This window comes from Netta rufina (assembly GCF_964035555.1).
Source record: "Netta rufina genome assembly, chromosome: 1".
NCBI lineage: Eukaryota > Metazoa > Chordata > Aves > Anseriformes > Anatidae > Netta > Netta rufina.
In genome coordinates, this window is record NC_140123.1 from 202,482,980 (window position 1) to 202,771,337 (window position 288,358).

General features: G+C 43.1%; 6 protein-coding genes across 8 annotated transcripts; 3 read left to right on the plus strand and 3 right to left on the minus strand.

Moving 5' to 3' along the window:
• Positions 1-1,310: 1,310 nt before the first annotated feature.
• Positions 1,311-8,583, minus strand: ATP5F1C (ATP synthase F1 subunit gamma; the record flags this gene model as incomplete). Of its 2 annotated transcripts, XM_084289746.1 has the most annotated exons (9): positions 8,425-8,583; positions 7,760-7,794; positions 6,720-6,851; positions 5,839-6,043; positions 5,195-5,338; positions 4,739-4,803; positions 3,989-4,144; positions 2,847-2,943; positions 1,311-1,446 (listed from the first exon to the last, which is right to left on the minus strand). In XM_084289746.1, the coding sequence occupies exons 1-9, from the start codon at positions 8,466-8,468 to the stop codon at positions 1,443-1,445; spliced, it is 882 nt and encodes a 293-aa protein (XP_084145872.1). In that variant the 5' UTR covers positions 8,469-8,583. The 2 variants fall into 2 exon arrangements, with proteins under 2 accessions (XP_084145872.1, XP_084145873.1); XM_084289747.1 differs by lacking the exon at positions 1,311-1,446 and having other exon boundaries at positions 2,843-2,943.
• Positions 8,584-8,680: 97 nt separating this feature from the next.
• On the plus strand, positions 8,681-22,618 carry KIN (Kin17 DNA and RNA binding protein). Of its 2 annotated transcripts, none has more exons than XM_084307018.1 (13): positions 8,681-8,819; positions 9,864-9,958; positions 10,876-10,919; positions 11,019-11,141; positions 12,078-12,259; positions 13,397-13,445; positions 13,790-13,847; positions 17,373-17,496; positions 17,936-17,986; positions 18,660-18,728; positions 19,791-19,890; positions 20,123-20,223; positions 21,694-22,618. In XM_084307018.1, exons 1-13 carry the CDS (start codon positions 8,706-8,708, stop codon positions 21,754-21,756), a joined length of 1,173 nt encoding a protein of 390 aa, XP_084163144.1. In that variant the 5' UTR covers positions 8,681-8,705; the 3' UTR covers positions 21,757-22,618. The 2 variants fall into 2 exon arrangements, with proteins under 2 accessions (XP_084163144.1, XP_084163145.1); XM_084307019.1 differs by having other exon boundaries at positions 17,376-17,496.
• Positions 22,619-24,458: 1,840 nt separating this feature from the next.
• Positions 24,459-52,026, minus strand: ITIH2 (inter-alpha-trypsin inhibitor heavy chain 2; the record flags this gene model as incomplete). The annotated part of the gene is made up of 21 exons (XM_084302362.1): positions 24,459-24,606; positions 25,055-25,166; positions 25,888-26,060; positions 26,766-26,964; positions 28,341-28,454; positions 29,988-30,122; positions 32,632-32,804; positions 33,378-33,517; positions 34,385-34,570; positions 35,567-35,748; positions 36,659-36,784; positions 37,920-38,088; positions 39,670-39,786; positions 40,470-40,598; positions 42,088-42,195; positions 43,441-43,603; positions 43,935-44,039; positions 44,759-44,931; positions 45,432-45,467; positions 50,201-50,275; positions 51,943-52,026. 21 exons carry the CDS (start codon positions 52,024-52,026, stop codon positions 24,459-24,461), a joined length of 2,847 nt encoding a protein of 948 aa, XP_084158488.1.
• A 6,920-nt stretch (positions 52,027-58,946) lies between these two features.
• Positions 58,947-104,609, plus strand: ITIH5 (inter-alpha-trypsin inhibitor heavy chain 5; the record flags this gene model as incomplete). Its single annotated transcript, XM_084306612.1, has 14 exons — positions 58,947-59,066; positions 62,464-62,508; positions 66,344-66,507; positions 67,690-67,797; positions 69,445-69,695; positions 77,789-77,958; positions 78,459-78,575; positions 92,375-92,546; positions 95,161-95,470; positions 98,003-98,556; positions 98,924-98,974; positions 100,089-100,205; positions 102,621-102,998; positions 104,311-104,609. The coding sequence occupies 14 exons, from the start codon at positions 58,947-58,949 to the stop codon at positions 104,607-104,609; spliced, it is 2,856 nt and encodes a 951-aa protein (XP_084162738.1).
• Positions 104,610-109,575: 4,966 nt separating this feature from the next.
• On the minus strand, positions 109,576-142,384 carry LOC311213437 (store-operated calcium entry regulator STIMATE-like; the record flags this gene model as incomplete). The annotated part of the gene is made up of 8 exons (XM_084293427.1): positions 109,576-109,689; positions 115,530-115,649; positions 117,420-117,503; positions 118,239-118,351; positions 127,103-127,224; positions 129,441-129,536; positions 130,463-130,511; positions 142,276-142,384. 8 exons carry the CDS (start codon positions 142,382-142,384, stop codon positions 109,576-109,578), a joined length of 807 nt encoding a protein of 268 aa, XP_084149553.1.
• Positions 142,385-181,114: 38,730 nt separating this feature from the next.
• Positions 181,115-274,778, plus strand: SFMBT2 (Scm like with four mbt domains 2; the record flags this gene model as incomplete). Its single annotated transcript, XM_084285847.1, has 20 exons — positions 181,115-181,220; positions 186,385-186,482; positions 189,720-189,960; positions 216,822-216,910; positions 220,073-220,319; positions 226,513-226,610; positions 237,519-237,620; positions 238,281-238,428; positions 243,491-243,573; positions 245,240-245,366; positions 251,549-251,662; positions 252,979-253,021; positions 253,591-253,661; positions 254,824-254,963; positions 261,575-261,684; positions 269,343-269,518; positions 270,883-271,055; positions 271,985-272,257; positions 272,475-272,603; positions 274,638-274,778. The coding sequence occupies 20 exons, from the start codon at positions 181,115-181,117 to the stop codon at positions 274,776-274,778; spliced, it is 2,709 nt and encodes a 902-aa protein (XP_084141973.1).
• Between the last annotated feature and the right edge of the window lie 13,580 nt (positions 274,779-288,358).

The following is a 288,358-nucleotide window of genomic DNA, read 5'->3' on the forward strand; positions in this document are numbered from 1 at the left end:
CTCAGTGTTACACCTGCACACCATCCCTCTCATCTGGGACGTGAGAAACGGATCCCTGCTCAACCCCATGAGCCTCCTACCCACTCTGCATTCCCAGCTGCAGGCAGGCAGGGCAAAGCCAGGTGGGATTTTTACACAGCATCAGCAGAGCATGCAAGGTGCTGACAACAGGAGTCAATAATGCTCCACCACAACAGCAGCTGTGGAAATCAGGCACCGCTGGGAAGCTTTGGCCCTACAGGTGTGCAACATTAGAAGTAGAATGTAAATCATCAAGACTACCTCAAAAAATGAGATTGTTAAGTATAGGGCAAACTCCCAACAGAGTAAATTACAATCCACTGCTGTTCTAGGCTTCCAAGTTTAAAACAGTTTCCCACATTTAAGTAGAAAAGGAAACATGACAAAGCTTGATTTCTTGATTTAAGTGTTCTACATAAAAATAAAATTATGCTTCAAGAATTACAGGCTCATAGCTGTCAGCTAGAAATTGAATTGATCAAACAGCACTTATGGTTTTTAGACCAGCTGACTTAGGGCTAACTCAATCCAAGAGCAGCTTGAGCAAACGGCATGTGGCTGCTTATGCCCGTCCCTGCTGTCAAACTCAGATGGGTTTGATGCTTAATGCCACATCCATTTTCTTCAGATCTCTTCTGCAGATCCTCTTCCCATTTCTGTCCTGTATGATGCCGAGTCCTTCAGAGCTTTTGATTTATTTGCAGAACTTGGGGTGGGGGCTTCCAACTTTTTCAACATTCAACAATGGTCATACTACACCACTATTTTTTTCCTACACTTCTGCTGTATCCTTTTATTCACATTTTTCCTTTCTCATATCTGCCACGCCCAGTGAAGGCTGGAAATGGGAGCATTATTGTATTTTACAGCATTCAAATATATATAAACAGTGTGCATTTCAACTAAACACTGAAATGATTCATATCATCAGCTCAGTTTCTTTTAGAATGCAAACTTCTGGAAACAGTACTAGTATTGTGTTCAAATGAGATAGAGGTCAGTGTTCCAACTGCATGATCCAGAGAGGTTATTCCTCCGTTACCCTCGTTCAGGGCACAATACAACACATACAAAAAAACCAACACTTTAAAACACAAGGTGTTAGTATACTAAACACAGAATCTCTTTTACTCTTCAAAAGAAGCTCCCACTTATATGCTTTCTATGCCAGAAATTAAAAGAATAAGGTTCATGGCCTTTAAAAATTATATTTTAAAAGAGCAATCAAATCAAAGCCAGATGTTTAGACAACTGAAAGCATTTGCTCCATAGACAAACAAGAACACGTGTTTCATGTAGGTGGTTTATTGTAAGAATTTACATATGTTTCTGGGGCTTTACCACTTCTTCACAAAATAGCAAAGCAGTCTCATTAACACAGACACCGGTAAGTTAAACCATCTGCTCAGAAGAACTCTTCTTCACCTGTAAGGCAAAGTGAATCAAATTAAAATCCTTCAATTAATTCTTTTTTAAACTCATCTCCTCCAATCTAAATGCTTTATCAACTCATTCATCTCCCTTACTCCCCGCTCCCCTCAAATTCTCTATATCAATTCTGTTTTTCCTTGGAGCTTTGAATGTGCTTATTTTGCTAAGGAACCCTCCTCAGGTACACTGTGTTACAGACATTTTTAAGTCATAGCACAGCATTACAAGGCACTATAGAAAAAAATAAACTGTAATTTCAAATGAATCCAATAACCCATCAATTAAAAAGAAACATAGAAAACTGTCAAATATTGATGTATGCTATTATGGGCATAGTTTGTTTAAAATAATTGATGCTTAACCTCTTAGATTCAAACTCGCAATGGGCAGTTTCTCAGCTGTCTGGGAGCAGAAATTTGTCTGAACAGCATCACTGAACTCTGACTTCCTTGTTTAAGACTCCGTTTAGAAACCCTCCATTTTAAATGCAATCTATTCCATAACTTTACCTCTTGGATTTGGCTGAACCTCTTTTGTCGATTAATCCCTGGTTATGGTATTATGAGAAAAAAACAGAACAAGCAGGTTAGCAAGCAACTCATGCAAATTAAGGCAGAACTATGCAAGTATTCATAACTGCAAATGTATTGTGAGGAGCACAATACAGCACGTAATAGCAATAGGGGATGTATTCCAGACACTGTAACCATACAGGGTATTATCACATGTATTTGCACCTTTGAGTACACCACAAGTTTTTCAACTGTTAGCTGTAATACACATTGGCTACATGCAGTTACAAAGTGTGGTCTAAGCCCACACATTTTGTAACCTGCCGTACACACAGTTGCAGAACTTCATTCTCAGGGAAACAAGCAATATATTCAACTTTAACATTTATGATACACAGTTGGCATCAACAGACTCTAGAAATTCCCTCTTCTTTCCAACCCCTCCCCCAAACTTCTGAACACACAAGGCTGGTTTATGCAAAGGTATTTCAGTCACCTGAGTTCCTCTGCTGTACTATAGCAATGCGCTGGGCTGCTTGAGGCAGACAGTACGAAAAAAAACATGTAGCAGGGGCAACGGGGAAACCAATTCAAAACCCAAAATGAGGAAACATCCTCTGCTCAGGCAAGGATGTGTGTTGAAGCTAAAAATCTATTTTACCAGCTTTTGAAGCGTATCTAGCCATAAAAGACTGTCAAGCTTCACATTTGTTAGTAGAACTGCCACAAGCTGAAAAAACTTGGGAGTCATGCCATGGGCTGTTTTCCCTTTGGTTCTGGAAGTTACACGCCTTGACCTTCCCCGTTAACCTGACTGAAGCTGGATGCAAGCACGACATGACTTTGGAAAAACTCCTCTTTCATGTTTATACGGGTACTCACAGAGCAGCAGCACCAGAGATGATCTCAATAAGCTCCTTGGTAATGACGGCTTGACGGGTACGGTTGAATGTCAAGGTCAATTTGTCGATCATCTCAGCTAGAATAAATTAAGGTGGGAATTTAAGCATGTAAGTATTCAAATACAGGAAAAGTTGAATGAACAGAATACCAAATATTCTTGTAAATCCACGGGGATGATCAAGAGTCTCACTGCACTTTTCAGTTTCCCCTACAGGTAATACAACTCATAGCCAATCTAGAAACTAGATAATTTGGCTCGAGGCAACTGAACTAAACACCTAAAGAACAGGTGACAGACTAATAAATACCACAGTACCATTATCACTTATTTTAACATAAAACCAAATAGTGTATGCTTAAGTTAGATTTCCCTGTAAATACCAGCAATATTTCCTTCTAAGTTACTACTGTTATGGCAAATGGAGCCTGATTTTTTAAATTCTTTTTTCCTTTTAATGGAGACTGTACCACCACTTTCAAGATAAAGAGGTCAGCAGAGACCTATACTTACAGTTCCAGGTAGTCCTACTGCATATCACATCAGCTTCATTCAGCTTCCAGTAAGCTTTATGCAACACTACTTTCTTGAGACTGAAGTCTTATCACCATGCCCCGCTAAATGTTATTGGCACTCTCCCACTAACAACAACTGCAACTCACTGCAGTGCACTCAATTTGGACATCGCCCAAGGAATACTTGCATATTCTCAACTTTCTGCATGACAGGTGGTAAAATATTTAACCTGTTTCAGTTTCCCCACCTTTAAATTGATGCATTACTAGTTACATCAGTCCTACAAATAGATACAGGTTTATAAAATAAATATGGAAATCCTCAGGCCTGCCACCAGGTTAGTTGAATATTTCATGTTCTTATTTAAAAAAACATTAAGTTTGCTTTCAGTCACCTAGTCTTGTTTTCTAGAAAATTGACAGCAATCTTTCTTTCCAGGGACAAAATGAGGTTCACATGTTCCAAAAAAAGCAACAGTAGAATTAGCTCACACAAAATGTTGTAATTAAGAGAGAAGCTGGTTCACTTCTGATCATTTTGGAAGCAAAAAATTGCGAAAAGGGAGGTCAGTAGTTGAAGTCCTGGATAACCCAGGCAGCAGACTCACATGCGTTTTTGCTTGCGTTGTCCATGGCGGTCATCCTAGCACTCTGCTCACTGGTGGTGGACTCCTTCAGGGAGTAGTACAGAATATTTGCGAGTGTAAATTCCTGGTAGTTTCTCAGCACATCAGCATCAATGTCATCGTAGATACTTAGGCTTTCTGTAAAATATGGAAGAGTGGATTCAGAGAAACCCAAGCTGTACTACTTTTAACAAAACACCACAATATCATGTGGAAAACGTGTCGTACGAAAGCTTGTTTCCACTTAAGGCAACGTGGAGGGATTTTCTCCTTGTACTATGTCTACTTTCATAACATAAATTAACCAGCAAGATTACATATTTGGTGTTTTTAATTAAGTTTAATCACTGGCAAGCCAGATTCTAACAAGGGCCAAAGTATCAGTGGTGTATTATGTTTAATCTTCCCGCACAATGCTGCACAAACATTTTGGGGTGTTTCTACTGAATAGCGCAAAACCACTCAATGCCAAAAACACTGGAACCAAGGGTTTTGCATATGCAATTCTTGCTTGAGAGAAAAGTCTCAAACCAAAATTAGTACAACATTTCTTTTTCACCTTCCTCCCCACAGCCGTTGGATTTGTCAGCCTTGGAATGCCAAGAGAAAACAAAATTTTAAACTTATGATACAGTCACCTTAATACAATGACCTAACATTTTATTTGCAAAATCTCTGCAAAGATACTTTCTATCCCTTGACATACCTGGTGGTTTCCAGTTTGCTACTTACCAGCACCAGCAACTGTTTCAAACGAGAAGATTGGTTTTTCATCAGTTTTGTAGGAGATGACAGACCTATATAAAAAAAGCATAACAGGCTTTGGCTGAAGAGCCTCAACTGAGCATTTAATATCAACTTCTAAGAGACAACTTCTAATTCCTCAAAGTTTTGTGATACTCCTGACGAAGAGATATCAAATACCTGAAAAATATAACGATGCACTGACTGGAAATAGAACAGCACGAGCTATACAAGTAAAAAGAGAACTCCAACCATAGCTATTATAAAAAAAAAGGAACGACCAAACCACGAAATCAGGTCTTCACAAACAATAACAAACCGCACTGAATCTTCTAAACTGAACATGCCAATTCACAGTTTTCACATTTTATTTCACTGGACCAACACCCTATTTGGAAGTCTTTCACCCAAGATCTTTCCAGTGCAGCTTCAGTTTAACCTTACCTGAACCGATTGAAGATGACAGAGCCTTCATCAAATTCGTACCCAGAGTTTAGCAACTCTGAAGCAATGATTGAAGCATCTCCAAAGCTAGGAGGTCTCCGGCCCACTTCTTTGAATGTCATCAGGAAGTAATTGCTGTGTGTCCTGCAGTAACAAAAATCTGTGTCAGAACCAAGCTGGTGCTCTAGCAAACAACTACCTAGCACCAAGAGGCAAGGAATGACACTAACTTACTAGTGTTAGGAACCAAGTATCCTACTGAATTAGGGTCTGGGAGAAATTTTGCTTCCCTCCCCCAGTTAAATTATGATTATAATTTAACTAGAGCTTCATGATGAGCAGACACTTGCAACAGGGTTCATGTTGCTACCTTGCATTTTTGGAACAAATCTGAAATGTCATGCATCAGTTTTTTAAGACAGTGGTCAAATCCAAGTGATCAAAACCCATTTTAGCCCATCAGCAATTTTCTTTTATCTAAAGGAACTTGTATTTAGCACAGTTAAATAAAATGCAATTAGCTGTGAATGCCACACAGCTTTGAGCAGTTTTACAATTTTAAAATTTCTACAACAGGAAAAAGAAAAACAACTCCAACCCCTCTCCTTTATTTTTTTTATTTTTTTTATTTTTTTTTTTTTTACCTCTGAAGTAGGCCTCTAATCTTGTCGCCTACACCAACCACCATAACTTCTTTCCCCGCATTTGAGAGGTTGGTAATCTGATTCTTCAAGGTTTTAGCAATAGATGTATGGATAGCACCACACAGACCTCTGTCAGAGGACACACCAATAAGCAGGTGCTTCTTCTTGTCCTCGGGTGCCTTAATTTCTGCTTTCTCATACAGAGCTGAAAACAAAAAAAAGGAAATAAGTAAGTTATTCAAAAGTGCCAGGAAGCAAATAGGTCCCATCAAAACATCTTTGACTAATTTCAGTTAAAATCACTTGTAAAGGAATTCCACATCACAGCCAGGTGAATTCTACCTCCCTTACAATCATTCCAAGTTTGCACATGATCTGACCAGGTGACAAAGAAGCAATTCAAAGCCACCTGCACCTCTGCATCAGTGAATTTCAACTAAATAATGACACCGATTGCAAGTCCAGTGTCCAAGAAGCACGTGCAGTTCAAGAGTTTCCAGTAAGGTTTGGCAGTACCTTTAAGTATTAGACCTGATGCTACCGGAGGTACAACACTATTTCATTAACAGGAAGAAGGAGGCCAAAAAATCTGAGTGATGTTGCTTTTATGACTAATAAAGTAAATTATACAACCACACAAAGTTAAAAAATAATTCAGTTATCAGAATGAATTTCACAGTACAACTCTTAAACATATCTTTCCATAAATTACTTATAAAGGAATACTCCAGGTAACGGTGGCTTAGGGATACAAATTCGTTTGGAAAAAAAATCTACAAAAAGGTTAAAAGTCTAGGAATTTAAAAGTGTAGGCATTTAATCAACATCCTAAAAGCTTCCCTCTTCTATTCCCAAATTGAAGTGCAAAAGCCTTCTCTCACCCAGTGCTCCTGTTCCATATATTCTAGCAGGCTTCAGCTCCCTCTCAGCTCTTGCGTATTTTGCTGCAGAAACCATCTTCATGGACTTTGTGATTTTCTGAATGTTCTTGATGGACTTCAAACGCCGGGTAACTAGAAGGTTAACGGATGAAGGTCAAAACTAGTTAACACGGGGCACAATGACATTGAAAACAAGCAATAAAATGCTATCAAGAGCTATTCAGAAGTCATTCCCCGCGTTCCTCAAAGAAGAAAAAAATAAACTACACCCAAATAAACCTCACAAAAGGTATGCCCTGTGTGTTTGTACCAAGACAGCATACACAGCAAACCACCTAATACAAATGCATTTTTACAGCAGTTAGTTTTGCACCCTAGACATAAATTTAGTATTTACCCCAACATAAGATTTACTTACTACTCTTTCCTTCCATTTTTACCTGTTTCTCAAACACCTAATTTGAGGAATATTGCCAGCTTTTCTGGGATGACAGGGCACAAATCCAGACCTAATACTATAAAGAGACAGAATAGCTTCCCTCCTCTGTTTAGATTGTGGCAATGAGATTCATAAAGATATTGATGTGAAAAGGAAACAAAACAGGTGTCCTAAGAACAAGTCCAAGACCAAGCCCCTGTATAAAAACCTGTAATAGCTTAAAGAAGCATTATCAAAGCAGAAACGTTCAGACCACCTTTTATTCCCCAATGTGGGACAATAAACATAACAAAATAAGCTCTGTTCACTTAAAGATTAACAAAAGCCTGTTTTAAAAGATTTGACAAAGTTACTCTTAAGACTTGTTTGAATAAGATTATGCTGGTTTGCTTATACGGCACCTGAATTAGTTCTAGCAATGTTTTAAGCGGTGACTTTCCTGAAGGACACATGGTTCATGTAAGTTCAATGAGGCTCACATATCATTGTTGTGGTCTACCACAATGACTTTATCCAACAGATACCAACTGAAATTATCATCTAACAAAGGGCCTTCCTGCAACATTTTTCCCTCCGAAAAGCAGGCCAAAGCAGCACTTACTGTCTTTCAGAGTTGCCATATTCCTGACTTGGCCCCTGAAAACGAAAGTGGGAGAAATTAGGGCAGTTCATTACAACACCTGTCAAAGACAGGTCCGTTTATGAGAGGCGGAAATTTAAGAACAGTTATTTTTCAAAAAACACCCCTCAGCAGGGACACATCTCTCCAAACCTTCCACATTTCTTCCATGTTCCCTTCTTTAGATATATCACTTAATAGATTATCCACTACCTTAGCTAACAGCGTAAGGCAGCCAAGGCCCAAAGCGCAGGGCACCAGAAGGGCACAACCTCCAAAACATCTCACGTTTTTCTTCTTAAATACTTAAAGCCAGGAAAAGCAAAGAGGAACCAGACTGTGACAAACACCCTCCTGGCCCTGTCCATCCCCTCACCCTGCACCACCAGCCGCCTGCCCGTGAAGAGCAGAGCCCTGAGACCCCTTCCTTGCCCCATCGTTCCCCTCACAGCTCCCCCTGCTCCTTCGCCCCCTCAGAGCTCCCCTCAGCCCCATTGCCCCCTCACAGCTCCCCCCCGACCCCTCACAGCTCCCCCCAGACCCCTCACAGCTCCCCCCAGACCCCTCACAGCTCCCCCCAGACCCCTCACAGCTCCCCCCCCGACCCCATCTCCTCCTCACAGCTCCCCCCCAGCCCTTCCCGTTACCATGCCGGCTGGTAAAGCCCGACGGCAGCGCCCCGGCACAACATGGCGGCGGTGGCGGTGACAGCGGCAGCGGCGGCGGCGGCGGCAGCGCCCGGGGCCAAGATGGCGGCGGCTCCCCCCCCAGCCCCGCTGAAGGTCAGCGCCGCCGCACCGCGCACGCGCGCAGGGCTCAAGGAAGGCGACTTCCGGCAGCACCTCGGTGACTTCCGGTGTGCCCCTCGGCGACTTCCGGCGGTGACTTCCGGGAGGGTGCCGGGGGAAGGAGGCGGCCCGCGGGCGCCATGGGGAAGTCGGATTTCCTCAGCCCCAAGGCCATCGCCAACCGCATCAAGTCCAAGGGGCTGCAGAAGCTCCGCTGGTACTGCCAGATGTGCCAGAAGCAGTGCCGCGATGAGGTGAGCCCCGCCTGGGTGCACCAATCCTACCCCTGAGGGGGGGCCTCGGGCTGTGGGGGGGGCGCCTGAAGGGCCCCGACCCCTCTAGGGGCCGTGTGAGGGCGTCTAAAGGGCCTCGACCTCCTTAGGGGTGGTGTGTGGGGGCTTCTGAAGGGCCCTGGCCCCTTAGGGGTTGCGTATTGGGCTCCTGACCTTCTTGTGAGGTCCCCAGGAGGAGTTGCAGGGCTGGCAGCCGTCCTGCAGTCGCCTTTTGTGTGTTCTTATCCTTCCCGTTGGGGTTTGAGTCTGTCAGAGAGAGGCTGGACCTCGTTCAGTGGGAGACAGGGATCTCTGATTGGGAGAGGATCTGTATGGATCTCTTCTGGGGGGGATCTTCAGGTTCTGGGGCTTTGCAGCCCCTCCTGTGTGGATCAAAATCTCCTTGGGAGGAGCTGGGTGGGACCTGAAGGGTTCCTGATCAATTGGATTAGGGATTTATCCCACTGGGATCCCCAGTCCCCCCCCGGAAGAAGCCCTGAGCCACTTCAGAGAAAGCACAGTGGCCCCAAGCCTTCTTTAGGCACAATCGATCCCCAACACAGTGATTGATCAACCCTGGGTGAGAGGGAGAGTGCGGTGGTTCCAAACCACCCTGGTGGGGTAATTCACTCCCCACAACCTTAACAGGGCAGTGGGGATAAGTATGAGGTGGCTCTCATCAGTCTTAGGAGTTCAGGGAGGTCGTGGTTTCCCTTGGGTTCAGGACGAGTACTGTGACGTGCTTGAGGGGATGCTGCATATCTGGAGTGCAGTAAGGTCACTTTTCCACCATTGTCATTCTGTCTCATGATCTTCCCTGCTTCTCCTGTTAGAAAAAGATCTTTTCTCTCTGACCCTTTCCCCTCTTTTTGGTTGTGTTCACCTGGGACCAGATGCCCATGGAATGCGAGTGTCCTCTTCCTCCTGGTTTCCTCAACTCAGGAGGGTTTTGTTTCTGGCTTGCCTCACCAGGAGGAGCAGCAAACTAATTGAGACAAAGCTAAAATAGTTATTTTTGTTTTATAGAATGGCTTCAAATGTCACTGCATGTCCGAGTCCCACCAGAGGCAATTGCTGCTGGCTTCTGAGAATCCCCAGCAATTCCTGAATTACTTCTCTGAGTAAGTTTGCTACATCTTCTTACCCAGCTCTGCATTCCTATGTCGGATCTGCACGGCCAGACCTCTTAAGGCCAGTTATGACCCACTGAAGACACTTTATTCTGATACACCTTAGTGCCAGCTATATTTTTAATGGCTCTTTGAAAAGTTTCCTCTTGAAAGCACGTAAGAGATTTCAGGGAGCCACGATGTTTAAAATCTGACAATCTTATCCCATTTGAGTTTTTTTTCACCCCCAAATGCAGCAACTTTTTCTCCCAGATGATTTTTATCCCAAGTATGACAGCTTTATCCCATGTCTGAGCCCTGTTCTGAGTTGCTCTCCCTTACAAATTATGTCCCTGTTGTGCCCCAGCTCAGCGGCTGTCACGCTCACAGAGTTACAAAGAGCTGAAAACCATTGCAGGGAGATAAGAAGCTGGTGATCTGCCCCGGGTCTCGCTGTTTCCCTCATTCCTTTGTCCAGCTGACCTGCCTGACAGTGCAGCTGGCTGCAGCAGGAGGCTGAAGGGAGGCTTTATCCTCCTGCCATTGAATTAGCAGCGAGATGAGTGATCAATCTCTCCAGCCTGCTGCTGCCCTTTGTCCTGCCTCGTGTTTTGTGTCAGCCGTTAGTCAAGCCTGGAAGATAGCTGGTAATGAAATACCAGCAATTAGCGGGAAGTGTTTAGGCTTCATTCTTTCTTTTTTATCCCTTTGAAAGGGTATTAATGCCTTCGGAGGATTTAACTTGTATGTGTACACACTGCGCTTAGTGCCACCTCACTGAAAAGAGGGAAATGAGCAGCTGAATTTCATCACGCTCAGCTCAAAGAGTGCTCCTGTTTATGTTGCTGTGACATAAATGCTAATGACAGTAGAAAATCTCTCTGTAATTCTTTACATTTTCCTAAAATACTTTATTTTTATCCCCTAAGGGAATTCCGAAATGATTTCCTAGAGCTGCTCAGAAGACGATTTGGTAAATATTGTTTGCTTGTTTTTAATGTTGTCTCTTGATTCCCTTTTGGTTGGTTTCTCCTAGGACCAATACTTACGTTTAATATTAATTCTGTTTCAGGAACCAAGAGAGTCCACAATAACATCGTGTACAACGAATACATCAGTCACCGCGAGCACATCCACATGAACGCCACGCAGTGGGAGACGCTGACTGATTTCACGAAATGGCTGGGGAGAGAAGGTGAATAGGGTTGGTCAGGGTCAGGAAATTTTAAAATTATTAGATAATGGTATTGCTGATAAGTAATCAATAAGTATTTGTGTTAGTTCTCCTGTTTCTTTCCCTTCCCTCCTGTATGTGTGTAGCAGATGTTCAAACACATTTCTGTGCTAACCGTTAGGAATTTGCTTATGGAAAGTGCCAGTGCTCTGGGATAAGTGCATCAATTGTGAACCTTTCCTGTAGTTACTGGAGGTATGCTAAATCCTAAGTCAACTTCCAAGAGTTGTCATTTAAAAAGTAAAAACTGTGGCAGGACATCTCTTACAAATACAGAATCCTTCAGGATTTAAGGTGACAAGAAGCACACAATTGTTTTCATTCCTGACCTAATGAAAGGGTTTAAACTTGAGCAATTTTGGGTTCAGTGGGGGGAACAGAGTGTTGTACTGTGGTACCACAAATTTTACATTGGCTTAATTGCCTGTGTACTACAGGATGCATTCGTGAGTCATTTAATGTTTGAAAAGGCACTCTGAGTGTCAGTAACAATAAGGGAGCATAATGAAGTTTCCTACAGTGTGATGCTATAGTGTTTATAGACGTTAGATTTCTGTTTACCTCCTTGTTAAAACAGTGTGAAGGAAGCCTTTTCTTCAATAAGGAAAGCATTCTGTCTGCTTTACTACATCTTCTGGCCTATCTCCAAATAGAACTGGCTAGCCGAAGGAAGGAAACAATCAATAAAGATAACTCAAAGTCAATTTAACTAGGCCTGTAAGGGATGTATTGTCTCCCTATTAAATATACAAAAAAGTATTTCCTAAATATTCCTAAATATTCCTAAAGAAGAGGTCATTATAGCAAACGTGAGCTATGAAAATGATCTTGATATATTCTTTGTTCCTCCCTTGTTGTTTGTTAGTATTAATTTAATTTTTTCTTGTGGGTTTTTAGGTCTTTGCAAGGTGGATGAGACTCCAAAAGGCTGGTACATTCAGTACATCGATAGGGACCCAGAGACTATTCGCAGGCAACAGGAACAAGAGAGGAAGAAGAAGCAAGACCTTGACGACGAAGAAAAAACTGCTAAATTCATTGAACAGCAAGTTAGGAGAGGCTTGGAGGGGAAGGAACTGGTGAGGAAAATTGCATTATAATTCCTTTCAGTTCAGTTAATGCTGCTAGGATCCTCCCACTGGCATTTCCTTTGCAGTCAGTTAAAAGGTGATGACTAATCTTCAGGCACCAGGTTGCAAGCTGGTCACCAGTTCAAACTGGGGAGCAGTGGGCAATTGTGGCTGCATTTACAGCACTGTTCTTCTCTAAACCAAGAGAAAAATTATTTCCCCATCTTACTGTCTGATCCTAGCCATGTCAGGTTTGATTTATGTTGTCTTTTCCCATACTTAAATCATCACATTATTGCACTTATGTCCTGAAACTTCTGTTAAACATTTATCTAAGATTATAGCCTGCTCTGGAGGAACGCTTGGAATTGCTTTGTACCTGGCTTGCTTTACCACTAAGTGAGTAATAGTTCTCTTCAAGTCATAAGCAATTTAAAAATCCTGATTTTAAAATATGAGAGTGAACAATGTCCAGGATGATGTCTACATTTATGATGTTTTAAAAACTTTTAGGGCTGCAAATAACAAGTACAGTAGGAAGGCTAAGGTAACCCGGGAGGCTGAAATAATCAAATCCACAAAGTGAAAAGTTTTTTTTGATAGTCCCAGCATGCAGTTTGGGAGCTGTTCCTTTGGCATCGTTCCATGACTTCCCTATGTGTTGTTGCCTGGGATTGAGACCTCTCATTTGATCCTGGATGTTGATAGGTACATTTAAATGCAGTTGTAAGCAATTATCTTTTCCTTAATTTAAAACTAATTGAAATTTAAATGGTCTGAGCCTTTAGTACTAAAAATCTGGAAAGATTCCAGTATTTTTCTTCTTTAGGTTATCAGTCTGTCCAAAAACCAGTCTAATCACGCTGGTTCAAAATGAGAAAATTTAAGGTAAGCCCCCTTTCCTTTCATGCTAGAATCAAGCAAGTTTAGACAGCATCTCTGGAGAGAGTGTTGAGTAGTTAAGTTTGCACAGCAGCCTGTGATGAGATAATGTTTTCAATTTATAATTGTATGAATCAAGCCAGGCAGATTATTACAGTTACTAGATAACCTCACAGTAGTCTGTAAAACTGAGCTAATCAGTGATCACAAAAAAATGATATCTTGGCTCAGCTTTCTGAAATCTATTTTGTATTCTTTTGGCAGGAGGCACCAGTCTATACTGAACTGAACAGAGAAAATGAAGAAGAAAAAGGTAACCGATTCTTGAAACATGCCGTTTTTTAGAACTTACAGAAGCTGATCTTGGGACTAAAATGTGATGAGAACTAAGTCTTGCTCAGTGCTTCATAAAGTACTTTGAGATAAGTTAAAAAGAGCAATGGAAATGTGGAAACAGAGAATTTTTGTGTACTTTTTTTGAACTAGTGTAATTTTTTGAACTAGTTTATTTTAAAAGTGAAAATACTTACTAATTTTTGTTTTAAATCTTACGATCTTTCCCATTTGTGGATTGTTAAAATTGTAACACCTTTCAATGTACTTACATATAAAGATAGACATAAAGTAATTCTTTTTTGTTTTGTTTTTGTTTTTCAGTTGCATTTAATTTAAACAAAGGAGCAAGTACTTCAGTAGCAGCATCTTCTAAAACCAGGTGAGAAAAGAATTTAAGGACAACCTTGACTTTTACAAATTACTTACATGTCAATGGTATTTGTATTGGAAGATGTATGTTGTCCTGGAGTATCTGGAGTCTGCTGTCTCATCCTGCCATTTATTCAGGAGGGGATACTAGGCAGCTTCATGGTTCCTTTTGTATTTTAAGTGGTTGAATGGTTAGATCTTAAACGCATGCTGTGAGGAGCCTTCTTGAATTCACTAAGGTCCGTGGTAGGTGCCAATAAAGTAATAAGCAGTAGTAGGTTCCTCTAGGAAGAGATTATTATGTGAGATAGTGGATAAGGGATCTAATCAAACTATTTAAAGTGAATCCCATCTAGTCCCAGCTGCCTTCTGTGAATGGGTATTCATGACTTGTTCATTTCAATTCCTAAAACCTTTGACTGCTTTGTCTAATTGGAGGTAACACTTTCCCTGATCATCTTTAAAGGAGCTGAACCTACCTGACATAAATCTTTCTAAAGCTCACAAATTTAATTGTCATCATATAACCACAAGCAACACGGACAGAAGAGATCAATAATGCGAATGATCTGTACTCACAGCAGTCTGGGGAACTGTGTGATGAGCAGCACATCTTTTCTTGTGAGGCAATATTGTAATTAAATGTATTGCAGGTAAAACGAAAGCTTTCTTCTCATCATAAGCTTAGCTTCCAGATAAGGTATCTGATGGGTGATATGCCAGGCAGAAAATGAGACAATAAAGTAGTTCTTTGCAATAAGAGATACAGATGCAGGCTTAGAGGAATACTTGTAAATTATCCCTAAACATTGAGTTGTGCTTAAGATGAGTTTGAAACTTAATGCAGACACTCACTTGAATGGTTTCAGTGAAGAAAACTCAAGTTTGCTTTTAGGGTGCTTGTTAAAATTTGGCTGAATGTGAAATCAGGTACCAGAAGGTCTAATTTTTTCATAGTATATGATAGGTACTTGTGTGTAAGCTTTGTAAAGGTAGTGTTGAAGCAAAATTTGGATATCTCCTTCGCAGTAAGGTGACGGCCTGCGGTTTATCTGTCACTGGGGATATAGCTTCCATGTATGACTGAAGTGAATCCTGCCTCCCTGTGTCAGCCTGAAGGTGTGTTCTGCAGCTGTGAGATGTGTTGGCTGCTGCTGAGGATCATTTGGGTTCAACCTGATACCACACGCTGCAGAATCCTGCCAAGGATTAGTGCTTGCATTTCCTGAATGGGGACAGAAATAGGGCCAAGAGGCCATAGGCTGTGGATGGTGGATTTTGGAGGGCATGGGGCTCCTGGTTTTAGGGTACAGAGATGTAGTTGGAGACTTGCTGAGAAGGGGGGTGAGAGGGGAGGTGTGCCCTCTGTTGTGTTTCCATGTACCTGACACGGAGCTGGGAATCGCCGCTGCAGGAACGGCTTCTGATGCTTTCTGTATGCTCACCTTTAAGTAAACCAAGGGCCCTGGGTTTATTTTTTTCTTTGAGAACTTATATCCTCAAATCCCTGCTTAACGGGGCTGCTCTAGTGGACAAGATTAGAATTACTTCTAATTAAGGAATAGGTAGGAGCTATGGCCAAGGTCACCCTACTGCAAATGTACCCGTGCACAGTCCTGCCCACACAGTGATCAGCCTCTGCTGTCTGCAGTCAGGGGCTCCCCAGCCCTATAATCCCACGGGGAGTTCCTTCAGAACCTGTTTGCCCTAATGTTTAGGAATTTGTCCACAGTTTTCTGTCTAAATGTAGTCATGGCCAGTTTATACCAGTTGGTCTTGTGTTGGTGCGGGTGTTTAATGTAAATGGTTGTTTTTCTCCCCAGTGATTCTTTCTCCTCAGGCACTAAATATATATAGAGAACAGTTTTAGCCTTTCAACCTTTCCTGTACTGCATGAGCAGGCTTATACTGTGCTAGCCTTTACTGTGCTGGCCTTGTTTTCTTGATCCCTTCCTTGCTCTTGTTCTAGAGTCAGCTAAACTTCCTTGGAACAGGAGAGCTGATCCAATTTGTGCATGCTGCAAAGGAAACCTCACCGTGGCTTATGCAAGACACTAATACTTGTCTGGCTTGATGCCTCCTAGGGTTGCGTTTGACCCTCATGGTTGGTCTGCGTTGGTAGTTGTCATCCACGCTTATAGCTAGACCCTCCTCTGCTTCTGTTGTTCTTAAACACTGAGCTTCCAGTAGACAGAAGCTACTCAGAGTAAACTGTTCCAAAGCATGTGAGCTTGCCTAACGTGCTGGTTAATTTTGTCTCATGTAAAACACAGTTTTCAAGGTAAAACAGTCCTTTCTTGCATCCAGATCTTTTTTGTGTCATCCATGCTGATGGCACACCTGAATAGTGTTGGTGGTCTCTCACTCTTTGTTCCAGGGTCCTTGATGAATACCTTAAATAAGACTTGTTTTAGTCCTGGCACCCAGGAATCCCTTAGTGACCTCACAGCATATTCATTTTCTTTCTTAAACGTAGGCATTCCAGTTGTTGTTTTAATTGTATTTTGCTCTATATAAGATATTTATTTTAAGTATTTGCTGTTGGATTTGTGGTTTAATGCGCTGTTTTTTCTAGAACTCTACTATGGAGGTTTTCCAGTCTTCCTTTGAGACACGTTTGATTTTTCTCTCAATTTTGTTTCTATTGCCATTTCTGTATCTCGTTCCCATTATGAATCTTCCCTTTGCTAGTACCTCCAACATCCTCACTAGAGAACCCAGGCAAAACATGAAGTTTGTTGTAAGGCTGTAAGATTATCTTACTGTCCACCTCACAGTAAGAGGTGACCTTCTTCACCTTTCTGGATGAGAAAACACCCTAATTTTTACTGCATCCAAATGTTTTTCTATAAAAATGTGCAAACACAGGCTGCCTTTAAGCAGTTCTCACTTTACCTAGGTGTTCCCTGATCCCTAAGATAAAAATATTTGTGCTGATTGCTCTTTTCTTTCATAAATCATAGGCTGTTTGCCTATTTTTACATATGACCCTGGAGGTGGTGTTTATTTGCTGGGTGTAGAGCCCTTTTCTACAATTTCCCCTTGTTTCCCTCCCTCTGCCTGATTGATTGATTATCTCTGTCTGGAAGGATTTCCAGGCCTCTACCCGTGTTGGAGAGTTGCTCAGTCCAGGTGGCTTCTCTACAGCCACAAGCTTGCCATTTTTATTCAAGTATTTGAAGGAAATATTCCAAGCAAATGTAAAACTCTTATTTGCAGACTTGTTTTTGCCTTTACCATTTAACTCGAGCCCCCAGACAACTCTTAGCTTTTGCACTGGTGAACTGCCCACTAGGTGGTTTTCATTAACTGGACTGCTTGCAGTGAGCATCAGGGGACATGGAACTCACACCTTGAGATCAGCTCTCGCTGCAAAGTGCAGTCCTAGAGGAGGCATGAGTGGTCTGGAAGGTGACGTTGCGCGACAGAAGTCAGAAAGATCAGCAGGCCTTTTTGTGCAAACAGTTCTTCAAATGCAGCTTGGTAGAGGAGACAAGTTGAGGTCTGCTGTGAAAACTCCATCTTGTTCTTCCAGCAGCGTCCTTGGACCAAGTGCATTGAAGACAGCGGAAGGGGCAGTTAAAAGAAAAGAATCGTCTCATAGCTCTGGTCAGTCCAAAGAGAAAAAGAAGAAATCTGCACTGGATGAGATTATGGAGGTAACAGTTGTGCAAGGATCTCTGTCTTTATAACCCCAATGAGTCCACTCTCCCAGGGCCTCAGTTACCTCAGACCTTCAGTTCCTGTGGAATTCAGACTTTCATGTCCTATCAGGCAAAACTATTTCACTTCCCATTTAAAACTGTTTGCTGCTGCTCATCTGTGCTCCCCACACAATCCAGATGTTGGAAGTAAAGGAATACAGCTTTTGCAAGAGAAGAAAATATCTTGACAGAAATAAATGTAAATCTCCATCATTTTATTGTGGACTGCTAGATCTCATCAGATTCATTTTTGTGCAGCAAACACATGATGGCATACCCTTGTACTTTTCCCTGCTTGATGTGGGTCTGGAGAATTGGTTCAGCTGTTTGAAAGCATGGGGAAGCTGCGGTAAAAGGAGAAAATAAATGGTGATTATTTCTCGTTGTTCTGTAGCTTGAAGAAGAGAAGAAAAGAATATCTCGAACAGACTACTGGTTGCAGCCTGTAAGTGTCTTAAAAATTATTGTCAAAACAATGAAGCTGCTAGTGATTTGAAGCATGTAAAGATCCAAAAGCAGATTCCAAGTTTAATTCACTCATTTCCCAAGCTGCCAAATGTGAGAAATTAAAGTATCTGGGAGGAATTGCCCTCTCAGACTGCAGGTCATGCTCAACTAGAAACATCATATACCAGATCTCAGATGGGGTGGAATTCTTTAATTAGGGAGTTGGTGCCATCAGTCTCTGCAGATGATGTTTAAATCGTGGTGTGACTTACAGCCCTCTTCTTCCTATGCTAGTAGTTGACTTACAGAGATGCAGAGTTCAGCATCAGCCTTTGAGCTGTGAGACCTCATTTTAGACTGTTTTTTAGATCAAGAACTGCCCTTTAACTGCTGAGGGCTGTCATTTTATATCCTACATTAAAATGTAACAGAATATGTAAAACAAAAAAAGTCCTGAGAGATTATACTTGGAACCAACAATTCAAGGATAAATACAAGGTGCTGAATGCTGAGAGCAGAGCAGCTATTGCTGCTTCCTTCAGTGTGTCCATAGTGTCACTGTGGCTGGGGTTAGAGTGACTTGAATGTGTAATTAGATTGTGTAATTGTTTGTATATTTTGTCATTTTAATGTGTTTTTTTTCTTTTTTTCCTTCCTTTCAAATCTTCCAGGAAATCGTTGTAAAAATTGTCACAAAAAAGCTGGGGGAGAAGTATCACAAAAAGAAAGGAGTCGTTAAGGTAAAGTGTGCAAATGGAAGCACATCGCTTTGGTTAAGTTGTTCTGGTATCAGATGACTTCTGAAGTTTTCTGTTTCACTGTGTAAGCTGTTCAGCCTCGAGTGAACACTTGATGGGGCTGTAATTCACCTTAACTTCACTGGGACTTACTCTGGGCCGAGCAAATCTCTGAATTGATTTAGTTGCATTTACTCAGTGATCCTTTAGCTGTTTTTGTCCTGCCCAGCTTATCCCTATGAACACATCCCTTGTGGGGAATGGTCACTTTTTCAGTATGAGAAGACCAAGAGCAGTGCAATTGCATTTTAATCTGAGACAAGTCAGTTTTGCACAAATATTTACACCGCATGCTGCCTTTGAGCAAGATATCTTTTGTGTACAAAATCTTCAGTCTGTAAGCCTTGCTCTGTTCAGAAGTGGTTTCTTTTAGCCACTGCCAGTGAAATAATGCTGTACTAGGTAGTCCGAGGCCAAACAGTCTCTGGCAGGAGCACCGAAGAACAACACCCAAGTGTGTTTTGAATGATTGACAGGAGCATAGAGAGCTCAGAATCACAGCTTTTTTTGGTAAGCATCTTAGAAGGTCATGTGTACCGGTGGCTGTCTTCCACTGAGCTCTGAACAAGGGAGGTTGAATGTGGTTTATGCTAGGTGTAAAGATGGTCAGTAACATTTTTCCTTATTGAGAGGCAGTAACGCCAGTTTAGCCCACCAAGAGAGAAAGAATTTACTCCCCATCTTTGAGAGGATAGCTAAGGTAGCTTTATCTGAAGGTTGACAAAACCTTCCGACAAAGCTGACCAAAATTTTTGGTCTTCATTTACAAAGTAGACCAGTCATTGATGCTTAAGAGAAGTGCTTTGAGGGTAGCCTTAACTTCAGAGTGAGACCAGCTGGTGGCTTACAGAAACTGGATGCCTTTAGGACAGCTCAGAAGTCATCATTGCATTTGAAAATGTACAAATGCAGACTCACGGTCCTGAACTTGTTAATTTTGAAAATGTAAACTTAGAGAATTTTTGGATGTCATAGTCACTGTTAGGCCTCTGTCTTTCACAACAGGAAGTGATTGACAAATACACAGCAGTTGTGAAGATGATTGATTCTGGAGACAAACTGAAGCTTGATCAGACACATCTGGAGACAGTAATACCAGCACCAGGTATGGCTGTTCTGCTCGTTTTCCAACTTAGCAGTCACAGCAAAACTTAAATTTCAGTTCTTTTAAACCACAAATCATCCACTTGAAAACACTTTGAACGGGCAGGCTGTAAGGCAGCTTGCTGGAGCCTCGAGGAGAAACCTGTTCTGTGGTGGGTGGTGAAGTTGAACCCAACTCCATGAAAAGAAGTTGGGAGCCCTCTTTGTAACCGTTCTCCTATTTCTCACTTCAGGCAAGAAAGTTATGGTATTAAATGGTGGTTACAGGGGAAACGAAGGCATCTTGGAATCTATCAATGAAAAGAAATTTTCAGCAACAATAATCATCGACTCTGTAAGTATAAAATGCTGTAAGGTTAGTTTGTGTAGAGTGCTCTTTCATCTGTATGCTGGAGAGCTTTCACAAAAAAAAAAAAAAAAGTGTCATTAATCCCGTCTTATAGGTGGGATTTATGGTGTACAAAATGCTGTGCTCACCCCTCTATTCCCAACCAGTAGGAAAACAGCTGCTTGTTCTTCATTGCAGATTAAGGTTCTGCTATTTGCTTTTAAGAAGATGCCCAGATGCTGAATTTGGCAAGTTTTTAACTTGAAAGAGACTTGCAAAATATTTTGTATGTTTGTTTTGAATGTGGCTGTTGTTGCACTGTTTTGTGGGAAGGTAAAAAAAAAAAAAAAAAAAAAAAAAAGTGAAATATGCAGGGAGGTGATTTTTCTCCTCCCTTTTTCTCTTCCCTTCCACTAGTCTGAATACGGGGCTTTATATGCTTCTCTGTTGTTTTGTTTATAGTTAACAACTACATTTGAGGTTTGTTTTTGGCTCTGTTTGTTTTTTTACATCCCACCTTTCTCCGGGCTAAAGTTAAGCCACGTGATCACCTCTGTGTTTGTGGCTATTTCTTTGCTCTCCTCTGCCACACCATCTCTAAACTCGTGGATATGGCAGGAGATAGACCCTGTTAGTATCCTGTTTAAAGAAGGGCTGCAGAAACTCAGCCCATGTGGAATTCTGGAGAATTTGCTTGAGGACAGACTGTGCAGGTGTCCTAACCACAGCTTTGGCTGGAGATGAGGATTGTGAAACATTGGTCTTGGGAAAGGAGGCTACTTTTTCTCATGTTCTTGTATAAGTAGATGTAAAGATTACCTCCTTCTGTGTGAACTGTAAGTCTATACATTAAAAAAGGGTGAAACTACCTCTGAAAACCACTAAAGTCTGTGAGAATTTTCTTAATGATTGTAAGGTTACCAGGAGTTTTATATATAACATGTCTGTATTCAAAATCAAATCTGTTATTCCTTAGAAGCTTACAGTGAATCAACTCAAAACAGCTGCTTATATTTGCCCCAAAATTTGAGGAACTTGAACTAACACAAAGTGTCCTGAACGTGAAAAGATTTCTGGGACAGTATTGAAGCCTTTTCACATTCTGCAGTCAGATTGCAGGCAATGAAACAGAAAATGCTGTGTTGTGAACAAATCCCAAACCTGCAGTTCTTTTTTAAATGCATTCCACCATGTATCATCTGTACAACAGCCGTTGTGTATTTATATGTGGCTTTTGCGCAGAGCTCTTAAACAGAAAAGTAGCTGTTGTGCTTTTACTGTGCACAGCACCGGATAAAAATGCTAATGCCTGGGGTTTCCAGTACTGTTCATTTCAGTTGTGCTTCTTAAAAAACGACTGAATGCAGCAAGATTTGATACGGCCTATTTAGCTACGTTACTTTAAGTTCTCTGGTGGGAAATTCAACAAACGAGTTTATGCTCTGATCTTATTTCTTACACTGTGTTATTTTCCAGGGACCTTTAAAAGGACGCCGAGTTGAAGGTATCCAGTATGAAGACATTTCCAAACTTGCCTGAGGCGCTAACTGTGGATCAAGAGATGATTTTGGTTCCCGAAAACATCTTTCTGGCTTCTTCCAGGCAGATACAAGACTCTACCATGTCAGGGTTTTTGTTTTCTGTGTATATGTATTTATAATGTATATAGAAATCAACCATGAGCAAACTGGTTTTATTTAAAAATCACTATAAATTTGTTACATAAAATGTTTGTGGAAATCTTATCAGTGGAAGTACTCTGTCTGATTCTGTTTCAAAGTTATTTTATGATACTTGATTCAATTTCCAGTTGTAAAACACAGCAGATAGCTGCAAGCTGGAGTATTCTATTTACTGAGGTGCATTACAAGTTCCATAGGGTAGAGAATTACCTACAATAACTGCTTGAGGCGGGCGGAGAGTGTTAGGGCCAATGGAGTTTAAACTGCACACTTTTCAGCCTGCAGCCAAAATTAAATTCTGGCTGGAGGAACAAGGGAAAGGATTAACAGAATAGCAAGAAGGTAGCAGTGCTGCAAGGGATTATTCTGGATTTTTTCTAAAGAATGGTCTGGTTTATTAAGTGTTGTTACCAACTTATTTTTAGTTAACTTATCATCTGTAGTAGAATCCACATAATCAACTTTCTCCATCACCTTGTTTTCAGGGCTTCTAATAATACCAATATGCAATTTATCTGCATGTGGACTGCCAAGATAAATGTTACTTGTGGGCTTTCTAGGATGCCAACCTGAGTGCGTGCAGATATGAGTTGGTGATTGCTGTTTGGGTTTTCCAGAGCCTTTTCCTTTGTTCATATTTCCATTGTTTCCATACTTTGCTGTGGATGCTAAATGATTAACATTATTTTTTTATTTTTTGACACATTTTGTACAATATTTTTAAGGCTTTTCAGGAATAAATGTAAACCTTTCTTAGGTGAGTGTATTCCTTTTCAGCCTTTTAAACACACTGGGTGGCACTCTGTAGGTTTATATCTACTGAAGAGCACAGTAAAGTGTCCAACTGTTGTAACTGCCTTACTTGTGGAATAGAAAGGTGCAAGTTTTTCTTTTACAGGCAAACTACAACCCAGGCAAACTACAAACCATCACCTTATAGTTCAGTCTGCCTCTGATTACACTGTGTGGATCTGGAACCTGATGGCAAGAAAACTGATACCCCTGTACCTTTCAGAGCAGATCTTAGCTGTGGGAAGCTGCTGTGTTTGATGCTGTGTGGCTTTTGGGGGAAGCTGAGATGTAGGAAGCTGGGGAAGGTGAGAAGACCATCTGGTCTGCTCATCTGGGAATAGTAGAACTTTTTTGCCATGCTAACACAACAATTTTCTGTGTTTGAGCAAAAATCCTTTCATGAGACTTGATTTTTTTTTTTCTTAGAAGAGGTACTCAGCACCTTCTTTAGTGGGCTGAGGGTCGCATAGGACAGGATGCTGTTGTGATGTCACATTCAGTGACGTGACATCAGTTGCACTGCAATCTACAGTTCAGGGTCAGTAGCAGCGAAGTCACTATTGTACCTTTCTTTGCCTCAGAGAACCATGATTTTGTGGTTTCCAGGGGACCCCTGCAGGAAGGCTGAAAGACTGCAAAGGCTTAGTGAAACAAGCTGCTGTCTGGAATGACCTCATACAGGAGAACCAAATGGCTTTCCAGGGATCCCAGACATAAATGCAAGTCTAGCAGTAATGCAGTACCTAAAAAAAAAATGCAGAAGGGATCTGAAGACAGAAGATTGGCTGTCAATTTAGGCTGTTTGAGCAACCTGGATTGTGTAAAGAGCTCTACCTTTTCTCAAAGGACAGGTTCTGATTAAGAAGAGGCATGTAAGAGACTAATGAGAATAAATGAAAAAACTGAACAGCTTTTCTCTCACTGAAAACAATTACACCTGACATTCTAGAGCCTGAAACGTTAGAGTGAATATAATAGAAAAGTTGAGTTGTGTGGAGATGAACAGAGAATGATTATTCACTGCTTTTCACATACGGGCCATGAAATGGTAGAACTAATCCCCCTGGAGGAGAAGCTTTTAGTCCTGTTGGTGATTTCTGTATAGTCTGAATTCTAGGCTCTTTATCTGATTTTACCAGTTTTATATCTGGGTATGAACTTCACTGTGACATTGAAATTTTTCCCAAAAACAAGCAAAGTCTGGAAGATATTTTGGGCTCATCCAATTTATTTCCCTGCAATATGGCACTATCAGCCATTTCAAGGACATTTCTGACCACTGGTTAACTCATGCTTAAAGACTGGAGACTCCTTAGGATACCCATTCCAGACCCCACGTTCCTTTTCTCTTAATCCAGCAGTCCTTGAACTTGCATTTTCCTAGTGCTTTGACAAGGCAAAAGCTTAAGTTCTACATCTGTGTGTGGCTGTTGCCCACGCGACAGAAGTCACAATGCTGTGACATGTCTACTATGAGATGTATATTACAAAGTAGTTAATATTTTTAATGTGGTTTAATATACACCAAATCACACAGGGTAAGTACAAGATACCGACTCCACTCCCGCATGTCACCTTATTACAGATTTATTTATTTTTAACGGAAAAGGGAGTTACATTTGAAACACTTTGAAACACTGATCACTTATAAAAGAATGGATGAAGTCACCTTTGGTCAATCCAGCTTGGTAGGCTGACAACTACTGTTTGGGGTGTGAAGGAGCAGAGAAGAATTTTTTGTAATAAATCTGTCTAGTGCTTGAGCATTCAGGGTTTCTTCAAAAAGCTGTACAGGTGAGGGACGAGGTAATCTTTGTAATGGCCGTCAATGAAGCCTTTCCCACTGTTGTGCACAAACCAGCACTGCACGTTAGTCCCAAACACACGGTCTGTCCTGTAGTCCTTCTGCAGTCCCCTGTGAGGAAGAGGCCACCCAAAATGAAGGTCAGGGCATGACAAGTAGATGAGAAGACATCATTAACCCTGCTTGCTTCTGGCACTGCAAAGTGGCGCCTTCACTGGCAGAGTGGAAATGACCACAAATGCAATGAATTTCATGTTTCTGTGACTGCGTGGGCCTTTTGTGGGCATCCCAGGCACTTTTATACGGTCTGTCCAAGATGAGATGATGGGCAGCTACAGGGCCAGGACTGCTCATGCCCAGGTACAAATACAAAAGAACCCAGCTTGCATTACTGCCCTGAGTGTCTTGCCAAAAGCTAAAGCCAGATTATTTGTTAGCAGAGGGAAAACAGGGATTATTTTCCCCTCAAGATCCTTAAAAATTATTAAGCCTGCAGTCAGTGATGTCATTAAAAAGAGAAGAAAGATTTAGAAAGAGCAATACAGCACATTATGTCTACCTGGTAACGGTGAGCTTGTTTCCTTTCACTTCCATGGTGGCTTGTGGTTTTTCTGGAATTTGCCCAGGTCTTTGGTGGTGGATATACACTTCTGGTTCAGCTGCGAACTGACCTGATCAAAGAGAGATTCAAAGCTCTTCGCGTGTACTAACTTTTGTGGCTGTGATGTAAGCTGCTGCTGGGCACTTCTGAAAATCCAAACTGGCTGCTGGAGGCAAACCACTCTGCATGGATCACAGCATTGTGTCTCCAGCTCTATAGGATCACCCGCACAGGGCGGTTAAAAAGCTCTGCTTCTGAGCCAGTGAACCTCTACTTAAGCAGACTGGAGCTGTGAAGGGAAAACCACCTCTGCTGCACTGGGTTCCCACATCTTAAAAGGAGCCCTGGGCGGGTCCAGGGCTTGGAGGGCTCTTTTTCCCCGTGGATTGAGCCCTTGGCTTTTGTTTTATACTCTTGCCAGAAAAGGGAGAGCTGAATTACAAACTTTTTCACAGACATTTCAGAAAGAAGAAAGAAGGTTTGAGGCGTTTGATTCAGGCTTGTTTTCAACTCAACAGATTAGCCAGGCTGGGAAAGCCCCGTGACAACATGACCAAGGCTAGCAGGCCTTCTATGAAAACACCCTCCACAGCTGGGATAAGGAATTATCTCCTGGCCCCTGATGTCCCACAGAGTCCTTGGAGCTTCCAGTCCATTACAGAAATCTCCCCGATTTCCTACTTGAATGCTTTTCATGCCTTCTCCATCAGGACTCAGAGATGGCTGATTCACCCAAAGATCTAGCAAAAACCCTTCCTAGCATCCCCCTTGTCCCAGCACCCAGCCCTTACCTATCAGCCCATGTGCTTCAGGAGATAACTGGTTTTCAGGGGGGATGTAGATTCCCAGGAAGTCAACGTTAACTGGGTGATTCTTCCACACGCGGTGCAGCAGAACCATGAAGGACATTTCCTCACCCACGGTGATAGTGACGTTGCTTTCCTTCTTCACCGATATGAGAAGTCTAGCAGGGACAAAACAAAAATAAGTCTCAGTTCTACTGCCCATGGGGCAGCTCTCAGGCCCCTTGAGATGCTTTGGGGCATCCAAAGCTACTGTATGAGGCTAGGAGATAGGACAGGCCCCAGGAGAAACCCATAGCCCTGGCGTGGTCCCAGAGGTTTGGCAGGACATTGTCTAATAGGATACTTCATGCCCATGTTCAGGCAACCGAATCCTGCCCTACAAATCCAAGCTCTTGTGACAAATAATGAAATTTAAGAAGTGAACCCACTGCCTACACAGGTGTCCAGTGCTGGAGGGTGTCCAGTTTTGCTGCCAGCTGTTAATCTGCAGGTGAAGGTCTCTGGGATGTTGTGAGTCATCTCGCATCTATTGGTGTATATCAGGAGCCCCTTGGGTACCTCAAATAATACGGCGTGCTTATGCTCAGGCAACTGAATCTTGGTCTTTGTTAATACAGTTAGCAGCAGGGAGAGAAATTCAGCTCTTTGTATTTGCTCTTGATGAATTTAATCACCCTCTTGGCTCTGCTGCCTAATCTTCATTAAATTCATAATCTTCATATTGAGACCTCATATGGGTAGCTAAGATGCACACACCCAAATGTAGGCACCCTGCAGCCTGGATCCCACCCACGGGTAGATAAACCCAATGCTGTGTTGCAAACGGTCTCCATGGGGCAACCAACAAATGCTCAGCAACTTACTGTTTCCGAATGATGTGTCCCGTGTCAGACCAGGTCAGCGCGATGCTGTAAGATCCATCCTTCAGCGTTATTGTCTCTGTGTTGATCTCCACTTTCAGGCCTTTGGTTTTGAAATAAAACCCAATTTTGCCAAAGTAGGTGTTGAGTTTCTTATTCTCTGCCTTCTTGGCCCCGATTAGCTGCCCGTTGACAACAACTCCTGTGAAGAGCAGAGAAAGAAATGTTGCCTGAGTGTTGGAGTACAACCTAGAGTTTTGGGATTCTGCTCTCAGCAGGGAGTGCCATGGGATCAGCCGAAGTGGGACCCCCCTCTGACCCCTCCTCCTAACAAGCAAAGAATTTATCAGATCACCTCCTGATGGTACTATTCACCCCTTGGCATATTAATTTGGTGGGAATCCATGCTAGGTCTTGCTGGTATTATGAGTCGATTCATAAGCCATTCAGTCCCTTGTGTGACAGGTGAGAGGGATGGGCAGTGGAGGGATTTCCCAAGCATTTTCACCCTTCTGGACAAAAGCAAACACTGCCACGCTTTAATAGGCAAACCCTGATTGTTGGGAAGGCGAGCACATGAAGACAAGAAGATTCAGCCTACAGTGTTTTAAGCCACCACCATTTGGAGAAAGCAGGCAGAAAAGTGGATGCCAGGAGCCAGGTTCTACCCTCTGCCTGTGGTGGAAGTACCCTGGAAACTTGTGCCTCGGCTTTAATATGGGTCAGGAGTGACCTTAATGGTATGCAAGTCGTTAGTGTTTAATGGGGGCAGGCAACAAGGAAAAAATCATGGAGCAATTTATGTTCTGGATGGATTTCTGGAGCTCTCTAGTCCAATCCTGCATTCAAAGCAGGCTTATCTAGACTGGGTTGCTCAGGGCCTTTTTCAGTTTAGTGCATAATATCTTTAATGATGGGGATTTCCTCATGTATCCTGCCCCCCTTTACAGTATTTGGCTGTCACACACAGAATCACAGAATCACAGAATTTCTAGGTTGGAAGAGACCTCAAGGTCATCGAGTCCAACCTCCAACCTAACGCTAACAGCCCTCCACTAAACCATATCCCTAAGCTCTACATCTAAACCTTATGGTGCGCTTTTCCTAGTATCCTCTAGTGTGAATTTGATATGTTTCAACTGGCTTCTGTTGCCTCTTTTGCTTTTGCTATGCATCTCTGAGAACCATCTGGCTACATCTTTGCCTTCTGATTAGGTGTTTGTAGACAGCAACAAGATTCATCTTGAGACTTTGAGTATTTTTAAAATAAATAAATAAATAAATAAATATATTGATTGGCCACAGCTCTGTCAGCCCCTCCCTGTACATCCTGTGTTCCAGCCCCAAAATATCTCTGTGGCCACCACCGACTTTGGTCATTTTTTGTACTGGCAACCCTCAAATTGGACACAGTAATCCAGATATGGAGGGACATAACCACTTCCCTCAATCTGATAACCATGCTCTTGTCACCGTGCATCCTCCTTGTATACATTTTGCCTGCACCCTTTCAATACTTTACAGACCTGAGGGAAGAAAACTGTGCCATAACTTAAACTGCACTTTTTATACCCTTACCAGTACCACGATCAGAAACCAAGTTGAGGATATCTCCAGGCTCCGAGTTGATATTAAAGCAGATGTTCCTCTGGCTCTTGGGCAGGTATATGATGAAATGTGGGTCGTTGTCCACTGAAACAGAAAGAAAAGAAAGGAGTGTGATAAGCAGGCCGGTACCTGTCCTGGAGGACACAAGCACTGCTCAACTCTTGGTGGTTTGGTGGTGGCTGGCATCTGACCATCTCCCTGTCAACATTCAGAGATATCCACCCCTCTGCTCATTGCCTACAGGGATATTCTGGCCAGCTTCCATTCATTTACTGGTGTTCCTCACGTTTTGGAATCATTTAGCTCTTCCTGTATGCTCAGCAAATCCTAGCCCCTTGGCCAGGATTCTCTTCACAGAAAGTGGTAACAGGTAACTTTCAGGGGGTGAAGGAGCTTTTGAATATATTGACTCTTTTGAACGTATTAAATCTTTTGAATATACTGAAACTCTTGATCAGAGTCAATCTTTTTTCATTATTCTTACCAGCTCCTTTGTCTTCTTCAGCTTGATGCCAGGGCCCATTCTGATCAGCATTTCCCAGAACACAAAATTTCCAGTGCAAAATACTTGTGTAAGATGGGCAGGTAACTTTGCCTCAGTCCCCTTCTTTTCCAAGCAATTTCTTGACTATCTCTAAGTCTTAAATTAACCCTTGATCTATGCTGGGGAGGGGTTTGATAGCTCTTTGTTTGATAGCTTTGTAAATACACCCATTTGCATACAGGCATAGTCACAGAGTTACTGTAGTAATACCACTTTTATAGGCAGTGGTTTTCCCAGATGGTTTGTGTAAGAAGGCACTGAACTGTGGCACAGGCCCAAGTGTTAACAGGATCCATCCGTCACCAGAACATTCAGAGATTTTTATCTACCACAGAGCATTTGTGCTGTCATTTACAATGGCAGTAACTTTACGTTGGCTTTGCTGCTGCAGTGAGGCTGCTTGCAAGCTCAGTGAAAGCCTTAGCCTTGGGGAAGCAGGCAGCAGCAGATGGGATCACTGGGATCCTATTAGGGTCTAAATTACTCTCCCTCTTGTAATGTAGGGCATGTTTTTACAGAGTCATCTATTCCAAGTCAAAATGACTCAATATTTTAGAAAGAAAAGCTTAAACCTCAGGCGTTACATGGATTTGCAAGAATTTGATGGAGGTGGCTGTGATCTGGGACACCCATGGTTGTGCCATGCACAGACCTTCAGCAAGGGCTGTATCGAGTGCCTTTCACACTGATGTCCTCTGCAACTGTTGTGGAGTAGCTTCATCAGCTAGTCACAGCAGTTGATTTATTCTTTTGTGCACTAGCCCTTAAAAGAAGATACAGCTTGTATACAGTACAGAAAACTCAACAGGGAAAAATAGGACAACCAATAGGCACCTCCATCATCAGTGGAGGCAGGACCTTTGCTAAATTGCCGTGTTTCATTTTACTTTATTCCAGTTGTCCCAGATGCAGTTTAAGAGCTGGTTTAAATCATTCATGGATGCTCAGCATCATGTCACCAAAGCTGGAATTCCCAAAGTGCCCAACAACTATGATGATTTCCTTTATTTGTTTTTTGGGTAATGAATGTTGCTGTCTGGTACTTCCCTGCAGGGAAATGCTGTAGCTTTTACCTCTGTTTATGCTCACAGCAGACACCGGAGGACTCCTTTGCTCAGGCATGAAGCTGACTGGTACAGCTGTGACATTGGCCCAGGCTGGGATACCTTTATTATTATTAGGTGCATTTGGAGTTAATCCCAAAGTGCCTGTTAAACGACAGCCATAATTAGATTTTTGTTAGTACAGACATTTTAACAGCATAATTTTAAAAGTAATGCAGTGGATCAGAGCCTGATGTTCCTATACCAATGTAAAGCAGGCACAACACTATTACTACAGGCAGATTTATGTACAATTAGAATGGGTTTGCTCCAGCATCACTGCCAGAGAAACATGACCTGCTTACCGGTGCAATAAAGCTACATGTAAGCTATTGGTGAAAAATGCAGCCTGACATTTTAACCCTTACTGAATAGGCCCCACTTCAGCAAGGCCCTCAAAGCAATGCCTTTAGTGTTCTGCCATATAAACAACTGCATGTTTAAAATCTAGCATGCAGTAAAAAGCTGTGCTGACTTTGGTCCTGAGTCTGGGGTGCCTGAAAATAGGTATGTCTGTTTCTGCATGCCCTAGAATGGCCCATGTGCAACTGCAAATAAATGCAAACATTTAAAACATCATCCCCTACGTTTCCCATTCTGCTAGAAGTTTCTCTTCCTTTGCCATAGAGAAGAGAAAGTAACGTGTCACCTCTCTCCCACTCAATTCATAAAGCTTTCAATTCATAAAGTTTTAATATTCTGGGCAAGAGCCAGAGCAGGCACATCAGCGAGCCATGCTATGAAGGGTGCAGGGGGGAAATGAATTAGAGGACAGCAGGACAGTCACATCTTAAACCTTCATGGCTATATCTTCCAAATATCTCAACATCCTCTCTCTTGAACCCCTAATGCAGATGCTGGGTTATTTTTACTCAGCCAGTGTTATTTCTATTAGGACAGTTATGTGTGAAGCCAGTGCAAGTAATAATGGAACTAAAAATTGGTCATAACCGCAGGAGTTTCCAAGCCATATTAACCCTACAGACTGTTAGGCATGAAGAAACTATCCTATGCACAGCTCAGTTTTGCAATAAGACTATTCTGATAAAAGAACAGTTAACTAATCCTTTGAAAAGTGAGTTATTTTGGTGGAAGCCACTGAGTCTGTCTATGCAGACAGTGCAGCCCTAACGAGAATTGTATAGGGACAAACAGAAAAGTCTGCTTCGGATTATACATATGCTTGTATACATAAACCTTTTGGTAGAGCCTGCATGTTTTGCACAATCAGAAACACAGATTTACTCTGATACAACTTTGATAAGTTCTGTCCTCTGCTACGGTTCAGGAGTGCAGATGTTTTGACCCTAATTTCGGTGCTGTTAAGTTTTGACTATTCTGTCACACGCTTAAAGACACAAGGACCTAATGATAAAATCACTTAAGTCCTTTGCATCTTGTAAATCAAAATAAACATGATCTGAATGTCAGCTGGTGCCATCTGTAATGAATTCTCACTGTAATACATGCCAGGTCTCTGCTGAACTGTTTGATAGTCATGAGCTGTAGCACCCAGTAACAAACATTTCATTTCTCTTTGGGTCTCAGCTGCACACATTAAAATTGAAAAGACATATAAATGAACTAGAAATTAACAACTGGCAGACATAAAAACCTCATTTCACCAAGTCAGCATCAGGACATCTTTATAGGCAACCAGGAGTGTGAGGACTGAGCATGCTGGATGTGCCTGGAGTTTCCAAAAAGTCACAATCACTTTGAGTGTGAAATGCCAGATGGATGATGCTGCCTGTTGCCCTTATGTAGGTTGTTTCTTTCCTCCACAGCCAATTTTAAACTCTCCCACTTATTAATAAATTGTAAATCACCAGACTTAGATGCCCAAGGAGTTGATCTTTTATTTTCTTTCTTTTTTTTTTTTTTTTTTTTCTTCTACTTTTTTACTGGCAGTGTTTTCCTAACAGTAAGAGTTGTGCTTTTTCAAGTCACTGGCTGATGAGGGCACAAAATAGCTGCTGTTAGGTTCTGCAGGGAGCGCATGGATGGACAGGGATGACCCACAGGTGACAACAGCCATTGCTTTGCGACTGGCTCCATCATCTAATGCCAGAACAACCCAAACCCACCTTGTTTGGCTAGTCCTAGGATAGCAGTAAGGAGGAACATGTGTTGGAGTGATAGATTTAAAGGAGTAATCCAGAAGTTTAATTAATAAGGGATTCTATATTGTTAGGACAACTCAGATTCCACGTATGCTTGTGGCTGATTGCTAACAACCTTGGGAAACTTCCAAGATATGAAAGTGGTGATAAGACACAGTTTGGCCAATTCTACAGCTTGATTCAGTGTGGGGAACTAGACTTATCTGCCCCAGTAACAAGACATTCAATCTGTTACAAAACTGGTTTATCATGAAGTTCATCAGTGCAATGTCAGCACATTCAGCCCTCACTGAATCCGATGGCTCCAAAGAGCACTTGTGCAACAGGATGCTCTCAGAGTGGCTGAAGATTTGGTCAGCCTTCCCTGAAAATAGGGGCTGTCCTAAAAGTACAAATACTGTGACTGAACAATCAACACAGTTATTTTTAGAGATACGAGGAGAACAAATCTAAAATGAGAGGTAGAGTAATGGACAGACTGAGACACTGACCTGAGCAGCAGCCCCTTCTGGGGTCTTTGGGCTGGTCTGCCAGCATTATCTCGTCTTTCTCAGAGTTCTCTATCAGCATGGCTGTGAAGGGGGTGACAATATGATGGTCAAGGGACATCTGCAGGATGGATTTGGTGATGTTCCTCTTCAAAGCTGCAGTGGGGGCTGTGTTTCTGGGTGGGAAATAAAACATAAGGAATAGTTAGTAGCTCTGCATGCAAACTGCTGTGATTATGCCTCCACAGAGCAATCACAGAACCAAGCTGATAGGATCCAGAGGTTGCAAGAAGGCAAAGCTGAGGGCTCATATGAACACAGTCTATATGAGAAGACTATTCTTGGCTTCTGTGGCCTTTGGGCTGGACTCAGAGATGCCCAGTCCCATCTTCTGATCTCAACAGAAGACCTCATTCTGCTTTAGGTGGGATTCATCAGACTTCCTAAGGTCAACGGGCTTCATCCTGAAACTGTAGCTCTTACTCAGGCTCTAAAAGGCAAATGAATTTCATTCACCCAGCCCCACAGCTGCATCTAAGTCTTATTCCTCTAATTAATTGCTCTCAAACCCTATTGCCTGATATCTGTGAGTGTTAACAATAGGAGTGTAAGGGTCTGGAGGTATCACCTACCTTTATTTTGATTTGTTTATCTTACCCATGTGAAGCCCATCTCCCTGTGGTCTCAGAGAGGACCAGATTGCTCTCCAGTTTCCCTTCCCTCCCACCACAGATCATGTTTCTCCTCACCTCTCTGCCAGCATCTGGTTGACAGTCAGATAGGCCCACAGCTTCTTAGTGAATTCAGGATCTGCATATTTGTCTTTCTTCATGAAACCATCCAGCTCTTCAACATCTCGCAGGGTTTCCATGACAAGCTCTGCATTTGCCTATGGAATAAATGAGAAATTAAGATGATGGAGGGTGAGCCAGGTGAATGGGGTGGCTCTGAGGTCCCCTCCTTGTCACCTCTTGGCATGGATGGCATTAAGAACCTACTATGGCTTTGTCCATGGTTACGTCTAGATCAGAAAATCCCAGCAGTGTTGGCCTGATGGCCATGGGGAGGGGAGATATGGCAAGATGGTCTTCTGTTAAAGACACTTTTAGTGACAGTGGATTAAAATAGGTAAAGCTGCTGTTAGCAGTAGCCAAAGAAGGTGCTACCGCATACCAAAATAAGAAGCAGCTTTTCCTCTGCTCTTAACAAAGCTTCTCTATCCTCTCCTCAGGCTTTGTCATGTATAATTCCTCCTGAGCAACAGAAGCCAAATTCTCCTTTCTCCCACAGGTCCTTGAGCAGCACTATGTTTTGGTTGGGAAGGAGATTGAACATGCTTGATTTTTGCAACAAATAACAAATGATGACTCCCTAGCCCTGTAATAGTGTGGATATTTTGAGTCTCCTCAGAAAGAAGGAGCTGGATGTAGTATTTCCTCCCAACCCCATTCTGCTCCATGAGGAAAAACAGCCCTGAAACATGGGGAAAGTCTCATTGCACATACCATAAGGCAGAGCATAAAAGGCCAGCACTAGGACATCACCCCGTAGAGCCACCAGCTTGAACTCCCCAACAGTGGAAGGTTCAGCCATACACAGAGCTACCTTAGGGAATCTCCCCCTGCCCCTCCACAAGGCACAAAGGAGGACTCCATAGTCTTAGAGCAAAATTCCAGTTTGCAAAAGGAGACCATATGCATGAGTGAATAAACCAGCTCAAGCCCCAGGAGCAGGTATCCTAGAGAGCCTCACTCACTGCTGTTGCTGTGACGATGCTTTCCAAGTGCTGCAGGTTCTCCGTGTCCACCTTCCCAGCCACCACAATCTCTGAGCCCCCAAAGTAGTTGTGGAAGCTGCTCTGGGTGACGTCTGACACTGACTCCTGTGGGTAGTTGAACTGAATCTTCTTCAAGAGCGGGGTGGAGACCTGGTTGTAGAATTTCTGACATGGGAGGAGACAGAGAAGTGAGTCTGTTGTACCCAAAGTAACCCTCCTAAGTGTGCCATTCCTACTGAAAGGAGAGCAGGTGACGAAACTGGGAGCATTGGTGGGCAAGGAGATCTTTCCCTGTCCCATTGGATGCAGAGTCCTTTATAGTTAAGCCTTTGCACATCTGTATGTGGGTATGGCATGGAGGTCTGGCCCACGTTCTGTGGAAGTCAAAGGATGGTCATAACCACACGGGCTATTATTACAGAACTTGTTTTCTGCCTACAACTTGACCACAGGTCTATATGAGCCTGCACTGATTACCACGTTGGTCAGCTCTTGGCTATTATGTAAGACAAATAGCTGCTTCCCACCTAATTCTTGCCCAAAATTAAGTCTCTGTGTCACTTGTGTTCACTTCTGAACTGTGGACTGTCTACCCTTTGCTGATCCCGTTGTACTTGGCTGATGTGAACTAGGATTTGCACACAGCTGGGGTTAGCATATGGGACCAGAGAGGGAAAGCAGTTACCCATACAATGCCACGGGTGGCAGCCATCTCCTACTAAGGGGCTGCACTCCCAGGGCTCCCAGAGCTGAAAACGTTGTGCAGCGTGTCCTGTCACACCTGTCCTGATGAAACAAGTGAATTGAAATGGAATAAGGGTATAAACAGCATAAGGAAACAAGAGTTTGTTGCTGTTCACAGACTTGGAGCTAGAGCCTCCTAGAACTGTGCACTTTCTTATACTGGTAAATTTTGGACTAACATTTAATATTTATGTTTGGGCATTTTCTAACACTGAAGTGGCCTGAGGTAAAATCCAGGACTTAATTTTAATTCAGATGATCTATTTTTTGGTTAGGACCGTTTTACAGTATATAAATCCTACACTGAGCAGTACAGTAAATATGCATTATAGATGCTATAAAAATTGTAATTAGGAGCACTGAGCTGTTAGAAAAAACTGGGTCCTCAGTTTCAGAGGCAATGGGCAAGAAATGCACCTTCATTTGGGCAGAGGTCTCCTGATTTCCAAAAATCCTCTGGGCCATGCCACGGTTGTCAGTTGCAATTCTCTGCAGGAAATCGTAATCTACATCAAATCCAATCCCAAGGCAGAAGAGAGAGAATTCATCCTTTATGCTCTGCTTCACATTCTTCTGAATTGTAGTCAGCTTGAGCTCACCTTTGAGATACACAAAAAAATGACATCCATATGAGCAATGGTGGAAGTGAGAGTCTCCCATGCAGTGTCTCTGGTTCTCTCTTAATTATAAGGAGAGTCTAGACAGCTAGCTCAGATGACAAACTTCTATAAAATAAGGTCAGATAAACCCTGTCTAGAGTGACATTTGGGCTTCTCCCAGATGGAGATTAACAAATCATTTCCACTGAAGACAATTCCTTTGAACAAACTTTTTGGTATATGATGATATATTCTTTGTCTATTCAGGGCTTTTACTAACTGCTCAGGGAGTCTGCCATTGCAAAGCATCCAGACTTCTCCCAGAACTCCTGCTTTAAGCTCGCTGAAGACTAAGACATCTTCATATAGGTTTGGTTTGTCACATTTACTGTGTCTTATGCCACCATTGACACAAAACCAAAAACAACTTACTAAAACAAAACAAAAAAAAATTATTTTATTTTTTTTTAAACTTATTTTTAATGGCAGTTTGTCTAATGGGCTGCCATCTTGCACTGATGGATTGATTCTGACCTGTGTCAAATTCAACCCAAATTAATTTGCTTTCTGCCTTATTTTTCTGATTTCAGTGTTTCACTTGGGACTGCATAGATCTGTGTGGGCTGAGATCACTGGAAGAGGAAATTTTCCCTAAGGTTGTTGTGCTTACCTCTCTTATAGAACTCATGCATAGTTGCAAGAATAACCTGCATAACATAACCTGCTCATCTATTGAAAATTTCTGTACAAAGCCCCATGGCATCTCTAGCACTTGGCAAAAGAGCAGCAACCCATTGGAAGAAAGGGGAACAATTTTTTTTTAAACTTACTGTCAAAGTGTCTATGTGCTGCATGCATTTGTCAGGTTAATCCCACTGGCCTTTCTTCTCACTTAAAGCAGGATCCTTACCTACTGTTGGGTCTCCGTCAGAGACCAGTACAATCATGGAGACTGAGTTAGGGTCCAACATGCCTAAATTTTGAGCTTCGTTGAGGATGAATGTGGCTCGGAGAAGAGCTTCATTGATATTGGTGCCTGTCAAAGACATAATTAAGAAAACAGGTTTGATAATTTTTGATGTTCTTGTCAAATCCAGATGAGTTCTGAGTTTCTAATGGAATTAATTAGCATGGACAAAGACCTGAGATCAAGGCAGCAAACCCCCTCCTCTGTGATGCTTATGGTACATCTGCTAGCACTCTAGTTCCCTGAGGAAACAGAAGCTGAAAGGTGTTGCATGTGGGTCATTGTGTTAAACAGACCTTCTCCATTTTTCTAATTCATAATTATACCATGTATGGAAATTGACAGAATCAACCAGGTTTTACATCTCTAGTAGAAATAGCAGCTTAATTCATCTGCTGTAATACATCTACTCTTGAGTTTGTTCACCAGTGTGTTACTTTTTTCATACCAAGATATTGAAATATATGAATACTTATATGAATGTATACACACTTGTATATACACACACATACACATTTCGCACTAAGTTCCATGAAGAGACCAGATGTTGATACCCTTTTTCACCCCAGGCTGTTGTCCACAGCTGGGCCACCCCACCACTGCCAGCAATTCCAGTAGGACCAGAATGAAGCCTCCAAAGGCTGAAAAAGGCAACTGTCCCTCTTTACCAGACAAGGAAATAAGACACAAAAAGGATGAACAGCTTGCACAGGGTGGCACTTACTAGATTATGGTGTAGTCTACAATTTACAGGCTTTGGGTTAAGCGAGACCTTGCTTCACAAAGCCATGAGATGGCCATGGTCTTTTGTATATATTTGGGGTCTATAAGGCTGCAGATAAGCCCTATAGAGTAAAGGTAGCTGTACTATGGTATAGTAAAGCAGAGGTGACACACCAGCCACAAACATACCTCATTTTTGGGGCATGGTATTGTGGTGGTGCTAACAGGGCAGAAAAAGGGTTTACAGCTCTTCTACTTCCTCCCTAGTCTCACATCTGTCATAGTTTATTCAGGGGAAGGAGATGCCACTCCATCCCATAACACAATAAAATGGAAGCCTTGCTCCCCTTTAGCCTCAGGGCATGGGAGAACATCTTAGGAATCAGACTTCTTTTTAAGAATACTCCACCAATCTGAAGGTTGTATTAGATACCCATTTCTGTGATACTTCCAAGAGCACCTTGCAATCAAAACCTCATACCCCCGTTGGGATGGATTGTCTGGATGTACTTCTTAGCGTCTTCAACCTGTGCTGGGGTAGCTGAGACTAAATTATCTCTCCAGCATCGGACATTGTGGTTGAAGTCAATAAGAGAAAATTGATCAGCAGCACGGAGCTCACTCAATATTGCCTTCATGGCCTCAATGGTCTGAAAAGAGGAAATTCAAAAGATGACAAGTTTAAGGTCCTGTTACTGAGAACATCTTCTTAGCGTGGCTACAAGCAGATGCCTCTGATGAATAAGAATGTGAGTACTGAAATCCAAAATAACATCTGCTCCCAAATCTCTTCTAGTTTATACTTCTCATGCAAAGTAGAACATTTCTCTAATGAAACACAGAAAAAATGCAATTAGCAAGAACAAACCCACGTGTCTCAACCTATCCTTGCTTAATACCTGTTAACAAAGGCTGAGGTAAGAGAGAGAAGCAGTCTGTGGGACATTGTTGTCCAGGTGAAAGGAATTACTAGCTCAGGAGATTTAGCTCTGCCCGCAATGCTGTCATTTTAGGCTGGGTAACATCTGTTTGAAGATATGTGATTTCAAGAAGTAACAATTAGCCTATATCCCAGTTTTGCAGCATTGATTTCCCAAAGGAAGCAATCTACCAAGCCTTAGTATTACACTCTGAAACAAATTCAAATATACCTAGATCATTCCAGACAAGTGTTTGTCTACCCAGTTTTTAAAAACCTTCAGTGACAAACGATCTACAACCTCTCAAACTCCCCTCTCAGCACTATAAAGTTTTTTTTTTTTTTTTTTCACAGAATCACAGAATCACAGAATTTTCTAGGTTGGAAGAGACCTCAAGGTCATCGAGTCCAACCTCTGACCTAACGCTAACAGTCCCCACTAAACCATTTCCCTAAGCTCTACATCTAAACGTCTTTTAAAGACCTCCAGGGATGGTGACTCCACCACTTCCCTGGGCAGCCTGTTCCAGTGCCTCACAACCCTTTCAGTGAAGAAGTTCTTCCTAACATCTAACCTAAAACTCCCCTGGCTCAACTTAAGCCCATTCCCCCTCGTCCTGTCACCAGGCACGTGGGAGAACAGACCAACCCCCATCTCGCTATTTTGTTGTGTTTTGTTTTTTAATATTTAATATAAATCTTTCCTGCTGTAAATCCATCTGATTCCATCTTATTCTACCCCCCTTGGTGGACATGAATGTCAGTTGCTGGGTTTTTCTTTTGGAACAACAGCTTGCATACTTGAATGCCAATTACGTCTCTCTAGGTCTTTTGCAGACTAAACCATCATTTTTTGTTTGTTTTTTTTAATTTTAATTTTATTTTATTTTATTTTATTTTTTTTTTACCCATGGGCTATGTTACTGCTGTTCAGTGGGCAATCAACAATTTGGCCACAACTTTTTGAAAGCAGAGATGTAGTACCTCCACTGAGGATTTACTAATGGAAGTTTGAAAAAAAGGGGGTTCAGAGTCCTTGTAAAATGTTTTGTGATGTGTTAAATAAATTTTTACTGTGGAGCTAAAATCCGTATTCTGATGGCAATATCTCTTCCTTACAACATGAAAGGAGAATTACAAATAATGAATAAAATAATGAAGACCTTGATTCACCAAATGTTCACCAAATTCACTGAGACTTTTGACAGAGTAAAGAATCAGCCTGGTAATTCTGAGTGGCAGTCTGCCACAGAGTTGTGCGGTAAAGCACATGGGAAAAGTTGGCAGGAGGTTCTTTTAGTCAAACACTTACTTGTTTCATTTTCAGTCCCCACATTGAGCCACTGACGTCTATAACAAACAAAATGTTTTTGGGCAGAGGATCAAGATTTTCCGGAGCAAAAAAGTGAATAAAATAGCCATTAAAAATCTGCAAAATAAAATAAAAAGCTTCACTGTCAAGTGAGCTATATTAAAGATGCCAGGAAACTCAACACAACAACAGAACAGAAAATTATATTCATCTTTATGGGCCAAATCTAACTTCAAGCTCTGCACATATTTGTACTTGTAGCCTTACACCATCTATCCTCCATAGTCTTTACTGTTAATCAAGAAAAGCAGAGTCCAGTTCTTGGACAACTACCATGCACTGATGCACTGGCATGGGGATGAATGAAAATGTTTTTTAAAAGGCTGTTCTCTCTGTAATAATTCTACCACATAATTCTTCTTCATAACATAAAAATAGTGATGTTCTGTCCGTCTCCTTATAATATATTAGTACAACTTCCAATGACTGTCCTCTGATTCAACATCTATTTATGAAAGACATTGGCTTGTGGACAAGACAGAAATCTGCTCCTGACTATATGTAGGTCCACGCCTTAGTCATAAATTAAGTAAATCCATTCTGCTCACTTAAAATCTCTCTGTTCTTTCAATTGGATACAGAGCCCTCTCTCATGCTTGTTCTCCCTGAACATACCAGCACAGCTTCATTTCTGCCTACTGAACTGCAGAAGGAATACAGTGATGATGTTTAGCACAGTTTGTCTAATGACAGCAATTTTTGTATTCACCGATCTCCCATCCTGGTTAAACAATACTTACTTCTAACTCTCCACCTGTTTTTTCTCTGTTCACATCATACTGCACCACAAAATTTCCATCCACTGCTGTGGATGAGCACGTGGGGCATTTTCGTTGTTGAGCCATTGTTGGCTTGAAAGAAACATGAGCCTGGAAATGAGAAGTGATCATCAGTTAATCAGATGTTGTGTGAAAGGTAGATCTTTGAAATGAAAAGAGTTCATCAATTTATGAAATATTTTACAGAAATATTTTCTTCTTTCTTTATTTACACACTTGGTGTAAGTGAGAAATTAACTTTGTCACTTCATAAGAAAAACTGCACTAAGGTTTGCCTGGACATGCTGATTCAGTAGTAGCAACTGTGACACAAACACAGTGACCCACCTCTACAACACCAAATATTTATATGAGAGCCAGGCAAACCATTTCTAGGAGGTAATATGCTGTCCTATTTAGCATTTTCCTAGTTGAAATTATCCATAATTTTATCATTTTTTTAACTTTTTTTTTTTTTTTTTTGAAGAAGTGTGAGCTTGTCATTTGTCTATAAATTGAGTAGTAGAAATTATTCTCAGTCCTGTGACTGGTTTTGCAGGTTTTATGTTATTATTTCTCTGCTTTCACTAGATAACTAGATAATTTAAGATAAATTTCTTAAGACATAATAAATATATCCAGAAACAAACTTTCCCATACACTCAGAGTTAGTGCTTGTGCATCATCTTCCTTATACTGTAAGGTCTTTGGAACATGTGAAACATCTTCTCTGTTTCATTGATCTGAATACTCAGGACTATTGGCAATATTTTGCTATATATCCATTATATATGTGATTAAGAACATTGCCATGACATTAAAGGTGGAAAATGACAACAAACATTGCCTTTTGACTTGAGAAGAATGTGCCATAAAAGCAGCTGAATAGGACTTTGAATTAGTGTTCGCTTATTTTCCTTCAAATTCATGATTAAACTCTCTCTGATGACATCTGTTAATATTAGCTCTGAATTAGTTTGCTAAACTAGGAATGTGAGTGAATGAGACATGAAGCTGAACCTGGATATCACGGAACAGTACTGCTGGATATAGTGTTATAGCAATATAAACTGATTTTGGGGTCTGAGTCACATACCTTTTGTTAGATCTGTGTCTAAGAGTGAGAAGAGGTGTATCCCACTAGAGTCATTGCTAGAAAATTCTACTCTGGGAGGGTTTTTCTACACACAACAGCTATGCTGAAGATAGCTAGGCTAGGAATGTCAAGGAAAACAGCATTCCTAAAATAATTCCCCTTGCAGATGTTCTCAGTTGAAAATGAGGTTAGGGAGTTATTCCAGAGTGGTTATACCACTCAATATTCATCACCTACCTTTTTCACATCCAGCAATGCCTGTGTACTGCTCTTTCAAAATTGCAAATGAAAGCTTTGTGCAAAGATAGGCAGGCTACTTGCTGTTTCTGTACTGCTCAGTGATATTGGAGCATCTTGTACATACAGCTAGGTAGCAATAATGAAAATACTATATTTTTGTTATATTTTACCATGCGTGTAGCAGGTTTGAGGAAATAGCATACCTGTGTAGTAACATATGTGAAAACTGAAGTTTTCAAGCTATTTCAACTCTGTAACTGTTACCTTTTTCTCTCCCTTGGAGATGGTGGTGATTCCATCAAAATGATCTCCGAGGGAATTGGGAACATGTACATAGCGAAGTCCTTGAGGCTCAATAATGCGGACATCCACCTAGAGGCAGGAAGGGAGGGCATTTAGTACAGTCCAGCGCCGGTGTTGTACACAGTGGGTATCTCATAAGCTACCCATAGACAAACTCCACAAGAGGAGTGGAATCCTCTTGAGAATGTTTCTGTAGGGCTAATGTCATCTGGGGTGGGGATAGCAATACTGAAAACAAATCATGATGGAAAGATAAAAAAATGCATACAAAGAGTAGAAGAGTTTGTTGGAAATGTTCATTCTTTCTCCTCCTCCCTCTCCTTGTGGCAAGCACTGTGACGGGAGTCAAAGGTGATATTCTGGAAGCAGAAAAACATTAAATGTCTCTGCCTAAATGCTGTTTTTTGTACTGAGGCCAGGAGGAATGTTAGGTGATGAGTCTTCCTCTCTACATATGCTGGTGACAGGACAAAGAGTATTTTCATTTTTGGTTGGATGGCCAGGGTGATCCTCTTGGCCTGAAATAAGGGTGTTTTGTGGTTTTGTTTCTGAATAGCAAGTAGGTCTACTTGGAAGCAGGATATGGTGTCCTTTTCAGACTAACTCAGGCCTTTGGAAAACTTGAAACAGAGGAAATATGAGCAGCAAGGAAATGTGAGCAGCAAACTTTCATTTACAGCTTGTGTTGAAGCCAAGGAAAGCGGAAGAATGCATTTATGATACAGAACCATAAGAACAGCCAGATGGAAATACCCAGCTAGCCCTGAATCCTGCCTCTTGACAGATGATGGAAGACATCCTCGGACGCATATAAGAAAGAGGGTAAGAATAAAACTAATTATCTTTTGGCAGCCAGCTGTGGAGGAACTGTCATTCAGAGAACATCTGCTATCATAGGACACTGTCTCATGAAGCTGGGGTTATTGTAAAAAGCCCTATTCTGAATGAGTAGCACATGTTGTTTGTTTTCCTTTTGTCAAGGAAAGTTTACACGAGGGTATATATGGACCAAATCTTGTTTGCTCATGTCGTTGTGACGTGAGTCAGTCATGATTCTGGAGGTGCCCAACCAGGTTAGTATAAGAGGAGGAGGCAGAACACATTTGCTTTTCACTCATGTGGCTACACAGCTTTTGTCTTGAAGTGTCTGGTGCTGGCCTGTGCAATGACCTTGAGGCTATTTGCATCAAGACCACACAAAAGAAAGGATCTGTAGAAGAAATGTCCTGCCGTAGGGCTCACAGGAACTTTGGTGGCCTCCTCAGGGAGGATTCACCTGTGGGGTGCTGCCTACACACAAAAGCTCTACTTTACCTCCATGTGCTTTGCCAAGCGTCCTGGCTTCATGGAAATAACATGCTCATAGGAGCTCAGTTTCCTTCGAATCATTTCCTGATAGTGAAGTTCAAACTGGATTCTTGTTCCTGGAGGCACATTCACTTCGGTTTTGAAGTTTTCCATATCCAAGGCATTGCTCCTGAAAAGTTAGCCGCGGAGTTATTTTGAGAAAATACAAGGAGAAAGAGAGCTTTTTTATGTTTTGGTTTAGAGTTATGCATTTGGTGAATCCAGTTCTAACTGAGGACTATACCAGGGAACTGTCAGCACCACATGTTTTATCGAGCTGAAAACAGAAATGCAAGTCCCTGACAGTTAATTATCAGAGTTGCTCTAAGTAACCAAAACCTGCCTCTCCAACCCTTTTTCCTTCCTAGGGTCCCCCCTCAACTCTCTCCTCTTGGAATAGGCCAGTTCAGTGCTCATATGCGTAAGTTTAGTACAGTATCCATATGCCAAAGTCCTTATACCTCACTATTCCAGCAGCTTTGCCTTTGGCTTTTGCTTGAGAGTACATCCTTCTGGCTTCAGATTTTTCTCGAATCGAGCTGGTAAATGTTATACCATTGACATCCCTAGGAGATAGAAGACAGTCAGTTTGTAAAAGAAAAATTTCACCATCAGTGACTGTTTTTCTACTTCAGAAAAACACCAGTGAAATCTAATCTCTTTATAAGCTGGTGGGAAATAAATTAATAAGGCTCTTGCTTAACCCCAAATTAATGTTTTCTGGTACGTCTTTGTCTTTTTCCCTGCCTGCTTTATTTTTTTTTTTAATTTTATGTAGCCAACCCTCTTGCACTCTGAGGAGGAACTGCACTCCCTCACCTCCTTCCCACCTTCTCCATCCTTTGGAGAGGGCAGGTAGTTACTCGTGTCCTGGCTGTCTAGAAATAGGGCTCAGTACATGTCTGCCAACCAACAGCTGGCTGCTTCCTCACTGAATGAATACGGAACCAAGCTACCTTATTTCTGTTTGGTCATGGCTCTCATTTGGGTCTCTCCTTTGATCTGGTGCCAATTTGCACAAGACAGGTAGTCTATTTGAGACTTATGTCCTTTTGTCAAATTTTGTTGACATTGGCCAATGGCCCAACAATTACCAGGGACAGAGAGATGGACAGACAGATAATACAATGGCATGAGCCTCTCTGCATTGAGAAAGCGTGTTTAAATTACACCAAAACTGAAAGATAATGAAGTGTTTTGATTTTATGAATATTTTCCTCCCACTATATTCTCCCTCTTTATCGAACCTACTAGAGCACAAAGCTGTTATCTGCCCTCTACTTACATAGTAAAGTTGTCAATAAAAGCTCCTTTGGGAACTTGTACATCAAACACTATGTGCTGGGACCGTTTTGCGTTATTCACCATTTTGGCTTGGATCATAGTGTTGGCCAACCGTGAGGTTATAGTGGATTGGACTTTGTAGCTGTAGAGACCTATTTTGTCATCATCCTCCACCTGTAATTGACAAAACGACTCTATAAATTTGGGACACAGCTAGAAAATATATTCCACAGCAGTATCAACTCCTTTTATAGTCTTGGTTACAAAGTAATTCTCAACATCACATATTGAGGAAGAGGGAGCTTCTATTTTCAAGAAAGGTCATAAATAAAAAAGACCTGAATCACTGAATATTGACCTAGTATTGCAAATGGTTAAACCATATCAGTGGCAGAACAGTATTAAACTAGTATATTAAAATCTGCCTTTGTCTAATCACTTTTGTTGCTTATTTCTTCATATTTACCATACTCTTCTTCCTCCAGGAGCAGTTGTATAAACAGCATTATGCAAACAGTCGGCTGTTTAAAGAAAATAGGTTAATACCCAACCAGGAGTAAAAGCAAGGAACTGAACAAACAAAAAGATTGATTTAAAAAAAAAAAAAAAAAAAAAAAGGTTAACTACAGAATCACTTTATTCAATATTTTTCCACAGAGGAAGGAAAAACTCACCAGATCTTCAACGTATCCCCAGTCGGATGTGCTTCTCTGCAAAAGAAAAATACAGAGAATGTATTTCAGCAGAGCTAAGAGCACAGATTGTGGCTGTTTCGGACAGTGGTAACTATCTAAAAGCTGCTTCCAAAATGATCATAATCAGTTTGAATTCTCAGATGTGGTGCGCAGATTCCTTTTGTCTTATTTTATGTATTTATACGTGGGATCTTGGAGCATGTGATCTGCCAGCTGTGATTTAGACTCTGCCAAAACAGAAAGGCAGCTCTCTTCTTTTATTTGATCATATGAAGAGAACAAGAAAAGATTCTCTTGAGAACATATGTATTCCTTCAAGAATAAAAACATCCTTTGTGAAAACAAAACATACTGGCAAAAAGTCATAGGCAGAAACCCTAGCTTTTAACAACAACAACAAAATCTCTTGTCTTGGGAAAAGTGGAAAACCTCAAATCCCTGAAATTTTTAGCTAATTTTGTTTTTATTTACATTACAGAATATTTATTTATATCACTGAATACCATGTGATATGTGTTTATATATAAATCAATTATGTAATTGGTGTTATATCAATTTATGCACTTTTACATACGCAACGTTAATTCTGTATGTATTGCTTAGATGAACTGAAACAATGCTCATTAATGGTTGTTTTTATTTCCTGCCATAAAAATATTTCCATTTGGGAATTTCTCTGAAGAGGTGGTGACATCTTGTGGCTATTTGACTCATTCTGTTTAATTCCCTGAAACTTAAACTCAGAGCAGTAACCCTGGTATGGGATTTGGCTCACCTAATTCTAGGGAAAGAAGCAATTGCTTAATACAGCTGTCTACATTGGTCTACAGGCAACCTCAGCTCTTCAGAATGAATGGGGTGGTCCACTACATCTGGAAATAGATACCTTCACTTGGTTAAATGAGTCCTGCCCTACACTTCACTGACTGTACTGATTAGGGGATTAGGTGCCCAGTGCTGCTGGAGGTGTCCAAGAGTACCACCTTGCTGTCAGATGGGGCTCCAGGAGGTCATGAGGCTCTTGTAGGTCTTGCTTGTTATCCCACAGCCCAGAAGATGGTTTGGACTCCCTATGCTATCTCACACACTACTAGATGCATACACTAAGGCAACAAAATTAAGGCCTTCAGCTTAACCGAGGATGATTAGGAGCCTAGTTCACATACTGATGGGTAAATTATGAAAATGTACAAAAACAGATCAATCCTATCTCAGTTTTAACTAGTACTTGAAGCTAAAAGGACCCTAACCCACAGAAGATGCTTATGATAACTGCTTTAGTCACATGGTGCATAAAAGACTTGCTCTGCATTTAGTAATTTTGTTTGAAGCTAATTTTTATACCAGGAGAATCTAGAGCTGCATAAGAGGGGATACATGTCATAGCAAGATCATTTTAATTAGATGATTGTAAAGATTCTTTGAAGCCCAACAGATAGACTGAAGGATTTCCATCTCGCTGAGAACACATTCAGGTTCTTATTTCACAGCTGTACAGGTTCCACCTGCAACATTCAGGATTTCAGTCTCTGGAAGCTTATGGCATTGTAGATACCCCCTGCAAAACATGATGGGTTGATCCTTGCACAGTCCATCGTGAAACCCTACAAACATCATTGTACAATGAACTGGGCCCTTCACATCTGATAAAGAATCAGATTGTGAAGAAAAAACTGTTGTCCCTAGACATATCCTTAGGGTAGGAAACATCACACTGTGGGTACCAACTAAGAGTAAACAAACATCAAATGAAACAAATTCAATTTTGCATTAGTACAATGGGGATTTTTAAAAACATTTTAATTGTGGTACCTCAGTACATTGGGGATTTTTTATTTTTAATTGTGGTACTTTTCTGTTTTTCAGTGGGTCTCAGGGTTTCCAACTCACCCACATAAAGCTTTCAAGATGCCCAAGTTTCCTTCCTGATTGTTTTTGTGAGGATGGAGGAAAAGGGGGAGGTGGTGATGGAGACATGAGCTTATCAGTTGTACACGTAGTGACTCCCACAGCTGCTGTTACTGATCAGACATGGGGTGGGCCAACCAACCCCCTAGGATCTCAAAGGTTGCAGAGTGTAGCCACTCCAGCAGGTCAAGAGGACAGAGCTGTAGATAATTATACTTCAGGTTTTAGTGCTGGTGTAGTTACTGAAAACATGGCCTTTGAAGAGACTTCTGTGACATGTGAGACTCATGTTGTTTCTAAAGTGAAGACTTGGGGCTGATATTTTCCTTCACACCACATCCAAATGAACACACTGCATTGAAACAATACCTCGTGCAAACCTAATGTGCAGTAAAATGCGTATTAGGGTAGAGACAAGAAGTGCCTCAGGAACTGTTCTAAGGATCTGGTCTTAATAGATTCAGAGCCATATCTTCAGAGTACTGAGACCCATCTTGTCCTGATATCTGTGCAGGCTATGGGTATTTAGCTCTTAGTATGATCTTTGTCCAAATCACTGTGCATGAATGTTACAACAGCTATGCAATCTACCACAAAAAGATAAAATAAAATATTGGGTGCTTCAAACTGCATATTATTCAGGGCTCCTGACCCTGGCTCCTTCTGTCTTGTCCATGGAGGAAGCAGCCATGGTGTCTAAGGAAGGAGTGCATTATGAAAGGTAATGCATTAAAAGACATTGCAGGGGGGTTAGGTTATCTATGGGATGTATCCAGCGAGTTGATTCCCAGAGAAACTGTGGATGCCCCATCCATGGAAGTGTTTAAGGCCAGGTTGGATGGGGCTTTAAGCAATTTGGTCTAGTGGTAGGTGTCTCTGCCTATGACAGGGGGGTTGGAATTAGATGATCTTTAAGGTTCTTTTCAACACAAACCTTTCTATCATTCTATGATTCTATGATTCCACCCTTTCTCTCCTTCCTCATTTCCTCCCTCTGCTGGTTCTCATGGATAGGAAACCAGGCAGGAAGAACAGTAAAGGAAATAGGTCTGATCTCACAAGTTGGAGTCTCTAGTCTGCTAGGATCAGGACCAGGCCTGCTACAGAACATCCTGCTTTGCAGTCTAGACACACGTGCTGCCGTTATCTCTAAAACAGAGATAACGGTGCTGCTCCACCACACAGAGGTTCACAAGGTTACCTGCATTCCAACCCATCAGGGTTGGAATGTTTTTTGTGGTCTGTTTTTGTGGTCACACAGACCATTCACATACCTGAGACACAGTGGTTTTGGAGTTACTCAGGAACATTTTTTTTAATTTTATTTTTTCAGCAAAATACTTAATATGGTACCTAGAAAACAGTTCTTTCTCTTTATAGCCTATCAGTATGGGCTGCAGAGGACTTCTATTGTCTTCTTGCCAATGGAATAGTGAGCTCACTGCAGGAAAATGTACTGTTAAAGCAATAATTTGGAAGGTAGTCTTCCTCTAGTGAGAGACAATAAATAACTGTGCATCCACTGTTGGCCAAAAGCTACAGTCTCAAGATGGTTTGGTTAGTTAATTTTCATTCATTAATCTAGTTCTTTTCATTTATTAATCTATTAATCTTTTAACACAAGGGTAACTCATCCTGCAGCTGAGATCTTCGCTCTACTGGTTTGCAAAGACTCATTTGATAGGTAAAGAATGGGAAATACTATACGGATGTAAGGAATAACTGGTATCATTAAAAAAAAACGACACTAGTAGAATTGCAAATTATTACATACATATGTCTATATCTCTATGTATCCAGAAAGTCAGGGACAAAGGTAACATAATGCATATGGCACTAATATAGATATATTGGAAAGAAATGATGCCCCAAAGAAATGCAGCTAGAGAGGATTTCTGCTTAGATAGTCATTAAAATATTTAAATACTGGTCTGGCAAATGTGAACTCGCTTAATTCATATTTATGTTAAAATCATCCGTCTTTCTGGCAGTGTAATGGGAGCTTTAGGTGTCAATAAACTACATTCAGACTCATTCAAAAAGAAAAGCCTTAGGATAAAAATGAATCACATTTGCCTGGGCTTAACTTCAAAGATGCTGGGAAATCCAACTTTATTCAAGAAGATCTTTCATATTCACTATACTGAGCAAGCTCAAGAAAGGCAACACCAGAGCTATGGTGGAAGTCAAGGTCCACTACAGTCGTCATTGTTTTCATTCAGTGTAATAAAAGTCAGCATCTTTAAATAACTGATATCATTATTATTTCTGTTAATTACTACCATGCAAAACACAAGAAAACTCCTGCAATGTTGTTTTAAATGGTTCTGTTTCAGAAGCTGACAGAGTACAATTATCTGCAACACATCAGCATGCTGGAAAGAAGTTATTTTTCTTGGTCTCAGACTCTACCGGATCATTTGCTATGTGACACTGTAATGAACTCTTTTGACCTGAGCTAAACATAAATGAATGAACTACGTGCAGCACTGGAAGGTTTGAACATATGTTGCCGATGTCAAAAGTTCTTGCCTTCCATTTTATCATGGAAAAAGCCCACGTATATCACACACAAAATCAGACAAATGTGTCCATTGCTTATTATCTGTATTATGTTCCTACCTTAGGAGCTCAGGTATAAAACAAGACCTTGTGCTAGGTACTACAGAAAGGATAGTAGCTGTTCTCCCAACAAGATATGTGGAGGTCTCAATGTATATAAAGACTTGCAGGTCCCATCTGATTGCACTTTCACAACCCTTGAAATGGAACAAGCTGCTTGGAAAGAGCTCCCAGGGATTATTGCTTCCCTTTTCTTGAAGCATTTCAGGGTACTGTACCTGGTACCTGCCATTTCTTGTCTTGGAGACTGGAGGAAATCCATCAATTTCTACGTCAATCAGGTTTTCCACTTCCTGGAGGAGAAAGAAAGGGAAAGAAAGAGGTGTTGCTGCTGTCTTACAATGTGATTCATCACTTGAATTGTTGTTGATTAGCAGTCTGAGTTCCAAAAGGAATTTATGTCCCCTTGGTGCACATGCAGAGCAGAGGTTTAAACTACCTCAGACCAGAATGCTGCATATTCAAACATTCAGTTTCCTTCTGTGGCCAACTAGCTTTATACACTCTTAAAACATCATGACCTTCACTATCACTTCACAACCTTTTCTTCTGAAACAAGGAGTAATATTTAATATACTGAAATGCCCATAAAAAGCAAGAGGCAGATTACCATTGGAATGGGTCCATCTATGTTAATTGCAACGTTTCAGATACTAATCTCACTTAAAACAGCAACTTTAGAGAATTTATGCTCACACCAGTGGAAACTGTCTCTGATTTTATACTTGGGAATTAAGTTTGACCCACGGTCAGCAAAGGTACATCAGATCTTTTCCAAGTGTAAATCCGCACCGTTTCAATTAGAAGTATGTTTTTTTACACCACAGCGAAACTCTTAATTAAACTTTCTTAGCAGTTTAATTTATGGCAATAAAGAAATTTAAGTTCATGAGTTGCTTTCCAACTTAAATGATAGCATACATGCAACGCTTTGCACAAAATTAACTTAATTTGTTTAAGCACATTGGTATTAAAGTGATACAATATCTATGGTTAGAAAGGAGCACAGAACTTTTTTTTTTCCATAACATTTTTCTAGAATATTTTCTAGAATATTTATGGGAATCATAAACACAGAATAAAAAGCTCACTGTGTCATGAAGAGTGCTGTAAGAAGAAAGAAAAAGAGAATATCGCTTCTCATTAATTCTTTTTTTATTTTTTTATTTTTTTATTTTTTTTACTCTTGCAAAGGAAAAGAAAGCTTTGTATGATCCCTGCTGACTTCATAGAAATATTTTAATACACACTTGAAAGTTGAATTTGAAACAGAGTTTTCAATTCATTTGGAAATAGGTGTAGACACTCAAATATAAATTCACTGGAGTCTAGGGGTTTAAATCTGGACTCAGCTTTCAAGTCAAAACTATAACTAAACTTGTTTTTATTATTATATTATCTACCTTAAGCATTTTCATGCTGTTCTATAAATTATCTCATCTTTCTGCTAATAAATGTACAGTCAATGGGATCTTAACTCTATATTTGAATTCCTGTAACAAAAAACTAAGTTGTTATGAAACTTTGCTGAAATTCATCGTGGTTCATACAGGAGAGCCCATCCACAAACAAAACTAAGTGCTGGATTGCTGCTTATTCCAGAGAAACTGGATCTAAACTACACTGAAGGTCTGAGCATAGAAGCCCACTTGAATGTTTAAAGCTTAAAACCACCAGAAAATGGCAAAGTTGAGTTAAAAATGAGTTGAGTTATGCTAAATGAGTTGAGTTACCCTTATAACATCCTGGCTTTAATAATATTAAAAAACAACACTACGAATGGCAGGAGAAAACCAATTATCAGAACAAATTCCATTTACAGCTCAGAGTAGAAGAGAATTCATGGGGCACAAGCAGAATGATGAAGCAATGACCCAATTCCGCCCTCACTGAAGCCTGCTCCAACTGATCTGGACTTCAGCAAGGAAGGAAGCTCTAGGCCCTCTCTTGAAATACTCACATCTGGGATTTCGTCGATAATGAGGTCAAAGCTTCCTACTTCAGAAATGAGGTATAAAACCATTAAGCAGACCAGGTGCTTCATTTTCTTCCTGCTCGTCTCCTGAGAACAGCCCGCATAGGTACTAGACACAAGATCTTCCCTTCTCTGAGACAAGTTCAAGGAAACGGCTTGGGGTTATGTAGTATTTTGAACAAAGTTTTGAAACGCTGACTTTGTTTAGGCCATAGGTAAATATTTGCCTTGCAACACAAGTCAGAGCTGTGGTGTCCGAGCAAGGGTTATCCAAACAGTGTCTTCGCTCGCCTCTGCCCTCGATAACAGCTCTGGCTTGGATAGGCTCACGTCTTGCTTTTGTAGGTCCCCATTGATGTTTGGCTAATTTCCTGCTAGGCACAGACCTTGGGGCACCCAAAACTTTGAAGGATCAAAGCAAGAACTCACTCCCAGCCTGTTTGTTTATAGTAAATGAGGTGGAGGCTGGTTCGCAGAGCGATGGAGGCAGCGATATTGTGCTTCTTGAAGGGCCCTCCCACCCAGCCACCTCACAGTGGTGGGCAGAAACCTTTGGGCTGGATCCTGACCCACACAAATGCCCTTTTTCCTCTCCGACTGGGAAAGGATCATAGCTGGTGGTGGGATAGCTCTAGTTTCTTGAAATTAGTCACATGAAATCATCTGATGATGATTTTCAAAGGCATGCTGTAAGGCTCCTGGGTGATTTTGAAACTGTTTAGGTCTCCCTGCCTCTTTGGTACTCAAAGAAATAGGATTAAAGTAAGCCAGCAAGGCAAAAGGGAGAAAGAAGGGAGGAAGCAGGTTTCTGGCAAAATAAGCTGGGGTACCACTTCCAGTCTTCTGGGAAGAAAAATTTGCAGATATCTGAGCAAATTCAATGGAAAAGATTGAATCACTATGTGGATCCAGCAACAGAATAGCAGACTATAGTATAATATAATATGGAACAGTGTAGCATAGCATAGCATGGTATATCTAACATATTCTCTCACTTTATCCTGTTATGCTACATTTTGATGTTTCAATAATAGATTTCTGCATCACTACTCTGCAGATATCACAAGTTCTTCCTCCATCTTTTCAACAGATCACTTCTCAGGCTGAGACCTGAAACTAGAGTCAGAGATTCACAAGGAACCCAAGCAGAATAGTGGCTTTTCAACTCACTGCCATGTACCTGTTGCCAACAGCGGTTAGGAGAGAACATAAAAACTGGAGCAAGCATATCAGGTATTTTTCAAAGACCTTTCCAGTCTCCAGCTATTTTGCAGCTATGGTACATCCTGACTAGGAGAGGGTTTCCATTTATTTAGCAATCCTCAATTAATTTATTTTCCATAAATCTATTGTTTCCTCTGGAGAGATTGGATAAAACTTTTGCATCCGTAGCATCCAGCCAGAAGTTCCACAGCTCAGCTATACATCACAGAAAGAACCACGGTGTTTTGATCATTTTCATCCTCTCACATAGTAGCTTCATATATACTGTTTCACAGCTGTTATGCTAGAAGAGGAATTGAATTACCAACACTATTTTACTCTCTCCCCAAATCTTCCAGGCAATCCTGCATATCGAGCTTGGAGATCACATAGTTCATAATTTGATAGAAAATTTAGGAGCCTCTAGACTGTACCCAGTACTTTCACAGCACACAGATCTTGTTCCTGCATTGATCCATCCACCAGTGGTCCCCACAGCACTTATTTATTACTTCCATCCTAAGCTCTGGTTCAGCTCTCAGATGGTGCATTTACACAGCCTGCAGCTGCTCTGCATTATGTTTTTCACAGGCTTTCTGGGCAGAGGAGATCCTCAGCATTAAGATCCCAGGCATGCTGCTTCAAATGGGGAGTTGGCTTACAGCTGAGTGATTTGTGAAACATCTAGGTCAGGTTTAAATCACATAGTTAAGGGCCTAGCAATCTAACCATATCACTTGGACCCACTCTTTAACTCCACCTCTATGACTGCAGTCAGAGCTGTGACTATGGTGGGGGTTAAATAGGACTGCAGGAACAGCAGGTGTGGGGCACCCAGCCTTTTCTGTCTTGATGGTTCCTATAGTAGCTTGAATTTTCCCCATAATGTGAGTTCTGTCCACACACAGGCCCCTACTGACAGTGAGCAGTCCTTTCTCATCAGGAGTGTAAAGATTAAGACAGATGTTCTGGAGGTATCAGGGAACCTGGGCGTGGAAACTAATCACTAGTGCTCTGAACAGATGAAGGAGTCCAATAGAACAGATTTTTATTTACATATTAATTTCCTAATGCTTTATTTCAGTCTGTTCCTAACCATAAAATGGAGCTTATTTTATTATTATTATTTTTTTTTAGGTAAAAATAACAACATTGGGAAAACAGTGTAACCACTAGATGGCATGAACTGCTCAAATATACCGCCCAAAAGAGTCCCAAAAGTTGAAACTTCTCAAGGCAAAGGTACAAAAAATATATGGGAAGAACAAAAGGTGAGGATACTCATGAAGATCCCTGTCCCTTACCCGAGGTGAACTTCCCCAGAATTTAACGGGGAGGACAGGATCTCATGCAGATGTTTTCTGGTATGTGTCGATTGGTTTGCTTCATGACTAGCCCTCCCCATGGCCAGAATTTCTCTGGAAAGAAGTTTTCAAGCACTTGGAGCTACTGCTGGGGAGTTTGTTCCTCAGGATAATTAAATTGTGTTATCTTGGCCTGCAGACGGGGAGGAATGCTCATGATTTATGTCTCTTATGAGATAGCCAGTTTTCCCTTCCCAAACTGAATTTCTTCTCTGAAAATTTCCAATGACCCAGGTAAGAATAGTGTGCCTACAAGGCAGCACATTCGCATGGGGTGCCTGCTGACATCCATCCCCCTACACACCAACCATTCTGGGAAATGCTATGCAGACACATACAATGCATTTTCCTCTTGCTTGGGCTTTTGTCTCTTTGTATTGTCATTCAAAACCACTCAGCAAGCTACCTATCTGCCCAGATGACCTTTTCCAAGTGAGTTCCACAGCAGACTCAGACTCTCCCCGTACTAAAACCCTTTGGCAAAGACTTTATGTTTGTTAGCATATTTAAAATTTGCATCATGGATGATTTGCATCAGCTTCTGAAGTTCTGAATTGCTCAGCTGCACCACGGTGCACACAGCTAATGGCAATAGGAGAACAGCAGCCATCGGGACCCCAGAAAAGTCTTGCCAGGAGCACAGGCACCTCCCAGATAGTGTCAGAACTGGGGACCATCAGGTCCCAGATGGATGTTTCAGAGGAGATGGATTAGCTTAAGGCTTGAAAGAAAATATTTAATGTAATTCTCCACATTTCATCATAATTAATTTTAACTCTGGACAGTTATCTATGTCTGTGTAATCCTCTGGGACTCTTGCCAATTGCTCGATCAAGTCGCTGGCTTTGCTTGACAATAAATTCAGTGTTTTGTTAATACTTCATTTAGTTTTAGTTCCTAGTTCAGACACTTCTAGTTGGGCGTTTAATGCAGGTGTATCTGTGTAAGGTGGGTGTCTGGTATCCCATTCATCTGCCTAGAAGAATAGAGAACTAGAAACCTTTAATGTATGAATCCATGAAGTCATGACACAGACCTTATGAGCAAAACCCTCTGCTCTTGAGCTAGAAGATGCCAAAGTTTTCTGTAGATTCATCACCTTCCTACAGGGTTTATTTAACTGTTACAGTGAAAATGAGGAAGACTAATCCTGTCTGTGAGCCTTGCATGGAAAAATGGGGGGGATGCAGATTATGAGGACAGAGCATCACCAAGGTGCATGTGCTTGTATGTCAACACAGAGAGATTCCTTGACATAACACGATCCATCTGAGGTGAAATGTGCATTGAAGCTCACCTGCCAGGTCATGCCTTTCTCCAGTGTTTCATGCACATGGTGTCTGGAGTCAAGCCAGGCAATTTAATTTGGTGAGCTCCCACCCAAAGAACAGCTGCTCATCCTGCTAAGTTGGCAAAAGTCAGCATCAAACTTGCCTAATGTGAACAGGCACACGAGTAATTGCTTATCTCTGTCTCCACAGCATACCCAGGACAGTGCCCATCATGTTCCCCCCACCCCAAATCAGGAGATTGTATTCCAAGGAGGAGGAAGAGGGGATAATATGAACAATCAGGACCTCAGGCTTAATATTCACACATGAAACCTAACTACATCCGAAACATGGTTAATAAAGCACATCTTGGTCTTATTCAGCTATGTGATATGTCCTTATGTGCTCTTGCCGAGAGCCTGAGTAGAACTGGCTGCTCCTGATCACCTTGGGCATGGCATTGCTTTTCCCAGCTCATTCTCTCATACCCATTGTTCATCCTCTGCCTGCTTTAGGACCTCGCTTTGTTCTGAATGTTCTCCTTTCAGCAGATGTGCCTAGGATCAACTTTTATTAATATTACAATCTCTTTTTCACTGACACCATATTTAAATCTACTCTGGCCCTCGGTTCTTTACCTATGCAACAGGAGAAGCAGAGTGGCTGTAGGAATAAGCTGAATGCCAATTAAGAGGCAAAGAATGATAGCTGGTGTCATGAGTGGTTATTTTCACAAAGGACAACACCTTCCAGGTGTTCAGGCACCACTGGGTTTGATTAGTTTTGATTTGCTTTCACAGGAGTGCCTTTGTTTCTTCTAGGTTTTTCAAAACAGTGGGGAAATCATCCTATCTGTATTGTTTTAAATGCTTGTTTCTAGACATAAACATATGCTGGAGGCCTGCAGGGCTTTTATTCAGCCATGGACCCTGCTCAGTGAAACATGGACAGGGGATGCTTAGGCACATCCCTCATACCAGCAGTGAGGGCACACGATGTCACAACACACCTGTGTTCAGCTCTTCCATGTTTGTTCTGGACAACGCATGAAAAAAAAAAAATAATTCCATACCAGCTGAAAATTACCAGTCCAGAGACCCTTGTACCTGCCAGTGGTGGGCTGGTCCCAGAAGGTAAGGGACCAGTCAGGCTTTTGATCCTTTCTCTCCTTCTGTCAAGGCCAGGAGGAGCCTGTGTATGAGCACAGTGGGACTTCATGTTTACTTACTGCTGTGCTATGTGCATATCAATTTGTTAATGGGAAGCTCAGAAGGCTTTAACATTGCTGTCCCTTCCCATTACACTGTCTCTAGCTCCCCTCATTCATTCTGAATGGGGACCAGGGACCTTCCTGCTCCTTGATTACACATAATGGATTTGGAGGACGTAAGACTCTCAGAGTGTGTGCTCTCAGAGGATGTATGCTTTCAGATGGGAATACTTGTGTCACTGCAGAAGGAGAAACTCCAGAAAGAGAAACTTTTAGGCTCCAGTAGTCCAATGGTGCATTTACACCTCCCAGCAGGGCTGGAGAGACATTTAAGCACCAGGCTGGCAATATGAATGGTGTCAAGTCTGTGGTACTGTGTCACTCACTGGACTATCACTGTCATGGACTGGAGCTGAAGCAAAACGGCCTCAGTCCCTGATGACCCAGAACTGGAAAATGAAAACACGGTGGTTTAAATCTCGATAGGATGGTGCATGCTGCATTTAAAACCAGAAAAAAAAAAATCACGGTTTGCTGGAGTTGAGAAGTTACCGCTGGCATTAAAAAATGTAGTAGTAAGTGTGTCTGATTTGGGGTTAGGTTGAGCTCTGCAGATGCAAGCTCCTGAATACCTGAGGATGAGACGTGCCTGGAGATGAGACATGTCCCATTGGTGCCAGCTGGCACAGACGTGTCTGTGGGGAACAGCTTGGGCAGCCAAGCCGTGGAGATTGCACCCAACAGGCTTGGTGCTGCCAGCCCTGAGAAGCCACCTTCACCCTGGGGCTGGTGGGGTAGGAGAGGGCTGTGCTGCCAGGAAATGAAGGGGGGAGTGGGAGGCTCATCCAAGCTTTGCCCAGCTGAGAATCTGGACAACAAGAGAGAGGGACAAAAGCACGGGTCTGGAGCATGGCAGTGCTGAAGTGAGGCGCGAGGCTGCTGCCATGCTGACAGGGCTCCTGGGGCGCCTGTGGCCACGCAGTGAGGCAGCAGGCGGGGTGCCAAGGAGAGGGTGCGGAGGGAGCCCTGCCCTGCTCCGGGAACCTGGGCCCTGGGGCTGCTTTCACAAACAAACCTGGGATCTCTGCACCAAGGAGGAGGAGGAGGAGGTGTTGCTGCTGCCACGGGCTCAGTGATGCGTGGCTCAGCCCACCTGTAGGCTGCCCTCACCGTGTGCTTCGCCCATACCTTCCTCAGCACCCCACTGTCTGTTCCCTTCAGCAGGCTGGTGGGGTGGAGAGAGCCTAAAAATCCCTTTAGAGGGGGTGAAATCATACGGTTGTACCCCTCCTGGGTAAACCTTACAGTACATGCTTGGATCACGCTCCTCAAATGGGCGGCAGGGGGGTGCTCTTTTATACAAACAGTGGCATAAGCCCGGGCTTATAAATTCAAGGCTGCCCAACATGATGTCTGACCCCACAGGGAGACTTCCCCACAGACTTTCCAGCTCCCACTTGAGCTGGACACCAGCACCTTAGGCAGGCACCATGTGCCAGCAGCTATCTTGGGCCCTGCTGCTGAAGGAAATGTCTCTTTAGCCTTCATTCACCCCATGGAGGGCCACCATAGGGCTGGGGTGCTGCTGGCACCAAAAGGACAGGTGGCAGTGCCACAGGGACCTCCAGCTCTGATTCCCTCTGCCTGTGTGCACCTATGGGGCGAAATGGGGGCTGAGGGTGGCAGTGACAGGGGCATGGTGATGCTTGGTACCCCAAACTGAGGGGAATTCACTGAAACCCTGCTGACAGACAGGGAAACCCAGCAGCTGCCCTGAGTGGAAAAGGGGCCGGTCCCAAGCTGGGAAGGAGGAGAAGAGGGTGGGTCAGCTCGCCTCCTGTCAGCCTCCTTGCAGCCCAGTCCTGCAGCAAGGCACGCAGCAGCAGCCTCAGACTTTCCTCTCACCTGTGGGGCAGCCCCAGCCCGGTGCTGCCCCTCGTCATGATCCTTTGGTTATGGCTCTTTTGGGGCTTCTCCATTGCTGCGGGGCAGCCGGACTCGGAGCTGCTGGCGAGGTACCTGGAGGAGAAGCTGATGGCAGACTACAGCGTCGTGGAGCAAGTAGGTTTTAAGGCAGTCATTATTTGGGAGCGTCTGGTGGTTTGTGCCTTGTTAATTGTCATGGGTTAATTGAAAGCAGCCAGTCTGAGAGCTTTCAGTGTGTGTGTGGAGGGCTGTCAGGTGAAGAAACTCCCTGGACAGCCCCTGCGGTGAGAGAGAACTGACAGCAAGAAAAACGCGCTGAATTTGTCACTCATTTGTGGTCACTTTCCTCGGGGTTTGGTATTAATGCTCACAGCAGTCTGCTAAAACCAAATTTATTTCAGTCGTCTGTGCAGCTTGCCACACTACTGTCCCTGTGGCTGAGAGCTCAGGCGTTTTGAGGTGCTGAGCCAGGACAGCACCAGCCCCTGTGCTGCCAAGGGACGTGGTGTTACTGCCCCTGAAGGGTTTCAAAGCCGGCATCCCTATATCTGTGTTAAGTTAAGTGGTCTGCAGGGACAAGGGAGTTAACGCTGTATCCTGGCCTTGTGCCAGTCTGAGTAATTTGGAGTATTTCAGGCTTGGAGGAAGGCTTTTCTGCCCTGTCCTACAGTCGCAGTCTTACCATACTTGATATTTAACTCATGCTGGATTAAACGAACCTCCATGAATTGCAGCTTGTGAAAATGCATCTTGACCAGAGGAGAAAAAAAAAGTTTTCTGCAAGTGAGGACTGTTACATTGTGTCATCAAGTTGCTTAGGTTTTATGGGGAAATGGGGCTGAAAAGGCAATGAACTTTTTGCAAGTTAGGAAGAAAGTTCGGATGGTGGTTTGGGAGGTTAAATGAGACGTCAGAGGGAGGCTGAGGCGTAAAAGATTGAGCTTCAGATCTGTAATCACATCTTTCAGGTAGTGGATATCATGGGTGACTTGCGGTATGTCACTTAGGGCATTACACAGTTCTCTAAATTTGATCAGATCCAAGAGGCTCTGTAGTACCTGAGACACCCATGTGGGGCTGGCAGATATGATGCAGGATCTGTGGAAGACCTGTGCATTGCTGGATGCCTGTGAGATATCCTAGAGTGTATAAAACATCACCAGATGCCTGTATTTGGCACCTTCTGGCTTGCAATAAATAGGAAGACTGAGACTCTTCATACGTTATCTACACTTGTCTTATTCAGTTGCTCATCCCACCCATGCTAGCATGGGAAGAATCTCTTTCCAAAAGTGCCCCTTGCTCTCCACTGCAAGGACCTCAGTAACTTTATTGCTGATCCTAATTATTGCAAACACATATCCCTTCTTGGGGAATTCAGCCACAAACCAACAGCTGGTCTTGCACACCCAGCTGTTCAAGTGGTAGACAATATTTCCACCACTGTTCTGCCAGTGGAGTGGTATCTGGGAGCATTTGTTCATATGCTCATGGGGAAAATCAATTGAGAAGCTCAAGAAACCGGCTCACGGTGTTGAAATAATCTGGCTGACTTTGCTTGAGTTAAAGGAGCGTGATTTCACAGGAGCTATGTTGATGGCAGATCAGTGGCAGCAGTAACTTCCAACAGAAAAACAGTGATGTATAAATAGAGGTGGTTCCCTAGTCCCCTGGGACAGCTGGATCCAGAAGAGGACACCATTCTGTCATCACTAAACACACAAGCCACGTTAAGCAGAGGCAGGTGCTTCCCCTAGATCAACAAATTACATCCACATAACAAATCTCCAGCTAATTCTGGAGAGCCTGTAAGGCTGTGTTTAACTGTAATATCCCAGGAGGACCTTCCTGCACAAATGTCAGCACACTCAGGTTTTTGGTATTTCCATTGACAGTGGATTATGTGGCTTATTCAGTGGTTGACCACTCTGCTGAGGTAGGTGACAAGGTTGCTGGTTATTACCATTGCACTAGAGGCAGTTTTGGTGTGTGATGGGGGAAGACAAAACCAATAGCCAATAGCCAAATTACCAGTTTCATCGATTAGTCATTGAAAACCATTGTGGTTAAAAACCATACAGGATGACAGGTGGATTTGTTCCAAAATGTAATCCTTTAGTAAAAAAGTGCTGAGGAGCACTGATCTTATCCCTGTCACAGCTCCAAACAGGATTATCTTCATGGCCATTTGTCTGGCTTGTTCTGAAGACCCTACAGTGCTGGAGACTCTGCAGCCTCTCACAGCAGGCTCCCGAGGTGCTTTACTTGTCTGAAATAACATACCCAGACAGAAAGTTTCTTTGGCAATTTAAACTGCAGAGGATTCCTCTCCTCTCCTCTCCTCTCCTCTCCTCTCCTCTCCTCTCCTCTCCTCTCCTCTCCTCTCCTCTCCTCTCCTCTCCTCTCCTCTCCTCTCCTCTCCTCTCCTCTCCTCTCCTCTCCTCTCCTCTCCTCTCCTCTCCTCTCCTCTCCTCTCCTCTCCTCTCCTCTCCTCTCCTCTCCGAATTTCCTAAGGGAGCTGCTTTTCTTAGGTTCTAATTTTACAATAAGTTGGCTAAAATGATAAAGAAAATATATAAGGATTCTGACAGAGGAGACTTTAATTTCTCTCCTGGGCTTTTCTGAGCTTTGCTGCATAAACAGGCATAAAATCATGTCTTTGGCAAGGAATGCTATTTTTTTGAATGCAAACCAACAAGGGCAAATCAGGTAAAAAATTATCATTGCATTCCTCTGCTCTCTGGAGTTTCACTGACATTTAAAAAAGTCACTTGGCTTCCTTTGTTGTTCCTCATTGACAAGAGACTTGTACTCTCTGTTTTGAGGAGGGATTGCATTTGGACGTGTTGCTAAGCTGGGACCTGTTGTTGTGAATGTTGATAAAATGAGGGCGATTGTGTTGTCACAGGTAAAAACCACTTTTTTCATAATAAAACCCCCAAGTTTGGACTGGGAAATGGGCTTTGGCTTTTACCTGATGGTTTAGGTGGGCTGAGAATGACATTTGACAAGCAATCTAACTACTGCAGGTAGTTTGATCTCTTCTGATTAATTTGACAAACCTGTTGAGATTCTAAGGCAGAAGGTCCTTCCCTTCCTACTAGAGACTAGGGGATGTGGACTGGGGAATTTCTTCTAGTAAAACTAGCTTTTTATCCCTGCAGACCATTTAGCAGACCTCATAATGCAATAATTCCCTAGGAAGCTGTAACAGAACATGCTCAAGGCTGAAGACACAACACCCAAAGACAGGGCTAAGGGCTGATGTCCCTGCCTTCGAGCAGAGGTCTCTGAACAAATAGCACTTGCAAAGCACACAGAACCTTCCTGCCTGCGAGAGCTGCATTCCACTGCTGAGCTTTGATGAATGGGCCTGTTAATATAGAAGAGATTTAGGTTTTAGTTTTAACCAGAGGAACATTTGAACCTGGCCATGGGTGATCAGTCACACAAGCCCATGTCTGGATTTAAACAAATGACAAGTCTTTCTCTAAGTTGAACAGGCTCCATTAACTTCCTTTACTTTCTGCAGGTTGTACGTCGTGTCCCAAGACAGACCAGATTTTTGCAGAGGCTGGTATGTATCACACTCTGTCTTTATTTTACCTCATGAGAATTACACTTGCTCTGTGTGTGTGTATGTGTGTGCATCCCTGTGCCCAGAAGTAAACTGTGTTGGTGAACAATGGTAGGATGAGAATATAGGGGAAAAAGATCGTGTTTTGATCAATACAACATGTTCATGTTCTTCTGAAGCTTCCCAAAATTCAAATTCTTGACCACAAATTTGGAGAGAACCTCTAATATTATCATCCTCAACCATGCAATGAGCATGAGCCTGCTGAAATCTCGTTGAATTTCAAGAGAAAGGGGGAGATAGTTTTGAAATTTGAAGATCTCTGTTGTTCTCTGTTAATGCAGAGGCCAAAGTTTATTAAGAAAGGAAGAAAACAGAGAAGCCAACATCCTCTTTTTGGTAGGGGAACCTAAGCTTTAAGATTTATGCCTTCAGTTATGAGATATACAGAAAATTTGTGAGATCTGGCTGTATTGTTGCACTGAGACTTGCATGGCTTAGATCAAAACTTCAGCTAAAGAGGCAACCAGTGAAACTGATGTTCATGGCCAGCTATTTTTCTGGCTTCTTTGAGATACAGAGGCTTCTCATATGAGAACTGGAGGAACTCATTTCACACACTGAGTAGTCATCACATTATTATCTTCTGGCCCCTTTGATCCTTGGCAGATACGAATCAGCAGCCTAGAGGAGAGTAACTCGCAGTCACATTACCAGTTTATTACTTCTAATCTGACATGCGGTCAGTTTATTTTGATGAAAACAACTGATAGAGGTAAAAACATGGAGCAAATTTCATTTATCTTCAGCTCTTTTCTGCCTTTCCAAACATTCACTGTAAACAAACGTCAAATCATTTGTTTGGCAGGAAATGTTCAGCTCTCACTTCATCATAATTACCAGGACACCTTCAAAAAGCCTCCAGCCAACGTTTCCCATACCAGTGTGCTAATCTGCTGGCTTGGCGTTCCCTAGCTTTATTTTTAATAGGCATAATAAATCGCAGCAATAATAATATTAAACAAATGGTTTGTTATTATTATTTTTTCCTTTGTGCTGTCTCTCATCTTCTGAAGGCCTTCATAAAAAGTGGAGAAAACAAACAGGCATTTGCACAGCTGTAAGTCAGAGCATCAAGCACTGAAGGATTGTGCAAGAGCTCCAGGGAATGCGCGAGAGTTGCAGACTGGAACTTGGGCTGCCCGCCAAGCCCGACCTAGCAACCTGTTTGGAAACTGCTTCTGCCCCCACCGTTTATATTTTCTGTATACAAGGAATGGCAGATCCCTTCCAGGGCTGGGAGGATGAATCAGCTCTTTCATCCTCCATTGTATGTGATGCCCTTGTGTAGTGTTTGCTATCTCCAGCAGCAACATCTACCCATCAGGAGGAGGGAGATATGATGTATGTCTTTTTTTTTTTTTCCATTTGTTTTTGCCATTCCTGAGGATATTAGAGCTGGATCTTATTCTGAGGGATAGGGAGATGTGTCAGAGATCAGTTGAAATCAGCAGATAATAGAGTCAGCAAAAGAAAACTCTTAAGGGATGTGGTTCTTCATGAAATATCATTAAGCTGTGGAATTCCTCACTACTGGGTGTTATTTGTGCTAAAGTTTACATGGATTCAAAAAACAGATGTATAAAGTTATAGAAGAACAATCCTCTGAGATTTAGTAAACACAAAAACACCAAGCTTAGTGTAGGAGCTCGTTCAGCTGCAAATTAGTGAAAACTGAGAGACTGTTCTTGGGTGGTAGCAGTGAAGATTGGTCTGATTTTACACTCTTCTCTGAGCATGTTCTATTGATATCTGCCAGTGACAGACTATGGGGTTAGGATTACTTTTGTTCTGACCCAATACAACCATTCGTATGTTCTTGTCTGAACAAGAGCAAATCCATATCCTCTGTTTGTGAGGAAACGCTGAAAATAGCAGAGGGTGCAGGACATTTGGAACCAAAGAATTTGCTATATTTTCAGGTTCTCTCTTTTACTTCTGCAGTTAAATCCTCTATAACACTTATTAGGCCACAGGCAATTAGCTCATTATATCTGGAAATGTGCCTACAATGCTCCAGATCAAAACTCCCCATTCTCTCCACTTTCAGGAGAATGAAACTGAAAATCCCAGCCCATGTATGAGGGAAAGTCCTAAATTCCTAAGAACATCATAATCTAGTCCCAGTCACCACTGAATTGAGTAGAAGTGACTTGTGACCTAAGGGTGGACATCTACAGTTAGTAGATATATTCTTGTGTAGATCTATCTTGCTGTCTGGAATTAGTGAAGTGAATCATGCTCAAAAAGTGCTGATTTTAGCCACTGTGCTCCATGGGAGCTGAGCCTGTGCTGAGCAGGGTGTACATAGACACAGAGCACGTCACTTGTTCTCCAGCTGTTAAAGGTATCTGTCATGATTAGGTTCATTTGAGACACATTTTTGAGAGGCTTTTCAAGCCTTGAAAGTGTAGAGGCTTTATTTCTAAGTCTGTTGATTTGTGTTTGTTTCTAATGGATCCTCATTCTTCCATTTGCCTGGAATTCACTAGCCCAGCAGCTTTGTTAGTTGGATGCTTGCTTACTGCTGTTCTGATGCCATCAGCTACTGCAGAAATGTTTCTGTTTCATACTTTCTCATGCAAACAATTGCTCCCTTTGTTAAGCCAATTGGCAAAATTGTTTGTGTTTGGAAAAAAAGGCTGGTAATGCAGTTGAAGAGCATGTTCTTGTCTTCACAAGTCTCTGGTGGCTGTAGCTTTTTATCATACTCGGTAGGAATAGATTCTCAATGTATTTGGTTTAGCAAAGTTGGTGAGTATTTGCAATGTCTTTTACTCTTTAGCTCCCTTTTGCTTTTGAAGAACAGTCTTTGACTGTTTAAGGCAACACATAGTTTATTTTTAAAAGACTGCTTATAGTTAAATATACTGAAGTTTTCCAGGAAGAAATCTGTTCAGTTCCATGGAGACATTGCTGTCAAAAATCACGTTACAGAAATGCTGCAACCCAAAAACTGCACAAAAACACATTCCCAAGAAGCAGAAATTGGCTTTCAGCTTCCATTGCTACATCATGTGTCATTCATTGCAGTCTCCTCTGCTTCTCTGCTGGAAGGAATCCAACATGGCCTAAAAGGCCTAAAATATTTTGTTAGTCATGTCACAGTGTCAGTGTTTCTTATTAAGTCTCTTCCATCCATTGGATAAGACCTCCAGAATGAGTTCTCAGCAGAGGAGGACTCAACCAGCTCCATTGACAGCAGTTTTTCTGTTTACAAAACTCAGGGATCTGACTGTGTGAGTTTTAAGATGCTGCTCCATGCACAGTGATCTCAGTCCTTCAAGAGGTTTTTACATCTGCTCTTGTGCACAGTCAGTTTCTCTGACATCAGTTATGGACCCTATGGGGAGATATTTTGGACTTCTCTTCCTGGCCATAAGGGACTAATCCTCATTGTCCCAAATGTCCAGAGTTGGAGGGTGCAACGTCTATACAGATGGATTTTATCAATGTGTTTCACAACATAAACGCTCACATAACCAGGGCACTTATCCTGTCCTGACCCTTCCTGAGCACTGGAGAATGATTGTGGCTTTTGCCCATGTGCATGAACAAAGGCACGGCTGTGTCTTTAGTTTGCCTTTTGCAGCTCACCTGATATTTTGAGGGTAATCCCTACCTTGCCTGCTGCTGCCTGGTGTTCACAGGGAGTCAAATATTCAATGTAGGAGGATTCCTTGCTAGAGCACATTAAATATTAAACCCAGTGAAACACTGAAGAGGGGAGTTATCTAGCTGTCTCTGTTAATGGGTAACCTTTTGATATCTACAGGAAACCAGGCCTCGGATGTCTGAATTCACTGTGAAAGCTACAGTCATTTCTCGCTATGCTTTCACCACGGTGTCCTGCACGATGGTGAACAGCGGATCTGAGGCAAGAGAAGGTGTGTTTGAGATGCAGATCCCAGCTGCAGCTTTCATCTCGAACTTTACCATGTACGTAAGTAGCGCTGGCAGCTAGATGAACAATGGTTCTTCCATCCTGCAGACAGGTCTCTGAGATTTTAAAAGCTGAATAATCTGCAGTAGGACTGTATCAATGCCTTTTTGCACTGAATAGTTTCAGTTGGAAAAAAAGGAAGCACACACATGGTATACTCCATCCAAGAGTGGTCATGGCCCCACAGCACAGAGCAAATCCTTGAAGGACACATACTAAGATTGAAGACCTCAATTTACTTGTTGAAGAACATTCTTCTATTCCTCATATGAGTGCCCTTTAAGAACTTCCTTCTCTTTTTCAGATTTGGATCAGAAAATCTCTCCTAGCTTTCAGAAACCTTTCCAATTAAAGTTTCAGTAATACTGTCACACCATATTTATATCTCCTAAGTGACTGTGGTGCCTCAGAAGCTATTTATTTTTCCAGGTTCTCCACCCTGTTAATGGAGGACAAGTGTCAAATCCAACTAGCATACAGGTTGAGTTGTTGCTGGAGGTGCTAGTCATACTCTGTGGATGATAAGGGCAAGCAGAGGGCAACCAACTCATACTTAAATGACTCACTAAGCAATAAATTTAGCTCTTGGTTTCAAAAATTTGTTTTATTCAGTCATAATCAGATTCCTGTGGTTAGATAATGCTGCCACAACTTTGGACCTGACTATAGCAGATAGGGGACAAGCTTTATTAGACAAACTACCATTTGGTTTGATAGAAGGAAAAACAGTCTTTAGCCATTGCCCAGCCAGGCTGTATGTTAGGCACTGTTTCCTTTCTGTAATCCATGGTTTCGTAACTCATTCCCAGGGAGATGCATTTTTGTCAGCGACGCAGCTATTTGAGAGAAGTCATTCTGAATATCACTGACCAGACACAGAACAGTGCTGGCTGAGAGTCTTGGCAATTGTTTTGCTTTCTGTTTAACAACGTTATGCTTTGGAGGTTACCTACTAAACTGTCATTTAAGAGAGGTAAACTCCTGGAGTAAAAATGTTCTCTGCCAGAATAACCAACCAAGGCACTTCCCAGACAGTTTCTGGCTCGGTGACTTGAGTGGACTCAAGGAGAGTTGCACCAGCATCTGTCCACATGTGCGTGGTCCATGAACCCTTCTGCAGCGAGCTGTCTCTGCCTGTAGGTGAAGATTAGTCATGCTGCCATCTCTGATCTCTCTAGGAGCATTGGCAACAAGACTTACTATGGGGAGGTCACGGGGAAAGAAAAGAAAAACAGCACTGATGACAAAGCAAGGACCAAGAAACCTCCAGGCCCTCAGAATGCAAGGTAAGTGTAGTGCATTCAGCTGTGTTCTGGGAAGTGACATACTCTCCTCCTGTCTTTATTTTGGCTGCCCTGGCATAACCATGCACGGATTTATAGGAAGATGAAGGAGCTAAACAGAGCATTATCCTCACTGCCTGGTGTCATTCCCATGCTCCAAGTCACATATAATTGTGTGTGGCCTTTTCCAGCACTGTTACATAACATTTTCACTTTCAAGTTGCTCCAGGATGTCAAGCTCAAGTCAGAAGTAAAACCACAAGTACCATTCTGTTGTCATATTTACTTGCCCTGTTCTCAATACTTGACTGAGTGTAGTCTTTTTAGCCATGCACTGGCAGAAAGTCTCATCCCTGTAATGATCTGAAATCCTATATGTTCCCCTGAATGCACTTCTTCAGCATCACTACCAGTTATTTTTCCCCTCTAATTTGACAAGTGTGCTAATTACCCAAAATATCTCTCAAAGTGATGCACCATCGAGTGGATTTTGCTGCTCCGGAAAATCCTGCACTACTCCCACTTACCTTGGATAGAAGCATTATTCCAACCTAAACACATGATCAGGAACATCTAAATAGACTGTGGCTTTTCAGACCCAAAAAATGATGAACTGTAGGGAAGGAGAAGTCTAACAGATCTGAACTCACAAGTGATCTGTGGAAGGAGATTAAAGTATCTTTGTTTTCCATCTTTTGTAGAAAAACTACAGAAAAATGAAATGATTAGATGTCAGGTTCAAAACAATCAAAGATATTTTTCACATAAATCGTGTTTCTTGCCATTGAAAATTGTTCATATGTGACTAGACAAATTTATGGTAGGAAAGATCTATCATAAGCCTTTAACAAAGGATGCTCTCTCAGGTTACAGACAGAGACTGACGGAACCTGGAAGAATTGACAAGATAAATCACTGTATTCCTGCCATGTTGTATCCTCTTCTGCAGACAATAACTCTGTCATTGCTAGGCCATTGTTAGTGACCCAGAGAGATCATCTGAACTGTCCTAAAGACTACCATTAAAAATACATATCTAATATGCTAGAGAATTCAAAATCTCAAATCCTTTCCAACACTCACTAAATTGTGGGCATCACCAGAAATGCACATTAGTGAGTTCTGATGTTACCCCTATATGGCATTAAAAGTTTCCATTTTCCATAGGTTACTTTTTTATTTTCCTTTCACAGTAGTAGTGCCTGGTATCATGCTAATGCTAGGTACCTTATCACTGTAGTACACTGTATGGGAGGTAGAGTCATCACTCCTGATGTTCTCCCTCCTTCTTTATTCGGGCTTTTATTGCTGGTATCACATCATACAGTATGGGATGCTTTGGTCAGCCTGGGCCAGCTGTCCTGGTTGTGTCCCCTCCCAGCACTTGGTGCACCCCCAGCCTTGTTGCTGGCAGGGCAGCACGAGAAGCAGAAGAGTCCTTGGCTCTGTGTAAGTACTGCTTTGCAATAACTAAAAACATCAGAGTGTCATCACCACTGTTTTCATCAAAAACCCAAAACACACCATCACATGAGACTCTACAAAGAAAATTAACTCTATCCCAGTGAAGACCATGACAATGGGTCTTGCAAATCCTCTCGGGTCCTGCTCTATGCTATACTTTTTTGTCATACTCCTCTTTTCTTCTAGGGAGAATGGCTATGAGACATTCAAAGCTTCTGTCTTCATTCCTCGCAAGATGCAAGCCAACTTCCTATTGCATTATGAAGAGCTCTTGCAGAGGCGACTGGGGAAGTATGAGTATACAGTCAGCATCCGTCCCCAGCAGCTGGTGGGCAGGTTACGAGTGGAGGTGAACATCCTGGAGAACTCAGGCATAGTGTCACTGGAAGTGCCTCCCCTTCGAAACAGCAAGCATAAAGGCAATGGGAAGGTTGAAGGTAAGGAGAAATTTTATAATCCATGATTTTGTTACCTGTGGGGCCCTAATTGCTTCTTAGGAACCAGACTGGCAGTACTGGGAGTTCTCCAAAGCAGTCTTGGATAATTGCATAGACTAGTGTTTCGTTCAATTACCTTCTGCTCCAAATGAGCCATTAAACAAAGCCCCAACATTGTATTAAAGCCACATTATCCTGGATCAAGACTATATTAGAAACTAAAAGACACATCTCATGAAGATAACAAGAAAAATAAATGCTAGCAGCTCATTAGGTGTGAGTTATTCTGGCAAATTCCAGCTGTGACTGTATTTTTTAGAAGGACACAATTTTTACTTTCCCTTTTTAACTCTTGCTGCAGTCAGTGTATGGCAGGTATGTGCTGCCCATGGGTGGCTGCATTTCACTGACAAGCAAGTCTCTAAGCACTGCAGGCTATCAGAAATTCCTATTTAGAGATCTATTTCATTCACTGGCAGGGCAATCTTCAGGTTCAATAAAGTTGGTATAATAGCTATGACATGAAAAGGTTTTCAGAATTATGAACCCTGTGAGGTTTGATGGTGGGAATTCAGTCCTATTTCAAAGGCTGATGGCATTTGTCCTGTTTTCGATAGATGACTGTGTCTGTGTGGTGTCTGTGCATAAGCACATGAGAACTTTGAAGTTTATTGAGTGTAGGGCTGATCCCATTCAATTCAATAGGATTTTTTTCTATTGTCTTCACAAGCTTTGAACTAGGCCTTCAGGCCTTGTGCTTAGCATTTGAGCAGCTTCTTCCCTGGCTTAACATCTCCTGGGAACTGTTTATTTTAAATGAATTGTTTTTTCCATCCATCCATGCCAAGGCAGATAGGAAATCCTGCTTTTTAGAACATGGGAAATTCCAAGAGGAAAAACCATGTTTTGCCAAAGCTCAAAGTGAGGTCCAAGATTCTACTCTTACCCCAACCATCTTTGCTTGCTGTTCAGACAGCAGGTGTAAATTAACAGTTTCCTAGTGTAAACTAACAATGAGGAGCACAGGATACCAAGATAGCTACAAGTTGACAAAAAGCAATAATAAGGTTAAAAGGTGAGTCTAACCTGGAAGCAGGAGGTAAAGACTTGTGAGACTCAGTTACTCTAACTGCCATAATACCAGTAAATCAGTGAAGCTGTTCGTGCCTGCCAGACCCTAAAGCATGTGATTATGGAGTTAAACTGCTTGCTCAGTCTGGTTCTGTTGATTTCATTCAAATCACACTGAAATCAAGGCCCCCAGTGATGGACTAACTTCAAGTCAGGCCACATACATCTAGCTAGTTAGCCTCTCTGCTGTACATTCTTCCATTGTGTAATAAATGTGCTCTGTCCCTCATCTGGAGGGACAGGAAGCCTTTTTCACCTATTGGGGAGTATCGTAGTGCATTGTGGCATGTGGCTTCCTGCAAAACATCTGGCATTGATCAATGTTGGAGACAGACTAAGCAGAGCAGACACGCTGCTGGTCTAGTACAGTGTGGAAATTCCTGTATGTGAATGATATACAGGGAAAACTCTTGTAACTTGCTGTCCAAATGGTGATCTGTGAGCATTGATCATTCTTGGCACTGTGCTTCAGGTTCAAAACAGCTCATATAAAAATGGGCCCGAGCTCTGTAATTCTATAATCCTCCCGAGCCAGTAAAATGTAAATAAAATAGATGTGATATTGTAGAATGGGCAAAGCAACTGAAACTCAGATTCACTTGCTTTATCCTTACTCAGAACTGCTACTACAAACTCTGTAGCATAATCAACCTATACAGTTGGTGAAATCTGGTTGCTCTGCTGAGATCATTGCTAAGGAAGAAACTGAAGTGCAAAACATGTTTTTTGGGTCCACCGTGGGCAGGCAGGAGTGGGTTTTGTCTCTGCCAGACCAAAGCTTCATTGGTACTCAGCTGGGTGTCACTCAGAGGAGCTTCCTTCTGATCTGAAGCAAAATAAAAGACTTGGCAGAGAGTCTCAGAGAAGGACGGGTTGTTTCAGAGAGGGATTTTTTGTGTGTGACCTTTTCTGACCAACAAGATCAATCACAGTTGGAGCAGACAATAGGAACTTCCTGCTTTCCTGAGCACAAATGGAAACCACAAGAATACTCCTAGTTCAAGGCAAGGAGTTTTTCACTTGGAAATCCACTATACTTCAGTCTGCTTTCATCTGGAAAACAAAACATCTGAGCTGTTAATTTCTGCAAAGTCTTCTTGCTCATACAACACCTAGAGACCCAAGACCAGGACATCCTTATGTAGTGAGACCGCCATAGAAGGCAGTGGGTTTTTAAGTGAATTTAAGTGACCAGTGAATTGCAGGTCTTACAGCTAAAGAGTGGCTGCAAACCAACAAAAAGACAGTGCTTGGTCTATTTTCAGACTTCATGTGACTTAAAACTCTTCAGGATCACCTCACTGGAGGGCATGGTAGCCGTCTTGTAAGTGGCCAGCAAAGGATGCCAAACCAGATGCTGCCATACTGTGTTACCTGTGGTGCCCCAGATGAGAGGCTATGACCTAAAAAATGACCAAACAAAGGATGGAGGCTTACAAATTGGAAGGTAGTCCTGCATGACTGCTTTGAGACTGAATATATCATGAAAACTCTCTTCCTCAGTTTGCTGTGGTTACAAAGATGTCTACAATACCTCTCTGTTAATGACAGAATGGGAGATGTTGATAAGCATTAATAAATCACCTTGAAACTATTGGGTGAAAACTGTATTGTGACATCGAGTGATAAATTAATGGCATTCTCAGTAACATGTCCGAAGTGCCACCAACCTCAGATCAGAGTTCAGGATGGGATGTACCTTCCTAAGTCATTTGGATACTTTCAACTGTGACTGACCTGCATAAGAAATGGCATTCCTCTTCTGAGTACAGGTCCTGAAGAGCTTGTGTAGGATAGGAAAATCAAGATGCATATCAAATCTGTTTGGCTCTGCAGCCATCACTATCTCCAGATGATGAGTGCTAGCAGTGATTGATGATCACAGCTGAAAAGCCAACCTGCTGTGGCAATAAATTTTATTAGGGAAACTAATTAGAGCAAATATTTTAGATAGCCAAAAGTAGAGGAGCTGATCTATATTTCATGGACCAGTCTTCCTACATTTGTAGTGTTTTCTACATGCTATCAGCAGAGCCAATGCACCAGGCAGGAAACACAGTTGAAAAACAAGTTCTCTGTTTAAATGTTCATTCATGATTTGCACTTTTGACTGTATCCAAACTGCTAGTATCCATACAGTCTGAAGAGACAAAATAGAAGAGACAAAACTTAAAGACTTGTAGACAGGAGATGCCCCTTGATGTGAAAGAGTGAAGGACACATTTTTGCCATTTATAAAGCAGCACTGTAGCAGTAGGAGTAGAAGCAGTAAAGAGTCCAGTTCGTCCTGGTTTCAGTTGTAAGGGCCCAAGATACAAGACTGAACTTGGTTTCACAATTTTCCAGATATTTATGCAAAGTCACCCTGTGTTTTGCTCTTGGAAAGTCCTGCGTACATCCTCTCTGAGAATGGAGCAGAAACGAGGTGATACCAGGTCTTTCCAGGATATTTCCTATGCCAGTGACTCCTTCACGCACAGCACTATCTTTGAGTTGTATTTATCCTACAGGAAGATAATAGACACATATGTTTTGGAAAACAAATTTTTAATGTGTGCAGGTGTCCACTTCTGTCATATACAAAGCCTAAAACAGGAGGTGTTGAAGCCAGTGATCCTGGTCTTTTCTGGTGACCCCAGTGTGGAGCCATTTTCTGAATGACGTCTAACCCAGGATCCTCAGGCGTGGATGTTCTCATCCTGTTCCTCCAGGGCAGCAGTGTGAGAAATAGCCACGGACTTGGGCAGGGAGATACCAGACTGCTCGAAAATTATTTTATTTCTCTTCAGAGTTGTAAGTTTCAGGCTTTTATTTCTTGTCACAGTTGACTAGAAGCTATCACCTGTTAGCAGAGGAAGAACTGGGCATTTGAGCTCTCTTGCTGCCTCTGCCAGCCTCCAAAATAATTTGGATTTAACTTTTCATCATGTGGGGACTACATTTTTGCATGAAAAATATTTTTGTCTGCTCTGTTTATTTTATCAGAGTTTGGTGGAAAATTGGTGTAAAGACCTTATTAAAGACCTCAGCATGAGCATGGATTAGTTCCGGTCTTTGGAGCTCATCCATGATTTATAGTCTGCAATACTTCATAGATTTTTCTTTCTCAGTCACTTATTTGATAAGAACTGGGCCAGTAAACAGGGAAAGAGTAAACGTGATCCAGCAATCATGCTGCCTAAAAGAGAAACCTGGGAAAGACATAGTAATTGTATTCAGACACACAGAAGGCTGCTCCAAGGTGGAAAAGAATACTGTGCTTTCTGTGTCAATAATAGAAAGGACAAAAAGTCATGGGTTTGTAATACAGAAAGAAAAATGTAAATTAGACATTGAAAAAGTATTCCTAACCATGAAAAAGTGGAGTTCTGGAAAGGACTGGCAAGGGCAGCTATTGAGTTTCCATTTCTGGAGGTCAGCAGTGTTTCTAGACCATGTCACAAAATCAAGTAGGAAGGGACTGAGCCTGGTAACATGAGTTGGATTAGATAACCTGCCTTCCAGAGTTGATTTCTATTATTCCAGGATGAAAAAGTAAAAAAAGGACCTTTTTTATTGGTCCATATGGTGTGTATATATATATATATATATACATATATATATATATATGGTGTATATATATATATATATATGTATATATATATATATATACATATATATATATATATGGTGTATATATATATATATATGTATATATATATATATATGTATATATATATATATACATATATATATATATATACATGTATATATATATATATATACATGTATATATATATATATATATACATATATATATATATATATATATATACACACCATATGGACCAATAAAAAATGACTACGAAGATGGAGCTGCTTTCACAGATATTTGTGTCACTGATAATGGAAATGTGAGGCAGCCTTGGCAAGCTCCTCTCTAGGAGTTCCTAAAGACCTATCCGAGTTACAGGGAATGACACTTACCACCTTTACACAGTGCTATGAAGAATATTTGAGAAAAGAAATGTGATCCACATGATCCCATCCAGATTCCACAGTCTTTCACAAAACTGGATGCGTATGATTATGCTCATTTAACAAGCAGGAGAATGTGGAACATGGAGTGGTTACCTTACTCAGCTGATTTCAGACAGTCAGTCCATAGAAATGCTGGGACTGTAACTCATTTTGTTGTGATGCTCAGCATATCGTGCTCAACCCATCAACGTACCTCACGGCAGAGAAACGTAGAAGTGAAGTCCAAAGGCTACAGTCACAGATATGTGTGCAGTGAGTAAAAAGAGAGACCTTCTGTTTCCAGTGTAAGACTGGCTTTCACTAATCCTGATGACGGTGCTTGCTTTTCAGCAGTTAAGGAGAAGTAATGTGAAACCCTCAAATAAATCAGAAAACATAAATGAGCTGTTAAGCCATTTTTATTAATTCTGGGCATTTCCCACACACTGTCTGTTAAATGGGACCTTGGAAGTGATAGAAGACAGACCCAAAATCCAAGAAGGCCAATACAAGCAAATCTGATGCATAGTGTATTAGAAACATATTACATCTGTTGATTCATCAGATCAGAGAGCGGCTATAAAAGTAAAACCAAATCAACATGGAGATAAAATTTTATAGAGCTACTGATTTATGACTTTTCTTTGCCTGGGGAAATCTGAACTGTACATAGACTTTAGAGTAAATGTCAAAAAGCTCTGGGTAATCATTTTATAAGCCCCTTTTAACATTTGACACTAGTGTCTGTAAGCAATTTCAATGCATTGGTTGGGACCTCTTGTTCTGTTTCTGTCAGGATGGATGGATTAGAATTGACTTAGAGAAGCTGTGATGCAGAGTCAATTACTGACTTTACTGAAGTTGAGTAATATCTGTCATTGCACTTCCTTTTATCAAGAATTTTGATGATGAGTTTCTTTCACTTTCCAGGTCTTCCAAGTACAATTTTTTTTTTTGTGTAGAAATCGGTCCTAAGTGGAAACCCCTCCCTGCCTCGATAGAGTGCTCTTGTGCCTTATCTGTTCAAACGTACTCACAGGATGTCTGTGAAAGTAAAGCCAAAGCGATGTGCAAGTGAAATGCTAGAGTGCTATTGATTCATGAGTCTTACTTTCATTCCTTTGCCTAGATAAGTCTAGATTGTACATAACATTTTAGGGCAAGTGTCACAGCTTTGGCTAATCATTTTATAAACCCACAAGAACCCTATAACTAGCATTTTTATGGACTTTGGCTTGTGGGAAGTCAGGAGGGTTAGGTAACCGCTTCACGCCTCCATTTTCCCACTTGTTAAATGGACGTAATTTTATGTATCCAGTTTGGTAAATCACTGTGGGATCTAGATGTGAGGTGGATGGTGTTCAATGTCGCCAACAGCTGTCATGTTGCAGTCCTCTAATGCTGCTCCAAGCACTTTACAAAGGTGAAGTGCCACTCTTCATTACACAGACAGTGTTACAGGAGTCCATGGAAAGCAGTTTTCCAAGCCTGCCTGCACCTTGTCATTGTGATCAGTATCATTAACAGAGTCTAGGACATAATTAAAATTATCCAGAAGAATTTGCCTACATATGACCAGATGTATCATACTCTAATCTCCCCTGATCCTTGATCTGATCTCTGTTGAGCATAACGGAGCCTAGAAAATCAGTTCTGATGTAGATACTTGCACTATGAACAACTACAACAGAACCAAATTTCACACATTTTTTCTTTTCCCTGCCATACCACAAACTTTTTTGGGCTATATTTGGCAAAGAACAGAGACACCCTCCCCCCCAACACAGCATAATTAAGCATTTAATTCCCACCAATTTTAATCAGCACATGAGCAGAAATAATAGTACTTCCATGCCTCAGAGGAGTCACTGTAAGAGCTGATGCACCCAAAAAGAACATCAGCTAAGAATCTATTTCAGAGTTTTCAACGGCTAGTTAGCACAAACGGAAAAGCACTTATCCCTTAACTCTGGGTCAGGTCAAGGCCAGCTCTGAAACTTTGGCTGGTCTGATGTAAGGGTCCACATGGGATTTAGAGGGAATAAACAGCTAATAAACAGCTGACACACCAAAAGACAGTAAGGTAGGATTTTGGCCACACAAAGAGACAAGAAGAAATCTTCATATCACTTAACTTCAAAAAATCAACACAACTGACAAGACAAGCAGGTGTTCCTTCAGGGAGATTCAGCCCTGAATTATTGTCTTTCTCTGCGATGTATGTCTGTCTTCATTGACTCAGGACAGATTCAAGGAGATCGGGGTGAGTTACATCTCCGGGATGCAGTTTGCTTGACTGCACTAGCAAAGTTTGGGTTTTGTCAGACAGAAGTTGCAGTGACTGTACTGATAGCTCTTGCTGCATATAAAGGGAGCTACGGTGACTTGTTCAGATGTAGACATTACACAGACACTTGTAATCAGCCAGATCAATCCCACCTCACATGTCTGTAGTATATCTAACAAGTCACCTCAAGATCTCTTTATATTTTGTAGAAATCTGCAGTAGGATTCATCTCATCCTAGAGGAAATGTTTAAACAGGTCAAGTGAATCATATCTGCTTTGACTGGCGTGAGCTCAGGTATAGGATCTGCATTCTAGATGTCTTGAGTTAACTGGTATTAATATCACCTAGATGTCTGATGTGTATTATGCATAGAAATTGATTAGCAGTCACACAGAGAGTATCTGCCTTTTGAGTTCAGTGACCTCCAAACAGCAATGAACATAGGAATATTGCATAAATGTTTCTATCCCTGATAACGTTGCAATGTTGAATTCAGTTTAGCATTCAGGGCAGGGGTTACTAAATTCTTATTTTATTGTTGGTGAGATGAATCTTCAATCTCAGTATGTAACTATGCTAGCTGGCCTAACTCCATGGTAATACACTGTGTGTTGTGCCTGGACATCTGTAAGAAAATAGGAATAACTTGTAATATTACGGTATTATCTCAACAGGTGATGTTTCTCCTCCTCCTTCTACTGTAATTGGACATACAAAAACCTTAGCTAAAGTTACATTCAGTCCCAATGTTGTCGAACAAACCAAGATTGCCCGAAATGGCATTTTGGGAGACTTCATAGTTAGATATGATGTCAACCGGGAGCTGAGTGTTGGGGATATTCAGGTATGTTACACGACAGATCTTTTCCACGTTGTTAACTATGTCTGAAATGGTTCGATTGTCTTGCATGCTCCCTGTGTCCTGTCAGATGTTTTCCAAGTGAAGGCTACTTCTCCGTCTTGTAAGAACTATCCAAAATAAAATCAATGAGCTTGCAGCCACAAGATGGACTTAAAACAAAAACAGGTACATACTTCATTGGCTTTCTTTTTGTATTTGCTCTTCAGTTTCATGTAGTGGTTCTGATCCCTGGATGTTGTATCCTTATTGCATTTGGAAGGAAACCTTAATTTTCACCATGGAAGGAGATGCAAAGAATTTCACTAGGCCCCCCAGTCTGGATAAGCAGGGCACTGGGATTAAGGGGGAACTCATCCTCCAGAGTAGAGTCACAGATATTGAAAGCAGGACCACGTGTGCCCAATGAATTATCCTATAATTATATGCGCAGATCATTGCATCATGATCTTCCTTCCATTCCTAAATTCATTACTCTTCTACAGATTCTTAATGGGTACTTCGTGCACTACTTCGCCCCCACAGATCTTCCTCCGTTACCAAAGAACGTTGTCTTTGTCCTTGACAGCAGCGCATCCATGGTGGGAACGAAACTGAGACAGGTGAGGTCCTTGCATGTGTTATGGGCTGGTTGGCTTTATGGTTGTAAAAAGCTTGCTTCAGGCTTCATCTCACCAAGTGGGTTCTTCTCCAAAATATTTGCTATGTCTGAGGTGAAACGAGATTCTGAAGACACCTCAAGGCAAGACAATTTACCTGCAATGAGAAATTACCATACTAATGGGGTTGGGATGGAAACAAGGAGTGTAGAGGACTTCATCGCTCTGCATAAAAGGCCAGTACTGCCAAAACTGAACAGATAGGATTGTGCTGGGCAGTTCTGTTCTGGTCATTTTGAAGAGAGGTAGAATAAGAGAATTCCCAGCAAAGTGCATTCAGCAGACCATTGTATCCAGCTTAGCAGAGAGAAGATGCTTCTGTCTTCACATTATAAAACCGCTGGCAAAATCCATAGTCATGTACAACTCAATGGGTTCTCTTGAAAGAAAGGTCAATTTGTACTGTTGGAGAATTTGATTCTTTCACCATGAATCTCAGACATTTCCAGGGAAAAGATCCTGACATGAGCCAATACATCAAGCTGAAGGCCATATCACGAATGCTTAAAACTGGCCTTCGACGTGGAGGGTTCAGGCTAGTATCTAAACACGTTTGTTCAAATTCTCTGAGCTGGATAGATGGAAACCAGCTCCAGTTCAGGATGCAACTAGTTGGTTTGAAAGGGCACCATTCCTGGGGGAATAACTCTCTCTCAGTGCGATATTATCACTCCAAACTAGAAGCAGAGTTAAATGAATATTTCATTTCTGTTCAGATAGATATATCTCAGGTCTGCACTCACACTGGAGAGGTAAGCCTAGTTTCCATCTAAAGTATCTGTGGAAAACAGGAGAAAAGCCTGGGTAGGGTTAGTAGTTTCCTTCCACTTAAAGAGTTGCTCCAGTCATAAGTTGTTAGTTGGTTTCTGGCTGTTGAATGGGCCAAATCTTTATCTTCTGCGTTCTTATCATAGCCAAACTAGAGGCAGTGGGAAGTGTCACTTTACACATAGGTTAAGGTGGTATCAAATTTAGATGTTTAGATTGCATATTAGGAAGATTTCTTCACAGAAGGGGTAGTCAAGCAAGCTGCCCATGGAAAAGGTAGTCACCATCCCTGGAGGTATTTATGAGATGTATGGATGTGGCACTAAGGGACACAGTTTAGTGATTTGACAGAACAGGTTGACAGTTGGACTTTATAATCTTGAAGGTTTTTCCAACCTAAAAAAATCTACAATTCTAATAAGACACCAGTATGGGGCAGTTTCAGCTTGGATGGATGATGTCATATTATAACCCTACTAAAATGACTGAAGGCCAATGGCTCAGACTTCTGTCTTGGCCAGTAAAGGGGCTCTAATTAGTCCACTCAGGATCCTTGGTCGTCTGCCTAGAACCTGGAGTGACATTTCTGGAAATTGTGGTTATTTGAAAGCATGCTTTTATTTTATTTTTTTTCTTGGCCACCAACACTATCCTAAATGGCCTTCACAAACACAAACCATGTAAATCCCCTGACAGTTCTCTGCCTTTGATCAAGGATATTGTGGGTGAGCCTTTCTCTCTGCTGAAATCTTCACCATCTGGTTTCAGTGGTGATGATAAATCTTCATTTAGAAGCTATGGTCCCTATTAAATCCAATTATCTCCACTGTAAGCTAAAATGGAGTATGGCTTTTATGGCTCCTAATTACCTTCCCCAGTGACTGGAGCAGCAAATAGAGAGCTGTTAAAAAACACACCTAGTACTGTGCTGAAGCAGGTCTTGAATGAAGATGCCTTGGAATCATTACAAATTCCTGTGGACAGAGCTTGGCTCTTGGCTTTCTGTTATCCTTTGGCTGAGAAATGTCTGCCTTGCCTTGCAGAATAAACATAGTGCCCAAATGCACCCAGCCCTGCATGCTGAAAGCAGACAATCTGCTTGTAGAGCACCGAAACAGGGAGATTAGGACTCTGAAGGGGCTGGTGCTGGTGTGAGCTGCACAAGTAGTGCCTCGGGTCAGCAGATTAACCTTATACTATGAAAGCTTTTATTCTCCTTGTGACCATATTAGAGTTTCTTTTTTACACACTTACTAAAAACAACATGGCCAGGGATTAACCCTTAAAGGCCTAATTCATTGCTCTTCCTACTAAAAATACATAATTTTCAGGCTAATTAGGTTGAAGTAGATGCCCTTGAGCCTGTAGCAAGCTTCTAGCCAGAACTTTTGTCAAGGGTGTGCTCAACTTTTGCCCATTATCTCAGATACACTCTTTTTATTGAGAACCACTGGTATGTTATAGAGGAGTGCTATGTGCATTAAGCACTTACCTGGCTCTTATTTTAGCTGCTTGAAAACACAGAACTTGACTGAACTATGAATTATTTAATGGCTTAAATCATAAATGAACAAACAAACGAAGAAAACGAAACAGAAAAACACACATACAAAACAACCCAAACTGGAGATTAGTTAAAGAAAGCCCAAGATCTAGGACTGGCTGATTAATATTCTTTTCTGTGTTTACTCAGTGACCCTTTTACCCAACTGTTGTTGGTATTTAGATGTTTATTAAATTACAGACATGTACCCCGGTGGCAAGATACCTGTGAGCAGGGGAAATGCCTCTTTTTCTCTCAGCTGTGGTAGTCTATGGTAGTGTGTAGAGAGCTGGGAGTTCCCATGGGACAGCCTTTCCTCATTTCTGTCTACTGAGTCACAAGCAAGATCAGCTAAAAATACACTCAGCACTTCTAGAGAGTGCTCTTTCAGGTCAGCTTTGGTAACTATGTCAAAGGCCAGTTTTAGGGTTGTAAAAGCAAGGATGAGAGATATCAGCTGTGCAGCCTTTTCCGTAGCAACTCAAGGAGATTTTGAACTCTTCACCCATCTGCTTTCATGGAGTTAATGGCGATGTGACTCAAATGGAGTCAGTATTTCATGCATCCTGCAATTCCTTGATCTGAGTCATTTCCTCTTTTCCTCTCTGAAGGTTTTCCATTTCCTGCATGAATTTTTATCTGTGCCATTTTTCGATTTCTAAGATATCTCAGTCATTGAAGCAATGAGATATCCAGACCCATTTGCAAACACATGTAGTGGGACTGGTTGATCAGGCTAAATCAAATCATTGAGACCTTTGAGACATTCCCCTCATATCACTGAAGTATATATGAGCTTTGTGGGAAAGACCAGCTAATGTACACATTTCTCCTGTGGTTTTCACTGCCTCTGAAACCTGGTAATGTCTAATGAGTTCATCTGTGTTACAGCAGTCCACCTCCACTGAGGATCTGGGTCTTTGTGACACTCACCATCTATCAGGTAGGGAGATTAAGTTCAGGAAGAGAAAACTCTTGAGAATAATAGTGAAAAAAATTGCTCATGTGTTCAAGACTTCATGTCATTATTTCTGTCCCACTGGAAAGGAAAATACTGTTCCTGTCCTCAAGAGCTTTATTCCTTCATTTACAAAGAGAAAGTAAGCTCTGTATGAAATAGTTGCTTTTAATGGGAGCCAGAAGAGCGTGGGGAGCAGGTTATATCTACAAGATTTACAAGGAAGCAAAGTCATTTGCCCTTTTGAACAGTTTGACCTGCTGATTTTTATGGGCACCTTTTGCTTTAGAGGTAGGGGCATTGCAGTCCCCCAGTTAGGAGAAAGACGGGCCAGTTACAGGTTCACCACCTTGTGACTACCATGATTATCTCCAACCTGACAAAGCAGGTTATGGTGGAAGGATGGTGAAGAAGGACCTTTACCAGCCTGCAATTCCAACATTACAGATCAGGCATGTTCCAAACTGTGAACGTGTCCCCAGCAGGGTGGATTTGCAGATGTTTTGCAGACTTCATAAAATGTAGTTGTTGCAACCACAGATTCATTTCACCTTACCTTTCCCACAGGCAGCAAATGCCCACACACCCAGTTAATCAGCTGGCTACACTGCAAGCCTGGCAGCTTGTCAATGGTAGTGTGCCAGGCTGTAATTTTCTTTGAGGTTAATTGTGCTAGGAGGAACTCAACTGAAGCTGGGTCCTGCTGTGTGTTTGCAAATGCTTTAGTTTGCTTGCCTGCATCCATCCAAGGGACACTTTTGGTAACCCTGATTCACGACCCACACTGTCTGAGCCCCTTTGGAGGCCTTATATACACTTATCCCTAAATTCTGTGCCTCAACACACAGGCTCTCTCTGAGTAGTTTCAGGGCGGTGAGAGAGTAGGCAAGCACCTGGACACATGATGTTCTCCCTCCAAATTCTACTTATTTTTGTTGGTTGCTGCAGAGCTGGCCGTGGGCCTGTTGACTACAAGTCCACATAGTGGCTGCTGTCCAGGAGAACTACCTTAAACCACCAGGGAATTTTGGAAAAAAATGCTAATCCTAATTACAGCCTTAAGTGATTTTAAAGCTACTGTGAAGAAGAAAGATTTGTCATCTTTTCCATTTCCATTTGAAAGCAACCATCTGAGTTGATGCAGAGGAACTGTGTGCTCTGTCTCCAGAACCAAATAAATCGATGCAGTTGTCTCCTACTCAGGAACATACAATATCGTCATCTCAGTCTTCTCTTTAGGTGTGAATATGGAATATAGTAACCACTACACTAAATAGAATGTCAGTCCATGCAGTCCTTGACTGTCCAGCTTCCAAAAAAGGTGCAAGTACTTGTCATACAGCAGAATAATCTGTTTTTCCCAAATTCTAAAACTTAAAATTAATGACATGGTCACACACACACACAAAAAGCAAGTTTCAGAGCAAGATTCCCTCAGATTTCAGGACAGGGAGCATCTTTTTCTGGTGTAAGGACTAATGGCTGGCATGCCCCAGCTGATTTGCTCCACACTGAAGCAGAAGTAGAGGCAGCATTCCCCAAGGAGACCCCAGCCTAGGTGTAAATAGCAAGTCTTTGAATTGGATTCAGAGTAAATAGGAAGCAAACCAAGTGTGGAGTTTGATGTGGAGATAGGGCTGGGGCTTGATCTGAAAACCCATGAAAACAGTGAGAGTTCTCCCCAGGGTTTCCAAGGGGATTCATCAATTTGCTGAATTCATCAAAGGCTGAGCCAAAACCAGATGTCACTGAAGTGACCAACACAGCCCAATGATCACCAGGCGAGTCCAGATAAACAAGAAAGGGGCAAAATAAAGCTGGGAGGTCAGTCTGGGGGTCAGGGGTCCATGACCAGGCACAAGCAGAGCTGTGACAGTGATACAGACAAATACCTGTGGCTCAGACTTGGATTGCAGACCCAGTATCCTCAAGGCCTTGGCATACACATGAATCTGTGAAACGTTAGATCTGTTTTCTGCAGTCCTTTCCAAGGTAGAACTGTGTTTTCCGGTTGCTGGAGCAATTACCTGGGAGGCAGACCTGGCTTCTGTTCATGCTGTCATTATGAATTTGAACTTAGTTATTTTCTTTGTCTGTGCTTGCCTTCTTGCAGTCTTGTGCAGGCTGGGCTTGTGGCTGTACAAGATCCCCCAAGTCTAAAAGACATCCGATCTTTGCCAAGAGCCAAGCTATTAGTCTAGCACTGCTTGCAACACTGCTATTTCCAAGTAAATACTCCTTCACCCTATTAGAGGGTACATACTACAGGCATTGCCCAACTGGATCAGTCTGTCTCCAACTGCATAGAGCAGTCAAGGCTCTGAACGACTGCCTGGGACCTTGCTGGAAAGCCTACAGGAACGATGTCTTCTGTGTTATGTTACTATAGTAAGAAGCACTACAGTCGTCAGGCAGTGTTCACAGGCAGCTTCTGATTCAGGGGTCTGCATGATGTAATTGGAGGTCTCTTAGGCACAGGGTGTATGATACAATCTGTGTTATAAGGAGAAAACTTTTGCTTAGATAGTTATTCCCTGATGTAATGAGCTGATGTTCTTCAAAGTACCTGCTCTCTTCTCAGCTCTGCAGAGTTTTGGGCAAAGATTTTGCCTGTGTTCATTTGAAATGGCTCAGGATGGAGGCAGAGATGTGCAGAACGTAGGACAGAGTGGGGATCCTGGAGCTGGAGATGCTGAGGAGATTTGGAAATGGGGAAAATGAGAAGGGGAGCAGGTGCTGAAGGACTGTGAGGGCCCTGTGGCAGACTCTCAGGTGGGAAAACAGGCAAATTTGCTTTTTTTCTATTTTTATTTTTTATTTTTACTTTTTAGCAACTATTTAGTGCGTTTGCACTGCCTGGTGCTAACCCTAAGCAAAAGCACTGGGATTTTACTTCAAACAACCAACCATTGTCACCACCCCTCATTCACTGGAGATGAAAATATATCTCATGAAGTTGCATCTAAAAGTAAGAAGTTTCACAGCTCAAGGAAAAAGGGCAAGGACTGTGAAAGGAGGTGGCTACAGAGTCATGATCTCTGCAGAGGGATAACAGGTACTTGTCTCTGTGGACGTAGAGTAGTCCCTTTCATGGAGAAATAACACATGCCTCCTCTCCATGGAGAAATGACACCTCTCTGAGTAGGAATGATGCAGTCTCTCCGTGGAGAAATATCTCAGATCTTTTCTCCATAGACAGGTAGCATATCCTCTCTGTAAAAGAGCAACACGTTGCTCCTAGTGGGTTACATGCACAGCTAGGATATTCTGAGGAGGGACTAGAAAGCTTCAGACCCAGCAAGCTGCTGACTGCTGAGCCACCCACTGTGAGAGAGCGGCTGCAGAATGAAGGATGGAGGTTAATCAACGTGAGAAACAGCGACCTGTGCCTCAGCCCACGTCCCGCTGTGTAAGGTAGCGGCTAATTGCTGCTGAAATCCAAGGCCTGTGCCGTGGTCAGCCTCTTCTTGGGCATATCAGTTCTTCCCAGCAGGGTGTCTGCAGCTGGTCTCTGTGACAGGGGCAGGGAGTGAAAGTCCCAAGTTCCCGGAAAAGTTTTCGTGCACTGCGACTAGCTCCATCTTCTGAGGACAGAGGGAGGGACATCAAGCTCTGCATTGAGGGCATGGGGCATGTTCCCCTTGGCATTGACCTCTTTGCTGCTAGCTCCATGGAGATTGTTTGTCATGCTGACAAGGGGAGGGTCTGAGTGCTTGACTGGAGTGTTATGGGATGTGATTCTACTTAAAATGAGCTAAGCACAAGGCAAGAATGTGGCCTTCATACGCTGCTGTGTCAGTCTGGCTGGCTGCCTGCGTAGCCTCGTTGTTTCCCATGGGGTTATGTCAGTATGGCACTGTGGGGCAGCCTTTAAACTTTTATTTTTGACCAGTTTTACGGGAACTTTTACTCCTCCAAATGCAACCAGTATTGCTGGTAAGGGCTTAAACTAGTGATGCATGGTACTGATAACAGCTTGCCTCCTTCAGTCTTTGTCCAGGTATTTATTTGTATCATCAATGCTACTGCAAGACTGCAAAGACTTAGGAGTTACTCTGCACACATGAAATCCCAATTCCTGAGAAAACAGATCATTTTGCAGATTGTCATGTGGTTATCCTCATCATGCTGTTGGGTGTTGGAAAACTGCATTACCCGCAACTGGACAGATGTGGTACAAAATGATTTGCTCAGTGCTGAGCTGGAAATCAGTGGCAAAATAGGCAACAGAAACACTTCCTCTAAATGATGGAGAGTTTCTTTTGCAGACAGAAACTGCAGTGCACCTTTTTCTAAGGCCATACAGGGAGTCATCAAAGCTCAATTGATTAGCAAGGGTTGTGTGATGTTTTGGGGTGAGAAGCTGGTACATGCACTGGAGACAGTTCTTTATTGTCCAGAGCTCTATATCCAAACGCCCTCCCTTCACAGACCAGTGTCAGCATAAAACAAAATGCTTGTTGTCCAGAATTGTGAAGGAGTTTTCCTTGGTTACGTGATCAGTGTCTGCCAGGAAGAAAGCACAAAGATATATTGATGGGGAGGGGGTGAGCTGCAGTCCCTGAACTGCACGACACTCCATGCAGTGGAAGAAAGGGCGGATTGTCCTCCCCTAAGAGGGGCATGGAGGATGGCAAAAAATCCAAGGGTATGCTTCTGGGTTCAAACCCATTTTTGGTACAAAGTCCTTGTAGCTGACAATTGGCACATGGTCTGCATTATGTGGGCAGAAGGGAAATGGGGCCATAGAGGAAAGAAAACCTGGTAAGATGTGGCATGAGTCCTCAGCAGAAAAGACACTGCCCGAACCTGTGCTTTTTCTGCACGTTATCTTCTCCCTGTGAAATGGCAGTGGTGCTACCACAGCCTTTTCTGTGGCTACCGGGATCACAGCCTGGATCCCAAACCAAATCTGTGGCAATACCTATTTTGGCCTCGACAGAGCCATTTCAGGTGTGTTTCAAATTCCAGCCTTTCCTCACCTCACAGTATTAATCCCTTTGATAAGTTATGGCCAGAACTGATCAGATATTGCCATTTTGGCTTGGAAAAGCCGCTTCTGGAGCTTCAATAGGTGCCTGTTCATATTTGGAAAGGGAAAGATATGAACCAAAGCATGGAGGATATGAAATGGAGGTGGGGGAAGGGAGGACAATTCTTCTGTATTTTTCTTCTCGTGCTTCCTTAGAGTGTATTGCCAAACAACATATTTACTTGTACTTTTCTCCTTCCCGCTGTAGGATATCTGGTTTCTGAGCCCTTCTGTGCTCTGTTGCACTCAACCAGAGTTGTGTGTTTCTAATTCCCTTTGAGCTTACATCTCGCAGCATAGCTTCTTTCTTGTCAAATACGAAATCTTGCAGGAGATGTGGAAGGAAAAAGTAAAGGCTCTGATGCATCCAGTTCCCAAAGTAGTGGGCAGATGAGCCTCAGAGCTAACAGTGCTATATACTTGTGATCTCTTGTGCCAAATACAGGATACTGTTGTCAAGACTCTGCATGCAGCTGAAATTTTGTTCTCTAGTTGCAGCTACCTTCACTGTATGGTTGAAGATGGTCCCATGTCCTCCCTTCCAGCTCCCTGAAGTCCATTTTTGTGCAATACTTTCAGCTGATGGGTACAGCTTTCAGTCTCTAACACCTTCCTCTCTGCTAGCCGTGCTTTTTAGACCCACTCATCCCAAGCCCACACGGTTTCCTGGTGCTGCCTGAAGCTGGAAAGGGGCTGTCGCTGGTGCTGATGTCTTCCTGTCCTGCCCTTGCTGAGGGCAGATGCCAGCTGTGTTTGGGCGTGCAGGGTATGACTAAGGATTGCCAAGTGAGCTCAGAGGCACTGCTTGCTGGGAGAGCTCCCTCTGCATCTGGAAGCTGTTTCCAAAAGGGGCTGAGTTTGTGCTGTGCTGCAGAGGCCCATTATTTGTACAGCACTGGAGTCAGCGTTGACTGAAGGTCTTTTGATTTTTATGGGCTGGCATGAGGCTTGCACAGAGGATGTGGGCCTGGGATGGAGCACTTACAAGTGCTGCTAGGCAATGGAAAATTTAAATACGTGGGCCTAGAACACGCATGATAATGAGGTGTTTGAGCTCCCTGCTTGCTTCATAGCACAGCCAGTGTCTGGCAATGCCGTGGCATCTAACAACCATACATTGTCTCCCTTTGAACTGCACAGCGTTCAGGGTAGCCAGGCTTCGCCCTCACCCTGCTCCTCAAACAACCAAGGGACTGTGGGGGAAATGTCACTGGGGCTCACATTCCTCCTAAAAGGTGCCCAGATGGTCTGACATCATCCCAGATGTCTCCAAGGCAGCTCTTTGACCCAAGAAAGGGCTGAAGGCTCTCAGCTGGCCCAAGAGAACATGCCTCTTTCCATGCTTTGTTCCACCAGTGTTTTAGCTAAGTCAGAGATAGCCCCAAGGGGCAGATACAGAGGTGACAAGTGGCAGCCGAACTGGCATGTAGCTGAAGGATTTCTCCTCTTTCCTGCTGTTGCCTGTGGTTGTACAGCCCTCAGCCATCTCAGTTGTGATGCAGGGCCCTCAGCAAGGATGAACCAGAAGAGCAGCAGCTGTGTTGCATGTCCAGGTATCACTGTAGAGGTGAGAGTCAGTTTCTCACCATTTCTGAATCACTCCCCAGCCAGCCACTGTCACCCAGGCTTTCCCCAGCTTTGGACCGTGATGTTTCTGCTCCAGATTTGGAGAGTGAGATTTTGTAGCTCTGGTTGTTTCAAGCCTGAGGTTCCAGCTGTACTGACAGCTCATTCAGAATCATGATTTCTCAACTTAAATGCACTGGAATGGCAATTTGGTCTCTGCCTCTCAGCTCAGTTTCATCCTTGCTGATCCAAGGGAAACAGGAATCTCCCCACTGAGCTATCCTGATTTAAATTCTTTAAATCCTGATTTAAAACTTGTCTGTGACAACTACAAACCATTCCCTACTGGCAAAAAGTGACTTTTTTCAGCTGTTCTTTATTGCTGATTCCTATCACCCTCTCCTTTAATCCTTGCTCCATCCTCTACACAAAAGTGCATCTGTACAGGCAAACACATTGGAAATAGTGTTTCACCTTAAAGAACCTGGCACAAGAATGTTGGACCTTAAACTGGGCTTCCTCATGGTGAATGGGTTAGATTTATCCCCCAAATGAGATCGATGTCATCTGCACAGCAGTGGGGGAATGATCTGACCCTTGGCAGGGAAGAAATGGTTAATTTTCTGCCTCGCAGGAGAGTGTCTTTGGCACGCATTTCGATGCAATGACTCACTGGGGCCAGAGTGGAAGTGCAAAGACCCCATTGCAGCAATCAGCTTGGGAATCCCACTCCTTGGCTCCTCCGAGCCAGGAGAGGTTCCAGCTGTGGCCTTACAAGGCCAGAACAAGAAACCTGCTGCCGTGTCCCGAGCGAAGCTGCTGCCAGGCACTCCCTGCACGAAATGCTCTAAATCCTCTCCTGGAAGCTGGGGAGACCGGAGGAGAGGCTGGGCTTCCAGAGCACTCAGTCACAGCAGTGTATTTAAGGATTTCAGGCGGTGCACTTTTACCAAGATATTCTCCTTATTTAAAGCTCCATTTGCCTGCCAGCTCCTGAATCTCATCCAGTCCTCCAGACAGATGTCAGGTCCCTCTTGCAGCCCATTTATGGGTACGGCGTGTGTTGCCACCCTGCAAGGGCTGCAGTCTTTAGGATAAACCTGGAGTTCCTTACAGGCTGGGAGGAGAGACAGAAACAAACGCGATGAGCCAAGCAATTCAGAGCAACACTGAGAGAAATGGAGAGCCAGTTCAGCTCCTTTTGGCTCCAGTAAGCACCGTGGTGTTCAGGACTGGACAGGTTTAGGTCCTGAGGTGAGTTCCACCTTTCCTCTGACTGAGCTACTCAGCCTCCCGGAGGCAATGCTGGGAGACAGGCACTTCCAGACAGTGACTCAGCCCGTCCTAAAAACTATCCAAAGCAGATGGGATGAATTAGTCTCTGGAGGTATCTCCCCCTGCCTGGAGAGGGATTAGATGAAGTGCCCAGCTTTCTGATGATTGAGTTGGGAACATCGAATCCCACCCTTCATTTTTACTGGGGATGAAGCGTTTGGCCGCCCTCATAGTTTGCTCACTTTGAAGCAAAACCATGTGTGTAAACACTTGCACATATGTTTGCATATATAGTACACAAAGTTTATTTTAGTGAAGTTACAGAGACAAGCACACGTTGGAGATGCTGGAATCTGGGTTGCCTGTGCATCCACTTTAATATATGACAGAACTTTTTCCTGGGAAAAACTGACTACAACTCCATGGAAACAACTCGACTGTGACAAAATAAAAGACGAAAAGGAAAGAGAGTATGAAAGAAGGAAAGAGAGGGAGAGGTGGTCCCAACCCCACGTTTGGAACCTGTGTGAGGGTGTGGAGCAGTGCTGAGTTTTCTAGGAAACTGCTGCAGTTCTCTCCTGATCTGTTCAGCAGTCGTAGCTGGGATGCTGTCTGCACACACACTTCACTGTTGCTCTGCATTGTTTTTTCTTTTTACATTTTCTTTTGGCTGAATGCAGGCAAGAATGTCAAAAGGAGTTTCTGTGCACGCTGGATGTGAGAGGCAGTGTCCCCGTGAGAAAGCCAAAGCAAGATTGTTTTTCCTATTGCCTTGTTCTCAGAAAAACAAACAAGCAAGCAAGCAAACAAACAAGAAAAAAACGAGCTTTCTTGGGCCCAATAAATCCCTCTGAGGAAAGTGCAGTTTGACAGAATGCAAGCAACTGAAAAAAGGGTTTTTGTAATGGGAAATGTCAAGTGATGTTAATTATAATCACAGCTACAGTATGGATAATGAGATTTGGGGAGTCTCCTCTTTGAAAAGCCTCTTCTACCAGTGCCTGCATTATTATTTTTGTCTATGAAATATGCATTAAAATTGGTAAGGTAATGGTGGTAAGGCATGAAGCAGAGTTCCACCTGACCAAATGGAAGATGAATCCTGCAATCCCTAGAGGGAGAATGGGTAATACATAAGACAGAAGCAGACAAGGAGGAATTCCAGACCTGGCTCCAAAATGCTGGGAGCTAAGGGAAATACATGTATTCCCCCTTAACTTCAGATGGACCTCAGACTGGAAGCCAAGTCACCAGCTGGGAGGATAAGAGATCCCACTGTTGTGGGTGACTTGTCTGCAGTTGCATCATCAGCTTCCACGCAGAATCCAGAGGGGTATTGATGACACAGCTTGATCAGTCCTTTGAGAACCTTTCCAAACGGTCTTTGCACAGCAACATCAGGCCTAGAAACATCTGTTTTCCAGCACTGTATTTTGTATTTCTTCTGGACAAGGCCTTCATATATTTCCATGATAGGCATGAGAAAAACCTTAAATGCCAAGGTGTCCACCATATTATTCCAAGATGGTCAAGAAGGGGCAGAGCTGAGAAGCTGCTGATCCCTCTGCTTACAGGTATTTCTTCATGTTCCTCCCATGTGTTTTGCATCGAAATACAGGGCATGTTTTTGCACAGATGGGGACTGCTTCTGGGCATCCTCTCTCAGCTGGTCCCAATAAGCTGAAGTTCATTTCCATGCAAACACAGCTGAATGGATGCTACAGCAAAGTTGGTCACAGTGGGAGGACTGGACACATCTGTACTCTTCCTGTTGGCTTATCCTTGGTGGTCTGTCTTTCCAATCACACAGGGACCTTAATTTCTCTCATTATGAACTCGGCTTGATACTATTTGGCTTGATACTCTGTCTGGTTGCCTGTATTTGCATGGGATGGCAAGCAGCAGAGCAGTATAATGTTGGTGTTGTATTGCTGGAAAAAACAATATACCTGTGACCAAACTAACTAGCAGGTAGAATGAGCAGTAATTAGTCAAGGAGTCAAGGCTTCTTTTTATTTTTTTTTATTTTTTTTTTTTTTGTATTCATTTGAACATACTAGCTTATACATCTGTTAATTGGTGGAACCATTCATTGCAGTATGTATGTACCAATCGGTTTCCTAATTATGAGCAAGGCATGTGCATCCTTGACTTATTTAGAGGCATTTCAACTTTTAAATAACTCTTGTAACCATGTGTCACTTCTACCTTACTGCAAACCTGGAGGACTTTAGAAGAAATCCATGAGGCTTTTGGTGTTAACGTTATTCAGTGTTTCTTAGTCCAGGGCAGGGTTCTCCCAGTCACTAGGAATTTTTATCCTAATTGTCATAAATGATTCTTAAGCTTACTTAGGCCCAAGCACTCCTCTCCCAGCTATTCAACATCTTTTGGGGCAAGAGTTGTTCTTTTGTTCTGTATTTGCATAGCATCTGGCTCCACAGAGATCAGGCCTCAAGACAAGGAAGAACATCCCAGTTGCCTTCATGATCCAAACTGGCAGTGTAGAATTATTTGTAAGATCAGTAAGCATCTTAATTCTTGCCTGCTAAAGCAGAGACTGTTGCACCTACTGGTCTATTTTTCTCTTCTCTTTCCAGACCAAAGAAGCTCTCTTCACAATTCTCCAGGACCTAAGGCCTGAAGACCACTTCAATATCATTGGCTTTTCCAACCGAATAAAAGTCTGGCAGCAGGACCGGCTGGTGCCAGTTACTCCAAATAATATAAGAGATGCCAAAAAGTACATTCATAACATGTCACCTACTGGAGGTAGGATCCAGAGATATGAATGGTATTCATTTTTCTATCCAATTAACTACACCAGAATTCATTGCTGAACATGGTTCTGTATCGTGTAGCAGTAAAAAACATTGGCACTTAAGTCATGGGAGAAGAGGACCCCTTTGCTATCTCTACTTAGGGTCAAGTGGTGGAAGGATATGGGCCCTGTATCAGCTTACATCATGGCTATTTGTCCCCAGAGCTGGTTATATGATCTGATACACTTCCTAAAGCCAAACTGGGCCTATTCTCCAATTCATTCAGTGACATCCCGGGAATGGGAAAATTCCAAACATCCTTTCTTTATGACACAGGGAAAAAAAAAAAAAACAACAACATGTCCCTGTGAAGGACATGGGTTGGTACTTTTGCAGTTTCTGGAAACCTGTGTAAAAGCAGGAATGTAGTTATGCCTGGGTCATAAACTCCATAACTGGACTAGCCAGTGTGGGCTGTTGGGTTGGCTTCTGCAAGAGCTGATTCCTCACCTAGTGCTGTCTCCTTCTTGTCTCTTCCTTCTAACTAGCATTAAGGAACAGCCATAATAAAGTTCAAGAATTTCTCATCCCTTTTTGCTTGTGCCATATTGCCAGGAGTGAAGAGGGGAGAAGAGGAGCCCCCAGAGCAGTGGCATAGTGCAGGCGTGATTTTGAGTTTGATTCAGTGGTCTCCTAGGAGTCTATGGGCATTAGTGTAAAAAAAATAACACAGCAAGGTTTGTAATCAAGCATACCTTGGCAGCTGTGCCCACCCTGGCTGAACACTCCTCAGATAGGCTACAAAATGACTTATACAGATCTTTCTCCGTGCAAGGGATCACAGCTGGCTGAAGGTCGGACAGGGTCTTCCTATGGTTGCCCTTGAGCAGCGACCACTCCTAGCAAAGGAAACGGTCTGATGGAAAAACACAGCAAACAGGATGGTTTTCCACGCTGTTTGCATTACAAGGAAGAGAGTTTAGGAAGTGGTCAAGAGACCTGCCCAGTTAAACAATTGCCAATAGTGGGACAAAATTCAGAGTGAAAAGCTTTTTACTTCTGAGGTGCCAAAAGAGAGTTGTGCAGGGACAGCTGAGATTGCCTGTGGACCTGACAGAACAAAATCAAAAGGAAATGATTAACTCTGGGGTTCAACAGGAAGGTGCAGTGACTCTCCACCGCAGGCAAGCAGTCGTTTAGTTTTGGCTAACTCTGCATTTCCTCATAAATATGCTGTGGCTTGAGTACCTTCCTGTGAACGTGAATGCACTTTGGCTCACACATCAAACACACAGAGCATGTGCTGTGCTTGCACTGCTGTGTCATACTCGCACGCCAAAGAAATGGGAATGAGATATTGTGGCACGATATCTGTGCATGTTTCAGAAGGCATTGTTCAGTGCTCTGTGGCTCTGTGACGTGGCTGGATTTGAAATAACACTGTCTGCTGCATGGGATGGTTTTTCATTTGTTTCTGGGCAAGCAATTATTTCTGAGGTTTTGGACCTGGATGGGGACTTTGAGAATATTAAGACGTTTAGGTGCAGGATTTTGGTTCAGTCATTTTGCAGAAACACAGTCTGGATTCTGAGGACTTTTCAGATGTTTTATGCTCTTTCCTGTTCTTTGTCTTGGTACAGACACTGGAGTTGTGCAAACTAAACTTCTAAGTTCATGATGCATGGTCAAACCTACTAGCACATCTTTGCTAGTAAACTCTCTAGAGCTCCCCTTCTGGACACGCAGGAATCTGTTGTGTATGTCTCTCACTCTATTTCACCTGCTTTTTTTTTTTTTTTTTTTTTTTTTTTTTTTACTGAAAGCTGTTTTTAATCCAGACATGCTGATCTTGTAAATTTTCCACAACCAATCCCTCTTTGCTTGGACTAGCACAAGAAATACCTGGCGCCAGGTGACAGCCGTACTCCTCTTCCAGCTTTCTTTTTTTTTTTTCTGAATGTGCAGTGGATTTGAATCCTTTCCATGCATATTTTTCTAACATACCTGTATTCCCTCATTTATTGTCTGTTTTCTCCCTCTCTCTCCACTTCAGGCAGTTGCATTCTTTGCTAGGGAATTGTATTTTGAAAACACACTCCTCATCCAATAAAGCCATTTCTTATCTCTTTAAACTTTCTTAGCCACTCAGGTTTGAAGAGCAATACCAACCACTTGTTTTCCCACATGAAGGGCTTTTCTCTCTCTTCAAATCTTGTGCCCTTCAGAAAAATTGGGCAGAACTTGTTTTCCCAGTTCAGATACCATCTCAGAGAGTCCAGTAATTAACTTTAACAGTTTTTGTATGTACCGGTAGGACATAGTATGTACTGTGACTCTGCTTACCATGGTTGCTTGATTGTTATACGTTGAAACATTCAAGTATAGAGAAATTTCACAGAATCAACTGCAATTCATGTTTCAAATCATAAGAATATAAGCAGCTTTTTTCCAAACTGGTGCTGAGTAAGAGCTGAACTGAGTAAAAGAGATATTGCAAACTCACACAGAGAAAAAGAACATCATAATGTACAGAGTTGCTGTCATTCTACTAAAAGGAGTTTAGGAAAATTATTTGCACCACCCTTAGAAGGGGAAATGAGCTAATTCTTTTGGTGCTTTCCCAGGAACTAATATTAACAGTGCTCTCCAGACTGGTGCAAAGCTGCTAAATGATTACATTGCTCAGAACGACATCGATGCCAGAAGTGTCTCTCTGATCATCTTCCTCACTGACGGGAGGCCCACTGTTGGGGAAACACAGTCATCCAAAATCCTCAGCAACACCAAGGATGCCATCCGTGATAAGTTCTGCCTCTTCACCATTGGCATTGGCAATGATGTGGACTACAGGCTGCTGGAGAGGATGGCACTGGAGAACTGTGGCATGACAAGGCATTTCCAGGAGGATGAGGATGCAGCCAGCCTCCTGAAAGGGTTTGTTCTGTTTTTTCTGTCTTTGAATCTGCATCAGGTCTTGTGGCCATTTAGTGGGAGGAAATCCTCCACAGGAGATGTGGCAAGACATGGAAATTTGTCTGAGGCTCAGCTCTGGTTGAAAGATGCAGGGTATACTTAGAAACTGAGATTTAAAGTTTCTTTCAGGAAGGAAGTGTACCCAGAAATTGTTTCCTTCCTAGCAGACACTCTGAGGGGTACTGGAGCCCCACAGAATGAAACATTTGTTCCCCCTACTCAGAATACTCTTCTGGGCATGTAAACCTAGAGAGGTAGAAGGCAAGTGCAAACTCTCCTCAGGTAGATGGAGGGAGGAAAAGATGTGTTGATCAGTTTAAATTAACAACATAAACAGCATGTAGTTGTTTCATTCCCTTATTTTGCTTGGTGACCCAAACAGCTTTTCTGTAATCCTCATCATTTAGTGGGACAAGAGATTATGTGATAGCTCTGTCTAAAATATCTGCTCTAAAATGTCAGGAAGTGTGTCAGTATTTCTAAGTAAAATTGTTTGGCTTTTGCTCCCAAAATCTTATCGTTTTGAACTTCAGAAACCAAAAAGAGACAGTCATTGAGAAGGTAACTCTGATTTTGCTTGGATAGTGCCTAATTTATCTGCAGCAATGCAATCATGTGCCTTCCACTAGACTGTTCTTTCTGTGGTGGTTATGCTAGGACATTAGCATCTTCCTTTTAAACCACATTTTGTAGATCCATCTGCCACTCCACACATGTCATTTGCTTCTCTGAACACACATTTTGGATAGCAAGTGGCATTCCCTGGCACGTGAAGGATGTGCTGACTGATTGGGCCACAGAAACCCAGCCCAGCAAGTATTTTTTTCAAACACCTTTATCTGATAAGCAGCTCACTGTTTATCAAGGTCAGTGATGGCAAACCCATTTGGTATCTGGTGCCAAATTTATAAGGAAAAGCACAGTAACTTGCTGGAGGCCAATTCAAGTCACTGGTGGAGGGAAAATGTATGTGGATACCAATGAAATGTCTGACTTTTGTAGTCAATGGATTGTATTTTTACACAGATGCTTGCGCTGTGCTACCAGACAGGTTGCATCCTTCACTCCACCACTTGTATACTCCAGGAGCTATTCCACAGAATGTTCTCAGGTTGAATTCACTCATGTTTTAAAATGTGTTGAGGTCTCTGCATTGAAGATGCTAAGTGCTCAAGAGAGATTTTCAAAGAAAGCCAACCAATTCAGGCTTTTTTTTTTTTTTTTTTTTTTAATGAGAGAGCGAGAATAAAATAAGAATTGCAACTCCAGCCTTCCAACAATCTGCATAAGCAGATGTGAAAAATAAATGCAGATTGAGCTGAAAAAGAGCTGAGGCCACTTCCTTGTTTATTTACCAAATTAGACTCAAATGTTTTGCCAAGAGATGAGGAGAATGACATTTAAATGGGAAATTTAGCATTTGTGGAGGAGCCTGGAAAGTTCCATCAAAAGCACTTTGCTTCAGGGAAAACACAGTACTGTAAACTTAGGCCTTGACCCCTTGTAAAAGCTTTCTGGCCTGTCCAATGTGATGTATTCTCAGAATAGTGTATTCTTAGTGTAGGGTCAAATTAACAAAGCATTGTAGAATTAAACTATGATGCCACAGAAGCCATTGGTTTGCTCCAACAGAAAATCAACGATAAGGTAGAACTAATTTCTCTTCCTCCAGGCCTCCTGTATTTAGCGGTTAGGATTTCTGCATTCCTTTGAAATACTCTTGATTTTTATTTTCCTTTGCCCAACAGAAAACTATTCTTGCCTGTCCCACACTGACCATCCCAAACTGTAGCAGCTAGGGCTTTTTCCAGCAATATAGAAGTTTTCGTTCAGATACACTCCAGCTTTTTGGGACCTAGTATCTTGACTTACTGTTTCTGGCTATGGAATACCACACATAATACCACTAGAAAACAATGGGTAATGGCATGTTTTCTATGTACACTTTGAAATAACCACAGTGCTTTCTTTAAGCCTGGGAGGCCAAGAATTTATTCTTAACGGACAAGCCCTCTTAAGCAAATGTAAGTGTCCAGAAATATCTCCTTGCTCCTGAATTCTAGTGGAAGCTAGGTAACTGCCAGACCCTGCTGGGATGCTTCTGAACATACTTAAGAGACTCTGTTTAGATGTCTAAGAAACACTGAAAACTAGAATGGGGCAGAGAATAACTTCGGCTGAAAGGCGCCTGTAGAGGTCATGTAATACAGCCTCCTGCTCAGAGAGAAACTACCTTCAAATTTAGGTGAGGTTTCTCAAGGCCTTTTCCACTCAAGTTTTGAAAACCTCCAAGGGTACAGACTCCAATGTCTCTTGGAGCCCAGTTACACTGCACACGTGAATTAAATTTGGGGCCTGGTAGCTCTAACTGCTCCTGAATATCCTGGGAGACATGTTAGATAGTCTGACATCCTTTGCTGTGAATAACTACAAATGCATGTGCATATACTTGTATGAATAGTACTAGCAGTGTGTAATGTGTCTTTATTTTAGATTCTATGATGAGATAGGAACACCTCTCCTCTCTGACATCCGTGTTGATTACCCTGAAGACGATGTGGAGCAAGTCACTCAGAACTTCTTCCCTAACTACTTCAATGGCTCTGAAATTATAATAGCTGGCAAACTCATCAACCGTACCTCAGATAGCCTCCATGTGGAGGTGACTGCTAGCAACTCCAAGAAGTACATCCTCCTTAAAACAGATGTGGCTATTGACCTGCCAAGCAAGAATGACATCACAGCTGTCCCTGGCCTGGAAGATGGCAAAGGTGATCAAAACTACATTGAGAGGGCATGGAGTTACCTCACCATCAGGGAATTGCTTAACTCCCGGCTGAAGAGTGATGACAATCAGGAGAAAGAATATTTGATGGAGAAAGCAAAGTCGATGGCCCTGACTTACAATTTTGTAACTCCCTTCACCTTTCTGAAGATGAGAGAGGCAGGGCTCCATTCAGAACCACCTCCAGAGGAGCTTATCAGACCTTCTACTGATGGCATTGGTGAAAAGCTGCAGAGCTTGCAGGGACACAAGGCACCACCAGGTACGAGGAAAAAATAAACATGCTGGTAAGAAATATTTTCAAATAGGTAATTTCTCACAGCTGCCTTGGTAACAGGGATGATCGAGCCAATGAATGGTAGGGTGGTAAACAGAAAACTGGGATTTTCGTATTGATTTTTTTAATTGTGGGCTGGGTGACCTTGAGCAAGACCTTTTAGGCACCTAACTTCCCCCCGGAAGCATGTACTTTAGAAACTACAAAAAAAAATTAGTGTTTTGAGGGAAGTTTAAAATATCTGCAGGAGTATGTGCAACAATCTCTCCTAATAGTATCTTGTGAGCATTATGCAAATTAGCATTATGGCTCTTTCTGCTGCTCAGTAATGGCCTTCTCTCCCCACTCCTAGGTATACGCAGACAACAAGATACGCAAAGAATTAAAATCTCCAAAACTTCAGGTCAGTAGCTTTTTTTTCATGCCTTTTATAATCCAAGATATTTGGGGTTTGTTTAAAACAATTCAGTTGCATGCCACTGTGGTGTAACCATCCTAATAGATCAGCCAAAATTCTATTTACTAGCCTGCAGAGCAGGGAGGCAAATGAAAACAAAAACAAAATACTAAAGGGATCAGGAATGAGGATAGGTGTGGGAAAACACAGCAAGGTAGTTGATCTACAATATTTGATTGTCATGTTTGAAAATAATGTAGATCAGTGAACAGGAAGCTTATTCTCTCTTTACTAGAACTCGACAAAAAATGTTTGATTTTTATAAAGTAATGTTGTTGAAACGTAAAAATGTTGTTGGAGAAGAAAAGAAGAGACAATTCTATAGTGTTTAAATATTTTCCTGTTGCTTCTATAGTTCTATGTAACATTCTTTTCATAATTAAATGAATAAAGAATAAGCCCAGAACAATAATTTAGCCTTGAACTGCACTGGTTAAGGTCACATTTACTTTACAAACTAGGGTTTTGGCTTGTGTTATTATCATACCTATCTGGTACTTGATGTTTTTTCAAGGACTGTTGAAAAATTAAGGTCATGGGATTGTTTAAAATCTGTCATTGACTGCTCCAATCTGATATTGAGATCGAGGAAGGTTCAGTGGGAGGTGTGCCCATGTAGCAATTTTTGGTTAGAGGATATATTTACATAGGCTGGAATATAGGATATATTTTCATATGTTGCCTACAAATAGAGTATGGAAGATGGGAATATAGCTTGCATGACAACTCCCGTATGAAATGGTATTTCAGGCAGAAAATACTCTCACTTTCTCCTAGGCTACTTTGGGCTTCTATTTTCATTAAAAGCCCATTGTCTTCTGTGAGAAAACCAAAGCAAAATAAAACAATCTTTGTGAAAAACAAAGCGAAACTTGGTGTTTCCTGGCAAATTCCATCTGACTGTTTATAAACAATAAACCAGGAGGCCTTAGGAAAACAAAGCAAAAAAAAAAAAAAAGAGGGGGGGGGAACACACTTTGAAAAAAAATAATTTGTTAGAGTCTTAGACTCTGGAGTTTTGTGTATATCTCATATTTGTTTCCTTTCCATGTCTTCTCAGCGGATGGAGACCCTCACTTTGTCATTGATTTTCCCTCCAGCAAGTTCTCTGTTTGCTTCAATATTGATGGAGAACCCGGAGACATTCTTCGACTCGTCTCTGATCATAAGGAATCTGGTGAGTAGCTAAGCAAAGTAGTTCCTTGTGAAGGAAAGCTGAAGTGCAAGGCCAGCACTGTAGCAATAAAACCAAGGTATTTCATAGGTGAGGAACCAGAGGAAGATAGAAAAAAAAGTGCTTTTCAGGCCAGACAATGGAAAATTCATGTACACCAATTTTCCAGCTCTAATCACCTGGATTAGAAGGGGAGGTAAACTCTGCACTTACCTCCACTCTGCCATGATTTACTGGTAAGTTCACAGCAAGCTTAAAAGTGAGAAGGCATGGCCACCATTACACACATCTACATCTACAGAAGCGAGTGTAAAGTGATTAGACCGTATCCATAGGGAAATATGGTTTCTGGCTTTTATATACCCGAACTTTTCCCAGTTCAGGTCTTCATTGACCATAATGAAGGGAGTGGCAATTCCATGCAAAACTGCCAAGCTCCACGTATGAGGACCATATTGAACCCCTTCAGTCCAGCTAGATTGGAGAGTTCAGTTCCTGATGATGAGAATCCAGTATGGCCTGGGGTTGCGCTTGACCAATGCTGTAGCAAGCACAGCTGAGTAAACAGGCACAGGCATTTTGGATTGTCAGAATTCAGTGTTTACATGAGCCAAGCAGCCACCAGCATGCTGAGAGATTATACAGGGGATTCATGTATTTGGAGGCAGCGTATTTGTTTGACAGTGCAGCTTCATCAGCCATCTAATTACAAGGTCACAACGTGCAAATGAAAGATTTAACAGCATGGACTCGACATGATTGCTTGGATATCAGAACTTCACTGTTTACTTACAGCACCAATTGCTTCAGGACAGAGAGAAGTACAGGTTAACCGAGCACTGAGGCTGTTTCAGTGAAGAGACTACTAAACTGATTACCAAGGCATGGCAACCTTAAGAAAACCCACATAATTCAGGATCTGCTTTATGCAAGTCACTCTGATCTCCAGAGGCCCAAACTGTGGTCTGATCCGATCTGGAATTCTAAGCAGGGCAGCTAATAAGCAGATTATGTCCTGAGCAGGGAAATGGTGGGAGGCAGGGGTGTCAAAACCAGAGACAATGCACAGACTTGTTTTACAAAGGAGATAAACAAGCCCCACAATAAAGGCACAATAATTCTATTCCATGTAGCAGTGGCCTAGCCTCCATCTTTTTGCATTCATGCCTGCCTCAGTAAATCACATCCATCTCCTGGCAATGTTACCCTTAAATTTCTTTCACAGACTATGTGCTACTGCTTGAGTCATTCTGTGGTTCAAATGCAGGATGAATTTGAGGAAAGCAAGCTCTGTAGAACTAGCAAGATGAATCTATGAAGCCAGAAATGACAGATTCCCTCTGGAATGATGGGAGATGGAGATATTGCACCTAAGTATTGATGTCTTGGGGCCTAACTTGGGTTAGCCACAAGCCTCCTCCTTTATTGTTGCTGTCTAGTAGCTGTGCAGAGACCTATGGGAAGTGAGACACTGTCTTAGGGACAGGAAGTCACAGAAGTAATTAAAATGATGGCTAATCTTGCTGTGGACATCTAGGCTTCAGTTGACTCAATGAGATCTGCATCTTGGACCACTCAAAAGTATTTCTTTTGGGTCAAAACTGAGGGAAGCTTGAAAGGCAGCACTGGTGAAGTGGAAATAATCCAATGCAGTTCAGGGACCCAACAGGAGGTTCTAGGTCCTCCTCTGCAGTGACACAAGGAGAACCTGAATTTCTTACACTGTTGCCTGAGGAGGTTTAGCACATCACACTGTTTGTAGGTCAGGCTATTCCCTCTACAGGTTCTGATGGTCTTTCATGTTCAGGCTAAGGTAGTAGCCCTTACTCTGTGGTTTCCTAGGTTAGATCTCTTCTTAAGAGTCAGGTAGTGACAGACATCAAACCTCAAATGTCTACTGCTTTGAGATCCTCTGACACAGGCCCACCAGCAGCTTATCTTAGTTCTCCAAGATCTGATGTGTTTGCCCAGCTCTGAGCTTATGCTTCAACACATAGGTAGTCTATGCAAGTCATACCATGGCAGGTAGGGTTATAGCAGTCAGGAAGGTAAATATATACCTTATGTAGCTGAATAAGCCCATGTCATTGTGTTGATGATAGGTAGTCCAAAGGTTGGATGGAGCTTAGAAACAACTGATCCTGTCTTGTGTCATGGTATACACATGGTTGGGACTAACGAGACTGGGGCACCTGTCTCCAGAGCAAGCCAGTATTTCTTAGCTTGGGTAAATTTATGTGCTCTGTATAAGTTAATCTATTTATAATACATTGGCCAACCTGTTTTGAATGCTGGTAGGTGAAATAAGTTGAACATAAGGTAGTGAATATGCATATCCTTGATTACAAGGCTTGTGTCTTTGAGACAAGAGACCTATTCTTGGTTCCAGCTTTCACTTACTGATTCTTTTCCTGAAAGGTGTAACAGTGAATGGGCAACTAATTGGAGCTCCTGCACCACCCAATGGCCACAAGAAACATCGGACTTACTTCAACACCATCACTATCCTCAGCAATAAGCCACAGAGATCTTACCTAGAGATCACACCCACCAGGATCATCCTGGATGATGGGGAAAGGCTTATTCTGTCCTGTGACCGGAGCGCTGTTGTGCGGAGCAGCAGCCTTGAAGTGTCCGTCTCTGCCAATTCCAACATCACTGTGACGATACGAGACACAATCAGCTTTGTCATCCTCATCCACCACTACAAGAAGCCAGCCCCATATCAGAAGGATCACCTGGGGTTCTATATCTCCAACAGTAAAGGCCTCTCTTCTGACTCCCATGGGTTACTGGGTAAGTAAAAGGTTCTCAGGTTCAGAGCTGTAAACCAGAGAAAAATGATTCTTCCAGTTTTAAAGGACAGAGACAGGAGGTGATGAAAATGGTAGATGGAAATTAAGTTTCCAAACGAACTTTTACTTCCACTTGTAAATGACTTCTGTTACCCGTATCCCCAACTCCTCTCCCATCTTTCTCTGTATGAGCTATCTTCCACTATCCCTGATACACCTGTGCCTGTTTTTCTCAAATCCACTCTTTTTATTTTTTATGTTTAATGCAGTTGCCATTTGAATGTGCACACTAGAAGCTCCCAGAGATGAATAATAGAGAGAGAGAAACCAAGTATTTCACAAGAACCCCTAATACGGCACCAATAAGACATTCTCTCATGATAGTCCTAAATCAGAATAACCTAGCTGCTAATGTGCTCTCAGGAACATAACAGAGTTGGGTCTGACTCTCTCTAAACAAAGAGGAGAGTCAACTGAGGTCTTGAAGATCCCGAAAGAGAGCTCTAGTCACAAAGCTAGTGCATTGCCAGAAATTGCTGGCTTTCAGCCTTCAAGTTCTGCACTTTCATATGTACAGAGGGTCTGTCTGTGCATCACTGAGCTGTTTACGCTGAGCCTGGTTGAGATCCAGAAACATAAGTATATCTTGTTGCCCCTTTCTTTCAAACTTTTGTAGTGAAAGGCAAGCCACCCCTGCATTTTCAGAGCAACTAGCCTCTAGGTAGGCTCAGAGAATGTCTAAATGGTTGGGCTCTTTCAGATGAGAAGTAGTGATGTTCATGGACATCTACAGGTGCTGAACTCTAAGGCTGAAGTCATGGTTTCCATGATGTTCAGATACTCCCAGGTTAAGCAGGAGATGATCTTTCAGTAGTGGAGTTTTAAATTCAGGTCCCTTGCATGTGCAAAACTCTAACCTACATTTAGGTTTGGCATAAAAGACCTTGCCCCCAAGAAGGTAAAGGAAGAGAACTGGGAGCTGCAGGCCTAAATCATCATCCACTTGCTGATGGACTTTTTATGGGCTGTTATCCTCTAGTAACCATGGCCCACAGAGGGGAACGTACTGCTCAAGAAGCTCTAGCTCAACCAATGTATCTTGACTAGTGGAAGAGAAATAGGGTTTTATTCTAATATCTATCTCTGTTAGATTTATAAAAGAAGCTAAGGACCTAGACTCATCCTGCTATTACTGAGAAGCCCTTTACAACCCCATACTTTAAGAATCCTCAAAACACAGCCTATTAAACAATTACCTATAAGTACAGGCACAAAACAACCACTCAAAGAGCGTATTTTTTCTTGTCTTTCAGGTCAGTTCTTGAACCATGAAGTTAAACTTCTTCAGGAATCTCTAAACACAAGTCATCAGCAGGTTGGTCAGAACCAAACTGAAGCACTAAAAACTAACCTTACAAATACCTTGAAAGTGAAGGGACGGCTTGTTCCTGTCGTGTGGAAGCAGAGGAGGATCTACAATGGCCAGCAGGAAGTTGACTGCTGGTTTGCCAAAAACAATGCAGACAAATTGATCGATGGGAGCTATAAAGACTATTTGGCTTCTCATCCTTTCGACACTGGGACCACCTCTGGGATGATTAACAGCCTTTAGGACTGATCATAGCAATGCATTGCAGCAGCATTTGTGACAGTGGGTCCCTTCTGAAGCCTCTAGAGATAGGCAACTTATAAATATTTCTTTACTTTGTGGTGCCAAAGAAACCAAGGCTTTTTCCCCTTGGAATTCAACTGTCTCTCTTTCATGCTAGATGAACAGGGTTCATCAAATTTCTGAAGACAAGGTTGGGGGGAAGGGTTGAGGACACAGAGGGACCAATGTCCCATGGGACGGGAGGGAGAAAGGGACTAGCTGTCAAATCTAACAGTGCAGAGAGCTGCTGGCCTTCAAATAAACCCATGCAGGGATCTGTGCAATACCCCCAGGGGCTGGTGAGTCACCCAGTGAAAGGCATGAATCATGCAGCACAGTGCCTGTCTAACCTTAGGTGATAAAAGTTTGCAAAGAAGTGACTTGGAGCACATGCTCCAGCCATGGTCCCTGGGGAGAGAAGAGCGAGAGAGGAGAGATGGGTGGATATCCATCTGCAGAGAGCTGTTAGCATCGAAAAGGTAACAGAGATCAAAACCTTAAATCAACAGGCCACAACAGGGTATTGCTTTCATGGCTACTGGGATGGGGTCTGGATTTGCCACTGAGCATGATGTTCCCTGTACCACTACTACTTAATACAGTGGTGAAAACCCTTGTGTGGTTTATTGCTGTCCCAGAGTACGGGCTGCCTGCTTCAAAAGCACCTGTGGTCCCCAGCAGCAATAGGAGTGGTGCTAGCTCCCATTCCATCGAGCATACCATTTAAATGACATCGTCGGTTTAGTGATTTCATCCTGATTCTTTACTCCCTCTGTGAGAAACAAAATTCCATTGTGAGCTTCCAACAGACCTCCCACCTCCCTGAGCAGAGCATCACTTCTGCTTCGCGGGGATTTAGATTTGCTAAAAGATGATGAATCTGCACCCTCAAATCTTGTGACCCTATAAAGCACTGTCTAAATCTTGAATTTAGACTAGAAATTTCTAGCTGCTTTTCTAATCAGGGAAGAAGTATTTATCTACTCCAAATTTTCAAAAACTTTTCATCCCAGTTACCCTGGCAGCTTCTCCTTCCTTACACTGCGGAATTTGTACAGAGCAGGAATTTGGCAGCAGGAAGTTAGGGAAGGGTCTGCCAGCCACCCCCACTGCAGGTGGTGCTGCTCTGCAAGGAAACCTCCAAACCCAAACAGCAAAGCTGTGGTCTATTTTAAAATGAGGCACCACTGAATAATGCTATACATCAGCCACAGGGGAGTTTGCTGAGTAGAGAACTTGGCCAAAGACGACTTTGACAGCCACAAAGAGGTTTACATGACAAGGCCAAACTGAACTCATGTATACGCTGCCTTTTCCAGGACTGAAAGGAAGGCGGGTGTGTGCAGGGGGTGGAAGCATCCCCAGCAGCTAAATGATATCCATGTGTTAGAAGAAAAATGAATTGCCAGAGATCTACAGAAATAGGTTCAATCTTGACTGATTTTTTGCATATTTAAATATCATACTGTTGCTGTAGGAGCTCCAGCTGGTGGTGGTGGTTTGGGTGGGGTTGTTTTCCAGTTGCTTGGTCATGGAGTTAGCACTCCTAGCGCTGTGACAGCAGAGCAGGTAGAGAGCACAGTTGCTCATTCACACCATGTGTTGTATGGAGAGGGAAACAGTCAAAAGTAACCAGCTAGACTTAATTGTGCTCTGGAAAGTCTTTCTGGAGAGCTCAACCACTGTAAAACTTGTGCTGGGGCTCATGCATTGGAAGAAAACATGGAGACAAAAATACTTACTGCCTTGCTCCTAGCTGGTTTGGAAGACAGCCCTCCTTGCAAGGGAAAATTGAAGGAGAGACCTTTGGCAGTCCTGAGCATGCAAGGACTGAAGAGACCAAAGCTTAGCAGTGTGCACTTGAATCAGAAATTAGAGAAACAGTGTCTGTGAGGTTGACCTCTCCACCCAAGAATGTGGGAAGATCACCCAGTCCATTCCCAAATCCCATCCCATTTCACCAGCACAGGGTGAACAAGGTAGTGGCAGTGAACTTCTAGACAGTGCTAGGTTCAGCAGGTGTCTTCATACAGTTGTTATTACAAAGAGCTTTCTTTGAAATTTTCACTCTCCTCCCACATTTTGCTGTTCGAGTGTATTGCGAGGGGGAGTGATTCGGATAGGATCTCCTCTCTCCTGTATATAGGTATGTATAGATACACATATGTATTGCTAATGTTTCAGGTGCATCATTGGTCCTCTTGCCCAGCCAGGAACACATTCCTTCCAGGGTCTGAAAAGAACAATGATCGAGTCCAACTTCCCAGCCCTGTGAAGCACCTGGAGCAATATACTCAAGTTCTCCTTAAGGCTCCAGTTATTCATTTCACAATAAATATTTTACAGTGAACGCTGCAGTGAAGCTTTCATTTGGCAAAGACGAAACAAGCTTTGAAGCTAAGGGTAGGTATGCTTTATGCTGCTGGATAAACTTACGTTACCTGATGGCTGAAAGAACCCCTCAGAAGGTCATCCTCCTGCTACCCCAAGAGCACTAAGGGCAAAGGTAGGTCATAGACTGAACACTTTGGCCTCCCCAGTCTCTAAAGGTGGTATCACAACACTTTTCCTCCCTCAGAAGGAGGATTTGTTCAGGTTTGGTCTTCATGCCCCTTTGTGAGAGCACAGAGGCACCCAATGAAGCACATTGTGCCAACTGCACACATCCATTCTCAGCTCCAAGAGGATCAGAAAGCACTTGGCTCTGCAGTGATATGGTTAAAGGTTGCAAGCTGCTGAGATAGCTCAGGAACGAAGGCTGAGCATCACTTTGGAGTGTGCAATTTCTTCTGTTGTGCTAACATTTTAGAGAAGAGAGGAGGGAGGACTCCAGACTTTAGGGTTGCTGAAATAGCAGTGGAAAGGACATACTTCCCAGGCTATGGCCTGTTGTGAGCCACCTCACCCAGCATCAACCAAAAGCTGACCCATCATGTTTATTCCCTGACCAAGATCACATCACTCATCTCTCATTTTAGGGCAAGGGCTTTGCTGAGGCTGAATTTGCATTCTTCACACTGCAGCACTGTACTAAGAAGCCCTATAGCAAGAACAAAAACTGAAATACCAGTTCACCTCGAAACAGAGGCAAGATGCTAACAGGGAAGCAATTTTCAATTATTTTTACTCAAGACCTTAAAAAGCACAAAAGTTGCTCCAGCCCTTACCAGCACAGGACTCCACCAAACAAGAAAAAGTTGCATTGTGAGCGATTTCATGAAGCAATATAAATGATCTGTTCAGAAAGCTGCATGTCATTTGTTCCAAGAGCCTTCTGGTATGCCAGCACAAGTAAGATTTTGACTATTAAGTAAGGAAGAAACAAAAAGGCTCTTCCAGAAATACATTATAAGTCTGCACAGCTGCGAGCATAGCCAAGCATGTCAAGTTCACTAAGGGGCATGTGAGACTTTGATTTGCATCTAACACTTCTAAACTACTTTGAAGTTGGGAAAAAACAGCCACCCACAAAACTTCACATCCTCTGAGCCTCACTTTTAAAGGACTAGAGCCCTAAGTGAGAAAAGCCAAACCCTTTAACTACATGCCTGATTAAGGAATAGGGTTTTGGGAATAGGGTTTTCCTATGAAAACAGAAGGGAAGGAAGACTAAAATAAACAGATCTCCTGCCCAACACTTCTGGGGACAGTTTTGCAGTATGCAAGGCCTGCCTATAGCTCAACTGGGTCTACCTGTTTGTACAGTGGATCCTGGATCAGATCTTGCTCTATGGACTGTTCCCTGGTTCGACTCTGCACAGTCAGCCCAGCTGTATCTGCATCCAGTCTGGGAGTGCATTGAGCAGCTGCTCGGGTCTGTTCCCAGGAGAGCTCCAGAATGTTTTGGCATTTTTGCTGTTTATAGACTAACACGGCCTGTTGACAACAGAACAAGGGCAAAGCCCTGCACCTCATGCTTGCCAGGATCTGAGATGACGCATGGATTATCATCACCAGTCTCACTTGAGGCTCTTCTCTTACACCTACAAGGTGAGGGCAGGTTAATGAGGGTTTCAGTGTACTCTTCTGATCTGGCTTTTCAGTATGTTCCTGCAGAGATTTTTCATGATTGTTTTGAGCTAGGTAAAAGGAGTCGACTCCTGTTTCCCAGCAAACATAAGGTAGCAACTGCGATCAATCCCAGATGACTGCTCCTGACTGAATCTAGCACAGGCTGATGTGGCAGCATCAGGTTTTGCACTGAAGTGGCTCATACAACCCATCTACAGAAACTCAGTGCTGGTTCAGCTTTCTGTAGATTTTACAGGACAGCTCTGCTGTGGGGAGCAGCTTGCCTTACAAGGAACACATCAGTTAGACCTCAATAGATCCCACTTCTTTCCCTTTACAGGGTTAGGGTCCCACAAAAATAATAAGCATAATCAAGATAATGTCATATTTGAAGCAGTTTTAGGTCAAACATTTATTGCATTCTTTATAAAACGGTAAAAAAAAAAAAAAAAAGCATCAGATCCACTGAGAGTCTTTCCAATTCAAGATATTTAAATACATATTGCAAAACAGTTCTTTTGAGCATCTGTGAATATAAAAGTGTCAGAGTTCAGACGGTACAGGACAGATTCTTTTTCCATTAAAAAAACACACAGCCTTTGGATTTCAGTCTCCAGTCCTGACAGTTATACCCAGCTGGCCAGCCAGAGGAAGTACACATCCATACCCCTAACCTCAACATGCCTGCATGTGTTGAGGTTAAGGTCAGACAGCTAAAGCAGATACTGCTCAAGCCCATACAGGATGCACAGACACCATCCCAAAGAGACCGCTGTAGAGGGATGAGTCTACATGAGGCAGGCAACCGGATCTCCACAGATCCACAGGGTTCAACTTGCATTCCCCACCCTGCCCTTCCTTGGCCAGCTCAAGGATCACAGTGCTGCTCCCCTTCCTCCACCTCGTCCCGGTGCTGTCAGATGACCACCTGATAGCTGGGCTGCTTCATCTTCTGGTTCGTTCCCTGGAGTCCCAAAGTGTCCTGGTCGCTTTCAGACTGCTCAAAATCCATGTCTGGAGAGAGCAGCACCTGGGGAGGAGAACAGACAGATGATTGCAGAGTCCAAGTACTCAGGCAGACCCAACTGGAGCTTACTGTGCTCTTAATACTGTCAGAAACATCCCCAAGCAGAAGCTTGTGAAGGGGTCAAGCAGCCATGGAGGGGTCTGCTGCAAGATTTCACCCTCCCTGGCTGAGGAGAGAGGTCTTGAGGTCACTTTGACTACTCCAGTGACAGCCAGGCCCATGTGGGTACAAACACTATTGCTCCAGTGTCCCAGATCCCCCTCAAAAGCAGAGCAGGCAGCTAAAAGCTCTGGCCACCGAGGGGCAGGACTCACACCCTGATATTCACATTCAGTAGCTTTGGAGGAGACGCACAAAAACTAGGCCGCATCTCGCAGACATCTGCGCCAAAGGGAGACATTTCCCCAGGCACCCAGCTGCTTGTGATCTCCAGAGCTCAGCCAGGGGAGCAAGCTGAGCTACACTTCATTTCAGCCACGGCCAGAGAGCTCGAGGATGTTGTCCTGGCCTGGCACCACCTTATTTCCACCTAGTACAGCATCTCCTAGCTCAGTCTGAACTGCAGGAGCCAGAACAGAGCACGGACACCTCAGGACGAGCTGTCTGCTTGGATAGTATCCACAGCTTGACAGGTTTTTTGCTCAACCCCATCCTACCCCTTCTTCCTACTACAGAAGCCCAGCTTTGTGCAAGAGAAGCCCTACTGTCATTCAGCCCCAACAGCAGCTGGCCCTAAGCGTACTTAATGTTCATCAACCCTTCTGCTAGGGCTTGTGTCACACCAGCAGTACCTGGGAGCCAGGACATAGGATTTCTGGTCAACACTGGTCACACACATCACAAGCCTGGCCAGGTCCTTGGCACCTTAGCACCTGACTCTAGAGAGGGCTCGCAGCACAGTCAAGGGCGTTCAGTTTTATTTCTGAGCAGTGCCAGAAGCCCTGTCCCTTCTCTTCCACTTGCCCCATCACAGAACCCAAACAGAATCATTAGTTTGTGGCCAGCCTGGGGAAGAAAAGTCAGCTACCACACTTCCCTCACCAAAAAAATGCAGTGAGACAGCATAGATCTCCCATCCAAGCCTCAGCCACATCTGATCCTGCTCCAAAGCAGGAACCAATGCCCTATCAAGCCCCCATTCCCATCCCATGGTGGCCCTCCACCTCAACTAAAGGACATCTCAGGGGCTTCCAGCTGAGCAGATCCCACTGACAGCTTGGCTAGTCCCAGAGCCCATCATCCCTTGGGGGAAAAATCAGGAGCACAGGGACTAAATCCCTAAATTTAGTCCTATTGATGGCTACCTCCAGGCCCAGCTGTGAATTAACACGCCCTCCACTTGTTCATTTAGACAGTGTCAGGGCCAGTCACCAGAGCAACTAAACAGGAAAAACAAACTGCAATCAATCAGTGACTTCAAAGAGGCCAAAGGGCCGCAGGGGAAGACTTCCTCCCTATCCTCACACACGCTCCAGCCCCTCCATCTGATCTGGTTATCCTCACAGCAGCACGTCAGATATTTCAGATATTTAGGATAGCAGTAGATCAGATTAAGATCTCTCATTCCTCTCTATCCACCCCCAAATTGGGTCTACACAGATTTGTTGTTGTTCAAGACATCACTGGAAATGTTCCAGCTCTTCTGAGCAAAGATTTCCTCTGTTTAACATTTATATATTGTGATGCTGTCGGACCTGAAAAAACGGGCAGTTAGTCACACGCAGCGTTATAAATCACTGAAGTCTGACAGGCTGCAACAGGCTGTCTTTGGGGTTTGATGAGCTGGTAATTTCGGTGGCTTTCAGCTGCAAGCTCAAACCCTCTCGCAGTGCCTGCTACATCAGCTATGGTTGACTAAGCTTTGGGATCCCGACCCATTCAGGCTGCTACCTGCCCCCTGTATGGCTCATACGAGGCTGCTTGAGCCAGCAGTCCTCTGGTAAGCTTACCATAATTCCCTGGGGAGCTTCATCGTGAGAAGACATCTCATCCCTGCGACAGTCATGGCTCACACCCTCAGATATGGCTTTTTGAACAGTTTTCAGCACAGCTTGGCCAAGGCACTTCCCTTACAGATGCACCCAGGCCAGAGGCACAGCTAGGAACAGACCACAGCTTCGCAGTCCCAAAACAAGGTGCTGCTGTCTCACCAGGCAGTCCTCAAGTACTTCACACATTCCTCCCCACACAAGGACAGCAGCTTGCAAGACAATCCAGGTCATGTTACACAAAACCACCCAGATCATGCTACAGAAGTAGGGCTGGCCCTATGTTCTGCCAACCCCAACTGTCCAGGAGAAGAGGCTTCACTACTGGTTTGGGACCCTTCCAAGCAGACCCTTCGGATGATCCAGTCTTCTCAGCAGCAAAGAAAGAAATTAAATAGAGTGATAAGAGCTGAGACATGGACTGGAAAACAGAGAAGCCCAGGGACTACCTCCCTGCAAGCAATAGAAATTTGTTTGCCTAAAACTCTACCAGACTGATGCAGAGGCAGGAACCATCTCACCTGCCTCCTACATCTGAGCTTAGATGAGTTGCCACGTATGGGACAGACTCCTTCCAGAGGCACCCATCTTCATTTAACTTCTCCTAATGAGCAGGCTCACCCAAGCTCATCCTAGGCTTGAGCTATTTAAACATCAGCTCAGTTAGCCAACAAGCAAGTCAAGATCATTCTCGGAATATTTTTCAATATTTAAAGCAAACAGTAGAGGTATTGGCATTCATCAGCACCTCCTGCCTAGCACACGGCCAAAAGTTACAGTTCCTATGGAGGTGATTAGGATTGGTGTTGAATTCCACAATAACCAAAGGCAAGTCCCATGCAGTGTACCAGCTTTTCTCCCAGCCTTAAACCAGCCTCCAGTTTCACTCTGGTGGCTCCTAGAAGTACCACTGCCGTTAGAACTAATTTTGCTTTAATGCTCATCTCTGGAAATGTAAGCTTTCAAAAAAAAGAGCAGAAACTCACCCACCTCCCTGGGGAAAAACAAAACAAAAACAAGTCCAAAAAGATCAAATAAAGCATGATAAAAACTGAGTTGTTTTCCTGAGTGTAGAAAACAAAGAAACCACTGATTAGATCTAAAGTTTATCGACGCTCACAAGGGCGAGGGAAAGATTTGGGTCAAGGGCAGGACACATGCAAAGCAGAAATAAATCCGTGTATTGAATGCATTTCCCCAGCCTGCATAGCACCAGATTCAGACCAGTACTCCTGAGACCTCTCTTCATCCCACCAGAAGGCAAAAAAGGATGGCATGAAAATTTGTGGATTGCTAAGTCTCTTCTTGCTACCCAGCTGGCCTACCAAAACAAAGGCCAAACTGACTTTTCCCGCTACCCCTATGTTAAATGCTGAGTGCAGGTTTTTAACAGGTTAACTCCCTGTCCCCCCCTTTTCCAAACTCCCCCTCCTTCTCCAAAGACAAACTGCAAGTATGAGTGAAAATAATGACACTAGTGGCAAGATAGGCAGAGAGCTGAAATTCAAGGAGGCAGCGTGATGGGGAGCTGTTGGCGCCTGCTGCTAGACAGCCCTGATGAACCCTGATAAACCACAGGACATCAGCCTCAGACAGCCCTGCCCTGCTTGGAGAGGCTTCCCAGCTCCCTCTCCCCTGTAGCCAGGCATGAGGAGAGGAGTTCCCCCACTTGCACAGGTTATTAGCAGGAAGGAGACCAGAAAACCCTCATTTTCTGGTTTGGAGCCTAAATCCCAGCCAACCCAGCTGTAGCGCTAGCCAGCCAAAGAGATCTTTAACTCACAGCCTGAAAGTGATGACAAAGCAGGAGCCTACAGCTACACCTCAAGGCCCAATGCCAAGAAGCAGAATTGGAAAAGAAGGTCATTCATTTGTTGTTTTTATTTTATTTATTTTATTTTGTTTTAGCATCCTTCCCTGACCAAACTATTTTTAGTAGAGCTGGATCAGAGGCACAGGAGCATAAGGAGGCAGACCCTGCAGACAGCTCTGATGGGGTGCCTGTCACCCTGATAGCTCCCGGGGCAATCAGAGTTTCAGGACTGACAGCTGGCTTGCACGCTGAAGGTCTCAGCAAAAATTTGTCTGAGAAAAGGAGTCAAATACTTGGAACCTGGGTGAAGCCTTCAACAGCAAGGGTCACCCTGTGGGAGCCCCATTTCCATCACTTGAAATAACCTACATCAAGCTATCGGAAGAGCCTTAGCAAGCAGAGATTGACAGGTATCTTCCCTTTAGATTATCCAAAAACTGAGCTAGAGGCCACAAAACCAGCAGAGCAAGGCAGAGGGCCAACTCCATTCCCACAGAGATCCAGCAACTCCGACACCATCTGTATATCCACAGCAGCAGCAGCCTGAAGGCTTCCATGACACCTATGAGGCTAGATTATCCATGTTTAGGTCACAATGGGTTGGAAAGGAGGCTGGAGTCTCAACTGGAGATGCCACCTCCTTGCCCTTGCTTCTGAGCTGGGGTAGTTTTAACAGATTTTAAACCTCCAGGAACACAACAGCATACCCAGTGAATGAGGCAAATCTTCACCACCAGCTCTGAGCCAACCTCCAACCTAACTTTTCCAAGGAAATACCATTCTTAAATATCATCCACCACCAAGAAGCCAGGATTGTGCCATAACCAGGGAGAAGTTTGTGCACAGAATTAATCCACCTTTAGCATAGTGTGGCTTGGGTTGGAAGGGACCTTAAAGGCCACCCAGTTACAACCCCCTGCCATAGGTAGGACACCTCCCAGTAGACCAGGTTGCCCAAAACCCCATCCAGCCTGGCCCTGAACACCCGCAGCAGAGTTTCTCTGGACAAGGTAGGAGCTCCTAGTTAGCTGTGCTTTGAAACTGAGGACTCCTATCTAGATGTACCGGCACTGCTCAGCTCAGACCTCTTTTCCCTCCCTGGATCAATACAGCTTTATCAAGGATGCCCCAGCCATGCACACAGCTCAGGAAATTCCCTGGGACATGCTGCTCACATGTTTTCGGTAACCTTGCCAAGCTACAACTGTTTATCTGGAGGCCAGGCCAGGAGGAATGACTCACTTGTCTCACCAGCTGCTTGCATCTGCCTGCCCTTCCTGCAGGAAGGATTCCTCCGATGCTGGATCCCCAGCCGCAACAGCCAGCTCCCCACTGCACCTCTGAACCATCAAATCCACCGCTGCTGGGTGGACCATGAAGCACACCCTCAAATACGACTACCTCTACATGCACTGCAACGTTGCCAGTAATCAGCCATCCCATTCAGTAGCACAAGAGCAGAGTGTAAAGAGAGCTCAGAGCAAGAGCTATTTCTGTTCATCCTAAATTCCTCAGCAGAAGCTACTCCAGGAGCAAGCCTGCAACTGCCAGAAGCTATTTTATCTTAGCAGGTCTTGCCAGCCAGCTGCCGATACCAGGAGTCATAAAATGTGCACTCTGAAACCAGGGCTGGGAGCCAGGGGAAGGAAGGGAATTCAACCCAGTGGCTCGGGTTGTGGCTGTAGCCCAAAATCTGATGGGAAGCACAGACTACCTGCCTGGAAAGCTGTGTATCATTAATAATGAGAATAAAGCCTGCTGGTCTTGGAGTGTTCCACTTCCACCCCATCCCTTGCTCTCCTTAACTTTAAGGTCAAGCTCAGACTGCACCAAACAGTTTTCTATAGCTACAAGGCCATTATCAATCTGAATAACTCAAGGAAAAAAAAAAGGAGGACACTAGGAGCAAAACAAGCTCTTTGAAGCCAAGACTGACCACAATTAATGATGGCAAAGTTGAGTGACAGCACGGGGGTGCCCACCAGCTTCAGCCTGCCACTCTAGGCCAGCTCTTCCTGGTCTTTGGACATCTTTGGTCTTACCTGAGATTCCTCAGTTCTCCTCGCCCGAGGGGTTTCTATGGATCCATTGATGTCCAGGCTGTCTTTCTGCTTGTAGTATTTCCTCATGATCAAGCTGTCCACAACCCAGAACATAATGGCCTTGGGGAGGAAGGAGTTGCATAAATTAGACTACAGAGACCAAAATACAAAGACAACTAAAACTTTTTCTTTTTTTCTCATCTGGATTCTCCAGATCTCCAGTTCCCAGCAATCTGAGCTGATATCCAAAATAATCCTTCATTATGTGTCTGTAGAGGTTGGATGAGGCAAATTCCCGAGGTCCCTTCCTCACATAAATTGTCAATTCCCGATTTGCTGGGGACCCAGTGAAAACAGGCAGTGATAGCCAGGTTTCTGCCAGAAGTAACCTTTGAACCAGCTCCTATTATCTGCTCTGTCTGTACCACTTTGAGAATGAGGTCATTTTTATGAGAACCAGTTTGCTTTTGAATAAGGAAGCTCACCATGGGGATGGGAGGAGAGGTACAGGCAGGTAAATTCAACTCTCCCAATGCTCCATCCATTTTAAGAGTCACAAAGAGTAAAAGTCACTGCTTGTCCAGGAGTGATCCTAATGCTAACATCTTGTTCTCACTTCCCATCTTGGTAGGAACTGAGCTGCAGCTCAAATATTCCTCAGGACTAGGGGAACTAGGAACTCCTGAGCTTTTGCCAAACTAGTTTTGAGGATATCAATTGTTTTGGTAACCCAAACACCTTTCAACATAGTAACTTAATCTACGCAAATGGCTCATGCAGGACAAATTGCTTTATAGTCAACTTCAAATTCTGAATTACAGTTCTTTACTCCCTACACCTATTACACCTATACCTATTACAAAAGCTTAAGCACTTCTGTTGATGTGATGTTTTTATACATTTACTAATTTTTGTGAAGGTGACATCACAGCTTTACAACACTCAGTTGGACAAAGACCATGTCCAGCAGATCTACTCCTGACAACACCCAACACCTGTCTGAGCATTCACATCTCTTGCTTTAGCATCCCTTTGTACCCATATTGCATTACAACAACATCTATACAGAACACGGTCAATCTGCTGCCCTCATACATAGAACATTTGCAGAGAGACCTATCTGAATCTGTCATGAACTTCAGAAGACTGATAAGCTCCCAGGACAACCAGATTACTACTTTAGTGGGACTCCAGCGTCTATTTCTGAGGAAGAGAGGTTTTTTGGCCACTCTTTAATAGCCTTGTTAAATATAAAAGGAACTTTTTTTTTTGTTGTGGTTGTTCAGGCTTGAGTACAAATAAGATGCATTTGAGATATTTGAAGCCCTGTGCTGTTTGTAGGGACTCTTCACTTGGCATGTACAACAAAGGATATCAAGTTGTTTTTGCCTTCTCTGGCTACAGTACACTTCAAAAAAGTTCTCTTGATCAAGGACAGCCTTTTTGTCAACAGATCACAGCAAGAGGACAGCTTTTTGCTCTTCAGGTGCACAGAATTATCTTCATTTTCTTTCCACCCCTCTCCCACAGGCATTTTTCTTTTACCTCCAACTGAAAGCACAGCAGGTTGCCAAAAGTCACTACTGACTATAAGCCATGCTATAGTCACTTAATGGGCTTTGGGGCATCCCTGTACCTGCAACTTGCTGCTGAGGTGCAGTTCTCAGCTGATGAGCCTCAACTTTCCCCCAAAAGTAAAAAATAAGCCACCCAGCATCTTGGACAAGTGAAATACTTCTGGTAAGAAGTATTTTTACTTCCACTCCCCTCTTCTCCCATTCACTTCAATTACTCAAGGCTGCCCCAAGCCAGATCCTCTACACTCTCCCCTTTGGAAGGCACCACAATTTCCAAACCACCTTACCCAATATTTGCAGAGGCATAACTTACATTAACTATAAAAGGCACAACAAGCATGACCAGGACGAGCTCCAGCTGGGGGTTTGGGATGTAACTCAGGAGGATCTGCTGAAGCTGCAGACAGGAAAAGAAAAAAAAAAAAAAAAAAAAAAAAAAGATATTTAGAAGCATTTGATTCTGTATAGAGCAAGAAGTGAATACTGCTGATCTTTCAGTTTAACTACCCATGGCAACAACTGATGGGACTGTCCTTGACTCAGCTGCAAATTAGGAACACCAGCCATGCACAAGGTGCATGGACAGGAATCCAGCAGCATCTCTGGAGCTAGCAAAGTGCTGCTGAACACATTCACATGCAGTCACATACTAGATCCTGAAGTCTAATGACCAGCACAGTTACCATGAGGTACCATTCAGAAGCAGGGGTTGAAGGATGGGATACTGCTTTGACAGAGGTGAATTTGGAAAGAACTACGAGCCCCACTAGTTTAGACATGAGATCACAAATAACAAACTGACTTGACAAGATAATGTGGAAATCCCCTGGCAGAACTGTAGTAGCTCAGCCGCCAACCCAGCCCATTTTATCCTTCCAAGGATGGAGGAGAAAGCTAAAGAAAAGCCTTATTCCACTAATTTTTGACTAGCAGGAGAACATACCAGGAGCCAAGCAGTTATGAAAGTCATGTTTTCCCCAAATTAAGTAATAGCTAATTATCACAGAACTGTCGACAAGTAATAGGGATTAAAGACCTACCATGATGTGAACCATTAACAATGCAAAGCTGACAAGAAACAAGCTGCAGCAGCTGTAGCTAGAAAAAAAAAAAAATGCACTGGGGAGCTTACCTTTGTCCAACCAGGGATAAGCAGGACAAGGCTGATTGCAGTCTTCTCAAAAACCATTATCAGCAAGTAGAGGATACACTGACCAATCCAGGCAGCAGCTTGTGGAGGGTCACCTGGAAAAAACAGGACATTGCATCTGACACAGGACAGGAGGAGACAGCCTTGCAGAGAAATTGCCTCGTGTCTGATACCCAAGTTGATCAGAGGGACAAGGAAAGGGTTCCCATATTGCAAATTCTGCAGTGAGACAAATGCTCACCTGCAAAGAAAAAGTTATAATAATGGAGAGATTCCATAGCTGTATGACCATGCACCTGGAGTAAAAGGTTTTGTTGTCCCTACTGGATCCAGAGATCGTTACTCCACTGAAGATCAAAACATGACAAGATCTAAGCCCAAAGCTTTCTAATTTATCATTTCAAAAATCAAATCTAACTTGAAGAAATTTTAGTAGGCTTGCAAAGATGCATCCCTCACTAGTTGCAGCACATTTTGCAAGCTGATATAGAGAAACAAGAGCAGAAATAAAAAGGTGCTCCCCATTTCCATTCGTGCAGGCTCCCTGTATCAGGGCAGCTCTCTCGTACTGCAGTTGTGCTTTTGAACTGAGCTTGGCTTTAAGCAAGAGAGCCATCCCTCTAGAAACCACTTTTTCCACTCATTTGAGAAGTGCCTTACAAGGCAGGCAGGCACCTTCAGAGGGGCACAGCCTGAAGCCCCCAAATCCCCCGTGTTCCTCCAGCAGCCCCAGCACTTGCTCAAAAACCACATATCTGGCAGCCAAACCTGGGCTCTCTGGAGCCACAGCACAGCAGCATCACAAGTGCCTAATCAGAGAGCTATTCCTAGTAACTTCAAGGAGATTATAACCCCAAATAGGGTTTGTAAGAGATGATCCAATCTCCTCCACTTGGGGAAGGAAGCACAGAGCCGTGGAGATGTTCCCCGGTTTCAGCCACCGATGGGCACTGCAGATACCCAGCCCATGGTGTTGAGCTATTTTGAGCTTGAAGGGACACAGGGACAAGGGGAGAAATCCCTGGTTGTACAAGGCAGCAAGTACCCATGTGCTTAAAGCACAGAAGACTAAAAATCTTGCACAGAGAGGAAGCTTGAAAGTTCAGAAATCTCAAAAACACCTTGCTCCTCATGGTTCCTCACAAGCAAGCACTGTTCTGGGGCATCAGTACTTTGGTTCCGGGGTACCAGAGACTTCATTTCTCTTCACCTTGGCAAACCAAGAGAAGTTTGCAAAGACAGATTTTTCCCCCAAAATTTTTTCTACCCTCTTCCAATGGGCAGTTTTATAGGCATAGCTCAAAAACCCGGCCCATTTTGATCCGTATTTTAGTCTGATAAACCTTTGAATTAAAGCTTGTCCCAAAGGCAATCCCCAGAAAAGTGCACTGAAGTGTGCACTGAAGTGTGCTTCCTTCCCCGTGCACTGAAAAGTGCCAGACTGATGCTCTTCTATACAAGGGTCAGTCAGTACCCTGCACACTCCTCTGTCAAAAAATAAATTTATCACCTACAGTCTTACCTGCTCAGTTTTCAGCAACAGTCCAAAAAGTTTCCTTACCACCAATTTCAACACAAGAAGCATAAGCTTTCAGCCCTAAACAGAATGATTTTTTTTTTTTTGCTGATGGAGTGAATGGCTGGTTATGCGACACTAAGCAAGAGACAGGGGCTCCATTGCTCCTGTTTTTTACAGCTATCCACTAAAAAAGAATCAATGCTAATTAAATATGAATGCTTCCAATGGAGTACTTACCAAGTAATAATTAAAAGCATATTTGTATTGTTAGCAATGATAATGGTACCGTATCTATTACATGTGCTTGCTTCAGCCCTCTGTAAGTACCCTGCCAGCAGGTTATCTCCTTCCCATGTCACCAGAATACCTTGGGTCTGCAAAACCGAGCCACAGTATCTGGCTTGGGAAAGATGCAGCATTTCCTCTTACCACTCAAATTCAAAGATAATCCCTGGCAACACTTGTCTGCAGAGGAATGGGGCCAGAATTTGGAATTGCATCCGTGCAAGAGAACCCAACCCGCTGCGGGAGGTGGGCACGATCTCATTTTGGATGGGAGCAGACTGGGAGCCGTGCCCTGTTTTTCTCAGCACGGTGCTGCTGTGACACACCAAGGGAAGCCCACACAAGCAGCTTGCAAGAGCAGATGTGTCCAAACCACAGCTCATACCTCCGGTCGCAGAGACCAGCAGCACGTGCCAGGATTTAGGAAGAGCTGGGGCCTGACCAAAGGCTGGGAGAATCCACTTCCCAGGGAGAGCCACACAGGTTTACGTGCGTGTTTGTCCTTTTTCTGTCATTTGTTAGCAATGTAACAAAATATTTGCAAAGAAGCAGAGGCATCCAGATGGCGTCTCCGTGCCAGAGACCTCCATCCATCCCTACCTCTTAAATACCCAAAGCCATGACTGAGAAGGAAGGGAAGGAGAGGAGAGGAAGCTGTGGCTGCAGGAAGCTGCCGAGCCACGAGGCCAACCAGCAGCGAGCCAGAGCAGCAGGCAACCGCTCAGAGAGGGGGGAGCCAGGGAGGTTACGTGCAAGGGCAACCAGCAGAGCCCCCGGGACTTTAGAAAGCACACGGCTGCACTGCCCGGCAGGCAGCAGCTTTCTGGGTGGTCTGTGGGGGGGAGAGGAGCAATTAATGGTGCTCTGCAATTAAAGTCTGTTCCTCAAGCACTCGCAGCCTCTGGTGCTGTCTGATCTCTGGCATAGGTTGGATATAGTGTGTTTTTTTTTTTGGCCAGGGACCCCAAGACCAACCAACCCTGCCACGAGCCCCCGGGTTACCATTGTCCATCAAAGCTCCGAGTACAAATGGACCAGGAAAACAAACACATCTGATATTTCCTTCCTGTGCTTGGACTCCTTCCCTTTCACTCTGTGTTGTCAGCTGTGGTGCTCCATCCCCCCTGGGGAAGCAGGGCCAGCGGCCACAGCACCCCTTGCTAAGCTGCTCTTCTGCACCACAATCGCAGCAGCACTTACAGCATACCACTGGTGTCCCAGCCTGCCTGAAAAGCACCAGTGAATCTAAGGTATCCCAAATATCTACCCCCTCAAAGCCTTTTAGTGAGGGGGCATTGCTCTTCCATTACCACAAACCACTTGGTTTTGCGTACCAGACAGCCCTGACACCCTGAGCAAATCATCTCCACAGGCAGGTTTTGGTGATGCAGGCTGAGATCCGGACACCAAGGGAAACACCCTGCTTCCTAACCCAGCCAGGGCACAGACTCACCCACTTCAAAGGTTAAGACCTCCTCACCCAAGACACTTTCCCCTCACCATCAGTTTGAAAAAGAAAAAAAAAAAATGACAAAAAGCCATGCACTTTTCCCTCCATGACTTTTAAACAGGATTTTGTAAAAGCCTGTTTGGTAGTGCTTTTTTTGTTTGTTTGTTTTTGTTTTGTTTTTTTTTTTTTTTTCCCCTCTCCTCCCACGTAGCCTTCATATTATGGAAGCCCACCATCTTCAAAAGCCACAGGCCTGCCCCAGTTAGGCCAGCTTCACCAGTTAATTGGGTGCATGTGTAAATAGGATAGAGCCTGGGCTACCAAATGGGGTGAATCCGTGCTCCTTACTCCCCACCACAAATGGTCAAATGTGCCTCCGCCCCAGCACAGGGCATCAAACATTCAGACTTGTCACTCTTGATCCTTCTTCTATCACCTGAATGTTTATTTAGCAATTAAGTGGCCAGGGTGAAACAGTGGAAGGATGTGCAGAGACTCGCAGACCCGTGTAGAGGCCAGCTGTGGCTCTAAGCCTAAACCTTAAGCCTAAAGTTGCTACTGTCTTGCAACCCTTACTATCTTAGTGTCTTTTTTCCCCTCTTAGATTGAGATTTTTCAGACTACTGGATGAGATGTTTCTGCACAGGAATCCATCCCGAGGCACAAAATTAGACTGCTTTATTTCCACTCCCTGGCAGGAAGACCAGAGGGTGTCCGCAGACCTTTTTTCCAGCATCTTGGCCTCCCAAGGACAGCAGGCTGCTCAGTACTGAAGTAACTGATGACAAAGATTTATGACTTTGGCCATAAATACAGAGGTTTGTTTCCTCTTCACCAAGCAGCTCATCTGGCTGCTCCTTACCTCAGCGAGGTGACCCAAGTCTAACTTCTCAGCAACTTGTGTCAGTAACACACACACACCTCTATCTGCTGGTATCTCACGGGGGAAGACATAACCTTCAGCATGGTCCCCAGCCAAGTCCAGAAGTCAGACTGGCCATATCTCCTTCTCTCCAGTCAGGAAATGATGCTAGAGAACTTGAGCTGGCCCCAGCACCTCACTGAGGTTTGGTTTTCTACATCCAGTTGGCCAGAGGCATCCTTAGAGGCAACTTAATGTCTTTAATGGACCAAATGTTGTCTAGAAGTACTTTAGTCCATGAATGGGAGAGGATTCTCCTTACATTATCATTTCCATCAGAAAAATTCAGGTGAGTGCCGATGAGGCTGTTCCTGCTCTACAAGACAGCCAGCCACCAAGACCTGATCCGTGCCCTGGAGACTAGAACTAAATAAATGCTCTTGTCTTTGCTGTGAGCTTCCCTTTCCATGCAAAAGAGAGAGGAACAGGTGTAAGGGATCTCTGCAGGCTCTGCATCTCATCTGCTAGGAGCCACGTACCATGCTCCCTTTGAGCCAACCCCTGGAGCAAGGGCAGATTTTTGGCCCCATTCCCAGTGGGAAGGTAACCTGCTACCTCAGCTCTCCCCACCAACCTCTCCTTTTGGCTGGATGAGCACTTTGTTCAATCCTCCTTACAGCCAGCTCCCACCATAGCAGAAATAAGTATCTCCCTTAGCCTTTAATCCCAAATGACGCACACTGCGTGTTGACCAACCTCCTCCAGCAGCGCTGCTGGTGCTCCCCACCCTACCCCACCACCAGCAATAGCTCCTGGGGGCACACCTAGGATCACCAGTGCCTGCAGCAGCCTCACAAACACATCTCATGTTCTCCTTCTGTCTGTGTTTGAGCAAAACCAGCACTGCTTGAGGCATTTCAGTTGTTACCACTCAATGGGACTAGTTAAAAATCCAGGCTGTCTAATGTTCCAAGCTGTCAGAGCCCACATGCTACTGCCAGACAGCTTTATTTACGGTCTTCTGGGGACTATGCATGCACTGAGCAGGTAGGAAAAAGTTTAACCAGAGCCAGACGAGAGGGAAAGTGAAAAAGTGAGGAAAAGTTAATATTTAAAAGCACTGAAAGTAATGTTGGGTGAGATGGAGATAGAGAAAGTCAATAGAAATTCTTCATGGAGAGATACTTAAATGGCACCTCCAAAACAAAAGGAATGTAATTATTGATGCTAAGTGCAGAGCAGGATAAGAAGTAGCAGTAAAGCATCTGACTCACACAGGAGTGTTCACTTGGAGGGCCAGACCAGGTTTTCAGAGACTGCGTGCAAAAAGCACTTCTACCAGCTCTGGGCAGGACAAGTTGGTGTCAGAGCAACCAGTGGGCATCTCGCTCAGGCCCAGTTTGCCATGTCACCATTATTTTGGGTCTTTAATCCTTGGAGATATTGGTGTTAAAATGGGGTAAGCACTGGTGTTCCTCATGGACCACATCCTGGAGGGTCCAAAAGTTTGCACAGCTGTGTAATGCAAGGGACCTGACTGTACACTCAACCATTAGAGGATAATCCCCAGCTCCTTCCTTACTCTTTCCCCCCTGGTCCTAGGGGTGGAAAGACCAAACATACTAAGGACAAAACATCCCCTCAGGTTAAAGCTATTTTCAGCAGTATTTCCTCAAGCATTAGCAGCCAGCTCCCTTGGCTGCTTCGGGACGTGGGAATATTTGTTATGGAAATTTTGTACAATATCACAGCAGGGCCAAAAGCAGCCTACACAGGTCCTCAGTTAAACTCCGCAGCTGGCACGGAGCACGCTCTCCTATAACTAAATTTGACCAACAGAGTTCAACAGGCCACTAAACAGACTTTATAGGCCTCCAAGCAACATGCCTTTCCATTTCCAGACAGAAAATGAACAAAGCTCAGACGAGGCGGTGACCACAGCCCTACACAAACCCGTCTCCCTGGAGGCTTCTTCCAACAAGGACACCCACTTTTCCTCCCATCATTTCTTAATGCTCCTCTTCAGCATTTGGCTTGCACATTGCAGAAACCACACATTAATGCAAATTCGTAGCATTTGTTTACCTTCAAGTATTATTTTAGATACTAGTGAGTTGATGCATCTGCAGCTTAGGCTGTTTTGCTCTCCTCCCTGCAGGGTTCCCCATAGGAAGAGCACCTCCAGACGTGGTTTGCTGCTGCCCTGCTGGAGCAGTGGTGTCCTGAGGACCCGTGGAGCAACCACTGCTTCCCAAAGCCTGCTCTAACCAAGGTGAAGACTGAATATCTCCAGTCTTCAGAGCCAAGCAACTTCAGAAGACATAGCAGCCTTTTCTAAGGCAGCTTCCTATGCTAAAAGGCAGCCCAAAGAGCAATCAAGGGCTGCCAGGTAAAGCTGGAGGAACAGCAGGATAAAGTCTTTAACTCTCTGCTGGCTAAAACCAGGTCATTCCTGGCTGGAGCTGTCTTTGGCTGAAGGCTTCAGCACAAGAGGCTGATCTCAGAATGGGTGTCTCTTTTTTTTTTTTTTTTTTTTTTTGAAAAGTTAATTTTTAAGAGCTCAGTTCTGGACAGCTGGTGGCTTGAAAGAACAACCCAGGTTTAGAGGATTTCCCTTCCCTCCTCTTTGCTGCTTTATATTTATGACATTAATATTATTAACATAACTAATATAATCATATTATTAATCCAGCTATTGCTGTCATGCATGGAAAACTACCTGGGGCCAAGGAGACAAGGAAAACAACCTCAGAGCAGGACTGCTGGAGCCTCAGAACATAACTACAGGCATTCGTACAGGTTGCAGGAATGCAGCCAAAAATTGAAGTGTCCAAAAAGAAGCAGTTGCAAATGATTTTTGCTTGAAGACCATGCAGGTGGATGGGTACTGGCTATACAGGAGGAAGACAACTGTTCCCTCCTGATAGCTGAAGCAATGGCAGTGTCTGCAGCACAGATTTGGTGTTTTCCTGGTATTCCTGCCCTTCTTTCTTTGCAGGACTGCAAGAGAAGCTTTCAGGATAACCGTAGAAAGCAATGCAAGTCTGGTACAGCAATCAGTCCAGAAAATGAATCATATTTCTGGAGCCTGTATCAGACCAAACAAAGCTTGCCAGCATCTTCCAGACCAGCCTGGAAGTTACTTAACACCCAAGATGAGGATAACAGAGTTTTTCTTCCCGAGCCCTGCAGCAGGATGGTGTTAGGTGGCAGTCCAATATCACGTCTGGTTTTTTCCATCCTGCTCACTCTGGCTGGAGACCTGCACATGAAATATTTAATCCCCCATTCAGGAGCTCAACTCGAGCAACAGCAGAAACTAATTTTTGTTAATGAAAGCAAGATTTCCTCTCTCCTCATCGGAGAGAGCCGTTTCTGTAGTCGAAGCCAGCCTCCTCGAGGGGGGAGCTGCAGCTCCACGTAAGTTTATTACTGCTCCAAGAGGTGAAGGCGAGCTGTCAGGGCACTTTAACATTTCCTTGCTTCTGTTCAGCTGCAGACGTGGCGTGTGAGGCTGTGCTCTGGGATGGCGTTGGTTGGGCTTTGAGTCCTCGCTGCTCAAAAAGGGGAAAAAAAAAAGCCAGAATGCCAGTCCCTGATCCAAGAATATCTGTATTGCTCTGCTGTCTCCTCTGAATGATTTTATTGTGCTGTGCTTGGATCCTCAGCTATTTCACAGGGGCTGCCTTCCTCACGTCCCCCGCAAATAGATCTCATTGATGTTGTCAGGATGCTCAGCTTGCTTGGGGTGAAGCTGTTCTGGAGATCACTGGAGCCTTTAAAGCCACCCTCAGGCAGGACTAAGAGCCTGTTCTGCCTGCAGATATTTCCTCTGTGTCACAAACCCAGCCATCCCCTCCATCCTGTGCTGAAACCCATTTACCCAGGCACAGCCCTCCCCTCTTACACACTAAACATGAGTCTGAGCTAAAGCTACGAGTCAGTGGGGTCCCTGCACTCATCTCACTTCAACCCAAATCTCACAAGCTACTAAAAATACGAAGCAGTGGGACCACCTTCTGAATAGACTTCACGATTAAGGTCTTGAGGGTGGAAAAGCTATTGGTACAAATAGGGTGTATTTTCTAAGTATAAAAATGGACTCATCCTTATATTAGATATAATGTAAAGAACTCACCTTTACATTATATTCAATGTAAAAACAGCCCCAAAGGTTCCTTCTCCCTTTACAGCAGCACGGAGGAGCGCTGCTCTCCTCTTTCTGAGGAGAAGTGCTACCCTCTAGTGGGGCTGCCTGAGAAAGGTTTGGTTTTGATTTTTTTTTTTCCTCCCTTAGGGCAGGAATCGAAGCAGAGAGGCTGCCAATCTTTTAAAGATTTAGGGGAAACAGAAGAAAAAAAAAAAAAAGAACACAAAGAGAACCCTACAGGAAAAAAAACACAAAACAAACAAACAACAAAAAAAACCAGCACATCCAAGCACTTTAGTTTATCACGCACGTGTCCTAGGGCATATGAAACCCCAAGGACACTTTCAGCCTCTCATCCCCAGCCTGCTCTGCCCAAGAACATTTACCACAGCAGAGTTCCCACAACCTAGAGCTGTCCCAGCACACAGCATCCTGATAGCTACAACAGCCTGCTAGCACCTCACAGGAGAGATAACAAAAGCAGGTTGCTCCCACATTTTCTCCCTAAACTGCCATTTTTTCTCCCCATTCATAGAAGAGAGCAAGCAAGCCAGCTCTGTGCAGATGAGTTGACCCCTACCATATTCCCCGAAGACCAGGTACGTGTACTTCTGGTGCTGCACGATCCAGGAGACAACCTTCACGCCCAGCCAGATCAGCAGCATCCCCAGCGTGGCATCAAGGATGAAGTTAATGAGGTAGCTGAGAGCAGAGGAAAAGGCCACTCGGTAAAGCTGCAAAATTCAGGGTTTCAGCTGTGTTCTTAAGGCTATATAGAAGTATATTAACAAATCTTTTATTTCCATATGGGAATCCATCAAAAGAAAACAAACAAGATTTCAAAATCCTTATTTTCCTATTTTATTGGAAATTTTCATTTTATAAAAAAATAAATATAAAGTAAAATAAAAGTATTATAAAACATAATATATTCTATATTAGTATAACAATATTTAACATAATACATTGATGTTAATAGATTAATTTAATATATTTGTATTGAAACAATTATATAATATTAGTTTATATAATAAAAAAACAAAAAAATATATATATAAATAAATCCCCTTTCCTATTTTATTGGATTTTCCTATTGCCTTACCAGCAATTTAAGATTAAGAGCCCACTCCGCAGAGGATGGAGGAGGCTCCACCATTTCTCTAGCATTGTTCATTTATTCACACAGTATTAATTGCTTTTAGGGCTAGCCTTGCTTAAAAGATTACCTCTCACCCCTCCCCCCCCAAAAAAGGTTTCCCCATTCACAGCATTGTTTGCTCTTATTTGGATGAAACCCTAACTTTCATGGAAAAAGCAGCAAATATTCTTGCAGTTTCATACAAAAACAAAAACAAACAAACAAACAAAAAAAACAACAACAAAGACTTGGTGGACACCTCAGCTGCTCTGCAATCTGCACGGGGGAAGAGGCAAAAAGTCATTTTTACTTTACAAGGGGCTCCTATGAGCAGGGATGCAGAGCAAGAAGCAGATTTCTGGGAGAAGTGACAAGTCCTGGCTCCACAGCGGGCATCCTGGAATCCCTGAAAGCCTCTGGTTTGGGGTTTCACACCACCAGGAGATTTAGGTCTGAGGGCTTTGCAACACAGCTTTGGAGGATCAAGGCTCACTGGAGAGAGAGCAAGAGGCTGGAGGCCTGGAGGGACCTTCTGGGGATCACAAAGTCCAGGGCTGGGCATTTTAACAGGTTCCAGAGAAAAATCTCAGTCGGACTCATGTTTTCTGGCCAGTTTTCTGTTATTGGAATTTTTTTCTGCCAGGTCAGGCCAGACTCCTACATGGTGAAGAAAACCACCAAGCACAGAGCTACAGGAATGAATATTTCCCTGACGTTGCCTCTGAATAAAAGCACTGAAAAGAACAACCTGCTTTTGCTATCCTCTTCAAAAACGTGGCATTAAGATTTTCTATACTGAAGAGTTCAGAACTAGTTTATTAAAGTTTTCAGCTGCTGAAATCAGAGCACTCCCAATACAACTCCCAGTTAAAACTGGGCAGGACACACAGAAAAATGTCAAAGCCCAGGCTCAGGGCTGCACAGTTTTAAGCTGCCTGGTTCAGGATCGCAAATCAGGCAGACCAGGGAAGTGCCAAGCACACACTAGGAAAAACTGAAGGGCACAGTGTAAGCACAGAAGGGCTTATTTTAAAACACTGCCCACTTAAAAGCAATCATGAATCATTTTTGATGTTTTATTTAGCCCCAGCCTGTGGCTGTTTAAAGAAACATATCAAGGTGCAGTACTAGGACAAACAAAGGAGATGGGCCAGGAGGTTTTAAGCAGCATGTTGAGACTCAGAGGAGTTATGTAGGACAAGATAAAGTTAGTTCTGATACTAGAAATGTAGCTGCAAATTGGCTGGTCTGGAATACAGGTGACAACTCTACGTTAAATTCAAATCCTGGTGTAGAAAGTCCCAAAACAGGACTACATGAATAAATGCAGTGGGTACAGATAAAGTTCCAAAAAAAAAAACAAAAAAAAACAGATCATACATTTTATCAAATACATCAGATAAAAGCTTTCAACTACAGAGCTAGCAAAAGCATACTTGGCACTGCTCTAAGACCAGAAAAGCCTGGGACACAAACAAATTGCAAGAGCATGGAGCACTGCTGCATTGCTTACTGCAGCTTTTTTTTTTTTTTTTTTTTTTAAAAAGGTATTACGTGGTGCTTTTAATCAGCAGAAAAATCTTGCTGCTTCATCTCCATCAGACCAGGAGACTGCAAAGACCAGAGGATACCCCAGGCTTTGAAAAATCAGTGTAGCAGTTTAGTTTATCCCCACCTAGTACATTAAATGGTTTTATTTTCACCATAAATAACCATTTCCCACAGGTTTGCTCCCTCCTTTGACATGTAGGATGTGAACAGAAGCACCTTGGGTACTTACAGAGAGCAAGGGTCCTCTTCAGTGAGATCAGACAGAAAAATGTTGGCAAAGTGGATGAAGAGGGCACCTATTGCTTGCTTGGAGGTATCGTAAAACCTGGAGGGAAAGAAAAAAGGCAGTAAGATCTGTCCATCGTGATCCATCCGACAGCCCACATGCAGCAGGTTGGAGAAGACACAACCTCCTGGTTCAGTCACCTGCAGAAAAGCTCAGGCTTTCCTGGAGGATGTAGGGTGAGGATTTTATTCCTAGGGAGTACCAGCTGCTTTAGGGAGGTTTCCTTGAGAAGTGGCAGCAGGGCATTTTATTTAAAAAAACTAAGTTTCAGATAGGATGTTGGTTTTTAACCCAGATAAGCATCACGCAGCTGGTCACTCACTCCACCCCACACTGAGATGGGGGAGAGGGGAAAAATTAAGGGAAAACAAAGGGAAAAAAATAAAACTCATGGGTTGAGATAAAGGCAGTTTAATAAAATGTAAAAGAGAAAATACTATTAGAAGAACATACAAAACAAGTGATGCACAGTGCAATTGCTCACCACCTGCTGACCAATGCCTAGCCAGCACCTGAGCAGCAGCAGCTCCCCCACCTCACTAATCCCCCCCAGTTTTATTGTTCAGCAGGATGTTTTATGGTATGGGATATCCTTGTGGCCAGCCTCGGCTGGCTCTCCTGGCTGCGTCCCCCCCAGCCCCTTGCTGGCAGGGCAACATGAGAAGCAGAAGTGTCCTTGGCTCTGTGTAAGTACTGCTCTGCACAACTAAAAACAGTGTATTATCAGCATTATTCTCATCCTAAATCCAACACACAGCACAACACCAGCTACTAAAAAGAAAATTAACTATCCCAGCTGAAAACAGGACAGTGTCTACCCCTTATTCTATACTAACAACACTATGCTCAGGTGCCATCCTTTCCAATGCATCCCAGTTAATCACAGGGCCTAGAAGACTGCTAGTAGAAGAGGAAATAGTGTTACAGGTACATGGGCTTTGTAAGCCCCAAATTAAAAGCCTCACCATATCCTCCAGGGACGTCTCTCTTCTTTTGGTTCCTTAAATCGTTTTACTGCAAAGAAAACGAGAGGGGTTATGTTAACCAGCAGAGCTGAACAGATTCTGTATGCAGTCTGTGTCAGACTTCAAGGCAGAAAGCAGCCAAAAAAAATACCTGGAGGACCCTCAGCATTTGTCAGCAAAGGGGAAGGACCTGACTGCAAACCAGCCAGAAGCAACACACATATAGGGCAGAAGGATGAGCAGCAGAGGGGTTTTGGAGATAGGCACATGCTTCTTGCTTCCTTCAGCAAGACTTTCATACCATGGGAAGGGCGCCTGAGGGAAGCTAGGGAGGCATCATCCCTCCCTACCTGCCTTGGTAACCCCTCCAGGCTAATTCAAGTTATGGTAGTGACACTGAACGTGGCCCAAGAGTCCATCAAGCTTTTGAGTCACATTAAGTTATGAACATTGAAGTGCAATAAAGCCATCTCCTCCTTGCAGCTACCAGGACCAGAAGGCAGGTAGCAGGACCTCATGCACACAGAGCATGAAGGTGCCAGCTCCAAACCACAGAGCCCTACAAGCTGGTATGACTCCAAGCTCATGCCTGCTAGCTGGAGGCACTAAAAAAACGTTTTTATCATGCAACATTTTGTATGTCCACTGGGTACAGATGGGAGATATGGTTTTGATACTGCCACGAGCCCTGGAAGAGATATTTGAATCCTTTAATGAAGTCCCTCTGGGTATAGATGAATTTTCTCCTTGCAGCCCTTCAGGTTTTTCTCCTTTACAGGTATCAGAGCTCTCTCCTGTTTCTTCCTGCAGGTAGCACAAAGTGGGTTTTTTACCCATTTTTTCTCCAGTTTTGCTCACAGTGGTGTGAACATTGCAGAGCATCTCAAAGGGTCCCACTTCGCTTGGCCCAGAGATTTGATGTTCTCCCTGGGTTCATCCAGCCTTTATATATCCAAACAGGAGCTGCTGATGGAAAAGTTCTGCTATATCGCATGCAGAAGTCACTTTTGACTGTTTTGCTGTCACTCCACAACTAGTAGCCTATTTTAGGAAAATACCTATCAGCTATCAGGCCAACTTTTCTCCCTTAAAAACTAAGGTATCAATGCTCTGGAATAATGAAGCCTGGAAGAGGTTTTCCCACTCTGTTACCTTCCCCCCTAATTAATGAAAGGACATTTAGTATCATCTTAATTTATAGCAGAGTTGCTAACAGCTGTACCTGGAGGCACTACAGTTACAGCTGCTGCCTCCAAACCCCATGTAGATGCAGAGGGCGTGGACCCCAGACCTCAATTTAAATTGCCATGATCAGTTCCTAAACACATTGCCAGCTTGAACAGGATTCAGAATTTAAAAATAATAAGCTGTGACTTTTTTGAAGGAAAATGGAAACAAACAGCAATTCATCCTCTACTCCTGCCCATCCATCCCAGGACATGAGCTGAACAGCTGCTTGGTGGTGCCATCTAGTGATGCTACAGGACATGTGAGTATGAATTAATGCAGTGTCTAAACCCTCTCAGAGAAGCTATCCCAAGGGCATATTTTGTGAGCATTAATTACTAATCCCTCTACACCTCCCAGATGTTCCCAGTGCTATGCAGATCATTGCAATGAATACCCTAAGAGTAAGCAGGCTACAGAAGCCCAGACCATCAGCTAATCTATTTCATCCTCACTACCTCTTCATTTTTTTTTAGCCTTGTAACTTCCTCTGTGACTTTTAAAGTCAGCCGAACACCAGAACAGACATGCACCACCCCACTGGTTGCAGTTATTCCTTCCTCATCTCCCCAGCTACACATAAGCAGTGATGCTTCAATTTTACACCCAGCAAAGAGATCTCCTTACTGTTGACAGCTCTTGGCACACCAGTATGCTTCCCAAGGCAATTTGAGGATACAAAAGCAGGGCCCCAAAGTGCAACAGATGAAAATCAAGGCATCACTGCCACACACCTGCATCCACTCTTCAGTGGGGAAAGCGATGAAGTTTTGTAAGCATGAGTTTCCTTGTTCCCCATGGGATAAGAAATGCACAAGCAACTCCTCTAGTCCGTTTTAGATATAACATTCTGGTAAAATCAACACAGTTTTAAGCACAATTTGATGTCCTACTCCGTGACTCCAGACTGCACTCCACTGAGGTCTCATTAACTGAAAGATCAACGCGTGGGTGAAGCGAACAGCTTGTGTCCAAGTAAAAACTGCCCTTTCAGAGCCAGGAACGGATCTAAGCTATGTGCACCACGGTAACTCGTGCCATGGGCATCCCATTAAAAAACAAACAAACAAACAAACAGGTTATAATGTTAAACAATTTTCCCCCTTCTCAGTGGGGAAATGCACAGCTTTGACAGCACAGCTCATATGGGGTGCACAGACAGAAGGCAAACCCACCTCTCACAGCACACAGTCAGCAATGAGCTCAGTAAAGACCATAATAGCTAGATACAGTTGATTTCCAAATAAATAGCTCTTCGCTATTCTTCATCGAAATGTTAATTAATTGATGCTTTTGGTGAGTCTAGCTGTACTTGAGCACTCAGTGTGCCATCTACAACCCAACCATCTACCCCAAGGGACAATCTGGGCACCTTTCCCTGGGAAAGCCCTGTCTGGTGAAAGGTGCAGGACCTCCCCTGCTTAGAGTCTTCATGTTTCAGAGGTACAGCTTCATACCTCTCTTACTGGCAAGATGATGAGGTGACACATGAATGAGCACCCTCCCAGCTCCAGGATTTTGGCTAGGAACATCCACCCAACACCAGGGCCACTTGCATCTCACCCACCCACAAATAAAAGACACGTGGACTAACCAAGCTGAGCAGCCAGAAGAATTGAAACCAAGCCCAACAAACTTGCTCAGCTGCTGGAGCACAGCATGCTGCCACCGAGAAGCTGTGGAAGGGGTCTGCAGGCCACCAAGCCACCCAGCTGACCACAGCCCCATCCACGAGAGCACCAGGGATGATTTTCCACTGTTGGCTTAATGAGAAGTGACATGTTATGTACCCACAGCCACTCAGGCTGGGAATTCAGTAATTCAGCATGATGAGATGACAAGTAAGAGGTAAGAAGTTAATGGCGTAGTGCCTTGTTGAACATGGCTTGTCATGCCTCATTAGATTTAAGAGAGTTATCCGAGACTCTGTAATTATCAGAGACAGTAAAACTGTTGTATTAAAAGATAAAAGCTAGTATTATTGAGAAATAATTAACTGCTTAAAAGGGCATTTACCACGCAGAGCTGCAGCAGGCTGTCTCCGAATTAAACCAGAAAGCCAGCCAAGACCACTAGAGCTGAAACTGGCAGCAAAGTAGCTCAGTGGCTGTGACCCAGAGGTTAGGGGTGATGTTAAACCCCCATAGAAATGGCTCCAGGTCTCTGAAACCTCGAGTAGCTGACAAAGCCTTCTTTGAAGCAGCACAGCTTTTGTGCTCTGGAGCAACAGACCGCACCGTGTCCCTCCTCTCCCCCAAGCCTTGCAGACAGCCCAACCAGGGCAGCTGCACAAGCTCAGCTTGGGGAATGGCTAAAGCCTCCTTTACCCATCTATAAGCACATCTCCACTCACTGGGAGTAACTCAGCTCTTCCATCAGCTGTAGGAATTATTTTTCTGCCATTGCTCAGACAAATATTAATGGTGAACTGAGCTATTTTTTTTTGGGTGCATGCTCATGGGTGCAACGTGCAAACAAGAATAATGCAATTTGAATTTTAGCACCTATAACGAATTAAAAATAGTTTATTGCTGACAGCTGCACAAAACAGAATAGAGAGGATCCCCATCCAACCAGACTAAAAATGATACTAAGATGTAATGGGGTCTACACTAGAATATAGAGGGCTGGAGCACCATAGGAGAGGGCCACATCTATGGAGACAGGCTGAGGGAGCTCAGGCTGTTTAGTCTGGAGAAGAGAAGGCTCAGGGAAGACCTTATAGCAGTCTGTCAGTACATAAAGGTGTCCCAAAGCTGGAGAGGTACTCTTCCTCGGGAAGTGATAGGACAAAGAGTAATGTCTTTGAACTTAAAAAAAAAAAAAAAAAAAAAAAGGTAGATTTAGACAAGTTATTAGAAAGAAATCCTTCACTCAGAGGGCAGCAACGTTGCTGCCCATCTTCATAGCAGTGATCCTCCTCGACTGCCAGATACCTGCAAGCCCAATTAGGGCAGCAGTTTCCACTACACCCCAGGCTACCAGGGCACAGCTTGCTGACATGCGTTTGCCCCATATGCTCGATACTTCTTTGGGAATCCTTCCAAGCATGCTCTATGCACACAAAGTACTCCTGAACTTAGTGCTTTCAACATCCCTAAGCAGAAAACTAGTCGAAGTATCATACGTAACAAGTACAATTCACATGAACCTGTAGGAAGATTTTGGAGGCAAATCTAAGGGAAAGACATCACTGAAAATACAAGCAAACTTTCAAACCTGTCTTTGAGGTCTAAAAAAAGAAGTGAACCTAAAGGTGAATACCAGTTGGAAATAATTGCTGCAGGGTTTGATTCGAGTGGAAGCTTGAAAAAGCATTTCCATCAGCTTTGTGAAGTCCAGCTGTTTGCAGCATGTTTAAGGTGATTCCAGCCAAGGTCAATGGCCTGTTAAGCTGTTCCTTTTAGCACCATGGGAAGCTGTTTTACTCCTCCCTATCAGAGGAGATGGGCAGACTTCTGCTGCAGACTCCATAGGTTGATAGGAGATGGTGGGTGAAATAAAGCTGAACTCCCCATCCTCACAGCTGAGGGCCCCTGTAGCAGAGCAGGGTGCTACACCAAGCACCATGGGGGGGGGAAAAAAAAAAGAAAAAGAAAAATTGAGACTTCTTTTCTGGGTTCTTCCTGCAGATGCAGTGCAGGGTTAGCCCCTAATCCAATCTCACCCTCAATTATTCCAATTAAATATCAATTAACAGTAAAGCGTGTGGATGTCAGCAATAAAATAGTTTACACTGTAGGAATGCGTTTCCTTTGGAAAGGCTTCAAAGACAGTCTTCAAAAACAAGAGGAAGCCTCACAAAGTCCCAGCCCACTCAGAAGCTCACAGGCTGCTCCACTGTCCTGAGCTGTGCTGCAGCACGGAGGTGAGGCACTGAGTGACATTTAACCTTGTTGTGTGGTCCAAAACATCTCAGGAAAAGGCTGGGAAGGTAGGAAAAAGCTGCTCCTAACTATTTTAGGAGCAGAAGACCCAAACCTATCTCATTCAAGAGATAGGATCACAACTGAGGGGACAGCTGCCTTCTTGAATTGGTGCCCTTTGGGTTACTCTCCCCCTACTTGGCTCCAGATTTTGCAGACCAAATACCATAAATTTAAGCAAAGGGAAGGAAGATGAGCAATGAGAAATACCCTGTCTGCTGCTGAGAAAGGGCAGGGTAGGAAACAAAATACTCCCAGACCCCTCCTTTTCAAGTCAAGGACAATAAAGATCATAGACGCTTGGAGTTCCCCGAGGGCCACCAGGCTAGGGTGAAGTTGGACATCTGAATAAGGACCTAAAAAAATGTAAAAAGTACTTTTAGGAGAAGAGCATTTCATTACAGATATGTCAAGATTCAGAAGACAAGAAGGCAAGTGCTCAACTAGAACCATCCCATTTTTATTTTTACTTTTTTTTTTTTTTAAATGCAGAGCAACAGAAGGTAGATATTTATATGTATTAGGGTGTTTTCTTCATGTAGTACAAAGAGTACAGCTTTGCCTGCCCTAGAGCTGTACAGTTCCTTAAAGTTATGAAATTATAACAGTGCTGTCCTACAACCTACTCGTTTTAATTAATCCCCAATTATAATCAATCAGTTAAGACAATCACAGCACCTGTTACCTGATTCTCATGCTGTTCCTCACCCCGTGCATGGGAGCACTCCCATGTGCAGCATCCTCTCTGCATCCCCCATCAGCCACATGTATGTTTGGCAGCAGCTGTGTGCCCATGGCCTCCTCTTGGAAATAAAACCTAATTTAGGCAGCATTAGATTCAGTAGCAGCTGACAGACCCCTGTCATCAAGACAGACCCCTAAATGAGTCCTCTACAAGATGAAAGGGGGAAATTTATTTCCCTAGGAGAAACTTGGCTATGCTTGGTTGACGGTCAGATCATCTCCTTGGTAAGTTGTCCTGCAAACAACCAAAAGATTCAAGAAGGGAGCTGACATCTCCCTTTGGCGACTCTAAACCTCAAATCCTCCAGGATTTGGTTTACCAGAGACCAAACCTGGCCCCACGGAGCTCAGCAACAGGCTCTAGAGGATATATTATATTGTGAATAGCCCACCAAAACCCAGGCTGTAATACACAGAATTGGGTATACTGTTAGTTGCTTTAAAGCAAATGGCAGCTAAGTCCCATACCATAAAGCCAGGAAGCCCATCTTTGAGAGAGCACCACACTACCTCATTTCTGTCCTTTACAGAAAAAGGCTCAGAGCTCCTGTACCAGGCAGGAAACAGAAGGTCTCCCCCTGCCCAGCCTCTGCTTTATTTATAGTCAGTAGGGTCCCCAATAACACGTTTCAACCTATTTGAAGCACACACCCTTTCCCAGGCTTTTTCCAAGCCCCAGACAGGAAGAAACCAACATGCAGGATACAGAGACCAAAGCCCCGGGGGCTGCACTATTCTTAGCCTGAGCTCACAGCTACCCAGACAGCTCGACCTGGGACACAATGGGAGGAAGCAGCAGCCCCTGCTTGCAGATAGCAGCCAGCATGCTGTTGGCAAGATAAGCGCGTGCCTGAGCTGGAAAAGCTCAGAACACATACCCAGCATCACTTCAGAGCAGCAAGGGATGGTCTCTCTGTGGTTTGAGGAGGCTATTGACATATATTCTCTAGTTTATAGTATATATATAGTCATTCCTATACATGTATTATATATAAAGGATTTTTTATATGTGTATATAGTCATTCCTTCCCAAACATCCCTGTACCAATGCTTCAGGAACGTACACACTTGTACCAAAACTGGCTGAGGTGATGCTTTACTTGAGGAAGGAGTAAGAATGGAGGATATGCTCTGCAGGACATGAGGTAATTGGGACATAAGATGGCAGTAGCTCCTACTGAAGGTATCTGGCTATTGCTTGGCTACTCTACAGCATCCTCTAGAGAGAGTTTCTTCTGGCATAGAGGGCTTCAAGTTGCAAGATGAACATGCATCGATAGGAGATTTAGGTCCTCAGAAAGCCCTGCTTGAGCAATACAAACCCTGGAAGTCTTGCACAGTACCATGGAACTCAGCGGCTGATGTAGGTGGACCTTAAGGAAAGTAATCATTTATTTCTTTTGGAAAAAAGAAAAAGAATTAGGCATATTTATTCCCCAAGATCCTACCTAACAGCTACTCCTTTTCCCTTTCCTGTGTTGCTGATGATGTTCAGCCCATCCTTTCCTATTCCCCATCCCAATCCAGAGTCACCCCCAAGCCCAGTGCAGGAGCTCTGGAACTCACAGAACAACAACACCTCCCTATAATCCACCGTGCAGAGACATCCTGAGATCCTCAGCTGGAGCACCCAGCTATCTGAACACATTAAGTGCACAAGTGAAGGCCATGCAGTGCTTCAGGATGGGTCTCAGTTTTTCCTACCTCATGCAATTGGTGCATCACTCCTGTGTCTTATTTCTGCATGGATTTTTATGGCCACCATTATCGTGCTTGGAACCAGAAGCTCATTTCCATCCCATCCCATTTGTCCCTTCAGGAACTAGAAACCTCACAATATTCATTTAGCACAAGGTTTAGCTGTTCAGAAGGTGTCTTCCAAGAAGAGGTCAACGTAACCAACCAAAATTCAAAAGCTTTGCGGAAAGCTGTGTTTGGTGTAACAAAGCACATCAAATACCATTTGGACCTTCCAGCTTACAAAGTGCAATGTGGGTTTCCAAACTCAGAAGGTTTCCAGATGTATTGAAGCTGAAAACATCGTAAGAATCCTGCCACATGCAGCTTTTTGCTTAACCTACATGCAAACTGACCCCTGGAGTCAGCACAGCCCTGTGCTTCACACCTCCCAAGAAAACAAAACCACAAAGGGTAACTCTTTCCTCGAGAGCGAAAAGCATTTGTCGTGGTGAAGTCCCAACGTAGGTATAAATAATCAAAGAACTATGGTTAAGGTATAAATAAGTAGGTATAAATAACCAGACCTAGCATTTGTGTTAGGGGAAGCAGAGTCAGCAGAGCCTGCCTTGGGCATGGTAAGCCTGTAGGGCTCCCATGTCCTGGGCAAACTTATTTTAGAAGTCTGCATGGATTCAGTGATCTATCAGTCAGTTTCTCAGATGCACTGGAACAGGATGCTGGTAAGTCCACATGGATCAGGAAAAGATAAAAAATACATGTACAGCAAGAGGGATCCCCCACCATGAATGAAAACCACTGCTTGTTTTACAGTCTGGCAAGCTCCTGCTCTGTGGGCCTGCCTCAGGACAAGCTACTTGGACCAGAACAATAAAAACACTCACCCTAGCTGCTAACAGCACATCTCCATCACTGAACCCTGCCAGTGGACTGTCTGGGGAAAAGGTCTTCAGAAACTCAAGGCAAGGAGTGCTGGAGCATCCAGCAGCTCTGCAAGAGGGTCTAAAGGGACACTGCTGTCACATTAGGCAGGCCCAAAGCCATTTACAGAAGCCAAGCAGAAAATCATGTGTTTTATTTTCTACTTGCAGGTTACAGAGCTCAGAGCAGCAGAGCTCTCCCTGCCTGGTGGGACCAACCCCCTCCATGAGCTTATTTTAACACCTGCAGCACAAATACTAATAAACCTCCTCCAGAAGCTCAGAGCCTCAGCAAGGGAGGAAATTGGAAGAGGAATAGTTGATCTTAGATGTCCTTCACATTGTTTGTGGTGGGGTAGAAACAAATTTGTTTGCTCCAAGGAAAGCTTTTTCCATTCCCAAGGGAGAAAAAAAATCATTTAACTCCCCAAATCTGATTCTCTTGTGCCCCTGTTAATCTACAAAAAATGCTATGGCTAGGATTTCTGCGCAAGATCTCCACAAATTTCAAAGGGATTTTGCTGACCAAGTGACAAATCTGGGCAACTTTTGCTAGTTTACAGCCCCTTTCTTAAAAAATAAAAAGTTTTAAATTTCAGTAGCAGCAACTGCAGGGTCTCAACCCCCAAATCACACCCAGCTCCTGCAGCTTGCTTTCTCCACTCAGCAAGCGGCGATCAAGGCAGTGTGAAGAACTGCTCCAGCTGGGATTGCTCAATTATCCATGCTCCTCCTTGTCTTGACCTCCCTATGGGAAGGCTCTTGTACAGGGGAGATGGATTGCAAAACCCGCAGCTGCAAGGCTTTGCTGCCTCTTCCTTCAAGTGCTCCCACTCAGTGCTTGTAGCACCCACAGCAGGCAGGTGGGAAGGTTTACAACCCAATTTTTTTTTTTTATTTGGTTGCCAAGTGGGGCTGAGTTGCACCCAGAGCAAGCCCAGGACCACAGCGCAATTTGATTTGACTACGTTACAGGAGAGGGCTTGGAAAAGCAAGAAAATATTTGTGAGCTTAAAGGGAATGCCCTCACCACTGCTCATGGTGATAAGGGTGAGCTTAATACAACCACATTAAGATAAAGTTGGGCATCCTCTACCTGTGGGTCAGTTATACCCCATAAAGGACTCATTTCATATACACATCGAGGGGAGCACTCATCCCACTCCTCCTACTACAGTGAAAGAAGTTATTCCCTCTGCTGCTCAAGATCCTTTGCTCTAAATTAACCTTTTATAACGTTTGCAGGCAAAAGTGGCCTCAGGGAACCCAGTGAGCTGTCCTAACCCCACTTCACACTGCAGGTGACAGATCCAAGTGCTTAAATATTCTCTTCCAGGCTTGCACACAGCCTGTGCTTTGCTGTCTAGACATGCACTTGACACAGCATCACTTCAGGCAGTCCCACAGGACTGACTTCCAGCTCAGCATGCAGCTAGGCTCTCCTAACAGCCTAGCAGGAGGTAATCCTCCCACAGACCCAAGAGACAGAAAATCAAGGCCACAAACTCTAATAACAACATATATGTACTTATCCATCCTGCTGCAGACCATACATACAACCCTACATATTCTGTACATGTACCCTTGTGAGCACAAGCCGTGGATAAGCACCTGCAAAAATCTTGCTTAGCATTGTCCTGTCATTAGTCCCAGTTCCTCTAGATGTTCCTGCATCGTCTGAGCAGCAGGAGCACAGTTTGGAAACTTTTTGCATTCAAATTCAAGCTCCAGTGATGGCTCTGTCCCCACACCTAGATGAAGCAGTTGCCCAGCTGCCTGGTTTTCCTAATTAGCCAAGAGGATGCTAATGATTAAGGACCTATTAGCCCTTGCACCAAGAGGGAGAGCGACAAACCCTGGGGTTGACAGTTTGCCAGCAGTGGCTGTGCTCCAAAACTTTCATCCACAGGAGCATTTAATGCAATTAATGCCCTTCATTTCACAGGACACCCCATGGGATTTACAGGCCAATACACACACATCACACATATAGGAACAGAAACACCAAGTCAGGCTGTTCTTACAGTCAGTGTTTGGCAAAAGGCAGGCAGAGGAGCACTGAAGTTTGGCTACTGCTGCTGGAAAAAGCCATCAGCTATCACAGGAAGAACCTGTTGCAGCTTTAGTGGCAGCCTGGCACTAGCAGCAGCCTTTGGACGGGGTTTCCAGACAGTAGAAGAGGATGAGCGAGCCTCAAAATCTGCAGCTACTTAACCAAAGTCAAAGCTTTCTTTCCCTGTCGCCCCAGGTCTTTAAACAAGGAAAACAGATCGAGTTCTGGCAAGTTACTCAGCTTGTGTTAAATCACTTAACCCAAAAGAAAAGCGACCCAGAGCTCGGAGCAAGGCGCAGCTGAAGTGCGGAGAGTAAATTTTTGCAGGTCTTTCAGTGCCCCCAGCTCTCCCCAGGGCTTCTCCATTACCAACCCCTACCAATCCCTCACAGTAACACCAAATAAATAAATAAATAAATAAAATAAAAAAAAAGAAATAAAAAAGAAATCCTTCCCCAGCCCTAACACTTCCCAGGCTGAGAAAATTAAACAAAACACCACCAGAACCCCATCAGGGGAAGCAGTGCTCTCATTCAGCAGCACCATACGTGACTCTGCCTATTTTTCTCAGTCCTCCCAACAAGCCATCCACTTACACCACAACTTTTCACCCTTTATTAAACTTTTCTAAGCAGCTGAGCTCAAACCGAGCTGAGCTTTCCATACCAGTGCTGCAAACCCGTGCTGCTTGATCAAGATTAAGATTACTCAGATTAAGGCTTCACACACCAGCTTTAACAGCAAGCACCCAGCACCCCAAACTGCCACAAATCACTGCACTACCCTCTGCTCCAAACCCTATGGTTTGCGCACAAAATTTGGGGCGCCCTATAAATAAAAAGCCCCCAGCAGCACCAAGCAAAGGTGGCTCAGAAATAAACCCAGCACCCCCAGCACCCGCAGCACCCCCAGCACCCCCAGCACCCCCAGCAACCCCAGCAACCCCAGCACCCCCAGCACCCCCAGCACCCCCAGCAACCCCAGCACCCCCAGCACCCCCAGCACCCCCAGCAACCCCAGCACCCCCAGCAACCCCAGCACCCCCAGCAACCCCAGCAACCCCAGCACCCCCAGCACCCCCAGCAACCCCAGCACCCCCAGCAACCCCAGCACCCCCAGCACCCCCAGCAGCCCCTGCAACCCCAGCAGCCCCTGCAACCCCAGCGCCCCCTGCACCCCCACCATCCCCATAACCCCAGCACCCCCAGGGCAGGATGCCCGGCTGGGGGGCGATGGGGGACTCACACATGAGGGTGCTGAAGGCGCAGAGTGCCAGCAGTGCCTGCAGCAGCACACCGAAACGCCCCAGCAGCGCTCCGCTGCCGCAGCCGTGAGCCGGCCGGGGGGCGGCCATGGCCTGGGGGAAGCGGAGCTGGAAGCGGAGCGTGAACCGGAGTGGAAGCGGAGCGGTCCCGATGCCTACAAAGCGGAGCCGCCGCCGCCGCTCCGCTCCCCGCCCCGGTCCCGGCTGCTGAGGGCACACCCGGGGGCGGGGCGGTGGGATGGGGATGTGGGGGGCGGTCTAGGAGGGGTTTAGGGTCCTGGGGGGGTTTGGGGTGTGTGTGGGGTCTCGGTAGGGTTTGGGGTGTTGGGATGGGGAGAGTTATGGGGTCCTGGTGGGATTTGCAGTGCTGGGATGTGATGGGGGGTGTGGGTCCCAGTGGGGTTTTGGGGTGTTGGGATGGGGTGTAGGTTGGGGTCCCGGTGGGTTTGGAGTGTTGGGATGCGGTGGGGGTGTCCTGGTGGGGTTTGGGGGGTCCTGGCGAGGTTGAAGTGTTTGGATGGGGTGGTGGGAGGGTTTCTGGTGGGGTTTGGAGGGTTGGGATTGGAAGGGAGGGAGGGTTAGGGTCCAAGTGGGTTTGGGGTGCTGAGATGGAGGATTTCTGGTGGGATTTGGGGTGTTGGGATGGGGGCAGGTTGGCATTTCAGTGGAGTTTGGGGAGTTGGGATAACTGGGGGGGGGCAGGGGAGGGGGGAGAAGGACTGTCCCAGTGAGGTTTGAGGTGTTGGGATGGGGAGAGAGGGTTTTGGGGTCCCAGTGGAGTTTGGGGGGTTGGGATGAGGGGAGTCCTATTGGGATTTGGGGTGTTGGGATGAGGAAAGAGGGTTGGGGTCCCACTTGGGGTTAAGGTGCTGGGCTGAGGCGAGTCCCAGGAGGGTTTAGCATGCTGCATGGGAAGGGTAGGGAGGATCCCAGAAGAGTTTGGGGTGCTAGGCTGGCGGTGAGGGGAGTCCCATTGGGGTTTGGGTTGCTGAGCTAGGGAGGGTGGGTAGAGAACTCAATGGGGTTTTGGGCCCAAGGATGGGTGTCCTGGTGGGATTTGGGGTGCTGTGATGGGAAGGGCACAGAGGATCCTAGCTGGGTTTGGGGTGGTGGGCTGGGGAGGGCAGGCAGCGGTCCTGGCAGGGACTCAGGAAGTCCTATGATCCTAATCCTATGGTCTGTGGCAAGACGATCTGAGAGATGTCAGGGGCTGCTGATGGGGTTGTGATCTCAAACAGCACTCTCAGACCTGTGTTTTCTGCTGCTCCACCTAACGCAACTCCCAGCCCCCTTTATAGCCACCCCCAGAGCACTGCTTTCACTTTTTTCTCTCTTTTCTGTATCCTTGTGGCCCTCTTTAGGGAGCACTGGGGGCCCGTGCCTGAGTTTTCTTCCCTGACTTTGAGGTGTAGGAGCTTGCATCTCGTTACAAAACCAAGTGGGCTGCAGATCTCATCATATCGCATGACTCCAAGCAATGGCCTTAAAAACAACGATAAACATTACAGAACTCTGAAGAACATCATGGGAACTGTCCCTCAGCTGAGCCAACACATCAACGAGAAACAGTCCTTCCTTTTTCAAGGGAGAAGCAAATTGTGGGCTGACAGATGCTCAAGTCACCAGTTCTAATCGCAGTTTAATCATGAGTTCAATCAGCAAGCTGGAAGTTTGATCTTGCTAAGTCATTTTCAGCTGATTTCATACGTGTAGTAATCGGTAGCTTCGTTAAAAGGTTCGTTCCCCTGGGTTGGTAAACCTGTTTGTGTCTTGCAATCGGTTGCCTCAATATTAAATTCAACATCAATAAATAAAGCTGATATTCTTACAAAAAGCCAGCTGAACACCCTGGTAGCGTCTATTAAGCAAGTATGTATTTTATCAGAGATTTATTTAGGCTCCAACATTTTACATTTTCTTAGATTTCCTAGGCTGCTCTTAAAGAAGCATTTTCAAGAATTGGATGCTGGATGATAATTTTTCACCCGGGAATTGCCTCAGACTCTATTTGCCCAAGTACAGCACAGCTGTTGGGGAACACAGACAAAAAAAAAAAAAAAAAAAAAAAAAAAAGCATTTAAACTATATTGGTATTTCTTAAAACTTCATTTTCTTCGAATAACCTTCAAATTATCCATCAAAGGTGGTATGTGGGATGCAGCAGGGGAAAGTCGGAAAGTCTTCCCAAGGCTCTCTCACCCATCATGCATCCTCCCTGTTCCTGCTGATTTCTCTTTGCTGTCACATTCAGCAATGAAAAGTTGTCCAAAACCTTACTTCTGAGTGCAGATACGTTTACAAGAGAGCCCGGTACTTTGCACATGTGAAAACACGCAGGCTATAAAAAGGGCAATTACGAGAAAAACCCCGATTTCGCCCCTTCCCCTCCCTTCCTTGCAGAAGGAGGCAGCTGTCCCTGAGCGGCTTCTCCGCACTCCACCGTGAAACCACAGCCTTGGCTTAGCAAAAACATGATTTGCACTTCAAAATATTTTGATTTTCTGAACCCATGAAAAAAAAAAAAAGAAAAAACAAAGCTCAGCTGTACCAGATGTAAAGTCTGTGTGCTCGGGCTCCTAAATTTCTGCTGTATTATTTTGGCATCCAAGATGTCCCGCAGCTGTCTCCCTGCTTTTTTTTCCCCAGGGGTTTTCATCTCTCTGCAGAGGCACAGAGGCTTTGGGTGCTGTTTACCCCCAGCCCTGCTCCAAACACCACAGCTGCTAACCCCGTATCAATGGGTCGGTGCCTTTAGGTGCCACATCTCAATTTGTTGTTTTTCTTGGGGAAATTTGCCTTTGGGGCTCCTAAGTGGGATTTCAGCCACAAATCACTCCCTGGGTATTTCCATCCCTCTCTGCCCATGGTGCAGACAGCTGATGGGCACTCAGCCATCGTTCACAAAGCCTTGTGAAACAGCATCACGGCGCTAAAAACTTGTTTTTTTAATCCCAAACTCGCTTAGCAGGCAGGGCACTGATAATGGCAAAGGTGGCTGTCATTTCCCTGGTGTGAGTGAATTTTATCCTCGCTGTTGATGCAAAGCTGTTTTCCAGGCAGGCATAGTGACTTTGGATGAGTTCAGAGAGAAAACGTGTTCCCTTATCTGCCCAGGGTAAGGCCCTTGAAAGCTGGGTAATGGCAGGGCTCTCCAGGCAATCTCGCCGATACAGAAGAGAAGGGCTGTGATCCTTCCTTTACCCTTAGCCTTGGTTGGATAAAAGTCTGGAGAGGCTCACGGGGCTTTGGTCACTCGATGCTGATTTTCTTCCATCTGTCTTTGTGAGCTTACAGAAATACGGATGGGAATTATTGATGCCACGTGCCAAAATAGCAAAGTTAAGGAAAAGGAAACCATGTAAGAAAAAGGAAACCCAAGTAAGCAGCTGTGCCAGAAATTCCCTAAGAACTAGAAATTAAAAAGGAGTACTCAAAAGAAAGAAAATAAAGACCCAGTAAAACTTAATTTAAGTATTAGAGCATAGGTGTAAACTTAAAATCAGAAAAGCCAAGACACCGAAATAGTTTTGAGTAACCAGGGATGCAAAAAGCAGTCCTGGCAATTCTGCACATGCATGAAGGCCAGAGGAAAATGAAGGATGGAGGAAATCTGTGAATTCTCAGAGTGGAAAATCAAATAATGGAAACCACAGAAAATACCTCCTCTATTTCACTCTATAAAGAAGGATTAGCCAGGCCCAGCTGGCAAGTAAAATTAATTTAAAACAAGGGGAGAAGAGAGAGAACAGGGCGAGAACAGGTTAAAAGATGAGATGAGGCAAATATGAGGTATCCAAAGGCCTGAAGAAATGGGTGCAGGAGGAATTAAATGGGCAGAGAAAGAGGTGTTTTTTGGGGGATTAACAAGGGATACGGCAAGGGGGTGTCAGAGGACTGGAGAAGGGCAAGCATTGTGCATGGCCCTGTGGATTGGAGCCAAGCCACCTTTATTCAAGTTATATATATATATATATATATATAGAGAGAGAGAGAGAGAGAGAGAGAGAGAGGACATATTATTAAAAATTATCAAACTATCGATTCATAAGCACCTAGAGGATAATAAGGTAATAAAAAACAGCTAGCATGGATTTAAGAAAAATAAATCATGCCGAGCCAGTTTCATTTTCTGCTCCGACGGGGCAGCTGGGCTGCTGGATAGCAGGAGGCAGGAGCCTGGCTGTGCCTTGACTCAAGGAAGGCTTATCTTGCTGCCCTGGTGACACTTGTAAATCAGCTGGGAATATCTGGCTGCCTTGAGCTCTGCGGGAGGCAGGAGCAGCACCTCCCTGCAAACCCCCATAAATGCTCTGAAAGCCATTTGCTGCTGCACTGGGAGAGGTGCAAGGGCTCTCAGGTAGGCATCTAAAGTTACGTAAGGGAAATGCCACCCCTAGGTGATGAGCAAAGCTATGAAGTTAAGAGAATTTGCAAACATTTTTTTGAGGTTAGGGTTAGAATTAGAAATTATTTCATGAAATTGGAGGGATGCTCTGAAGTCAACAGAATGAAATGCAGCGAATGATGGGGAGGGAGAATGGGGCATCCCTGGGTGGGAAGAGGATGGGGGGTGTAAATGGCCTGCAGACAAAGTGTTAGTCAGTAACAAAAAGGTGTTGCGGGGAAAGCATATCCTGTTCTGAGAGGTCATCAGGAGTGTTTCATGGAATATTTGGGATCATTGCTCCATTATCTCCAGTCTTCAGCCCAGTTTTGTTATCACACAAAGAGGTGAGCATGCTGGAGTGGAGAGGAAGGCAAGAAAAATGACAAGCATTTGAGAGAGTGGGAATGAGAAAGAATATGGGATATTTTTATTTTTATTTTTTTTTCCCCAGAAAAGCCTGCAGGAGCAATAGGCATAATTGGGGAACAGCTTCTACAGAACTACTTCATGTAGAGGAATTATTATAAAGGGTTGTTTTCCATGTCTCATTCATTTCTCAAAAGGACAGCACTGCTGTGAGTTGTCTTTATATCTCTTCTGGCTGAGAAGACAATGACTGAGAGAACCATGTGTTAATTGGGGGCTCAAAGTCAGCATGCTCATTCACTTGAGTTGTAGTTGTGGGGCCCCATAACCACAGGAGCACAGGGAAGGGCATCTCGTTAACCATTGAAACCCAACCTCAACCAAGGACACCAGGGCATCTTCCATGCCAGTCCCACCCTACTTGGCCATGCTGGTGGGCTCAGCACATCTGCACCCACATCAGCGATGAGCAGCATCAACAAAAGAAGCACTTAACAGCCGGATTGGTGCAAGTGTTTGGGGCTGGCCAGATCTGAAAATGCATGAAATAAGTCCATGGTGTTGAGTTGAATTAAGGTGTTGGGCTATTGTTGGGCTGGTTGGTTCATTCTGTTCACCAGCAGCTCAGTGACAGCCCCATGTGTCAGAAAAAAAAAAAAAAAAAGTGTTAAAAAATGAACAGAAATGCTGATTTTTACAACACCACAACATTGGTTTCTTCAACTCATTTGCCCCATAAGGACTCAGGTGTTTTGTCTCCCTGAGGTCCCCAGTGTGATGGCAGGGATGAGGAAGGTCTGCAGACAGTTTCTGCCACAAGCTGGAGGAGGGCACAGAAAACTGCCCTCTTCTGGATGACACTGACATAAATTATTTATTTGATTTTATTTTTCATCTGGTGGAGAAACTGCTTCTGAAACAATGTCCCTTGAGAAAGCTTGCTTTAACTGATACTTGAAACAGACTTCATTCATGCTGCCAGCAGCAATGATCCCTGCTGATTAAAGAGTAAATAGACCCTATTCTTGCTGAATTGTTTCTTTTTATACAGGGTCTGGAACATTTAACAGTCAGTTTTAGCTTATGTTCATAAGAAGACGGCCAACACCAGTTTTAACATCCAGCAAGACATAGTATTGCAGGATACTCCAGGGAGTCCTTGTCAAGATGGTTCTTCTGTATATTCAATAAGTGCTTGAGCTGTGTTATTATGAGAGGTTCAGTGCCTGGCATGGAGTGAAAAGGGAACAGCTTCACACCTTACAGGGCCTGTGGTATTGTTTGTGTAGTGTGTTTGCATGCCCTCAGCTGTTTTGGGGCAAATCAGTCCCTTTGAACACATCTCACTACATGGCCATCCCTTCTCCTGTGCTACGATACAAAAACGGAAGGTCCTACACCATCACAGAGGGACCTCCCCAGGTGCTACCATCCCTACAGAAATGATGTCTTACATCACGGTGGACCCTCCCTGCATCCTACATCACCCTACATCCCTACAGGGATGACAATGCTACACCACCCTGCATCCCTACAGTGGTCCTACACTATCTCTGGCTGAAGATTGCAGTGATGGTAGGGCAGCTCATCTTCACCAGTGCAAGCAATTGGAGGTCAGACCCTGCTCCTGAGTCCTGCAAAGAGCTCAGCAGCTGAGAAATCCCCTTTCTGCACTACTGGTGCCTTGGAGGGCAGAATTTTTCCTGGACTCACCCATTCACCCATTGTTTGTAGGGTTCCAGCCTGATGGGAGAATGAGTTAATGATTAATCATGATAATCGTGAGAGTGGACTGAAACCCTAGTTTTAATGACTGTCTTTACTACAGTATTTGCACATTATATTGGGAGCCCTGCAAGTAATTGCCAAGATGATGTGGTGCACCTTTAACTCAGATCACTTTGCTGTGTATAGGGAAACTCCTAAAAAGCTTAATCTGGCACAACTGATGAAGGTGGTGAACCACAGAGCTGGGATATCTCAGATCAACTTTGCCACTGAAATGGAGGTATCCTATAGCAATACTTATACCTATATCCTAACAAGGGAGAGGAGACAGCCAAGCAGGGATTGCCTAACTGGAGTGCAAGCACCTGCATAAGCATATCTGATATCTGCACCTCAAACACGGTGTTTATAGAGGTTAGATGATTCCCAGGTTTGTGGCTATTTAGATAAGAATAGAAGTTATCAGAAGGCTCAAAATCTGCTTTTCTGATACATTTATTCCTTGAAGATAAAACTTCCTTCCCAAACGGTTAAAGAAAAGTTGCAGCACAATTTCAGTCTGCTCTTTGTGCCACCTGGCACGGTGCTGAGCTTTGGGAGCACACCACGTGTGGACTGATGGCTTAGATCCATCTTGTGTAAGAATGGGATGGACAGATCCAAGTTCCTTCAAGCTTGAGAGGAGACTAGAATTTATGGCCTGGGCAGGGTGCCCTGGGTCTGAATTGCAACAGAGTGGATTTAGGTTTGCATCAGGAAGCCTTTTCCAGGAGCAAGGATGGTTAGGAGGTGCTGTAAGCTGCTGGAGGAAAGCATCACATTGCTCGCCTGTCCGTGTGTCTCACACCCTTCACTTGAGAGGATCAGACTCCTGCTCAGCCAAAAAAAAAAAAAAAAAAAAAAAAAAAATCAGATATGTTTTTATTCTTTGCAGCTCTTCTGTCTCTCTGACAGGTCTGAGATCTCCCCGGGGGAAAGAGGGCCACAGAAGTGGGTATGGATGAGGCCTTTTAGATCTTTTGCTGGGATCTGACTTTCTGGGTAACAATTTATGAGAAAAGATCACTTAGGAAATGGGGACCTACCCAACTGACTAAATGCTAAATATTCACAAAATTCATGTAGCATGAACCAGAGAAGACCTTGATTATTTTCCCCTGGGTTGTATCGCTCATCAAGAGCCTTGAGATAAAATGCTAATTTGCCAAGACCTGGTGAATATTCACTGCTCCCAAGCCTTTCTTCAATTAGCACTTGAAAACCACAGGTTCCTTCACAAGCCACCCTTGATGTTTTATAAATGTTATTGCTAAGACAGTTTTGACTTCCTTTAATGCATTTTTTACAGCTGCAGCAGTGATATTATTTCAGTTGAAGCTGCAGACTGTCATCTTGAGAAGAGACCTCAGCTACCTCTCATGGGATATTTCTAAAGTGGCAAATTCTATCTAACTTTAAGTTAATAACCTGCCAGAGGACTCTGTTTCACTTCTACGGTGCAATCTCAGCTGCAGAAGTAGTGGTGAGGAGCATTTTGAAGCGTGGTGCAAGTGCACAGGTACAGAAAAGCTTTCTGAAGAGGACTCAATCCTTTGGCTAAATTTCGCTCTTTGGATTGGTGTGCCTGTTTCCTTCCAGAAGAGCAGCTGAGTGTGCAGGAAGCAGGGTGGTCATGAAAATGATGCAATGGATACTGCAGCAAATAAGCTTTCTTATAATTCAGGAAGAAGCCTGACTGGCTCATTAAAATCTACCTCTGTGCTATTTTGCAGTGTTTCTTCCAAGGGATTGCTAAACAAAATAATAAATAAAATAATAACAATAACAATAGTAAGAAGAATTATAATGATAATAATAATAATACTAACAAAAAAACAAAAACAAACAAACAAAGACAAACACAAAACCAAACCAAAGGTGAACTGTCTTCAAAGTGCTGTTTGTTACTTTCCTACCTGGTGTCTGATGAGAAACATCCACCCCCTTTCTTCAGGATAAAACTCACATATGGAGACAGACACGTTCCTGGTAGATGTAAGAGAAGCACAAGGAGAGTCTGTAATGATCATACTGGAAATGAAGCGGGTGGGAGGAACAAAAGCAATGAGGCTTGTGTTAAATTTCTCAGGACCTTAACTCCCAGTGTGTGCCCCAGCCCAGTCCACCACCCAACCAACAAACATTTGTTTTGCACTGTAGGAAGCAAATGTGGCAGAAGGCAGAAGAAGGGGTTAGCCTGAAACAGATCTCCTGGAGGACCACGTGCTGATGTCTTAACTGGGTATTTGGGTTCAATCCCTGCCTACTGACTTCCTCTGTTTAAGCAAGAAACAAAAGGAAAATACCAAGGAGAGAATTGCCCGTTTCTCCTGTGACAGGTTACCTGAAATCTGGTAGTAGCAATAATCTGGAGGTAACCATAATCTGGCTCTAAAACACACACTCTGCTGTTAGTATTCTTCATCCATTATGAGACCCAGTGATTTTACCAAGCAGTAGACACAGTGATGATGTTGTTTAGGTTAGACCCATGTTTTCTAAATTCAGGAGGAATGTTTTTACTGGCTCCAGCTGGCTATAGATTGGATCTGTAAAGCACATCCTCATATGAGCTCTGCTACAAAGCAGTCTCAGCTGAATGAGTCAATTTTTCGGAGATGTGCTCTCACATTTTAGTACCCAAACAGTGGACCCATGCCACAACAGCCAACATACGCCTGCTCTTCATGCAGAACTACTAAAGCATAAAGATACACAAACTCTGCTCTAAGCTGTTTAAAGGGAACCCCAGTGCTCAGCTGGATAAGCACAGCTCACAAGCCAGGCTCTAATTCTTTCTCTGATTCCCAAAGCCTGCAGTGTGTGTGGATGTAAGGCTTTGTGAAATGCATGGCAGCTGCCCAGAGAAGCTGTGTTCCAGAGCAGTCAGTGTTTTTTGTTGCATTTCTATCTTTAGCAAGAGAAAAAGGGGTAGAGACAGGACGGCAGCCACTAGAGATATTTGTACAAATTCATCCCATCCTACAGCCCTGCTTTTGTTTTCTATAACTGCCTGGAATACTTCCCAGAGTTCGTGGCAGATTAGATTTTAAAGCTTTGATTTCTTTTATTATATATGGATATACAACACGGGTGAGGGAAAACCTTCCTCTTGACCCTCTGCTTAGCTTGTCACTGCTGCTGGTACTGAGATGTACCTAGACAGCATCCTGGATATTTCTGCATTGTACTGCTGTGCTATTCTGTGCCCATGGTTTGCCATCTGTATAAAGTGAAAAATAATAATAATAGAAACAAACAAACAAACAAAAAAGCAGTGTCTTGATTAAAGCTAGAGCCTTTTTTACTTCTGAGCATTGTGCCACAGGAACAAGCTGGAAAGTAATGGTGACCTATCTTTGGCCATCCAGAAGTGGAATCTAGTCCAAGATAATCCTTGTGTAATCTGTGCTACCCACTTGGGCTTCCTCTGGTCACTGAGAGGCCTCTTTGGGTGGCAATTCCTTGCCCCCTGCCCTTGGGGAGACCCTCTGTATCATGTGCATTGCTGATGGAGGTCAGGCTGGTCCCAGAGCCATCACCACCTGGCAGGGAGACCAGTGAGAAATTGCAGTGTTAGGGGGATAGACTGGCAAAACCCTGGGGGTTGCAGTCAGGATAATTGCTTAAAAGATTGAGGGATTTTCTCTAGGGAGCAGAGGCAAGTCACAGCACTGCCTACTTTTTATTAATGACACCCCCATACACAAACTTGGAACCCTGACTGAGATCATGCTGGAAACACACCACGTGGTGAGCAGAAATAGAAGCAGAAATTGTTATTTACCCCAGGGCAAGCATCTTTGTGGTAGAGCCTACAAACTCCTGTATTTCCCTGATTTATTTTTTTTCACTTTAATTTATTAGTCATTTATTTATTGAGCTGGTTGCTTGTAAATGCAGTGCCCACTACAGACCTGAAGCTCTGTTACAGGCACCATAGTGCTCACACGAGGCTTTGCATTTGGCATTGCTTCTCAAGACTTTAAATGGAAGTGGCTCTTTCAGATGCTGAGGCTGAATATCAAACTGTGCTGCAGGGTTTTGCATTCCTGCAAGGAATGACATTTAGGAAAGATGTCGCATGCATCAGTGAATACCAAACTAGGGAGAAGGTTTGGGAAAAGCGTGAAGAAATGGTGTTTTCTGATGTAAAGGTATAGTTTCAGAGGGTTCATGCAATCGCTCACTTGAGGCCAGCCGTAAAGGAGAATGGGGACACACACACAGAGAAAATAATAATAATAATAATAAAAATCCAGGCATTCTCAGAAGGAGCTTGTGAAAATATCTGAATTTAAAGTTAGAAAAAATGATCATAATTTCACAGAATCACAGAATTTCTAGGTTGGAAGAGACCTCAAGATCATCAAGTCCATCCTCTGGGCTACAGAAAATAGCCAGGGAAGTCAATGGTTTTGGCTGGAAAGCAGTGTAGCAGTAGCTTAAGACAAAAAACACTAATGCTACCGAGGAGGTGAGGAAGCAAGGGAGGTGGAAATGCTGCAGGGAAATCCTACAGTCCACCAACCACGGAGCTTTCAGCAACCAGCCTTAAGGACTACAGGTGGTATGAAAGCAAGCATCAGCCCAAGCTGTGTCCTTTCTTTGGCCAAAGATGCTCTATTAGTGTGAAGCAAGTTAAAAAATGGAACAAAGATGTAAACTGGACACTGCTCCAAGATAAAAATTAATATTCAGGAAATAGGGCACCAGTATTTGGACTAACAATTCACAAATATTATGGGTAAGATGAATTTCAACTAACCTTACCTGTATAAAAGGTAGGAGTGTGGACAACCAGCTGAGAGTTGCAACAGGAGAAAGGAGCATGCCCACCAAGCAGACCATCTAACTGGGGTCAGATCTCAGCTGAATTGCCCTCTGTAAGCATCCATCTCTCTCCACTGACTACAGAGGGAGCCTGGATCTCTACCTTAAATTAGAGGCATCATCCTCAGGTAGCTGCATTTGACTGATGGAATCAAATCAACCCCTGATTCTCGTTAAGGGAGTTGAAACAACAAAAGAGTATCCCTGGAGGGAGGTAGATAGCATCTATATAGATAAAGTTAAATGTGAAACGTAGAAATAGATAAAGAAAGAGCAATATCTCCTCAGAAAGAGTATTATCCCCGAGCATATATCATGATAAAAAAGTGTTGATTCTGCTGAAAAATTTGGTGACAAAGCAAAGCTGAAAACAATGTAATAAAAAAGTGAGAGCTAAGGTGGTGGTAGTTATAACAAAAAAAGGATGATTGCCATAAGTTCAGCACATCCACATGTTGCTCCTAAGGAGGCTGCAGTGCCTTTGGTCTGTTTTTTGATGTCCAAAACCATTAGGTACTCATCTCCCACCCAAGCCCCAGTACCAGGGGGGTGAGATTCATCTCACTCAGCTATAGTTGCCCGAAGTTAGTCCATCAGTCTCAGCTGTCCGAGCTCCCTCCAGAGCCCACAGAGGGAAGCAAAAGTTTCTAAAGGAGATTCACCTCCTTTTAATACCACTGTCTGGAATAGTGAGACGAACTGCTCTCCAACAATTCCCATCTCTGGATTTGGACAACTCACTCCTGAACAGCTATGTCTAGTTGAGAAGAACCACAGCCTTTGCCTTGCTCTTTTTTTTGGGGGAGGGTTAGAAATCCCTATCTGTCCTCTTCCAGCAGCTGTCTGATTGCCTTGCAGACTCCCCAGATGCATTTTGCCAGGTATAAGCCTCTGAAAAACAGGACTTTAACTGCTTTGTAACTTCTGCTCATATTGTTGCTCCAGCTTGTATATCTGTGCATCTCATCTGCTTCCTCTTCCTCCAGCAGCTTTTCATTCCCTGCTACAATGAGGTGCCTAATATTAGATGGCCACAATCTCTCTCAGTGTGGGAAATGGCAAGGCTTTCGGAATAAGGGTGGTGACCTCCTCTACACATAGGAGGGAGCCTTGGTCGTATAGTACCTGGAGCTGTATGTGGCTTCCAGGAATAGCTGTATTGTCCAAGGCCAGAAGGGATGGGTATAACCTCGAGGCAAACGGAATCTTTCCCTTCTTTGTTAAAGAAGAGGGGAAAAAAAATCTCAAAGAAAAGCCTTTCCCTAAAGGAACTGAAATGTTTATTTTGCAATGTGAGAAGGTGGTCCTAAGGGGAGTTTCTTTTTTATTTATTTATTCATGTGTTCTTTGAACAAGGAAGATGTAGTGTTGCTTTCCTAATGTCCTACCTAGACCATTTTGCTTGAAGACAACCATGCAAAGGGTAAGCGATTCTGTACCCACACTCACAGCTTCCCAGCAAACAGCTCTGCAAATTGGACTCTGCCAATTGGTGATAAATAGGCTTTAATTTTCTGGTGTTTGCTCCCAGGGGTAGCCAAGCAAAGATTATTTCCGTTTAGGGACTGATCTGACATGTGGGTCTTAGAATCTGAAGGGTGTTTGTAGGTAAATCTGCGTTCATTGTCTGAAGGGGTCATTCAGAAATATGATTAAGTGACTATGCACATACACACCCATGGAAATATGCGTACTGTTTTTTCTGCAGGGTTTTCAAGTAGTATTTGCAAGGCAATCTTTTCCATAAAGTCCCGAGGAGGAAAATCCTAACTATGCTTTTCATAACACAGCGTAGTTCTTTTAACCACAACAAAAAGTGATAGAAAATTCATGTTTGTCCAAGTGCTTTACAGATTCCCAGTCAATATATATATGTCTTAGGCCAAACCTATACTTCAAAAGATTTTCTGACAATGTTACACAGCAAAGGGTGATGTTTTACAGCCATTGCCCTGTGACACATGCAGTTATGTTGTTGAAAATGGAGCTTTAACTGACCTACTTATTTTTATTCATCTCACCAGAATAGCAGCTCTACAGGCTGGAAACGTAGCTTTTTTCAAGGAGAACTCTGCCCAAGCAAAGTGACTTTGGCCATCTGTTCCCACAGATCTTAGCTTTTGGCTTAGCTCAAGGTGGGGTCCCAAAACTTTCTGGCTGGGGGGAGAATTGGTCAGTTATTGCATAACATTCAATAAGGTTTTATTCTTGAATTAAAATTTATTTTTTTGGTCAGTTGGTTGGTGTTCTGTTTTGTTTTCAGATTCACCCCAAATGGTGTTTCTACATAATTAAGTAGGTCTTTTCACCCTTGTCCTAATAAGAGGCTGCTGATGTCGCAGGAGATCTGCTAGTTTAAAGCCGACGTGGAACATATGTTCTCGTCCTTTGGCCTCTTCACTACTGGATGTTACAACTGAAACGCAGAGCCCCGAATGCCCAGGGATTTCCAAAGGCCAGAAGACATCTGTTTGCAATCACAGATGTTTGCAAGTTAACACAGGGAAGAACTGATATTAGAGAAATCCAGAGCTGACTCAAATTCTGGAAATTAGACATAAATTATCTCTCGATGAAGAATTAAACAGGGATAAAAACATTGAAACATAAGAAACAGTAAAAAAAAGGAACTCATTCATCATGATGGAACTGAAATAGCTTTGGATTTTCTTCTTGCCACTCACCCTGTTTGGCAATCTTGGACTCACAGATGCACCACAAGGGATTACAACAAGGGTACGGTGGAGCTGGGTCCATCCCAAGACAAAAACTCACCATAAAGGCAATGCAGAGACACTGGGGGACTCTTACTGAGAATCAGCCAGGAGAAGTTGGGAAGATCACTTAAGATTGTTGTCTAGACTGTTCTTCTAGGCAATGACACACAGCTCTGGCATGAAATTCCTGCTGTATGAGAAATATCTGAAAGTCCTTGGGATCAAGGCATGGGAGGTGCCTGTTTATCCATAATCGCCATCAAGACAGCTTATATCAGCCACTTGTATCTGAGAGGATGGCTGCTGTGGTGAATTTGGGATGTGAACTTGTGTGTGAAATGGCCCTAATTAATCAGGAGTCTTTGCATCAGAGAGCATTGTCTCTGAAGACAGCATGCTCTACATATATCTCCACAATTCAGTGTGGAGGGAAGATAACCAAGCTAGTTTACAGGAACTGGTCTTGCTGTAGTAGGAAGAAATGCCCACACAGGCTCATTTTACTCTGTTTTCAGCAGGGAACATATATATAGCAGCCACATGGCTATATGTATATATATATATGATAGATATGTGTGCTGCAGCATTGACACAAACATGAGTTGAGAACCTCTTCCAAACCGAAGAGGTGTAACAGAGAATGGTGGCTGAGGGATGTAGGGCATGAAAAAAGGGAAGAGATGTGACAGCAAAGCAGAAACCCACAGGGATGTCTGAGTGGCACAAATGTCAGCTTTTCTGTGTGCAAAGTGGGTTTTTATCTCCAACGAGTTCCTATTTTCTCTCTGTAAACAAAGAGTAAGTTGTCCACTTGCTCCACTTATACTGAATGGCACAATAAAATATTTTTTTTCAGCAGATGCCTATGGCTAAAGCAAAATTCATTCAAAAAATAACTTATTTCTACAGAAAGTGTGGGAGTGCTAGCCCCTGATGCTGTCTGTTCCCATCCATCCCTTTTATTGGGAAGTATCAACACATATTCTTCCAGTGAGGTCTGTTTAATGGCACCCAATAAAATTGATTCATTACTCATTTTCTTATTATTATCTTTCAATTGCTCCAGCTCTTGATACCACTTAAAGGGGACATTAGCTCTTGATAACCACTATGTGCCACTAATGTGATAATACTCCTAGGAGAGAATGCTTTCCCTCCAGGCTTTCAATAGACCATGTGTCTTTCTCAAGAACTTCTTATAATGTGTTTGGACAGGTTTGCTTTATCTGGAGGTAGACCACCATGGTAAGGAGTGAGAACACAAATATACTTCTTGGAAAAGACATCTCAAGTGCTCTGTGGGTGTCAATGAGAAGCTTTTAGTGTTGTGAAACTGTTTTACTCACAGGAGCTGGCTCTTGAGCTCTCCAGAAAGAAGTCTGAAACCACTGAGAGTGAAACTCAACTTCTGTGCTCCTCTTTGGCATAAGACCAAAGCTGTTTAAACTCCAGGAGAACAAAGACTTTCTGTTTCCAATCAGCCTTGGAAAATGTCCCAGGGAGGAGACAGGAGTTGCTGGCTTTGTTTTGGGGTAGGAGGGAGAATGGTTCAAACTTCTTTATGGACTGGGAAGGATTACAACCACAGTGAATTTAAGGTAGTTTTGCAGATTCCTGTTTGTCTTCTGGGAGAAGAAGTCCCCATGGATGCTCATTGAGGGCTTAATTTAAAGAGACTGAAAACAGTGTAGATCCAGTACAGAAAACTTTTACATACGGGCATAATTTTGTCATATGAGTCACGGCCATATGAGAAATCTCTGCTCCCATGGGACCGTAACTTGTTATCTCTTGGTTGGATTTAGGACTCTTCTCATCTTTTCATCATACTCAAAAATGGGATCTAGGAAGCCTCAAGCATAGGTATACTATTTGCTAGTTACCCTATAGTAATATGATTTTCCAAGCCCAGTACCTACAGTGATTTCCCCATAAGTTAGAGAGGGAGTTAATATTTCAAATGTAGATGTCGAAATATGTCCTTATTCAGGCAGATGGATATAACCTTAAGCATTTTACAGAATCTGGTTTCTTTTTAATTAAAGGAGCCCTTTCTTTCTTAATAACTTTAAAAACCTTATTTGCCATTAAATTCTTTAGGAGTCTCTTAGGAAAATAATTTCCTGCTGCCATTTTTACTCAGGTTTGGATCTCCTATCTCTTGTCACCTGTAAAAAAGTGCTATAGGAAGGAGCATTGCTGTATTGCTTTCATGTTCTCCATCAGCCCTGATACGGCTGGTTGTTCTAAAGCTTCATACATAATATATGTCATGTCTTAAAGCAGCCCTGTAAACGACTGTACAACTGTAAAGGTTTTAAAACTCAACTAGCCTCCAGCTACCAGCTATAAAAAGGCATTTAAGAAGATTAGCATTAAAACTACCTGGTGAGATGAAAAATGGAGAGGCAGAATGGCCTAATGATGGATCATTGGGCTGTGACCAGTGACGTGGCAAAGTCACCTTTCTGTGCCTCAAACGGGCAAGTGCTGATGCTAATCCTTTTTGGAAATTGTTCTGTAAATGCATGGTTTGCCCTCACAAGGGCCCTCTTTCTCAGCACACTGAGTAAGGATTTTCCAAGCAGTCCAAAGGAAATGTTGTGCCTTTTCCCACTGGATCTGAATTTGCTCTGCCTCCTTTGAAAATTATGCCTCTGCTGAACAAACACCTTTGAATTACTTTGTGTATCTTCCATCGTTGTTGAATTTTCTGTCTTTTTTGCTGTAGCAGAGTGTGCTGAAATTGCTGGACAAATGTCTTTGGAGCCTATTCTGACAGGAGGTAGGGTCCCAACTGTACCAGGAATGTATTTATAGTGGATTTTTTTATTATTATTATTATTATTTATTTTTTTTTAATATTTGTGCTGAAAATCAAGTCCATTTTAAGGCTTGGCATGACTGAAAGTTCCTCCTCTACCTCTCTTCCCTGTGCTGTCATAGCAATGAGACTGGGATATGCCTCCATGTATCTAGCTCACCAGTTCCATCCTACTGCTGGGCCGGGCACAAGTTATCTTATAAGAACATAAGAGTCATACCAAAGGCCTCACAGACTTCAGTTTCCTGATTTTCCACAGTGCTCATAATAAATTACCACAATTATGTACTGACATTTTTCTGGAACAGAATCACAATTCCTGGTTCTGGGCTGCTTTCTTGGGTACCCAGAAGCTCTCAAGGGCATTATTGAAGTATGTATGAGGTGAGATTAATCTGAAGGTTCAAATTCAGGTGTCTTCATATGGCCTGCATGCCTGAACTTGGTGGATATCTGGTCAGAGCAGTCAGTCAACTCTACAAAGCAATCCAACTCACCCCTACCTTGGGTACAAGCATTTACTCAGCTGTCTTGTTCTCCAGACCCTACTGATAATCTGGCTGCTGGATCTCTATTGACATTGAGCTTGGACACCTGGTGGTATAGGCTTTGGTTACCTAAAGCAGAAAATCTTCTACCAGATGCATCAGAAGACATGTTTGAGACCCAATCCTTTTAATGTGGTAGTTGGAGACCAAATGGGACACACTAAGACAAATCACGGGGCACTGAACATCTCCATTTGGGTACTTGAATTCATCTCCTGACCTACATGGAGATGCCTGCATTGGTGGTGCCTAGATTTAAGTGTGCTAATCTGGAGCTGCATCCCAACAACCTAATTTTGTAGGTATGCTTCTTGTAAAGCCAAATCGGAGTCAAGAGCGATATCAGTGAAGCCTGCATCCCGATGACGGAGGGAGATGCAACACGCCCAAATAAACCTTTCAAATGCTAGGAATCAGCACATCGCAGTTATGTGGCAGTGACATTACACCTGGCAGTTTAAGAAGGCCATGTTATATGATCTTCCATCCCTGGCATTTCTAACTTCTTGCTTTTTAAACAGAAGATGTTTGCCCTGGCCCTGTCTTGTCAGCATCTCCTCCAGCATCCCCCTTTGCCATAGCTCTTGCTTTGCACTCTTTGTTCATGCTAATGTATTGAACTGCCTCTTGTGAATCCTGGAGAAACAGGATATTTCATAGACAGTAACAAAATTAATTAATACTAGACTATGAGCATGATTTGTTTACCCAAACACTACTTTAAACCCAGTGCTTTTCAGCAGGCACTTCCACTTGACAGGACAGGGCAATATCCTTTTTTTTGTAAGGAGGCAAATTAAAGAACAGTGAGACAAGCACTAAGCTGATATGTCAGGGTAAAACCTTCTCTTGTTTTTACAACATGAAATTATAGAAGTGAACGTGAAAACAGAAGTTGTTTGTGCTGAGAAAATAAAAACATTATTCCCACCTGTGTAAAGAGGCATATTAAAAAAATTTCAGAGTAATTGAACCTATTCTTTTCTTGAAAGAACTTTTACATTTATATAGAATCATAGAATCATTAAGGTTGGAAAAGCCCTCCAAGATCAACTGGTCCAACCATCCCCCTACCACCAATGTCACCCACTAAACCATGTCCCTAAGCACCACAACCAACCTTTCCTTGAACACCCCCAGGGATGGTGATGCCACCACAACTATAATGAAAGGTGGTCAGTAGACCCACCCAATGCTGGTGAATTCTTCTTGTATTTACCATTCTCACGTTGTTTGCTGCAAGGGGAGATGTCCAGCCTCCAGGCCAAGTCGTGGCCATTCAACTCATGGCTGGCCTCCTCCAGGGCCACCAGCTGTGTCCACATGCATTGGTGCTTGGCCATGGGCTCCTCCTGGATTCACATGGCATCTCTCTGGCCCTAAGATCAGAGTTAATTTTTAGGGCAAAATGCCTGCAAATGCATCCCAATGGAGTGGCACTTCTGTACTGCATCCCTCCATTGGGATCCTGGCAGAGTGTCCTAGGGGTACTTGAGGTTTTGAGGCTTACTCGGATAGTATTGGAGGATTGGGTAGGACAGAAGGAGGCAAATTTAGCATGGGTCATACTGCCTACAAAGGGAAATCCTTCAAGGAACCCCTGAATACACCCAGGGTTCACCTCAAAGGGAACTCGTTAGTTCAATCCAAAAGAAAACCTGGGAGATTAATAATATTTATGGCCCACAGCTGATACAAAAGCAACAAGAATGTGCCATGAAAGTAGGATACTTCACAATGCAGCTGAAAACACTGAAAAGTATGGTTAGCATGGGTGTCAGAAGCTGTTCTTTACTGCTCCTTGGCTTCCAGGCAGGATTTAGGAGATGGTCAGATGTCCACACTGGACAGCTGGAAAAAACCTGGACAGAGTCCTGGCCTCCAGTGGAACCAGTTAATGAAAATCAAATGGGCATATGGTTGAAGCCAGCTCTGGGTGAGGATGTCTGCTCACAGCCAAAATCCAACCTTATCTCCCTAGCTCTTCCCTGGGGGTGCCTGATCGTCATCCCCTGGACAGGCCTAGTGGGAGTCAAAAACAGAAGAAAATGATATCAAGATCATAATAAAAGCAGAGACTTTGAGGAACTGCCCTAAGCAAGGATTCTTGCCTGGAAGGTGAGATTTTGGGGTCACGTCCATGGCTGGTTCCAGCCTTTTGGGGTTCTTAAAAACATTCTTATATTCTTAAAATAAATTGTTTGCAAACAAAGTATAAGTGACGAACAAAGACTTAAATTCTTAAGTACCTCTATGGACCTGGCTTTTAATTCCCTTACATTTCAGCCTCCCACCTGCACAATGCTTCTTTTCTGAATCTAAATGGGTAAGGCAAGGATGTGGGAGAAGCAAGGGCTATTCTTTTCCCTGAGTCCAAGCAGTACCAGAGAAGAATCAGGCTTTTGCTACAAATAACCTTTACTGTATTTGTCGTCAAAACTCTATTTATGTGGCTTGATTCCCCAACAGTCCACAGAGAGCTCGGAACACCATGAAAGGGAAGTAGGAACCTGTAAAGGAGCCCTAGGGATCTAGGGCTGGATGCCACCCGTTCTGCTATCTTCTAACTTCAAACCTGAAACAGAAAACATCTCGTTTAACAGGGGTGTGCTTTATTGTCTGTTAAGAAAATCCATCTAATGCAGATGTGGGCTCAGTAAGAGCTCACCCTGGTCCTGTGCCCCAACACTGCTGCCTTCCTCATCCTTACCACCCTCCCAGCCATACACACTTCCAAAAGCTGCCCAGTAGGAAACCTTCTCCAAGACCAGGGAAGAGAAAAACTTGAGAACAGAAATCACTGTGCTGCAGCTGAGGACAATCTGTGCACACAAATTGGCCAGGAATTTTAGTTTTTCAACTCTTTCTTTTCCAGGAACTCTATATTTAAGGCTTGTGGGTTATTGGAGGTACAGCTAAGACCCACAAGCACATTACTTTTTATTTATTTTTTTTTAAGATGTAGTTTTAGGAATACTTCATTATCTCAGGAGGGAGTGGGCCTGACATAGATGAAGCTCTGGTGAATGGAGAAGAGGGATGTAACAGGATTTGCTTTAAAGGGCTCACTAAGATGACAAGGCTCAAATACAAGACACAAGTGACTGACAGTTTTCAGCAGTGAATCTCCAAGCAATTTATAAAGCCAGCACAGTATTTCTCTCTCCATTTTAAAGATGGGGAAACTGAGGCATGGAAACCATCTCTTGTCAGAGGTGAGCTGGGGTCTGCTATCAGAGTCTAGAGTTGGCAGTAGGTAGGACATGAACTGCCAAAGGGACGTGGCCTCAAATGAGACCAGAAAATTCCCTTTGTAAGAAAAAGTTCCTTTTCTGAAAGCTTTCACAAGAAATTCCTTCTTTATTTATTAACCCACAGCCACGTCTTGCTTGACAGAATCCTAGTAAGTAAAGTATTTATATACCTTTGCTCCTGATCCCTGGACTGAGATACTTAGTCCCGAGCTCATTATGACCTTAAATATGTTACCTATTACCTTTAATAGCATATTGCAGACTCCTGCACTCATATGCATTCTTATTAAATGCGTTTAGCAACCTGGCAGTGAAAAAATAGAAGTGTCAGCTCCTTCAAATTAAAATAAAAAATCAATTATGCTCTAAGGGGCAGATGGAGATTAAGCTGAATGCAATGTACATTTACACTACTGTGGAAACCAAAGCCTTTATGTGCAATTAGTGGCATTTTATTCTTAATCTTTCTCCTTAATACAGAAGGGGCCATTAAAACAGTAAAAGCCATCCACGTGCCTGCTTCACAGTCAGCTTTGGAGAGGTACTTCCAAATGTATCATTTTCATCTTATCTTTGTAGGTCAAAAACATTACTTACGTGCCCCTTTAATTCTTTGCTGTTATTTTGGGGGTAGCAGTGAATGGGGGCTGGAAAGAGGGAGGAAAAGGCCAAGTATACAGTTGCAAGATGAGTTTTTTGTTTGTTTGTTTGTTTTTGTTTTTTTGTAACCTGAGAGTAATTTTTCCTGGTACTTTGTGCATATTGCATTCCTTCTAGGTTTTGTCCATCTCACTGGAAATTGCCAAAGGGAGATGTTCACAGGAGAAACTTCAGCACAAAGCATGGTGTGGACAGGCTTTTGAGCTTTTATGGGAATGTGCCAGGACATTTAAGCCTGCAACTGACCCTCAGGAGTTGGACTTGATTATCCTTATAATTCCCTTCCAACTTGGGATATTCTATGATTCTATGATCTCATAAATGTTATTCAGTACCAAAACTGGCAGTGCCTGTGCTGGTTTTTGAGTCCATTGTGCAAGAAGAGTGCACAGAGGGCTAGGACGACTCAGTGTGTTGTGTATTGTGATAGAAAATGCTCTCAGCTTGCAGCAGAAGCTCTGTTTCTCTACTGGGACACATCAGTGACGATGAGAAATGCAGATGTGAGGCAGAATTCAGCTTTGTTTATAAGACATGAGCTCCTGCTCCTGCTTGTCGGTCAGAGAATTTGGCCTCGGTTTCCCCAGCCTCCCTTCCCAACCCCAGTTCCTAGAGGCTAAGCACACCAGGAGGTGTTTTCCTGCTGGGTAAAGGCATGTAAATAATCAAAGTAAATAAGGAAGCTGTTAATAAATGCTACAAATGAGCAAGTCCTTGCCATGGGAGTGGATCTCTTCTGTAGTGCAAGCGTGATCAATAAGACTCTCAGCTATGAGCCTCAGTATTGAACCTCAGTGCTGTGATTTATTGGATATAACACGTGCTTCCTTTTTATTTACTATTAAGGTGGAAGAGCTGCTGTTCAGCACATTTTCATAGCGTTCTTGAGCTTGAGTTAATGTTAAAACCAGTTTCCCTTGAGTTGCTGCAGGAGAAAGGGTAGAGCTAGAAACTGGATTTTTACCACCATGCAGGGCTGGTGCTGTAAATGAAAGGGTTCGAAGTGGTGGGAGATGCTAACCAGGTTCCTTCCCTTTCCAAAGGGAAGGTTTTACAAATACAGTTCCCAAACCAGTAATCTCACTGCTGCTCGCAGTGCTTAACAAGCAGGACTTTTACTATGGAGCGTAGCGAGAGAGTTTAAATTTTGGATTAACTTCATTTATGCTAATCTCTCCTTTAGATCATGCCTTAAACACCTGCCTTCAAAGCACCCTACGCTCAACGGTAAATCGGGAGGAAAAAAAGCGTCTGCAAAACGCTTTGTAAATTTGATGTTCTTCTCCAGAAGATGGCACTGTGAAACTAGGCTTAGAGCATCCCTGTGCCAGCTTCCAGGAGAGTTTTACCTTTTTTACGTGGTATCAAGCTCCACTATTTGCACCACCTGCAGGACTGACGCCATTTATTTAGGTTTATGAGAAGTCCATATACTGTGTGCAAATAGAGAATCACAGAATGGTTGGGTTGGAAGGGACCCCTGAAGATCATCCAGTCCAACCCCCCTGACGAACAGGATCACCTAGAGCACATTGCACAGGATCACCTCAGCCCTGTGTTAAGCTTGTGGGACACTCTGAGTCCTTGAGGCTCCTGGCTAAATTGGGGCCAGAAAAGGATGTGAAGATGCACACCAATCCATAAATACTACCAAATGCTCTCCCCCAGGGCATTTATCTTCCCAAGCCTGGAAAAAAGATAGAAGTTGGGAGTGTTAATGTCATATGGTTTGTATGTGCATGTTATTGCATCTCTTTGTGTAGGGGGGGCTTTTTATATCCCCACATCTCCTCTATCCTGGAGCTCAGAAACCACCAGTACCTTATCTAAAGTAATTGGAGTTGAAATTTCACTGGGTTGGAAATGTTCCTCTTGTTCAGCTATGAAAACTATAGGGTGTGAACATCCTTTGGAGGTGAATATCACAGGCAAGGCAGATGGACAATCATCATAACTTGGGTATTTAATACTCAGGTCAATTTATTCTTTTATCAGTGCTATTTGCATAAAAGTGTTTTTCTTGAAAACAACCAAAAAATATCAGTTGAGAAATTTCTATTCCTTACTCCAAATACAAGTATGGGTGTTAGGTGGCTGACAACAGGTCTGACACTCAGCAACATCAATAGCAGCAAAATTAGTGTAATGTTGGAGACATATCCCTGGGAACACAGGGCCACTGAGATTAAAACCTGTGCTAATGTTGGTGTGGTTTTTCACTGATGGATGATGAATCCATTTTATATCTCGGGATGCTCAGCTGGGACAATTCAGCATTTCTCAGAGTGTTTCCTTTTTCCCAAGGATACTCTGAAAGGTAGTACTAAAATGAAACTGCTCAGATATTGCTGCAATTTATGTCCACCAAACCAATTTGTATTCTCAGCTCTGAACAAGATCCAAAGTCTTTGCTGCCAACAGGAGCTGATACAGTCATGTTCAGATCAGGCCTGCTATAAATCTGCACCTTTTCATTCATATCTGAAAGTCTTACGGTAGCCGCCATTTAGAAAAAAAATCTGGAGGGATTTCCTTCCTCAGCCTTGATTTTTTTTTTTTTAATTATTATTATTTTTTTTAATCCACCTTTTTGGACACCTTCCACAGAGCTAATTTAGATGATAAACTCTTTGGACAAGGATAATGCTTTCTTCTACATCTCTATGAACATGGCCAAACATGCTCTCAGCTCTTCACAATTAGTCTGTAAATAGAAATAAGAGAGGGCGAAGAGAGAAGAGGTCCAGGTCAGTGGAACCAAAGCAAAGAGCCCTTAAGTGTGAATGGGAACAGAGGACAAAGGCAGCTGGTGGTAATAGAAAGGAGATGAAGAAACATCTGCAGTGATGTGAGAGCTGTTTCTGCTACCCTAGGTTGAATGGTGGCAGTGTCAGAGCCTGGCAGCAGCACCCACAGATGTGTTACAGTGAGGGGAACTTCGGTGTGACCTAATCTGGAGAAGGTGAAAAGGAGCAAGCACACAGATATTGTGCTTGCAGAATTTTTATTTTTTTTTTCAAAAGTACGTTGAAAATCTGAAATGCCTCCCAGCTAAAAATGTCAGCCACTTTCCTGGCATCTTTTAGATTTTGGGTGTTATTTTGAAGTTTGGACAGTGTTCCCTTGCTGTTTTGAAATCCCATCCATCCTGTAAGCCAGAAAAAATACGAACTGCCCGATTTATGTGTTTTACAGCAACTCTACTGGAACCGGAGGGGCTGAATCCTTCTCCATGGCCTTTTGGAGACGGACCACAAATGGCAAGAAGGTGGTTTGTGGGAAAGAAATGCAATGTCTGTAGAGTTTGCTGTTTTCTCCAGTATTCAGTAACTCCTCCATGAACAAATCCCAGGGGAAGAGAAAAAACAAACAAACAAAAAAAAAAAACACTTTTCTTCTTCTCTATTACACTCAGAAATGACCAGAAAAAGTCAACCAAGACAGAGATTGTGTCTGAGCCTGTGGGGGGAGATGTAAACTTTACAGTCTTGGCATGAGGGCAAATACACCGGTGTTTGGGGTGAATTTCATGGGTGGAAAGAACAAAGACCTGTGGTGAGGAAGCCCCTTCCCTCTGCTCCCCTCTGGACCTGTTGAATATGCATGTGCTGCACCAGCCCTAGTCCCGGAGGATGCTCCAAAGGTATCTGTCTGCATCCTCACACCTATCAGGGATACTGCAAGGAGGAGGGATATGAAAAAAAATCCCAAAATCGACAGCAAGGAGCATTGTGCAGCCTCTGGGCAGGGCTGCAAGGCAGGCAGAGGAATCTCTGCAAAATCCTCCACCGCCCCGCTGCTGAGCAAAGCCGGGTAGGGAAAGCCGTAGAGATGGCTGAGTCGGGGCATCCTCCCAAAAAATGGCTTCAAAGGGGGCTTTTATTGCCCTCATCGCCCCCGGGAATTCTTGCGCCCCTCCGGGGTGCTGGAGCAGTCAGGGCGGGGGGCATGGGGCGGTTTCCAGCCCTACATCGGGGCCGATTTCAGGATCTTGAAAGAGAAATAAAAAATAAAACAGAAAAATCCCGCAGTGTGGCTGAACGTGCAGACACCCCCGCACAAGCACACCCGCACGGCGACGTTCGGTGCGATTCTGCCGCGGATCCCCTGCAGCCACTACAAGGAAAAACAAAAGAAAGAAAAAAAGAAAAGGAAAAAAAAAAGGGGGGGGGGGGGGGAGGGAGGGAAGAAAAAAAATAAGCAAAAAAAAACCAAAAACCCAACACGCAAACGACATCCAGAAAGTTGTGTGTGTGCCTGCGCGCTGGGAGGGGAGTGCCCCGGCTGATTTTGCATCTTGCCTTGTGCCTCGCCTGCTCTTGTTTTTATTTTTATTTTTTATATTTTGCAACAGGGAAAGAATAGGTAATAGAGGATCAGGGGAAAGTCCAGGCAGTCGGAGCAGAGGGGACGCGGTGCATTTTTTTTCCTTTCCCTGCTTCCTCATCCTCCCTGGAAGTTTCTTTGCGACACAAAATCGGGCAAGAACCCGAAATAGAAGCTTGCGGGGAACGGTGGGAAGGGAAAAATGGGAGGGAGATGTCCCACTCGGCTAGCAGCACTGCTGGCTTTGGGGCATTTTGTGTCACAAAAATTGCGCGCAAGGCGAGACCCCGCTGCGCGCTTCCCTGCGCCGCTCCCCGGTGATGCCGGCTGGTGCAAGGAAGGGGGGGGGGGGGGGGGGGGAGAGATGCGGGGGATTTTCTTTTTTTTTCTTTTTCTTTTTTTTTTTTTTTTTAAACTGCTGAAAAAGGTCACTGAAGGAGTTGGCTGCTAAATAAAAAAAAAAAAAAAAAAAAAAAAAAAAAAAAAAAAGCCCTAAAAAGAGCGGCAGGCATGCGCACTGCGCGGATGCCATATTGGAATGAGGCTGCCGCGGGTGCGGGCGCAGGGACGGCTCCGCGCAGCGCCGCGCACCGCGGGCTCCCGCTGCTGAGGCGCGGAAAAAAAAAAAAATAAAAAAAAAATATTAACCCCCCAAACTTCCTCAGGTAAGGCACCGCATCCAGCAGCACCCCCCGGTACTCCCCTTGCTGGCATTTCTCTTTATTTATTAATTTTTTATTTTTTTTTCGCAGCGCTTGGGTGGAGAGAGTCGGGTGGATTTTTTTCTCTTATTTTAAAGGGAAGCCGAGGGATGGAAGGTTGCTGTGGGTGTATTGTGCGAAGAGGTGGAGTTGTTGGGAAGTGTTTGCGGGAGGCTTGCGGAGCTGCTGGGGCACAGCCCCGGCTGGAGCCGGTACCTGCGCTCGGCTTTGCGGCTGCCGCTCCCCGCGCACCCTCCCCGGGCACTGCGGCCGCAATTCCCCGCCGGCTGTCAGCGGGTTCTTTTCCTGGCATACTCCGCATGCCCTCATTTCTCCCTCTCTTCTTCTTCCTTTCTTTCTTTCTTTCTTTTTTTGTTTTTTTTTTTTCCTCTTTAAAGTAATCTATCTTTTTGGGGTCTTCCCTGGCATCCTTCGGGGGCATCCTTCGCATGCAACCCCCCTTTCAAATTGCTGCGTGTCTCGGAAAGAGTTATTTTGGGTGTTTTTTTTTTTTTTTTTTTTTTTCTTCCGAATCTGCAAGGGTGAAAAAAAAGCCGCCGCAAATAGCGGGGAAGAAAAAGAAAAGAAAAGAAAGCAATCAGCTGTGCCAAAACGTGCAGCCCTGATCTCTCTACATATTTTCCCCCGTAGCGCTCCCGAACTGCGGTAAATGAATATTTATAAAGCTTGTCAGTTCAACATGGCGGGTTAAGGTGTCTTTAAAACTGAAAATAAACATTTTGAGGGGAGAAAAAGAGAGAAGCCAAGGTGTCACACGTTGGCTCAACTCTCTTTTGTTGCTCGGGAGAGGTGCGCCGGTGAATTAAACGCAGAGAGGTGGGGATGGGATCGGTCCTCCGGGTCCCCCCCTGCAGGACTCACTGGTGGGAAAAGTACAAGGGATTTGTGTATGCTGGGAAGGAACCACGAGAAGGGGCACGCAGACTTCGGAGCCCGGCCGATTTGCCTTTGAATGCCAAAATCGCAGGCGTGCCACGAGAGAGAGCTAAAAAAAAAATGCCGAAAGACGCGGCGATGATTTATTTTGCATTAAGAGTAGACATGTCGTGGGATGAGATGTCCTGTTGGAGCTGTCAAGCCTTCCCCGCTCGGCGCAGTCAACCGGGGATGTGCTTTTTATTTCCCCCCCCCTTCTGTTGTTTAACAAAAATGCTCAGAAATTGCCGTGCACGGAAAATCGGGGCTGCCAAACAAGTGGCTTTACCAGTGCGTGCCGCAACGAGCATCTCTTGCGCGGAGGGACCCTAAAAAGCCCACGACGGCGGAGGCGACTCGCAGCTTTTGCAGCGCAAGCAAATGAGAGTTTGCGAGGAGTTTGCCGGGAGTTGTTTGTGCTCTCCCCGGCTGCCGTTTGCAAATGCATTTTTCGGGGGAGTGAAGGAGCGAGGCTGGCGCTGAGGCAGGAGAAACTTCCTTGTTCCAGTGCCGGGAGTGCTCTGGTGCTGCTGTCCCGGGGATCGTTTCGCCGTGGTGGCAGGGTGTTAACTTGGGAACATCCGTATTTTGCAGCCCTGGGAGGCGATGGGAAGCTCTAGCATCGCGGGGATAGAGGAGCCGGGGAGGATCCTTGGGGGAAGATTTCCTTGAGCCTCTTGGAGATGCTCTCCAGAAACCCACCATGCTTTTATTTAGCAGGAGGGGTTGGAGATGCGGTTCGCCCATCGCAGCATGGTTTTGCCTTCCAACGGGGCTCTTTTCCATCCTCCCACTCCATTTTTGCCCTCTGTCCAGCCTCCATTCCCACTCAGGACCAAGTTTTGCCACTCAGGGAGCCAGCAAACTGATGTCTCAGGGGTGGGGACCGGGGGAACGAGGGAAGGGGGAAGGATTCTGACCTGTTATTAGAAAATAGCATTAATTATAAGCAGAGCATTAAGTATAAGCTGCTTGGGGGGCAGCTGTCAAACAGCAGCAGGACTGAGCTTGCAAAATCCAAATGGAGTGGAGTCAGCCTGTGGGATCTTCTGTGGGGTGGGAAGGGATGGAGCCATTGCAAAATGGGGAAAAAACTCCCCTGTCCCTGCCCTGCATCTGCCCCTCTCCATGTGTGTTGCCCCTTGGCAGAGGGGCTTTTGAAGGCACTTTGTGCCCCTGGGCACTGGGGCAGGAAGTGTTGTAGCAGAAGGAGCTGGAGGCTGAGCACAAAAGCAACTTGGTAGGGTCCTGCTGTGGATGGGGGCACGGAGGGAATGCAGAGGTCTCTGCAGATCCCTTTTCCTGGGGGTATATATATATATATTTTTTTTTTTTCTTCTTCTTCTTTCCTTTGCATTAAAGGAATTTGCTTCAAAATAGAAAAAGCAGCCTAAAATGGTACTTGCAAACTGCGCTTTCTGATGGGAATACCTCACTTTGCACTAGTGTTGCCCATTTCAGGCTCTGCATCCAGACCCCCACCCAAGATGGGGTGCAACCCCCAGACCCGCCAGGGCAGGGGACACCCCATCACCCTGAGGAGCTGTGTTTATGGGACGGTTTTGCACCCCCCAAATCTTTGCTCCTGTTTCCCACAAAGGGAGAGGATTCTGCACAGGCACTTTTGATTTCCTTTGCTGGGGGTCAAGGGGTTTATTTGCTGGTGGACTCTGCAGGAGTTGGGGGGCGTGGGCAAGACAGGTTTGCTCTCAGAGTTTGTAACTGTAGCCCAGGGGAGCAAGGACACAAGTGGTTTGTTTTTTTTCTTTTTTCCCCATTTTTTTCCAGCAGATTATTTATGGAAAGGAAGAAAATAGTCTCACAAGTCTAATAACTTCAGTGTTTATAAAGGATTAGATCCTAATAACTCCTCTGATAAGATGGAGGCTCAGTGTAATATGTTACTAAGTGAAAATGTAAAAGCCATTTAAATAGATACAGCAAAGAGATGCTGGGCGACTAGCACACTGCAAACAAAAAGGAAATAGTACCTTTTTACTGATTTTTTTGGGTTGGACAGCATAACAGGATAGTAGGCAGCCAGTATCATTTCATTTATATATTGAGAAAACATTTACAGATATTCAACAGATGTTTCCAGGGTGCTGCAGTGGTGGAGAGTGTGTGGCGCAGCTGTAAGAACATCTGTAGAAGGCAGTATGTAGTTGTGTGGCTGTGATTATGAGTGATAATTGACTGGCTGGACAGACAGCTGATGTTTTAATGAAACATTTATTAAAACTTTATGGCGGTGTTGCCAGAAATAGAATCAATACTGCAACTGTCAGCTCTTTAGTCTAGGGATACTTTTTTTTTTTTTCCCCCCATGGCTTGTGCTGTGCAGGGTGGGCTGCTGACCCTTTAAATAAATAAAATAAATAAAATAAATAAAATAAATAAAATAAATAAAATAAATAAAATAAATACTTGTATGTATTTCAAGTTGCTTTTTCAGGCCTTTTTGCAGGGATATGGCCACAATATGTGAGCATCAGCAAAGGGATGTGAAAAATATCTTGTTGTGGGACAGGCCGTGGGAGAGAAGGTGCTGTGTTGTTTCTTCACGGACTTTTTGCTGGCTAAATTCACATTGGTGTAGGATGGGGGAGTTTGGGGGGTCCCAGGGGTGGTGGTTGAGGAAGGTGGCTACTCCCTGCTCATGTCCAAGTGACAAAATCAAGGAGTTGTGGAAGCTCCAAGAATCAGGCTGTGGAGACGAAGCATAGAGAAGGAGGATCCAGAGGCACGTTTCTGAAGGTGCCCAGGGAAAATTAATGGGGTGGCCACTTTTCAGATGACCTGAAGGTGATAGAAGAGTCCCAAGTCCTTTATTACTGTGTATTGACATGTGCCATGGATTGAGTGGTGCAGCTGGGCCCTCAGTGCAGAAAATGAGATGCTCTTGGTAATAGTGATGCTCCTTGCAAATACTGAATTTGTTCTATCCCTGCAATGTCATCCTCAGGAGCAGTTATTTTAGAGTGGCTGGTGGTACCTTGCCAACGTTTAAGTCTTATCGTTTCAAACTATCTGTTGATCTTTTTACAGTAGTCATCTCTGATGAAGCCAGTCAAATCCACCCTTTGAGTTTTCAGCCAGAAGATTTATATTAGCTTTGTTTTCTGTGTCTTAGGTGGCACTCCTATGGTGAGTTGAAGTGTTTGGGTTGCAGAGCAGAGGGAACACAGGAGTATGAGCAAAAGGCTTTGTCACTGACATTTAACAGCTCCTGAAAAAGTTTATTTTGAGATCGGCCTTTTTGCAAGGCCTAAACAAAGCGGTTTTGAGAGGGCTGGTTTAGAAAGTGTGATCACAGTTACTCCACTTTCGTGAATCAGAAACGTTTGTTCTAAAATTAAATAGTAATAAAAAGCCATAAAATCCCCCAAACCAGGCAGATCTTGACAGCTGACCGAAAGATCATTTCTGAGTAGGTGTGAAGCTTAAAAAAAGGTATGTGCGGAATCTAGGCTATTTTTTTCTCCTGCTCGTGATTCTTGCTTTCGTGATTAATGCTCCAAACATCACCAGGTGGCTTGTGCAAGGGAGCCCTAATTGCTTGGACAAAGTCCTGAGCTCCAGTTTGAATATAAGTTATTGGGAAGGTGCAAGGCCAGACGTTGGGATCCTCTGCTGTGTGGGGAATTCATTATGGATGACCTGGGGCAGCTCATGTGTTCGCCATGGCATCTCTCAGAGGCCACTTGTGGGATGAAAGGGAATCCAATCAGTCTTGTCTTGGAGCAAAGGGGTGTAATTAGCCCCCTAAATGTGACTTGCAGATCTCTGAATTAAAATGTCTTGTGGAATTTGGTCCTGGTCAGACCTTGGCAGGGGCTGCTGGCTGCTCTCTACTTGTCCCAGGGGAAGGGTAGGAGTGGCAGGAGATGTCCATGAGGGCTGCAATTTGGTTTTGCAGATCCTCCCACCTCATGGAGCTTATCTGGATGTAAAGCACTGGGAGGGGTGTGAACACACACAGGACTAAGCCCAAGTGCTAATCAGCTGTGCTGTGTAAATGAACCAAACGGCGCCAGGAACCTAAAATGTCATTTTTCCTAAAAAGCGTTGGAATCAGATGGCAGATGTTTAATTTTTTTTTCCAGTTTGCGTATTTTTATTTATTTATTTATTTATTGAGAATGTGGTGCCCTGCAGGAGTCAGAGAGAATGTAAAAGGCAGCGTTCATTGCCCCGGGCAATTGGAGTTCTGGCTGGTGAGAGGCTTCTGAATTGGGCCCTAAATGAAGTCTGTGAAAACAGTGTTTTGTGTCTCCCTCTGGTGACTTGGCTGATTGGTCCCTTTGTGGGGGTCTGGCTGATTTTTCTTTTATTTTTCGGTCCACGTGGCTGGTGCTAAATGAGATGTTTTGGGATGATAAGCAGCTGTGCGCGTTCGTTACCCCACTAAAAGGCTCCCTTGTTTCCGACCCAGGGGTGGCAGAAGAAGGGACACTGCAGATGGTTGATGTTGCTGCTCTGCTTCTTCCCTGCAGTTTTTTTTTTTTTTTTTTCCTGTTTTAAAGGGCAGCATTGGGGATATCAGTTCAGTCTGCTCCATGGCCATAATTCAGCCGAGCGCTTTAAAAGATGCTTAATCTTAAATATGCCGTATTCCCAAAGCAGCTGGTGTTCAGTGAGTGCTGAGCAAGTGTGGAAGCACATGCCAAGGTGGGGCTGAATCATGGGGACTGCCTGTTGAATCATGGAGAAGGTGACAGCCACCTAGCAGGTGATGGAGCAACTTGAAGTGAGAAAGGTTAGCACGTGGCGACCTCCCTCTCCCTGTCCTGGCACCTTCTGCTGGCATTTAGCTCTCTGCAAAGAGGATGTAAAATAGCTGTGCTGTGGCAGGAGGGGATTTTTACAGCTGCTTGGGATGAGCATAAATAATTCAAGTGCAGCACAGGGGAGAGGTGCCCCCTTGGCTTGCCCCGCTGTTTGGGGCAGCACAAAAAAGTGGCTTGGGGCCAGATCCTGCCATCAGCACCCAAATCTGTCAGGCTTCCCCCAGGTGTCTGGTGTGGGTGCTGAGCACAGGATCGTGCCCTGCACATGTGTCCCATGGGATGCTCGAGGTGGGGATGTCCAGGGTTAGCAGGCAGGGCTACAGGTGTGGCAGCGATGCTGTGCTTGGTTATAAACCTTCCAGCTCATGTGGAAGAAGGGAATTTTAAGGAAAAAGTGCTTTTAATTTTAGAGGTTTGATCTAATTCTCATTGAAGTCCATGGTAGGTTTTTGCTTTAAGTCTATCTCTGAGTCCTTAGGCTGCATTTATGCACAGGGCAGCTAAGAGTGGGATGAGTACCTCAGCCAGACATCTGTGTGCTTGCCTCTCATCTGTCTTTTTTTTTTTTTTTTTTTAATCCTAATACTGCAGGGCTTTTCACTGTAAACAAGTTAGTTGCTCTAATTAGGTTTATTTTACTTTCTGTCATCTTATCTTGCTGCTATTTATCTCCATGCATATCCTGGAGTCCATGGTGTGCCGGGTGAGGAGGAGGAGAAAATCACCTAGTGAAACAGGTCTGTCTCCATCAGCCTGAAAGTGCGAGGCATTTGGCACCAGGGCAAGGACAGAGGAGTGCAAGGACCTGCTCACTTACAGAGGCCTGTCACCACCCCACATAATCCCTTTTTGAGCACGTGTCTGCAGAGAGTTTGATTCCCATCCTTCTTCCCTTTTAGGATGCCAAATCTGGACCTTCCCTGCTCTGATCGTTCTTCTGTTTTCCCATTTTTGCATTTTTTCCCTCCAGGGTTAACCGTTCTATTTTCTTTGCTAGCGCACAAATGATACAGGTGCAAAAAACAAAACAAAACAAAACAAAAAAAACACCACAAAACAACAAAAAAAAACAACACCCTGCTTGATAGAGCAGAAAGATCAGCCTTATTGAGTGGCTGGGGTAGGAGGGCTGGAGGGACCTCCAGGGCTTGTGCAGACCATCTCTAACCCTAGCGCAGGAACAGCTGTTCCAAGACCTGCCTCTAGAAAGATCAGGGGAGCCCTGTGTCCTTCCCACAGTCTATTCCACTTCCTCACCAAATTCATTATTAATGATTTTCTTTCTTGTGCCCATACCAAATGCCTCCTCCTGTAGTTTAAACCCAAACCTTCCTGTTCTATTCACCAAGAACATGGAAAGCAGATTATTCTCTTCCTCTGGTCAGTGGCTTGTTACATATTTGTATTTTTTGAACATTTCAGGTTCTCTGGATTAGGTGAAATCTGTTTCTTCCACCTTAGAATATATTTACACCAACACAGCGCTGTTCAAAGCAGTGATGTGCCCCTAATCAAGTCCTGTGGGATATTCAACGTGAAGGAGAAATTGTCACTTGATATAAATGAAAACATTGGGCGAGGGGAGCGCTCGAATTAATAAATAAATAAATGAAAGGACAGAAATTTGGAAGAAGTGATCCTTAAAAGGATTCCAACTGGTACTTTGTCTGGGAAGAGAGACAGGCTCTTTCTCTGGGAGGTGAAAGCTGCTCCTTGATGTGTTCAATAGCCCTTCTGAACGAGCCTCCGTTCGCATTGTGCCGATGCTCGGGGGGTGTAAATATTGTGGCAGGCTGCCACTAGCAATCCTGCATGAAGTATGGTTTTATTTAGGGACCTCTGCCTGGAGGAGCAGGCTTTCTTCTCAGGCACAGCTTTAGTCGTGGGCATCGTCGTGTTAAATGAAACGGGAGATTTGCAGCATTGCCTGTGAGATGGCTTTTTGGGGGAAGCTGGAGACCGCATTGATCGCCCTGCGTGCTTTTGGAGGTGGTCTCTGAGCTTTGAAAAAGGTCACCTGCGTTGTTTAAGGCAAAGACTGCACATCCAGACTTTTAGACCTGGCAGAAAGCATTGCTGACTTGACCTGAGCTGTAAAAAGTAGAGGTTGTGTGTTGATATCTGCAGGATGGCTACTGGGGAGACTGAGCCCAGCACTTACTGGGGCTGGGAGCCACTGGGACATGTGTATCTCCAGGCTAGCAGGGAAGGGAGCTCAGTGCTGGGTCAGACACCCAATGAAGGGTGAGTCCCTCAAAAGGGATGCTGTGGAGGCAAATGCTTTAGGGTGGGCTGGGGATTGACTTGATTCCTGTTTGCCCTGACTGCTGGGTGATGACTGGTCTCATACTGTGTCCCATGAGTCACAAGGTGCCTTTGTGGTCACCTAAGGATGATGGAGGGGGGAGAGCCTGATTCAAGATCAATCCTGAGGTGATCAACTTGCCTGCATCCTAGACCTAATCACACAGGGCTGAGTTCACCCTGAGTGCAGAGCTTGTGTTGTTTGGTTCCTTCAGTGTGCTTGCTGGCAAATATAAATATCTAAAATCTTAGCAGGTGCTGTGCCAGCACAGGGACCCTCCCCAGGGCTGGTGGTATGGTGCAAGCTTAGGTTGTCTCGCTTCAGCCCCGCAAGTTGCCCTGAGCAGGTTTCTCTTGGTTAGCTGTAAAGGAGCGTCTAGGTAAAAGAAATCCCACCAGCATATCTAGGGTCGAGCTCTGGAAATGCAGTGAGCTCAGGAACACCCAACCATATTCCTGTTAGGGGCTCTTTGCCAAGGGCATGGGGCCACACTGGCAGCCCCACAGCAGATGCAGCAAGGCTGTGGTGCTCATCACCTTCCCTGAGTGTTACTGAATACTGGGGCAGGGGCCAGATCCTTTGGAAAGCAGTGGGGTTGGTGCTTCTTCTCCATTCAGGACTCAGCAGTACGTTGGCGTAAAGTGATGGACATAAATTACCCAGATAGGAAGTTCCAAGGATGTAGGATCTCTTTTGCATCCTCTGTTCCAGCAGCCTACCATTTTTATGTCAGGCCCTATTAACCAAGCATGTGTTGGAGGGGGAAGGTGAGTTTTTCAGGAGTAATTCCAAGGGAGAACCCAAAGGTGCTGGATTTGTGTGTGTGTGTGCGCGGACCTCTCCCTATAGGGTCTTATTCCAAAGGAAAGAAAAACAGGATAGAGCACACGGGACAAGAAATGTAAAATGGTGTGAGAAAGCCAACGCCAGCACTTATTCAAAGAGCCAATATTGATAGAGATGACAAGGCAGCATGTTTGAGATAATGATGCGGCTAAGACTGACAGCCGTGGGAAGAAGCAAATAAAAGAGATTCTTTTTTATATTGGCTGGCTCTTCCTGCCTGTGAATTAAAAGTCTGGATGTGAATTAAATACCAGGGGAATGGGAGCTGCGTGGGGGAAGCATCGAATCGGTACGAACCACCACTGTGCAAACACAGTGAACAAGGGATCTGCAACCAGGGGCTTTTTTCCCTCCTCCCTCTTTCAGTTGCATTTTGTAATCCCTTTCCTTCTGTTCCTGCCTGATGTAGTGTCACCTTGAGCATCTTTTGCTGTAGTTTCGCATCCCCTGGTTTACTTGTGGTCCTTGATTCGGGACACGTGTTTCTTTGGATGGATGGAAATCAGCGAAGGGCAGCATGCGGTGCTTGTTTGGTGGTGGTGGTGGCAGGCAGGTCAGCATGCTGCTGTTAACAGTATGGCTGGGGACTCCGTTTGAAGTGTTAATTAGCAGCAATTAATAAGAAGAGAAAAATTAATACCCTATGTCAGCTTTCTTTGCTAGTTAGTTGTATCAACTCAGGCTCAGGGCTATCTTGGAGCTTGTGTTTGCACAGGAGTTTGGTCTTGTTTTATGGTGTTGGGAGGACACTCAAGCACACTCCTACCACGAACTATGAACTAGTTATTCCCAAAATAAGAAGATAAACCATAGCCTCAGGCAGATCCAGTTCTCTTGGAACATGGATACTCTCAATGAGACATCTCAAAACCAGAAAGTTATCCATAGCTTAAAGAAAAAAAAATGTTAAAGTAGAATTAAACCAACAAAAATGTCGATGACATTGCTGAATTTGGTTGAGATTCTGCATTGCTCCCATTTAATTAAGCTCAGACGTGGCTGCTGAGGATCAATCCCAGCCATGCTGCAGCCACTCGGGCAGCTTCCTGCTGCTTTTCCCATCCATTTCCCACTTATGATGGAGAAATTCCCAGGCAGAGGAGTAGTCCCTTCTCATGGATCTGGGGCATTGTCTGAATGGACACCTTCAGCTTTCTTTAAGTTCATAACTTTGCCCTATCAGCGTCATGGGAACGTTACAAGGTTTAACTATGCTATCAAACGGTTTATCTTTCTTCTGGGTATTTGTACTGGTACCCTTGAGTTCTGTTTAAGATGATTGATCTGTTGTGTTTAGATTGATCTCTCTCTGTCCTTTATTTTATTTTACTTTTTTCTAATAGACCCAGATTACCTTCCATCACTGCCTGGTCCTAGGCAAAAATGAAAACTGCCTAATCTGCCCAAGGTTTCATTTCTGCTGACAGTTCCCCTCCTCTCGTATTTAACAAGCTTGATGTAAAATCCTGATACTTAACCAATTTATTATTAATGATATTTACGGAAGTATTCTCTACTGAAGGAGAAGTGATTTTTGACTTTCAGTAGACTGATTGCTTCTTGTTTCATGGTTAATTGAAAGTTAATATACACTGGGGATGAGTGATATATATGTTCTGAGGATAGCTGCACTCAAAATACTCATAGTATATAAAACACTTAATTCATTAGCAAGTCTCATGTCAACAAAGAATAAAGATAAAGTGCTGTAGTGGCCATCGCAATGGGGAAGTGATCATTATTATTTATGGTGTGCTCCAAGTATACTAAGCACTTTGCAAAGAGACCGGCAAATATATTGCACTGAATAGGTTTATAATCTCCTTATTTATTTATTTATTTATTTATTTATTTATTTATTCATTAGTAGGTTCCTTTAGGTTGAGGCACACAAATCACTGATGGAAATCTAACTTTGGTCAAACCACCTTCCTTGGTAATCTGCATCTATCAGTGATGCTTTCTGAAGCACATGTGGCTTTAGTGTGGTTTAATTGCCATTGTGACCACTCCAACCAGCAGTTAACAGGTGTTACACTTACATTTTACATGCTCCTCATCCTTGTCAGTTCCTGCTGTAACTGCTCATACATGTCATTTTTCCCCTCACATTTTTCATCGGAGTAGCCTTAAAAACTGGGAATGAAAAACCTACAACAAACCACTCTCATTCTTTCTATTTTATAACCACTGTATCTGGTCTTCCTGAATATGCTTCCTGAGCAGTAAAAGTTGGAAAAAAAATCCCATAATATTTTTACACTCTTATTACCTCGTGCTTTGCCTGGCCTCTGGCAGTAAACTATTTTCTTACTTTTAGTCATGCTTCTTGCAGACATCTGGTGTTGGTGCTGCCAGCATAGTCCTCGCTTTCATGCAGGTATTGGAGGCATTCACTAATAAGCAGGACCCGTCCACCACATCCTATATTCTGGACACACACCTTCCTTACCATCTGTCTTCACTTTAGCGTATCTGTGTGAATAGCTGGTTCCCTCTGTGCCCATAACCCACGCTCTTGGTTTCTCTTTTTCAGCCCTCCTTTGACACCTTGTAATTCATCACCATCTTGGTGAGTTTTACTGAAAAGCTCACTTTGGAGTTCTTTTTTTTTTTTTTATCTACTCCTAAAGGTGTTTCTCTGGGTATTGCTTGTCTGGTGGCTTGCTCTTGCTGGAAATACAGTTCTCATTTAGTCTGGTATCTGATTCAAGATCTAGTCAGTCTGTATTTCCTTTCTCATATCATTTTTCATCTCTGTGTTTTTATTCTATTTTTACTATGTTAATTTCTTCAAGAAGAATCCCTTCTGCCAACATGACCCAAACTACACCTGAGTTAATATTTGCTACCTTGGGGGGTACTAACTGCTGCAGTTCCCTTAGATCAGCCTTCATTAAAAACCAGTTGTGGCTAGTACTATTTCATTCTGGTATCTCCATTAGACATGTTGAACTTTATTTTCTAGAGTTTTTTCCAGTCTCTCCCAATTATTGTCCCTTCATTGTTTCCTCTGCTTCTTTTCTGTAAATTTCCCCCTTCAGAAATATGAGTGTTTATTAAATGAGATATAGCTCACACAGTGTTAGCCATCAAAAGAAATTGGAAGCCATGGGCTCAACTTGTTGGAGGAGGGCTGAGCTGAGCTGGCCTTGCTCAGGTGCCTTTTTGGGCAAGGATTGTGCCACGTTATGGGCATGTCCTTATCTCTCAGCTGGCAACACAGGGAGCTGGACTGAACTTTGAGAGGTGAATCCTTTGTGTTGAATATTGTGGATGTTGCTTATTACCACACTGTCATCTCTGTTATTGCAGTGATTATTGTCACTAAGGGAAGTGTCCTCTGCTGTGGCTCCTCATTCAACAATAGCTTCATCTTGGATGAGGAAGCAGGATTGAAGGGTTACGATCAACACAAAATAACTTGAAACTCCTTAGGAAAGGCTGAGAGTTGGTGTAGGCAGAACAAATCACCCATTGTTTCTTTTTTATTTAGTTTGTGCTCTAGGAACTCCCTGCTGCAGGATGAATTAGGAAGGGAAGGACTCTTCCTCTGAACCATGGACACAAGGGCGTCCTTCATCGCCACCATGCAAGAGACCCAGAATCTCTCCCCAGAGAAGGGTCAGAGCCCAGCCAATGGCGATCAGGAGCAGTTTGATTCAGGTGAGCTTTCCTTTACCATCATGGGCTACCTACATGGTCACAGCCCTCCAGCTGACCACCAGTAGGGGTGAGGGCGGTCGTGTTACCAGGGGACCATTAGGGGTGGTTGTATGGCTTGATGGCCTTTTTTGAGATTTGTGGGTTGGACAAAACTGTGTGTCCCATATTGTGGAGTGCTAAAGTGGATCCCTGGCTGATGGGGTGGGAGATTTCAGCTTTTTTTTCTACTGGATCTTTTCTACAGTGCATATCAGTTACTCCAATTTTAAATAAAAAGCAGTGGAAAACCTTTCCCAGGACACTGTATTGTGTCTTTCCTGTCCTTACATACAAATAGGTGCTCTCACCAGTGGTGAATCATTGATCCAACACTCCTCACATGCAGTGGTAGCAGTGGTGGGGTGAAAGCTTTCAAACTCTGCATGCTTTCCCTTCAGTGCCTTTTGCATCTGTTCTCTCAGGTGGTGCTGTCTTGTGCTCCGTTGGTAGCCCTGTGCTCAAGTCAAGCTCCAAAGCTCTGCCTTAGGTCCATTTCTCACTGTTTGTCCCTTAGCACCCCAGAAATTTGGGGAAGCGTGTTAAGATTCATCCCACCTGAAAGAAACAGGACACTTATGTTAGTTTAGGTAAGAACCCAAGTACTGCCTTGGGTTCTCTATAGACATGAAAGAGAGCCCTACTTCCCTAGGATGACATGTAGAGATGACTGCTGAGCATCACCTAAGCTTTAACAGCTGAATCTGGAGCTGAGATGCCTTAAGACACTTTAAAAAATAAATAAAAAATTTAGTCATCACCAGCAAAGAGGGAGATGTAGTTCCAAAAAGCAATTCATCCTGTTTTAACATTAGAGCTGGGTTGCCTTTGGGTTGAGTCACCATATGGAGCTGCCTGCTTTTTCCCCAACGAGGATAAATAAAAGTAACCCTGGTTGGAGCATACAGGAACATCTTGATCCTAGTTGCCTGTGTGAGGTGGATCCCCATCTCAAGGTGTGATGGATGTGCCCTAATTCAGACATTTCCAGAGTGGACACCTGCAGCTTTTTGTCACCACTGGATCCATTTATATCCATGGGAAAGAGGTGGGATCCTCTAGGGTGAGATGCAGTTGGCCAACTGTAGACATCAGTTTTGGAATGACCTGTGGTTCCTGGATGTCTTTGAGGTTAAGGATCTTGGTGACACTCCCATGACCATTTAGGAGGTTTGTTGTTGATCAGGATTTCCCCACTGGCCCCAAGCCCTCACCTAATTGCTGAATCATTTTGCCTTTCAGTTCTTTGTGAGTGACCAATGTCACAAATCACAGAATCACAGAATTTTCTAGGTTGGAAGAGACCTCAAGATCATCGAGTCCAACCTCTGACCTAACGCTAACAGTCCCCACTAAACCATATCCCTAAGCTCTACACAAATGCATCTATGTGCCTGTAAATAAGATGGCTTAACAATTTTGCCACAAACCTTTTACATTTCCAAAATTGTTCTCCTTCAGGTAAAAATCTGTGTTTCTGGAGCCACAGGTTTGGGGTCTTTTATTCCCTTTATTTCCTGTAGCCAGACGTCCTGGGAGGCTGATAACAGCTGGAATAGTTGCATTTTTATCATGTCAATGCATGGAGGACTGCAGAGCACTTTAAAGCCATTGAGAGGCTCAGAGATAATGACTGGTTGATTTTATTTGCCATCCTAGGCTTGTTTATACATCACCGTATTGTAGGCTAGCCAGCCTTGACTCTCTCATTAAAAAAGAGCATTGGGCCTAAGCACCAATAATTGGCAAGGGAGTTGATATGTAAAATAGGCCTAATGCCAACTTTGTCATCTTGTGGGGATCTCTGCAGCAGAGCCAGGACTTTCGTTGTTGGAGCCTGTGACTTGGGAAGGGACGAACAAATAATCGCTTTGGATAATCACTTCTTGAGTGGGCACTGTTGTCATTGTCATTTGTTAGGAAGGACTTTGCCTTTCCATGTCTGCCTTTTAATCAGGGATCTCCAGAAACATGAGAGAGGTTGACGAAGGCTGTCTTGTGCTCCTCATTGGTAGGGGTGTTGTGATGGACGAGGAGAGTTGTGTACAGTCCCATTAATACACACGTGGATGGGATTAGGGGTGTAACCCCATTCCTTTGGCTGTTCTGACCACAGGGCTATGCTGTGTCTGCTCTGAACGACCCTCTGCCAGATTTCTAAAAGGGAACAGAAGCTATTAAACAAATAAAATAGAAAATATAAAAAAGGAAGCTTACAGTCCCTTCACAATCCTGTGTGGTAAAATGAGTGAAAATAAAACACTGATGCCATGATAAATGAATTCTCTGACATTATTTTTACAGACCTTGTAAAAGTAATTTCCTGATAAAGTCTGCAGATAAAACACTGTAGAGGAGTCAGACTGGAGAGAAATGGATTGACGGAGAGGGAAGGCTGCAGCTCTCATCACTGGGGGAATAGCACTGCCAGGGCTTGAGCCTCTCTGTTTGGGTTTAGGAAGGAGAGATCTGGCTGATTTTGAAAACAGATGCTGTTGGGAGTTTTGCTGGACTGCATGTGAATGAACCTGCTGGTGAGGCTGTGGGAGCAGCAGGGCGAGTGATGCTCCGTGTTGGCATGTGGCAGAGTAGGTCATGGGTGATAAGATTGTAAAGGACTTGTTGCATCCATAACTAGCATCTGTAACGCTAACATAATTAACTTACTATTGCCAAATTCTGGAGAAGATTTTGTCGCCCTGGAGACATCGCTCCCTGAATGGGCTGAAGATGTATATACTGAACTGCTTGAAAATTCTGCTCTGTGGTAATTATTTCTTCCATAAGAATATTTAGTAAGGATGGAGAAAAACAGAAACTTGCATGGACTCCCTCAGAAAGTTAGAACAAAAAGAAGGAATGAAAACTGGGAACATACAGAGAGCATCATAGGCTGAGAGAAATGTCTCATGCTTTGAACAAGAAATAGCTGAGCAGGAGAGAGCCCTGGACTGACTTAGAGATGTCCTCAGGAGATGTCCTTGCAGTTGTTGAGCAGCCCATCCGAGTACCACAGGCTCAGATGGCCACAAAAGCAGGGAGCAACCAGGCAGAGGGGATGTGCTTTTAGTAGATGGGCTTTTAACTTTTTGCCTTTGCTTTTTCACATCAGATATAGTAATACAGTAATAGATTATAAGTAGTAAGTAATAGACTTAGTGGGACTGGGATTGGTGGTGCTCAGGGTAGAAAGTTGCTTAAACATAGAAGTAATTTTAAGGCTTTGATGGACAACCATATCTGCTAACCATCTACTCACAGACTCTGATACTGTTTTGTAGAGTCCTAAAATCTTTGAAATCTTTGGACCTGGCTCTCCTCTAAAACATTAACTCCACATGGTTGCAGACTTTAAGGTTGAAGAATTTCCCTGATCAGCAAAGTTGCCCGCCTGCATGTTATAGATGAGAGAAAGTCTTAGCAATTTTTTGCACCAAGTTCCTACCTCGTGGCTAAGCTATGACTTGTCTTTCAGCCAAGAATGAACAGGGCCCTCATTTTAGGTCCAGTATCTCAACCAGGGACAGTTTCTCTGCCTGGAGGTTTTTGCAACGATTGCACTACACGAAACAAAGCCCATCCCTTATTCTACATTGAATTTGTCTGCTTCCAGATCTTTATCATGGGGTTGGGCTATTTCTTGTCCAGCTGAGTTGAAAACTCAGCTGGTAGCCATCTTATCATGGGAGTAAATGTTGATTTACATCTTCATACTTAAGCAGGTTAATTGAGTTTGCAGTAAAGAGTCAGACCTTAGGCTTGATGCAGCAGAGTGCAGTGTTTAAGGGTGATGATGGCTCAGCACTCCTCTTTGAACTCCCAGACAAATCTTTTACCCTCTGCCTCTGACTCAAAACCCCTCCTCCAATACATTTTTTTCCCCTTGCATATATATGTCTGGCTCCATGGGCAGCATATAAAACCTATTTCTTCCCCTTTTAATGAAGAGAGATTCCTATTGCACAATATAATTTTCTAGTCCTGAAAACTGGAGACCTGTAGCAATAATTGCAATAAATTAATCCTGCTGTTTTCTTCATAAAACTGTCTGGGGAGGTTTCTTAATTCAGTTTGTCATGAGTCACTTTAATTACATCATGACCATGCTGATGAATGTTTGGGCAGGTAAGGGTCTCGCAGAGTTTGCCTGATAAATGCTTATTGCGAAGGGCTCATTGCTAGACTGTAAATATTTTTGCTCTGGGGATGAAACTGGGTTTGCGAGATTGCCTGGGAACAAAATGAAAACAATCAGATTTGGCTGATTTTTCTGTAAGTGAAGGAAGATTTATTTTTAATTATTGCTGTGTGTGTTTTGGTGATGGTTTGAGGCCTCAGCTCTGCTCTGCTTGGCATGGATGCAGAAAAAGAAAGAGCAGTAAAATCAGCTCCTTTGCCATGGGGAAGGATCGTGTGTGGGCCAATGGTGTGGATGGGGGAGGAATGATACAGAACCCCAAATCTGAAATGGGACAAGGAGAAATGCAGGGAGCAGTTTTGTGAGTGGTACAGGAGGTTTAGGGGGAAAGCAGCCGTAGCTCTGGGGGAATGGTCCCATGGGTGTCTTGACTGATGTATTGGGACAGAGGGAGGCTGAGCAGGGACAGATAGGGTGGCAGCACCGAAACTGGGGCTCCACAGTCTCAAGGGTTGGGGTGTTTGCTCTGCGGGCTGCTCGGCCAACAGAAGCAACTCCTAATATTATCACCAGGAAGCTGCTGTAATTAACAGTCCTGGGGATCCCAAGGCCGGGCCATTACACCCCAGAGATAGTGGATAGGCAGCAAGTGCCCCTGTGGCAAAGGCACAAGTCCCTGTTGCACTATGGTGAGGTTGTTCTGCTGCTGCCGTGAAAGCAGAGTGACTTCTGGTCTCACAGTGGTGGCTGCTGAAGTCCCCAAATCTGCTGAAAGTGCAGTAAGAGCTGGTCAGACTGGCTAAGCACAGATCTTTAAACAAGCTTTCTGTGTTTCCTTGTGTTGATGTTTATATCGGTTGCTATTCTCACCCCAAACTCTCTGACATAGCTTTTGCCTTCTTTGGCTGTGTTGTAGGCTGCTTTCCTTTCTTTCTATTTTTTCTTCCTTTTTTTTTTTTTCCTTTTTATTATTTTTATTTTTCTTTTGAGCAGATGAGGGCTCCAGCATTGAGGATGCAGACTTCAACTGGGATGAGTTCCTGGAAGAAACAGGAGCCAGTGCCGCTCCCCACACCTCCTTCAAACACGTATGTGCTTTGGCTGTGCCTCGCAAGCATTGAGCATGCTCCCTCTTCTGGTTTTCAGGGGATTCCTGCCCAACTGAAGTGGGATCTGACCATTTGGTGTAGGATTTGGCCCTCTGAGGATGTGACAGCCTGCATGGGAACAAAGCTGAGTGCTGCCTGGTGCAGCTCCTGGCACTCTAGCTTGTGTTAGGTGACATCAGTTTGCACGCACTGACTGCAGTCACAACTCAGGACACTCTGTCATCTGCCCTGGGTTCAGATTGGTCATTGATCAAGGTTTATGTCGCTTTATAATACTCATATTTTTATAATGTTTATAATGTACATATGTTTTTTTTGTTTGTTTTTTATATTCCACTGTTTCTCCTTTTCCTTTTTGTTTTATTGCTATCCATCACAACTCATAGAGCGTGATCTCAGAAGACTGCTTGATTTATCTGAAGGTGTCCTCTCAATGTGTGATTTACTGACTAGCAGGCTCACTCAGCACTAGAGTCCAGCATGGCCCATAGGAAGCCACTGAATAGAGTAACAATCTTGCAGCCTCCTTCCTGGAGATGCTGCCTCAGTAGTGTGGGAGCCAAACGCTTGGGCAGATGACCCTCCTGGGTGAATGTGGCTTGTGCAGACATGAAGGAGTCCTGGATATGCCCTGGTAGTTACAGCAAGGTCTGTTCCTCTGGTCCATGTTAGCAGAAGTAGTATCCACAGTTTCTGAAATTTTGACTGATGGAGAAGATTGGAGCACACTTTGAAGAAGGAGTCTTCAAGCAGAGCCCATTGCATTCAAAGATCTCATTGTATGGGACCAGTTTCTCCATCTACATCCAGTTGTCTAACCTCTTCTGCTCAGCCCACCTGTGTGCTGTTCATAGCCTGCCTTTACACAAGGACATGGACAGAACTGAAATTGATGCACAGGTTCATCATAGTTGAAGGCATGCATGAATGTTCTGGAGGATGTAGGCATCTTAAGCAGGAAAGAGAGGGCTTTTAGCTGTGATGCTCTCAGCTCCCTTAAACTGAGTCTGGTTACTGGCAGAGACATTTTTTGAGAGCTGTGTAGTTGTGGAGCATGTGAGAAGGAAGTTCCTCAAAGAATCTGTTGCTACTTTAGGATTAGTTTCCATTTTGATGACTGTCTTCATGTTATTAAGTTACCTTTGTCTTCAGGTGCCTTCTTGATTTTTTTTTTTTTTGAGGAAGTGAGGAGCAGCAGTGGCGAAAAGCCTCTCTCTCCTATCAACATCTGAAAAAAAAAAAAAAGTCATACAATCCTCCATTACTTATTTTGCTTTCATTTTAACAACACTGGAGTATTGCAGGATGAAGGACCGTAATTTTCTGTACTGGAGAATTACAGGACAGTGGTGAAGTTTTATTTTAGTTTATCTTTGGTCCAGTGAATGTCTGGAAAGAGCATCTTGTCCCAGGGTTCTGCTCTGAGCCCTTACCCAAATACTGGAGCCAGGTGGAAGTTCTGTGCTTCGTGAAGTCCTTATGGATTTCTTTAGGTGCATGAAGATGCTTGTTGCAGCCTGCTGATTGTGGTATTCCACACCTGGGACAGTTGATGTGATGTAAGTTTATGCTGGGAATTATCCTTGGTGTCTATGCTTCACAGTCTGGAACTTCATCCTCCAAAAAATTGGTTGTCCAGGAACTGGAAGGCCCTCAAAGAAATTCCCCTCAAAGAAATTCGATTGTTTTGTCCCCAGTTTGTGTGATTTCCAGTCACAAGTCTCTTGCCTCTAGAATACTGCTTTGGTCCTTACTCTTGGTGAGAGCAAGGAGAGACACCACAAGTGGCCATGTATCCTGGATTATTCTTGAGGACCCTGAGCATCACAAGAGCTAAATCCTGTCTTATGACTAAACTAGTAAATGTCATGGATTTTTCTCAATCTTAGATGATCTCCAGAAGTCCCTTCCAACCTCAGCTGTTCTGACTCAGGCATTGATGCTGATGAAAGTGTCTACATAACTAAAAGCATGTGTAGTGTTATAATCTGCAAATAATATATGGCTTTGGCTGGCCACCACTCATGTCATAAACTGGAGTGGGGTGGGTGAGGCAGTGCTAGATATTCCAGAGGAGCTCAGTTTTCTTTTTTCTTTTTCTTTTCTTCAGCTTGGCAACCTGAAGTATGAATCTGCAGGTGGCTATGTAGACTGTAATACATTTATCTCTATGAGCAGAAGAGGCATTTTAACCTGTCATGTAAATGAGAACTAAATCAGAGACAGGCTTAAACCAGATTGTAAAATCTCTCTGTAGGAGATAATGTACTTAGAAATGTTTAAGAATCCATCCTTAAGCATCTCATAGGGAGTCACAGGCTCAATTTTGGATGGACTTCTGAAGACAAAGCTGGCATTGCAAACAGTGGACCAGTATCTACCTCTTCTGTACCAACAGCAGCTCGAGACACCCCACTGGCCCTTGGAAGATCGATTTCGATGTGCCCATAGCAGTCCCTGCAGGGACTGAGAGATACACTCTAAGAGATGCACTGGTGCCTCCAGTGTCCATGGGCGAATTATTTGTGACCTGTCACTGCTGAGATGAATGGAAGTGACCTGTCCATCAAAGGGCAGGACAGTGATCCCAAGCCAGTTGCTTTTTTCAGCCGTGGATCCTGCCTTCTTTACCAAGGTGCTGGGAGAGTGAATTGGCTGTGCTTTGAGCTGCTGGGCATGGATTTAGTGGAAATGCTCTCCTCAGTCTGCTTGGCACAGCATTCAGCCTGTGATGCTTGTCATACATCAAGAGGTGCCTCAGTGTTGTTATATGACTAATTATTATAGCTGGACCTAACTCCCAGAGGTGCTCAGTGCCTGCCTGTTCTACCTTGCACGCATCCTGTCATTTGCCTGACGGAGCTGTGGGGTGGGAAATGTAACCTCAGTAGGGTGACCCACCTTTCTCCCAAGCATTATGTAAAGATTGATGATGCTAAGGCAGCTACCAGCCCTCTCCTAAAAGTGATGCACCTGACGTTGACACTGATGGTGAGCCCATTTGGAGTACATGGGACCTTTCATGACGGTGTATGTACTAGTGAAGGAGGCATGATCCTGGGCAGACTGGGAAGGAGGTAGTTGTATTAAGGAGCCCAATCAACTCATGTCCTATCCCAGACCTGTTCTTTAGTGACAGTGTTGGCTTGCTTAGTCAGACAGGGAGTCTTCCTGCAAAGAAGAAAAAGTAACACCATGCCTTTCTCATTCTGTAAGGTTGAAATCAGCCTTCAAAGCAGTTTCCAACCAGGAATGAAATTAGAAGTGGCCAACAAGAGCAATCCGGACACATACTGGGTGGCTACGATCATTACAACATGTGGACAGCTCTTGTTGCTTCGTTACTGCGGCTATGGAGATGACCGCAGGGCGGATTTCTGGTGTGACGTAATGACAGCAGACCTTCACCCCGTTGGCTGGTGTACGCAGAATAATAAGGTCCTGATGCCTCCGGATGGTGAGTTCTGTGTGTTTTGCTAGAGCCATGCTGATGGTTAGTCTCCAGACTTCCAGTCAACGTGGAACAAGTGCTCCAGGTGCTTGTTGGGTGGTGTTGGGGTGGTGTTGAATGATGCAACACCAACAACTGGTGTTGGGTGATGGAATTCCACTGAAATTGTATGGCAGTTCATGGCCATGTCTCCATAGGTCAGTGGGTAATTCAATTTTCCAGTCAGCCTCCAGGGGAGAAGTTTTTGCCATGCTGTTAAGAAGAGAAGAAGCTTCTGGATGAGGTTATCTTAACAATGAAATGCATTACTAAATTGCCAAGCCATGACTTTCAGTGAGAGCAGAAAATTGTCCTGTACTTGCAAAAAGGAAGGACTAAATTCCGGGTGAGGACAAACTAGAATTAACAAGATATTTGGGTGTAACCAAATTCAGAAGTTGGCTGTGCATTCAAATATTTTGCCCTGGAAGTTTAAAGCCTTCTTTTGCCAGATTCTTTAATTCCAATGGTAGATACACATCAATAAAGATAGCAAAATTCGGTCAGCATAAGTGAGGGTGTGTCCTGATTCTCTGCTTTTTGGTGCACAAAAGCTGAATACAAGAGCTGTAAATTCCATGTGGAACAGTTTTTTAATAATACGTTTAATCCTCAATGTTTAAGAAAAATAATGTGGTGGGTTTATTTGTTTGTTCATTTTTGCTGTGGACAGCAACAGAACAGCTGTGCATTCTTACCACTACGTAGCTCCAAGCAGAGGTATTCTTGTCACCGTTGCTCATATGTATTCCCTCTGTACATCCAGTTTATTCTGGGCTGGGGGAAGAAGAGATGAATGTTTAGCCTCCGGCTTGTGAATGTGTTTGAGAAAAGTCTCGTTTAAGAATTCTGCCAGCCGAAGTCATTCTTCTACTTGCTGTTCACACGACCGTTGAAAAAGTATATGTACCATTTGTGTGTCACGCTTGACTTCTGGTGTAGCTGTTGCCTCAATTCCTCTGGAAGTGAGCTGTAGTCTATGGATTAGAGCAGAAACAGGCTCATTCCTGCCTTGCATATGCTGAACTCTGAGCTGAACTGTTATCTTTTTGTTCGGATCTGACTGCCTTTTGAATAAACAGAAAATTGATTGCTTAAAAAACAACAGCAACAACAACAAAAAAATATGTCAGAGAAATCTGTTGGTTTAGGAATAAGTCAAATGATGTAAGAGGGGTTAATTTTTTAATTTTATTAGTGTCTTAAACTGCCTTTTATTATGTGGATTATAATCAATGTTACCAGAAGGGTGTACAATGCCATAAACTAAATCTCAAAATGCCAGGGTCAAGGGGTAAAAGATTTTATCGACTGTTGTAATAGAAAATAATGATTGTTTCATAACTGGAGGCATACTGCTTTTCATGAAAATGTTAGTCTGCTCTTTGGGCTGTGGCTACTTCATGTAAACTGTTTTGCTTGAGTGACCGCAAATGTGGAGTGTGTGATGGCTCCTTTCTCTTCTGTCCAGGTGATGTAACTGTATGCCAGAGTATTAAATCTGGGAAACTTTCCTGCTTTTTGGGTGTGTGTTTTCTGTTTTGTTGGTTGTTTGTTTTGTTTTGTTTTTCCCTCACCATAAGATGTAAGCATTTAAGAGCTTGAGCTGTGTTTTGGAATGAGACATCTAAAACACCCCAGAACATCTGAGCCTTCAGGACTTCCATCAGTTGGAAAAGAGGGAGGTCCTAAATGCATTCATAAATCACAGAGCTCCTCTGTGTGTTTGCTCAAGGGATTTGGCCTGTGGTCAAAGGTGGGCTTTGAAAAGATTGTAGCTCCCATGGGGGCAGTACAAGGAGGAGGCTGGGTGTTCAGGAGTGCCTCTTGTCTGCTGTAGGGAGAGCTGAGCTCTGGCCAGCTTTGGAAAGTAGCTTATGAGTACTGGACTTCATTCTATGCAGATGTCTGAAGTTCATCCTGTGCTTAATTGTTTTGCTGATCAATGACTGTATCTTAATGAACTGAACTTCACTACAGTCCCGAGAGTTTTACCTGGTAAAACCTGAAAGATCAGACCTTGCCTTGATAAAAAAGAAACTGTCGTTCCCAATAAACTCCACTGAGGTTTTCTGCCAGTTTAGCATTGCACACTACTTTGTTGTCAAACCTTCAGAAGAAATAAAAGGCAGCTCTGAATTACGTGGTCTTGTTTCCTAGGGGCCCAGTTCTGCACATATTGATCACAATGAGGCTATCTGTTGGCAAGACCATACAAACAGAATGGGCAGGGCCAGTTACCTGTTGTTACAATTTGTTTTTAATCAGGAGCCAAAGGCATATCTGCCAAGAAGGAGTTGCTTAGTGGGCAAAATACTATCACTGGTACAATACTTTGTTTCTGCTTAGGAAGCAGATAGGACTGATCAGTGTGAGTCTTGTAAATGCGATGCCAGACAACACTGGTACAAGTGAGAGGATGGAGAATTTCAATAGATGGAAGAGAGATGGAAAAAAAACCAGTCTGGTTCAGTTTACCAAATCAATAGAGCTTGATTTAATGTTCAGCGCATACAGAGCTTTTAAGGGGCAGCTGCCAAATAATTATTGTTTATGATCCCGATAGAAGGAAGTCGTTTAATTTACAGACTGTTGCATTATTATTTATTGGATGACGTTAGTTTTGCATCATGGTGCCTGCAAGGATAATGTCAAGTCATGTTATGTCCTCCCCTGACATTATGGTATAATGCACTAAAATAGGGCTGAGGCCCAAATGCTTCAGTTTGTAATAAAATGTATTGGCATATCAAAGGACAGTGTGAGTGTGCATGTGCCTGCAAGCTTCACCCTCCATCCCCCTTCCCTGCAGGAAATCAAAGGAGTAAAATTGTAGTTACTTCAAGCTTTGCCATTAATTATATTTTTCTCATTACAAATCGGTGTGTAATTTGAATTGCAAACTCAACTATCCTGGCAGAATAGATCTGTTTACCATTCAAAGCAAAATGAAAATTATTTAAATTAGTTAATATAGAACTCATTTGAATGAATTGGATGTTTATTCATGAACTAGCTGAGGCAAGTGTGAAGCTGTCCTTATGGTCTGTAGCTTTGGCACTGATCAGCTCTAAAGTCACGTCCTGGGACAGAGATTTCTTTTTTATTGTGTATTAACCGTGGGGTAAACCAGTCGGGTAGGTACTGCCTGATGTAGTTGAGTCTGAAATTTTCATCCTTTCTGTCAGGGCCCTTCAATAACTATAATTCATTTGAGGAAGAGTGACGTGCTTCAGAGTTTGTTGACAGTGGCAGGAGTGTGGTGGGAAGGTGGGATTTGGCTTCTGCACTGTAGGTGCGGGATGTAAAGTAGACCTTCCATTGGTTAGTTAAAATTGCCCCATTATAGTGACCTGTATGGAAGCAGAGACAGCTCCTTCGTTGCTTCATATGTTTTACCAAGCTCCATCCTCCTCCTCAGCACAGAGCCGATGCGGTTGTTGTTTCATATCCTTCATCCCTTGGGATCTCTTACTCACTGAGCATTAAAAATTTAAGTCTATCTAAACTTTCCCTTACTCGTAATTCCCTCAACAGAGAAAGAAAAAGAGGTCTCTCGCCTCCTTTAGCCTGTTATTTCCATGTGCTGTTTTCCTTTGTTGATGACAGTTGGGTTCATGAACACATTTACCATCGGGTAGAAGAGCAGCGTGGAGAACCTGACAAGCGTAGTAGCTAAATTATGCATTGTGAAACATGCAGAGAGCAGGAACGTCTTTTGATTGACACTTGGGTGTTTTTGTACAGATTGCAGGTTTACAGCTGAGCCAACAGAGCTGAATCTCTCCTGGCACTATCTTAATGCATTCTGGGATGCGCTAAAAACACTGGACGACAAGATTATTGTGTACACATGTAATTGCTGCAGTGGTTTTGCTTTAGCGTTATTGACAGATGGAAATTCAAATAGGGCATTTTGGAGTGTGGATCCTCACGGTGATCTCGTCTGCTTGCAGTGTAAACCAGGAGGCAGAGGAGGCTGGAGATGTAAAGGAATACAACAGCGAGAGAACCAGGTCTATATGCTGGTTTTACAATGAACTGGTGCAGATGGGAAAACCTCAGAACACCATCTAGCCATGGATACGGTGATCACAATGATCAATTGTACTGTGTAGGAAAGCAGCCTCTACTTTTCCGTTACACCAATATAAGAAGAATAAAAACTCAAAGGCCTGATCCTAGGCTGTAATGAATCCTTCTTGCATGGTGCTGAGCTCCACCAGGGAAAATATGCCAGAGAGTGCTGAACACTTTACTCTGTGAAGGCAAATATCACCATTTGGTCATTTTGAAATAGGTGTTTGTACGCTGCTCAGGTCAGGTTAACTTTTATATTAAATTGAGGCAAAAGGAGGAGAATTTCACTCAGACTTCAAGTGCTGGGTTGCATTGTGGGCAGGGTACGGATTAAAAATTAGATAAAACTTTTGTGACACACAAAACTGGGTTGCCTTCAAATGACAACTGTATTCCCATTTAGGTTGACATTTCGTACTGTGACATGTAGCCTACCTCAGTCCTGCTGTGGACTGATAGAGAGGTCTAATTACAGATTCCAGGTTTCAGATGGGAATCTCAATAGCCTTTTCTTTTTTTAGTCATTATACGAGTCTATCAAAAAGCTAAGTCCTGCTCTTTGAGATCTTAGGTGTGAGCAAGGGGAGAAGTGGATCTGTTTGGCAATGGTAGTACTCATGGCATGATGGCTCACTGGTTTCTACACAGTCAGAAGGTGATCTGTGTTATTGCACAGCCCATTTGTGTGCAACATGTGGGCTAGATGAATACATAGATTAAAGAAATAAATTACATCTGGGCCATTTTTCCCATTTTTTTAGAGTTCAAGTGAAATAATCAATGGGTGTAATGGTTAGAACAGACACCAGGTTTGGGATACAATGGAAAATAATGGAATTGAGACAAAATAGGGCACAGGACATGGAAAGAACAGCAAGGGGTGATGGCAAGGCAGAAAAAAAAAAAAAAGAGAAAAGCAAGTTTTGAGTAGTCAGTTTGTGTTCAATGTGTGGATTCGGTGTCATGCAAGGAGCCCTACAGGCACCGAATGCTTTTCTGTAGGACACTTTGAGGCTGGTGGGTGGTGGTGGAGATGTGGTCCTGCCACTTGCCTTTCAACCCCATTTTTGGACATCACTTGTGTTCAGAAAGCTTGTCCACAGGGTTCTTCAGGGTGACAGAGGTAACATTTCTGCAAATAGGTACGGGCCTTCGGAACTGCTCTCAGAAAAGGCGATCATGGATGTTTTTTTACAGCTGAAGCCAACTTTCCCCTGGTAATCTCATCCCAGAGGAAATAAAACTTAGACTGTGCCTGCAGCTCAGTGATTATAGTGCAAGTAGAGGGATCAGATGGGCAGGGCGGACTTCCTTTATCTTTCTGAGGAGTTGGCTCGCCTCCTCTGACTTATCTGAGATGAGTTTGCTTTTCAACTGGTATAATTGAGAGCAGATCTGGCTCTGCTTTACCTCTTTCATTGAAGGCTCACCTGAAATATTACTTCCTAAGAGCTCGAGGCTGGAGAAAATCAGTAGGCATTCACTGAGCTTATGCTGTTTTACATCCGCTAAGAACCGGGCCCTCGAGCCAAGTGAAATGAAACTCAGAAATCTTCTTTGGCAGGTTGTACTGTGAAAGACTGTGGATATTTCTAAAGTAGTGTATAGATTTAAAAAAAAAAAACAACTTGCTTAGTCTTTATCCTCTTATTCCATCAAAACCAAATTTAGACTAACCTAATGTAAATAGATTGCAGGATTTCTTTATTTTAAACACTGCAAATGACTCTTAGTGCAGTGTTTTATGTGTGCTTTTCAAGTCAACTTTAGCAGAGTATTAATTATGCAGGGGTGACGTTAGCATAAATAACTAGTCAGCAAATAAATGTCAATTAAATATTCTATTAGCATAGTAGGCAGCTTTATGCATTGGCATAGAACATTTAGCAGATCATACTTAATGAGCATGTAAAAAAATAACATTTTTTTTTCTTTGCTCTCCTAATGATGGCAGAAGGGAGAAGAGAAAGGGAGGTAAATATAATGCTAGCCTTGGCTGAAGAGCTGAGGGTGTTTGGGCTGAAATTTGCCCTAGTGGAAAGGTGTCAGTTGCCTCCATTGCCTCTTGGGAGCTTGCAGCAGCTGGAGATCACTGGAGCGCATCCTGGCTCAGCATCTCCCCGCCGGCCCCACGCAGCCCCTTGCATTCTGGCTCCTGAGAAGAAAATATTTTCATTACAGCACCCACGGGAGTTTTTCCTTCCCTTCCTTGACAAGAGTCAGATGGCTCAGTCTGGGGTGTGAAAATTCAAGAGTTAGCCCATTTCTCGTGCAGTGTCAGGATAATGTTGTCTTGATCACAAAAATAGTCTTTTTGCTACTGTGTGGAGCTGCAAATCTTTTGCACGTGGTGTTGGCTTTAGTTACTTTCGAGAGACTTCATATTGCCAAATGAGGCCCTTCTGGGGTAAACCAAGCATAATAGGTCCCCGTGTGTCTTACGAGAACGTAAGTAATCATTGAGCTACTGTGCAAATGTGGCACAGCATGGCCAGTGGGACAGGCCTTGCAAAACATTTGAGTTGTTGATTTCATTAAATGTAGAGTTTCTGAGCATCTCCAGATCTGCGGGGCTGGAGTCAACTTTTTTTTTTTTATTTGATTATTTGAAGTCAACCTTTTTATTATTATTTGATTTTCTTTTTAATATGATTTTTCAGGTCTAGAGGCAGAGTTGCAGAGAACCTTGTAGGGATGAAGTGCAGGCTGGTTTGTAAGGTGGGCTTGGGAGTAAATGATTTCTCCTGGTATTTCTGCTGTGAGACTTGGACAAAGAAACACCGAGTGAGAAATGAGGTCTGTGCTGCTCTGGCCTTAGCTTTGGGCTGTGGTGATGCAGGCTATCGAGGGGGAAAAATAAATACTTGATTAAACATATATTATTTTTTTTGAAGTTTTTCAGGAGTGTGGTGAAGGTGGTCCTTAGGGAAGACACCTCCTGTGAGGCTCCCAGCCTTGGCTCTGCAGTGTCCCTGTAGTTAAGGTGTGTGGGTTTTAGGGTGGGGTGCTGTCAGGCTCTCTGCAGAGAGGAATATTTCTCCTAGGGTGAAACCCCATCAGCTGAGGTCAATCTTTGTACTTCTCTATTGAATTTTTGGTCCCACTGACTTAGAAAAGGTGGGTTTTCCTCCTTTACAAAGCCTTTGCTTTCTTCTCCTCAGTATTTTCCTTTGGAAGAAGTCACTGTTTCCCGCTCCTCCCAAAATATCAGAACAGCTGTTTCTGGGATTAAATGCCCCAAATGTTGTTTTGAATTGCAGCAGTGCCTTATGGGGCTTGGACGTGGGGGATGGTCCCTCCTTGTCCTTTTGCCTTGGCTAGACTCTAGCTAGGCCTCTCCTTGTGGAGGCATACTGAGATGAATCCTCCTCCTGCCCCATGAGATGTAGTTGTGTTTGGGGAACCCAGGCCCTGCTGAGGACCAGGCACTTGAAAACCCAAGTCACAGGAGTTGGTTTAGGTTTCCAGCAAAAATTAAAAAAAGCCGAAGATGGTACATGAAGGAGGCTCTGGTTATTAAAGGCGGGAAAAGAACACGCTTTAATCAAAACCTAATTTTCCAGCAAGAAGCTGTTTCAGCAGAAACACTTCCAGCAGGCCTAGCTTCCAGGGACAATGATGTGTGCTTATGGTGTATTTATATTTATTTATTCTCACAAACAAATGGAGTAAGAGAAATGGGAGCAGGCCTGACCAGGCAGCCCATGGTCCAACAAGGCAGGGATGTGCACAGTGACTGTGGCCACTAGACCTGCACAGGACCCTGCAGTGCACCCTGCTCTGCATCCACTTTGGGGTGCTTTTTTATTGTTTAGGATTTTATGGGAAAAGTAGGCCTGGCCTACATCCAGACTAACTATCGGTACAATTTCTTAGAGATGAGTTTTATTAATGCAATTATCCCTGCACAGTCCTAATGCAGATCCTGGATTTTTGCACACTTACAGATGTAAAGTACACTCACTTACTTGGATTTCTAAATGTAGCCTATCCTCATTTCTGTGCTGCATTGAGATGTGTAGTCAGTAAAAATACAGTAAAATGATATTACATCGCTTTACAGCTAACATTGAGGATCCTATGGCACTGTTTATCCTTGTGTGTTATTAGCCCAACTCGGAGCATGGGTTTAATCTGCAGGTTGGCTGGCAGCCAAGGAAGGGTTCGAGCAGGGGATCCACTGATGGAGTGAGATTTGATAACAAATGACTCAGACACACCAATGCTGAAATGAATGCAGTTTCTGACTCCTTTTCTCTTGTTTGGGTGGACTTTCTGTCCCAGGACAGTCAGGGTCTTGGAGAGGGAAAAGGAAAATACTCTTTGCAGTGTCCTCATTCTTGATGCAAAATAAATGTTTTTTTACAGGTGCTTTCTGCCTGACTAGTGAGTGGGTTTGTCAGGCAATCCCTACATAGCTTTGTGCCCTTCCTCAGCAATTTCCTGTTCAACTTGTCACCTGCCTGATGCTGAGCTGGGCAGGCTTCACCCCTCCTTGCATCTAAAACTGTGCATGCATCTCCTGGAAGGAGAATCTCTGAGCATGTGTCTCTTAGCTGGCCTGACTTCTATTTCCGTCTATTGCTACGGGTGCAATAAATCAGCAGGGTGCTTTGCAGCATGTAGCAGTCCCTTTTGGGTGGCACAGGGAAGGCTGAATTATTTTAACTGCAGCTATCCAGTTACAATTCAAGAAACAGTGCCTTGTGTACAAGCAACAGTGGAGCTGAGGAGTGCGCTTACTGCAATGAAAACTGAAAACCCGATCCTTTCATAAACAGTCTGGAGGGGGATGGATGTTGAGTAGGGGGGGGAAGAAAAGCAGTGTTTTTTGTGGACTTTGACAAGTTATAAATATATCCTGAGTGAAACTGATAGCGTGGAGCTTTATGAAAGATTTAATGAATAAATATTTCATGCCCACATGGTGCTTCTTCAGTAACGCACGCTGCCGGTAAAAAGCAATAAACAAAGAACCTCCTTCAGGGTTTGTTTGGGCTTCCAAATTAAACTAATTTAATCAACTTTTTCAGTCAAGCTTGATATTAGTTCATTTCTGTACACAGCACTGTACTTGGATCTGCTTGTTTTCTCCTGTAACCTGTTTTCCTGTCAGGAAGGTGTTTGAATATCAAAGAATGACGCCTTTCATCCCGCCACTGTGGTGTGCATCTGGGTTTTCAAGGCAGAGAGCACAGGCTGACTTTCCCCCTGTCCTGCAGCTTGAGGAATCAGCCGTCCTCCACAACCGTGGCTGTCAGGGTTAGAGGTCCCCCTGGTGAAGTTTTCATTTTCCAGCAGGGAAGTCGCTTGAGCACAGTGCTTGTTTCTGAATGCAAGCAGGTGGCCATTGTTTGGGTTTTGGGAGCCCTTATCATCCAGTTTGCTGCTCAAAGAGCCAGAGTTAGCCATGCGTGCTCTGGGGACTGGCTTCATGTGGGCAGCAAGGCTTGCATGCATCTGCATTGGGTTTATTGCTGCACAGATTTATGCAGAGATTGAAATGCTTTTGTAGCTCAGGCTATTGGCAAAGCTGGGTCTCAGGCATGCTAGTGCTGTTGCTTTATTGGGTGACTGTCACAACAAGTGGCCAGGAGGAGAAAAGGTTATATATTAGCACTGTGTTCCACGTCTTTGAAATACTTTAAAAAATAAAATAAGATTTATATAGAGCTCTTTTTCCTTTGAAAAGAGCAGGACAGCAGCTAATTGATTCTTTCACAGCTGGACCATGCAAATAAACAGCAAACAAGGCATGGTAGGGAGGCAAAAGCAAGGGTGCTAAGAAGAGTAGAGCTGACTTTGGGAAGACATCTGTGGACAGAGCTGCTCAGTGAGCTGAGGATCTGCTCAAACTTGGACACTGTCATGAACCTTCATGTGAGGTGCTGGGGTTTTTCGTTTTGCCTAATGCAGGTGCATGGAATGGGACACTTCTCAGCTTTTCTCACAAGAAAGTGCTTTTTGTTATTGTTGTTGTTCACAGCCACTGATCTGGAATCAATCTTTTTTTTAAATTTTTGTTTTTTTTTTAGTGGGCAGCCATGAGAACTGGGATTTTCCCTTGGGACTGGATGGAGTAGATTCCCATGAAGCGTGTGCCGAACTCTGGATTGTGGCAAAAAAAGGGGTTGTGTTAGAAACTTTGGAGGAAGCTCTGATTGTCCAAACCCATGTAGACCTGTACTATTATTTTTATTTTTAATATTATTTAGGGAAATTGTTATTGTGTTTATCTATATCAAAACACAGCAAAAAGTTGCACCTTTTGATAAGACTGATGGCTTCCTGTAGTAGCACTGAGGCAGTTGGCAGATAGTTGACTGAATATTTCAATAGTTGACTGATCTATCTGGAAGTGTTGGCAGCACCAAATTCTGCTGTGGCTCCCGACTTCCTGCAAGGAAAGCATGTTTGGATGGGACTTGAGTGCCATTCAGGATACTCAGAGGGCTTAAGATAAGTAGTTGGGATCCTGTGGCTTTGCCTTCTGCTGCTCACAATTCTGGTCACAGTCTGTGGGATAACGCTGCAGCCACTGCTGTGACTAAACCATTGGTTCTGGACCTGACATTTCGTGCGAGTTTGTGCTGGAGGAACAAAGATATGGGGGGAGAAGAGTAATTGCAGCACGACTCTGAATGAGAAACTGCATTTCCAAGGAAATATATTGGAGGAAAAGGTTGTGAGCAGACATCAGGCTTCTCTGTGAGCAGAGATTTCCTGAGTGGTCTTATTTTTTTTTGTTGTTGTTGTGTTTATTTTTTGTTGTTTTTTTAGCAACAAGTAAAATGGGATGGATTTTTGGAAGATACTTTTGAGGCCATGTCAGCTAAAATATCCCTTTGATTGTTGCAAAAATAACAACCATTCAGTTCATTGCACAAAACAGCAAAATCCTCCCCCCAAGACACTTAAGTTTCAAGGGATGGAAGCATGTAAATTATTTTACAGTTAAGGTCCCGATGGGGCTCCTAAATACAAGTTTGGTTGAGTTTTAGAAGTACTGGGTTTTTATGTTGAGCCACCACTTGACATCACCCCACTATTTGCTGCAAACCATATGAATATAGAAGAAAATGTAGGATGAATGAGAATATTTTCACTGCCAAACAGCTCGTTTTGTAGATGTGTTGAGTTGTCATTGAAGAGATTGAAACGTCCTTATTCAAGCAGAGGCCCCTAAGTTGTGTACCTCATTCGTGACTGTATAGTCCACAACTTTTAACATCCAGCAGTGTGTTAATGTCACACACATCCTGGTATATGAACTCTGAAGCTGTTGAGCTAGAAGCCCTGAAATTCTAGAAAAGTGCAAAAATTGACACCGAAAGCATAACATGCTTAACAAAGCACTCTTTGGCATGGTCAACCTAATTAATGTTCAGATGAATGGGATTTTATAAAATGTTCTTTAAAAATAAGAATTGAGAGAGTCTAAATGGCTATCTTGGTAATTGCTTCTAATTTCCCTTCCCCAGTCTCCCATAACTTCCCCCAGAGCAATTTTGGAGTGAAAATGCCACCTCAACTGGAAGACTAGGCTTAGGTAGTTAATGTGGCGATGTAATCATCAACAGATTTTAATTGCAAGTGGAGACATCTGTAGGGACTTAAAAGTAAGCAAACAAGCAGGCAAAAAAAAAAAACACAACCAAGATATCATTTATAGTGTAAGCATGGCACGGTTTTTGGCCTTTGTATCAGGGAAGGAGGTGACTTTCTGTAGGAGCTGGGAAGGGTAAATAGCACAAGGGACTTGATCCGGAGCACACAGCAGTCAGCATACACATTCCTTCAGTGAACCTTTTTTTGATCAGCTTAAAGATTAAATAATGTCTATTGTAGCTGAGTGGACTTCAGGGGATTTTCTGGGCTCATTTAGGGCAAGGACAAACCAACATGTCCAGTGTCATGTCTTCAGCAGAGCATCCCTTCCTACACTCGGCTAGTGGCATCTCCAAGGTCGCTCATGAGGTGCATGCATACAGCAAGCCTGGGAGGCTGCTAGGAGCAGATGCAAGCAGCAGCGTGATCCCAAGCCAGCTGTGACTTGCTCTTGATTTTTCTTTCATTACACATGGTAATGTGGGCTCCGAGTCATGACGGAAGGGGCTTGCTTCCCGAAGCAGACCATATGCTCCTGGAGCCCGTGCAGGTAGCTGTTAGGCAGTGCAGAGATGAAGTGATGGCCCTAAAAAGCATTTTCCTGGTGAGAATTGAAAAGCAGTTCTTCCAACTCAGAATCCAAATTCCAGGACAAGTCTGGCTCTGTTGTATGAAATTGGAAAGTTTTTTTCTTTCTGAATTCCCAGTTATTTCATGCACCTGTGTGTTTTTGTTCCTGTTTGATTTTGATCATAATAGGGGGAAAAAAACAAACATAAACAAGAACACAGACACACACACACAAAAAAAAAAGCAAATTGGCTTAAGGATGCTCTACAACACTTCCTGATTGATAGTTTATTTTGTGATTTGAGGCAGAGCATCCACCTCCTGTGTTTGTAGTGTAAAAGCACTTTTTCCCATACTGTCATTGTTGGGAATGGATAAAGAAATGTGGGAAGTTCAGCTTTTTATGCCTGTGACATAAAAATGCAGCTGCTCCTCAACCTGCTGGAGTTAATACAGAAGGTGTATCCAGAGAAAACTTTGCCAAACTCAGGAAAACATTCTGCTATATTCTGTATGAGCTTTAATAAAGAGGCTCTGCTGTGATGAACCTGGAGTCTGAAGAGGCAAGAAGAAAATCCTGCAATTCTCCCATGCTTTGCAGTCCCAGCAAGGTGACCAAGCAGTTCCTGGAAGTGTGACAGATCCGTGCCCTGGGCATTTGGGCAGTGAAAATGCCTCTTCCATAGAGCTTTGAGCTTCCATAGAGCTTTTCTTTGAGCTGTTCGCTGTTGCCCTTGAACTTGGCAGCCTTGACATCAGCAGTTAGCTCTGTTTAGAAGCCTTTTTCCCCCATAAAGCATCTACAATATTTGTTCAGGAACAAAGAAGGCAAAAATACTTTGAGGAAACCTTGTATGCTGATTAAGATTAAGATTAAGAGCTCACAAATGAGTTTAGTGAGCCACAGCTCCACACGGAGATTTAGGAGCCTCTGGTGTAGTGGGGAAGCCATCAGAGCACTGTCACATCCAGTCTTCCCATAATGATGGAGATGCTAAAGTGCTAAAATTCAGAGAGGTTTGGAGCATTGTAGAGAAGCTGCTTCCATTTCAAATCCTGCAACATGCAGTTAATTGCATTTCAGATGATACCTTGAGAAATATTCTATGTTGTTCTCCAGTTCAGATCTAAACTCTTTAAAGTTTGGGGGATTTTTTTTGATCCTAGGATTTACAGTTCAAGCCCTTTTCTAGATTCGGGTGAGGAAAACACATGTTTAGCAAGCACAAAATGAGTCTTGATGGAGTATTTCTTTGGTGTTGCAATGATGATTGTGAATTTACATCTTGTGCATAGGATGTTAAGCACCTCACGGGGCCTGGCTGAGCTCAGACCGTACCATTAGTTTCAGGAAGGATGCATGATGAATGTTCATAAGGACCTCCAGGGTCTGATCTGTGGTGCTTACGTCATGCAGCTGAGGGGCTCCAAAGTGATTAAATGGGATTTGATCATTAGAAGCAGGCAATACAATTCCAATTAATTTCAGAATGAGCTGCAAATGCGAAATTCAATTTTTTAACACATTTATACCTCATAGGGTGTCAGAAGGTGAAATCATGGTGAATGAGGTTTGTCAGCTATTTCTTTGGTAATTTGGGAGTGTGCTGGCTAACTTTTGGGCTGTGGGGAAGGTTGGATTTCAGTTGTGGCCCGTGCTCTGACCATGAGTGGTGAGATTTGCAAAGAACTAAAAATGAAGTCAAAAATGAGCTTTTGTCTGTTTTCTTGGACTCGTATATCCCATGAATTTGCTAATAGAGAAGAAAAAACAGTCTCTTTGTAGTCTAGTGCTGTAACCAGGAAATAAAACTTGCAACCTGATTTTTTTTATTGATGTTTCCCACCAGAGCTGAAAAAAGAGACGTCTAAATTACTCTTCTGTTGTGTTTTAAACAATGCAATGCATATAATAAACTGCAAACATCATCTCCACTAATTCTCATCTTTCTGTAGCAGATGGGAAATGTAAAAAAAGAAAAAAAAAAAAAAAAAAGCAGAATGGATTTCTTAGACATCAGGTCTCTCTCTGTATGTGCTTCTGTGTTTTGATACCTTCATTAACAGTGGATATTTGCTGTAGACTGTTGGCACTGCCAGAGAAAAAGAGGTAATTGTGCAGTGAGCTGGTTTGTTCTTTATGTAAGAACATTGTGCTGCTGTAAAGTTGTTGCATTTTACAGGGATGTCTCCAAAGAATAGCCTTCAGAAAGTGGCTGCGGGATTTGGAAGTGAGAAAAGGCACTTAGTGTGTGAGATAATTGGACAGAGCGTGAAGGTGTGAGGTCAGAGACTTGGGCACGGTATTTATATTGCAATGACATCTCCTTACAGAGTGGCCCGTGACTTTTAGATGTTGTAATGGTGCAGAACTACTTTGAGACTGGTGTTTGAGATCCCAAAGGGACAGGACATAAAAGTGCTTCTTGTGACCACTTGCAAAGGTGAGCCAAGGGGATAGCGTTTGGCATCTGGGCCAGGATCAGGTGGCTCCAGACCTCTTTTCCTTCACCAGCTCCACTTCCTAGCATCAGAGAGAACTGGTGCAATGCAGCATTATGTGAGAGACCCCCATGCTAACCCATAACAATGACTGGCATGGTTCAATGCGTGCTTGGTGCTGTGCAGAGGTGCTAATTCAGGGTGTTAAGCAAGCTGATGGCTGTATTGCTGTTGGTTCTGGAGCTAACTTGGATAAGGACAAATCCCAGAATTGCTGCATTTTGCTTTGTGGATGTGCATTTCTTCACTTTCTTTATTTCTCGTTTGGAACTAATGCACAGGAAGCATATGAAGTGATGTTTGTTGGCTTTATCAGGGTGTTGATGGGCCAACAACGGGCATTCATCCTCCCCAGTAGTTGCTCAAACTTTTTAAAACAGATTTTACAAAGTGTCTGTGTATCTCTGTCTACCTGCAACAGCACATCTCTGTGTAAGGATGACCAAATGCCATCTGTGTTTTTACCCAGAGGGGTTACAGCTTGGAAAAAAAATAAATTCTGAGACTCTGCCTACTAAGTGTGATTTTGTGCTGGATATTTGGTGCACTTACCCGTGTCTCATGTAGGTACACACATAACCCATCTCCTGTCATCTCACTCTGAGGTGTGTGACCTGGGCCTTTCTGAACACCTTCTTAAGGTGCTGATTTTGGCTGGAAAACAGAGCTCTTATAATTATTGTTACTATTTTTTATAAGATTACAAATTGATTTTTATGTTTTGTTTGTTTGTTTGTTTGTTTGTTTTGTTTTGTTTTGTTTTTAATGGGATAAAAATAGATTTCAAAATTACAATCAAAATACCAGGTTCCCCACCTCCCTGAATGCTCCCAAACTCCTGATTTGACAAGGCATTCATTAAGACTCCTGGGTCTGAAGACTGGGAGTTTGAGCTCTCATCTCACGTGATACATCTCTTCTGTGCATTGAGCATAGCACTTAATGCAAGTGGAGGAAAAAAGTAATCAAGGAACGTGCATGGAGGCTTGGGGTTAAGCAGCGAGAGTCGTGGAGTTTGGATGCTTATTTTCACAGTGAGCCGTCACCCTAATGGACACTGATACTAATGATGCAGGAACCCCCATGGTTATATAATTTGTTCAGAATTTTCAAATGCTGGGCTTTGTCTGGCTTTCAAAAATATCTTCAGCAGCTCTATCTGTGTGTGTACAGGTGTGAGGCCATTCAAGTGAGCCATTCCTGCTTTACTTCTAATATTGTTGTTGATACCAAGGAAATTTAGTTACCTTGTACCTGGAATTGAGTTGGGCAGAGTGTTATTATTATGCATGAAAATGTAAAATCTCTGTTTAGATAAGGGCAAAGGTAAGAAAATATTGAGAAGTAGAAATTACTTGCTTTGAGTGAAGTGTTCTCTTCACCTTTGTAGTTATACAGCAGATTTCCTCCTAATTTTTTACATAGGTACCTAAAAATAAACCATCCCTCTTTTACCATGTTATATGTTATAGCAAAATCAGAATAATCAGCCTTCATTTGTGCCTGCAGATGCAAGAGGACAGATAACTGGCCCAAGTGAAATTGTTCATGTCTGGGGGAGCTTTTATGTTCCTAAGTGAATTGCCAGGCAACTGCTTTCCCCAATTTGTGGTAGTGTAATGTAGCTTTTTCCTCTTGTTTGGTACCTAACCTAGATAACAAGGTTTCAAAATTGTGTTCCAGGTGAAATTATTGTAAAAGCACTTAAAAAATAGGGTTACTCATGGCAAATGCTCTAAAAAGTTGACTGCCCTACCCTTAAATACCATCCCACGGAGACTAGATGGCCATAGGTGACTTTTAGGTACTTTGAGGACCAGGTGAATTAATTGGTTGCATTCCTGCAAGGCTGGAAGATGGGAAGAAATCAGTTTCCATCCCCTCTCGCTGTCTCTGACTCTCCCTCTTCCCCAGTTCCCATTTTCCCAAGGGAGAGCAGTGCTGTGTCTCGGTGGTCCTTGGCTGCACAGGGCTGCTCACACGAAGCGAAGGGCTGTGACAAGTGCAAATAGAGCTGCTGAATTTACTTGTGTTCTTTATCTGCTTAATCTGATTGCGATTGATATATAATGCCACCTAGATAGAGCAGAGCCGCTTCTCATTATCAACACACTTTTCCTTATTTATTTATTTTTTTTTTATTGTAAGCAATCCAGTGCAAGGAGGGTATTGACTTTAACTGAAAGGGAGTAATTAATCACAGTACTTATGAGTAGATCATTTACTGCGGCTTGCATGCAGGATGGGGAGCTGAGACCATTGTACTCAGTCAATCAAGGCAGGCTGCACGGGCTAATGGCACAGGGGTCACCGTGCTGTTGGGATTTATTAGGCAAATTTCTCTTCTGATCTAGGACAATTTAACTTGTAAGCGGAAAGCCGTAACAGTGGGCTCTGAAGAAGAGTATGCTTCTTTCCATAACGTGTTTGTGGCTAAGGCAGCCGAACATGCCACGTGGAAATGCCTCAGCGGTCGCTGGTGGTGACCCTCCTGCCAGCTGCTTTGTGCTGGGTGAAGTTCAACATGCTGAGCAGCTCCTTCCTTGAAGCTGCAGTAAGTTAATTACTGAAAGACCTTGGCATCATTCAAAAACAACAACAACAAAACACCTTTAATGTAATAGCATCCACTCACCCTGGCTGCATGCACGCACAGTTTTCTCCCACAGCATCCACATCCTTTTCTTCTTCCACCTATTGGACACAAAGCACAGACCAAAGCAAGCTGCAAGAAATGAAAAGCAACTCCCAACCCACCTGCTGCTTTTTTATTGTTAAAAAAGTAACAGTTAATTAAGGACTAGAGAAGCCCGAGGGGAATAGTGTGTCTGTGAAGGACTAAAAGGATGTTAGGAAGTAAAGTCTTATGTGGACAATGAGACAATTTTTTCCATGTGATTTTACTTGTTTTAGCTAAGAGTGTAAGTTGATTATTTCTGGACACCTTGAATGGCAAAAGGAAGAATAACAGTTGCAGTCTACTGAAATTCAGTATAATTGCACAATAAGGGAATTTTTTAAGGTGAGAACATAACTTTTTCTAATCAAAGGGTGCATGTTGAATTGGGTATACAAGGATTAAAATCTGTGCACTGGCCCTTTCTTAGATCAAGATCGTAAAAAGTGCTGCATGGGTAGTTTCTTAGAAATGGCACTGGGTTGTTTGGAGTAGCCTGAAAAATGGAGCATGCGAAGGATTTTGAAGACAACTAAAAATTATTATTATATGAAGTAGCTCATGAGGTCTAAACAAAGAAGATTAATTTGATGTTTACACATTTTCAAAATTTTATTTATAGAAAGTAATTAGATAATTAACGGCTGTAAGAGCTAGTAGATCAATCCGTAGCTTAAACCAACATCCTCCAACAGCGTACAAGAGCAGCTCATTCCATTACAGTTATCACCCTTTCATACACTAGCCTGTTATAAATGCATGTGAATGGCATCACGATGTACTGCTGACTCCAGGAATATATTTTGAACATGGGTGTATTCTTTGATAGAAAGTTGTTTATAACTTCAGTTTTCCATGAAAATCCCCTATATAATATTTTCTTTGAAGGCTTTCCATTTTTAAGACAGGTAGGAATATAGAAGGTGATGTCTGAGCTCTGAAGTTTATATCCCTTGGAATTTATGGCTGCATCATTAGGAAATGAGATCAACAGCTTTTGATGCTTTTTTTTTTTTTTCTTGGCACTGTATTTTCATTTTGTGATCTGATTCAAACCACAGAACTCTGCTGGTGTGAGAAAAGAAGATTGTTTGAAGTTTTAAATAAGAAAGTTGTTTGAAGGTGTCTCCAGCCACATTTGGCTTTTTTCAGGGAGCCCATGAAAGAATCAAAAATAAACAGTCATTTTCATTAAAAAATGCCACTAAGTAGCTTTTTAAATTTTATTTTATTTTATTTTGGAAATGCCTAATAGGGGATCTTTTACTAGGCTTTGTAGGGTCCACAGCAGAGGTTGTTCCCTTCCCTGAAGGAATTGGGGGTAGTTCAGAAACAGTGCAGACACAGCCTGAGCCTTTTGCTTAGGGGCACGGGGGATCCTTGAGCAGGGGCAGCACCCACATCCCCATCCCATTTCTACCTCCAGTCTGGTTCACAAGGATGTATAGTTCAGCAAGCTGACTGAAAATGTTTAGCTTCAACCGTTTTCTGTCAAAATGATCTTTTATCAAAATGGAAATATTTTGCAGGAACATGTCAGTTTTGACAAATTGTTTTGATGGGTGAAGTCTAAACAAATTGTTTCAGCATTCTATGTTGTTTTGATATGAAGACATCTCATTTTGACTCTATCATTTAGACCTTTGTAACTTAGTTCCAACATATATTTATATGTTTAGACCTTTATAACATATAAATACTGCATCAAATGTATGACAGTTTAAAAAGTATCATGATGATACATTTCTGTATTTTTGCAGTATGCTATTTACCTTTTCAAAAACTGCAAGTCAGTATTATTTGTCTATAAAATTTTGAGCATCCTGAAATACTTATTTGAGAAATGTATTATTCCTTTTCATGAAGTGCTGATGTTTTAGCTTGTTTTGTAATGGAGTGATAAGAATTTCCCAGGTCCTGGCCAGTTATATTTCCTTTTGTTAACCAGTTTTGTTCATTCCAGTCACAGTAAGAACTTAAACCTTTAATAATAATAGTTACCACAGTGAGAGAGTTGTCACTTAACAGATTTATTCCAAAGATTTAAAACCATTTTACAAAGACTCTGCTCCTTGCTTCAGGTATGAAAAAATTGAAACTCGGATGTTTAGAGGTTAATTGGGACCAGTGGGGATTCTCCAGTGGAGATGTTGGCAGGCTGCTTGTGATCCTGGGTAATTAAAAATAAATAAATCACAACCAGCATTTTTTTTTTTTTAAGTAAGGACAAAAATTAGCATAATTTGATGTTTTTACTTGTCTTGTACAGCGTTACAGGTGGCAGAAGTACAGGTCTACTTGAATAGGCTGGTGTTAGGTTGCATACCTACTCAACATGTGTTCAGAAGATATGGAGAAGGATGGGCATAGGTCATTATCTTGTTCTTTAATATATAATATTGATGATATCAAAGACTCTGACAAAAGCTGGCCCTTATTCATGCTTTTTGCCCAGTGGCATGGATCCTTGACTGGCTGCCGTGTTTGCAAGACTGGTCAAGGTGCAGGTGTGTGGTTGAATGCCATGAATTATTTTGAAATAATTTATGTTTGATGATTCCTGGTTGATGGAAGCATAGTCTTGGCCCATTCTACCTCTGTTTGTGCTTCTTACGCCTTCCTTGGAGCTGAGAAGGGTAAGAATATCCATGGGATGCATAAAGGTGGAGGAGTAGCTTACCTAGGTGCTGTAACCCAGTGAGGTATTTATGCAGCAGTTTGTTCCCTTTACTGAATGCCTCAGTTCAAATTCCTGAGTCTTGCTCCTGCCAACTGAGGGCATGGTTTTTCTGAGGAAAAAAATGTCCCAAGAAGGAAAAAAAAGTGCATGTTCTTACTATTGTCTCCACTGTCCTTTAGATTACAAGGCTTTTTCCTGTAGTTTGCAGTGCACTGTTCTTGAAGGAAAAAAAATGAAGAAAATGAGGATTTTCATATGATCCCATGACCTTAGGAGAAATGGCTTTAAGAGAAACAGCAACTGCTAAAGACTAGATAAAATCCCAAGAGTTGGTAATGTGATAATAGTATCTCATACTCATTGAATGGAGCGCCTATGACTCAGTGCTTTCACGGGACTGTAAATGTTCTTTTAATCTCTTATTTCTCTAGAGAGGCAGATAAATCTGAACCCATTATACACTCTGGCTGAAGCAGGGCACAGAGATTATAAGGTTGCAGGAGCACAGGGTGGCAGCACCGGGAACGAAGCAGCCGCTTTGGTTCTCAGGCATGTGATTAGCATGATTACAGGGAGTGCAGTGATGCAGGGTTTGCAGCTCTCTGTCCTTTTTTGACCTCTGTTTGCATGGCTTTTGTAGTCAGTATGCACAATGCAAGGGGAAAGGGCCACTTTTGAGCTGTTAACAGTGAAAAACGGGAAATCGGGTGCATGGTAAGTGATGCTGAAGGTACTTTGCACATCAACCACTGACTCGGGTTGCAGCAGCGCTGGGTAACTCAGCTGCCCCCGTGGTGCCCAGGTTGAGAGCTGATGGGTTTGGCAGCCCAGATTCATCAGGAAAATGAGATGAATGAGTAAAAGTGAGAAAATGGCAGGGAGTTGAAAGGGGGGAGGGAGAGGAAAGGACGTACGAGCAGAGCTTTGGGGCAGGATGAATCAAATAGAGAAAGAAGTGGGAATAATTACTACTATCTGAAGGATATTGGGTGCAACCCCTTTTTGATCGAGTTCAACGCTGTGGAAGAGGAGCTCAGTTTTATAGCCCATACTGTCAATTCTGAGGCAATAAATAGTCTTAACATGGAAAGGTGCCTTTTCTTTCTAACTTAAAAATCTGCTGTAATACCGGCCAAACTAGAAACTGCTCTCTGAAATAAGTATTTTTCACTGAGAAAGGCAAGAGGGCTTTGCATTTTTCTCCATGGTAACATGCTACAGGGACTGCAGCAGAGCAAGGATGCTTGGTTTTTACTTTTGCAGGTGTGGATAACTTGATGGAAGTCTGTTAGGAAGAGACAATGCCTTGTCTTGGCCTCAACCAGCCCAGTGCTGGACACTGGCTCTGTCTGGGGATCGGTGCCCCCATACAAATAACTGCTTCTTGTGAACTGGGGACAGCTGTAAGAAATCAGGGATCTTCCTCAGGTCCTTTTGTAGTGGTCTAAATCCAACTGGATCTTACTCTCTGTGCATTTAGTTCTTCAAGAATGGAATTTGGAGCAGAGCTTCTGGCTGCTTGTAACTGCTGTGGGTGCACCTTGACCCAGCAGCATGCAGATGTGACCTTGGTTTTGGGCTGCCTTGCTCTAAGGCAGGTGGTTTGTAACATTTTTATCACAGCAAGATGCCTTAAAACCTTTGGTCTTGGAGCTGCAGAAGTGTGAAAACCATCACCAGTGCTGGCTTCAAGGTGGAGGGGACCCAGTCCAAAGGAAATCAGCACATCTGCGTACCCAAGCTGTGGCTCCGAACAAGTTGTGGTGTTGCCTGCTGAACCTGGAAAGAAAAGTGGTTAGGAGGTGCTGGCATTTTCAGAACATCACTTTTCCCATGCTGAGAGCAATGCTAATGCCTGGCTCCTCTCTGGATTATTTAGTGTCTAATCGTTCAGTTCAGCTCACACTGGAGCCTTTGCATCACTGGGGGCACTTAGTCTTTTTTCTGCTGCCACATTTCCACTTCTTCTGAATCGTTTCCCTGTGATACATTTGATGGTGGTTGGCCCCCAGGGTCATTTTCAAAGTAGTCCCGACGTAATAAGGATATTTCAAATATTTTCTTGTCATTGGGCCTATTTGGAGCCCTGTTGTGGTATGGGTGACTGTCCCACAGAGGTCATGATGGAGCCATTGAAAGGAAGAGAAGACACAGCTATCTGAACCCTATGCACCCAGCTCCTGACTCACCATAGTTATCTAAAGACAGAAAAATTGTTTTGCAAGAAACAGTACTACAGGAGCTCAGGTCCCTGTGAACAGGGTCCTATGTTCTCTCCACCTTCCTGTCCCACCAAATGGCGAGCCTTTTGCAGGTGGCCTCTAAAAACAGAATTATTACAGCACGTCTGCAATAGGTGAGGTTCAGTTGGGTGTCCTTCCTCTAGCTAATAAGCCAAAATGTGAATTAGTGATGTAAAATCAGTGCTTTGGTTCACAGGTGCTGGGTCAGATACACCAGAGAAGCACCAGCATTTCCTGATAGATGCTCAGGATGGATGCATGGGCACCCATGCATTATACTGCCAGCTATTCTCGTTTACCCAGCGGATTTTCCTTTGTTCGAATATTCTTGTTTAACATTTTGCTTGGTCCTCAAAGGCTTTTTGCAGATCTTGTGATGATTCAGATTCACTTCATTACTACTAAAAATTAGTATTTGCACTGTAATTTTTTGCACTGCAGTGCTGAGAATCCTGATTATGCTCCACGGGCATGGAAAAGAGTGCAAATCCCTGTTCCTAAAACTTCCAGTGCAATCTCTTCTCTCCCAGAGGTTTCCAGAGTCCCTTTATCTGCACTGCAAAAGAAGATTAAAATGAAGCAAAACATGCTGGATTTGTTTGGGAAGGATGACTCTGAAACCGCTTAGAAACTGGGAGCAATATGTTTTTTCAGCTGAGGCCGTTCAGTCTGAAAGCAAAGATCAGCTTGTCACTTTTGGACTTTGGAAGCCCGTAATCCAGATTTAAATGTTGACAGAGACCCCGTTTTATTTAGGTGTCCAAAAGCTTTGAGGTTCAAGTTGTTTAGGCAGAACAAAGTATTTTTTTTGAGAGGCATTGAAAAGGGGTCTGACTGACAGACAGCAAGATCTGTGAATCCGGCACCGTTAAGACATCTGAAATTGGGCATCTGGAAATGGAGGCTTATGAAATCTGTTGTCAACTTTGAAAATCCTGACTATTTTTCTTTCCTCCTGCCAGTTTTGAAAGTTTGAACCGTGTTCTTTTTATCACATTTGTCATTCCTTAGTAACGGAGCTCTGGCATTAAAAAATTGGCTGACAACTTTGTGGGTATGAGCCAACATGAAGTTCAGTTTGCACCCTTCCCCGATGCACCCAGCATTGTTTGCAGTGAGAGGCAGAAGTCTGAATTAGAAGGGCTCTCATTCATTACAGCAATTACTATCTTCTCACTGATGCCAGGATTAAGCTTGTTTGTTATCTCAGTGTAGGTGGACAGGAACTGATGAGGTGTGTGCAACAGGAGTATTGAGAGAGAAAGCACCTTGTATAAACCATTTCTTTGCAGGCTATTCCTTCCTCTTAAATAATTCAAAGGTGATAAATCTCCCAGAAATCATGCAAAATCGGTGCTGCCTAAGACTTAGAGCAGTTCCAGGCTACCTTAAGTGTTATTTTATAGAAGCTTGAGACCAGCATTTTAAAGTTTGCTGATTTTAAATACATTTAAGTGCACTTGCAAGGTTGTTTAGGTCTATAAACTGAACATATGTTTCGAGTCACATTGGGAGAACTGACTTTAGAGGAAAGAGCACAACTCAGAAATGGGATCTAATGTAAAGTCTGCTGAGCATGGATTCTACCTTTTTCCATGGCCATCTGTATGGATTGCATAAAGTATTTAGGGTATAAATTGAGTTTGGGCCAAAGTCCAAGTGTGCCAAGTGCCCAAACTGGAAGTAAGCCCAAGCATGAGTATGTTTTTCCCATTTTTTTGCCAATATCATGTAATTATCAGACAAAAACACTGGTCCCACGGTCTGGAAAGGGAGGTGGGATTTGTAGGAGCTATGCAAAGGTCGGCGTGAATATTGCCAGTTCTGAATTCTGCTGTGCTTTGATTTCTTGAGATGAAGCTCTTGCTAATTTCAGGCTCTCTCGACTGAGCTTGTTGAAGGAAATAGCTGCTGGTTTGGGATATTTCCTGCCAGGCAGCTTGGGATTAACTTTTTTTTCTCCCCCAAAGGCAATGAATATTTGCTAGGCACTGAAGCTTTGAGTACCTCTGATGAACACCCCTGTGCTGGGTGCACAAATACAGAGCATTTCATCAGCTTGATACCAAACCTCTGTTCAACCTGTGTACCCCTTTGTAGCACAGAGGGAATAAAAACTATTCCTCACTGTGGGCTGTGTAGATTCATAAACCCCTCAGAGCATGTACTTGGTGTGGCCCCATTCATGGAGTTTCAGGAGCATTAGCCCATTTCTCCATCCATCCATTTTAGCCTGTCCATCTTATCCTTCCTGGGCTTCATGCCCAGGCTGTCATCTACCTTCTGTCTTTGAACAAGAGGAGAAACACGTCTCCTTATTCCACCCCCCCCACCAGGTACATGCCTGTAACTAAAGGAAATGAGTTGCATGTCTTCAAACAAGAGAGTAAATTACCTTTTTCTTTGAAATAGTCAGTAGAAGAGAATGAGCTACCTTGAGCTAAGCTGCTCACCAGGAGATGGGTCTAAAGGAACAATTTTTGATGGAATACTGGGGCTTCCTGTGGAGGGGAGTTGTTTGAAACACTTTTACTTCTACCCATGCTTCAGGTAGGGTCTCTGGTTTCCCGTATCCATTTGACACCAGGTTGGTGTTTATTTTCCTTTTAAAAAGAAGAGCTGAAGCAGTATCACTGGCATGGGAGACAAACCCATGTAAAAAGCTCCATCATGACGTCTACAGGCCACTTTTCTCTCCTCCTCTGAAACCATCCTGGGGTCCTTGTAGCCCTTCCCATCAAACAGAGCTGTTACAGGTCTTTGCTGCCTTTACCCATTTCTACAAGCAACTGGGAGGCCTGCAAAAAATAACTCTATGTATTCCAGCTTTGGTCCTTCCTTGCTGCCATTCACGTCATGCAGTGAGGACGAAGAATGGGGATCGTATAGAGCAATATTAACTCATGGTGCCAAGTTTACTTTTGCCTTATTTAAGGCCCTGCTATGCTGTTCTATCAGGAATTGCGTGGCTATGGTTTGAAAGGTGCTTGGTCTTGAAGAGGTTCAAACCAATTTGTACTTCTTTATTTGTTGTTCGGCAGCAGGCCACTTAATGCATTTTGAGAAGGCTCAGGTTTGGCCTCCTTGTCTGCAGGTAATAGTGGCAAGATTTGTGCCCACAGTTCACCGCCTCTGCTGGTCGTGTTTCTAATCTGAAACCCTCCTGCTCTAAACACTGCAACTACACCTTCTCAGAAAGCATGAAATGTTTCAGTCTTGGTTGACTAACATTGTATTTCCCTGAAGTGTGAAGCAAAGGACTTGGCTTCTTCTGAGCAAAACAGAAGGGTTGCTATAATGTAATTATTTAGGACCTTTGCTGGTTACTTACAGCCCTTTCTGGACTCCCCAATGGATTAATGATCTTTAAGCTGTGTGTGCAGTTTGTTCAGAAGAAAAGGTTTAATTTTCAAATGCTTATGATTTTTCCCTTCTATAGGTGTTGGTATGATTAACAACAAAACTATATCACTGTGGGTTGTCTAACATGTAAGTAAGATTTTTTGGGGAGATAAAAATGTTTCTGATGTAATCTAATTCCCATTTAGAGGCAGGTGAAATTAAAGTCTGGCTTCTGGGTTTCCAACTGCAGATGCACAATTAATTCAAAGAGGCCTCTGAATCTCTGGAGTTGAGATTTGCTGAATATACATTTGGTGCCTAACTTGCACTAATTTCAACAAGAATTGAACCAAAGTTTGAATCCCAGAGGCAGCATTTATACATTTTAGTTAAATTCTTATGAATAAAATTATATATTTTATACATTTTATACATATACTTACACATTGTATATGTATATTTATATGTTTTAGTTTAAATCTTATGAAACGGTTGATACAGATCCCAAAAGTAACACAGGCATACAGTGTACAGTTCAAAATATCTTTTTTTTTTTAATAATGAAATAAAAATTCATGATTAATGAATAAAAATTCATGATAAATTAAGTCTTCTTGCAAATGTATTGACTCAGTAGCTGACGTAGAATAATCCCAGGGTTGTGTTTTCTGTTTTTTGGGGGAAAGCATCTGTAGTTTCTGTTGACCTTGTTTTAAGTCAAGGAACTTAAAAGTTAGCACATTTTGTCTCTGTGGTCAGTAGTAAAGATACAAAGAGATGTTATGAATGATATCTGAGCCTACCTGGTAAGCAGCAAACAAGTGGTTACCCAAGCAGTGGCCAATTTTGAATGGGAAAGATGGAGATGATAAGCCACGCTGTTGTAAATCATGTCAGTGGGTGCAGCCGAACAGCCCCTTCCCTTATTTTGGAGATGTAATCACATGATGTGTGTGTGTTGCCCAAGCAACTAGGCAATGTATCAGCTTTTCTCCTGGTCTGGACTGCAATCATACCTGAAACTTCAAAGCTGTTAAGTCCTGGGGAGCTCTCTCTGAAATACACGTGGGAAATCCATTGCAGCCTGCAGTGCTAAGCATTTCTTTTCTTCCCTCACCCTCTGCAGCAATCAAAGAGAAATACGTGGACTGGACGGAGTTTCTTATACACGATTTGACCGGCGCCAGGACTGCACCTGCGAATTTACTGGAAGGCGTATGTATTAGATTGCAGTTTCTATCTGATACTGTCTTGTGATGTGCATGCTCAGCTGTGTTTGTGCTCGCCACGTGTAGGGCTGTGTGCTTGCAGCGTCTGTGTGCTGGCAGCGGGCCTCATCCGGTGCTGGCCAAAAGTCCAGGGTGATGTTGCCTTGATTCTGCTGGCTCTGCTTCTGACTGAGTCATGTGGTAGTTTATTGGCCTTCAGGCTGGAGGGTTGGTCTTAGAAATCTGGGTACTCATAGAAGTCTGGGTTGTGAAGGAGAACATTGAGGGTGTCTGTAGGAAGGAGGACTTCAGTGCCCCATCAGCTCCAGCAAACTCCACCAGGACTCAGGTTGGAGGGGGGGGGGGATCAGTAGGTTGATGGAAAGCACTGCCAGAATTATAGGTGTGTGGAAATAGCTCCCTCAAGGACATTCCATCCATCTAAAAGCAGCAGTCAGATTTAGCAGGGAAGCTGGGTGAGATGACCTTGGTCACTGGTAGATGGGAGAGAAGAATTGTCTGTTCTTTTGGATGCACCCAGAGGCCAGGAACCCAGCCTGTCCAGGGCATTTGCAGGGAGCTTCAGTTTGCCTTGCGATACTTGACAAATATCTCATAGCTTTAGCTTGAAACTATGGGAGCGAGGCACCTTTTCCACTGGGATGTGCCTTGCTCTTGTTTGGATGCTGCATGGACGTTTGGAGAGCAGGCAGCCTGTCCAGCAGGGGATGATTCTCTCTGCCCCTCTGAGTTTAGGCTGGGAGTGAAAGTAAACAAGTTGTTTAGCTTTGTGTAAACACTCATGTTGGCTTTTTGGAAGCAAGAGTGCCTCCAGGCACCATTTTTAATAATTTTGTCCCTGGTCACTGCCACTAGCCACAGCTGTATCCTATTTCCATGCACCCATGCAGTACAAGGTCCCTGGCAGGGAGGATAAATAGTGTATTGTCAGGGATTTCCTCCCCCCTTCCTTCCAAATCTGTGAGCCTGACAGCCCTTGCAAAAATAATGTACATTCTCAGGGCTGCTGCATCCCTGTTTCTGGACCATTCCCAGGCAGCATATATGAAAAGTCAGTGGTGGTCTGCACCCATCCTTGGCATATGGGACAACACCAGTGCAAACCTCTCCATTCCCTTTCTTCGGGCAGAGAAAATAGGCAGCCCAAGGTAGAAGTGCAGAGAGAGAAAACAGTGCTTTGGTTTGAAACAGGATCTAATCCTTTCCTGGTGTTTCATGCAATATACATGTACATGCTTGGTGCTGTCTGTGTCGTGCAATGTATGTAACCCCCTGTCGACAGATTTGCTGTTTGCGAGTGCTGCAGATTGTTCTTGTACTGTTAAATCAATATGCAGTGATACTTTTTTTAATTTATTTATTATTTTTAACATGCTAGCTATGCATTTAGAGTTCTTGCATTGTGGTAAATGTTAATATTTCAAGCAAACCAATTATTAATTTTAGCCATTGTGTTCTCAGGGGTAAGTGACAACCCACTGGCTTAGAATCTAGCACACAAATCAGAGAAGCAATAGATGCTTTTTAGTGGCTAGGGATTTATAATAATAAGCTAAATCATTATACCATTGTTTGATATTAAAGCATCTTTTATTGCAACGAAGTAGTTGAAGAGAAAAAAATAACATTAAAGCCATTTCTATTATATTATTAATTTTTGAGACTGCATTGTGCTATGAAATAATATTTGAAGAGATTGTGTAGGAGCCTGTAGCTTATACAGTAGAGGAGTTGCTTATAATGGTAGACATATTGTTTTGAGAAATATCTATTAATCACAGATCTGGTTAAAACTGTACACGTGATAAAGTTTTAGTTAATTTTACTATTTTTTTTTAACCAAATTCTTGTTCTCTTGCTTGAATTTTGGCTTAAGAGAGATGTAGCCAAATTTGGTTGCATTTCAAACTTCTGAATGTTTTAAAAATTCTGTGAGAGAGCTTTTTGAAAAAATAAGGCTTTCTCCTCCTTTTTTTCTAGGCACCCCTATAAGGTACTGTTTTGGGCTGACTCTGATTTACAGAATTAATATTTAAAAAACAACTGTCAAAGTACATATTATTTAATTAAGTAGAAGTGGAAGAAATGCATACAGAAGCAAAAAGATTGCCCCATTTTTTCATATATTGTGCCTATGCTTAGCATCTCCTGTGAGGAGCAATATTTCCAATTCTTAGAGTGATTTTTAGTGCTGTTCTTAAAACCCTAGAAGTGAGAAATCAAATAAAAATTAGAACTTGCATTAAAAAAAGAAAAGAAAAAGAAAAGAAAACAGATAAAAAAAAAAAAAAAAAAAAAAAGAGCTCTAACGCATACATTAGTGGTGAAAAGCTTGACAACACAGAGATGCTCACAGTCACAAATCAGTGAATCCCAAAGGTATTATTCCGGAAAATGTCTTACAGTTTTTTAATGGCTGTGGTTGGCAGCTTTGCAGGTGTAACATTAAGCACACGTGTAAATGGTTGAAAGACTGGGATCACAGGAAATACTGTGTGTGAGCAAATGACCTCATTCATTGGCTTGACCCATGAAATGCTGTGTGGCTGGGCTGTGATCCCAAGGCCAACTGATGTGGTGGGAGACTGCTATTGGCTTTCATGAGCTTTGGAGTAACCACCGTAGACTCTTGCATCTATCACAGTGGGAATAATTTGCTCTACATGTCAGTAGGAGCAAGATACTTTAATTTTTATTTTTTAGTGGGAAAGATCAGTGTACAGAAGGGAATTTCAGTGTCCTGCCCAAAGTAGTTGCCTTTTAGGTAAACACTGGTGTCCAATCTGGTGACTGGTTCTTACCAGCTGCAACTGATGAGAATTTGGTTTGAAATCCTCCAGTATAACTGGGCTTTGAGTTGTTCAGGAACATCCTAAGTGGATGTGCCTTATGAGCTGTTCCACCTTTTATTATTCTTTTTTTGTTGTTGTTGATGATGTCGGTTGAGAAATTAGCACAACTGTTGTTTTCTGTTTTACTTCTGAATTTGCACTTGGAAGACATTGGGTAAAATAGAAGAAGAACAGACTGTTTGCTGATCGCTTGGATGATGGTGTGAAAAACAAAAATAATCTTCTGCTGTCATCTGTTTCCTTGAGAAGTCTTCAAATAAAGTTTAAAATAAGGAGTTTTGCTTCTATTCAAACAGCCTCTGCGAGGAAAAAACCCTGTAGACCTCATTACAGTTGATTCCTTAATAGAGCTGCAGGATTCCCAGAATCCCTTTCAGTACTGGATAGTTAGTGTGGTTGAAAATGTTGGAGGAAGATTACGCCTTCGCTATGTGGGATTGGAGGAGACTGAATCCTATGACCAGTGGTTGTTTTACTTGGATTGCAGACTTCGACCAGTCGGTTGGTGTCAAGAGAATAAATACAGAATGGACCCACCTGCAGGTAAAAAGCCTTTGCAAAATACTGTCTTATTTTGAGTTATTTAGTGATGCTTTAAGATACTTGTGCAACCCATTTCTTTTTCTCCAGCATTCATGTTGCTTTGATGGTAGTTTTAAACTGGAATACGGATTATATGTGAGAGCCATCTGATTTGGGTTTAAAGTGGGTCACGTACACTGTATTAAATATATTTAATAAACTCTGTTTAGTGTAGTTCACTCCTGAAAGGAAGCAGTGTGCAGTAAGAGTAGTTTTGTGCACCAAGAGGCAGAGCTGATAGAGATGGTCCAAGGTTGTGTCTGTTTGCGCACCTCTTTTCAGTAGTGTTTTAGTGATCCTAGAGGAGGATGCTAGGATTTATAGAATCAGAATATGCTGAGCTGAAATGGACCCACATGGATCATCGGATCCAGCTTCTAGAAGAAGTCTTCTACTTGCCAAATCAAGTTCTAGATGACATCTCTCAGCATTTGCTTTCCCTTCACCCAGAGACCTCTTGCCAATCGTTCTTTCTATGGTCATGCACATTTCTCTTGGTTAGCAGTGGATTTCCATGGAATTTCTTGGGGCCGGAGAAAATGCTTTGAGATCTATATGGTCCCTTTAAAGCACGTCTTTCATATTCTGCTGTGACATGGCTGTACAGCTGCCAAGTGAGACCTGCCTTGTGTGTAACCAGCTCAGAAAGTGCAGTGGAATGGGGCTGGGTTTGTCTGCCTGTCTATGTTAATCTGCCCATCAAGGAGTTATGGGGTGTGTGTTGCTAGAAAGTAAGGTATTACTCCTTTAAGTAAGTGGTAGATGGCATCTTTAATGTTTACAAGATCACAGGTTTTGTCTTGAATTTTCTCCAAGGGAGCAAAGTCTTTGCAAGTGTGGTGGACCAGACTGAATATCAGGAGACTGCAACTTGGAGAAGAAGGTCTTCGGAGCTGAGTTTAATCCAAAGCAGGTTGGAAGGAGGGAGATAGGGATTACAGTTAAGTGAGTGTGGGGTCAGAAGTCACAAATCCAAGGACAAGTTCATAGGACAGAGTCGGGCACATGAAGGCTAAGCCAGGAGGCTGGCCAAGAGTAGGCCTTGGGGTCAGCTGGAATCAGACTTGAAATACTGGGACTGAGTTGAGCAAAGGGAGCAGGATCAACCTGGTGGGGCAAGGAGTGCAAGGCTCTGGGTGTAGGGAAAAACTAAGGATCACTAATGTTTAACAAGTCAGTTAAGGCCTTGGGACCACAGCAGAGGCTGTGGCCTCCTGGAGAAATTATTTCAGAGGTGCTTACTGTCACGGTCTGGAGCTGGGTATGGAGATGTGATTCCATCCAGGTTGTACCACATTACTGTGTCAGAAGACTGGAATGGTGGATTTTTTGCATTACACTAACAGTATTGGTCAAAACTTTGTGAAAGCTTCTGGGAAATTAGGTTTCTCTCTACACAGGGTGTGTGACTCAGTTGGTGTAGCTTGAGTTGGTTGAGTTGGTCAAGTTAAGATGCTTGACGAGAGTTCTCGTGGAGTTAGTGATCTGGTTAAACGTGGCAGTCTTGCCTGCTGAATGTGTGGTCTGCTTTGGGGCACAAAATGTGCAGCCGATGTATTTTTCATAGGGCTGTAGCTTATACTCGGGGCCCCAAAGCTGTTTGCCAAGTCTTGTGGAGCATGGCCTACATTTGCTAGCTGTCTGCACCACTGAATTGGACTCTGATAGATGAAGTACTGTCTTGGTTAATGCATGGCTTTTGGCATAGCAGACCTCTACGTTTTCCTGTGTAGTTGGGCAAGTTGGCCAGGTCCGTGCTTCAATTTGCTTTTGCCTTACGCAAAGGTTTCCTGTGAGTGTCTAATGATGGAAGAAAGGTAGCTTTTCTTTGGACAGATATTTCTGATGTGGCTTTTCTCCATTGCACCTGATTCAGAGTGGTTACCCTGATACGTGCAATTGTGCTGCTTACAAATTTCCATGGGTCTTGGGTCTAATTTGGGATCTTGAATGCTTTTGGAAGTGTGTGTGTTTTTCTTCAAAGATAGGTGGGAACCAATGGTCCCCATCACTTCTAAATCAGATGTGAATGTTGGAAAGCATGAATATCATTCACTCTGTTATTTCACAGAGAATTTGTGTTACAGAGAAACACCTTTTCATTGATTGTCTCTGAACTCTCTTAGCCTGTGTAGGTTTGATGAATCAATATAGAAATAGCCACAACTATATATGTGTTTCCTCTTTGTCGATTCCATTCCCCTTTTACTCTTCCTTTTATCCAATTGTTTCCTTCTCTACTTATTTCCTTTTTTTTTTTTTCCTGTCTTCCCAGTTGTGTTATCTCTAAACCTGTTATTGGTCTCTTTATTTGATGAAATTGTTTATGTTTTCTCTTCCCTCTCCTTGATTTAACTGCTTTTAAAATGTATTTCATGTTTTCATCTAGCATCTTTTTCTTCTCCTTGGCATTTCTCTAGCCATTCACCTTTTAGTGAGCATTATTATTACTGAATTCGACAGTCCAAATCTTCTTCCTACCTTCCATTTACTTAAATAGGTAAATACATATCTCGGGAGTGTCTCACTGGTGTTTGCTGAGATGAAACCCTTTGGATTTAAACCTTTCAATTTTCTTATGAGTCCTGTCCTCCTGAAGACTTCCCCCAAGGATCTTTTTTGACCTACCCCTGCCCCTCTGGGCTACCCAGTTGTCAGGCTCTGCACTCCAAGGAGTAACCAGTCAGAAATGGGAATCCAGTGGAGCTCTGGAGGCCGGAATGCCGGCTGTTCCACTTCTGACATAGTGGACAATATTGGCCATTTGAAGTCCACATAACATCAATGTGTTCATAAAGTGTAAAAGATGACTAAAGCTTATCCGTTATAGAAAGGAGATAGGTGAGCAGTAGTGAATTGTCAGGGTAAGGTGCTGGGCAGCAGAAAACACTGAAGAAACTCAGGAACGAAGCTACTAAACCACAGTCTTGTCACAGGATGTGATTTCATAAGGATGCCAGACCAGGACATTGTGCCAGGGACATGTCCCTGTCTGCTTACCTCCTTCCTGACTTCTGTAGTAAACAGTGTTTGGACTACAAAGACCTTTGGCATCACCATTATGGAACTTCTTAGGAAAATAATCTGTGGTTAATATTTTGGTCTTTCTACTTATCTTACTTACCTTTACTTAGTAGATTTGCTTACCATCATGTAGGCCTTGAAATGATGCTTCACTGTGAGCTATTGCTTTCTCGTTATGATCAGTGGAGAGAAAGGGAGTGCCTAAGACAGGCCTGGCACAGATCAGAACAAATAACATCTTCATAAGCCTATGTTTCCACTCACAGGGTCAAAAGGAAAGAGCACAAAGCTCATTGTCTACCTTTTGAACCTCTGAAGCCAGTTGAGATGTCTGCTGGATGGAAAACTGGAACAGCTTTAGAGTGTATAAAAGCCACTATGCATCTCCTACGAAGAGATGCTGAGGGCATACGACTCCTCCCAAATCAAGCTGAGAGCTCAGTTGCTATCAAGTGAGGCTGTTCAGCTGCAGATCAGCTCTGCAGGTTGTTATAGTGCCTTACCCACCCCTGACTTGGATGCTGTGTATGCACCATTAGCTTCATTTCCCAATCTGTCTGGGCTGTGGTTTTGCTGTGTTGATCCACCGCTGGTGCCTGACAAGTTGAATTTCATTTTGCTCAGCAGTCTGAGGCCAGATTTTCAAGATGCAGGGCATCCTTCTATAAAAGAATTCCCATGGATCCAAATGTCTACACCATTCTGTATGGAGAGGTCTCTTTTCTGAGACCATACAATCTTTGACAAAGATTGTACACTCATTGTACAAAAACGTGCAAGAGAGTCCTTAGGAAATAGCATCATTGCTGCATCCCCCAAATGGGAACTTGCGGTGGCTTTATATATCCTGAAAGCCCTTTTTGACTGTGGCAAAGGGATCCTATATTTTTTCCTTCAGATGTAAATTTGAATCCAAGACAAGCCTCCTTGCTAGCTCAATTTGGCAGAGACCACTTGACACAGAGCCACCGATGGTCTAGCCCGAACTGTTTGTGCAGGAAGAGATCGTCTCATTTTATGTTGCTTCCTATTTAAAGACAAATTGGCAGTCATTTTAATTGCTTTCTCCTTGTTAACCTAAATACAAATTGACACAGTACACTCTGCTCAATTACCTGCAACACTATCACTTAAACAAAATGCTTTATGCTCCTTTAACCGTGCGATTTAGTGTCCATAAACTTGCCAGCATAAGCTAACTGCCACTGTCTAATGAAACGTGCACATGATGCTGCTTGCTGGTTATTGAAACGATTGAGGTTGTCTTAATCTTTCAAAGCCTGTTGACACCAAAGAAGTTGCTGCCTCTTTTCTCTGATGGTTGCGCATGAGAGAGTCACCCAAAATGCCACTTTCTTCTTTTCTCCCATGCTTCACTGCCCCCACGGTGAAAAACGAAGGTCTGTTATCAGCTGGCTCTGTCTGGCAAACATCCAGCTGGGTTTTCCAGAACTTGGACTTTTTGTTGGTTGAAGCTACAAGTTGAGGCAAAATTGTGACTTAATATTTCCCTATTTGGCATCATTTAAGCTAAAAAGGGAGAAACAAGGTGGGTCATTTCCCTCCCAGCATGTCAGCCCAATCAAGTCCCCTACAAGTAAGGGAGAACTGGTGAAACAGGACTATAAAGTAATGAACAATTAGATAAAGAGCACATTTCTTAATACTTGTGATGGCTGCATGTGCTGTAAACAAAGACTTGAAAAGTATATTCCCATTAACAACCAAACAGTTGAGAAATTTAAAGTACAGCCATGAAAGGTTAACATTTCCTTTTAAGCGTATTTAAATTCATATGCATATCCTTGATGTCTGTCTGAAGTAGCAAGGTTTGATATAGTGGAAGAATAAATACATCCACTTTCAGTGAGTGATTCTGCAAATCCTGTTTTGATAAGGTCTTAAATCTATTGAGATCAGAGCATAAAATTCTCTTCTACTGACAGTGCTAGGTGGAAACAGTGCTTGCCAGTTCCTTTATATATATATATATATCTTTTATTTCCTCCTTCAGAATTGTAAAATACAACAGTAAATCTTTGCTAGCCAGCAAATATATATGGTTACTAGATGTACAGAATTTAAATGCAAATTGGACCAAACTGAACTGTGCTGTGTGTGAAGCCAAACTGACAAAAGCAAAGCTTCACCCTATTCACTCTGTATCAAGGTTCAAGTTATTAATAAGTAAATGTTCATTTCCATTTTAATAATTGCTGCAATCTGTCTACCTATCTTGTCTCTTTAAGACCTTGATATGAATGTTCTGCAATAACTTGTTATGTGCGGGATAACAATATGTTTTCTAGGGCAGAAGTAAATCCAATATAATGTTCTTCATCATAGTATTGTTTCCTACATTGTTTCCTTTGATGATTCATAGGCATTTCACTGCACTGAACCATAAAGGGCTTGCTAATACAATGATTTAATAATATTAAACCTATTTAAGGAAACTCACTGAAGGCAATGTGAATTTGCACAAAGACGCTGCCTAAAAGTGTAATGATTAGAATTCATAAGTGTATGTCTTTGAGTTGGTGCGGTGCTCTGCTTTCAGTGTGGCACCAAGAAATATGTCAGTGTAGTGATCTAGCTGAAATGTTCCTCCCCCTCCAAAAAAAAACAAACAAGAAAAACAAAACAAAACAAAACAAAAACAAACCTGCACTTAAAAAATGACTTTTCCAATGAACAGAAGCATTGTTAAAGATATTTCTGGTTTTGTTCAAATATAATTAATATTGGCTGAAAACCTGAGGATCCTCAAACTGGAAAACATCAGGTATTTCGAGAATTGAAAATCAAAGGAGTTTTTTGTTATTTTCAAGTAATGAGACAGTATGGTTCATGTTTCCTCAACAGAAAATAAAGGATGTGCATTTTCCTGGGTTTTACTCCAGGATATAAAACACAGTCTTCCTCAGATGTGCCCCTGCTAGTTGCTTTTGCGTTCAATTTATCCATGCTGTACAGCTTGGGATATACACACTGCTCATTTCACTTGGACTATCCATTCTTATGGCATGGGAACTGAAGTCTTTCAAAAATGTTTGATTCCCAAACAGTCACCTCTTGGTCTTGTGTTTTTTTGTTTGTTTGTTTGTTTTTGTTGTTATCATTGCTTTAGATATCTATTCTCTGAAGACTGTATCTGAGTGGAAATGCGCTCTGGAAAAATCCCTTACTGATGCAGCAAATTTTCCTCTTCCAATGGAAGTATTCAAGGTAAAAGATGCACATTTTTCTTCAGTTACATGGTGAATAAATAACATGTGGTGTTTAGCAGTTTATGTTAAGCTTGTGCAGGAAATGCTGTTGCTCTAATACAAAAGGTCACAAGTGAGATGTTTGTATAAAATGAAATTCTGCTCTTGTGTGGACTCTCTGCCCTGACACCTGATTTCTTGCCATCAAAGTTTAATAGATGCTGGGGAGGGGGGTGATCAGCAAGGATTTCTCCAACATCCCTATTTCTCCAACATCTTTTTTTTTTTTTGCAGACCTAAGTTTTCACAGCCCATGATAGCACAGGGCTATGATTTTGAAAGTGGGCATAAACTAGCCAGCTTTCTCTGAGCCTTGCACCCAGATTTTCATCTGATTGCAAGCCATGATGCAGAGAAACCTCCTTCAGGGACCTGTCGTGGAAGTAGGAGATAATTTTCCTCCCATGTCATTTTTTTTTCTCAGTCTGGTTTTTAATAGTTAGAGATGTACTTCAGCCCCGAGGCACCAGCTTTAATATCCCGTCCAAATCCGCACTGCTATTAATCACGACTGCTCCAGATAATCCTGATTTCTAGCTGCTTTTTAATGGGTGCAGCCTTGCTGTGGTGCGATGGAGCTGCTGTGATGCTCCATCCCCCTGGTGCATCACAAAACCCGGTGCTGCCTTTGCCCATTCTGCAGGATCTTGCTGGCAGCATCCCTTGAGGATTTCATGCTCCTCGTCCAGTTGAGAAACCCTTGAGATAGCAACATTAATTATGGAACTCTTTGCTAATGTCTGAGGCAGTGGCTTATTTGCTCACTATGGGAAAGCTCTGTGGGACTGGGAGAAGTGGGAAGGGTTTGTGGGCTTTCAGAACAGATGTGGGTTTGAGAAGTCCCATGTTGTTACGGGAATGGCGTGCAGAGAGTTTTGGTTCTCTGCTGCTTATTTCATACAGTGCTTGAACCCACAAACTACTAAAGCTTGAAGTTGCAAGATCAAACATGCGTTGTGTGGGGCAGGGATTAAATCACAATAGGGAATGCCTAATGTGTAAATTTTATCCCTGTCTATATGAGAGAGTGAAGAATGTTTCTGATGAGGCTTATAAAGCATCTTTTTTTTTTCTTTTTTTTTTTCTTTTTTTTTCTGGTTTATAACTAACAGCTGTTTTGCTGCCTCTTCTCAGCATGCTAGACTTATATTCACTTATTTTAATTATTGCATGAGGGTCATAAATTTAAATTCAGCGAATTCCAGCGAACAAGCGGTGTGGTTGGAGCTTACAAGGGTGTTCCTCATAGACAATGCAGTGCCTTGCAATTCTTGAATAGCCCAAGTGGAGAGAGAATCTAGAACTACGCATGACAAAAAAGCAGGAATAAGGCAATTATTTTTTTAAGCTTCTTTAATTGTACTGTGAAAGCTGAGTAAAAGGAGAGCTGAATTCAGTGTCTGGTGTTACCTAAATCTGATTCTGGTGCTGGGGAGGCAGGAGGCTGAATAAATGGTTTGCCTGTGGGCATCAGTGTGTCCTCCTCTTTTAGGGGGAGTCAACCCCATCTTGTGCCTGTTGACTATGGATTAAAATATGAGAGATGTCCATGCCTGTGAGCGCGTCTTCCTCTAGTTATGACTTAAACATGAGTTAAGGAAAGGCCTTATTAGCCCAAATGACAGTACCATTTTCTAATTATATAAGATGAGCCAAAATTTGCAGGGGACCTTCAAAAAGAATCCCAGAAGATCCCAGCAAAATATGTTGAATCCAAAGTCGTCACCCCCTGCTTTTTTTTCTTCCCCAAACCAGCACAGAAATAATGTCTGTACATAGTGCCAGGGGACACCGTGCTACTACAACTGTCATGTGTTAGATGAGATATAAAACACAGAGTTTGACAGCTGGCAACTGTTAAAGATCTTGGTCTTCTGGAAAGCTGGAAATGTTTACTTTGGCAGACATGGTAAACTGCCCACTGAGCAATTATATTCCACGTTTCCCTACAGAAATCCATCAGTGAGGAGAGCGTAAGTGTGTGCTTGCTGTACGGACATGAGCGAGCCCTAGGGAGAGCATGTGCACATCTTTTTTGACTGGATTGCAACTTAAATTCCTGTTGTTATTTGAGCTGTGCTTGGTTGTGGGCAGTGTCACTAGTGCACGGTCAAACTGGGCCCAGGTGGTGGTGCCAGAAAAGCAGGTCTGCATTTGTGGTGGGAAAAGTGGCTCCTCTTAGGGGTTTATCAGGGGAAAAGCAGTTTGGTTTTGGTGCCATGGGGTTGGATTCTGATTGAGACCTTGTATGCCATTGATTTGAGGCTGAATTATCAATGCTGAGCAGCACGGCAGAGCTGGACTTGTGTGTGGTGGTCTTCAGCAGGTCTGAAAATCCCTTGTAAAAGTGCAGGCCCAGTCCCCTCCTAGCATCCAAGCAGAGGGCACCAGACCTTACGAGCTGGTTGCAAGCAGGATCTTAGTTCTTTTTGGTGCTGTTTTACACTTGGCCATATGTTGAAAGCATTTGTAAAACGCTTTAGGATCCTTTGAGAAGGAACGCAATGTTCAACTGCCAGAAAATGTCACTATTATATAGCTACTAAACATAGTGTTTTGCAAACTGCACCTCCTGGAGTAAGTTTTTTCTTCACAAAAGCTTTGTGCAACACATCCGCTGTTTTGTCATTCTGTGCTTCTTAGAAAACATGTTGATTCTTAAAGAAAACTAAATACAGACTGGATCTTCAAGGGTGTTTGCATAGTTTAGGAGCAGAAATCCTTCCAAAAATCTGCAACCTAGGGAAATGTATCCTTTGCTGTTCCTGCTCTGGTTTCAGGGTGCTGTAGGGATCCCCATGCTTGGCTGAATGCCAGTCACAAATGGGTCGGGCTTCAGAGCTGAGAAAATGGCCAAGGCTTTGGGTGTGAATAAAGGTGAATGGACTGTCACTGAGGCCAGTTTTAAAGCTGTGTGACACCAGAGTTTGCTTCAGTGATGCCATGTTGGTGCTTTCTAAGGAGAGGCCTTGCAGCAGTAAGCCAGACTGCAACAACAGCGCCTTTAAATCCTAATATTTACGAATAAAAGTGCTTTTTAGACTTAAATCCCTGTACTTTGGTTAAGATTAAGGCTGGATATAGATCATGGGATTCGGTTTCACAGGCAGAGGTGGATTAGTGTCCTGGGGATCTTCTCTGACACCCCAGTAAGTGCACCCTGGCCTCCTGTGCCATATCGGTGGGCCCTGTGCAGGTTTGGATCCCTGGGTGTCTCTCAGCTCACCCAAACACCTCTGTTTGGGCAGCTAAATCCTGCCCAGGAATTGGGCTACCTGTCACTTCTCTGTGGATATTGCATATGGGCATCCTATTCACAATTCCCCGTCATAAAGTGGTTCCTGTTGGCTAGGTTGGATGGAGCCGCATCCCTAACCTGTGCTGTGCTCAACTGCTTGAAGAGCACAGATGCTCAGGAGAGAGAGGGATTATCAAGGGCCGATTCCTGGTTTATAGCTTTTGGTCCCATTCCTCTTGTCTTCACCCAAAATTGTTCTGGTGTTTCTTTTGTTTTGTTTTGTTTGTTTGTTTTGTTTGTTTGTTTGTTTTAACCACTTGAAATGATTATCTCTGGCAAGCAACACCTGTTACCCTGTTACTCTACACTATCCCCAGCCCAGCATTAATTATTAATTATCAATTAATGATTAATTGATCGTTAATGGTATTAATTGATAGTAAAAGTAAAATAAAAATAAAATAAAAATAAAATTAAAAAAATAAAAATAAAATAAAAATAAAATATAAATAAAAAACAATTAAAAAAATAACGGGATGGAAGGAATCATCTGGGACAGTTCTCTCTTACGGAGGATGATGAAGGGAACAACCATCACCAGACTGGGTGGCTCTTCTTTGTATTGAAAACTAAAATGAGAAATATTAAACAGAACTTATTTTCCCCCTCCCAAATACATCTGTTTGTTTGTTTTCCATAATCTGAATTGCACATTTTTTTCAAGATTATGACTTTTTTTTTTTTTTAAGAACAGCATCTCTCAAAAAGTAATAATTTATTTGTCTGTTTTATGGTGTTTTATTCTATTTTTTGGTCTTACAGAGAAGTTTCAGTGCAAGGAAGAGATACTCAAGGGCTCAAGGGCTACTTTCCTGCCCTTGACTATCTGTCCCAGACAATCCTGACTTGAGTGGATGAATGGACTTGAAGTCCAACTGGGTTTTTCTGTCTTCAGCCCCCATAATGGGTGGGCACATGCTGATGCAGCAGGTTAAAGCAGCCATGCTTTTGGTTTCATGTGGAAGCCAAATTCAAGCATTAGCAATCCCCAGCTCCTTCATGCACCGATGGCTTGGCTGGCCTTCATGGTGCACGCTGTGCTTTAATAACCCACAAGTTGCCGTGTAGTTTGCAGACTGCCAAATTATTTATACTCCATCTGTTCTTCCCCATCCATAGCACTCGTCAGCCCTTCTCCCTGGCTGCATTTCGCCTGTCTGGGCGACATGCATGGCCTCCCATCCCCTTGGATGTGCCTCCATCTTTTGACCCACTCCTGTCTCAGCTCATTAAATCCATTTATCTTTGTAAGACCTAATGACCATCATTAAGAATATCCCCCAAAGGTCCTTACAAACTGCTTTCCTGGCCCTTGGGAGCAAGGATGTCTCTAATACCGAAGATGCCACTCAGGTGAGATGGAGTCTGGTGGAAAGACTTGATGGGGAAAAAAAGTTTTAACTTCTTTGCAGATCCATCCTGATGGTGGGCTGTGCAAGGAAGCAGGTAGGGAGAGCATTCCAAGGAGGTGAATGAAGACAAACCCTGTCTGAGATGCCAGGCCCTGCCTTCAGAGAAGCCCCAAGGGTCTATTTGGCAGTACCGTGTGAAAGTCAGGATAGGAAAAGAAGTGCTGGAGGGAGTTCAAGCAAAGCAGATGGGTTGAGTAGGAACCAGGTCCCTCAACCTGCTGCCTTCTTTGTCCTCCTAGCTGCACGTTTAGCACACATGGTTTTCTTTCTCCATTACATACCAGAGGTCTCTTGGGACTGTGAGAGGTTAGTAAAAGGCCTGATCTGTTTTACTTACTGCATCCAAGTTCAGTGTGGAGGAGTTCGTTCATGAAGACCTGACCTCCACCTCCCATGTCCTTGGCCATGGCAGTGTTTGCCACTGAGAAGACCCAATGTGCACCTGCAACCAGTCTGTTCTCATGCAGGGGATGAGTGTACCATCCGTCTTCAGATGGATGATTTTTCCCAGAAAAAATAAAAGTCAGCTCTGTCCCAAAGCTGTTTTGTGAGAAGGATGCAACCCACAGTGTGCATTGAACTTGTTCTGATCCTCTCTTTTCCGACAAATTCCCACTGATTTCTCAATAGCAATTACTGCTATATTACTGAGGGTAGATTCCATCCAAGCAAGTGCCTGTGAGGACTCTGCCCCTCTTACTTAGAGGTGTGAAAAGAGCCAGTGATGGTTCCATTTTGAGCATGCAGGTGAGCGTTCCCACCTGTGACATGGGAACCATGCATATGACACAAAGATTTGCTAGCAAGCACCAGAAATGGTGTGGTGATGCTGAATGCATTAATTCTGCTGTAAGACATTTGAAAAAATGAAAAAAGTGGATGCCTATCTGTCTCTTTTACCTCTGCCACCCGTGCTTCCACCGCCCAGGCAAATCAAAGCATGCACTGTGTAGGAGGGGATCTTTGCCCTAATGCCATCTGCAGCAGGCCGAGCCATACGGAGAAGGTGTATTTGGATTTAGCCTGGCTACTCTGCAACGTTGCTGTTTCTATGGTAACTATTTTTATTCAAAAAGAGAAGCTTAAAATCTGTAGGGCTAAATTCAGTCCTAGGCAGAAGCATCTGTGGTTTTTAAGGGGCCCTTTGGTAGGTGCGGGTGGTAGCGGCTGCCACGCTGAGGGTCACAGAGCCTCCAAATCCTCCTTCCCATCACCCTTTCTTCTTCATCCTACCCGATGTCTCTCCAGGCTGGTCTTCCTACCACCGCACTCATCCAAATGAGGGACAATTTGCTCCTGTTGTGTGTTACTGGGGGATCTCTGTGTCCCTGCAGAGAGCGTGTCTTCAGGGAAAATTGCTCCATGTTCAGCAAAGGAAGTTGATGAATCGCAAACAAGACTGATTCATCTGCAAATAATGCAAAGGGTTGCAGTTGAGAGGGTTTCTTTCTTTATATTATTTTTTTTCTCAATTAAAAAACAAATGCCAGATTCCCGTAGAGGCAGTTTAACCACTGCTATTGCTGTGCGTGTGACTGGTTACCACACATGAGCTTTGTGATTAAAATTAGGCCATTAGAAGCAGCCAGTATCTTGGAGAATTAGGGAAAACACTGGGGGAAGCAATTTCTTTCAAAACAAAAGCTGAAATAAATAATATGTTTCCAGTCGTACCAGATGGAGCCTGCTTCTTCTATGCCCTTAGTAGGGGAAAGCAGGAGAGAGGTGATTGAAGGGAATACCGTTTCACACTATTGCATCTGGTGAGGATGAAAGGAGGCTCAGGTCAATCATACGTTAATTGTTTGCTGTTTCAGCCTCTCAACTTTGCAACTTTTCAATGTTCAGGCTTAGTTCTGAGTTCTCATAATTGGTGTGAATGTGACTATCCTGAACTAAAAGAACCCTGCATTTGGGGGTATTTGAAAATGAGCCTTTTCCCCTTATCTGTATACTGTGTAAGCTGTTGGGTTTAAAACGAGATGAGTCCAGTGTTTTATGGTGAGGAGGATGGACTAAGAAGGAGCATTTCAGAACCAGAAGGAGACACCTTTCTTTGGGTTTGTGGACACAGCTAGCAGAACCAGCCCATAGCATGGCTTCCCTAAATGTCACAGGCAAAAGCAGCTTAGCCAAGGCCCACTGCTCTCTGCTTTGCCCAGTGGAGCGTAAAAAGACCCGAGCCCCAGTCTTTTATAGCCAGAATACTGCTGTGATGTGGACAAACTTGAGTTTACTTACACTTAAATGATGTTTGTGTACTAGAAATACTCAGAAGCCAGGTTTAGCAAGGTATGTTGGCACCAGAAAGGGCAAATAGCTATGGTGATTTTGCAGTATATATTTCTGAGTTCAAGACCAATGCTTAGTGGAAGTCAGTGAGTACTCTTTAGGACTTAAGCATATCACCCACACAGGTGCATCCCTAAAGCCTGTCCATATCCTCGAGTCTCAATACCTTTGTAAATCTGTTTGGGGGCTTCTTTTGGAATGACATTTAGGCTCCCAAGTCACCCTCACATTTTTGAAACCTGCACTGCCTGTGTCTCATTAGCTATGAAGGAGAAAGTCAGGCAGTTCTCTCAGCACCTCAAGAAGAGGATTGGGAATTAGGAGCCTGGTTCTTCTCCCAGCCCAATTGCTGACTTCTTGTTTGACCTTCAGCTGTTCCAGCATTCAGCCTTGCAGATGGATGACGGGAAGCAGTGCTTGTTGCACTGAGCTTTCGCAAAGATGTTTTTGTGGAAAGGTTGCAGTAAAATGTATTTTAAGAAGATGCAGATAATGATGCAAATGAGTGTTGAAGTAAAGCTGACTTTCAGGTGGCCTGGAAGGTTGCAGCTCATGCCCACTGCAAATTTTGCAAGCTCACACTGTTCTCAAATGGCAAGAGTGGGGCTGAATTGAATTGCTTCGTGGGCTTTGCAGTGAGAGCTGTGACAACCCTGGCTTTGCCGATGGGTTTGGGCTGTAAGTGATGGACGTTTGTTCAATGGAAGGTTCTGCAATTTTCCATTCATTGCTTGTAAGTGCCATTGTGGGCTGTAATCCATCATGTTAGAGATGGTGACCCTTTGAATGAGCAACTCTGGTGCTCGTTCCACGTTAATTCATTGTACTTTCCTTGGTGTGATTTTTGCTTTGCTGTAGGGGATTTCTCAGCGTTAGTGTGGCTTGTCAGGCTAGCTTTCTTGACTGCTTACCAGCAGTGAGGGCTGGGAGGTTACTTCTATTGCCCCTTAGACAGGTTAGCTGCTTGTGTAAATCTGTGTGGTCAGTGGGGTTGTTTCTGGGAAGCATTGCCTCCCAGCAGGAGTAGAGGTTCACCATGCACGGGGCTATAAAATGGTCCAGCTGGCTTATTCGACTCCATTGCAAAGCAAATTGAAACTTGCTTGAAGTAGTTGCTAGAAATTAATGTCTGGTGACATCCTCATAGGCAGTTTTTGAATGCCATGGACAGTTGTAAAGGGTTGGTTTCTGCCACCCAGAAACATTTCAGGCACTGCTTTTGCTCTGCTGCAGGGTCTGGGGACGAGCCAGGGGAAGGTCTCACCCCTTTGGTTCTCTTCTTGCAGCTGCTTTTATTTAACGGGCGTCTTCCCTGTCAGTGTGAATAATGGGAAGAGAGCGCAGTTCATTATCCACTGTATCACTTTGAGTCTAATACTAATTAAAAGCTTTGCCTTCACTTCTGTAAAACCTATTCTTAGAAATTATGTAAATTAATTGGAGTTTTGAAGAGGAGCATATGCCAAATCCTAAGTAATTCCCTGCTGGCTGAGACAACTCCAGCACTGGAACCAGAAAACGGCATTGGGATCTTTTTTCTTTTTGTGGCAGCAAAAATCTAAGGCTCTTTCGGTAAATTTTGATGCTTCCCTTTAACAAATATGTGAAAGAGATCAAATATCCAGACCCTGACCAGAGAGGTACAATACAAAGGTTTTTTTCTCCATGAAAGCTTTTCCATCTCAAAAATGACATTTAACACAGACAAGCTTTTTGCTTCCACAGCCCTTCTCGAAACAAATGTACATTCCTGCTTCAAAGAGAATTTTCTGCCTTAAAAAGGAGACATACCTAAGATCCCACGATTTCCCTTTGGGTTTATTCTTGCTATTAATTTAATGGGAAAGATGTTTACATGCCCCACTGAATGAGAAGGGAGATTTGATTCTAAGATACATAGCACATGGACAAAAGGGGATGTGCTTTTGAAGTAAAACAAATAGCTTTAAATGTTATTAACTTCATGATTTTTCCTACTTAATTATTTTTCCCCTTCGAAAAAGGCCAGAGTAAAAAAGAAGGAGCAGAACCAAAGAAACTGATTCAAATAAAAATGAGAAGCAATATGGTTTTAAGTATTTTGGTCTCAATCAACAAATCACTTACAAAGTTGATGAAACTACTTGCATGTTTAAAGATAAACATGATTAAGTAGTTTGGTGGATCTGGGCTTATTATGTAGTGAAGCCGGATGCAAGCGTGAATTGAATCCTGTATCTTTTGATGGGAAGATGCTGCAGTGTAAGCTTGCTTCCAGATGCACGTTTTGTGCAGTTGCCTTTTCTTTACAACCCTCACCCCAAGGATTAAGGGTGTGGATCCTCGTGTAGGGAAGGAGTCATCCCTCCAGTCCAAGTGCTTTCTGCCTTTGGAGATCTGAAGTTCACTGCCAGTGAGGTCTGATTTTTGCAGCCATCATCTTTTCCCAGCTGAAGTATTTTTGGTAGTAAAAATGGCAATTTCGATAACCCATCCGACTGATGCATCCCTCAAACTGTGCAACATCTATGTACAAGGAACCAAATTCTCTTCCCTGAATCAGCCTTTTATTCAGTGAAACGGTCACATTGTAAAACTGCCAGAAATGGGTCTCCTGGCTTGCTGGGACTCCAGTGATGCAGAAGCAACTGCCAGCAATTGCAAGTACAGCTGATGCTGTGCTGCAGGACACTCGAACTCCTAAATGTCTGCTCCTTTCTCAGCCATTATTCCATCTTGGTGCTTTGGACCATTATTGCTAAATCTTCCTCAGTTTCCCTGTAAGTACATACTTCCCCTGCTGTGAAGCTAAAGTCATTGAGATACTTTTTTTTGGACTGCTTTTTGGTTCTCACATAAAAGGCACCATAACATTGCAAAGCTAGGTGGGATAAAAACAACTATTCCTTTAGCCTTAGTAGGATCTTGTAAAACCCCTTATCTCTAATGGCACCAGGAATGTACAATCCCAAAATAGAGGTTGTTAAGTCTGCAAACGAGTACAGTTCTTGGGAAGGAAAGATCAACGACATACAACTCCAGATCAATAAAAAATCATTTTAGAACAAGAGTACATGTAGCAATGAATGTAGGTGGGAATGACACTGCTAAGCACTTTATTAGGTAGCTTTCTGCATGTATTTTTGAGTTCAGCGTGTGTGTGTGCATGTTTTAAATGTAACAGCTTTGCCTTTTATGCATGTTTTGGCTGAAACACAGATTGTTAAGAAATACTGTAGGACACTTTTGTTAAATGAACACAAAATGTGATCATTACTTTGATATTAGGATGCCAGTGTATATGCCTATTAGACAAAGGTCATGAGTGATTGAGTAATTTGATAGATGTAACACTAAACTGGTGGCAAATCAGGGAGTCGAACCTGGGTTGTTCCTGGGCTTTGGGACTGCATCCTGCTGATGCCCCAAAGCTGTTGTGTGCAGCCTTTGGGGCACAGGCAGGTTTGATCCCAGGTGAAGGTGTTCTGATGGGCATGTACCTGAGCACAGCTCTGTGTTTTCCCACCACCATGTTCTCTCATTGCCCAACTTTTGGGTCCAAGCTCAGTGTCTGCACTTTTCTGCCTTGGGTCTGGTTGGAGAAATGACCTTTCCTCTTATGGTACATGGAAACCAGCACAGGTCTGTATTTGGTGCCCTGCAGGAGCCAGGCATCCCCCAGGGTGAATTAGGGCCATCTTGGGCTGCTTCCACCCATAGGTCGACCAGGAGCACCCAGCTGGATTTGGGGGGCAGGTAATCTGGTAATCAGCTGAGTAACAGAACCCACACAGAGACATTTCAAATAGATTTCCAGAAGTATTGGCCCCTCCTTGGTGGATGGTGCTGACACACTGCCTGTTCCTCCTCCCTGTTCTTTCCCCAGGACCATGCTGATTTGCGAAGCCACTTCTTCACCGTGGGGATGAAGCTGGAGGCGGTGAATATGAGGGAGCCATTTCATATCTGTCCTGCATCAGTGACCAAGGTGAGCTCCTGGCAAGGATGGCTGGGAAGAGCCTGATTGTGAACATTCTGACTGATTTCCACCATATTTAGAAAAAAACAGGAATTTATTTATTTATTTATTTTGATTTCCTGAAGGACACGTTAAGAAGCGTGTTTAAAAGTCATCTGAATATTTTCCTTCTTCATGAATTGTTTCAGTTGCACCAGCATCACTAGGTGACTATATATACACTTAGATCTGACTGGGATGAAGATGTCCATCTACCGCTTTCATGCAGAAATAGGGAATCTCTCTTTTATCCCTGTCTTCTCTCCATGCATGCATATTTTCCCTGCACATCTGGGAAATCCTTTGAAATAAAACAGCTGGACAGTCAGGGTATCCGGGTATTTAATTCACACTCTCAAAGCAAGAGAGGGGAAGGCCATGGAGTCTCCAGGGTTGCCTCCATTCCCTGCTTAGCTATGGGCACACAGAATGACCTTGGATGATGGAGCTGTCCTTTGCCTCAGTTTACCTATCTGTAAAACTCAAGCCTTGATCTCTTTGGCAGAAACACTTTTATAACAAGTGTTAGGTGACTGGGGGTTATTTTCAGGAGCAGTTTGATTCCAGTTTGTTTCAGTGTTTGCAACAAATTTAACATCTGATTTTGTTTCCTTCTTTTTCTTCCCTTAGGTTTTTAACAATCATTATTTACAAGTGACCATTGATGACGTGAGACCTGAACCCAGCAAAATCTCAATGCTTTGCCATGCAGATTCTTTAGGGATCTTGCCAATACAGTGGTGCCTTAAAAACGGAGTCAATCTCACACCTCCCAAGGGTTTGTATTCCTTCTCGATGATTTGCAGCTTTCCTCTTAAGGAAGCTAGCCTCCTCTTACTGCCTTTTAAAACAGCATCATGTTAAGCATCTCCAGCCAGAGCATCTCTGTTGAGTCACTGGGGCCGTTCTGGCTTATAACAGCCTGTGAACATCTCTGCAAACGTGTCTTGTTGATAGATTGATGTCCATGTGCTTTGAATTCTGAAGCAAGCTGCACTGAAGCCTAGGAAATTCCTGTAAAATGCATCGTGCTGCTGCTTTGTGTGTGCAGAGCGCAAGAGGAGCATTAAAAGCCGTATTATGTTAGAGACAAACCAGGCAGCTCCACTACAGTATCCCCCTAGGTGCAATGCTGAGATGAAGCAAAGCTCCTAAATCTAAATATCTCCTGTATTGAAATCACCTTGTGCCTCACCAGTAAGCTCATAACTGCCTGCCAGGAGTGTGTAGACATTTCTTTAGCTGTCTCAAAAAAATCCAGGCGAGCACAGATTCAGCGCAGTCCTCAGATCAGAACTAGGAGAAACAGCCTCCAACTGTGCTATTTCCCAACTTTGTAGCAGTGCAGTTAATTACTTCCAATTTCAGACAACCACCTGCAGTGCTTTAGCAATATTTATTCACTTGCAAAATGCATTGGCTCTCTGGAATTTTGGATTTTTGAAGCTGGTCAGGGTGTTGAACTTTTGCCAAAAAATGGCATTGCTTGGGAGAAAAAGAAATGCTTCAAAAAAAAAAATCCTATGAAGTAGTGTACATGTATATTTGTCTTCATTTGGGGAAATTATGTGTGTATACATATATATATACACACATACAAATATGCTTCTGCTAATCCCAAGCAAGTGAAGGGTTATTCCCTGTCAGATTCAGAGTCCACTTACATAGATCGTAACTTGAAATTCTCACCAAAGTCCTGGAGCCCTGTGCGTACAGCTGTATATGGTGTATCTATGATTAATTTGTTGCTTTTACTGAAATAAATGTACTCTGTGGATGCTTTATCTCCCTCCTGCTTAAATTTCAGTGTAATGACAATACCTGTGTAAGTGCTCCCTGGCCAGAAAAGTTGCTAAAAATGGAAGTAAATTCAGTGTTTTCTTGTTTTGTTTTGTATGGATTTGATTATTTTTTTTCCATCACAAATTCACATGCAGCTTCCCCTAGGCCAGCTAATTAACTTAAGTAAACAGTAGACCAGACATTTCTCTTTAAAAGGTCATGGCCTAATAATTTCCAGTCCATGCTGGTACAAAGCCTGTCTGAGGTGGTGTATTATGGGTCAGGTGTATGTGCATTCTCTTTTAGACACCAATGTATTTAGAAGTGTCTGTAGCATCTTTCTACCTGTCCTAACGTATTTCTCAACTTGGTCAGTAAAGTCTAAGCAGAAAGGGAAGCATTTGGTGTGATGTCCAATGATTAGGGTCTATCTGGGATGAGAAAGTGTAGAAAGTCCTTCTTTTCTGTTGTCAGATCAGAGATCATGGAGAGAAGCTATTAAAAGAAGTATACAGCAAATGGTATATAGATGCACAAAATATGTGTTTTCTTCTAGTGTGAATGAGGACTGCATGCCCAAAATACATCTTAGGACTTACAGTGTCAAAAAACTCTTCCATTAGCAAACACGCACTTCAAGTTACTAAAATCTGAGTAGGCATTGGAGTGCTTGCTGAAAAAGACAACCAAAGAACAAAAAAAAAATGCAGATGGAAAGTTTGAGGTCTTCTCTGAGAAAAAAAAATATCAGCTTTGGATAAAGAAGTAATCAGAGCTGATATGAGAAGGCTGCAACACTGCTCTCGAGTTGGTCTGTAGAAGGACGAGGGAATCCCACCATTTCCACTCAAACCACTGAATGGTTCTACCTGCTCTGGGACATCCAGAATTACCTTTTTTTAAATTTTATTTTATTAATGCGGATTTGACAGTTCTTCTGCTTGGCAGTGTTGAGAAAATTTAGCGTTGTCTAAGTGGCTCTCCTTGTTGAAAGGCATAAAAAATTCCCATGGAGCAGCAGATGACAAGGGAAAACCACAAAAGTCTTTTTCCTCCTGGTGGGAAGTGTCATTGCTGTATTCTGGGCTTGTTCATTTGGGTTTATTTATGGTTGACAGGGAGGCTCTCTGATTTTAAAATTAACTGATTTAACTTCATCAGAACAGTGTGGCAGGTTGGGATATTTGGGTTCAGAGTCCTTTATTTCTTTAATATCTGTTCTTTTGCTTTTTTGCCTGTCAGGCCTGTGTTGAAACCAAACATGTAGTAGATGAGTCATGAACAGGAGGTGCAAACATTTGCTACTAGAAACAGAGAGCAGTATTTTCCTGTACAGTGCCAAAAATGAATACCCATTTACTGCTGGTGTATAAACATTGAACAAGCACTGTTTATATTTATTGGAGCTGGATTTATAGACCACTTCCCTTTAGAGTGGCAACCATTGTTCCTTTTTATGAGCTATTAAGAGGGGGAAAAACACTGCAGTAGCACTCTTAGTTATGAGGCTTACTAAGGAAATACCATTTCCAAAACCTCCATTACATTTGTATTGTTACATTTATTTCTGATTAAACTGCTGAAAGTCAAGATTGCAGTCGCAATGACGTTGTACATGTTTAGGGGGCAGTAGGTGAATCATTGAAGCCAAGCTTTGAACGTTATTATGTGGGCTGAGCCTTAAAGGATAACAGTATGGGGATGCCATGTGCTAATGAGGGCAGGCACACATTTACCTTACATCATGAGGCTCTGTGAAGAGGTCCAGGTTTGGCTGAAGGTTATTCTTGTGTGTGGTCCTCTTGGAGCAGTCCTCGTTGGGCTGCTGAAGTGAGTTATAGCAAACTGCCCTCCTGGGTTTTGTTCCAACTGAAGTCTCCAGCAAAGGGTTTTGCAGAGATTTGCGTAGCGTATGACCAAGCCAACAGGTTGTATGTGACAACTGTAAGGTTTTTATACCCTGCTGAAACCCTGTCAGCGTGTCAGTGCGAAACCCTTTCCCATCCATTCTGTCAAAATTAAGAGTCAAAAGCTGTTCATGAGGGGTTTTAATCAGAGACATGAGAACATGCAGGGTGTGGGCAGGTTTTTGGGTCCCTGGGAGCATCATGGGGTGAGCCTGGTATTACTTAGTATGGATAACTGCACTGTGGCTGTCTCCATCCAAGTCCATCATCATAACTGCCTTTGGAGTCAATGAAGTGTGAAAGGGACTTTTGCAGAGTGATTTTGCTCCTCCTGAGGGAGGACAGACAGATCACCTCTAGATCTGCCTACTTCTCCATCGACTCTTCAAGGAGCCCCAGGATGACAGACACAGCTCTAGGCACTGGCTCTGCCAACATTTGTATGTGATCAAATGAATCCTTTCTGATAGGATGTGTGCTTCTCCTCCTGTTTCCCATTTCATTTTATGAAGCTGAAAAGTATCTGGCAAGCAAATAACTAGAGAGGAAAAAGGAGGTGGAAAAGCAGCAGTAAGAAAACACTTGTAGGAATTGGTTGTTAATGTATGTGAAAACAATACAAGGAGTTTTTTCATAGGAAAAAATGAAGATTCTCTGTAAGTGATGGCCCTTTTATACTTCCCTGTGCGTGTTTATTTCTAGCTTTCCTATCATTATTGTGTTTTACTATTGTGTGTTCCTGTCCCACTGAGACAGGCATCTTAGGACCCTTTCTGCTCCAGGCTTTATCTCATTAATTTGTTTGTTAGGAATGCAGTCATTAAGTTTAGAAGCTCCTCTTGTCCCAGATACTTGCATCTTAGCAGGATGCTTGGGACTTCATTTTCAAAGTTTTTAAATCCTTTTTTTGGATCTGGGTGATGGATAAGTGACTACAACTCAGTATTCCAGTCCTTTCTTGCCTACAAAAAAAATCACAATTTTCACTGTCATAAATGATTCATTCCCATCTGATCTTGAGTGTCCCTTTTTGACTGTCAATGAAAAAGACATTAAGGGATGTTCTGTAAGATTGAGTCCAGGATGAAATGCCAGACAGGGAGATTAAGGGGAGAATTTGGCCTTTAGATGACTCCTGAAACTTTCCAGTGAGAGTAGTTCTGCAATAATGTTATTACAGCATCATCCCAGAGCCCTGGACAGGGTTAGCACTTGGTGATAAGAAACACCGTAAAAACTTAGGCTTAGAAAGAGATTAAAATTAATCAAGCAAACAACAAAACAAAGCAACCAAAAAAAAAAAAAAAAAAAAGACTTCTCTTTCCCAGGAATTTATTGCCTGAACAGCCACAAAGAAGTATGGATGAGTAGAGATTTTGTCTCTCCGTGATGGGATTGTTTGAGAGCTGCCTCTGTAAATCCCTGTCCCTTCCATTTTTCCCTAGAACCAGAAGCTGGAAGGATCATCTGATTGCTGAGACTTTAGGAATTGGGAATTCTGGGTTCATTTTCCTGCTGTGCTTCAGGTTCTTGTATGACTTTGGGTAACATGCTGACTGCAGTGGGATTCAGCTCATGTATGCTGAGCTGCTGGCAAGTCAGTCGTGTAGGGTACATCCATACCAATGGAGAGAGAGGAGGGTTTATCTCGTGGTATGAGACGGGATGGATCAGCTTCTGTTTCTGCTGGCTCACTTCTTGTTGACTGCTGAGGGACCCTTGTTGTCTCTGTTGTCCACAGCTCCATCTTTCAGATACCTAAAGGAAGGAGAAAGAGGTCCATGGCTAGCCCCACATGGAAAGCAGAGACAGTAGCACTTCTTGGTAGCTACAGGTTTATTAAAGCCTGAGAGATAGTCACTGGAAAGGGAAAATAAGGAAAATAAGGAAAATGTATATGTTTTATTGCTTTTTAATAAAGACATGAAGTTTTCAAAGGGAAATGCAGAAATGGGTGCTGGAGGAGTGCTGGCGTTGCCCTCAGGATGTATGAATGGGCATTCAGGGAGCTCTGCTGGTCCTGCACGTTTCACTGAGACATGGTGGGATGCTGAAATGCAAAAGGTTGTCTGCTCAGCACCCAGTTTGTGCTCTCCCTCTGACATGAAGCGGTGGCTGATAGCACTTTTTTTCTGTCTTGTTGTCCTGCAGGTTACTCTGGCCAGGACTTTGACTGGGCCGATTACCAGAAGCAGTGCGGAGCGGAGGCGGCGCCTCACCAGTGCTTCAGAAACGTAAGCTCTCTTTTTTCCTCTGTGTTGCTCCTGCCAAACCACATAAAACACGATTGCTTCCACGGGAAAACTGCAGCAAGACTCTGGGAGGTCCCCCAAGAGTCTGTCATAGGAAGGAAGCCAGAAAAGTGTTTCAGGTCTGTCTCTAACAGAGAAAAAAATGATTTTACTCTTGTCCTGACCTGATTCAGTGAGATTCCCTGCTCTTCATCTCTCCCAGAAGCAAAGCGGAGGCAGTCCCACATCACACCACCCATGTTACTGCATGGCACATGGGGGCTGTGAAGTGGCCTTCCTCATCGATAGTAGCCCAAGCCTGGCCTGGAATAAACCTTTGATGGTGAACTGATGGCTTGAAAACTTCTTATAGAGGAATTCAGAAGACCTGTGCCACCAACAGAGTTTGAGTTGGGAATAAAATCAGAGTTAGGTCTTCTTTGCCCCATTTATTGTACCTTCCTGTGCAAAACCCTCTGCCTCAGAGGACTTCAAGTGAAGATTTTTGAAAGTGCAGAGGAAAGGTGGGCAGTGCTGCTTCGCACTGATACAGTGGAAAATCTTCACTTCTGCAAGCACTCTCCCTTTTCTTTTTATCTCCTTCCTTTTTCTCAAGTAATAGATCTGTGCTCTCAACACCAGCAGCCTTGAAAATAGCCTCTGTGTAATATTCTCCAAAGATTAAATCAGGACTAAGCACTATTTTTTCTCCTTATTTTTTTTCCTTTTTTTTTTTTTTTTCAAAGAAACATTAATCAGATGAACACATCTGTTATTCTTTCACTCTTGATAACAAAGTTCTCTACAGAGAGAAGCAATCTTACTGTTGTCGCTTGGGCTACCTCCCTGCCAGGTTGGTCCATTTGTTTTGTGTCTGTGAGCAGCTCTTTGATAGAAGCCTTTTTTGCAGGCACATCTCCCACCTAGTGCAGCCAGACGTGGTGCTGGAAGTGGGTATGCTGTAGCTGTTTCCCCAGGGGGGATGTTTAACAAGGAGAGGCAGTTATGAAATAGATTGACATGACCAAATGCTTAGTAAAATAAACTCCCAGCTAACTGTTTTGCCATTGATCCTGTATAAATTAGCCTCCAGCACTGAGCTGCAGTGAAAGGAGGCAGTGTGATGATAAATGAGGTTTCCTTGTTAGGCAACATAACGAGCATTTAAACAAACTCACCCTGCTTTTCTGCAGTCCTGGCCAGGTCTGGTTTTTGCAGCGTGAGGCTGATCTGTGCTCTGGGCAAGGCTTGGGACAGTCCAAGCAACTCTTGAGTTAAGCAAAGGGAGAGGGGACCATGGAAGGGACAGAGTTGCATTCTCACAAGCTTGTGACCCCGTGTTTTCCTTCTGACTGACTTGGGGACCATTGCAGCCACCTCTGGCCTGGCTTTGCTGGTGTGGATTAACATCCTTCCGGTCTCAGAGAGTTAGAGATTGGTGTAAACCATGAATTGCATTGCTCCCTGATTCGTCACCATCATTGACGTTTTCATAGGCATTTCCAGGGTAGCTCCATTTTAAACCCTGATTCCTTTGGGTTCTTCAGTGTCTCCTGCACTTAGAGCAAAAAGCAGAAGGTGCTAATGCTATGCTTCCCAGCAGACTGTCTATTTAAAGTCATTCAGTGCTGCAATGCCATGTTCCAGTGTTGGTCCTTGACTCTTTCAGACATCCTTCAGTCGTGGTTTTACAAAGAATATGAAGCTGGAGGCAGTGAACCCCAGGAACCCTGCAGAGATATGCGTTGCCTCGATCACCTCAGTTAAAGGACGGTTAATGTGGCTTCACCTTGAAGGTACGTGCTGTAAAGGCTTCTTGTATTTGCGTGGCTCACTCAAACCCTCCCTGTTTTGTCCTTTATCCTCTGCCCAATATTGCTTTCTTCGGCCTTGCCTTTTTATACACTTTAACCAGTAATATAAGTTTTTGAGAATTGTCTTCCCCTGCTCTCTCCAGGATGGAGCTACAAGACCTTCCACCCTCCCAGCCACAGGGACTTTATCAGTGATCTCTGTTGACTGTATAAATCTCACTGCCATCATGATAAATCTCTGACCTAGGAATGGATGGGATGTCTGCCTTGTTGATATGGCTGAGACTTCCGCTGATATTTCCAACGTGCTCTTGTGGGATTGCCTGTCCTCCTGCAAGCTCCTTTCTTCCTTCTTTTCTGTTCTTTTCACTGCTTTTTCTCCATCTAGATCCATACTGCAACATGTGCTGTTCCTCACTGTGGCCATTGCCTGCTCACATCCTTCCACTCTGTGATTGTCTCACTTCTTTCATTGACCTAAGAGAGCTTTTGTGGGCAGTAACTATAATAAAGGGTTTAGAAAGCTGTCAGCCTGTGGAGAATACAATGACCTTACAAGCAGTATTAGGAGAATGCTGAAAAAGTAGTAGGGCATAATCTGGTATCAAACCCTCCATTTTTACCTTTTCTTTAGTGAAGTATAGATGAGCTCATTTTTGAGGTGGTTTTACTCTTGGAAATTCTTTTACCTCAATTCATCTGAGCAAGGACGTCTGAAATTAGGGTAATTTAGAACAGCAGAGGGTTTCTTCTTATTATTGCTTTTAAAACAGCATTATTTGTAAAATCACTGAGAGGACAGCAAAAAACCATGGTTATTTAAGTGTTTTGATGAGCACTGTGATAAACCATAAAGCTGTGGTGTCCTTGTCACAACCTATTTTAATTTTTACCCATCAAACTAACACACTATTGTTAGAGGCTGCTAACTTCATCTACAGTCAATATAAGAGCTTCATTTTCTCTCTGAAATCAATGGTAATTGGGTCAGCATCAACTACAAATGCCATATGTTTCTTTGCTTTCTTCTGGGGAGCCACGAAAATATCAAAGGCACATCAGGTGGCCTGGAGTCCTGCCCATCACCAAGCTCTGTACGATCCGTGCTCCTGCTGCTGGATAAGTGCATGGGGAAGACATGCTCATGTCTGCCTTGTGCTGCCAGCCCCGACAAAGTCAAAATGGAATGGTTTGCTGTAACCCTCCCATTTGGAAAATAAAGTGCATTTGGTTAAGCTGTCATGATGAAGGGGTGACGATAAAATGCCTTCACTCCTTTGCTTGCTGCCACGTATTGATAGGTAGAAACTGTGTAGCTCTGTTTATGCATAGCTGATAGATGCCACTAGGTGTTTCAATGCATCTGTGAGAGATGGGGCTGATGAAAGAGCAGCATTCTTTTAAACACTTGCTACATACAAGCCCAGGAAACACAGTGACTTTGTTTTCCTCAGTGATCTCAAAGGAAAGCAAGGCATGGTCTTATCTGCAGCCAAAGGAGTAGTGCATGCTGTTGGTATCCCAGGCTCCAAAGAAGAGGAAGGGATGGGGAAAAATTAAGTTTTTGCTCAGTTACAGACACAGTTTCCCTGCAGAGACCAAAATCAAACGGAAACAGAGCATCTTTCATTTGCTAAAGCCAGTGACACCTGCAAGCTCCATGGGAGCCCTGTAGTGGGAGTTGGGAGCAAGGAAAGGAGTTGCCCATTTCTTCTGTGATGGCCCATGGGGGCAGGATGCTGGCTCAGTAATCCTGATGAAATGCATTAAAGCCACACAGTTGTCAGGATTGTTTCTGTGAAAACAGTATGGAGCCTTGTTCTCAGAGATAATTGCAAGTGTTTTTGGCTCTTCCAGGGTAGAACAGCTAGGAAAATGTTAATGGGGTACAAACCATACTCAGGCACGTGATAATCAGGAAAGGACAGACCTACAGGGGTCAGGGCAAGGGGTTTCTGCAGAGATCCCATGGGATATGAAGTCTCATGCATGTTCTGCACAAAAGTCACCTTCTCTCCTCTGCAAGATACTCAGCTCTCAGTTTTCTGGGGCTGGGAGAACACTGAAAGCCAGACTGACGCTAACAGCTTCATCATCCCCTGGTGCAGGGGAGCTACTTTTCCCTTCAGCACCATGGTGCATTGATTGTAATAACCCAAGAAGTATTTCAGCGCCTGACAATGTGCAGTGCAGTTTGTACAAGAGGAAAGGTCTCAGATCAAAGCCCTTAAAGTTAGTAATAACGTTGACATGTAACCCAAAGTACCTCATCTGTGCTAGCAGCCTGTTCTGAAATGTAACAAAGGCAGATGTTCTGTGGCATTTAGCTCTACAGAAATAGCATTATATGGTAGACAAGGTTCTCCCAGTGCCTCTGCGATAAATCCCTTTCTCAGAGATTTATAACTCAATTGCTGCCTAAAGAGAGATTCCGTCTGATCTAAAGCTTGGCAGGCAAACTCCTTCGTGCTTGTTTTGTCTTTGCTGCTAAGCCCTGCAGCTTGGGCTGGCTAAAATCTGGGGAGATCTTCTTCCTTCTCTATCCCCAGCATGTAGCTTTGGCCCCTCTGTGTTTGTCTCCAGTGTATAGAGCAGGTACAACTGTGTACATCTGCTTTTGGTAGAGCATCATGCAATGGCAAGTTTTGTTTTTTTCATCTGTAAAAACCAATTGCCTTCAGACTCGTGGTAGCTAAAGCCCATCTGCAGCCTGTTCTGGACACTTGTAGATATTTTTACGAAAGAACTGGAATTAGTGGTTGCTTGAAATTCACTTTTCACTAATACCATTGTTGAATTTACACCCATGTGGTCAAAGAATCTGGCCCATTTTCACAAATGCCCTTCTTATATTGGGAGGTGCCTTCACTCTTCTATATGGATTTGATGGGGTCTGGGAATCTTTCAGAATCTTTTTTTTTCTTAATCTGTAATACTTTCAAAGGGACTATGTTCACTAAACTGCCCATTACAGTGAACAAGGAACGCTGTTTCTTGGGTCTTTAAATCAACCAGTCCTCCAAGGCCCTGAATAAAGGCAGAGAGAAAGCCACATGTATTGCTCCCTTCCCTTGTTACTTTCTCTCTGCCTTTTTACTCTTTTAATTTCTTAAAGGAAGTTTTTTTTACAACTTGTCATAAAAATCCTGTGTGTATCTCCTTGCCTTTTGAGTTCTTATATATAAATGCTTTACACTTGTTTTATATCTCAATACCAGGAATAGAATGATCTGTAGTAAAAGGAAAAGATGCAAAAGGCTGCAAAAATAAAAAGGCTTTGCTGCTGTTGAAATTCGTGACTGCAGTATGCATACTGTTAGGTTAAAACTAGGCATTAAAAAAAACAACACAATGCAGAACACTGCTTGCAGAGTTGTAAAATAAATGTGGCTTGGACTATGGCATGTTGGTTTTTTTCAACTCCATTAATACACTATTGTTTCTAACTGATTATTTATATTCTGGTAGCAGCAAGACTCCCAACTGCCATGGGAGCCCATCGCTGAAGACCTCGGGTCCCACCATTTATCATGGGCGCGTCTGAAGCTTTCATTGTTGCCCTCCCAGTTTCGCTGTTTGACAGCCCAAACTGCAGCCATAAAACAGGACGCAGTAGTTAAGCAGCGTCGAGTTAGACATGAGGGAACATTGCTTAATAAATCATGCTTTGTACAGTAGCAAAACTCTGTAAACTTCAGGGCAAGCATTTAATGAGCAGCAGTATAGTTCCCCTGTGGACGGAAAGAAGTACAGGGCTGATGCGAGGCTGTGCACATCCCATCACTTGCTGCTACTTTATTACTCATCATCTGCATTGTTAATTTTTACGGGTTCATTTTAGATTTTAAGGCTGAAACTTTCTGGTGTGAATTTATACAAGTAATAATGTACCCTCTCTGCACAGACTAGGAATTTAAGGAAAGCTCTCCTGTTAATCACTTCTCCAGAGAGGTGTTCCATAATTTTCCCTCTGACAGTTTTCCAGAGTTGCTGCGCTATTCTGCCCATCCTATAAGATTTATAATGGGAGATGGAAATTTTCCTCACCCTATTTCCAGTCTCCCTGCTCTCTACTTTTCCATTTAATCTCTCAAGTCTCACGGACATTTCTTGGTCTAGCAAGATGGCAGCGTAAAATGCAGCAGATGAAACTAATGAGTTCCAAACAAGCTGGTTTCCATTTACACGAGTGAGTCCAAATGAAGCAGTGAGATGTCGGAAGTGGAAGGCAGGATTATTGATTGCCAAAGGGAAGAAGCAGTGCAAGCAAGGCCAGAATAGCTGTGATTATGTCTTACAAGAAGAATAGTGGTGTTGCAGCAGAACAGACGTTATGGTTCTTTCTTGCTCATCAGGGCAGCTGCAGCTGGTAAAAACAGTTTTCATGCCACGTTTATTGTTTGTGAGCAGGAAGGTACATATCATTTGTTTATTGAGTCAGAATAACACCATAGGACAGTTACAGTCATTAAAACAGTAGATTTTCCTAGATCTGTTGAAATTTCAGTGTGCTGATCTCTTGCTCTATTTATGGTTTGATCCATTGCTTGCTCACCTTGTGAATGTCTCACCTCTGACTTCAGCAGTTCTCACATCTGATCCTTGGCTGGGTTTGTGGCATTAGGTGAAAATGTTTTACATACTGGAAAGTGCATCTTCTGTCAGGTTCAAGCTGAGCTGTGACCATTTGGTATTTCCTTGTGGAGGTAAATGGTTGTCCAGGGAATGCCAGGCTGCATCCTGCATTGTATGGCTTGCTCTTTTCTTCTTCCCTTCCCTGTATGCTGGTGAAGGAGACCAGATCTTCAAGGTATGATGCATGAGCATGATGCAGGGCTCAGAAGAGTACCACGAAGACATCAATGAATCTATGCAGACAACGTGACTGCTTTTTTTTTTTTTAATTTTTATTTTTAATGTTTCCTCCAGCATTCTAAACACTAGCACCAATTTCCTGCTTACTTTGGTTTTCAGTACAACCTCACACTCTCAAAAGCACAGCAAGTTTATTGCTAGAGACAAGACCAATCCAAGTGCTGCAGCTCAGTCTTGATGCCGTTCCCATCACAAAGTTCAATTACTGTTTCAATTACACTGCAAGCTCTTGATGAACATTCATTAGTGGGAAGCTCCCCGTAGTCATCTAGCTGAGCACAGCCAAACACTGCTGCACTAAGCAGGAGGCAAAGATGCTGTAACAGATGCAGAAGTGAGGATGCTGCAGGGGAAGCTTCTAATCTTTTGGTCTCTTTTATTAGTAGATTGCCTCATGCTGGTGCTGGTCCTAGTGTGGAAATGGCAGAGGGGCAGGAACTTGCTGATGAGGCTGTACGAGCACAGATGGAGTTGAATTGGAGTTGTTAAATGGTGTCTTTACTCAGGGCCCGGAGTTGTTTCTGAAAGACCTCAAAGACAGTGGGCTTTGAGTGAGACCCAAATAAACCAAGACAGGCAAGTGTCTTCTGAAGGAGACGTAATAACCAAGCTGGAAGAGATTGGCTTTAGGTGGAAATTTCCCATGAGAATTTGGAGCCAGTGCTATGTCAGAGATCTTAGTGCATCTATCCCACGTAGGGCTTTTATGTTGCCTTGTTGGGTGATCAGCTCAAGTTTCATGTGCTGTAAGGAGCATTAGGAGAATTCCTAGTACCTCTAGGCAGATGAGTGGCCATCTCCCACCTTCAAAAACAGTGGCTCGAGGGCAGAACTACACAGAAAAGCTTCAGGGGAGCACTGAGGCATAAAGACCTACCATGTTTGCTGCCATTATGTTATATCCCATGGACATGCTCCTACCAGTAAGAGTAAGCACCCAACTGTCCTTCTTCTACTTTGCTCATGCAACTCTACGAGAGAGCCAATGGGTCAGTCACACTGTCTTGTTGGGGAAAGTCATACGCGTTCAACCTCAGCTTTTGGCTGCTTCACTACACACCCCTAGTGTGCTCTTAATGTGGGTTTTCTCTGGTATCACATTTCACCGTAAATGCAACAGCCTTATCATTGCTGTCTTTGCAAAATTGAAGATGAAATGATGCCTGATTTTGATGCAGGGAAGCAGATTTATTTTTACGTGTTCCATCATTTGCTTCCCTTGGTTTGTGATGAATGCTTGAGTGGCTCTGAGCTCATGTCCAAATTTCATTATAAATTTGTGTTTATAGGTTTACAGATGCCCTCTCCAGAGTATATAGTTGATGTAGAGTCTATGGACATTTTCCCAGTTGGCTGGTGTGAAGCGAATGCTTATAACCTAACTCCACCACACAAAGCTGTTTGTAAGTATATAGAAACCTCAAGCAGAACAGATATCGTATCAACAGTTTTATCAGGGAGTTTGGATTAAGCCCATAATCTAATTCTTGAAACTACCAACCTGACTAGTGGACTAGTAACCAGGCTGCAAGCATGCTGTAATAAGCAGTAATAAATCTAATTAGTGACCAGATGCTGCAGCACTGCTATTACATAATTTGTACTTGTCTGTGTGCTCAGTCTTTCTAAAAATGGGATGGTTAGCACTGGGAAAGGCCGTTATGTGGTTTGGAATTGCACAGTGTGGCTTGAGGGTTTGCAGTAGGGTCAGAACGAAACCAAGTTTTGCTGTGCTGAGCTGAGTTGAGTTAGGCAACTGAGTGAATTAGGGATATGGGACCTCAAATTGCAAAAAAAAAAAAAAAAAAAAAAAAAAAAGAAGAAAAAAACACACACACACGAAAGCATAAAATATAGGCCTGAAGGGACATAAAGAGGCCATTCTGGCACAACCTCTCCAAAACAGCTTTACCTAAATTGAGAAATGTGTACTGGCCTCTTATCATGGAGCTTCTGCACCTTCCCAGGGTATCTATCCCGCTATTTCACTGCCCTTATGAGTCCAGGGATTTTCCAAGTGTTTAACTTAAGTCTCTCTTGGCACAATCAAGCCCACAGTGTTTTGTCTTACCTCCAGTGCATATTAAGACTGATTTCTTCCCTTGCCCTTCACATTTGCAGGCAGTTCATAAGTGCCTAGTGGCTTGGTGCTGTTCTCCCATTCCTTGCAGAAACTACTCAACCCTGATCTCAAGCCACCAGATGAAAAATTAGCCTTGCTGTTTACATTAATTAACATCTGAAAGGCAAATTTAAAAATGTGTCAGCCCTTTTGAAGAGTTAAATATGCTTAAGTTAAAAATCAGGCAGCCAGGGCCTAATTTGGGAGAATACTGCTATGGCAACATTATGCAGCCTTATCGCAATTTATAGCTAGGGATAAATTATGCTGGAGGTAATCATGCTTGTAAAATGTAATCTTATCCATATGTGTTTCTGTATGGAAAAATATTTGTGTTTTTATTTAATTTTTTTTTATATTGATCCCATAAAACACAATATTAGCATTCCAGAGGAAGGATTAAATGTATTATTACATCTTTAAAGCAGATTTTAATGATGTAGTGACTTACTTAAAAATACCAGGAAAAGATGGCGATAGTAATTAAGTACCATTTCATTGTGTTATAGTCAGTGCATTTATATGGCTTTTTATGCATTATGGGTGTATTTTATAGGACAGAAGAGCACAAAACTAATTCTTGCTTCATTTTTGCAGTGCGAAGGAAGAGAAGAATTGCAGTTGTGCAACCAGAAAAGCAGTAAGTTTTTGTTTTTTAAGGTGATATTTTTATGGCGATTCATCAGGTCTTCCAGGGGAAATGATACACAGCACCTGAGCGAGTTTGCTCACTGCCACCCAGATACTACAGCATAGTTGCAATGGAATTCCTTTAAATCTAGAATATTTGTGAACATATTAGAAAGTCTATGTAAAAGAAAATTTTGCTAGCTGGGACTGTGCAGCCATACCCAGTGCCTGAAGGCCAGTAAGGGATACCTGGGAAGGACAGGTGTGCACCAGGAAAGCATTTCCCTGTCTAACCCTTCCAGTTTCCAGAAACTAGAATTTAAAGGACTTGAATGTGAATATTTGCAGTCCAAAGAGCTAAAGCGCATGGACTGGGGTGCATTTTTGGAGGAGGGATCAGTCTGGCACCTTCTGTAATATGCAGGTTCTGGGCTATGATAAAATGAGTGGAAGCAGGGCTGTGTTTGTTGCATCTTCAGTCCTCACTCCAGGCAGATGGTGGTGTGTGTCACAGTCCAGCCTGAAGGCTGGTTCTGCCCCATTTAACCTTAGTAAATACTCCAAATTGCTCTTTAACAGGTTACCATCCACAGTGCCTGTTGAGAAAATACCTCATGACCTCTGCCCAGTTCCTCAGCCAGACACAACAGGTAAGGCTGCTTGACACCAGTGGGATATCAAGGGTCCGTTGCCTTTATGGAGGGGGAAAACCCCAAAAAAGAAGTGAATGTGTCATACGGGTGGGGAAATAGGGTCACATCCTCAGGGGGTGCAGACCTACAAAGCAGTGCAGGGTGTCTCAGATGTACTATATGTGAGGGTCCAGTCCTCTGTGTGGGAACACTGTGTCTTGCTGGGTTTATTGGGGTTCCCATACAACTTGCCCATTTCAGCTGCTGATGTTAGGGCCAGAAGCTCTGGTGGAGATGGATGTGGCTTTCTAATTGTCATCTATTAAATTGCTTACACCAGCACTTAATGTGTCCCAGTGTTAGCATCATGACTATGTGGTATGGCTGCTACTTCTGCTAAAGGTAAATTTTCCTCCAATTTAGTGATGGTGAGAGGCACCAAGAGTACAATATTCATCCAGATAATTGTGGAGACACTGCAGGAAAGGCAGGATTTAATTCACTTTATTTCATATATCTATAGGACACATATCAGTATCTGAGCCAACAGCCGAGTGCTCTTTCATAATCAAATGTAGTCAAATGGGCTCTTTTTGGGTATGATCATCTGAGCTATTGTGGACAGCCATTTGGATGGTGTCTTTAAGTATCTGCTTCTCTCCATGGGGTGTAAAGGAGCCCAGGATTATTAGCCCAGATACACAAAACTGCATGTTAGACCCATGTCATTTCAGGGGAATAGTATCCAAGTTCTTACTGGGTTGGAGGGCAGCTGAACAGGGATGGTGGAGCCTTTCACCTGAATTTTCTCCCTGAGCTGATTACATGCCTGGTCAGAAACAACTAACGTGTTCCCTCCATAGCATGTTGCAATTGAGTTGCTCGTGTTCATCTGCAATGTGAGTTATGATAGAGCCTCGGGTCCTGTTATGAACAAAATCCCTTCCTGATTCTCCATTCAGTAGGGTGTGCAGCCATATTAGTTACCATTAAAAGCAATTAATCTTCCTGTGTTGAGTGAATTCAAGTAGCAGAGGCTTCTCTACCTTCATTCTTAGGGAAAACTTTTTATGACCCCCATTTTATTTCTCCTCCTTCCCCCATCATGGAGGAAGAAGAAGGACCCTTGATTTATTGTCCCAAAGTGTAAATGCACATCAACGCCACTTTCTCCTTGCAGGCACCATCAATGGGAGATACTGCTGCCCTCAGCTCTACATCAACCACCGCTGCTTCTCAGGTCCTTATTTAAACAAAGGCAGAATAGCAGAGCTACCTCAGTCTGTCGGGCCTGGCAAGTGCGTGCTGGTCCTTAAAGAGGTATGGCTCAGCTATCTTTTGGGAGGACTTCAGGGGAAAACGTGGATTGTGGGTTTCTGGGCCCAGAATTTAATAAGGAGGTACCTAAAATTGTGCTGGAATCCTGTGGCAGCTTCCACAGGTTGAAACTACAAGTTGGGAAGTTGGGGTATGTGTATGCATTGGGGGTTTTAACATGAGAGGAGACATTTCTGAAACATGGGGAGTTTTCTTGGTTGGGAACAAGTTTCATCTAACTTTTGCTGCTGTGCAGGAGAATTACTGTTCTGGCCAGAGCTGTCCGTGAAGAGGACCTCTGTGGTTTTAGCCATCAACCTGTTTCTCCTGGCACAAGCAGTGCAGCATCTGCACTACTGTTGAGCCAGCAGATTTGGCATGGGGGACACCTTTGTATGTGTGACCGTGGTCCTATGGGACTCAAATCATTGGGATTCAACGTGAAACAGGACAGAAAGCCGAACTATGGGGGTGTGTGATGTGCTGAGTGGAAGCTGTGGTGTGCCCAGCTTCCACTGGTATACTGTGCATGTACAGATGAAAGGCAGGATGACTTCAAGTGGGAGAGGACAAGATGGTCCTGTTGGATAAGCAGGGTGCCATTGGTCCTGTGGGCACTATTTCAACTTGACTGGGGTCTTTTAGTAATCTAGGTCTTCCAGCTTTCTTATCTGTACCTATATGAACCCCACTTGACGTGGATCTGAGCTCCCTCTGCTTGCAGAGGAAAGGCAGGGGAACCTTTAGGTCTGATGTGTTTGCCAGACTCTTGGTGCCCAGCTTGGTGAGGAGGTTTGAAGTTGTCTGAAGTGAGATGGATTTCATCCCTTGGCAGAAACACCTGAAATGAGAGATCCCTCCCAAATCACCCACCAATTTCGAAAACATTCTTCTTCTGTACTGTAGAGTGACTCTCGTGTCCCCACTCCCTGATTGCATCTGTACACTGCTTTACACACAGCAGCACTGCCAGTTGTCTCACATGGTTAAAAAAAGGCTATGAAGAGAGCCCAATAATCCAGCTGCTTATGCAGGTGGGACACTTGGATCTGCAAAAAATGCAAATCAAAAATAGCCCTCAGCAGAAAGCAGGATAAAGTGGTTGCAGAGCACAAGTTGACAGCTGCCAAATTTGAAAGCCAGTCTTTGGTGGCGTGCTGATGGGGAGTGTTAGCAATCTGCTGCTGCTTGAAAACCAGGCAATGAAAAAGCAACATGGGGGAAACATGAGGCATCCACAGCTAATGGGTATGCTAACGTTTCTTCCCCCTCTCCTCCTGGAATTTGGATTTTGGAAACACAAGTAGTGCAAAGCTTCTGACAGGTCCTCCCCTCATGTCTCATGGCTTTGTTGCATAGACTAATACCAGCTTCTCCAAATTCCTCAAGAAAGGGACTTATTATTGACTGTGGAAACCAAACTAATTTTCCTACAGAAATCCAGTTTCCCCCTGCTCTGACTCCTTGAAGAATTCCTTGTTGAAGGAGAAAATAGCAGTCTCAACAAGACATGAGTATCTTGCTTTTGGAGCCATAAATGATTCCTCAGGAGCAGGACCATGGCAAGGTCCCAGTGTTTCTTAGTGGTATTTTGAAGATAAATCCAAGATCATTGAGTCTATGGGGACCAGGTCTGGGTTCTGGAATGGGTGAAGAGGAGGCATTCAGGGTATTGCTATTGGGGAAATACACCTGGTTCCTATCAGCCAAGGCAAGAGAGGTGTCAGCAGCTCAGAGAACCATGGGTGTACCCAAGCAGCTGGAGGAGGCAAGAGGCAGCAAGGAAAATGTACCTACAACTTAAATATCTTAGCAGCTGCCAGAGCACCCAAAAGGATTGCAGAGCTGAGTGTTGACAGCAGTGTAAGAGACATCTCCCAAACCCACAGCCACAAGGCTTCGTGAGCTGCAGAGCCTGCGAAGGTCCTCATCCCTCCAAGCCCAGTCTCAATACAAAGCTTGATGGCTTTGTCTGGCTTTATACCCACTGATGACATGGCCCAGAGAATGCAAATGCATTATAATTATCTCTGTCTCACTATATAGGAGAATTACAGGCCATTGTAAATTATGCATCAGCATAACTTGTCTGGAATAGATAAATTATACATGTGCTTTACTCTGGCAACACACAGGGGAGTGTGGGAAAGACAACCCCAAACAACAGCTATGAAGGAAGAACAGATACATCAGCAGTCTGGTGGGAGCCTTTTAAATCACCCTGGTCTCCAGCCACAGCTCTCTGCCTTTAGAGATGTTCTAGTTAAAATTTGAACCTGTGCCAGACATGAGCTAGTTCACAGTGGGCAGCAGTCTCTGTGATAGAGATGCTGTTGTGTTTGACACTGATGAAAACCCCAGACTGAAAACAGCTGAATAACCATCTCCTGCCCCATTCCCTGGCCTGGATTACCTAAAACAAGAAGAGAGCAGATGTCCTCTCCCTGTTAGTACCAGGTGGTGGGAGACCTTGCTCCTGGCTGGGTGCTGAGCAAGTAGCTCACCATCCCCTGCCTTCCTCTGCACTCAACCATGAGGGATATATATATATATTAAAAAAAAATAAAAGAAAAGAATTACAAGTGTGGCTCATTCTCCTCAGACATTTTTTCCCCTGAATTCATGTTCCTTTTTTACATCTATCAGCGATGCAATGAAACATCATTCTGGATCCAGCTCCAAATAAATTGGTGCTACCAGGCTGTACACCAACAGTGAGATAGCCGTGGGTTGCTTGGCTCTGGTCTAAATAAGGTTGGGATATATCCTTGTAATGTAGAGCAGGACCTCCTCCTTCTAGCTGAATAATCTGGGCCTTTCTCATGTGGGTCATCGGGACAGAAGCAGCATGGATAGGTTTGCTTTTGTGCAACACCTCTTCTCCAGCACATCAGGAATCCCCCTGATTTCTGCCCACTTGCTTTGCCCCAGAGTTGGATGCAAAGGTTGTGAGCTCTGCAATGAGGAAGCTGCTAAGGTACCTCCCAGAATGGCCCACCTTCAGCAAGATTTATCTAAAATTCTGGGAGCAATTACAACTTACTTGATAGTATGATCAAAAATACTGGCTTTAATTCTGTGTTTGTTAGTGCGTATGTATCCTTGCTTCCATGCAAAGCCTGGATGATGCCTCATCCTTCTTAAAACCTGGTGGTGCATTACTCCTGGTGCCAGCACAAGCCCTTGGTTTATTGTGGCTTCCTTCACCCCAAGAGACAAGTGAGGGTGTTAGTGCCTGTTGTTTAACATCAGCTTCAAAGTTTATCTCATTCCTGAGATTCTTGTTTGGAAAAAAAGTTGAGACTTGGAGCCAAGAGACAGTGGAGGCATCAACTGCTGCCATCCAACAGCTGCATCTGGGCTGAGAAGTAGTGGCTGTATAGTAGCTAAGATACGTAATAAATACAAACTTTAAGTTAAATTAAAATAAACACACTGTCAGCTACAGATACAGTTCTTGGGGCAGAATATCTAAAAATACCAAACTGTTCTTCTATCTGTGCCAGCAACTTACCACAGCAACATTGTAAAACATAATGAAATGTCTTTTTTAAGACTCTGGATGATCTATAACCCACCATATCTTAAGGAAATACGCTGTAAAGATTAATTAGCCTCATTGCTTACTGCTATTACTATTTTTAAGACACTTTACTCTTTTTCTATTTAGATGAAAATGGACTTAAAGGTAGCATGACTTAGTGTTTGCCACTGATGCAAACTGGAAAAATGAGCCAGCATTTGTGAAAGAATCCTATTACATTCTGCAACTTGATTTTTTTATTTATTTTTTTTCAGCACAGCATGAGTTCTTAGGAGAAATTTGCATAATTAAATCATGGTGCTCGGAAAATTACATAGCTTGTACTGAGCCTTAGGTGTATGATTGAGTCATGTTGATGGTGTTATCGTTAGTTATAAGACATTGTGTTGGGATAGCAAAAATCTTTTATAGTCTAGAAAGATACAAACTGCATTTATACAAGAGGGTTCACTTATGTTGCCCTCAAGACTGCTCCATGGATTTCAACCCATCTATAGCAGATTCTCCAACTTAGGATCTGGCCATCTGTATTTTTGAAATGGCATAGTCTGTCATAAGCATGTCACCACTTGAATGCTACCCCCTGGACTAGAGGAGGGAAGTTGAATTTCTCCTCAGAAGGATGCTGGTCGTAGGGCTCTTGAAGAGAAGGGGCATAGTGCTATTTTGTGATATAACCTCATTAAGTGATACTTCCTGAGAAAGCTTCATCCAGGATTGAGATCATCAATGAAGAGGGGTCGAGTGATGTGAAATTTGCAAATCCCACTGATCTCTGATGACGTGAGTGAAGGTACTTTCCATCTCCAGAGAAAGCTGGAAAATGGTATAGGTTTCTTCACCATTTTTCCTTTAATCCCAGTTAATTTTTGTGCAAGAAAAAAAGTAATATTTTTTTTTTTCCTAGTGTTTAGCAGTGTGTAATATTAAGAGAGAGTGTTGTTAGAAGGTAACATATTTAACATGGTAATGGACTCCTGCTGCACTGTAAAATGCCAGACCCAGTGACTTAAATTTGAGATACAAGAAGAGTAACAGCTAATGCTTTTTTAAAAAAATAATAATAAAAAATATTCTGTTAAAGGGAAATGACTCCTATTACAAAACACTCATTTAAAAACTGTGTTTAGAAGTTTAGCAAGAGTCCTGATCAATGACAAGTGACCTTTGAGAGAAGTACTGGCATTGTGGTTTCTTTGCAGGGCTGGAGTTGATTAGGTGTCCAGGGTGATGCTCAGGCAGTGCCAAACAGTTATTTGCAGGGGGGGGATTTTCTTTTCTTGCTCACTTCCTAACTGTTTTGACAACTCATACAAACACCACTGCACTGATAAAGGATCAGGGCAGCACTGTTTATGGGAATTGGTGTGGAAGAACCCCCTGCTTTCTGCTCCTGGCTCTTTCACCAGCAAACAGGGGAGTCAAAGCGTGCTGAAGGAGACCGTCCCCAGCAGACACCTGATGAGGTGGTAAATAACCCCCTGGATTTGCAGGAGGGGAACACATGAGTTGTGAATGAGCATGGGAGCCACCCATATACTTGGTGTTTATTTGAAAACCCAGTTTTGGCTTTCCTGCATTGGGTCTCCCTATCTGTTTCAGATACCAGTGCTGCATCTGTATGGTGAGTAGCAGATGAGAAAAGTTGTGAATGAGCAACTAGATGGAGTTGCTCAGAAGCTTTCTTTTGTTTTCTTGGGAATCAAAGCCTTGGGAATCTCAGGTTATGTGACAAGCTAGGAACCAGATGGAGAACTGTGGGTAAATCTGTATTTTAGTTTCCCCTTGTGTGAGATGAGTGTGCTCATAGCACTCTTCGAGATGTGCAGGTGATCAGAGCTGCATAAGGCATTGGGTCCTGTTAGTAGGCATTGCTTTAAGTGTCTCTAATTACATCTTTTTGAAGACTGGTTCCGGTTGTTTATCCAGGGGACCAACGATAAATTAAATTTTGCTTCTATTAAATAATCTAGACAGGCTACTCAAACCACTTCTGTTTTACACGGTACTATGCAACATGAATTAAAGCCCTTGCCTGAAAATTATCCACCCTTCAAGGTTTTCCAAATGCCAGAAAATCATTAGATTGCTGGCTTATTAAAGAAATGCATACAAAAGGAAAAGAAGAAAAAAATGTTAACATAAAGTCGTTGCTCTTTGCAATGTGACCTGGTCAGTTTTTCATGAAAACCATATGATGCATGTTCATGGGTGCTAGGGAAACTTAATGCTTATCATACTGAAATCATTTAAGAGCCCTGAAGAATTAAGAGCAGGCGTTAGGTAAAGAGCTAATTTATATCAAAACCAATCCAGATTAATTGTGGAGTCATTCATGGGCATACAATGCAGAGTGTTCAAACACATGATCTGGTGCTATTAAGAGATTTGTTTTTCTTGTATTTATCTCCTTAGGCCAAGTGTAGGCTATTAAGGCTTGGATCCTCTGAGTGAATAGTAGGAATTATTTTTTTTCTCAAACACTGTGGATTAAATGGATTGGCACATGCATTTTATTGTACAGAGTGGACACATACTGGGTTTCAGGCACTCCTCCTGCAAACTCTTTTTGTGTAGACTTCATTAATATTCCGTTAATACCGTCAAGGCATGCAGCACTCAGATGCTTAAGTGTACTGCCAACCTTAAGTACGTGAGTTTCCCATCTAGTGTTCGGTGTGTAACCCCCACGTGACTTTGGCCCTGGCTGAGCCGTCAGAGATGTTTTCATTTTTTAATAAATTGAGCCACTGTGGATGCAGGAAATGGAACCCGCTTTGGGTGAGGGGGGCTGTCTCAAGGAATAACACTGGCGTTCATTTAATGGGATAACTTTGGGGTTGGCCAGCAGCATTTAATGCAATCATGGTATCATACCGAAGTGTCATCCACAACGTGCTTGGCACATAGATTCAATCTGGGACATCTTCTCATTGCATCTAACACTTATCTTGTGCATCCTTGAACATAAATTGGCATCTGTAAGCTTCTCCTGCTTATATAGCACCAGGGAGCGTGGTCAAGGATTGCTTTTAAATCCATCAGTGTTGTTGGTTTTATGTCTCAATAGGTTCTGAGCATGGTGATCAATGCAGCTTACAAGCCAGGGAGTGTTTTACGAGAGCTGCAGCTAGTGGAAGACCCTCAGTGGAATTTCCAAGAGGAAACACTCAAAGCAAAGTAAGTCTTCAGTGTGTGCTCCTTTATATAGAAGGCTTCAGAAATTGTACTGGCTTGGGGAAAAGAAAAAAAAAAAAAGAGCAGGAGATTTTCTGTATTGTGAGAGTTTTGCTTTTTTAATTATCATTTTGCTTCACTGAGCTACCTGCCTAGTTCTGTAGCAACTTAAGAAGTGAAATGTTCACCTGAATGGTACATTTCTATTGTCTTTCTCCAAGCAGCTATCCAGATTTTGAAGAAATATGCCATCTTCATTCACTGAAGTCTTGAGTTTTATGATAAGGTGCTCCAATAAGCTTGGCTATTATTGATTTCATTCAATTCCTGGCTTTCTAAATGTAGCAGTATTGCTGATTTTAATATAGAGCCTGTCACTCTAATACAGAAAAACCTGGCAAGAATCAATGGCACTAAAAAGTGTAAGCAATATAGCAGGGATATGTTTTTAAATAGGAGGGTGGTTAGGACAAAATACTAGCAGATGTGGGATTCAGATTATGTTTTAATGCCTTTCTAGAATCAATTCTATCTAAATCTAAACAATATTTAAGAAATCTTGGTATCTAAAAAATACTCTGTTTTTCCTTCCATCTTTAAAATGTACCATTTATATCTTTATATATGGGCACTGTACTTACGACGTGTCTCAAGAACCATTATTCCTCTAAAAGAGGAGACAATCACCAATGCTCTCTCCAGATCCCTCCCAAAAAGCAATTCTTCCCATTTTAAGACAAAGGTCAACAAATAGTTCTTTGTAGATAGCTCTCTCTTTCTGACCAGCTTGATTGCTGTGACTTTTTGAGTACCGACATTAAATGCAGTGAATTTCACCCTTTATGCTGAACTCTGTTACTCCTTTTCAAATAAAAGCAGTTTTCTTTTGGTTATTTACAATGATTTGCTGTCAAATATGGAATTATTGATTGCTGTTGTATTTGATCTTTGGCCATGCCGATACTGCAGAAAGCTCTTGTGTGCTCTGATTGAGGGTGAGAATTGAGAACCTTTTATTCCGCACAATCTGAAACTGGAAAGGAGGATTGCAATTAGAATTGAGAAGCTACCAGAAAATCCTATTTTAATTTGCTTCTCTCAGCCATGTGGAAAGTCATGCTTTTGTGTTTATCAAATGAAATTTTGTGGATGGGAATCCAAAAGTCATCCTTGTGCATGCAGATTTTCATTAAAAATAAAACCAGGTCATGGGCGATGACTTCATTGATTCTGGGCTCCCACACCTTGTACTAGCAAACGACAGATAATGCACTCTAAAAGGTACTTAGCAGTGTGAAATCAAGTTGTAATGCTCCGTTTTTCTGTTCGATCCTGCAAAGACTCAAGCTTCTGGGCAGTTTTCCTATTAGCAGTGTTCAGAATAGAAGCTTGTTGGGAATTCTCATTTGAGTATGAATATCTGTCTGGTTCAACAGCAGTAGTATGTACTTCTTAAGGCTGCTGCAATCCTTATTGCACTTACCCTCCCTCACTGCTACCTGATGTGCTAGGTGTATTGTAAGGACCACCTCCATCCCCTGTACTTTCTTCTGTGGCACTTCCACCCATTTGTGCTTTTGTCTTTTTCCTTCTCCTACATATTTAGCAGGGCAGCCAGGTGCTGGGATATATCTTTTATCTGTATTGCCTGCCAGATAAAAGTATGCCAAGGTTTTATATGCAGTGTTGGCCAGACAGTCACAGGCTGTGTGTTCCTGTATGATGGCTACCCTAGGAAGCAGCAAGCTCAGCTCTTCAGCAAGTCAAACAATTTTCATCTTTCAACTTTATCAAGCCACAGGATGGATCTTTACAGTCTCAGAGCTAGGACAGCAAGTCTTGGAGTGACTCGAAGCATAGAAATATATTCTCATTCAGTATGGTGTTGTCCTCTGGCTCCTTAGGAGATGGAGCTAATGGTGCTGGAGAGAACCACATGGCTGCAGCTGTCTGGTTTCTGGGGCTGGAGCACAGAGTGGTGCTGACGGGTCGTACCAGCTTGCCTGCAGCTACCTTGAGTACTTCTTGGTGGGTGACAAAGGGTAGATGTGCCCTATCTGACTACCCTAGGATTTTTTTTTTCCCTTCCTGGGTTTACTTGAGCTGTTTCATCTAGCCTACTGGGGTTTTAATTACATCTGCTTGTGCAGAAGCAGAAAAAGAAACATGCTTATGAAATCAGCTACCCTGAGACATGCAAACAGCACATGCCATGCTACATCAGGTATGACAGTCTGTTGTGCTCCGGAATCTTAAACAGAGACCTGTAACAAGCAAACGCCTGTCTACATCGAGTTCCAGCTATGCCAGCTCCCAGTGGCATCTTGCTGCTAATGATGACAGCTCCACAGCCAGCTGGAGCGCCAGCGCTGTAATGTGACATGTCGTGTCACCGCCTTCCTTCTGATGCGAGCTGACAACTCCTTAGATCTTGACAATGTTGTTGTTTGTTTGCAGTGATGGTTGTGGTAGGGTAGAGCAAAGGGGAGGGAGGAAGATGGTGAGAAGGTGGCGTGTTTTGTTTTTTGTTTTTTGTTTTTTTTCCCACTGGCCCAAATGCCAAATCATTCACTGCCATGAATGCATTAGCTCAGTCTTTGGGCAACCTGCGTTTAGTTTACACTGCTGTCAAGAGTGACCAGTGCAGAATCAATTACGCTAGCTTTGCAAAGAAGTTAAACAATTTAGATTGTCCAAAGAGATGTGTCTGCAGTGCGTGATGGCATTCGCGTCTCAACAGCACTGCTGGCTCTCTGTGGAAATAGTCAAACCTGATTTATTGGTGATGATGAGTTAGAAATGTCAGGCCCAATCCCCTGAATTCCTGTGAGGAATAGACAAAGCTGTGGGCATTCAGCCCTTCTGGTTTTGATGCTTTAATTTCAGTGCCTACATCTAGATTTGGCTTCCCAATCTTACATACAAAGGCTTTCATTTCTGACAGCTATAAGTGGGGTTGATTGGACTTACCCATGTTTGCAGGACTTTGTGCATTAACAGTACCGTTACGTGCAGAGCATTATCTGGTGTCTTGTTGGAAGCCCGGTTAACCAAAATATGAAAGATGTGTAGTCCTGGACTGCTTGAAAAATGAAGTTCTGAGACCTGCAAATCCAGCAGCTGAATTCTAGGAATATTAACCCCAAATCACCGTCTTTTCACTGTGGCTGCTTTACAAGACTTTCATTTGCGATAGATTGTGTTGAGGTGTTTGATGTATTCTTTGGCTTGCTTTTTGCCTCAACAGCTGGCAAGGGTTGCTCTCAGGCCTTCCATGTCCCTAGCCCTGTTTGAGGAAGTGAAGCATTGCCCATGGTTGATGGAAGAGAACTTAGAGATGACATAAGCAAAGTGGATGTATGCAAGTGCATGCAAACAGATGGGATGCATCCAGCTCTGCTTGAGGGAACAAGCTAATGTCATTGCAAAGCCACTCTCTGTCGTATTTGAAAGTTCACTTTATCAAGAAAAACATCAGATGGCACCTCAAGAAGGACAAGAAGGAGAATCTAAGTAACAACAGGCTGGTCAGCATAACCTCAGTCTCTGGAAAGGTTATTAGAAAAAGCCTCCTGAAGGCTATTTCCAAGAACATGCAGGACCAGAAGGTGGCTGGGAGGACTCAGCATTTGACTTACAAAGGACAAATTCTGCCTGATGTGATGCTTTGGTGGCGTGGGGAAAACCAGTGGAAGTTATTTGTATTGACTTTAACAAGGCTTTCGTCACAGTCTCCCATAATATATTTAGAGTCAAGCTGTGGAGTGGTGCCAAGTCCAGGTGGCAAACAGTTATTAATGGCAGTCCTTGAATGTCAGTACAAATCTACAGCTCATGTGATGTGATTTGTCTACTGCAACAGCTCTGCCACCTATTTTTTGAGGCACTGCAAGAGTGAATTAGTGTAATTACCACTGTAAACTACCATGATTTTGTTGATTTTACCCAGATTAAGAGTATTTGCAAAATCCTTGGTATTCATGGTGGACTGAGTAGCTTTAAAGGTATGAAGATTTTGATGAAAACTTTAGGGTTTTTAGGTGTTTTTGTTTGCTTGTTTGTTTGTTTTTTGGCACTTGCAAGGGCCCACACAGGCAGGGTTTGAATCAAACAGTGAAGTGGGTGTTTTGTACTGCTGGACTGGTAAATTGCTTCTGGTAAAGCCAATGCAGAGAGACTTTGGCTGTCTGCTGTGGGTGGCTGGTGTTTGCAGGAGGTGTTTGCAGGAGATTTCATATGTTTGGTGGACTTTGAGCTTGGAAAAGAAACTGGAAATTTCTTGCAAAAGAACTGATAGGAATTTTTGATCCTCGAAAAGAGGTGGAGGCTTTTAGACACTGAGTTATTCAAAATAGTCTCAAAGGTTGTCAGAACTGTTAGCTATATCCTTGTGATAAAACCTTTGAAAATGAGGGTAATCTCAAAGCTCTTGCAGTTTGATGTATCTTCATCATGATCCTTTTCACACCATTGCACAATGGACCCCAGCTGGAGCTCCTAGAAGACATTTTATTCTCATGAATGTCTGGTTCCAAAAGAAGAACAAGTATGATACTGCCAGCAAAGTGCTATTAGCTCAATATTGTTGCTCATGAATCAGCAAAGATCCTGAGTATATTTTTTCCTGGAAGTTGTTTCAGCCAGAAGGGTTTCTCCACATTTTGGGATCCGAGGGCAGAAAGAAAGGGAGAGTAAAGTAAAATTACTTTGACTTGAGCTGAAAAATCATTTTTAAAGTAACAGTTATTTCCAAGCAAACTAAAAATATTAAGCTTGACACAGCTGTTTGCTGTCTCCAGTGCTGCCATGCTGTGCATACAGGTTACTTACTACTTAAAAGTGGTTAAGAAGATAGGAGTCCTTGTTTGAAAGCATCAATAGGAATATCAGTAGTAGGTAAGTTTTTGAATTATGCTAATGGAAAAGGTTTTTCTGATTATATCCAAAAGAGTTCTTTCCACATGGCTGTCCTAGACAAGCTCAAATTACATTTGGTGGTGTTTGTGTTAGAAATCTGTAGTGTGAGAAATATGGAAAATATTAGTAGAATCTGGTTTATAGTTGAAAGAGGTGCTGCCAAGGCCAAAATCATGTAAAAAATAATACTGTGGCCAGTACTAACACCTTAGGTTGTTGAGACTCATTGGTGCAGTTGTGTTGATCTACATTTTGCCATCCAGTCTGTTAATTGCTATGTGTGTTGCATTCAGACCAAACTGTGAAATCAGTCAGTTGTTCCTTTTCATAATTTCATCTTTTTCTTTCACCAGGCACTTTACAATGTACAATGGGTCCTTTCTGGGTAGCCAAACACAATAGGAAGTACGCAGTTAGAAGAAGTCAGCCATCCTTGAATAATACCCATCAGGCAGCTTTCTTAGCTTGTAAGAAAGAAGATCAAGAGGCAATCTGATTACAATGCTTTTGCAGGGAAACAAAACCAGATGCAGTCTTTTCATCCTTGTGGTGAAAGTCAGAACAAGGACAAATAAATGTAAGTTAGATCCACACATACCCATAAATAAAACGAGGCATAGATTTATAGGTACAGGTTTTCCTGCTGCCAGGTTTCTTCCAGCATGAAGACCTTAAAGGGGAGTCTGGTGCTTTTCTGGAAGTGGTGCTTTAGTCCAAGCAAAGTTGTTGAGGTTCAGGTGAAGGTAGCACAATGAAATTCTTCAGCCTGTCACAGATTTACTGACCTAACGATCTAGGCCGTCATTAAACTTAATGGCTTCTGGAGAAGTAATAAGGGCAGGAGTCTTTTCAAACACATTGAAAAGAAATATAAAACATTTATAAGTAGATATATTTTAATGCCTGTAGAATTTGTTCTTTTCATATTAGGTTTTGCCCTTTTAGCCAGCCAGCCTGCACACCTATTTCATAGGGGAGCCGGAATAACAGTGCTGTCTGTCTAGAAGAAGCACTTTTTCCAGTTTATCTCATATGTCTGCCAAGGTCTGTCAGGGTGCACAAAGGGTTGGCTAATTAAATAAGGAGAGTGAATGGCTCCAGGACTGTCTCCATAACCTGGGGTAGTTTGGGGACACCAAATAGAGTGTCTGGGAGTCTGGTGCCTTGCAGAGCTGCTCCTATAGGTTCTGGAAGAGTTTCGGGTTGAGGTGATAGTTTGGATCAAGTCTTTTGTGACATGAGAATGGTCAGATTGGGATGTTCTCAGACCTGAGTTTCATTTGGGTATCCCCTCTATGGGACTTCACATACCATGAGATGAAACCCTCTTCCCATATCTCAGTGTTTCCAGAAAGAACTTCTGGGTGGTAGAGCAGCAAGAGTTGGTTTCTCAGTTGTTTTGTGAAATTCAGTAAAATCTTCAGAGGGAGGGAATTGAGTCTAGGTGTGTGCTGTGTATTTTAACTCTCCAGCCACGTCTCCTTTGTTTCTCTTCCTCTTCCATATCTGACTATCAGGAGCTGCCTCCCTGCTAGTGACCTATGGGTTGTAATGTACTCACAAATGCTTTGTCTCATTTTTCCTGATGACTCTATCTTCATCTTTGCTTCCAATCCAGTAATCTCTCTTTCACTGTCTCACCCTCCCTTTCTTTTGTGTGTCACTTTTCTCTCCTCTAAAGCACATTTATAATGCCTTAGCACCAGGCGCTTGCATGATTGTCTCTTGTGTTGCATTCCTCAGGATGCGTAAAAGATGTTTTAAAAACCTTATCTCACTGTTTACAATAGCTTGGTGCTGCTGTTTAATAAATTATGAGGATAATTGGTTTTTCAGAGTTCACGTCTACAACGTATTACAGCAGGGATGTAACTGTATCTTTCTTTCACTTATCGCTCAGAAACACTTCATATAAAACACTGAAATAAATGTTTTAGTAGCACATGGTTAACAAATTTAAGACAAACCTTTCATTGAGGATTTCTGCTCTAAGCATTCCCTGTAGGAATCGCTGTTTTAAGGGCCTGTTCCTGGAACCCCGTTAAACCACTCCAGAGACTCCCGATGAGTTCCCTGGGCTTTGGACTGCCCAGTTCTCATAGCAGTGAAGTCATCTGGTCTCCATATGGCAGACAATCCAGTATTCACCCAAATACTTCTACAATGCAAGTGACCTTAGTTTGTGTGATCAAACGGTGGACATGTTGTGAGCTGGCACGTGATGTGGGAGCTGCCTCAACAAGGAAGGCAGTGGAGGAGACCAGAGGTGTAGTGAGGGCTTACAGAGCCCATTGCCAGTACAGGGTGGTGACCAGAAAGTTCTGCAAGGTGTGTAGGATTTTCATCACAGGTCAATATATAAGAAGAGACTACACCCCTCTCTCCAAAACTTTGTGTCAGCTCATGGTATTAGTGTATTATCCTGTATAATATCTGCACCAAGTCGGTTGGAAGCTTATTCTGTCTTCTGCTGTATGTCCAGGTATATCCAGTTTGTACTTGTATGCTTTTCTAGACCAAAACCATGCCACAGCTCAGCTTCCAGGATCGTTTCACCCTACCTTTCCTTCAAGTCTGCCTGAAATGGAGTCACTTAACCAAGCAGACCTTTTATTCCTGCCCTCCCAAGAGACACACTCTCCCAAAAACCATTAAGGACTGTGTCCCCCTACAAGAGGGCAGCATCTGGTCTGTAGCATCAAAGCTTGATTGGTAACACGGGGTCATCTTGAACTCTTTTCTAGATACAGAGGGAAGACGTACAGGGCGACTGTTAAGATTGTGCGAACGTCGGATCAGGTGGCGGATTTCTGCAGAAGAGTCTGTGCAAAGTTGGAGTGCTGCCCCAATTTATTCAGCCCTGTGCTAGTGGCTGAAGTCTGCCCAGAGAACTGCTCCATTCATACTAAAACCAAGTACAGTGAGTATTGGCTGCAGGACTTGTTGCTAGCCAGGTATCAGAGCAGTGGGGTACTGTGTGTGAGCTAGAACATGAGTGAACATGAGTTGGGTAATGCATTAATAATGAGTAGGATTCATCTCATGTAGGTTGAGTAGTTATTTAATCCTGACCACTATGTGCTCCCTTAGTATTCTGTGCAGAGAAACAGGCATTGCCAGAAAACAGTCTATCTCACCCCATCCTAATATATCTCTTGGAAACTCACTGCTCCTTGGAAGTATTGACTTTTCTTTGTATGCAAAGTTAATTTAAGGAGCACATAAAAGAAGCCTGCAGTGGCCAGCTGAGATTTAAACTGCTGCATCATTGTTGTCAGTGTTACTGTTATCACTGGTCGGTGTTACTGATATAACTGGGTCTTAAACAGGTGAGGAAAGTGGAAGTGGGTCCTTCTATCACAGAAGTTGCAATGAACCAGTATGATTGATTTGAACTGATTTGCTTCTGTTCAGTGCCAGGGTTGAAGAAGAAGCAGGCTCGGAGAGATTCATATCACTGAGTATGGGTTTCTATAGAATTTTACACCTGATGGACTCCTAGCTCCCATTGGTAGTGAATGGAGAGCTGGAGGGATAGAGCTGGGGGATCTACATCTGTGCTTATCTTATCCTAGAGCTGATGTTTCTATTTGGCCAGATGAATGGTGCCCTAAATTCCATTGATCTTGTGAAAAGCTCGGTGCAGTTACAAACTTTGACGTGGGTGCCAAGTACCATTTTACATGTCCAAGGATACCCTGCTTGTCAGCCCCAGAGGATGATGTAGGGCATCTAAAAAAGGAGATGAACCAAGCCCCTGATGTAAAGCCAGGGGATTTTCACATCCTTAATTTCAGCTTGGGCCAAGAAATACTCAGAGTTAGAAAACAGAAACAAAACACATTCCTTTGTGCATCGAACCAACATACATAATTCAGGATAGCTGGCCCTCTCTACCCTCTGCTGAAACTATTAGCAGCTAAAAATGTGTCTAAGGCTGTTAACTCATGCAGAAGGGCATTAGATCAAGAATGAAACATGTTGGCTTACTTGCTTAAAATTGCTGCTCAGCTTAGTGGAAACTTTCTCTAAGTACATAGTGTGGGGTTAAATTCTGAACTCATCACCAATAAAAGTGCATACATAAAAGCTGTAACACTTTGTGCTGGACCACAATGACATCTTATGTATACACTGGATTTTTTTCCAAATCAAGGCATTTTAAAGTTCCTCATAAAAGTGCACCTAGAGTGTAATACCGAATCAGTAGCGAAAAGCAAGCTGAAGTTCCCTTCTTTTGGTGGTTTAAAGTTTTCAGTGAGAATTTTGCTTTCATTTCTCCAGCTTATTATTATGGGAAGAGGAAAAAAATCATTAAGCCGCCAATTGGGGAAAATAACAACATGAAAAGTGGTCATGTCAAGCCAGCCAGACGCAGAAAAAGGCGGAAATCCATGTTTGTGCAGAAGAAAAGGAGGTCATCAGCTGTTGATGTGAATGCTGCAGGCTCTGGAGAGGTACGCATTGCACTGGGATATATCAGCAAATTTCTCTCATTGCTCTCCCCCCACGCACTTTTGCATCTCATTTTTGAGGGACTTATCAGCAACCTCCCCCCACTTCTGTTTCCCATTTTGAATTCCTCTTTACCACTCTCTGCTTCTAAGACTGGACTGGTTGTACTGGGACATTTTGAAGATTTCTGCTATCAATTGCAGCTGCTTCATGCAACCCAAAAGAAAACTCATTTGGTTAAATTTCCTCCACCAATTTAGTTAAATTCCCTCCACTTCAGCTTGAGGGGAGCAACTTTTTATCCACTATCACTTGATTGCTTGCATCTTCATGACTTAGTCCTCATTTAGGTGTGGTTCAGGCTCATTTCCTTAAATTATACTGCTTCAAAGGAATTTAGATTGAAATAAACCCATTTTAAGATGAAATCAACCATTACCCAAGTTTTTTGGCCTTTCAACCAATATAACTAATTTGGTCTAAATTTTCTTTCACTTAAGACCTGTGCCTTGGATATGCCTTGGATGCATGATCAGAGCTCGGCTGTCAAAGTCATTTGGGCAACATAGGTATATATAATATTCAAAATACACACTTCCCATCAGTTGGTGTATGTCTGCAAGCTCTGTCTGACAAAACTCCCAGGAATCTGCTGAACATTTCATGCAAGATGAGTTATTACCATTGCCCTTTTTTTAGAAACACACACAAAAAAAACCCTTGTTCACTGGGAATTTTTTACATTTTGTGACAAATCTAAATTGAGGGTTAATATACATAGCACTGTAATGAAAATGAGATAATTTGGTTAAAATAAATCTTGCTGTGGACTGCCATGGACATGGATGTGCAGTTTGATGTGGTGCCTTTTGAGCTGCTGCTGTATTCATGTCTGAGGCTTGCTACCATTTCTCTGATGGTCCTTGTGCAGGAGAGTGAAGATGACGAGCCAGATGCGATGGAGGATGAGACAGGGAGCGAGGAAACGAGCTCCGAGCTCCGTGATGACCAGACTGATACCTCCTCCGCCGAGGTGCCTTCCACCAGGCCCCGGCGAGCGGTTACCTTGCGGAGCAGCACCGAGTCGGACAGACCTCCTCCTACGGAGAGGGCTCGTCGGAGCCGCAAACCCCAGCCCCTCTCCTTCGGTGAGGCGGAGAAGTGCACGCAAGTCAAGGAAGTGAGTGTGCCTGCAAGCTCCCAAGTAATGACATGTTTTCCTTAATGTTTTCCCTAATGTCTTCCCTGAAGACGAGATGATCTTGGGGGTCTTTTCTAACCTTAATGAATCTATGATTCTTTGATTCTGTAAATTGACCTTCAGTGCCAAGCCTTTCTCATCTGAGGGCATCTCCACTCAGCAGCAGCATGGTTTTCCACACCAGGTAGTTTTCTTTATGAGAGCTTTTGTTTTTTCTTAGGAAATTAAGCATGAAGAGGAAGAGAAGCTTGTCCTGGACAGTAATCCATTGGAGTGGACTGTGACTGATGTTGTGAGGTTTATTAAACTGACTGACTGTGCACCCCTTGCCAAAATATTTCAGGAGCAGGTAGAAGTCTTCATGTAACTCTTCTCTTTGTGACTGTGGTGTTTATTCACATAACAAAAAAAAAAAAAAAAAAGGCAGCACATATTGGGCCTGTGGCTTCCATGAAGAGTGTATGAGTAGGCTTCAGATCCCCTGAGACCAAGCTGTAGCAAAGTGTCTGATGAGGCATGGCTACCCTTGGAAATTCAAGTCAGAGCCTTGTCAGATACTCAGAGGGAACAGAAAGCCTCCAAACTGAGACCTTGGCAAAATCTAGAAGTTTGGTTCTTTCTTGTTTGTTGTTCTGTGGTCCATGCCAAGGTCAACAGCACAATCCCAGCACAGCACAGACACCTTAGAGTATCAACAGATAGTAGTTATTTGGTACATATACAGCTGTTTCTCTTGGCTACATGGTTGCTCCCTGTCTTAAAATATTGGCCAGGGAAGCAGAAAACTGACAATTGAACCCCAAATTAGCTGATTTTGGCACAAACCCCTAGGTACTCCAAGTATGTAGGCACCAACTTCCCATCTACATCTTTCTGAAGATCTGGCAGTCAGGCAGGCCCTTGGGTGACCCAATTCCAGGAGATGCCAAACACCTCCCGTTAAGGAGGTAAGTTTGCAGGAGTAGAAGCCAATGCCCTTCATCTCAAGTTAGTGTGAACATGTAAAATTTATATAGAAACAGCCATTCCTTGGCTAATGAGTAACAGCAACTGCTGAAAGTAAAGGGCAGCTCTAGGAAATCATATTTAGAAAGAAGCAAGTGCAGTTAATTAGTCCATAGCCAATGGCACCCAGTGGTATGGCCCACTGTATGTCGAACTATCTCTGATTTTTCACTGTGAATAGCTCTGTGCCAGAGTACAGCAGCTTTGGCTGGGGAAAACTGAAGTGTGAGTGTAGAGCAAGGCTGAAACACTCCTATAGCACAATGCTGTAGTCGTTGCACTGCAGCTTGCTCCAACCATTTGTTAATCAGCCTGGAATAACTCCAGGGCTTGAAAGCCAACCCTGTCCCTCCTGTGCAAGAGAGTTTTATAGGAACTTTAATCAAACACAGATGACTGGAGCTTTTCCTTGTTATTTGCCATACCATCAAGCCATAGCATCAAGCTTCACCGTAGGAAGAACCTGAAAAACGGGACAGTCCTGATCAAAGCAGTGTTTAAGGTGTCCAAATCCTCCTTGTGTTTAACACTACCTGATAAGGGCTGTCCTGGAGAGTTTATGTTGCCTGGGAGTTACTGTGCTTTTTCTGCACTTACATTCTGATCCTCCGTAGGGGGTAAAAAACAGTTTTGTAGCCCACTGGTCTGCTTCTCAGTCCATTAAAGAGTAAAGAGGACTTGAGGAGGATCATAAAGCCAACAGAAATCCCTCATAAAATGTCTTTCATCTGGGGTGCTAGTTCAGAGAGTTTGGAGCATAAATACATCTGAGGGAAGGAGGTGACCTCTGGAGGACCCTTCACCACCCTGTGATTTTGTGATATCAGAGACTGCAAGAGCTCTTCTTGGTTGTTCAGCAGCTGATGAAGAACAAGGCAGATCTTGGGTGCACCAGGGGACACAACATGGACTAAGGCAGACATAAACCTGTGCTAAGCAAACTGTGTGCCAAAAAAGAGGAAAGAAAGGTCTGGCTTGGTACTGGGACTGACTACAGTTCGTCCATTCAGCTCCCTGCTGTGTTTCCTGGTGTACTCTCTGCAGCCTTCTCCTTGCCTCAGTTGCTTAGCTTTGGAATGGGACGTACCTGATCTCTGTGGTCCCCTCTTTAGAAGGTGATCCAGCATTCTCACAGTTGGGAGGCTTTTCCCAAAAGGTGGATGAGGTGAGAACCTCTGAATACACTACTTCAAAACAAAGCATCAGGTACCTCAGAAAAAGGAGATGGGTTGCATCAAAGTGGGAGGAAAGGGCAGAGGACAAAACTGTCTTTAAGTTTTGGGGTAAACTTCTCTTCTTGCTTCTCCATATCTGGTTTTGCTTTCTGCCTTCAAGAATCTATAAACAAAACTGTTATCACTGTGTTTTTCCTCCCCAGGACATCGATGGCCAAGCCCTCCTGTTGTTGACACTGCCCACGGTGCAAGAGTGCATGGAGCTGAAGCTTGGTCCAGCCATCAAACTGTGTCACCAGATTGAGCGAGTAAAAGTTGCTTTCTATGCACAATATGCCAACTGACTGCACTTCTCCATTTCTTTCTGCTCCCCTTCTTGTTCCCTCTCTTTTTTAGCATTGTGACTTGTTCAAGTTTTTCATCCCCTCCCTCTTTTCTTTTCCAAAAACACATGGAATTGGAAGCACTGGGAATTAATCTATGGGGGAAAAAATAACACAATGAAAAACTAGCAACAAATTGAACTAATTTTTCAGTACTTGTAGTAAAGCACACTGAAAGATTGCTGGCATCTCTCCTTGTGAGCCTCGCCAATCCATTACGCTGTGGTGCCAGGCCAGCTTGGATCAGACTGTTTGTCATTCTTTAAAGCAAACCTACCGATGGCAGACACATTCCCAAGGAGAATGGTTGGACATTTTCGGCTGATGATGGTTTGTGTAGATCAATTTCTGGACATGAACAATGCTTTTTTCCAACTCTGACACACTTCTTTCATATTGAAATGGAAGTGAACATCTGTAACATGACCTGGGCTTTACTTCAAATTGATCTTAGTGATCATTGGGCTTTTTTTGACCCCCTCTCCAGTCGTACAAAAGGATGAAGTGTTCTACCAGTCGTACACTATTTGTTATACCGGAGCGATTTATAAAGAAGGACTCAACCCATGGTTTCTGTATGGTATCAGACAAAGCTGCAGTGAATTGACAGGGCTGCACCAAGACCTAAAGCACAGTAGTGCTTTCTGAGCCACGCTGGCTGTGTACAAGAAGCTGAAAGTCTCAGTGATGGGATCTGTACAGTACTGCATTCTTGTAAAGGACCATGCATGATACCCTTCACAGTCAAGCCCATCCAGTTTTAACTGGATTTAATTCAAGTCACTTCAAAGGCCTGGCTTTGGAGCCCATGGTGTGAATAAAAAAGAGGGGGGGTTCTGATTTAATGGTGAGACTGTTGAGAAAGTGCTGATTTCACTTGCACTTTCCTGAATCTGGTTGATAGGTGTGAATAAAAGTCATCAGTGTTTTCAGGCTGCAGTATTTTCAGGTAAAAAAACAGCTGAGGATCCGGCCCATTGCACCCTCTGTCACCAGCCTGTAGACAGCCCCCAGATTGTCCCAATGGCACCCTGGCCAGTGAAACTGGGGGCTTGCTTTGTGCCAAGTAGGGTGTGCACCAGAGAGGGTTTGCCTTAGTTGTATATATATATAGGATAAGTATTTTCAATTTACTTTACAGGGATATATGACCCTCTGAGTCCCACATGTTGAGCCTGATTTTTCTGTAATTCAGAAGAGGTCAGTGGCATCACATTGGCATAAAATTCTTCCAAAAGCAAGAGCCAAACTGATTCTTCAGACCAAGTCTGAATTTTGATCTGACTTTAAGGTGCAATAAAATTGAATCCATCCATCAGAAAGTGAATTGGATGGTTTGTGCTGAGTTTTAGCCTGATTTCATAGGAAAACACTGATTTCAGCAGACTCTTATTCACAGATCACAAACAGACCATAGTTCCCTGGCCTCAGTGAACTCACCCTTGACATTTAATAGTGATATGACAATGCTGTAATGCCAGAGACACTTTGCTAAGACCTCTTCAAAAAGAAATGCCATTTCTAGCCCTAAATCTGAAAGCAGTGCTTATGGCCCCCACCTCCAGCAGTTACCATATGTTGACAACAAACTTGGATCAGAAAATCCTACGGACCACCATGTGCTCAGAAAAACCTCCTGGCCAACACCAGGCTATCGCAGCTGCCTTCTCCTTCATCAATTTCCACCTTAGATTCTTTGGATTAAAGGTGGAAAGCCTTGGAAATAAACATTCTGGACAACATCCAAATCTGATCTGGAGCATGTATTAGGCAACAAGTATTGACTCTTTGACATGCATCCATGGAGACTTTCTAGTCCGTTTTTCAGGGAGTTTCCTGATTTGCCACTGAAGAATGTGATGGGTGCAACCACTGCAGACTGGGCCAGATTCTGCAAGCTCCTGGGGCATCACTGAAGATTTTCTTACTTGGGGCATCAGGACTGGACCTGCTGTCAGCTGTTGTCTTGCACTGAAGATCTTGTTCAAGTTTTAACCAAATGAAGGGAAAAGAAGTAGTCACCTCTGTGCCAAATGGTTTCCTTTTGTTTCTCAGAAATCCAGGAATAGGATTCTGGACTGTTGCAGACATTAAAAAACTTGGCTTTAGACTGGATTTCCTGCTACTTTGGATTCCTCTAAAGATCCCCTAAAAATGTCACCTCATTTCATCTCTGAAAAGAAAGGGATTCTGCCCAGCAAAAAGAGTAGAGCTGGGAAAAATAAAAACAAACAAACAACAATAACAACGAAAAACAAAAAGAGAGGGTGCTTTTCCCAGCTCCACCTTGCTTCAGCCAGCTCCCTCCCACAGCTGGTACAACATCTGCCTGCAGGGGATGGCTCCCAAAAGACTGCTGTCAGAAGAGCAAGTGTACGAGGACGTTTCAAAGAAGGGAAAGAGAATGACTTCACTAAGCAGCATCCTTGCACTGATCCTTTGCTTAGCACATCCACCTTCTTCTGAGCATCCTTTGCTACTCTGATGTTCCTTGGAGTTTCTGGCTGCTGGGATTTGTCAGAGACATGTAATACTTGCTAGGTTACATTGAAAAAATGTTCAGTGCTTTCTCCATCAACCCTGTAACTGTAGATATTCCTATGGCAGCTAACTACTCCTAGAGGCTTGGTCAGGGAGCAGACAGCCACAGACTCTAGGAACACCCAGCCCGGGTGTTGGCCAAGCTGGGGATGGGTGGAGCATTGAGCCCACCACATGGGAGTCTTTACTGATTGTTCAGGGAAGTTAAACCATATTTAAAACTCACCTATTAAACAAACAGACAAAAAAAGAGTTTACTTTTAGCTCGCACTGGCTCTTTTATTTCCTCAGGTTTCTCTCTCCTTACTATTTGTCTTTGAATTTAATGTTCTCCAGTGTCCTCTCATTTATCTCTCTCTGTTCTTTAGCAGAAGATGATAACCTGAAATTAGCCTAAAATTACCTTGCATCAAATGTGTGGTGAATGGTTTAATATTATTATTATTGTTTTTTAGTCTACAAGATGAAAAGAAAAAGAGGATTGGGTTACTGTTGTCTGTTGCACTGATTGCCTTCTAGAGAAGCTGGAGCTGAACCTCTTAGACAATTTCTTAAACTAGAGGGGTAAATGGGCTTGGCATACTTTAATTGGGCAGTACACTCATATCGCCACTTGAAACTCTAATCTCTGAAGAGATCAGAGAGAACTGCCTATTCTTGCCTGCGCTTCAATTCCTGAAAATTAGCAAGGCTTTGGAGTAATGTACTTCAAAAAAGATGTTTGAAATGCATTCTTATTAGGCTAAAATAATACTTCTACTTGCTGTGTAGAAGCTATGTAGAAGTATAAACCACTGGAAGGTTTTTTTTGGTCCTGCATAGGTTCTGGGTCAAATGCAGAGCTGGTGAAACTTCATAAGTACACCAGTAACATTGGTGAAGCCATGTCTTCTCCCACCCTGTTCTGAATTCGGTACCCAGGGCAGAAGTTTATTGCGTTAGCAGTTTAAAAAGGCCACCACTGTACAATGCTGAATTCGTGATTATCCAAGACCATTACCAAGGGCTGAGGAGCAACCATGCAGTTGCTTTTGGGCTGTTGGATGCTGACCTTCAGCACGTTCACACAGACTGCTTTTCTCGCACAGAAAGGGTGTGCAGGCACCTGTTGTTGGCCTCTCTTCAGGCACATAGGACTGAGGATGGACATTTTTAGAGCTGTGTGCTCTGGAGCACAAGTAAGGGATTGCGGAGCACATGGCACCTGCCCATCTCCACCTGGCTTCTTTTCAGCTTGAGCTGAATCAGGCTGAACAGGTCCCAGGGCAGGTCCCAGCTCCCTTCCCAACCCCATCAGCACTTACCTTACAGAATTCAACCAGCTCCTAGTCTTCAGGCCCAAAGCACTGGTCTCTGACATTGAATTAAAAGGGTAGCTTAATGAAAATGCCCGTGATTTCCAGCTGGTTGTCCTGCCTCCTTCCTGCACCTCTCCCACCCCCCAAAAAAATGTTCTCTTTGGTTCTTCTTCCCTTTCCAAATTAAAAAGACAGCTCCCATACACACTCCCTGTTCTTTCCTCAATGCCAGGGTGACCGAACCCTGGCTGTTTCTACCTCTCAGAGGCATGTTGGCCTCAGCTCTGAGAAGAATTTCAGGGTCTCCAGCTCCACCGTGTTAACCATATGCACTAGCTCTTGAGAGTTTGATCCTGCAGGGTGCAGAAAACCTCCTAGAAATGCTGTGGTAACCACTAAGATCAGGGCAATGCCTACACACCCTGTCCTTAGTGAAGCATCTAGCAGATGCATGTCCTAGCTGAGATGGCCTCATCTATACTGACAGAGGTATTTGAATGTTGGGTAGGATTTACAGAGTTTCTCGGTAAGTTGGATACATAAAGCCCATTAAGATTTCACTCTGGATAAGCAGCTAATTTGCCTTAAACTGGAACATCACCATTCCTTGGCTTTAAACTGCAATCTTCTGCAGTCCACAGGTGTTGTCTGAAGCGAACGCTGTCTCAGCTCTTTGAAGGCCAACCAGAACCATTGGGCAACCATAATCAATGACTGGTCACCTGAAAAGCCTGCTCTGGTCTTTTCAGGGCATAAAATTGATTGTGATGGAGCTGCTGTGTAACTGCAGTGTTTTAGACACTCAAGGTATTTCAAATGCTTTTTGCTTTTCTGGTACAGAGTGTCTGGAAAATTGATGCAGCTCAGACTGTTCCTCCCATTTCAAAATTCAAGTGCCAAAAGAGAAGAACATGCTGCAACTGAACACCATTAAAACCAGCTTTATTATATGCGGATAAATATAGTCTCAAGGGCTCCATTTTGGTGCTAAGATACGTCATGCTGTACTTTCCATTGCTTGGAATTACAAAGCTGATTCCCTTTTTCAAGAAATAATTTCTGTAATCAGCAACATATTAAACATTAGGATTTTATATTCTTTTTTTTTTCTTGTGACTACACATTTCTTTAATTCAGATATACACAACAAATAAATTCCCTTCCCCCCAGTCATGTGAGTTTTGGAAAACTTTAGTACAGTGTATATATATATGTACATACATGTAAAAGCTCTTTAAAAATGTGATTGCATGCAATTTTTTTTCCCTTGATAATACTTTTTGTCATATCAACTGACCTATGATTAAGGGAATCTGTTACTCAGGATTTGATCCAGAAGTGACCGAGGTTAGTTAAAGGGCCCTCACATGTGGGCTATGGGACTAGGCCTTCACCAGATTCTTTCACTTAAAAGTCAAAAAGTGTGCAGTTAATTAAAACAAAATTTAAAATCCTCCTTCTCCCAGCAGGTGGATATTCAGCTGCAATCTGCCAGACTTAACGAGAGAAGGCTCATGTCCTTAGGTACTCATGAACTCCAAAGAAAGGAGCAGAAGCATTTAATGTTCTCATCTATTATTTGGTATGATACTCCGGCAACAAGTGCAAATGATCTTAATGGCTGCATTTAGAATATGAGCCAGTCATCAAAGATGAGAATTTTACAGCCCAGTAGTCCTTTAAATGTCAGCTGTCCTGCAGGAGAAGAGTGGTTTTGTAATGATTTGGTGCCATGCACTGGAATTCTCTTGCTGAGAGAATATGAATATATATGAACTGCACAAAAACATACTGGGTCATAGTTTTAAGTACGCATGCCCTTTTTATTATTTTAGTCTTTCATGTGAATTCTTACCCTGAAAAAGCTTTCATGTTGCTGATTTAAGACTCCCACCTCTGTAATGGCCCATGGCACAGCATGCCAGCAGAATACATTTATATCTAGTATGAGTGGGGAAGTATTTGTGGACTAGCAGTTAGTTCAAGTGAGATGCGTGTCCTGCTTAATGAAGAAGGACAATTGCTGTGTGACAATCTACCCACAAATATTCCTGGCCTCGATACCTACCAAAGATAGTGGGGAGGGTTTCAGGAAAGAAGAGGAAGGTTGGAGTTCTGGGCTTGAAATATCTTGGATATGGAGAATGATCTCTCCAAGGAGGAAGGGGCAGCTATGGTCCATCAGCATCATTCCTGAAGGCTTCTCTATCTTGTTCACAATAAAGACGCTTTGAGCCTTTGCAGGGGCCGGGTGAGATGAAGGAGAGAAGCTGGCAATGCATGCACAGCTAGTATGCTGGCAGGTTTGTATTTTGTTTTGCTGGAGGGGATGCAGGGATTTAGCCCAGGTGGTTTAGGCTCCTTGCTGGATAGTAGGGAAGATCATTCTTTCTTCCTTGTACCTAGCTCCTGTACATTTCTTGGGTTTGGGGCTAAAGAACCTCCTCTTGCACCTTTCAGATGTCCAAATGAAATGTCAGGGGCTAAAACTTGGGCTTTCTTCCATAGAAATAGGTGTTAGTGCCCTGAGTTCAGGTTGTTGGTCTACAAAACACTCTGTTGTGTGTTATGATGTGACAGGACAAAAATTAGCATTCCCAAGTCACCCAACCTGCTTATTGCTGTTCTAGCGTCACTAGATTTTATGGTCATTATGTCTGCTTATAGGTGTGTGCGCCATGTTTCCCAGTCCCCATTCAGCCAAACCAGGTCAGGGTGTGCCACCATGTGCAGTTACTTCAGCAGCCTTCACCTTCAGGGGCCTGCTTGCTAGAAAACATTCCCCTGGTGAAACTATGTCCTGACAATTCCGTGGACACAGACAGGAATATCAAGTACAGCCAAGCATCCGGTGTGGTATGGTCCAAATGAGGTGAAAGATCTCAAGTGCAGACTTTGAAAGGAGTCAAGGCTTCTTTTTCAAGGCTTCTCATGTGCCAGGGTGAGACAAGGCAAACACTCAGACCCTCCTGTCTCTTACAGAACAACATAAATTAGCTCAACAACCAGCAGTTATGGTCCATTTGTGGTGATGCACGTTGGAAATCTTTGAATTGTTTTGCATTCCAGTTTGTACTGAAGATTTGATTCAAAACTGTGTATATAATCCCTTTGGTGTGTTACAAAGATGTGTGTGTGTATATATATATGTATATATATGTGTGTATATATGTATGTGTATATATATACATATAAATCAATCAATGCTGGTGTTTTTACTTTTTAAAGTTCACAGGGCAAAGGGCATGTTGTTAGTTTGCTGTAAGATTCTATTCTGTATATATGTTTTCATGTAAATAAGTGAAAATCTATATTCAGAGTTATATTTTAATTTTTATTCAAAAATGAAATCCCCTTTTTACTTGAAGCAATTGTAAGCTATGTTGTTAATAAAGTAACAATAAATCACATTTCTCTTCAGGGTGCTAGTTTTTTGTTTGACTGGACAGTAAGGGTTGTGCTTTGATATATTTGCTTCTCCTGTGAGGAGGTAGGGTGAGAAAGCCATCTCTTGGCTTTGCTGCTAACACAAACGTAGCTCTGTTTTGAGTGACTTCATGCACCTTCCAGGATGGGACAGTCTGGATTTGTTCCTTGCAATGTTAGACACAGAGGCAGATCTAGAGGCTCCCTTTTTGGTCTCTAGAGAGAAGCACCTGCAGTGAGGCTTAGGTTGGCCAAGTAGAGTTGCCTAAGGAGGTGCCTTTTGTCAGTGCCTTTGGAGGACATTAGAAAAGGTGGACTTGTCATTTAGGATGAACTCAGCTAGTAGCTGGTTTACACAATGGTCCAATGCATCCTCCCTATTTCAACATTCTACAGCTGCCAAGCCTCAGTTTGTAGAGTCTGGCTTTATGTACCTGCAATTCTCTGCAGTAGCAGTGTTGGAGAACATGAAACAAGGAAAGTAGTGAGTTGGTGAGGTGACACAAGAGCAGCCTTTATCTGAGGACCTTCTAGGCAAGGGACAGGGAGAAGGGTGGAAGACAAGAATTAACACAATAAACTGAGCAACAGGCAAGGACTGATGGTGGTGGGGCAAGAATTACAGCAGGGCCACAGCCCATGGGGCAGAAATGCAGTAAACACAAGTTCCCAAGCCCTACAGGAGTCATTAAAAGTGGGAGCAGCCATTCTGCAGTGGTGGGAAAGAGATATTTGTTGGATCAAAAGGGTGGGCTGCAGAGATTGTGGCATGCTTTGCAAGAAAAAGTCTTGTATCACAGGTTTCCATTTCACATTGCTGTGTGCATTGAGTCTGCAGAAATAGCTAATGACTTGCATAACCCTCGTTTTGTTCTTGCTCAGACAATCCCATTCAGATGTCTCCCGTGGATACAGCAAAAGGGAAGAAACACAATTGCTCCTTGCATAGTCTGCTGTTTCTCTTAGTTCATCAAGACTAGCTATTCTTTTTCAGGCAAAAATACCACCATGGGCAAGCTAATTTCGGGTGATTTACAAAATCATCATGTGGTAAAACCACATGAAAAATATTCTTATGATGTCAACAAAGTCTTGAAATTAAAATTCTTTTGTGTAACTCATTATGATGCTGCAGTCACAGTCCATGCTTTGGGAAATACAACACTGCAGATAGAGAAGTGACCTGTCCAAATAGCCTTAAAAATAAAGTATCAATCCAGTGGACAGTGATGAGTTTAGACATATGGCTTGCTAGACCACTGGAAGTTGATGTAGAGAATGGGAAGGATTTATCCAAGGAAATAATTCTGAGCTAAGTCAGATGATGACATAAAACTAAAAGAGCAAAATCTTGAATGTTTTATGATATTCTTCAGATTACAGAGGTGAAAATAAATCTATGTATCTCCCTGCAGCTTATTACATAGTCATTTAAAAGTAATGCAAGGGTCAGACACTGGTTTTTAAATTTCTGCCCTGTCTTAGGGAAGACATGCTCAGAGCTCTGCAAAACAGCTAATTTTTGAAAAATGTTAGGCAAAGTGATTTTAGTAAAACACTAGCAATAAATTCCAACTGAGTTCCTTGAAACTAATTTCCAACACATGAAATACCATTATCATGTGTGGTTTCCTCAGGGGAAAAACATCTACCAGCCTTGCTTCTGACATCACAGGCCAAGATTTTGAAGACCAACCTCCATTTTTAGTGTTGCAGTTTTTCATACACGATTAATATGGGAAAGATTTCTAGATACTTTGTCTGATTTGTGGTGGGCACAATCAAGAACTCATTTAAGCAGCAGTATAAACATCCACATGTAGTTACCTCCCCCATAAAAAAAAAAAAAAAGAAACTAGAAAAATAAAAATTTGGATTTTCATCTCTGAGGAAACACCATATTTATTTTCTTCAAAGTGAAAGAGCAACAAGAAAATGTAATTCCTTTTCATCCCTATGAGTTTAGATAGGCTTTCAAGACAAATAATTATTATTAACCATATTGTTGCTTTTAGTGCTTCTGTTGTTAGTATTGGTATAATTTTTAATTTCAAGATTCACACCTTCAGTGAAATTTAATGATGATTCTCACTCCTTGTACTGCTATGATATTTACCTAAGAGTGATACACCTCTTGCTGCAGTGTCTGTACTCAATTACCGTAAGTTGATTTTATAACTGCATCTCAGCTGAAAATGTAATTACACTGTCTTCTCTAATAAGTCATGAAATCTTAAAACTAGAGAAAATAGTGCTGCAAGACACCTTGAGGTGTCAGCTTGACTGCTTCCCCTTCACAAGGCAAGACCAATTAGACAAATCTTATTCCTATCTGGCATTTGTTTAACTTGACCTCTGGATGGGTGTCAAAATATGACCTCCAGCAACATGAGATTCCCCAGCACTTCTACAACATAAAATAATAATAATAAAAAAAACGAACACCACAAAAGTGATGGCATTTGGATGATGAAGTGCAATATTCCCAGTCACAACTGCAGTGCTGATCTTGCCATTGAATGGCCATCGTCTTTTTAAGCATCTCCAAAGCTGAATAAGACTAGAGATTAATGTAGCAATTAATAAAAGTAAAAGCAGAAAAATCACAGTTAAGACTGATTAAATTTAAAGTAAGCAATTGCAATAACAATTTCCATCTTAAATTATTAGCTGTGGAAATAGAGCACATATGTACACTACAACGGAAAATGGTAGTGAGGGCAACTCTCCTGTAATATTTGCTGCTGCCATCATTGTGCTTTTGTCTTGACAAGTCATCTCTTGAAATAAAGCATTGTAAGGTAGAGCTCCCATCTTTCCTCCAGCCAATTCAATGGCCTGCCACTCATGGCCATGCTGGCTGAAGCAGATCAGAGGTGAAGCTGCAAGGGCAGGTTCATACAGAAGGGTTCGCCCAGCCATGCCTAAAGGAAGATGGACTTGATCAGCTGTTAGTCTCAAGTGCTTCTGAATCAACTGGACACTCTGCTATGCCTCTTTTAGGGATTTCAATATCTGTCATGGACATGGGGTGGGAATGCTTGAGTGTGCATTCCTGCCAGTCATGACAATACAGACTCATTCTGTGGACTGTCCCCAGTAGCTAGGGTGCTAGAAAGGGTTGTTAGTTTCTGAAAGAGTTGATAGATCTTGATAATCCTAGGTGGGATCACCAAGGAAATGGCCCCTTATTCCCAGGAGAAGACATCAACCACTCCCCTGACTCAGCCAAAGATTGACAGCAATCTTTTAGTTTCTGTTGGTACTACACCAAACAAAGCTTGTAAATTAATAGAAACTTTTTACTACCGTATATAAACTCCCCAAAATCTGCTTAGAAATCACTGTAAGTTTTTCATGTAAAAGTGGGGTCTGCACACAGCAAAAAGAGAGAAGTAGAAGAAATGAAGAAAGCAAGCAGGTCCAAATCCAACACCAGGGACCTTGTCTCCACTCACTATAAAACATAAGGGCACAAATGATTCTTCTACCTTTACTCCTATGAGGAGGTGAAGCTTTCTATGGATTTGTATGGATGTGTAGGCACCATTGATTTTCCCCAATTCAATTTTTTTTCTCTCTCAGTGGGCATATGGCTATTGCTCACATGCAAAGTGATAACAGCTCTATTTTATTGGGGCTATTGTAGATAGGAAGTTATAGCCCTGTTGTTTAGGTGCAGATTGCTCTCTTGTACAACTCATCTTCCCCTGAAACAAGAGTGAAGGACCTCACTCTGGTCCTCTTGCTGGCATTACCCTCACAACAGCCCCCCCCCATTTCTGTGGATTTTTCCAGCTGATTGACATAACTAAGTGAAACCAGATCAACCAGTGGTTATGTGTGCTTAGTCTGAGGTTTGCTGCTGCTATTGGAGGGGTGAAATATGTCCACATGTCCGAGAGCCCAATGTGTATCTTTCAATGTGAATCTTTCCAAGTGTATCAGATGGATATACAGAACTCACAGCCTGTCTCCATAAACCTCCCTCAGACACCTGCAAACACACACACAGAGCACTCAGGAGATGTTCCCTGCCAAGGAGATTTGCAGTCCCTCATAAGAGACCTAGCAATAGGTGAGGACCTTCTCAGGGGGCTGAAAGTGTTGCTACCACTTTCACCGATTTATCACTGAGACCTGGAGACCTTGCAGAAGTCAGGAATCTTGCTTCCACCTGTGTAGGGTGAGATCACACATATCTCTAGGGAAGAGTGTGCCAGGGGAGATCACGTCAAGATGCAATCATCACTCACAGGTTGCATGCAAAAGTTACGTTTTAGTTCATATCTGGAATGACCCTTGAATATCTGAACTGTTAATCTTTAAGCTTGAGTTTTCACAAGAAATCTGTGAGCTCTGCAGAGCTGGTGGACATATTGCTGGCAGTAGTTGTGTTTTACCAACACAGCTTTTTTTTTAGAGCCTCCACAGCTGGAATTTACCTAGCCAAGGAGGGTCTGAGCACAGCACTGCCACAACTACTATCACTCGATGCCCCTTGTTCATGAGTGCCAGATGTTTTACACCTTGTTTTCACACTCTGTTATGAGATTAGAGACAAGCACAAAAGGAGAGAAGAGTTGGGAATCTGGACACCATCAGAGGACCTACTGCAGGCTGAGTTAGTCCTAAGCTATCATTTTATTTGGGAGAATTCCTCATTTTGCTCTGTGCTTGCCCAATATCTACAACAGCTAGTGCTGTAGAGCTAACTTCACTTTGTCAGCCTATGTTATTACAAGTAATAAATAAAATAATGACCTTATCTTCCAGCAGAGCACCTGAAATGCATTTTTATGCCCTTTTCCATTTGAAATTCCTGTTGTTTTCTCTCAGCAGATTAATAACTAAGGCAGCCAAGGATGTTCCTGCCTATCAAACAACAGGGAAGTGCAAAAACAGGAAGGCTTTTCCTCATTCCCCTAGCTCAAGGGTCTCCAATGCACCTCAAAAGCCAATAGAAGTCCCTCCTGCCCCTTCAGGTGTCTAGGAACAGTATCCCCAAGAGAGCAGATGGGATGGTACCTTGGTCATGGCATTTCCAGGTGAAATCTGAATTTATCTAAGAGGTCACCATGGCTGTGGGAGGGCAGGCCAGAAAGGGATTGGCTCAGACCCAAATATTTGTTGGCAGTGAGAAGGATGGAAGATTGTGCCCACAGATCACAAGTCTCAAAGAAGGTCCTCTCCAAGGGGCGCAGATGCATCAATCACCAAACCCTGGGATGTGAATGTGCTGGAAGGATCTGGTCCACATTTACAGAAAGCACTCTTTCATTTGACTGTAGAAGGAGCCAGCTTGGCTGCCTGGTGTCTGAAAAGGGACACCAGGAGAAATGAAATAAGAGAAAAAGGAAAGGCATAAAAAGGGGAGAAGAGGCTGGAAATTTAACTGCAGTCTGCTGAATGAAGCACCCAATGTTAGAGGAAGCTGTTTTCTGCTGTGATTCCTCTGAAACCCAATACAACATGTTTAGAAACATGTTTCAAAGTTTTATGTCTCTTCTGGGAATGGAGTTGTTATTGCATGGGCATCTTAGAATTGTTTAGGGGAAGTTTTTGTTGTTGTTTTTCTTCTTCTTCATCTTCTTTCCATTTTCTTCTTCTTTGCTTTAATTTCTTTAATAAGAAACATCTTTCTGTTTCCATTTACAATTGTTAAGCTGCTGTGTCTATGTGTGTGTGCATGTCTCTGTGTGAGATTCTCCAGTCCATTGTGAATCACAAAGCAGAATATCAAGTCTTTGCATTTTCTTAGATCGTTTTTAATCTGATATTGAATTAAGTAAAGGGCTTAATGTTCAAAGTGGCGTTTGGGGAGTTACTCACACAAATTCTGTTATTGCTGTTAATGGGATTTGTGCAGATTGCTTTGAAGATGAGTCCCTTAATGTAAAATAGGAAAAGGCATTCTAAATTGTAACTTATTTCAGAAAAATCTATCTTTAATTTTTACTGATGGAGCATTAGAGATGTGAAACAAAGAAGCTATCACTGCAATTTTTTTTTTTTTTCATATGCTAGCATTATTGACAGGCATGTGAAGGCAGGTTTTGTTCGGATAATCCAGTGGATACTTTGCTGAATTCTTGGAAGGAGAGAGAGATAGGGAACTTAAAGTTTGAAATAATGATGAAATTTTGTGGCATTTCAGAGGATAGAGAGCTGTACAAAAAAGGTCATAAACCATTTCCTAGACACTATCTTACACTTCGTACCCAATACTAATGGAAACCTTGGGTTGTGAACAGAACATGTCAGCCTGCAGCTTTG

What these genes read in the sequence shown, in the direction of transcription:
- KIN (XM_084307018.1), top strand. Translation starts at nt 8,706, where the DNA reads ATGGGGAAGTCGGATTTCCTCAGCCCCAAGGCCATCGCCAACCGCATC. An exon ending in AGAAAATGAAGAAGAAAAAG is followed by an intron (nt 13,446 to 13,789) that starts GTAACCGATTCT and finishes TTTGTTTTTCAG; the next exon opens with TTGCATTTAATTTAAACAAA. An exon ending in CAGACTACTGGTTGCAGCCT is followed by an intron (nt 17,987 to 18,659) that starts GTAAGTGTCTTA and finishes CAAATCTTCCAG; the next exon opens with GAAATCGTTGTAAAAATTGT.